The sequence below is a fragment of the Hesperophylax consimilis genome, chromosome 12 (assembly GCF_061612785.1).
Source record: "Hesperophylax consimilis isolate HC1 chromosome 12, BYU_Hcon_1.0, whole genome shotgun sequence".
Classification (NCBI taxonomy): Eukaryota; Metazoa; Arthropoda; class Insecta; order Trichoptera; family Limnephilidae; genus Hesperophylax; species Hesperophylax consimilis.
This window is the reverse complement of record NC_142847.1, coordinates 16512052-16800409: the sequence shown is the minus strand read 5'-3', so window position 1 is coordinate 16800409 and position 288358 is coordinate 16512052. Positions and strand designations below refer to the sequence as shown.

Here is a 288358-nt window from a genome sequence, read left to right as displayed (position 1 = left end):
AAAATGTTGATAGGTAGAACGGAAAAAATTATAATATTGAATAGTCAATAAAAAACAAAGTCACAATTTCAGTCCAAGTCCCTACGTTATTTTTATTATCGCCACATAACAAGTTCAATGTGATCCGTGCGCACTCAAGTCGAAACAAGTAGGTTAGCTACCCACGAAACAAAGCCACTATAGAAAATGCAAAAAAAAAAAAAAAGAGACAGCGATATACCTTACCTACGCGCGGAGCGAGGCGAGCCGCATTTAGTTGACTGACTCACGCATACGCACGCAACGATACTGCCATTGCGTTGTTGCGATGCGACCGGAGCGTGTGAGTAGGTACCTTATTCAGTCCTTCGCGCGAATACATCTCAAAATAATGTTATTTTGTCATATTTACCTATTCACTTTATTTTACTCTCGCGGGCTACCTAAATCAGCTTCGCGGTTGACCGGTAGACCGCGGTCAACCTGTTGGCCATCCCTGATATAGAGAGTGTGTGTGATTTTTTCTAACTTAATAAGAACTAATTGAACTCTCAGAGATGTTAACCACTCGAGTGATGGTGATTTCGGGTGTTCGGTTTTGAATATTGATACGGAAACATACAAACTGCTCAATACACTTTAAAGCCAATGAATTCTCCAATATTTGAAAGTATATACCGTTTTCATAGGTTTAATAAAAAACAACAAAAAAAAGTTTAAATTTGTTTCTCAGAATTCAAACAATTCATTAAAGTTTATTTTAACGTTCTGTGAAGGTTCTATTAGACTTCTGTTATTAAACCAACAACCGTCCAATAATGATATAATGATAGAACATGAAATCAACCTTCACAGAAGTTGAAAATAAACTTTGATATTGGATGAATTGTTCAAATTCTTCGAAACAACCCGTCCGAAGTGGTTAGTTAGAAACCACCGGGAAACAATATTCAAAAATAAGCATACCATCCAAATATTGCAGTAACCAACATAAAGGAAATATTTAGAATACTTTGTAGTAATTTTTTAGTGAAATGTATTGTACACTAGCCAATTGCAAAATAATTCAATATTATAAACAACACGAGCCGCTGCTATCATTTCAAACATTCTCAAAATGGGCAGAATATTATGATTTTACTTAAAATTATCTTTTATTGAAATACTTAATTTTTCATTGAATAAATTCCCCAACCCGAGGTGAAATTACCATCCCTTTTTATTGCCATACTTACATAATATTCTATTTGATAAATCCAGGTGAATCACCCGAACGGCAGTCAATCAGCAGAAAGTGTCCGTGTAAATCAGTGAATAATAAACTCACCTGGTTACAGGTGACCCGGGACTTGTAATGAGGTGCCGGCCGGGTCACCCCTGAACGAGATATGCGGAAGTTGGTGAAATATTATTTTTACTGCCAGGGTACCTATCCAAAGATTGCTTGTCAGAATATTTGTATTAGGAATTCGATGAAATAGATTTCTAGACGGTCGTTTGGGGACTTGATTCTAGGTAATATAAATATATTTTAATTGCTTCGGTGAACATATAATAATAGTTGAGGAGGGTATTGCACGATATTATTTATTATACAGCCATGGAACAGGCTTTCTGTATTAGCTTGGAATTCAAATCGGTGGAAATAAGGGAGGAATTAAGTAAGGTCATTAAACTGATAATTTAATTGATGCACCACGTCGTGTGATATTTGGAATCAGGCCGCTAACAGTAACATTCCTTATGTTATGCAATTAGGTTTAAATTCCCACTCGAAACCAGTTGCCTATTTTGATTTAAGCAAGAGAAAAAAATGACAAAACTGTATTTATTTTAAGTGCAGGCAAAAATATTTCAATGTTTTACCATCGTTTTCTAAAGAACTGAATTTGCCACGTTATACTATAATAAAACTATGTCGAAAAGGAGTTTGAAAAACTGTGAACTGTGAAAAACGTGTCTACTCGCAGTATTTAATTAAAAGATCTCAAATATTTCAAAGCCATAAAAATTTCAAACCAAATACATTATTACGGAGTACTTTTCCTTTATAAGAAAATCTTATTTTTCGTTCGTAAACATTCATTAATACAATAATAATTATTTTTCAACTATAAAAGCCTGAAGACAATATTAATTATGGTATCTTTTTATTAAAACCAAATCGGCGTGAAATATATGTAAATGGTTTCCGACAAGGTTTCGTTAGCACACGAGCCCTCTTAAGTCTGTGAACAATTGTATTAAATACTCTCTATCTAATATTAATAATGCTTTAATACGCGTATTTGTGAAGGGCTCTCTTGTAGACAGCTAAAAATAACCACGGAGCTTTAAAAGTAATAACCTATTACAGTAAACTAGTATGCCACATTTGTCGCCAGCAAAAGATTACAAAAGAAAAAAGGTAGGTACAACATAGACTTATTAAATTAATTAATATAATAGCACATTCTCATAATTTTTTTTGTTTCTTTTGGATCCCTTCATTTTACATATTATTAATAAAACCCTTTGCATTTCAGCTAGAACGCGTCTTCCGCAACTACAATTTTCGCAATATTTCATTTTTGAATCAGAGCGCGAACCTTTTCATATAAAAAGCTGGAGGCTTACCGCGCACTCAATTATCATTTCCCGCCAGATTTATGTACGAACGCGGGAAATTCAAAGATGGAACAAGATTTTTTGAAAATGAGCGAAAACATATTTCTTCGCAGGAGAGAAAATAATTCGTGTTTTTTGTAGCCGCGTTTTTCCTAAAGTACAAGTTATATTGTTTTTTTTTGTAAGAATTTTCCACTTTTTTAGTTGAGTGCTTGTTGAGTTATTGACATTATCGCCGTGTTATGCCATAGAAGAGAAAGTAAGACCAATTATTATTTACTTTTCTTACGGGAACACACCACAGTCGAAAACGTAATTTAGGTTATAATATTATTTACTGTACTGTACATTGACTAGTCCCTTATTAAACTTTTTTTCTCATCTTCGAGGATGCTGTGTGAACGGTCTTTTTAAGTTAGTTAGATAAGTTCGATTATTTTTTTTTAAAATTAATATTGAATTTAATGTAGTTATAAAAATTAATATAGTTATGAAAATTAATATAGTGATAAAAATTAATATATAAATTTCCTTAAAAATAGTGTTTTAGATGTTTTGAACCAACTGTTAAAGGCTATACCCATCAATGTAATATTTAATAAGATATTTATAGAAAATAATTCTTAAAAATCTTGAAACATGAAACAGAAAAAAACGTAAATATCGCAAGTGACAACGCTTTTAACCGCCCAGGCACTGAAACATGATTATTTTCCGTCAGTTTGATGTTTTATTTTGGGTTCGAATCCTCACTAGCAAACAAACATTATTTTTGTTACAATAATAATCGCAAAATAGAAAAAGCTTTCCAAAGTAAATTGTAATAAAAAAAGTATTTAAGTAGAACTTTTAAAACAATGTATAAACACAGAAGCGTTCAATTGTTCGCAAAGCCTTTTATCGCAACCTCTATGCAAAAAGTTCTAAACCAGAGTTTCTGTACAGAAAAACAAATTCCCAGATTTATAATACTACAAATTATGAAACCCGTCATCACAATATACGGTGTGCAGAGTATACATTCCTACTTATATTAAATAACAAAACTTCGGCGTTAAGTAGTTTATAAGCCACTGAATTTATTCCATTGTGCCTTTCAGCTGTAGCTTAACAAATGGGTTGTTATTTTGACTATGAATTAAATCAGTCCCCTTTCTCGAAATGGTCCGCGAGCCGCGCTCTCGACTATTTGCATTTAAAGTGAAAAGAATACGGGTGGAATCGAAACCTGAAAATAGGCTTGTACGGAGAAGGGTGACTTGACTACCTCGCCATTTATTGAATGCTCAGAAACCATTATTTATACTGAAAACAGCTATCAAGAAACCCACATAGGGTGATAAAGCCGTATTTATTAGAAAGTGGGGGTAAAACAAGGGAGGCCTATGTACACAACACTAAAGTCCAACGCAACCGGTCATAACTCATCACAACTGCAAAATTCAAGTTCACGACATGACTTATCACGTCACAAGTTGAGCTGTTACTCGAAATTATATTTATGCAACTCAACCCAACACACTTTGTCGGGACTCACCACACCTCGTCACAAATTCGTCTATGGAATAAACTTTCAGAGTTTTTCATTGGTGTATAGTATAATAAGTAGGCTCCGAATGAGAATTTTAATGTCCATATATTGGCATATCTATGGTTTTTTAGGACCAATTTGTTTCATACAAAAAGCCCAAAGTTATCAATCTAATGAATGGTTTATTTATGGTCACAAACCGAGTTGTGATTCGACGCAAATCGACAAAACACGCTACCAACTCACCCAATTAGTAAAATCTTGCAACCAACTCTCCCCCCTCTCCAATTCAAGTAATGAATGACTTGTAGAAATAGGCCAAAACTTCAGTAAAATCGCTACACCTTGCCACAACTGGAATAGTGGCTTGACACAACCAGCCGAAGCTGACCAAAACTGGCAGCAATTTCGTCGCAACTTGATAAAACTAGCCATATCTCGCCACAACCCAGGAAATAAAAATTAGCACAAAATCGACAAAACTTGCCACAAACTCGACAAACGTTGCCACAACTCACCTGCACTCACAACGCGAGTAGTAAGTGACTCAACGGAAGTAACGAAAACTATACAAAACTGGCCACAAACTCGCCCCTACTTGATTTGTCCTCAATTCACCAAATCATTAACACGAGACTCCAGAAGTTGTTCTTTTTTAATTCGTCTAAAATGTACTATTTCATTCATTCTCCAGTCCAGGGGCAATATCGTTACATATGTATACATGGAAATATATTCAAAAAACATTTTTATTCGCTAATATAATGTAGGTAAGTACCAATAATCTGTTACTAACTTTTATGTTGATGTTTACCCTTTACTTTATATTTTATTATAATGTTGGTTTTTCTATTTACTGTAAGTAACTATTCTAAACATATTTTATTTTTATTTGTTGTTTATGTTGATTCATTTCGTTCCTCTCTTCGGTTTTATATTATACATAATTAATTAAAACACTATTATTATGTGAAAGCTGAAAAAAAAATCGCTAAAACCCCCCCTAGCTCGCCACAATTCAAAAAGTCTCGACACGACTCGTGGCAAAGTGTGGCAAATCTGTTATACGTACTCGTCTTTCCTGTTTGTCATCATTATGTTTATCTTAAAAAATAATCATAAAATAGGTATGAATTTTTTATAAAGTTTTGTAGTAAAAATATTATTTCATAATCTTTCTTCTGTGTGAGGTTCTTACCGAAGTGCGCCTTATCCACCAAGACATCAATGACCCTTACTTAAGGTGACTCTATAAAGGTCTGAGGTCGCCCATAAAACTAAAAGGTCACCCACATTAGGTCACCCATATTGTTTTATGGTTGACCCCCAAAGTTCCTTTGTGCTAGGCTCTTGCAAAATTTGAATTCAGTGATTTTGTAGTTTATAGGTCACCTATTTATGAATGTACAATACGGTGATTTTCAAATTCTCGTGAAAGAAGGAGTGTGAAACCAAAATTGTGAGTTCGTAAGCAAATAATTTCTGTTCGTTTATAAAAAAGTAAAATAAATAATAGTGTCGGTCCAAAAGTAAAATAAATAATATTGTCGGTCCAAAAGTAAGAGAAATAATAGTGACGGTCCAAAAGTAAAAGAAATAATGGTGTCGGGCCAAAGGTAAAATAAATATAGTGTCGCTCCAAAGGTAAAATAAATAATATTGTCAGTCCAAAGGTTAACGAAATAATAATAGTGTCGGTCCAAAAGTAAAACTCACTCAATTATATTTAGGTATTTTTTTTCCATTTTTCAATAGAAGATTTCCATACTGGAATTTCCATACAAGGAAAATGACACTACATACATTAATGAAGATTAAGGATTTTTTTCTTGTGGTAAAACTCTCTACATCTATAAGTTATGATCTCTGCTGAAAAAACTTATTAGCGTACTTAATAAACTAGCAAGCTATTATCAAAATAATATTATTGTCATATTCCAAATAATATTAAATATTACTTTTAAGCAATAATACATTTTCATATAGATGAACAAACGCTAATTCAGAATATATAAGTTTTATTTTATATTTTTTAAATTGTTTTATTTATGTACGTAGAATTTATAAATCATTAAAAAACTAATGAAACACCTTAAAACATTCACATTAAAACACACCGTTCAGTTAATACGACTGAATCTGATTATTAATCACTACCAGTCAACATAAGTAATATATCTATGGTCTACAATATCCCAATCAGGGTTGCCAATTCGTGGGGAAAGAATTGACTTTTTTGCGGGGTGAACCTATTTGAGGTGAAAATGTTGGAATTCTGGACATTTTATTTACCATTTAACTTTCTTTTTCCGATTTTATGTCCGGGTTAAATCTTCCCCATAGAAAAAACTAAACCCTTCCACACACTTTTCCATAAATGATCATCTAGTCAATCAACATTATGCAAGTGCATTATATAAGCAAAATAAATACAAAACAATATAAGAACAACACAGTGTGTCGCCCAAACCTCCAACGGTGTTGGACGCGAGTGAGCGCCGTAAGCGGTAAATAAATAAAATAACACCTTCAATCCAAGACAAATTATATAAATACATAAATTTACGGAAAATATATTTTTAACCTGGAAAAATGGAGGAAGCGGTTGATCCGCATGCCTTCATAACAAAGGCGAAACAAAACATAAGTGACCTACATACAATCATAGAAGAAAATAAACTTACCAAAGAAACCAAATCAAAAATGATGAAAGAAATAAATAACATCATGGAAATGATATCGCACATGGCAATAGAATTAGCTAAATTACAAGAAAAGTGTGATATTCAAGAAAAAAACCAAGCACAAAAATACCCATTTTCATACTCTTCTGCAGTAAAAAACTTAATATCACAAACGCAAGAAAAACGATTTCCTATAATAATTAAAAGCTTAAAAGAAGAAGACACTGAAAAAATAAAAGAGAAAATACAAAAGATTAAAATTTCACAGTTGGGAATTCGAGTATGCGAAATTAAAAAAACAAAAAAAAACCTTATAATAACATGCCCAGAAAAAGAAGACGCAAAAAAATTAAAAGATAAGATAAATGAAGTCGACAAAACCATAATAGCGGAGGTGCTTCTGAAAACGGATCCATGCGTAATATTCAAAGGTCTTGACAAAGACTATACCGAAAAAGAATTCTTAGAAGACATCATTGAACAAAACAACGACATCAAAATGATATGTGAAAAATACCAAGACAAAGAAATATTACAAGTTAAGGCCATCATTACAAACAAAAAAACTAACAGCAAAAACTTAATACTACAAACAAATCCCGAAATGAGACTACATCTTATTAATAAAAAAAAAATTCATCTAGGATTCATGAGAATCTATGTAGAAGACTGCAGTCCTCTTACCCAATGTTTCCACTGTCAAAGATTTGGACACACAGCACAAAAATGCTACAATAGAATGAATAAACCAACATGCAAGCACTGTTCAGAAGATCATCCCATCTCCGAGTGTAAATCCCTGGAACTGCCACCCAAATGCGCTAACTGCAACTCAGCTAACAAGAAGAAAGAAATAAACTCCTTGAACAGTAAAATGAATGAAGTAGACCACCGAACAAACAGCGAAACATGTAAGTTCCGATCTTACATGCTTAAATTAGCCAAAGAAAGAATTAACTACGACATTGAATAAAAATCTTATAAATAATTTTGTAAAATACAACCGAAAATGCATTAAATGGATGATTTCTCAAATAACGAATTAGAGTTAAATATTAAAATTCAAGAATATGAATGTATATGTACCGATTCGTGTAACAAAATTATTTCTAAAAACATCAATGATATAATTATTATGCACATAAACATCCGTAGCGCTCAAAAAAATTTAGATGAATTAATTCTAAAAATAAATAATTTAATCAAAAAACCGGACTTTATAGTGTTATCCGAAACATTTACAAACGATGAGTCACCGTCTTATCACTTACCTGAGTACAACTATATTTCTACCAAATTAGACATCAATAAAAATTCGGGAATAATAATATTTGCAAGCAATAAATTTAGTATTGTTAACATAATAGAACATCCAATACACTTAGTAAACTGCATCGAAGTACATTTCAAACTCGGCAAATTAATATACCATCTAATAGCTATCTATAGAACGCATGGCTCGAATATTATTACATTTATTAATGACCTCAAATACATATTATTAAAATTAAAAAATAAACTTTGCTTCGTCGTAGGAGATTTTAACGTTAATATTAATGAAAAAATAGAAAATAATAACAAAAATGAATACATCAATTGTATGACTGAACAAAATTTTATATCTTGCATAAATAAAAATACTAGGGAAATAAAAGAACATACTCCATCTTGTTTAGACCACATTTGGACAAATGTAAACATTAAAGATCTTCACAAAATAAAATCAATTGTTTGGAAAACTAACATAACTGATCATCACTCATGCTTACTTCTGTATAATAATAATATTAAACATAAAAAACATAATTTAATAACCAAAAAATCAACAATAGATATGACTATTCTCTCTGAAAAATTAAAAAAGGAAGATTGGAATAATGTTTTAAACAATGATGATACTGAAATTTGTTCGACTAACTTCGAAAATATTATGTCACAACACATTAAAAATTCGACAACTGAGATAACAACATACATAAAATCAAAATTAAGATGTTTAAAACCTTGGATTACCAAAGGACTTATTATATCTATCAGAAATAAAGAAAAACTTTACAAAATAACTTTAAAGAATCCCCGAGATGAAAAAGCATATATTTTCTATAAAAAATATAAAAATAAATTAACATCTTATATTAAAAAAAGTAAGGAAGAGTATTTTAAAAATAAAATATTATCTTCAGAAAATAACCATAAACAAATGTGGAAAACTGTTAATTTCGCCATAGAAAATACAAAAAAAACACAAAACATTAAGTACATTGAACATGATAAAAAAATTATAGATGCCAACATACAGCCTAAACAATGTGCAAACATACTTAATTCCTTCTTTGCAAATGTTGGGAAAAATCTTGCGAAAAATATCCATAAGCCTTCAAACCAAGAAAACCATAAAAATAAAAATATACAGAAACATAATATACTTTCAATGTTTGAAACAACAACAGAATGTGAAATATCGAAAATAATAGAAAATATGAAAGGAGGTTCGTCTCCCGGTTTTGATTCTATTACGACACACATGTTAAAAACTATGAAACCTCACATAATAAAACCTATCACTCATTTAATAAACTTAAGTTTAACAAATGGAATTTTTCCAATGAATTACAAAACCACAATAATCTCACCTATTTACAAATCTGGAGATCCACATCAAGCAACGAACTATCGCCCAATATGTCTAATTTCTAATATAGGAAAGATCTTTGAAAAAATAGTAAAAAAACAATTGGTAAATTTTCTAGATAATAATAAAATATTACACAAAAACCAGTTTGGCTTTATAAAATCACTCAGCACACAAGATGCTATTGCTAACGTAACTTCATACATTCACGAATCATTAGATAAAGGTAAAAAATGTGCGGGTATATTTATTGACCTTAGAAAGGCATTCGATAGCATATCCCATGAGATGCTATTAAAAAAATTGAATAATATCGGCATAAAAGGCAACGTGATTAAATGGATCACCGACTACTTAAAAAACCGTCCTCAAGTGGTAAAAATCAATCGTGTTAAAAGTGATCAAGAGATTACAAGCTTTGGAATCCCCCAAGGTACAGTGCTTGGACCAATTCTATTTACTATATATGTAAACGATATTTTTTTTCAACCTTTACATGGTCAAATCACGTCATACGCCGATGATACAGTATTAATAATAAGTGATAAGACTTGGGAAAAAGTAGAATTAAAGGCCACAGAAGACATCAACACGCTCAAGAATTTTTTCGACACCAATTTACTGTCACTTAATAATGAAAAGACATTTGTAATTCCATTTGCAATCCATACAAATGATACTCCTAAAAATTTTAACATTGTCATACATAATAATACTAAAATTCACAGCCAAAACTATTGCAAATCAAACTGTACAGTACTAAAAACAACAAATGAAATTAAATATCTAGGAGTAATTATTGATAAAAATCTGAAATGGAAGGAACAAATATGTCAAGTAGTAAAAAAAATTAGAAAATTAATATATATATTTTTAAGAATTAGAAACTTTCTGTCGATAAAAAATCTATATTTAATTTACTATGCCTTAGTTCAATCCACTTTACAATACGCTATTATTAGTTGGGGATCCGCGTATAAATGTAACCTTCTTCCAATTGAAATTATACAAAGAACAATTATTAAAATTATATTAAAAAAATCCTTTGACTACCCAACAGAACGCCTGTTTGAAGAATTTCAAGTACCTACATTTAAAGACCTATATATTAAAAACTCATTAATCCAAATTATAAAAGAAAAAGATAAATATCAATTTTGAAATGAAAACAGAACGCGACTTAGACATGTTTTTCTATGCCCAAAACTAAATACGTCTTTTGCACAACATCATTATACTTACCAGGGAAGAACTTTTTTCAATCGTCTACCAGAAGAAATCAGAAGCATTAATGATAAAACCCAAATACTGCTCTCTGTCAAGAGACACTTTAAAAATATTCTGAAAAAAAAAACTACTGTCACTTAATTAATCTCACAAATATCCTTAGTTTTCCAAACTTCCTTTCTTTATTAAAATTTATTATATTAATATATTATCCTTCACTACTATCAAAAAAAAAATACTACAGCAAACATACATTTATGTACAATGAATTATCTAAGTACTAACTAACAACAACATTTATGTACACTCCCCTTCCATACACAAGCAAATGCTTTCAATGGAAGAGTAGTAAAAAAACCCAAGATGTAAAATGAATTATGTACCTTGTAAACTTATTATTAAAAATAAAAAATAATTCCAAAAAAAAAAAAAAAAAAAAAAAAAACACGTCAACCCACCAAATCAAAGATCGAATAGGAAAATAATTCACCGACTCCAGATATTTTCATATCAGAGGGTTCGGCTCGGTAGAACTTCTAACAGAGCCTATAAATCCTACTGATCCCTCAACACAAATATTTAAAAAAATCTTTCGTTTTCCTACATGTATTCAAAATGACCGAGTTTTGCATCTTTATATTGATAAATACTAGCAGTTAAAAACCCGCTGCGCGGGTTTTTGCTGCTAGGCCCTGCGGGCGGCACTTGGTTGGGCTGCGCCCAGTTTAAGTGATATTAACAACAGTTACATTTAATAGATAGATATTAGGTCATTCACAGAGAGAGGGTGAGTATATATTGTTAAAACACGGAACAGGAAGGAGTTAATGAATAATAACATGCTCAATTTAGGCATAATAAGAATGACAGTTGTTTGAATAAATGAAATTTTACGTATTTGTGATGGATTATTTCAAATGAAACACTATTATTGACTACATGTCTACAACTGATATTAACTGTTATGGTACCTAATATAATTTGCTCATAGGAGACTTGCAGTGCTTAAATATGTGTTACAACCGTCAATGTCTATAAGTTGAATCAATATCGTATAGTTTGTCACAAAAATTAAAGATAGTTACAACAAAGTTGACTGAAATAATACATTATTACATATTGATTAATTGTACCCGTGTTTATGGATAAAAGGAGGGTAATTGTGCAATGTGATTAGAAGTCGGTTTAATTAAAAGGTGTGAATTTTACTCCAACTGGTGGTAATTCTTTTCCTAAAACTGTTACTGTATCTAATAAAGTTTAAAGTTAGATTATATATACACCTTCATCAGGAGAGTAAAAATCTATATATAAAGGTAGATTATTACAATATAGCGCCCCTGAGGTGATATCTCACAAAAGCGGCGCCATGCAAATTGTCCAATTAATAAATAAATATAATGTTTACATTTTATTATGTACGTATGCATTGATATACAATGGAAATAGATAAAATAATGTTATCCGATTAAACTTTATTTTATTAAAAAACAAATAACTTTTTTAACTTCACTTTATTATATACAACCAATACATGTTTCATGAACGAAGTATACACCGAAGTCAAAAATTAAATATAGATTACAATTGGAAAAAAGAAGTGGAAGGAGGGGGGAGGGGTAAGAGTAGGCTGGGTTTATAAGAATTAGGAATTACAATATGAAAGACCAGTTAAGTTTGAAAATATTTTAAAGAGAGTTTATAAAAAAAAATCTTGTTAATTACATCTACTTTTATAAACATGTTCTCTTATTTCTAAAATTTCTAAATTATTTATTTGTGATGCTTTATATCCTGTGTGAAGTATTTTAAGACCTGAAATTTTTTTTTGCATATAACCATAAAACAATATATTCATAAGACAAATAACATTTAATAACGGTTATTCTAATAAATTGATAGTTGAAATACTAAATAAAATAATTAAACATATTATCTTCAAACGGTATTTTTACCCTAGTTCTTAAGATATAAATAAACAATGGCGTAGAATTCTGTTTGTGGATAACGACACTTCTAAAATTATATATATATAAACATTCCTGGTACTATTCAACCGGCGTTTTACACTAATAACAGAATGAATAAATATATTCTTAATAATATAGATTGCGAAAATCAAACAAAAAAATCAGGAGTTTATAAACTCAATTGGGCTGGATTGTAATTTATTTTACAAAGGTAGAACCAATAGAAACTTTGAAGTCAGAACTAAAAAACATCTCAGGGTTCTAAATGGAAATAGTGAATATGAGTTTGCAAATCATCTTTTGAATCACACTTTCGATAAAAATTCAGGTCTTAAAATACTTCACTCAGGATTAAAGCATCGCAAATAAATAATTTAGAAATTTTAGAAATTAGAAAACATGTCAATATAAAATCAGATGTAATTAATAAGCAAAAAAAAAATTATAAATAATAATGAAAAATGCCATTGCAAAGTAGAACTAAACTTCCAGAAGAAATCTTATTATTAAACGCTTGATGTTCAAGTAATTTTGCATATTTAAATATACGCGCCAGTCATTTGATTCGTTTCTTCACCGCCAGAGGGGCGCTCTGTCGGCCACCTAGCCGCGATGCGCATCGGGTATCGGCCATATTGAATTAACGCGTGCTTTTTTCGTCAAACGTCAAACGTAATCACGTAATTGTGGATAATTTTCACTGTAATGTAATTAATCCAATGGATTATGAACTTTCTAAGACATATTTTCTTCGATATTATCCAAAAATTGTATGAGCAGAAACGATATTTTTTAAGAAATATCGTATTACATGTGGCGATTCTATTTCAGTATGAAATCGTGTCTTAATCTTTAAAGTCTTATTTAAACACAATTTGAATTTGACCAATCACAGGGCCTACACCGTCCAGACGCTGGAGTAATAATATTATCAGATTATTTACATTCTTTTTTTGAATGTTTTTATTTAGGTATAAAGAAATTACATTTTTATATCTTGTATAAAAATTTTAACAACTTATTTCTACTACATTAAGGACACCTTACAATACATTAAAAACTTAATCTTTATAGTAATTGGCTTTTAGCTTCTTTCATCTTAAATCCTTTAAAATTGAGATTATTTTGGGTTCCCGATAAATTTATTCAGTGTTAGAACTTACTATATTTAATTATATTTTGCAGCAAATTTTCAAAAAAGTCTGCTTTTAAAACCTGAACGAAAAAGACAATCCGAAAATGACTAATATAATAATGAAAAATGCAAATTTCAATGGAATTTTGTTTCATTTTGGAGGTAAAGGAACTTGTGAAGATTTTGTGGGGAATTTGAAAGTCTCTTCATCTTTTGTCGGTATTTTAGAACAAGTGCATTGGCAGCCCTGGTCCACATTCATATAAGAAGCGATAAAAATGTTGTAATGCAATTTTTATATTCCAGTAAACGGTTTCGGTCATGGATCAATTTTTGCACTTTGGTTCAATACAATAATATTAGAGACAAGATGCAAACATTTAAACTAGTGTTCATTAGTGTTAAGAATAAAAAGCATCTCGACTCCCATACAAAATACAAAAAAAATATAACTTCGAAAATTATATTAACCATTAAAACTTACAATAATAATTAAATATATAAATTGGTTTACCGTCCTCCTATTTAGGGTTTTCTGTTCTGAGGCGTCCTGCAGTTTCATTAAAAAAATGAATTTAGTTTTTAGTTGTCGTTACACTCTCCTCGTTATGTTTGCAAGTTGGATCACTCTCATGTTTTTACTTTTGTTTGAATTTTTTTATTTTGTTTTTTCACTATATGGTTTTTTAGCATGTAATTTAATATTTCTCTGATAAAAAGATAGTTGGCTTATTGCCTTGGTTGAGTAATTATGTTGGGCAGTGACAGACATGTTATTAGTTTAAATAAAAAGATTTTTTTTAAAGTACTACATAAATATTTCTTCTGTCAGAGTTGTAAACTTTCAGAATTGTTGAGCCGCTCTCTATTAGTGTTCAAGGAAGATCCCCATCCAGTTATTCCGTATTCTACTCGTACGTTTGTTCCTCTTATAATGAAAACCTTACTTTACTCTGTTCTCTAAAGTTGCCGGGTTAAATTTTTACAATAATCAAACTATATTAGATCCATTAATAAAAGCCCAAAAATTAATAATACGGATTATTTACAAAGCATATTATAAGTTTATTAAAAGGCTTCAAAGTTCTTAATATAAAATACTTATATGTATAAAATATAACCGCTCATTTAAAATTCAAATTTACAAAAAAGTGTATTATTGAATCAATCTATATCACCAGATATTCCAAACAATCCAACTATATTATTCCAGCAACAAAAACCTCAATGGCACAGTCACAGCTCAATTTTCTTTCTCCTAAAATATTTATTAATTTATCAATTGAAATAAAGTCAAAAGCTAAATATCACACATTCAGAAAGGAGGTTACCGACTTTTTGATGAGTGAATTTGATAGTGTTTTATGCCTGTTTCTCATACTCAGATAATGTTGTAAATTTTGGTAAAATATATGTGTGAATAAATAAGTATTTGCATATATTATGTAAGTATATGTATATATAAGAGTATGAATATGTATGCGTCTATGTATATGAATATGTGTGTGTGTGGATGTATGGTGTAAACGTGTATTTACTCGCTATGCATGCATGCACACATACACAACTAGAAAAAAGCGTTATGTATATGATCCAATCCTGCATAATAGCATGTCTTATTCTACTTTTTTTTTTTTTTTTTTCGTTTTTCTGTTTTCTATTTTATAATAGCATGTCTTATTTTTGTTTATTCTTTTTTGTTTTTCTATTTCCGTGATAAATTTTCTACTGTAATCCTTCCTATTTTCAACACGTTTATATATTTAGTTCATATGTTCACACTAGACCTCACATAACTATATTCCATTGGTCACCATGAAACAGGCAGTCGCGTAGTATGATGATTTAATAATAATAATAATAATAATTGGATAATTTGTAGAGCGCCGTTTTTGTGAAAAATCACCTCAGGGGCGCTGTACAATTTATTTCCTAGGATCTACATTTGTTATTTAGACCAACTGTGCCAGCACGAGGTTCGTGATCCGTTCAGGCATGTGTCTGCCGCTGATATAGCGCTGACATGTGTCTGCTGCCAATAAAGATCGCTGACACAACATCCTCACATAGACAACAAACCTTGGCAGCACCGCTGTGACGCTCGACGAAGACAGACGATGGAGACTCTGCTGCAAGAGTCCTAGGTAGCGAAGGAACTGTACCAGCTGCTGCAGGGAGAGAGACTACCCCGTCCACCAACTGTGCCAGCACGAGGCTCGTCATCCGTTCAGGCATGTGTCCGCCGCTAATATAGCGCTGACATGTGTCTGCTGCCAATAAAGAGCGCCGACACAACATCCTCACATAGATAACAGACTTCGGCAGCACCGCTGTGCAAAGTCACCTCATCCTAGTCTACCTTAGTCTCTCCAGTCACCTCCCAGCCTTTCATGCTACCTAATGCATCCTCTCAACCCTTTCAGACTCCTTCCTGGCTCCAATACCTAAATAAAATCCAGCAAAAAAAAAAAATAATAATTAAAATTCTTTCTTATCAGGCTTTTATCAGGCTCTATGGGACCGAACGGGCTGAAATTTCGGAATTGTGATGAGAATTGTAGTCGAAATCGAATTCGTATCATAAATAAATATTTTTTTAATGCATTGTCATGTATTTTATAAATAAATTTAAAAAAACAATCACTACTATTTTAAATTTTCAAAACCAGAGAACATCAACCCAACATATTTTTCCCTTTCAATGAATACTTCATTATTTTCTGCAATTAACTCTCCCCCAGCTTTCTCCAACATCTTGTCCAACCCCTCCAACATTCCGATAATATTCCCCCCGACATCCTCTTTTACTCCTCGTTTATAGGACTCTCAATCCTGTCCGAGACGTTTGGGTATTCCACTTAATCGTGAAAGGAATTTTTATCGTCACCTTTGCCTTAATTTAGATTTTAAAAGCCTACTTCGTCTCCGTCACTTTTAAATGCCTTAGTTTTCTAATTCAGCCTTCAAATAAAGAAAATTTAGTATTCACAAAGCATACGATTTTATTTGTCTTCAACCTCCCGGTGGAGTTGAACATGTCTTCAAGAGCTCTGTACAAAGTACGTATAAAAAGATAATTTTACTGAAATATTCTTCTGGAGCAAATAAAATAAGTCGACTTTTTTCACAGTATATCGTCGTTTTCATTTTTACGGAGTTAATAAAATATCGAATGAGGCAAACTCTTCCTTTATTATTGATGTTATAAAATTCTGTTTTATGAATGTGCCAAATGGTTTTGAATCTTTTGTTCATTAAAGTATTTGGTCGATGACTTTCATAAATTATTATACAATATGTTGTTCAAAATAGTTCGTCTATAATCTTTGTTGAGTTTCTAAGAAACAACTAACTATTTTAATAATTTTCTTCAGATTTATTTGTATTTTTTATGTCACCTCAGAAGAGCGCCCTTGTATGAAGAATAATAATAATTATTATTGGAAAATTTTTATAGCGCCGCTTTTGTGAATTATCACCTCAGGGGCGCTTTACAGTTGATGCAGGTATTACAAAAAATATAAATATTACCAAAATAAAGTGAAGTTGAGTAAAGTAGAATGAAGAACAGGAACAGATGACACGAAGATAGAAGATGGAGACTCTGCAGCAAGAATCCTAGGTGGTGAAGAAACTGAACCAGCTGCTGCAGCGAGAGAGTCCACCAACAGTGCCAACACGAGGTTTGTCATCCATCCAAGTATGTGTCTGCTGCTAATAAAGCGCTGACACAATATCCTCACATAGATAACACACCTTGGCAGCACCACTGTGACGTTAGACGAAGATAGAAGATGGAGACTCTGCAGGTAGAATCCTAGGTGGGTAAAGGCAGGGGATCTATGTCACCAGCCGGTTGGGCAGCGTTGTGAGGCGGGTCAAGGTAGGGGCTGTGGGAAGTGATTTATTAATACGGAGCTTGACCCGAGCCACACGAAACAGTCAGTCTTACACGAAAATGAGTCAAATAAGGGGCCCGTTCTCATGAAGCCAACATCAACTGTGCACAGTTGTTCCGCTTGTGTACGTCGAGTTTTACGCATGTGCACCGGTGCATCGGGGATCAATGCTGCTAGCTTCTTAGAGCAAGCTTCAATAAAATACCTGTAGAACAGACTCAGCATGCCTACATTGCGTCTGTGCATTGGAGATGGCAATCGGTCTGTTAACAGTGTATTTTCAATCACTCTAACGTTATTTTGTCCCGCAACATGACCCGACTCAATTTTCGAAAATAATTTCCCTCATGGCCTATGTAATCTTCGGATAATGCTATGTGGAGGGTGTTTTTGAGGAGAGGAAAGAGCGAATAATCTAAGTCTTGAAGAGACCCATGTAGTGTAGAAAGGAAAAATACAGAGGCCGATAAAACATTTCCATGATAACTCAACACAGTGTCAATTTAACACACTTTTAAAAAGTGATAAAAGGTCATTAGAAACGATGAAAAAAAATTTGTTAACCTAACCCAACCGCACCTAACCTAACCTAACCTACTTAACCCAGTTAATAAAGTTTTTGTTTCATCACTTTCCATGGCTTTGTATAACTTTTTAAAGATGTGATGAATATCATTGTGATGATTTACCCGGTCACCCGATAAAACATACCACAGCCGAGCTGTTGAACTCAGACCCGTTCTCATGTTCACAAGTGTCAACTGTTTTTTCATTGGCTTGATTGTGCCACACCTTTTCAAGACTTGAACAAAATAAATCACCGAACAAGAACCCTTATCTTTCCGAATTCTTATATTATTTAACGCCTTAAGAGACACAATAATAGAACATTTATTATCCCCGTTCATTAAATGATTTTGGTTTCGCAAAGTTAAGCCCATAAATAAATCTTCCGTCTCGAGAAACGTATATCGAGTTATCTTTAATTAAAGATATGTGCCACATGCTCCGCAGAGGCTGGTAGAATAAAAATACAGACTCAGTCATCGTTACTACTATTCTTATTGAGGCTTTTATTTACGAGATTTGTGAGAATTATTTACAATTATTATTGTACATCTCTCTAAATCTTTGCCAGGAATGTTGTGTGCACGGATAAAAATGATCACGTTTAAAAAGTGATAGTGTTACGTCACGCTGTTTGCTTTGACAGGCCGTGTGCTAACCAATCGTATCGTCAGAATTTGAACTGTGTAGTTTAAATTTGCACACGTCAGCTATAACCGCGGAGGGCCGTGAGCCGAACTATCGCACAAAAACCGTTTGTCCTGTAAAAACACCATCGCCGGTTCTTTATCGGAATAATCACTTAATACGCATTTTATCGCAATTTAATTTAAAATAGCGAGTGCTAACGAACCACAATCCCGTTCCAGTGCTGACAAATGAGTCTCACCATGCAGATTTCACCATCGCCACCCGGTAAGTTGATTGTGAATTAACCTTACGTATTGTGTTTTCGCATTCGCCTGTCACAAGCCATAGACTTCATGTATGCTTTATCTGTATGGAAAAGCCCTTTAAAGTACGGCTATCCCAACCCTTTTTCGTTCCTCGAACAGATAGCATGCCAATTTCTTGATAAAATATTAGTCATTCGGAATATATCGAAAACACGCGTTCTTTTCCTTATAAATATCGTGACGGAATGCGACAATATCAGTATGTGAATACCAATATCAGTATTTGTATGAACACGTGTTCCACTTTGTTAGGAACTCTCTCAATTTATTCATTAAAGGCCTGCAATCCCATTTTTAACCCGATAACGAATTAATTTTACAACATTTTTCATAAAATAACATTATCCAATATCAGTAAGTTTTCATGAGTGTTTTTTTATTGTGTTTTAAGAAGTTTTAAAATTTAATTTTTTATGCTCATTTATTTATTAATTTAAACAAACTGATGGGCTTTTAAATGTAAGTATATATATCAAAGAAAATAAATAAAAATTAAATTACCGTTCTTAAAATTGAAACTTATTTTTCGATCCCATGGTAATTAAAAATATATTTTTCAGTTATGTTTGTAACTTCGGTTCAATGAAATCAAGTTAGAACACATATTTGCTTTCAATTTAATTGTAATTTTCAAAACTGAAACCATTCGTTTGACCAAAACGAGACTACCCAACTCCGAGATGTCCGCTAATATTTCACGGGATCGCATGATATTTAAATAATATATATTCTTTTAGTTTTGCTTAAAAATATATTTATTTATGACAAAACATAGTGTAAGTCGAAAATTTTTGGTCGGCAGTTCATTTATGTTTTGAAGATCACGTCACCGTGGATCAGATGTTCTTAGATGGGTCATTTATTTATGCACGATTGTAACCGTCCTAAAAACTTTAAGAAGTGTCAACATAAATCTGTCGTGGTATCCGAACGATTTCCCGCTAAATTTTTGTCTTGAGAAATTTAAGGCAGTCTGGTTTGTTAACATATACTCCGAACTTCCTACAAAAAGACGTCACATAAGATTGGATCAGGGGAGCGAGGAGGCCAGTGAATATTGCCATTCAGCCTTATCTCCATAGGCTGGAGATAAGGCTGAATGGAAACTGTCCCGTAAGACAGCCATTATTATGAGCTGTGTATGTAGTTGCACCATCTTGTTGAAACCGTACTTTCCACATTGCTCATCTGTAATGTTGAAATTCTGGAAAGAAGAAGGTTTGGAGGATCAAAATGTAGTGCTCTGAATAAACAGTCACAGTAAAGTGACGGCCTCTGTGTTCGGGGGGTTATGCTCTCGACCAGCAATTCAAAACTCGCGGGTTCAATACCCGGCGTGGGTAAGTAAATTTTATTTGATGAATTTGTGTTATTTCAAAATTCACTAATTTAAAATAATAAATGGTATACTTAATTGGTAATATCCTAATGAGGGTTGCCATAGTCCCACTGGTTCCAGATGAATAGGAGCAGTTCGGACTCTTGTGCGGTATTCACATAAAAAAGTAATGAAAAATTTAAATAAAACAATAATAAAGGTCCTAAATTGGATCCATGTGGCACACCAGAGTTTGTTGCGTATGCGCTAGTGTTAAATTCACCATTTGTCACGAATTGTTCCCTTTCGATCATATAGTTGCCATGGTCTCACTGACTTCGAACGGTTAGGAGCAGGTGGGATTTTGTGCGGTCGTCACATAAAAAATCACAAAGGTCTTAGCGGCGGATGTGTCTGCTCACCTATTGCGTGGTGGGTCGAATCGATTTGAACTGGATGACAATCGGATGAATTGAAATTCATTTAATTGTAAAATTTTTGTTAAATCACAATTTTCAAGGCTTGAATTAAAAATTACAAAATTAAATAAATATAAATGAAGTAAGATGCGTAGCACTACTTCACTTCATTTATAACGATATATAACTGAAATATTCAATAATAATTCATAATTATTGCACTTACATATTAATCAGACTTAAAAAATACGAATACTGTTAATAGATTACTAAAAAAAAACATTTGCATATTATTTTGAAGTACTTAAAACATAAAAATAACCTTTAAAAAACTCGTTTCTGAAAAATTAAAAAAAAAATACTATTTGGAGGTGCAATCGGGTGCAAGTCCTGGTAAATGAATTATTGATAAAATAAAGTAATCTTTCATTTGAACACACAATTTGTCTGGAATCTACTGTGATAAATGTAGTAGATTTATATTTTACCCAGATTTTTTTTTAAATAATCAAGATGAATAGAACTTTTTCTTTAAAAAATTGAATATTCATTTACTTAAAAAGAAGTTACATACCCGTTGTAATTATATCAACAAATAAATCCAATCCACAGCAGTGCACACATAAATATATGTTTTCGATTGAAAAGCAGTCGAAAATTGGAATATCTCATTATCTGAACTTTGGTGGCTCGCCGTTCCTTCTGGGTTGTGACTAATTATGTAATACTAAGAATTTTTTCTATCAACTTTATCTTAAAGCTTCGTAGTAAGCGTTCAAAGATGGTTTGAAAGGAGATACGTAAATACGAATGTTAACGGGAGCGTGCTGATAATAATTAAGCGAAAATTGTGAAAATAACAGAAAAAAAGTTTTTTTAATAATTTTCGGAGATTACTTTGCGATTATTTTTCATTAAAGGGATGTCATATAATTACTGTTAATTACGTACAAATTTACAGATAATATCTTCAAAAATAACATATACAGGGTGTATCGGCAAGTACCCGACAAACTTTAACCAGCTATTCCTCAGCACATTTGGAGTAAAAAATGTTATGGGCGCTTTGCTGTCCGGTAACATTTTTTTTCCATTAAAAATAAAAAATCCACACTTCTTCACTGTCATTTGCATTGTTTCTCGTGTTCAACAGCTGTTATTAGCAAGTGTGGCAAAAAGTGTCCTCGCTCTTTCGTACACACTAAATAATAATAGTTAAAAATGAGACGAATGGTGCCGTGCCATTTCGTTGCGATTGTAAAAGCGCGCCAATGTAGGTACCTACGTATATTATTCAGCAAAACTCGAATAAAATATTTCCAGATGGGTTTTCAAGCTTTGACAAAGAATAAAACATTGGTGACATGTGGTGAAAATATGAATACTTAATTTTTTATTTAAAAAAATGTTACCGGACAGCAAAGTGCACATAACATTATTTACTCCAAATGTGCTAAGGAATAGCTGGTTAAAGTTTGTCGGGTACGTGCCGATACATCCTGTATATATATATACATATATATTTTTAGCTTAAAAACTGAAAGTGTTGAAGAGAAATATTCACGCCTATTAAGGCTTTTACATACATATATATATATAAAAAAATATTTACAAAATTGTACACGCAAATAGTGCACGAAAGGACTATTTAAAACAATTGCACAAAAATAAATAGAAAGACAAAATATCACTGAATTTGATCCGCACAGCATGCAGGCACAAAACATAAAAAATCCAAAATATTTATTTTTCCTTTGTCGACAAAATTATGATGTGTTAGTCAAATTAAATACCTCTATTAAAATATTCCACTACTTAATAAAATAAGCTTCAATAAGGTATGCTTATATATTGAAATTGATATATCAACAACATCGTAGTATTTGTTTCCTAGCTGTTGAATCCGTCGCAGAGGAGTGTAGTATTGGGACATTGATGTAGAATTGCTACAATAATACGGCAGGTACTGTCTTGTAACTGACCTGCTTGGAGTATGAAAAGATATTACATTTAATAAATCAGGGGTTAAATATGTTATAAATCGGTAGAAATTCGGAATCCAGGGGGTTGGCTTCCAATCAAACAAACAAATCACAAATAAACTTCTCAAAACAATACACATTTTCCTAAATATAAGAAAAATATATAAAATAAAACAATTGAAAACAATATATTTTGCACTTTGCCAATCAATAATAGAATATGGAATTATTGCTTGGGGAGGAGCAACAAACTCGGCTATCAATTACATAGAAACCGTACAAAAAAACATAGACTGACTGATACAGACCAAATATTCAACAGCTGTGATGTACTAGATATACGCCAATTATACGTTAAAACACTACTAAACTGCATTTTTGACAAAAAAATAAATTTCAACATACACAAAATAACACTAACAGACCAGTTAGATAAGCGTACAAAGAAAACATAAAAACTCCGACAGTAAATTCAAGCTTTGGACAAAGACACTACCAATACCATGCTATAAAAGCTTTCAACAGTGTAAAACTTGAAATAAAAATTGAGGAAAATAAAAAAAAATTCACACACAAAATTACAAAATGGATTAAAAAACAAAAAAGACAATATTACCAAAATGTCATATCATAAAATAAAAATAAAACCTACACGTAACACACAAAACCAATATAAACACACATCACTCACAAACACACAAGATTATATATTAAATGTATTATTTTCTCTTTAAATGTATTATGTAGATTAAATTTTCATATTATAAAATGAAGGCCTCAGCACGGGCAAGCCACCCAGTGAGGCCAACATTACTGGAAAACTTTGAAATGTAAAAAAATATTGTACCAAATAAAAAAAAATAAAAAAAATCGATTTGTTAATATCGTCCATTACTTTTGTCTAGCTGACTTGTTCCACCAAAACCTCTTATATAACAAGGCCGGGACACTGAATCAAATCAGCCTTCCAACTTGTACGAGATATAAATTGTATTTTTTTTTTAATTATTTAAAACCTTTTAAGATGTTTTATAAAGAAGTATTGAATAAAAAAAAATCGAAAATGTTTGTAAAATCCCATATAAGTTAGGAGGCTTCTTTGAATGAGTGTCCCGGCGTTGTGATCTAGGAGGTTTTGGTTCTACACGGTCTTCTAAGCATCCGATGCCTTCAAAATGACAGATAAAGTTCAGACCGGTATACCGTTAGAAAAACCCTTATATTTTATTTTACGATACCGTTTTGCTGATGGAAAAAACGACTCATCGCATTGTGTGGAAGCTACCAATGACGTCCTGATGTATTCACAATTTGGCCAATTATTCTCTTACTTGGGGTTTAAAGAGGATTTTATCAGGGAAATGTTTTCTTCACATGTGAAGATATAACACCTTCAATAAATTAACTAACCGTAGATTTCTTTACGCCATTTTTTACTATGATTTTCAATCTTTTCAACCATAAAATCGTGAGACCAGAATCGTTATTTGAAAGATTTGAAAATAAAAATGTTAAGAAGCGCGCATTCTTAGTGGGGAATTCTTGAAACTCATTTAATTTACCAAACTGAATTAAAGACTTCTCAACTGTGCAAGAACTGCTCTAGGAATGTACTGCAAACTCAAGCCATGACCATAAATCCAATCAGTTTTTACTCGAAGTGCTTCGCTTTACCTGAGAAGCTAGGACACTCAAAGTGTTATGCGGTTAGGTTTTCACGTATTAATACTTTTAGATTATTACATTCCTGTATACCTTACCATGGCTGAAAAATCGTATACATCAACTCAACATGCAATTATATAATAACCACACGGTATTAAAAATTATGTCTGTGGCAGAGCGTTAAGAAGTACTTGTACTTGATACTTGGCTTGAATATTATATTTCTCTTGCTAAATGCAACCGCATGTCAACGAGTGAACTAATATCTCGTACGATATTATCTTCATATTTGCGTATTATACATATTTTACGATTTAATGAACTGTTTAACACATAAAGTTTTTTGTTTAATAATATCGTATCGGAAGGAGCGAATCCAAGCGATTCCCAATTTCAATACAAGAGTGATTGGAATATTTGTTCGGCAAATTAACGGAAGAATTGACTTTCTCTATACAAATATATGATATTCACACTAAACTTATGTCACACATAATGTTTTTGGTTTATTCGGTGAGCCACCAAACATTCGCACAATGCTCCACCGGTCGTGTCTGAACTGTTAGTATTGCCATGGTAGAACATTGCTGAACTAAGCAGCGTCGATCGTGCGAGCGATGCTGATAGACAAACATCGGCAAAAATAAGCGGCTTGTGGTATCATATCTGCTTAGTTGTCGATATGGACGTTGTTTCAATTGATACCGCTACCCCGGGAACAATTTATTGGATAACCACACTTCTGCCATAGGTCAATTCAAGAAGTTCGCCACGTTTGGTGATTTAGCAGGGGTGCCCGGGTTCATCGTACGAGATATTATACCAGCCTGTTGCGTACTAAATCGGGAGAGGCTGGTTTGGGAAGACCTTTTGACTTCTCCAACTGGTGTCTCAACTCATCGACGATATGGATACATACAAATATCCGTCGCTCCTGGACACACTGAACCCTAGATTTCTACCCAACCCTCATACCTTTTACCTTCCAAGAACTTCATCTTCAGTTTTTTTCTTAAAAGCGACCCTCCCACACAGCATCCCAAAAGATGACATAGGCAGAGAGGGAAATTATTTAACTCAAGGCTTTCTTCTGTGCGGGGTTAATATACAAAAAAATGGTCCCACAATATCCCTTTCCCTTTTCTCGGAAGCCCTAGTTGCTTATTATTCTCGTTTTCTCTTGAAATTCTATACCGAATGAATTTGATCTTTAAAATTGTTAAATTTATATTTTGTCGTAAACATTTTGAGAACTTTTCCCCCGAACTCTCCGCAGTTCAATAAATTTGTTTACCTATGTTTAATTGCTCATGAAATGATGTAAAGCGTACCCACTACGTATCTGATAGTATTATTGTCCCAGCGTCTGGACGATGTAGGCCCTCTGATTGGTCAAATTAAAATTGTCTGTTTCGGGTAACTTGAATATTAAGACACGATTCCATACTAAAATAGGATCGCCTCATAATAATACGAGATTGCTTCAAAAGCATCGTTTCTGCTCATATATTTTTTGGATAATATCGAAGAAAATATGTTTTAGAAAGTTCATAATCCATTGGATTAATTACATTACAATGAAAATTCTCCACAGTTACGTGATTATGTTTGACGTTTATAAAAATTCACGCGTTTCTTCAAGATGGCCGACAGAGCGCCCCTCTGGCGGTTTAAAAACGAACCAAATGCCTGGCGCGAATATTTGAATATGCAGCTCACAATACTTGACTACTTACCATTAACAAGCGTTTTATAAGAAGATTTCTTCTGGAAGCTTATCACTTTGTAATGGCATTTATCATTATTATTTTTTTTTTTTTCTTATTAATTATATCTGATTTTATATTGGCATGTTTTCTAATTTCTAAAATTTCAAAATTATTTATTAACGATGCTTTATATCCTGAGTGAAGTATTTTAAGACCTGAATTTTTATCGAAAGTGTGATCATTATTCAAAAGATTATTTGCAAACTCAGATTCACTATTTCCATTTATAGCCCTGCGATATTCTTTAGTTCTGACTTCAAAGTTTCTATTGGTTCTACCTTTGTAAAAGAAATTACAAACATCTCAATTGAGTTTTTAAACTCCTGATTTTTTTGTTTGAATTTTGCTATCTTTATTATTAAGAATATATTTCTTCATTGTTATTAGTGTAAAACGCCAGTTGAATGGTACCAGGATTGTTTATATATATAATTTTAGAAGTATCGTTAACCACAAACAGAATTCTACGCCATTGTTTATTTCTATCTTTAGAAAGACCGTTTGAAGAGAATGTGTTTAATTTTTTTATTTAGTATTTCAACTATCAATTTATTAGAATAACCGTTATTAAATGCTATTTGTCTTATGAATGTATTGTTTTATGGTTATATGCTATTTGTTTTTTTCAGGTCTTAATATACTTCACTATAAATAATTTTGAAATTTTAGAAATGAGGAAACATATTAATATAAAAGCAGATATAATTAACAAGATTTTTTTTATAAACTCTCTTTTAAATATTTTCCCACTCAACTGGTCTTTCCCGTCTAACGATATTATAATTCCTAATTATTATAAACCCAGCCTACTCTTACCCCTCCCCCCTCCTTCCAATTCTTCTTTCCCAATTGCAATCTATATTTAATTTTTGACTTCGGTGTATACACAATAAAATGTAAACATTATATTTATTTATTTATTGGACAATTTGCATAGCGCCGCTTTTGTGAGATATCACCTCAGGGGCGCTTTATTGTAATAATCTATCTTTATATATAGATTTTTACTCTCCTGATGAAGGTGTATATATAATCTAGCTTTAAACTTTATTAGATACAGTAACAGTTGTAGGTAAAGAATTACCACCAGTTGGAGTAAAATTAACACCTTTTAATTAAACCGACTGCTAATGTCATCGCACAATTACCCTACTTTTATTCATAAACACGGGTACAATTAATCAATATGTAATAATCTATTATTTAAGTCAACTTTGTTAAAACTATCTTTAATTGTGATAAACTAAACGATATTGATTCAACTTATAGACATTGACGGTTGTAACACATATTCAAGCACTGCAAGTCTCCTATGAGCTAATTATATTAGGTACGATAACAGTTAATATCAGTTGTAGACTGTGATGTTTTGGACATCCACAAAAATAAACGATAAATAATAAAATAACGTGCTCTAAAAATTTTTTGTTTAAACAACGACGGAAGATTTATTGACAGACAGGCCTTGAGTAAACAGATTCCCACGGGAAAGGAGAGACCGGAGGACAGTCGAGTTTGGAACTTGGGTGGATTGACAGCCCCGAGAAAGGGATACAAATCAGAAGTGTTGTTTGAAATTGCAGTTAATTATTGAATTCAAATGGTATTAGAGAATATTGCGGAATATTGAATTAAAGTGAAAGATTATTGGTCCGGTGTTTGTGTGAAGTGAAAGTGATTCGACTCAGTGGGAAAACAATTAATAATAATGACAATAATAATAATTGGATAATTTGTAGAGCGCCGTTTTGTAAAAACCCACCTCAGGGGCGCCAGGTGTTGTGCAATCGCGATTGTGTTATAAAGTTGTGTTGATTTAAACGTGATTTCGTATACAGTTCGAACTAGATTGCTTGTCTTAAAAACATGAAAATAATAAAAATATTGATTGCGTTTTAAAATAGAGTGAATGTACTTAAAGGCAGGAAGTGTTTAATCGGGCTAAGTTATTGATTTGGCGAGATGGCATTCTGTCCACGGAGACCGAAAACCAGAGAATCAAATAGATTATTAACTGTGGGTTCGAATCCTAACAGATTAGGGAGGTACAATTTTATTTACAGGAATATTTAATTACCCTTTTATAAGCGTAGGGAGGAGGTCGAAAATTAAAGTGATTTAGCTATATAGTGTAACCAGGTAAGTTTCACACGAGGATTTGGAGGTGACTAACAGGGTGAGTTTTTTTATATTATTTATTAAATTTCAGAGGACCCTTTTAATAATAGGATACAACCGAGGTACAGGAACCGAGTTTGCAACGCCTGCAACCCAAATAATCTTCCCATAAGAAGGGATACGCTAGACGCATTGTCAATCAGCTGTGAGCGAGAGACGAGTCAACGACCTTTTCATATATAGGCCGAGAGGCGCGGAGTACAGTCAGTCAAAGGGGAAGTTTTGCTAGCGTATGCCGTCCCAAATTGAAAGCGATCGGATGCAACCAGACGGAACAAAATGAAAACTTTTCTTCTGTTATTTGACTTTCTAATTTAATACTTTTCATCTATTATTTGACTTTCTAAGTTACGAATTGGGATGCACAAAAACAAATCTAAAGTCGAAAGAGGGAGATGGTAATCTCCGAAATAAAACTACCAACCGAACAACTTTTCTCAACAGGTATCTTTCGAGAGGTAGGCAGCCTCTTTAAATTAAATGCAAAAAATCAAACCAATTATCCGTTTATACCTTACCTGAGAGGATAGGTATTCAGTAGAAGTTACCCATACCTAATACACGAGGATGCTAGTGACCTCATAAAATAAATACTGGAACCAAATATTAAAATACAGACAGTCCTCATCCCAAATTTGGCATTTCGAGTAGACCTTACATATATCTCACATGATAATTGGCTGAATGGGTAGGCACACAACCTATCGTTAATAAGCAGGCAAAATGTCGACAAGATTGTCGTGTGTTATCTATGTATTGACCTAGAAAGGGATGTAAATCCCCGACGGCGTGGGAGTTACAACGTTTTCTGGAGGTGGCACGTAACTTAGGACCTTGCGTGTCACATTTTCGCGACTAGATTCGTGATAAAGGGATGTTATGGTTTTCCCCTTCTACACTCAGTAAAGTAGTTTATCCTGGAGGTGTTTGAGATTGGGGCAATTCTGAAATTGGTGAAGAGACCTGGTTTTCTTTATTCTGGCGTGAAGGTTGCCGATTTGGAACAAGGGGAGACCCGGCCGGTTGTGATATCCAGACACGCAGATATCGATCGCCTTGCTCAAATTATCATCCATCAGTTTTGTTTGGTAAGCGGAGGAGCCAATCTTAACTTGAAAAAAATTCATTTCCTTTCCTCTCCTTCCCCTCCCAAAATATATACATGGATGGCGCCGACAACTAACACCATAAATTTATCGTATGTATATCACATATATAAAATCTAACACTTTATTATATTCACATTACCCTACGATAGGTAGAATCGAGTAGCTAGGGGGGGGTGAGCAGGCGACTTAGAAGATAAGGTTTATAAAATGGTTTTGAAAAACAGCGGTAATGGATTCAACTCACTCTATCTCAAAAGAACCAAGGGATACCACACAAAACATAAATAACTAGGTTTCTAAACCGAGAAACAAAAACCCAACACAACGTTCGGTGAAGCCTTTTTATACTGAACCGTCACGTGAAATGAGTACGTTCAAGGTCGTACGTCACGTAGACAAACTAGGATGTACACACTTGAAGGGGTGTGTAATAAAGAAAAGACGGCAGGGAGGACCTTCCTACCCCGGATATATATATAACCAAAGCCTTATGGAAAAGTTACCTACGGGACTTAAGGAAAATGTATCGTAGAAAGAAGAGAAGGAAAAGTTTGAAGTAGAAAGGGCAGATCATTACAAGACATGTAGTCAATAATAGTGTTTCATTTGAAATAATCCATCACAAATACGTAAAATTTCATTTATTCAAACAACTGTCATTCTTATTATGCGTAAATTTAGCATGTTATTATTAATTAACTCCTTCCTGTTCCGTGTTTTAACAATATATATATACTCACCCTCTCTCTGTGAATGTTCTAATATCTATCTATTAAATGTAACTGTTGTTAATATCACTTAAAATGGGCGAAGCCCAACGAAGAGCCGCCCGTAGGGCCTAGCAGAAAAAAACCCGCGGAGCGGGTTTTTAACTGCTAGTATATATTATTGTAGTTCCACGGATTTGAGCCTGTAGGCACTAGGCAGGTACCGCCTTCTTTTACAAAAAGATTGTAGGCAAGGTAAGGACAACCGACCGGGGATACAAATGGAAGGTGGAATTCGATTTAAGGATTCGAACGTGATTCAAATATTTCAAGCGGGGAATTTGAATTTTGGCGGTTTGTATCAAGTTTCAAGCATTGACCCAAGCGAACTCTTTTTTATTACTGGCAGTAAAATTTTGTAATCATGCTGGAGGTTTTTTTTGGTTAGGGGAAGAAAAGGCAAGATAGTCGTAAAAGTGCACCTTCTTTCCTATTATTATTCCTTTTGGTTTTTTAGTATCTGAATGGTTTTAAAAGAAAGGGTTTACACGTGTTCGTCGTATTATTTTACTGCATTCTATTAAAAATTAAACAAGTTGTTTATTTAATAAACAGAGGAAAGTACTCGCGGCTTTTTTCATATTAAATTTTATATTGAATTATGGCTTTACAAATTAATCGAAATAAATGGTAATGATATGTTTCTAACAAACTTCCTTTAGACTTAACCCTTTCTGAGACAATAAGTCTATCTTTCGAGTATTAATTCGACGTGGGACTTGCTTGAAAATACTTGATAGTTAAGTTATTAACATAAAATTTAAAGGGATCTGTTTTTTGTAACCGTGATAATTTACAGCTCTGTTTTAAAGGTCGTGCGGTTACTTTTGATCGATATTCTGTCTACCTATTGCGGTTATATAAAATAAACCCGCAATAGGATGACAATAGCAATAGTTTGTAACAAAAATTTAAAATATTTCAAAAACGTTTAAAAACTGTTAAAAATGGTATTTCAAGTCCTTAACGAATGAATTGAGAGGTTTCCTGATAAAAATTTAGAAAAATACCGATGCTTTGTCACGATGTCGGAACACGTTCATAAGAATCCTAACATTTTCGCATTTTGTGATTGTATGTTATCAATACAAACGCAGGTTCATGATCACGTGTTTTTAACAGTACCTATTACCAATAATTTGAAGAGATTCTAAATAAATTAGCAATAAACATTTTTTAATGTGCATCACTAGTACAAACGTATATGTAGTAAAATCACTAATGAAAACACGACGATTCTCTCATGGAAAAAAAATTCGGAGTCGTAGAAAGAAAACATTTTTTACATTAGCTCCTCATAGAATGCCCCTAAGGACATTGAGTAACTTGTAAGAAAAACCTAGTCTTCATTTTGTGGACCTTTGTTTTTCAACGTATCACACATGTGTCAGTAATTATAGGGGTATGATATCTTCAAAACAATAAAAAAAAAACAAGTTACTGCAAACGTGTTTAAAATTTTAAGCAACCTTTTTACGAAACATTAATGGTTTTTTTATCAATTGTGTTAAATTCAAAAAGATTTTATTAGTAAGGTCCTTTAAATTTAATTAATTGGTACCCACGTACATTGTCATTCCAGAAGATGGCAAAGTGCTTTATGTATGTTTCAGAATACTTTTCTTTGAGGACCGAAGAGGACCTTTGGCATGTCAAGACCCAAAATGAAAGTCCTAATGAAATGAGGGGTGCCTTTGTTACCCCGCGCGTTTTATCAAGTCAATGCCAGTTTTCCCTAAATCCCATTAGAACTTATTCTGACTGTTTACACATCAGCTGCAATTTCATAAGATGGTTGATTTTCTAAAAAAATCTCTTCATTCACAACGAAAGTGGTCTCCCGCTAGCAACTGGGGTTGGACTGATTTGCCACGTGACACAGGTGGCGTTGAATGGAAGGAGACTTACCTTTCCTTTGGTAATAACGCGAGCGAGTGAGATGGCGCGCATTACCGACGAGGCAGTCTCTGTGAGCGTGTAATGGCAGAAAAAACTGTAGTATGTTCCCAGTGCTCAAAAAATATCACTTAAAATGCTTTTAAAATATTTAAAACACATTTTTTTCTTTTTTAATTAAGTACTTTAGTTTATTTATTACGTATATAGATATACAAAATTTAATTAAAAAAGAAAAAGTAAATATATATGATGTATGTTGTGTTTATAGGTTTTGTAGGAACACAAAAAATGCCAAAACTATATGGTCTCTATTTATAATTATTCATGGAGGACAGTAGTTTTTGAGATTTTGGCTACCCCCGTTGACAAAGGAAAGGTTAAGGCACTACTTTCTTCTAAATCTTGAATAAAAATCCCCTTTAGTGCTTTCAATTCAAAATCCGAGGAGAGAAACAAAGAAAACCAAGGGATATCATTTGTAAAGGTGGTGAAAGATGTAAAGGAAAGTATCCTGGGATTGAAAACCGAATATAAAATTAACTCCTTGATGGCGATATTAAGAATTTTGATTAATTAAATGCGGTCCCGCCAAGAAAAGAATCCTTAATATTCCCTAAAGGACCTTTATTACAATCCGAGGAAAGGTATTTGGAATTCAATGAATGTGTTTATTCATTTCCTTTGAGGAAGGTTTTTTGTCTTTAGGGTGTGGGGCATGCCCTACGCCCTATCTTCCTTTAAGCTTTAGGGCATGGCCTTTAGCCCTTCAAATGAATAACCCTTGGTTTATAGAAATAAGATCTGCATGATGGTTGGGAAGTATACGTATATCTTAACGTGATGTTGTCAGTTTTTTACTCCATTAATAATTTATTTACTTCTACGCACGTCCATCCCTTATTCGGCTTAATACCCAATTTTTTACCTATAAGACATCAAAAAAATATTTTTGTTGTACTTTTTTAATATTTTTTATGTATAAATCGCCTTGAATTATTTTAGGAAAACCAATAGAAAATATAAGGTTAGTTTTTACACGTGCAATTTACATAAATGATAAATAAAGTGAGTCGTGTTAATAAGTTGTAAGTCTCGCTATGGGATTTTTCGCAAATCGTTACGAAAAACTTTTTGAAGCACCTTGAATTAGAAAATGAATATACGTGTCATGCTCAATTTAAAAACAATAAAAAACTGTTCCATTGATATTTAGCGAAAAATATTAATATTGTAATTATTTTAGTACCTTTTTGTGAATGTATCAAAACCAGCAGAAATTTCGCTAGCGGGTTTTGCATCTCTACGCCTCAATTACAGATTTCCGCATAGTATAAAAACATCATTACAAAGAGAGAGATGTACCTAGGAAACAGAAAAATTACTGACAAAATGGCTATTCAGATCTGGTCACTATTCAGAAGCCTTTGAATGATGGTCTTTCATCAAGGTGATACTGAGAGTATCACCCACCTGCGAACATAACCTTAAACTTTGTTCCATAAGGCATATATATATATATATATATATATATATACATATACATACACATATCCACACTGATCAGTGTTCTAGTAAAAGGCTACCACGGAAAGTCTCAGCTTTCATCAACATTTGCAAAACACCATGGAAACATGCTCCGTAACAATTAGGGGAACAATGCGAAATAAACAAGCCGCGGAGACACTCTCCACTCGAAGGGTGGTTCCCCCGGCTAACAGACTGTGTAGGATAAGAGTGGAAGGGCGGTTGAAGCCTCGAACAAGATGGGACCCCGCGACCCGCAGCCCTTTGTGCGGATCACGAAGCCTTTTGAAAACTACCCTTAATCAACTTGACACTTGATTGCAGTTCAAAGCGCTGCTTGAAAAGTTTTTCAAGTAACTATTTTTATTTTTGGAGTTAATAATAATGACGCGGTTTGTTTTGGATTACTATTCATTGATCTCTGGTGAACACTTTTCGGATTTCACTCTCCGAAATTTCCACTTACACGCTTTTATCTTTCTACCCTCCTCCTCCGACGTTTAAGATTGGGACTGTAAAGGAATATGGATATTGGATTTGAATAGATGACGGCCTCAGTGGTATGAATACCGCACTAGAATTCCAACTAATGCACCAAAATAATGCCCGAAGCTAGCGAGACTCTAGCAGCACCATTTGTGGGTATGTTGTGAACCAGAGTGGAGTGGGAAAGGGAAGAAGATGGGGTAGAAGAAAGCTGGAAAATATCACAGATATGGTCACTAAACAACGATAAGTCCATTTAAAGTTTAAGGGAACCTTTGGGTCTTAATGGAGGTCAGGTAACCAGGATAATACTTAAGACTACTATCTACGCTAATTATTAATGTAACTTTACCGTATAATTTTAAACATTTTACAATTTATGAGTGAGGAAACAGATTTTTAAGGGATTGATAAATTTTAAAGATGGTATTAAATAAGCGAACAAACATTACATATAAGGGAATAGGTAACATTAATGCGATTCATTTTTGGGTCATTGCGATATGTAGAAACATAACGTTGATTGTAATCTTGGGTACTGGAAGATTAATCCAATAATTATCTGTGCTCTTAATCAGTGGCGGCTCGTGACTTTTGGGTGTACTAGAGTGCTAATATTATAAAAAATGGCATTTCTGATGTTGTTATAGCTGAAAACGATTTTTTATTTTTTTTTGAAAATCGATTTTTTGTATGAAGATTTTCAGGAAATTTCAGTATAGCCGTGCGCCGCACGGAATTCCTGAAAATCTTCATACAAAAAATCATTTTTCGAAAAAAAAATAAAAAATCGTTTTCAGCTAAAACAACATCAATAAAGCCATTTTTTGTAATATTAACACTCTAGTGACCCAAAAGTCACGAGCCGCCCCTGCTCTTAATTCTTTATAAGTCTTAGATTACATTACGTACCCAAATTCAGAGCCTAGAGCCGAAATGTCATTACATGCAATTCAAACTTCTGTCTCCGCGACAGTTCGCTTGATATTAAACTTCGGGTAACAAATATAGCTTGTTCATCTCTTTGGAAGGATCCCAGACAAATATGGGTAAACTTTTTCAATTAGATGAACTTGGTGGTAAAGTAGACTCGAACCGGCTGACTTTACCAAACAAATATATTTATATTGACGTGGTAATTGCGAGTTCTTCTATTGCGCTGCTCACTCGTGACTGAGTCAAAGAGAAATCATTAAATAAACCCGCCTTAACTTATTTGCTTCGGGTTATAATTTTCGTGAAATTTTCCGAATTTTGGTTTAAATTATAATTTAATTGGACTATGAAAGTTTATTCCCATGACACGAATTTGAAATGTGCTCATTGACAAGTTTAGTAAATTTGTTAAATCCTACGTGATTTTTTGGCATTACTTACAAATTGTGTTATTTATTGAGTTGTTCACATTGCATGGTATAAAAACACGAAGAATTACTTTAATGATTTTTAATACAATATTTTTACATTACTTAAATTATTATTTTTTTTGTTTTTTTTTTATAGTACACTCCGTTATCGTAACGTAATCAACCCATAATGTCAAAAATACATATTTCTTAATATGGTTATGCTCGAGTGATTTTTGGCATGTTTGCAAAAACGTGAGTGGTCGCTTGTCGTAATGTGCCAACTTTATATAACCTAAACATATGGAATAAACAAAGAAATCTAGGTGGATTCAATGGCTTTTAGCCGCAGTATGCTATTCATATGTTTCCATATTAATATTTTGAGAAATGATATTAATACAATAATACGTTAAATTGATAGACATGCAACTATTTAATGCAGTGAATTAAACAATAACATAATACTGACTTTTAAATTTATTTAAATTGAATAATTCACAAAATGTTTTTTTCTCTAAAGGGGAGTCTAATTTCCTCATCAATCCGATTGAAAATTAATTTATCATTATTTTACCTTACATATATTTAGTCCATTAAGCTTCGTGAATCTGTTTTTTCGTGTGTTTTCTTATTAAATTTTTTATTTTTATTTAATTTAAAATTGAATTTAAAATCATTTAAAAAAATATTGCTTTGTCTAGTAAAAGTATCGCCTATGACTTTACAGTACAGTGTCAAGACTGAAAGTTGACTCATCAACTTGCGAAATTCGGTCTTTAAATTCTAAAAAAATGGTTTTGAAATAATCATAAAAAGTCCTTAAAGTATATTGAAAATAAACAAATTATTACTATCTTTCACTAAATATCCAAAGAATAATGTATAATTTTATGGATTTTGGCATAAAGGTATATAATTTTAATATTCGAAGTGTTTCAAACAGTCTTTCGTGACATCTATGGATTTTGAAAAAATTCCAGAGCGGGTTTTTTAAGTCGACGACTCAATTAATCTGTAATGTGTTTCGCGTAATCATTCACCTATTCAATAAAGTTAGTATAGAACGTATATAAAACAAATTTATAAAATATTCTACCTCCAAATTCAAGAATAACTTTTGAATGTACATTTCAAACTTTGCAGCAAAGGCGAGTAATGGCTGACTTAATATTTATACATTAGAATTATAACATCGACTGTACTAAACTTCTGTCCCTATTTAATTTTAACATACCTTTGAGATGTACACGACATACAGTGCTATTCCACACGCTTAATTATAAAATAAATGCAGAATCAAATCAGAATAAACTCAAACATTGACATTTTTTCTGATTCACTGCCAAATTTAAACGTGTTATACTCACACACACACACACTCACACATTTAAACATAAACACAACTATATACTGCACATGTCACCAGGTAGTTAAGGAATAAACATACCACTTAGCAGACATTAAAAGAAAACATATCTATTTCCTGTATACTGTTTCATCAATGTAACTCATTGAACTTGTTGATTTCTATAATATCAAAAAAAAACAGTATTAAAAGTTGGTAAAAGTACTACAATAGTAATTATACTAATTCTAGCTGATAATTCAATGGATCGAGAAGGTTTTCTAATCAAGCTCTCCGGGTAGCTAAGGACGGGTTGTTTCGGAGAATTTGAACAATTCATCAAATTTCAACGTTCATTTCCGGGTACTGTGAAAGTCCTATTCAAGTTCTGTTATTATATCATCACAGACCAGTTGCATGACAACACTGAAATAATAACAGAACTTGAAAAAATCTTTCACAGAACTGGAAAATTAACTTTGAAATTTGAAGAATTGTTCAAATTCTCCGAAACAACCCGTCCTAAATCTTTTCGAAAATCAGCAGTTTCAAATATATTATCAGAGAGTTAAAACAAATGTGTAGGATTATTACTAAATCAATTTTGTCAGATTTCGCTTATTCATTACGATTATTATTTATTTTCGCAAGCGTTTAATTTAAATTATTTATTTTTTAGTAGAATAATATTATTGGAAGTACCAAAATACATCTTCGGCAAGTTGGAGCAGAGGTCGCTAAAGCATGGCGCAGTCGTGTCTCCCACTTCCGGTTCTCCTCCCCCCTCGCTTCCGGGGGTTAATAGTTCATTTCCGGCAAGGCTGAAGGTTTCTACAATTCCAGAAGTAAGGATTTAAGATGTACAGATTGGGACCGCTGTAGTGATTTATGACAGGAGACCACGAAGCTTACAAATTAAATGAAAAATTCTCGTTGAAAAAGATTGAATTTGCTCATTTTGAAAAACGGTTGGAACTGGAACTTAGAAATTCTAGTTTTTGTAAGAAGCTTTCGTCTGATAAAAAAATTTGTAAATTTTCCGTTTTATCTGTAAACTTCGGATAGAAATCCATCTACTTTATGATTCAATTTTTCTTCAATTCTCATAGAAACCAAAACTTACTAATTTACTTCCATTTTGGAAAATAAAAGTTGAATATTTCTGTGGGAGTTTCTTTATTGAAGTTATTAATAATTAAGTCTTATTTTGAATAACATGTTACGTGGTTTTTGGGTTCTGACGACTATAAAACTATGTTCAAACCAGCATAATGACAATCTTTAATAAGTGAGAGTGAACAATGGATAATAAGTAGATAGGTACGTGTAGAAAAATACATCGCTTATAATCAAAAGTCATTCATGTTAAAACAAAATTTAATATGTGTATCCATTATAAATATTTGGTTTTGGTGAGAATTTTGAAAAAAAACAATAGGAAGTGATAAAATACACCATTATCGAAGTGCAGTTTTATTTCACAGAGTAGATCATTAACCCTTCAGTACATTCATCAGATTTGTTCAGTTGGCAATATTTTTTATGATTTCAATTGGGTTATATACATTTAATTTTAATTTTAACGTTAAAAAAAATAATTTAGAAACTAGATAAAATTATCTTGCGGTGTATGCATTTAAAATAAACATTACTTTTTCCAAGTAATTAAATTTTAATATCAAAAGTGAAAAATGTTGTCAAAAACGCGAACCACATTTTTACTTAATTTTTTACTCCAATCGTAGAAAAAATGAGAGAACTCGATACTTCGAAAACACTAAGAAAACTCTAAATTCACTTTTAACTCGTTCATATAATGAAAAAAATTAAAAATTCTTTATAATAAATAAAACAGTTGAGTCACTCTATCAATTGGTGCATTCTGATTCTGGTAGAAGTTCGCACTTTCGGACCATAAATAAAGTGCATAGGATGTCCTACGAGTGTGCTTGTTAGGAACGTACAAGTTAATCTCTTTGAAGGTAATATATGATTTAAGATTTTCACGGCCAAAAGTATTTTTGTTATTTGTTTTTGGGGTGTTATGCCATGTTGCGCAACTCCTTCTTTAGCCAACGTTTCGGACAGCATTGCAGTGTCCATCATCAGGGCAGATGTGTTATCTGAAGATGTGTTTTCAGCGCAACACGGCATAACACTCTTTCAACGTAGGTGAATTACATATAGTTCCAAAAATTAACTTTGAAAAAGTTTACCTTCCTAAAAATATTTTACGGCGGGGACCAAGAGGAAAACATAATGATATAAAATATTGTCAATTTATTAAAAATCTGGTCTAATTATTCGTTTTCCTGTTGAAAACGGGACAGTAGGCCTTTAACAAATGAATTGATATGTTTCGTAAAAAACTACCAGTAAAGCACGAATATGTTATGGGAGAGTCGGAATACGTGTTCTTAAAAATTATAACAATTTCGCATTTCGTCCATTATATTCATTTTGAATTGCGTGAACACGTGATTGGATATAATATTCTGAATGACCTATGTCAATGATATATTTTACCAGAAAATGGGCATGCAGTCACAATTTAAAAACAGTATTTTGTTTTTTTGATCTCATTTTTCTCCGTGTACATATTAGAAGAAGGACGTATATAAGAAAGGATATTATGTATATTTCCGCACATTATATATTATAAAGGTGACGCATAAACCTCTTTTTGTAGTATATTCATTGGAACTGTACTTCGAAAGGTACCCAAATAATGGAACTATACTTTAGAAGGTGCCCAAATAATGGAGCTGTACTTAAGAAGGTGTCCAAATAATGGAGAGGTACTTCAGAAGGTGCCCAAAAAATGGAGCTGTACTCTAGGATGCTGAGAAAGAGTACTTAACACTTCTTCGTATTGTGATTCCAAATACAAGTATTTTATTATTACATATAATACCTACATGTTAGATTGATAACTAGAACGTATATTTTCATAGCTGGTTGGTGTGTAAAAATCCCAAAGGAGATGTTAATACCGGAGCTCGCCCGTATTATATGACGATAACAATTAAATTGAAATTAGCTGCCATAAAAAATCGCGTAATGCTAAAGCTGTTAAACAGTGGGAGGGTGGAGGCAGGTGGAACAGGGAGGTGGTACTAGGTGCTAAAATCAGCCACCGAACAAGGAGGCAGAAGCTCTGCTAGGGGAAGCCTGTAATCCTAGCTTTGTAGTATTTATGTGTTCCTGTAGGAGAAAGCGTAAATTAAAAATAGGGGTGAAAAAGCTTTCCGCTAAATGCATGCTTAAAAAAAAATTAAGCTTGTGCAGAATATGTTATGAGGATATGTTCATAATGCTGGTACGTTATTATAGTTTTATGTTCGTTATAATCATATTTATAAACGATGAAAATTATTTTATTGAGTCATGAAGCCTTACAGATTGATTTTTGAGATTGAAAGAGTGAACATAACATCACCTAAATATTGACATCATATTTTTCTAACGTCTTTTTATTTTCTTGTTTTTCAAAATATTCAATTAGTACCGTCTTAGTTAAAGTCTTGCACGAAGGAAAGGTTCTTTGTGATGAAACAGTAAAAACTTTTAGGCGGTAAGGTTTTATGTCACGAAAGCTACATAACGTGAACTAGACTACAATTTTCAGCGTATTAATCAATTTTAATCAATTTTCAGCAAGTTATTTTAATTATGCTGTATTGCGCTTTGAAAACCTATTTATTCATCTAATCACAAATATATATCTTTCCTGCGTTCATAGAAAAGTATTGAAATCAACGGTGAAGTCAGATACTAAGGATGGGTTGTTTCATAAAATTTGAACAATTCATCAAATTTCAACGTTCATTGGCGAGTTCTATGAAAATCGTATTCAAGTGCTGTTATCATATCATTATAGGCCAGTTACTTGATAGAACTTAAATAATAACAAAACTCGAAAAGAACTTTTACAGAAATTGAAAATAAATTTTGAAATTTGAAGAATTGTTCAAATTCTCTGAAACAACCCGTCCTAAAACTATCATGAAAATGATTTCATTTTTCAGAATAAGAACATTAAAACTTAGATTAGAATTGATACATCAAATGATATTAAGATTCAAGGTTCTGATAAGTTGCAATATATATTCCCAGTAAGTACCCAAAGCTCCGAAATGATCATCACTTTTTCACAGCCATGGTAGAGGGTCCCAAAATTGGATACAGAAACAGCCTCCTGCCGCGATCATAGTTTGAGATAAGGCTTTCGATTAATCTTGAGGTTTATCCAGTTTTTCTGGGCACATTCGCGCATTATCCGAGTTAAGCCAGCGCCCCGAGGACCAAGTTACAGACTCCCTTTCTCTTGTGAGATTCCTCTAGTGAGTTGTTACAGAGTTTAATAAGTCGGAGAAGCATCATTTTTCATAAGCGTAAGGTTTGAGCTTTTCTAGGTTCATAATATAAGTTTATGAAATGGAATGAGAATCCAATGAATGTTATATTAATTTTAATTAAAATAAAATAAGGATGTTACTAAACGTTTGTTTATACATAATTTACCAATGTTATAACTCCATAATACTAACAAATATTTGGTATAGAGCTGGAAACTTTATTGAATTTGTTAAGGTTATACCCATCGGTGTGATATATCAGTGGAGAAGAAGATGCTATTAATAGATCAAAACGAAACATGAAACAGAACAAGACACAGAAAATAAAAAGATAACGGTCTCAACGGGGAATCGAACCCATGATCTAGAATAAATATAAATTAAAGTCGGATATGTTTTTTCCGAGACACAATCTAGGTTACAAAACAACTCTTTAGAACTTATAAAATATGGGAAAAATTAGTGTTAATATACCTAATGTTTTTGATTCTGAATTTGAAATATGAGATGGAAAAAGATGACGTATAATAATTAGGTCTCAATGGTCCAGTGGATAAAGATGTTTATCCGGTAAGAGAGAGATCCTGGGTTCGATTCCCAGTTTTTTTAATTTATAATTTTTTTTATTTTATAGATTTTAAAACATTAAAATTTTCATCTACCATACTAGGCTAATGCCCGTGTTATGGTGTTATGTTATGTCAAAACCGTTACCTTTTTTTCTGTGTCTTATTCTGTTTCATGATTTGTTTAGATTTGTAAGGATTACCTTATTTATCAATGATATTATATTACATTATAATCGTTTTGTTATTAATTTTGCCTTGAAAAACACATAAAAACTTAATAATATAATATGAATCCTAAGGGTATAGTATATTTATGTTCGTAGTGTCATTTTTTTCTTTAAAGTGAGGACAATTCTAAGGGCTGGAACAAGAAAAGAAATTTCCAATTCGAAACAATTTTTCTATCACCTCTCGTCACCACTCACTTATCGTTACCTCTCTCGACATCCGAATAAAAATCGGCCGATTGACAAAGCGATTGAAGGATTTGAGAGATCGGTATGCTCCTAGCCACTAAAGGCCTCCTTTCCTCATGGAAGGTAATACAAAATTGACAGGAGCCGTGAAAAGGGAAATCCGGTTGTCTAAGGGCTGAATTTGAATTCGAAAAAAGGAACGAGTCAAAATTTCTCCCATGTTTTTACTATCGTATTTCCAGCGTGAAAAATATTGTTTTTGAATATCGTTTATGGGGAAAATTTGTGTTTGAATTTATTTGAATAAATAGAATATTATGTCGAGGGGCTGTGTGCTGATAGTGAAAATTGGGATCATCATCTGAAGCGATACACGTGTATCTCGCAAATTCTTAAATTTAGTTTTTTTTACAAATACGCCTTAATGGTTTTAAAGACAGCCAAATTACCTTCCACTCAACAAACTAGAATTACTAATAACAATAATATCAGGACTGAATCATTTAGATTCTCGTTTGTAGGTATCCAGATTGCATGCAGTTGACAATAATTTCTCCAAAATAGTAGATGTATTCATTTGCATGGAATTTAGTTACAAAAAGGCTATAATAACATTTCTTATACGTTTATTTATTCATGCGTTTGCATGTGTTCTATTGTATAATTTCTTTTACAAATTTTACTTCTTTAATAATGTTTCACTAAATTATAAATATCACATCGTCTGTATCATATACAAAATAAATAAACAAACACTCCTATTTCGAATAATTTAATACGCTAGCTTCTTTCGAGAGTTTCGTGTGATGTTTAAAATGTTTTTTTTTTTAATTTTACTTCATACACTTTATAATTTGGATTATCCTAGTAAAATATATTCGGTAATTTATCTGCACTTATACAAAGTTATCCCATTATTATTTTTTTAATAAATTAAATAATATCTCTAATAAATTAGTCTTCCCCCCCCAGATCTACATTACATCAATAAAAAATCCTCGCAGAAAATAAGCTGGGAGTGTGTTCGTAAAAAGTGCATTTTAATGGAAAGTGTACAATAATGTGTATATTAATTAGGCTCTGTTTAGCACTATCTCTTTCAGTTTTGCATTACATGACTGCTGGACTAAGGGTTCCGAGGGTTTGCTAAGGGACAGTGGCAATTCAATTCACATTAAAAATATATCTAAAAGTCATTAAACGTGACGACCAAAACAAGCAACCATATAAACCTACATGGCTGCTTGTTTTGGATTTATTGTAGTCACTCATATCTGAGTTTTGCTGGAATGGAAGGTATAGCGCCCTTGAGGTGATTTTTCAAATCATCAAAATATTATTATTATATTGAGAAATACAATCGCTTCAAATTATATTATGAGAAACCATAATAACTTCAATCTTACGTAATTTTTCCTCTTCTTGAACGTTAATGTAGAATTTGTGCTTGATGAAAAATCATTTGTTTTACCAGATTGATTAAACTGACATTGTAGATGGTCATGGGTCGTGTAAAACATAAGTGGTACAATAAATGAGGCAGCAAAAACATATTTGCCATTGTATGTATTGGTGCATATGTATCAACTTCTGTCAGCGATGTTCTTGCAAAACTTCACTGAGAAACAGGTTTTAGTCCAACTTATATTTTTATTGTTTTTTAGCTAAAAAGGGACAATAGCTTATATGTATATCGATCAAAAATAATATTCGGTTGGTATTCGAGATGTTTTTACATATATTTACAGATTTCCTAAAAGTTTTCCATTAGCTACGTTCATTTTTTAAGATTAGAAATGACCTTTTTTAACTTCTTTAATATTTTCGTTTCTGCAAGTCGAATAAAAAGTTTTTAAAATGCTGCATGCTTTAAATCCAAATGATATGTGAATATAATTTTTACTGCGGTAAACTTTACTAATTACGAGAAAATTCAATGAAAGGCGGATTTTTTGCAGTTCCCACTGATAGATTTAAAATGTTTGTACAAATATATTTTATAATCCTCCCTTACTCGTACTTTCTAACGTACACAAGTTAAACTACAGCAATATTTGTCTACAAATAATAATAATGTGTACAAATATTGAATATATAAAAAAAAAGTTTTTCTCAATAAAACTTGAAACCTTATACTAAACATTTTTTACACTCAAAAGAATTACAAACAGTAAAAATATACAAAATATATATTATAATATTACATTCAAATATATGTGAATACAAAATGTAATTAGAAATATGTTTTGACTGCTGCACCTTGTGCAGAAAACGAAAAAACGCGTAAATGCAATTTTCAAAAATAAAACTTTCTCCAGTTCCAGTTCCGATGTCCCGGGACTCGAGAGAATAATATTTTACAATTGCTATAGGAATTGCAAAGGATTGCAAAAATAATTTCCTTTGTATTTTGTCTACAGATGCTGAAAAACACTAGAACACTTCAGCGATGATAGAAAATTAGAAAAACCTATAACCGTCGGGGGTTGGGCTTATTCAGTGACGACAAAAATGGTAATCTATAATCGGTATTCTGTAATTACATTACATACATTCTGTACATACGAGTATTATTTGTTTTACCCTTTTGAAGAATCGCTTTGAATTTGAAGAAATCCCTTGAATGCTGTGTTTTAATTTTTTTAAATGTAATAAATAAATAATACAAATCAAAATTAATGAGGTAACAACCTTACATCGGAAATAAGCACGTACTAGTTAGGTACCTATTCATAGACTAAATACAACTAGACTAGGTGTAACCAGTGAAAAATAACACCAACTCAATTTTGTTTTGGTTCACGTGCACATTTATGAAAAGGCGCACGCATTGTGTCGCAATGCGAAATTGCAACTGTGCATTGCGTTTTACCTTTTGTTGGTCTAGAGTTAAGCTATTTTGCTTGTCAGCTATGCTGGGCAAGTTCATTTTTTCAATCACAAAAATAACCCAGTTCCAAATATTTTAGATTGCACCCATCGCGGACTTTATTTTAGAAAATGTAATCAGCTATCTGAATACAAAAATATATCAGTACCTTACAGATCGATTGAGGGCAGCGTATTAACAAATGTGAAAAATTCAACGAGATTAGATTTATTTCCGGCAAATTTGTGACGTCACATGCATAACACACCTCCAAGTGATTCGACCAATAGGGTGATTCAAGTTAATTATTATCACATGGTGAGCATACGAAAATCACGCAACCAACGCGTGATACTTATGGATGTATTAGTCGTCTAGCGTTGACACGCATTGAGAGGCGCGACAACTCATGTGTATGTGTGATTTATTTGGTCCGTGCATTTTGCTAATCAGGGTTGTATTAAGTCGTCATTGCCTTTCGGGCTTCGCCTTTTCGATTTTTTGCAGAAGAATTGATAGAAATAAAATTGCGTCATTTAATAACTTCATTTATTTTTTGTGTATTTTCGCTTAGGTTTCCACATAAACCGGAAAAAAATAGAGAAATGGTTAGAAGCAATCCGCATTCAATTATGTGACAATAACTGGGTACCATCAGCAGGAAACCGCGTTTGCTCTAATAATTTTCACGCCAAACATATTTATTCAACTGCAAGCGGCTTCCGACGTGTAGACTGAAAAGCTTTGCCCGTTATTCCGGTAATTATTTGGTTTGATTTTCGTGTGAAAACTTACGCAAGTTTATTATGTATTGATTGGTTTTAATTTTTAAGTTTTTTTTAAACAGGTTTTAATTGATAATGTCGTTGTTTATTGGACAGTTGCTGTCCACCATGGCCACAGGTCCTGCGAAAGGAGATACCGTCATTGTTTCTTCTCGAACAGGACTGGTTCTGGATCCTGCTGAAACTTCTTCTGTAATCGACAAGCCGGTTGTTCCTCTACCAGAATTGCAACAACCGATGTGCGTGAATGCCGTAAATAACACGTAAAATTCTATTTAACGGGCGTAAATAAATAAATAAGTATGTATTGTAATCATGTAACCTCCACCCCCTCCCCCCTTACCCCTCTCCCATACGATCCCTGAAGCTCTGTCCTCATCATTGCTGCTTATTCATTTGCGAACCGGAACGCGAGCCGAACTACGAATTATGGGAAAGGAACGAAGCAATCTTATATTTCTTAATAAGTCGTGGTTCAGCTCGCTTGTGAACACGCAACATTATATGATTTATCTCTCTCTTTATGTTAATCTTACATTATGTTTAATGAAAAGTCGTTTAGTACTTAGGTTAGTTTTCAATAATGCTATCTTGAAGAAGGTTGATAAACTATTTGACACAATGTCTCAATTCTAACAAAGTGGTTGAAGACAAAATAACTTTTAATTGAATGATAGTGGTATAATTATTTAATGCTACATAGTTTTGTTCTAGTCTCTATAATTTTTATGTTACTGTTAAACGTTTTACTAATATTATTTTATATTCATCAGCTTTAATTATTTTGTATAATTTTCGATAGCTTACTAGATATATTCTGTATTAAAATGCATGCAAAAGCCCGACTGGGAATAAAACCAAAGAAAATAAAATGATGTCAAGTCACAAAGTGATTGCTTTCTTCAATATTTATATACCATTCTATATAAAAACTATGGTAAATTAAAAAAAAAAACCTATGCACAGTAATAAAAATATAAACGTTTTTGGTTCTATAGGACCTGTATAAAATTCAAAAACACAAATAAAATAAATTAAAATCATTTTGTGTTTTTTATCAATTCTTTTCCTGATTCAGCCCTTATTCAGCACATAAAATTTGCTGTAAGTGTTAGTTTCTTTTTGGTTTTATGTCCATATTACAACACCTCTGACAACAAATTCTCCGTGGTTTCGCTTACGAGTTTGAACGGTTGTACAAAGAGTTTAAACAGAGTTGGGTTGTTAAGTTCATCTCCATATTTGTGACGTACGCGCTATGTGGGGTCATTTTTAAAATGGATTAAATATAGACAGGGCCAATCTAGTATAATACATCAATGTACCTATTACATAAAATTGGCCGGTAGGTACCAAATTGATCTGAGATTCGCAATATAAAGCACAATCTATCGCCAATCTGAAATCCTGCGTAAAACATAATGAAAAAAATCTAGTTATTCTGAAATCTGCCAAGATTTATGAAAAATAGCCGAAAAAAATAATGATATGACTGAAAGATATCCGAAAGGGGTTTCAGGTTTCACGTACATTTCACGCTAGAGGTTCGACGGGCGATTGTCATCGGGCATGATGGGCCTCGGCCACAGTGAGGAGGGTCTTATCAACCCCTATCGGCTCTGGGATGTCCCCGAGACTGAGGCATGCCACCTTCAATACCTCCATGGCCGAGAGTGGCGTGCGGTAAATTAATACTATAGAATTTCAGTTCTTTTACTTTGTTCGATCAATGCACGAAAAACCAGCTAAAGATTAGGGAGAATTACGTACAGAGAATTATAGTCTCTCTTGATTTTAAAAAAAATTACCTTGACGTTATGTTGTACAAACTTGTGTGAGTAAATTATGTCTTCATTTTCAGGCTGTGCATTGTTTTCGAATGCCATAGATCATAGATCATCGAAAAAATAAATGTGTTTCAATGAACCCACTTTTCTCTAAATTTTTGTTTCTCACCCTCACATGCAGTCTTGTTTTTTTTTCTGTGAAAACGCACAGGAGTCCCAACTGCTCCCAATCTGGAGCCAGTGAGACTATACATTTATGGGGTATATTGTGAGGTTGAAGGTAGTAGAAAGAGGAGGGAGACGGAGTGAAGAGGAAGGTGGGAAAAGTATTGTGATGTGATTTCCGCACCAAATTTTGACAATTTTTCTTAAAGTTCAATCAACACTTGATTTGAAAAAAAGAACGCGCATTGATCACTCAGAATCTCTAAAAATAATCACTGGTTCTTTTAAAATAAGTCAGCGAGTTTAATGCCGACTTTGTAACCACTTACTTATTGAAGTAATACGGTAGAAAAATAATAACAAGAGAAGAAAAGTTATAAAAAACACAAACAACTTGAGCAAAGCTTCCTGCAAGTAAATGTTGCCAGGAATAAAAACTAGACTATTATGGGCTTTATTTATATCCCACCGATTTCAAGAAATAGGGTATAAAAGTGCAATAGTGAGGAAGTGGACGTTATATTAAAGTAATCCTGGAGCAATATTTTTGCTTGCTGGTTATTATAATCTTCCAAATGTGAATCGGGGGAACAGTAACAATTATGTTTTTATATCACACCTGATATTCTATTTTATTTTTTCCTGAATTCACGTGACAGGAATTCTTCGAATAAAAAAATTGGGAATATTCGTCCAAATGAGTCTATCACTAGAAAAGTATAACTGCACTCTGAAAGCGAGAATCGGTTCCCTTGAGCTGCGTCTACAGATGAGTTTGAAAATCGAATTTTAAGTTGCATTCAAAACAAAAGACTGGTTTATTTGAAAAAACAATTGGTTTTCTCGAAATTTTGCAGCAAACTAAAATTTAAACATCACTCGGAACGTGCTAACAGTTTCTTCGAAATGCGTTAGCAAATGAACCCGTAACTGGATTTTGAACATATTGTTCGGAAGACAAAACTGCTTTTAATCAATTCAATCAATTTTAATCAATTCAATCAACATTTTAATCAATTCAATCGTTGTGGCAGTCCCCAGCTTTGGTATAAAGTACACTTGTGCGAATTTACAACTTTAATTAAAACTACATCCAGAACAAGCAAAAAAATCCTCTGTTTAATTAGCATTACACTCATAACTTCTCATCACACATTTTATTTATTATTAATAAATAATATGAATATAAAATAAAATAAAACAGGGATGTTGGCTCGCGTATTTATTTGTGTCTAAACTGCGTTCTAGTTAGTAACTTTTCTCTGAATTTTTTAATAATGTCTTAAACAAGTATCTGAGACTCCGTTAAAGAAAATCGTCCTCGCGTTCTGAAAGGAATTTTTGTGTACACTATTTGAAAAGTGATCGCGGGCCGCACCAAAAAGCCTCGTAGGCTGCTGGTTTCTCACCCCTGATTTAGACCAAACAGTTGAACAGGAATCAACAGATCAAAAATCAAAGATTTTATATTTCCTGAAAAACGAGGAAATTAAAATACTTCATATCTTTTTAAAATCTGTGTTGGTATTTAATGAGACAGAAAACCTCAGATCTCGCTTGTAAACATTCAAGAGGTCTACCGCGACCGCATTGAATTGTCAAAATCGAAACGACAACGGTTTTAATCAACATTATCGATGATTGTTGATTGAAAAGTTGAAAGTGAAACATATTTTGGCTCGTCGAGAAGGATAAAACCAACCCTTGAGTAGCAAGCGTTGCAAGACAGGACGATGCTCTTGCACGGTTAGGCTTACATTCGGCCAGCCTTGTGTTAGCTCTTTCCATGATTGCAAAATTATTTGCGGTGTATTTGCTTCTAACCTCACTAAAATAAACAACGGATTTATTCAAAGTGACGATGAATTTTTGATTTTTAACGTATTTCCTTATGTATATTTAAATAATAATAAAATAATTGTTTTATCATCAAAATTATAAAGACTTGTAAACCTTCATTGTCACTTCTTTCAATTAAAATGATTTTGGTTTTTCACATCTGTCAGGCGTTCAGTGGCGGCTATTTATTTTTTGCCTAATGATCTAAAAAGCTTTTTAAAATAAACTCATTTGTCTTTAACTTTTGACAATTATCGATCTAAACATTTCCACATCACTCACTGGCCAGAGGTTTAACACTTTGACGACTAAATTATTTTGTTCATATTCAAAAACGAGACTTTGAAACGAGAAAATCTTCAAATGGGAAAAAATCACAAAGTTCGTAAGATGAGTTAAGATAAGGAACCCACATTACTGACATTACCAGCGAATGACCGGCCACACAACTACGTTTTGGAACATGATCCTTGCTTCATTCACATTCGTGCATTGTTTCATACATACTTTTCTGTTATTCTGACTGTCGACATAATCTTAGTCGAATAGTATTTGAATCATTCGTATTTGTTCAGCGTCTAATTTCAGATGCCACATATTTTTTCAGCTTATGTTCTCATGGCATCTCCGTTCATCCACTTTACAGCGTCCCTTGTTCTTGTTTATAGCGCTTACATCAACTAACTTTTCTTTCCAAATGCAGATATGCACTTCAGCAAGCTATTTCTACAGCATTATGACTACTTTCTTCCTTCATTTGAAATGTTATGTAATCCATTATATAAACTCTGTGCATATTATTTGTTTTACCCTGTTGAAAGACTGTTTTGATTTTCGAAATAACGCCCTGAATGCTGTAGAAATGAAATCTCCGTAGTGCTCGTGTGGTTAAATTATGTTTGATTTATTGTTTGGCTGATGGTGGGCAGGTAGTAGGTAGTTGATGCGGGAGCGGGGAAGCGTGGCGCGGCGCACGTGTACGGTGAGCGGGTGCGGGAGTGCAGAGTGACCGCCCATTCTCAGTTGAAGCTAGGCAATTGAATGGGACTGACTCACTTGTAAGACTGACTGTTACCTCGATGTAAATGTGTACATTTCTACGTTTAGGTAGAATAGTGATGAACGGAATTAAAAAAAAATGAACCCAGGTCATCAAAATGAAACGTTTCTCGACAGCTAGTTTGAGATAATACAGCAAACGATGATAGTAGATTGTTCAAAATATTTTATTAATATCGCGCATCGGTTGACAACCTTTTTCATAACATTGGTTAATCGAACTATTAGTCGATGGTGAAGTAAATTATATTGGTTTTCCTGCACGCCTATGGGCGTCGCCCCCGCCCCCGGGCTCCTGGAACGACTCGCGGCCGTGCGGTCGCTGAATTTCCCAGCGGGGACATTGCCGGGAATCAAATCAACTCTGGGGATTTCCACAATTTCCAAAGGTTTCCACAATTGAGTGAAGCGGGCCAGCGTGGCGGGCGGAATGAAATCACGCGGGGTAAAATTTTGACCTTTGAGCTTTTTAGTTTCGGTAATACGATCGATTCAGAAGATTCTGCGATTCGGGCAACGTAAAAGGGTTAAAACGCTTCAGAAATATTACACGGGAACCGGTTTTATGCTTTGTAGTGGGCTTAACAATTCATACCCTTAAAAAGGGTCATCAAAAAGTGGCACAAAAGAAAGTCTAAAAGTTACCACATAAGACGAAAGAGTGGTCTCATTATAATATTAATTTCACCATAAAGAAATCTTTCTGATTGTCTACTTAAAACACTCAAAATGTGACCAACAAAAACAAGTGGACAGCCTTTTATCTTTGAATATCTCCAGTCAATTCATAGGTTAAATTTAAAAATATTTCAAGTAACTGGGTATGCTGGGTATGCACATGATGTTTAATATTCCTGTGTAACATAATGCGTTCAATTCTAATATTATTCCATAATTATCAATGAACTTTAAATTTACAGAATCGGAACTGATTGTGGGAACCAAGCGATGAAGCAGGTTCCAAAATTATTTTTATTTGTCATTCGATAGATCTAAATTTTAAACGTTAAGATTTTACGAAAATCTTTTATTAAAAGGTGAATTTCTGATCGTCTCTATAATAATATTTTTGAAAGACTGGGGCAAATATTTTAAAAATGGTTTCAGCCTCACAAATCATTAAATTATAATATTCGTGATTTTTCACGCTAGTAAATAATAACATTTGAGCTTTCACATGAACAAAATAACTTCTTAATTTATGAAAAGAAAACCAACCGTTCATAACACCAGAACCAATTTCAAGCAATTATTAAAATGAAATTGTTTTCAGATATTTGATACATACTGCAGATATTTCTTCTTCTCTCTGTCTCTGGAAAAACTCTGTCAGACGCTACTTCAGTATAATTTTCTACAGGAAACATTACCTACATATTAAAAAATTTATAATTTAAAAAAATATTATATTATTATTATTAATATAGACTCTAAAATAAGTAGATAATAATAAGTTTCCAACTAGTAAAATTGTCAGTGTTTTAAAAATCTGTTAATGAAAAAATAAGAAAATACACAGATTTAGGAAATGAGATTAAAAGAATTTAGCATTCTCTCATTCTCTAAAAATGACTATAAAAATATTACCATTCGTTATTTCGGCTACTGGCATTATACTTAGCTCTCTCATTAAAAACTCAGGCGTATTAGATCAATCAAAAAATTTATATATAAAAATGCAAACATCAGTCATTTTAAATACATGTAGGATAGCGATTTTTTTTTAAATATTCATGTTGAGGGATCAGTAGGATTTATAGGCCCTGTTAGGAGTTCTACCGAGCCGAACCCTCTGATATGAAAATATCTGGAGTCTGTGAATTATTTTCCTATTTGATCTCTGGTGAGTTGACGTGTTGTTCTTGTATTGTTTTGTATTAACTTTGCTTATTTATTGCACTTGCATAATGTTGATTGACTAGATGATCATTTGTGGAAAAGTGTGTGGAAGGATTTAGTTTTTCCTATGGGGAAGATTTAACCCGGACATAAAATCGGAAAAATAAAAAAAATTTCAGAGCTTTCCCGTAAACTTTCAAATTCAGCGCCATTGGGGTGATTTTTTACGAAAATGGTAGATTACGAATATAGATTAGCCATATATTATTATTATTTTGAACGGTTAAGAAGTTTTATCAACTATTTTTTAATTATAAATTGAACTCATCGCTAAGAGGAAGATATTATCAGTTTCTCCTTTGACCAGAATTGGAACGTTACATAAAGCGGTTTTATGTTTAATGACTTAATCTGAATAGTCAGGTATTCTCTACTAACCTTACTCTTCTCATATCCACCTTCCACTGCCTTCAACCTCTCAACATTACTCAAATTAGAATACCGTTCACCGGCAATTCCGCCCCTTGTTGGGGGTATCACATTAAAATAAACGAAGAATTCCGGCCCGGAACCATTTATTGAATAACCAACACCCATAGGTCACCCCAAGTGGTTTTGTACTTTTGGTGACTTAGCAGGTGTGCCACGGTTCGCGGAGTTAGGTTTGTCTAGGTATTGGCGGCGAATGCGTTTGCCCACCTGCTAAGAGACCGGTTGAGAGAGACCCTTTAAGCTCTGCAGCCAGACTCTATCGACATATCGGAGGGATGGATTTTTCACACGTCTGTCACTCCTGGACACATTGACCCCCAAATTCCTACCCACCTATCATACCTTTACCTTCCCAGATGTTCCTCTCTTTCCTTTTCCTAAAAAAGACCCCCAAAGATGACCTAGGCCTCCTGTGTGGAACTGATGTAAAAAAGTAACCACTCAACCAAAGCAATTACATAAATACATAACACTTTGCTTTTTTTTTACTATTGTTAAAATTGAAACCCTTTCACGCAAAGAAAATAATAATCTATTTTCTTGTCTGAACCATATCAAGAACTAAATATTCTTCAACATGTAGTCATGGAGTAGATATTATTCGATTTTCTATATTTAATTCACTTTTCCTTTTCACAGCACCCCTCGCATTTATTTTTAATTATAATTACAAGTCCTATAAACGAAGGCCTCGTGATGATTATAAAGGCTTGTTGGTCAGTATTTTCAGTTAAATGGCGGCGGGTGAAAGTTATTTGTTTCTCTTAATTGAAAACGGGTAAAACCATTGGAGCTTATTTTTAAAGCTGTTAATTAAAACAAAGCTGGTGATAAAGATGAAGCTTCGAAACACGTTTAAAACACACACAAGTATATTTTATGTGTAAATGCTGCTCTTTCGACATTTTTTTAATCATTTGGTTTTAGAAAAAGCTTCCAAAATTGATTATTTTTTTCAGCAGACGATTACACTGAATTTATTAATAATTTTATAAATATTAGTGGATGTTTGTCATAAATACCTCAAAATTTTCAAGCTGTTTTTTTCTGTCCATTACTTTTTTTTTTAATTGTGAGTAGAGTCTGGAAAACTAAGTGCTTAGAGAAGTTTTTCCCCTTTTCAACTGCTCTAACTGTGATGTGGCCCTTCTACGTACGGTATTTCACCTTTTTTTGCTTCGCTAACTGTAAAGTGGCGCTTCTGCGTACGGTTGTACTCCTTTTTCGGTTACGCTAACTGTGATGTGGCGCTTCTGCGTACGGTTGTTCTCCCTTTTCAGCTGCGCTAACTGTGACGGGGCGCTTCTGAGAACCGTTGTTCGCATTTTCGGTTGCGCAAACTGTGATATGACGCTTGTGCATACGGTTTATCTCCTTTTTCCGCTGCACCAATTGTGATGATTTTTGCTAAATGAATAATTTCTATGACCATCCAGTAAATAATTTTATTCCAGATTGTAAAATACTTCTGGCGTAAGAGTTGCTGCTTTTAATTGGTATATTATAAGCCCTTAGTACACGTTGACCCAACATGTACAGGACCTCTTGGCGTATATTGGCGCTGTCCGCATACGTTAGCCAGCCAATCCGATCAATATAAAGGATCTTGGCGCCAACCCACCATCAGTGTTCATACGTTGGCTTGTTAGCGCCAACACTGGCCCAATGCATCGGGCCAACGTATACTTGGGGCTTCACGTTTGGAAATTAGGGTATTAGGACGCACGAGCACAACAGTCATACTCCTTTTATATCATGCTGTCTTATTCATACTGGTTTGTTTTTTTATACGTTTGGACATGCATTCCTTACATTACGGAAGATATAAACATTTGAAATGTAGATATAATATATGGGCGTTAACGAATTTAGAAGTTGTGGAATTAAACCAGATTATGATTAAGAGTCTTAAATCGGATGTAATGGATTCAGTCCTCATACTACACGAGTTTAAATATGTATTGTAAAAATTCAATAAACATTAAGAATCTTAAATCGGATGAAATGGATTCAGTCCTCATACTACACGAGTTTAAATATGCATTGTAAAAATTCAATAAACATTAAGAGTCTTAAATCGGATGGAATGGATTCACCCCTTATATTACACGAGTTTACACATGTATTGTAAAAATCCAATAAACATTAATAGTCTTAAATCGGATAGAATGGATTCAATCTTCATACTGCACGAGTTTAAATATGTATTGTAAAAATCCAATAAATATTAAGAATCTTAAATCGGATGGAATGGATTCAGTCCTCATACTACACGAGTTTAAATATGTATTGTAAAAATCCAATAAACATTAAGAGTCTTAAATCGGATGGAATGGATTCAGCCCTCATATTACACGAGTTTACACATGTATTGTAAAAATCCAATAAACTTTATTTTCGTCACAATCAGCCCGCAAGTGTTAGGGGTTACAAAATTAAATTTGATACATCGTAGTCGCTTGTAGTTCGGACGGCAGACAGAACTGCGGGTGGCAGAATGGGGGAAGGGGTGAAAGGGCCGAGGGGTAGGGGGTAGGTGCCGAGAAGGGTCCATAACTTGCCAGAATGGGGCCCACGAGCCATTAGTGCCGCAGTAACTTCCCGTCTGATGACGGTCAGTAGGAATCGGACGCCATCTATGGCTGAACTAAATTAGATGTGATAAAGTCGAGAGGGAATAACTACTTGACGCTTCGCATTATTTTGGTTGTTAACTAGCTGGTACAAAATGCGCGCGAGAAATCATTAAAAATACGAGTTTTCTGAATTTTTTCTTCAAGATACATACATATACATTAATAAAATTCACGATCTTCCACACTAGCGTCCAAAATTTCAAGGTAATACTCTAGAATTGCGCTTCAATCTTAAAACGTATTCACCCCCATACACTTTGTTTCAATTTAATCAGTATACGGCGGGACAGGAATTAGTACTTATTCCGGTCGACATATCGAGAAGCTCCAGAAATCAGTTGCATTGGTGCATAGATAAAAGTTGGTATCACCTTTCAGATGTTTTAGTAATAAAATAGTTAAATTTTATTTTATTCACCTTAAGAAAAATAAAGTCTTTGGGCCTTACCCTTTACATATAGTAAAAATCTAGGCATAATAGAAAAAAATATGAAGAACACAAGTTATCAGGTTCTAAGTTTGGGTTATTTAAATAACTTTTGCGTATTTAGATTCAAATGAAACTTACCGATAAACTTCACATCACACTCACAAGTTAAAAATTGCGTAAAAACTGGTCAAAACTTAAGGAATATTGAAAAAATTGTAACTCTAATCCATATTTTACCATCTCCACCTTGATTAGTTGTTTGTTTTAGACTTAATAGATTGTTTGTTTTAGACTTAATTGGTTGTTGGTTATAGGCTAAATTACTTGTTTTAAAAAAAATAATTTGTTGTTTTTTAACTGTGCTGGTAAATTCGTAGGAACCAGTTTTTTTTTTTTATTTCAATGAATTTGAGCGTATTAAGTTTAAAGCGAAAATCTAGAATTTTTTAAAGTATTCCTGTATACATCTGAGTATTAATTATAAAACTACAATTCAGATCTTAAGATGACCTCAACTTTACCCTTTTCTTCTTTATTGCTCCTATATTATCACTGCTACACACTTACACTTAATATCGCATTTTTTCGCCAATTTTGATACCATCTTTACATAACGTGGGATTCCGTTCGCCATTCGAGACTTGCCCAAACTTCACGGCCGTTCCTAAGTAAATCCATCACCATGGTTTATAGCGTATTCTTGCCAAAGCTCCTGGTGATATTAACTGCTGGTGTTCCGGTGTTCCGGCCGGGAGGGATTTGAAGATAACATCTTCTCACAGCTTTCCGACCATCCTCGTGTCCGTCTGTCCTCGCTGTTTATGGCTCTCCCACGATAGGACTTCCATTGTTGATTTATCATGCCGACTAGAATATGGGAATAATACAAATGCAGATTATTTTAGTTATTCATAGAATGTTGCTATTTTTCTTTCAATTTGTAATTAAAATGTTTTTACTCGACTTTGATAGGTAGGTACACACTACACCGTTATTTTTTTTTTTTTTAAATAAATTATATTCGAGTGTATTACCCGCAATCTCTGAATGTATCCCTTATACAGGAATACATAATGGTTCATCTGACAAAAATCTCATAAATATCTAATTGATGGGCTTAAAACAGATTTTCTCGGATCAGTGTTTAATGCAGCAGCGCGACTCATAACCGGGGTTTCAAAATATTAACACATTTCAGAACATCTTCGTAACCTTCACTGGCTTAAGTGTCCTGAAAGAATCCAATAAAAACTGTGCTGGATGGTGTTTAAATCCATTCATGAAATCGCCCCACCCTACAATTATATTCAATTTTCCAACTATGTCCTAAATCCTGTATCTAAATTTTGCTAATAAACAATTAGATAATGTTAATTAAGTGTTAATCTTAAGTGACCTACCAGGTAAGTATTGTACTGTATATTATCTCCATTAATAGTTAGTAATAACATAGATACACTATAGATAACACTGTAGAAATGTATTATAAATTTGTTCAGCGCCTTTGAGGTGATTTTGCACAAAAACGGCGCTATACAAGTCATCCAATTATTATTATTATTAAAAACAATGTTTAATACGGTTCCATGGCAACTCAGGGCAGTGGAAATTCAACACATTTTTGAATAGTGATATGAAGTAATTAAATTTTATGAAATGAAGACCGATAAACCTAATCCTCTACCCGTTTAACGTTACTTACCAAATTATTCGTCGAAAGGACTTAATTCGATATCATGATTCAAACAGCAGTCTCATTGCCTAGAAATCCTATAATTGTGTTTATCAAATTACTTACGCACTTTTGAGAAATTATTGCCCATACAAGAGGACGTCCATAAATAAACAATATAATTTTCATGTGCGTATATGTTACGAATGCGAAATTTAAAAAATTGGTATTTATTATTATAAAAATTATAATTTATAAATATAAAAATTGCAATTTTTTAATATAAAGATTACAATTTTTTAATGTATAAATTACAATTTTTTGTTATAAAAATTACAATTTTTTAATATAAAAAATTACAATTTTTTAATATAAAAATTACAATTTTTTATAAAAATTACAATTTTTTAATATAAAAATTACAATTTTTTAATATAAAAATTACCTATTTAAATCCATATTTTTTAAAATTACATATGCCTTTATTTCATTTTAGGTAAATACATCAAGCTCAGATATTTCAATATTTATGGATAATTAAATTGAAGGATATTATATTCTTCAATACAAAACATTTCGGGATTTCTTTTACGCCGTTGCTTTTATAAACATAACACTTTTTTAATATTATGTTTTAAATTTGTTTTATCGAAGTTGTCACATCAAATTCACTTTGAAATGCGTTTTTTCAAGTTTCTAAAATATAAGAGTAAGAAAACGGTCAGCACATTCAAAAGTCGTAGCTTGCTAGAGGTTGTTTATTTATATCAGCGTTGTCTTTTTCTGAAAATCTTTTATCTCTACTTTAAGCCGGGCTTACAGAGTATAGAGTGGCCGAAAAAAGGGCTGACAAATTGCATTAGGTACCTTGAGTTTGTTACATTACATGCTCGGAACTAATGTTCTCGTTGATTTTATAAAGAAGAAAGTTACAGCGATGTGAATCATTCCTTTGTTTCCCTTTACGTCCTTGATACGTGAAATCAGCAACAAAGGAACCATTCTACCCATTGAGAGATACGCTGCACTACCTACTAATAAATTGCTAAGCACATACGTTTTCAAGCATCAGGTACAATGAATTAATTCACCCGACATCAAGTACTTCATTTTGATGTTGGGTGACTTAGTTCATTTTCTTTTCAATTACTTTAATTAATCTCAATTTGGGAGACATTTATGGGTGTCGCCGCCCCGAGAACTTGTTTGTCTTGGTCTTGGCTGCGGATGCGTTTGTGTTTTACTGCGTGGCGGGACTATTCGGGAGAGACTGGTTGAGGAAGACCTCTTGATCTCTCCATCCGGAGTCTCTCAGTCTACCACCTTGCACCGCAGTGGGAGGCATGGATTCATACGTACATCACTCCTGGATACATCGAACCCCAGATTACTACCCGCTCCTCATACCATTTACCTTGCCAGAATTTCCCTTCAATAAAAATACCTCCTCACAGCATTTTCAAAGATGACATAGGCCCTGAGGGAACTTTTTCCCTCAGGGCCTAAGAAATTAAAAACAATAACTACTCAATGCTGGGTGACTAAATACACTTAACATTTACTAGTGTTTAATTAGTGTTTAACAGAAAATAAAAAAAAAATAACACGATACAAACCAAAATTAAAAAGCAAGACGTAGGTACTTGTTTATGCATTAATTAATATCCAAGGCTACATACCTACGTCACATAGACGTGCATTCCATATATGCTTATAAGCACGTACCTACTTCGCAGAGGCGTGCATTCTATATAGGCTTATAAGCACGTACCTACTTCGCAGAGGCGTGCATTCTATATAGGCCCATAAGCACTGCCTACCCTATCACACTCACAAAAAAATATGAAATAAGAATTTTTTGATGATAAACTAATGTTTGTAAAACGAGGTTCTTTTATGCATAGCACAAAAGGATAAATAAATTATAAGCAATAAATATAAAAATAAAGTTTGTTTAAAAGTGAAAAAAATTATCAAGCAATAATTGTTGGATAAAATACTAGTCAGTATTGGTTTGGAATAAGCCTACGTAGCTTATTGGTTTAGAGCAGCTGACTGCAAATCAGAAGGCTGCGAGTTCAATTCCCGTAGGCGACATTTATTTTTACTCAGGAGTTATTTTGAATTTGTATGGGTATGGGTATTTCAGGCGAAAAATTATTGCTCAATATACACTTTAAAAAATACGCGCAGCAAGGGCACCATCCAGTATAGGTAATTGACTTTTAATGTGCATAAATTAAGCGGTTATTAGAATGACCAGCAACTTATCTTGCATGAAGAAAGTTGTCAATGGAAAATTAAAAAAATAAAATTATTAACTCGCTGTTTTTCATACTGCCTACCATGATTAAAAACTATGCACGCCACTCCATTTGTTATAAGTAGGTACATATAAAATAAATATTTTTCGTCCATCAATAACGTGTATGTTATCTGTTTCCATCGCCATACTGTGATACTATACTGGACACATTCGGATCAAACGGCCCTACAATCCTGATGAATCTATCTGAAATTAATATTAATGCCCGTCCCGTTCCATTAATCTTGAAACTGATAGATGCCTGACATTTGACCCGAGACCCGGGTAGCTTGCCAATATGTTTATAGCCCAGATACTAGATACCGGGTTCATTGATACTGTTGGAAGATAAGGGTTATTGCTGGTGTGAACCTATCATTACTCTAGGTACCTAATTAATACAAAATACGCAGGTACATAACATATAACATTGGAGAATTCTTAGGCACAAAGAGTAAACTAAAATATTATATCAAAACTGTGCGCTTTGGAAATAATTCAGAGTCAGCAATTGTTTGCAAGCAATACTACAAATATTCTATTAAAGATTATATTATACTCTGTTAGTAAAATGTCTTATGGTTTCAAGTGAAAAAAATATTTGACACTGCAATATTTTAAATTCTACACGGTGAAAAATTGATATTGCTAATTTATTAAGAATCTCATCACATTATAAGTAATCTGGTTAAGAACGCGATTGCAGGAATAACTAATGAATTACCACGTTTTATGATAAACTTTTGGTAAATTGTGTCAGATATTTTCGCATTTCGTCATATCGAGGCAAATGCACACGCATTTGCGAAAATATTCGGATTTTCGTGAACACGTGCTCCGACATCGTGATAATATGTTCGTAATTTACTAAAATTACGATGCCCTGCAATCCCGTTTTTAACCAATATACCAACAATTTGAAGAGTTTGTAAATAAATTAGCCATACTTCGTGTATTTTCCAATGTTCATGTTCCAACATTTAAACTAAAATTGCATAATTAATTTCTCATGAAAATTAAAAGATGACAGTTCAAGAATGTTATTCAATAAAAACCTCATTTTTTAACTACTCGAAGAGACATTACACAAAATAACATTTGTAGTAGATATTGCTTGTGGGTGGTACAAATTTACAAGGTGTGTATTTTTTAGTGCTGACCCTTAAACCGAAGTCTACCGACCCAGAATCAAAGCTTCGACCTGACCCGACTCAGGAAATATAATATTATCTAGCATTTACGTAACCTGTTTTTATCTGTAATTCCAATAAGTTTTCAATACGAAACAATCGGTATTGTAGCCAGGACTCAGGACCAGTGATTTCGTATTAGTGTCAAGTAAATAACAGTGCGCTATTAGGCTCTCGAGCATCAGGACATCACCATCAATGATCTCTAATTCTTCGGGATGGGCAATATGATTCAACCCTTGTGTGAAACGATAAAGCTAGGTAATATGTTAAATGATCTATATTTTGTAAAATTACTGTAGATATTATGTGACGATTTCACTAAAATCCCGAATAGGAAGTAGAAAAACGATTATTATTTTTTCGTAGAAATAAATTTTTTTTACTGGAAGTCAAACTTTCCCGGTTACGATAAATGTAGGTTATGTCATGATGGAGGACTTAGCCAGCCGAGGAATTAAGCTGGGTAAGACGCAAATGTGATGCCTACTCTGCCACTGCTCATCGATGTACTAATAAAATAATAAACAAAAACTCCCCATTCATTTACAAAGATATTCGTAATCAATGGTTATATTCAATGGCGTTTATCAACATCGATTTAAAATATGTTGGAAAAGGTTAAATGATTTCTTATTCAACATCCTAAGCAGTAAAAATCTGTTTCAATTTCATTGAAACGTTGCCTGAAATGGCTTTAACCGTGTTTGGTGACCGAATCTGAAGAGCCATACTTATCCTCCCCCTTCCCATTACCTTCAACTTCACAACATAACCCAATTGAGGATCCCATAATCTCACTGGCTCCACACGGTTAGGAGTAGTTGAAACTGCAGAATGCGGTATTCACATAACAAAATTAAACTTCTGGATTGTTTGTATCTCATTGCAATAAGAAAAAAATTTTCAACTATATATCTCATTCACAGAATGTAAATCGATGGTTCCCAATCACCGATGATGGAGATGAGAAGGAGAGATGGAGATGAGAAAGAGTTCTCATCTCCATCTCGTCCCCACTCCTTGAGTCTTCACAATATACCCCAATAATCTGGATGAAATGGCCCCAGTGGTAATGGATAGTTTTAAGCGTTGGAACTTTGTATACCCACATGAAAAAGTGCCAAGCTCAAAACATTTTTAGTTCAGTTTATATAAAGACAAAGGAGATACTTTGTGATCTGACATTTAAATTTAAAGTAAAATAATAACTTAGTAAGCACTACTTTTTATACATAATATTGATAGGGTTTTGCTACAACAGTAGCTTGTAATACTGTATTATACAGCCCTGATGAAGGTACGGTTGTAGCGAAACCCGGTCGTCACTAAGCATAAAAATAATGGTGGTGTTTACTAAGTTATCGATTTATTTTAAATCAAAAGATATTGTTTAATTTTTCTTTTCACTTAATTGCAATTTCCCCACAATAAAATATTCACGTATTTATAATTTAGTAGTTTTAACAAAAAGCATGCAAATCAAATACCTAATATCTTTTTAGGATTTTCCCATTTCTTTATCATTTCAATCATTTTATTTCCCCATTCACAGCATCTCTCTTATCCAAAAAAAGATCATTCATTTTCTCCTATACAGCAAATCATTCGGCCTATTTTATCTCCCATGCATCCTATCGAAATCTTTTCACTTGTGGCCGTATCATACATCAAAACCAAAAGGTTTCGCAAACATAAAAAGAGACATAAACTTGGTAAATTGACCCATTTTTTTGAATTACCAACTCTCAGTAAAGTCGCAAATCTTTGCGGGGAGTTGTTGTTGGAGAAGTATGATCGTTTTAAAGGGGAAACAAAAGTAGATAAGGAAGTTTCTTTGAAAAGTTCGTGACTTTAATATACAGTAAACAAAAAAACGCGAATTCCGTACGTAAAATTTTTGCCGTTTAAAGTAGCTTTGAAAAAAGAATTAGCGGACTGTTTCTATAAGAATGGACTAGTTCAACAGAAAGTTGACGGATACCGCGTATCATTCAAATTCTTTTAGGTCAAATACTTTTTTAGGTCAAATACTTTAAACATATCTATTCGAATTTCACTAATGTTTTCCTGAATTAATGGATGCAAAGTCTTGAAAGTTTAAATTCACCAAGTTACCGACATCCGATCAAGCTGAAACTAGACAGATAGACTCGTTGTGGATGACAATGCATTCAATCAACTTTTGGTTGCAATCGCGCATATACACGCGGATAAATACGTATCTTTCTGAAATTGGTTGACGTTACAGCGGAATAAATTTTGGTCATACCCAATCGGGAATTTGCTTAGTCGTAGGCGTTGTTGACTTCAATCCCTCCTGAGGAAGGTTCAATCATCGGTAAAACAAAAATATAAAAAAAGTTTTTAAAACATTAAAACAAATTGGAAAAAATAATTTATAAATGATACCCATACGCATACTTTCTACACCAATTTTATAACAAGTTTCTCGTTTACTTCTTAAGTTTTTAAGTTCCAAAAATGAAGTTATTTTTCAATATAAAATATATCTTGCTATGCCGAAACGTAAATTATATAAAATCAGCTCGATAGAAAAAATCGCAAAGCTTACCTTGCGATTTTTTTTCTTTCGAGGGAATTTTATAATTTTTCGTAGCTTACTCCAAAAAATGATTAAAAACACTTTTTGTTCTATTATTTAACATTTTGTAGGCATAAAAAAAAAGTGTATCTTTAAATGCAACTGAAGCATTTTTAGAGAGATTTTTGTTCTATTTCAAACGAGTCGTGTTTTATTAAATATTTTCATCATTTTCGTTTTATATTAGCGCACTCCCTCTAACATTCGTATTTACGTATCTACCCTTTAAACCATCTTTGAAGGTTTACTACGGTGTTTTAAGTCTGAATTTGAAATATGACGTTTATTAATTAGGCGCCAATGGTTGAATGGTTAAGACGCTGTCCCGGTAAGATAAGAAAAAGATCGTGGGTTCGATTCCTAGTTGTGCCCGTTATATTTTTTTCTGTGTCTTGTTCTGTTTAATATTTCATTTATATTTGTTAGTATTATCTTCTTCTTCAATGATATTTTAAAAGTTCACAGCAGTTAAGAGCCAGTCCCTGGGAAGGAAGGTTCGGTCCTAAGTCAAACCAAACAGCAACTATTACAACTATTAATAAAAAACTAGCAGTTAAAAACCAGCTCCACTTTAACTGATACTAACACCACCAGTTTAAGTGATACTAACAACAGTTAACCTATAATAACCCGACCTAACCTAACCTAACCTATCATTTTATTATACATATAAATACATGTAAGTTCATATCAGATTAGAGATTTGTTAACTAATTTTACAATCAACGAATCTTATTTTAGCTTCCGATTGTGTTTCATATTTTTATTGGATTGGCAGTGCCAACATTTCCTACAAACAAACGCGTATTATGTGCGAACTTCATATCGGTGTTCTGTCAAAGTGGTGCGAAATTATTATTTATGTAAATAATATTTAATATCAATATTTTTAATTATCGTAAATGCAAAGAATTGTTGTTTATTGTAATTAAGTTTAATCGAATGTTTATTTTCTTTTTTAATTCGTATTAAACGGTTGTTAATACCTAAAGAATAACCGTTTGTATGAATAAATGAAATTGTACGTATTTGTTATGGATTATTTCAATTGAAACACTATAATTCGCTATTATGCCGCCATAAGTGCGCTCTGTCCAATAGGGAAACTACTCCAGCGGCTGGTAAAGGAGGGATTGACATTTTCAAGGAATTTACACGAAACATAAGATTTGAATTTGATCAATCAGAGGGCCGAAAGCGTCCAGACGTTGACGTAATAATACTATCGGACAGATAGATGTATTATGGTAAGAAAAAACTAAGATTCTTCTCAGATCTCTCAAAATTATTTGCTAGAGAAGTTCTCCGTTTGCTTTGTTCGCTAGAAAAGATACGAAGCTTTGAAATTTCCACAAAGTTTTATTGTCTACTTGTATCTAGTTCTGTCTTAAAGACTGGACGCCATATTTTTTAAAATGTGATCTAATGGAGTAAAAATAAGTTACAAAAAAACTGAGAGCATGGAAAAATTCCTTGTCTTTGATGTACATATTACGCAAAACAGTGTGTAGAGGGACGTACTTGACTTACTTTAACTATTGATTTCTGACATTATTTGGAGTAAAAATTTCAATAAAATTTTGGTCTTCGCTGATTTTTTTTTCTTTAATAATTTTTATATACATATTATGTTTATGTCACCAAAATATTGTAAGAATAATCCGGAAATTATAAAATATCGTCCACATTTTACACAACCCTCACAACTTTAAAGTGTAGTAAAATATAATTTTCATTTTCCTCCACAGCGGTCTACAGAGATACTTTTCATCTTTGTATAGTGCGAAGGGTACGAAATATAACAATAAATAACTGAGTCGAGTGTACTTTATGTAAAATGAAATAGGCGCAATCTAAATGTTTTGTTAACAATGCAAAATTATTATACATTTTATTTTTGGTACATGCTTTAGGTATTAATTAATCTTGAGTTACGTAAAAAACCTGGAATCAAAAAATCCAGAATTCTTCACAACTTCTTCTCTCAATCAAAACACTATAAAAACTCCTGGCGGTATTAAGGCGAAGCTTAATGTTAAATCACTATTTTGATTAATCTTTATAACGAATTGGTGTACATTATGAATACCAAAAATATGCTTTAGATAAATTGAAGGTTTTCCTATCGTTTCGCTTGAGTAGAATATAAATAAAATAATAAATTACTCAATAAAAAATATAAATGTATACTACCAAAAAAACATATTTTCAATTGAAATGTATGAACGCGTAAAGGTAAAAACTTTAAAAAAATACAATTTTATATCTAAGATTATCTGTGTCAGTTTCACTTGATTAACTTTTTTGCTTTCTTATAAAATTATTTACAAAATAAATAAAAACCAGTTTTGTGCTTGAAATCGAACGTTTCTAGACTACGTTTGTCAAGCGACTTTAATGTCTATTACCTACAATATAAGGTATATCTACTGAGAATATACATATTGTTGGCTTGTAGCTTCCTCTTAAGAACAAACTCCGAAAATTACAGCAATATCGGTAAACCGCTTTTTGAGTTTTGCAAGCACAATCATAAGCAGGCTTAATTTTTATACACTATGACTAGCTGACGTGTATCCTGCATCGCTATACTTTTCTCTTCTAATATAAATATTATATTCATGTATTATATATTGGAACCTTTTGCAAGAAATTATCTAAACGATAGTGAAAATCCTATCAAAATGTGTTGCGAAGTTTATAAGAACTTAAAAAATAACGGACAGCGACTTTGTTTTGTACTATTTAAAGATTTATTTATTTCCAAACTTGTATATTAGATTCAATGAAAATAAATCAATTCGTAAACACCAATATTCAATCAAAATAATCGAAATGTTTCGAAAGCAATGGTTTGTTCGTCAAGATAAACACATAATGAAAATTAATAAGAATCGACAAAAAATATTGCAATGAACGGTGATTTAATAGTAACGCTTCATTTTTTGTATAAGCAAATATGTTGTTCGTTGAAACAGTTGGTACCTGCGCTAAGCCAAAGGACCTTTTATTATAAGTAATGAATACATCACGAAAAGATAAATCATAATTGGATCATTCACTCATATCTTAAGTCTAGTATTGACAAACGGACATGTCCGGCCGAGCTGACGTCGCAGGATCATTTATGTACGTGTTGATGGATTTGTCCGGCAGATATGCACACAGAAATGTTCGTATCACGGCTAATTACACTATGCCCTGCCGAAAATGTATATTCATGAATTTTAACGAACTTCATAAAAGCGACCAAATTCTTGTAAAACGAATTCTAATTTTCAAAGACACTGCGACATTTTCGAGCAGTTATATGCAACGAAAAAAGCGAATGCTCGTAGCATGTTCGTCAGTTTCGGTTGCAACGGTAATTTGTTGCAACCTTTGTTGCATTGCATGCTTTGTAGCTAAAACGTTACGTGGGTTAAAATTTGTACTTTTCCGCAGATTTAGATATTTTAATTTCAAATTAATTTATGTTTGCCCGCACTGTATTTTACTTTGATTTCAGTGAATAACGTGGAAGCGAAGCTTTGTAACGATTCTTCTAAAATAGGTACCTATTAAGAAAAGTTCGGTTGTACTTATAATACTAATAAATAAGAAATTTCCAGGTTACGGATAACCTGAGCATTAATTAAATTTTAATATCTCCAATTATCATGTAAATTATCGGAATATTTTGTTGTACAATTATGGAGGACTTAGAAATCAGAACGTTGAAACACCAACGTGTGAGTTGGAACTGATGCTTTGGACCACTCAGTTACTAACTGCCTTTTATTTATTATACGAACCTACCTATACTATTATAAGGATATTCATAGATTCCGCCTCTTCCGACAACCTCTTTACTCCCGTTTACCCTTTATTATATCCGGTTTGCACCATATAAGACCGCGGCGCAAAGTTCTACAAAGGTAAGGGCGGGTCGAAGGTGTTAAACTTATAGAATGTATAAGTTTTATGCTCTGGGAGCTCTTTATCGGGGTATTGTTTCGAAGTTTTCATTCGAAATTGGATGCGCCCAAGGGAGGCAGTGAGGCGGTACGGCACCGGGAACCATATCGCCTTTCTGAAAGAATATTTATGCAGTTTGCGAACAGGATAAGAGTGCTGTTCTTTTTCGGCAGACACAAAGTAAAAATTTTGATGGGTTTTCGAAAATTTCAAGCGTATAAAAAATTTCAACGGTGATGTAATTAAACACATGCAATTTTTTTCTTATAAATATGGTATCATTGAAATGAGATTTCGAATGATAATGGATTTGTATCGATGAATTTTATTCCTAATTTCTACAAAATAAGTAAATCAACACGCAAAGAACATTTTTTTTTAAATAATAATTTTTTTATTATTTATTCATAAAATATATGTGAATAAAGTTTTTACATGCTTTTCGACTACCACTCTAGACACATGTCCGTATTATGGTAGTCGAAATATATCTATAATACATCTATTTTTAATTTTTGTCCCAGTTTCGCCATGTTTTGGGCCGTTTAATAGCCAATTTCAGAGTAGGAAAAAAAATGTTTTGACTGTGGATTGAACATTTTTCCCTAGGGACTGGTTTTTAAACTGAAGTGAACTTTAAAATTGAAATTTTAAACTAAAAAAAAAAACTTACCGAGGTTCTTTCTTCCAACAATAATTGGGTAGGACAGTTATTTCGTAAATAAACTGCTGTAATGTCATCGAATTTCAGAGAAATGCGCATATGTTGGCACGTATAAAGATGATTGGCACCTAAAATTTATAGAATGCACTGTCATTGAAAACGAGTCTATCTGCAGAGTTTCAGCTCGATCCGATGTCAGAAAGTGGGTTAATTTTCACTTCTTAGATCTGCTTTCATTCAATAAAAGTGAAATTCAATTAGATGTGTTTGAAAAAAGTTGTAATCACAGGTGCTCTAGCCAGTGTCAAAGAATTCCGTAATAGCAATATTTTAGTTAGAGCGTTGGGAGCATTGGAGGTCACTTGGAGGTAATAAAATTGGAACCTATTTATTCGCTTCATGCCTCATCTATATATTTATAATACATCAATGTGGATGTGAGGATTTTGGAGTAATTGCGCATTAATTTATGTAACTTAACTAGTCGCAGTATTGAGCAATAAATAGGCCTCAGAATAAATATATTCTACTCAATCGATTGTAAGGCGAATTATTAAAAAAAATTATCGAAGTAACAAATACGGGTTTTCCAATAACAGGTGTTACTTTGATATTCAATCGTAAAATATCAATGTTTTCGTTGCTTATGTAGTATGCACGTAGCGCCGTCTTGTTGAAAGTAAACGTTGTTCAAATCAATACCATCCAATTCCGGCTATGAAAAATCATTAATCATCTCTCGATAGCGCAATCCATTCACCGTAACTGTTGCTCCAGCCTCATTTTCAAAAAAGTAAGGTCCAATGACTCCGTCGGACTATATAAATAGGATAAAGAGGCTTTTCAACAATAACTCTTGGGTTTTCCGAGCCTCAGATTCGACAATTTTGCTTGCTAACGAAGCCACCGAGGTGGAAATGGACCTCATCACTCAAGATGATTTGCATTTGATTCACTCAAGTGAATTTCAATAATTTAAATACGTTTTTGAAGCGTATATCGTTCAATTTTTATTAATAGCGTAGTTTTTACTTGTCAAACGTTAAAACATGACAGCTTCAAAAGTAACATCTACCGAAATAGCGGGCTATTCAAAATAACACCTCTTATTGGAAAAACCTGTACTTATAAGATTAATAGTTTTGTTGCAAAGTAACTTGTAACTTATTATCGTACATTTCTTTATTTGCCATTTCTGATGAACGACTTAATGACGTGTATTAAATGCATAAATCAAATCGATGGAAAGACTGATTTACGAATATAAATTGGCAAACGCAATGAAGTGCTTTGAAGCGGTCAAAAATAATCTCTAATGAAAATATCACTCGCTTTACATTGTTGCATATTAATCAAACTTTATTAAAATTATTTAATTAAAAGTAAACAAAATTTGCGAATTGGGATATACAATACATTATATTGTATGGGATAATTATAATACATAAATGTGTTTTCAATTCCCATAAAATTATGCTTTTACAGACATTATATTTATCACATATTAACTGCTAATATGCTAGTTATGACCCGGCTTCATTGAAGTTTTAACCCTCTTTTACCGAAAACATTTTTTTAAATTTCCTATACTTAGTAAATAAAAAAATCCGGGGTGAAGTAATCAAACGGAAATTGCGTTTAACTAGTTAAATAGTTTCATAGTAAGTGAAAAAAAGTTGGCAACTTTCACCATTCAAATTAGGTAAGTACCTAATAATTTTTTTCCTAATCATCATAAGATATGGGTGATTTTGCGAATTTTTATCTAATTAGGTACATACCTAACTTTCACCATTCAAATTAGGTAATTCCTACATATATTTTCTCCTAATCATTATAGAGATATGGGTGATTTTGTTTTCCGCGAATTTTTATTTATTTAGGTACTTACCCAACTTTCACCATTCAAATTAGGTAAGTACCTAAATATTCTTTCTCCTAATCATCATAGAAATATGGGTGATTTTGTCTTCCGTGATTTTTTTATGAAATAAGTGTTTTCGTAAAAACTATAAGAAATGAATTTTACATTAAAAATTCCTATTCAAAGTGGATCAACGTAAAAAAATATTTTTGATGTCTATGTTACAATTTACTCCAATAACATGATAACGAAAGTGATCTTCAACTGCGAGCTGCAATAATATAAAAAAATGGCCCTAAAGCTCCATAGTAATCATTCAGAGATGGTTTAGAAGGGAGATGTGTAAATACGACTGTTACAGAGAGCGAGCTATTATTAAAAAAAACGATAGTAATTAAGCGAAAATGGTGAAAATAATTTACTAAACACAACTCGTTTGAAATAGAGCAAAAATATCTCGATAAATGCTTAACATTTAAAGATACACTGATTTTTTTATATGTATATCATATATATGCTCTCCTTTCACTGCCATCTCTGTTTCTTATTAGTGTAAAAAATATTATATTATTGACGGAATATTTGTCCGTAAATAAAAAAAAGTTTAAAATTACAGAACAAAACTTATTTTGAATAACTTTCGGAGCTTACTATTCTTACTTACGATTTTTTTCTATCGAGGGGATTTCATGTAATTACCGTTTCTGCTATACACATGAATTGATATTATCTTCAAAAACAACATATAGTTTTTAAGAAACTTAAGGTGTTAAGGAGAAAATAATATTTTTATATATTGGGGACATTTTGGCAAGCGATTGTTTTTTGAACTTTATTGCAAACAAACGTTTTTCCAAAAGTTTGCATACTATTCTCGTAATATGCCAAAAATCGCTCTTTTAAAGTTTTTAACTAACTAACTAACTAACCATCACGCCGTTTCCCCGCAGGGGTAGGCAGAGAGGACGGACCGCCAAACAACTCGGTCTTGGCACACACTCCTTGCCTCATTCACATTCATACATCGTCTCATACATACTCTTCCATTATTCTGACTCTTGACATGGCCCGACTCGAGTATCTGATTCACTTGATCGTGCCATGTCTTCCTCGGGCGTCCCCGACTTCTGCTACCATTCACATTTGCATCATATATACTCCTTACACTCCTATCCTCGCTCCTATCCTATCTCCTCCGCTCCGCTCCGCTCCTATCTCCTCCTATCCTAAAGTTTTTATCTTATTGATATATTAGTTTTATAAATTTAATTTGTTTTACATCCCGTCTACTTATAACATTTTAATTGTACGTTTTTTTGTTTTCGTTTAATATAATTCTATTTCTTTCTTATCACAAGAAGCTTGTAATTTTGGTAAAAAATTATCTTTTATTTTCCCAAAAAAAAACATTAATTTTACTGTTGGCCTTTCCAATACAAATTTCTTTTGTTCTTCCTATGATGCTTCAATAAGAAATTACAATTTATAATTACACTTTTTCGGTAAGGCAATGCTGCTTTCTGCAGTGTTGTAAACTGGGTCTCGATTCTCGACAAAGTCATTCCACTCGAACAACGAGTAGTTCGACTCACTCGTTAGTCTTTTGACGTTTGGCGTATGTAAGTAATAACCTTCAACGAGACTCAAAAATAAGAACGTCGACCAATATACGTACTTTCGGCGGCGATTGGGAGCGGCCTGGATTGGAGAATCGACTTTGAAAAATGTTAAAATTGACATTTATACTCATAAGTGGATGTCGATGTTAGTTTTGGGGAAAAACCTAAATAAATATATAATTTTAACAACTCGTCAGTTAATAGATATTTAGCATGTAGATAAACTCGTATCTTTATTAATATGACTTGTACACACTAGTTATTTTGCAGCAAAACTCAAAACATGCCATACAAACCGAAATATTGCATTTTTTTCAGCGTCATATACATAACACTATTTTATTTTATCATAACGTAACTCCAATCGGTAATGAAGTTTAAATCAACATCGTGAATTGGCAGTAGTGATATAATTGCAAAAATATGATATTTTATTTTACGGCCCGATCGATTTCAAATCATTTTCCAGTATTATAGCCAAACGACGAGGTGACCAGAACATTAATTATTCAAAGCTCTTTACGTTAAAATATTTGTTTTGACATTGAGATCACCGTTCGGGAGTATTTGATGCTTCATAACGCAACATAAGTTTACGATGATGTCAACCTGAACATAATTGTAGTTTTACAGAAATATTTAAAAGAGTATGTTGCTAAATTGCATAATGCCAGAACTCACGGTTTCAGAGTACAAAAGCCTTCTTTGAAAAATGAAGGAACAAATTTCCCGCTTCTTAATTCAAATGAAATATTTCTTCTACGGTTTGAAAAATGTCACCCGAAAAGACTAATTTTAAACTGAATTAATTTCAGCTTTTTAAATATTGGCTGCAAATAACCTGATAGACTCGGGATTTTTCCCAGACACCCAAACAAAGCGGTATAACTTCATCCGCAGTCGCCATAAGTCATGAAGGGACTTTGGATTCGTTAATTTGTTTACACTGGCAGAGAATTGAAAAGCGTTAAAGGAAAAAAAATGATTGCTCACCCTTTCAGAAAGAAAAATTTCCAGCGGGAAAAGTTTCCGCGCTCTTTTTGCGTTCCGCGCTCGTAAAGTGTTTTTCCCCGCACGAGTGGCGGGAATCGGAGTTTGGCGGGAAATAAACTGATAGATTGAAAATGGAACACATCTGAACTTCTTTTGTTTGGATAAGTAAAAAGTAGCGGAAAGTGGAAAAGGGTGGCAAAAAGCCGTCTTGCTTTTTGTCTCTGGGAAAATAGAGTGACAGACTAGACATAGTCGCGGCTTGTAACTTATTTCATGGTTTTCGTAAACTCGATTGACATGTTATTGTCGGTGAGAAACAAATAAAAATAATGATATCATCACTGGGATCTCCCGTGCTGAGGATTTCATTTACATATTATTAAAATTTAGTAGTATAAAGTAAATTTAAATGTATTTAATACTATTTTTCTGAAATAATTATAAATGTATTACATGTTGTTTTTGTATTCAGTTTCAATTTCAGCCTGTATCTCCCCATGTTTTGCATGAGGCTCTTTATTTGAGATTTAAATAATAAAATGTTGTTGTAAGTTTTGAATGAGAGTGGGCTTTTGTTGTATAGTGAAAGTGTTAGTACCATAGTGAAAGAAGCTTTTTTGCCCAAATGTTGTATTTGTAGTTGCTTGTTGGATATGTTTTGATTATCTATTGTTTTTTTAATATATGTGTATTTCTTGTGTTTTGTATTTAGGAATGTAATGGAGTATTGTTAAAGAGAAGTTAGAGTTCGTTGTGACGTGACGTTAAGTTTGGTGAAGTAGTAAGTATTTTGTTTGAATTCAAATTACTAACACAGTATCGTATCAGATACAAGTATGTTACAGCTGGATGAATTCATCAAATGTACAATAAGAATTTAAATTATATTGACATATTTTCGTGTAGATTAGGAACATTAAAATATAAACCTTAGCTATTATTAAATAATAATTAATAACATACTGCAAGTTATCATGTTGTTGATATGAACCCTGTCCAGTTACATGTGATTCATTTTATAAAAATTTGTTCAGTTTAGTTGTAGGTATATACATACATATATTAGTGATTATTGGTGTTGTGTGAGGATAAAATTAATAGGGAAATAAATAAGTATCAATGCGTATGTAACGTATGGAAGAGGAGTACCATGATAGGGAAATAAATAAGTATCAATGCCTATGCAACGTAAGGAAGAGGAGTACCATGATAGGGAAATAAATAAGTATCAATGCCTATGTAACGTAAGGAAGAGGAGTACTGTACGGGACGGCACTGTAGTCGCCGGCCGCACAGACGATATAGCGGGAGTGGCCGGCTGGCCGCTTCGACGCCTTGGAAGGGAAGGTCGGGAAAAAGTAGGGAAAATGTTGAAAAAATGGAAAAAATGGGGAAAAATATGGGGAAAAGGAAAAATGGGGAAAAATAGGAAAGGGAAAAATGGGGGAAAATGTGGGGGGAAATGAGGAAAAAATATAGGGAAGGGAGAAAGGGGGAAAATGTGGGAGAAAGGTATAAGGCAGGGGGGAGGAAGGTAGGGGGGAACCTGCGCCCTGACTAGGGACGCTTCGACTATTGTGAAAGTTTCTTCTTGATGAACACCAGGGAGCCGGGAGAAAGAAGAAGGCCAGGTTGCAGTGAAGGTCCAGGGCAGAAGAGGCTTGAAGAAGGCAGTCAGGGCAGTCCAGGAGAGATGTTGATCGTTCGATGGTTGCTGGCTCTCTGCCGAATTGCACAAGTTGTCCGCCTTTTAAAGGACCAACGGGCCTAGCTCTCCCTTTGTTAGCGACAAATTCCGAGAATTATTTTTGGGTTCCCGGAATTTGTCACAGGAGAGAGCGCCGTTGTTGCGTAACTTGGAAGGGAACGATTTTGACTAGGTCCCTGACTGTTCTTCAACCCACTTTGCCCGGGTCATTTTTATTTAAATACATTTTTGTGAGTTTGCACAAATTACATATTAAAAGGGGGAATTGACATCCAAAAGGCAGTTTTGCACAATATTCAATTTTGTGCAAACGGCAAGTTTTGTAAAGGAAACTGCGTTTGCACAATTTCAAACTTTGTGCAAATTTACATTATTAAAGGGAGTTGGTATTAAAGGGGAAGATTTGCACAATATTCAATTTTGTGCAAACGGCAAGTTTTGTAAAGGAAACCGCGTCTGCACAATTTCAAATTTCATGCAAATCTTCCATGTTTTGTACAGATTTAATATAAGAAGGTATTTGGGGGGTCAAGCCTTTGTTTTTTGTCTATAATGATGACTGCTTGACCCCGTGGTTTTATTTATTGATCAGTTTTTCATATAAGATTTACAGTTTTACACAAGTGCAGATAAGATTACAGATTTTTATAGAGAGAATTTTGTTGCCTAAATTTGAATATGCGCAGAGGTGAGTTTGTAAAGGAACTGCCTCTGCGTAAATTCAGATTTATTAAAATTAATTTAAGTCGGTGGAGGTACGTCCGGTACAAGTACCATGATAGGGAAATAAATAAGTATCAATGCCTATGCAACGTAAGGAAGAGGAGTACCATGATAGGGAAATAAACACGTATCAATGTCTATGTAACGTAAGGAAGAGGAGTACCATGATAGGGAAATAAATAAGTATCAATGCCTATGCAACGTAAGGAAGAGGAGTACCATGATAGGGAAATAAACACGTATCAATGTCTATGTAACGTAAGGAAGAGGAGTACCATGATAGGGAAATAAATAAGTATCAATGCGTATGTAACGTAAGGAAGAGGAATACCATGAGAGGGAAATAAATAAGTATCAATGCCTATGTAACGTAAGGAAGAGGAATACCATGATAGGGAAATAAATAAGTATGAATGCCTATTTAACGTAAGGAAGAGAAGTACCATGAAAGGGAAATAAATAAGTATCAATGCCTATGTAACGTAAGGAAGAGGAATACCATGGTAGGGAAGTAAATAAGTATCAATGCGTATGTAACGTAAGGAAGAGGAGTACCATAATAGGGAAATAAATAAGTATAAATGCCTATGTAACGTAAGGAAGAGGAGCATTATTATAGGGAAATAAATAAGTATCAATGCCTATGTAACGTAAGAAAGAGGAGTATCATGATAGGGAAATAAACACGTATCAATGTCTATGTAACGTAAGGAAGATGACTATTATGATATGGAAATAAATATCAAGATGAGTATCAATGAGTGTCAATGTGTATGTAACGTAAGGAAGAGGAGTACCATGAATAATACATAATAAACTTAATAAATCATTAAACTTTATACTCACAAATGTACTTTTTAATATCACAATTATATGGTAACATGTTATATTAAAAATATTTTGTTTCACAAATACAGTAAACGACAAATCTTTTCTTGTGTTGGGCATTTTTTAGTAAATAAGTGTGCCATCAAGAAATCGATGCGCCGCGCTGGCGTGATTTTTAATTTTTATGTGCGCTTCGCGTCTAAGCAAATTTGAGAGATTTGATTGATGTCATCGCAGTTAAAATAATATGTTTTTTTTCTTATGTCGTAAAGGATCAATGATTTAATATACAGAGATTTTTAAATTCCATACATAAAAAAATTACCCCGCCCTATTGTGCGTGCGAAATGGTAATAACGAAATGGCCCTTAATTATGTAATTAAATTATTTAAAAACTATGTGAAGGTCGCACTTGTATCATCAGCCATTGAAAGCATTATCAATTAGCTACTACATTGTGAGGTAAATATGTAAATACTCTATAGATATATAAAATACGAAATATTAATTTCTGAATTGAAACTGTCAAAAAGCAGTTTATAATATTCTATATTTGAGCACCTGAAGATACAGGTACTGTACATGGTATCTGTGAGGGTATTATGTAAAGCTTGAAGATTATTGGATTTCAGACCCAAAATACACATTACTCGGTCTCATTATTATGTCAAACGTTATTATAATGATAACGATGCTACGTCATGTGGCCTGTGGCAAGAATTCTACCCATCCTTAAATTTCTGTTATGTTATTATATTATATGTTGTTATATTTCTGTAATATTTTTGTATTTATGTTACGTTGTTAAATTATTCTGCCGCTGAGAGCTCCGCTGTAAAACCCCTTTCCCTGTTTAATACGCTGTTTATAAGAAAAGCCAAGAAGTTATAACGGAGAAATCTATTGATAAACTGGATTTATTTGCTATGTAATTTAGCCAGACATTTTGAATATAAGAAACAATTTTGGGCTTTCAATTTTAGATATGAGGTTTTTATACTTAAGAATCTAGCTGAAAAGTGAGTGTTGGTCTAACAATTTAAGTCCAAAAGCTTTTGAATTTTCATAATGGTAGTGACACATTATGCTATAAAGCGTTTTCAGGCAAGGCGTATATCACCATATCGCTCGTCATACAATCTCATACAGACCTATCACACCAGACAGATGATGTGTTTTTAGTGTGGGCATAGCAATGATGATCTGCTACCCAGACAACATTTGAAACGATTCGACCCCTTCTGCTGAAGCCAGATCAATTAGGAAGATGCCGTCGATACGCGGCTTTCAGCTGTCAAAGTGACAGATCCCGTACAAAGAAATGATATTCCGCGGCAGCTGCCCAATTAATCTGATTCCCTCTTCTTCTATAGGGATAGCTTCGTGTGACACTACAACATTTAATCTGTAAAGGCCACGCTCAAAAATTCTTAACGAGAGTTATAGTTCGAGGTTTTTGCTGATTGTTTTTTTAAAATATTTTTGTTCCATTATCCCCACACAGGAGGCCCTGAGAATAATAACTTCCTTCAGGGTCTATATCATTTTTGGAATGATGTGCAAGGAAGGGAAAGGGAGGAAGTTTTGGGAAGGTAAAAGGTATGAGTAGGAATATAGGGATCGGTGCGTACAGGAGTAACGGACATATCAATATATTCCTGTCACTGCAGTGAAGTGCATTCTGAACACACCTCACCTAATTAACCCGGGCACCCCTGTTAAATCACCAAACGTAGGGTGACCTATGGCAGAGGCATTGTTTTCTAATAAATGGTTCCCGGGGCGACGGTTCCCAAACCCGCCTCCCAAATAACTTTTACCTTCTCAAAACTTCATTTCCTTCCTTTCTTTAAAAAAGGCCCTCCACATAGGTACCCAAAAGATGGCATAGGCCCAGAGGGAAATTATTTTCCTTAGAGCCTACTGCGTGGGGTTTACGTTAAAAAATCAAATTAAAAAATATATGTTTAAATTAGTTAATAAATCGATGTTCCTTACACCACAATAACATCGACATATTAATTATATTACGAGCCGCAAACAGTTCAGTTAATCTCGAAGTTCCAGAGAGAACAGGCTGCAAAAATTGCATCATTCTCTCCGTTTCAAAGTTTTTGATGGGATGTTGGTAAAGATTTCCTAGTTTTAATTGGTATATTTTTCTTTGTCTGATCTCTTTGTTTGGGGGTAGAAAAATTCTAAAAGTGAAAATTAATTTACTTGTTCGTAAACCTAAACCCTTTTTTTAAACTCAAGGAGCTTGTATGCAAAAACAACTATACCATTTTATACCACTGGGAAATTTGTTATGTTAACGAAAATATCTAAACTTCTTACAATAAACTATCGATGTAAATAAGATCGTTTTCCTTAAATCGTCTTTTTAAATTTGTTGGTTGTATATAAAATAATTTTATATTTCAAATTAAGCCTTGTCATAAATAAAAGTTGTTTACGCCTTGTCAGAGAAATTAATAAACGCGCCTAGCGCTTTAAAAAGTTTAAATCTGAAATTTAATAAGATTTTAATAATTATTTAATTCAGCCGTTAACCTGTCAATCTTCGCCGCTTAAGTATTTTGTTCAACTATTTTTGGTCGCAAATAACTTGAGATTGAATCAAGTTAAGTTAATTTACAATTTGTAAGTCAAAACAATTAACCTTCTTCGATTTAATTCACCCTTAGGGCAAAGTCACCCCTTCCACAATCGAAACTTGGCGCTTCTGTACCGGTTGATAGTCGCCGTACAATGGGGCGACTTTTCACACTTTGCAATTTTGAAACATAGCATGGGATATGATTTTAAAAAGGTGACTTCGGGTGTTTTCGGCTCCACTCGGCAGTTTCCGGCGGACGTTCGCAAAGCCTTCAGATTTCAGTGCTTTAGTTCAGACGGGTGTCGTCCGGCTATGCGGCGCTAGCGTCGACGGTGGTTTTCAAATTTGGAATGAGAATTATTATTGTGATTCGCGATGTCATTGGATACGGAAAATGTTTAATTAAACCGTTTGCTGCTGTGATTATTAAAAAAAGTTTTTTTGAATATTTTATTCATTTCTAAATTACAATCTTTAAGATGTTTAAGGTACTTTCGTGAAAATATGTGATAATTTAAAAAAAGAAAACATTTTTCATTATTGTTTTATACCTATCAACTTTTCAAAGATAAGCACTTTTGAGAAAAAAATTGAAAAAGTACTTTTATAAGTATTATTTAAGTTTAAAAATGTAAAATATTAAAACGGTGTGATAATATTGTAAAAATCTAAGTTCCAGGAAAATTATACCAACAGGTAAATACTCTTAATATAACTTATAAGTAATATTATATTTATTTGCACCTACGTATAACATATTGTGTAAATTTATTTTACGTTTTCTTGCATACATTTTCAACCTGTAGTCGGAACACAAAGGTACATAATTCTGGTTATATTGATACATCATAGTTTTACAACAACTTTTACGTCAGTTTATTTAAAAATTGTTTTTAAAAGTATGTTTATAGTATATACAAGCCAATACCAAAGTAAAATAGAAAACAATGCTTGGTTTAATATTTGAGTGGGAGGAACCAAAGTTAATGGTTTAATCAAATACAAAATAATTAATGAATCTATTTGTTTCACTGTAACAATATACAATTAATAAAAATTATATTCATCATTAGCGGGTGTATCCAACTTTGGAGGGTTACTCTCAAACCACAGAATTATAAACTTCTAAATGGTTTATCAGCTTATTTTACATTACGTTGTTTCTTTATTTTAATTTTATTATCTAGGCCTCCGAAGGCATTTGATGGCCTCCATCGTCGAGGGGTAAAGCTTTCGACTAGCAAGCCAAAGTTCGCTGGTTCAAATCCCGGCGTGGGCTTATAAATTTTATTTGATCAATTTGTGTATTTCCCAATTTATTCATTTAAAATAATATGTAGTATACTTGCGGCACGTTCTGGAGCGGAAAATACCCTCACTATCGCTCTGTTTTAAGACCACAATTCAGAATTGAAACGTTGCTTGAATTGGCTTTAGCCGTGTTTGGTGACCAAATCTGAATAGCCAATAACCGCACCTTCCTCCTCCCTATCTCCTTCCCCTTCAAAAAAACTTTAGCCTCACAACATACCCCATTTATAAATGTAATAGACTCACTAGCTCCAGAAGGTTGGTAACAGTTGGGACTCCTGTGCGGTGTTCATTTAAAAAAGGCAGATACTTACGCTTATTGCAGAAAGGAAGCTTGTAAGGTAGTTTATAATACATTGGTTCTGGGGTTTTATTAGTTTTCGACGAAAAGAATTCGCCATGCCGCCCCAAGCTATTAAAAATATATATGGATAAGTGTGTGTATTGCCACACAAGATCACTGCCCGAAGCAAGCGACGCTACGAAACTTCCAATTAAAGAATATATTGAGAAAAAAGTAAATAGGGTAGGGGGATGAAAAGAAAATAAGAGGATCGAAAAGTGCCCACGTTTGACGTAATTTAGATTCTGTTTTAAAAAAGGTTAAACTAGTTTAAATTACATTTCGATTTCTAGGGAAATCATTCCCTTAAGGCATATTATGTTTCTTTGAGGAAATATCTCCGTGGTGGAAGTATAAGGTTCTCGAGGTCGCGGATTTTAATCCTTGCGTGCGCTGATAATTTTTATAATTTGATTATTGAAGACAATATTAGCGATTTGTAAAAAAAACTGTAAAAAGATACGGTCACATCTAGGACTCGAACCCAGGACCCTTGCCCTGCCGGGGCACTCTTCTACCACTGATCTAGTGGGACTCTATCTCCTTCGGTCATATTTAACTGCATCATTCTTCGAATAAGAACTACCAACATTGTCTTCATTTTTCTTACCGCAAATTTTTATTGGCAACTATCTTTATGTATGTGCGGCATGTTCCAGAGTGGAAGATACTTTCAGTGTCACCATGGTGTAAGGCCACCATTTTGATTTGAAACGTTGCTCGAGATGGCTTTGTTGACCAGCTCTGCATAGCCAGATCCTTCCTCTTCTTCATGTTCCTACCCTCCGAACTACCTTCAGCCTCACAACATATACACCCCAATTGGGGTTGCCATAGTCTTACTGGCTCCAGACGGCTGGGAGCAATTGGGACTTTTGTACGATACGTTAAAATAAGGAAGGAGTAAGCCTAAATCTTGAAGAGGCCAGTGTTTTCGAAAGGAGTTATTCAACTATATGATATACCTCTGTTATACTATTTAGCAGAAGACAAGGCGTTTTAAGATTGAGGGTTGTTGAAGATGAATGGATCGAAGGACCTAGAGATTATTCACCAACTACCCAGATGGGCAGCACAATCAGTGTTTACACTTATGATTCATATGTTATAATATTATAATATCCTAGAAAAAAATGTGGATACCAGTCTATCAATATGGTAATATCAGGGATAATTCGGAGACTAAATAAATAAATGGATTTTTTTTTAAACAACAATAACGCTATTCCTAAAATGTGGGCGTATCAGAAAGTCTTTATCACAACACTGCGCAACAAAATAGTCTTGGTCAATTAGAAAATAATAAAACTAATATATTATTTTTGAAGGTTCATTCGATAGAAGATGTTATATGAAAATACATCAATTTATTTTTTGCAGTGTGGCGGAAATTGAGCTTTCAACATAATCAGCTCAGTCAAGTACATAATATGCCACTAAGCTTCCCAGACCGAGGGTGTCCTGAACACGTTTGAATAACAATAAATTAAGCTATGAATTCAATTTGGGGGGGGTGGGATTAGGTACACATTCATTACGTTAAAAGCGTTTCTCTTGAAGACGACGTAATATTTTATCGCGTTTAAAAATAATTTTTCTTTACCACAGCTGTGTCAAATTATTTTTTAGTTCTTTTTAATACACTGTACGTATTTTTTTCTTCTATTTTACAGATTTTTAAACATAACAATTTTCAACCACCATGCTGGGCTAATGCCCGTGTTATGGTCATAATTTCAGATTGAACATAAGACCCCTTGAATTCTAGGTTGACTGGCCAGTGGAATAATTTATTTGTTTAGGGAAGAATTTCTATACTTGAGAATGTTCAATTTCACAAGGAGAGTTCTTTGTGGTCTAGGGGTAAGGCTCTCGAATTCATTCAAATCCTGACGGGAGCAAGTATATTTGATTTAATGAATTTGTGATATTTCACAATCTATTTATTTAAAATAATACAAAGTATACTTGCGGCATGTTCTAAAGTGGAAGATACTTTCAGTATCGCTCTGATCTAAGACCACCATTCAGAATTGAAACTTTGCTTAAAATGGCTTTAGCCTTGTTTGTTGACTAAATCTGAATAGCCAGGTACTCCCCCATTTTTCTAAACCTCACCTATTTCCCCTTTTCATTCAGCTTAAAAACATAATTAATTGGGAATGCCATAGAAGATGAAAAAGGAGTAAGAGAAAAATTGGGTCTCTTCGGGAAAACAGATACGGCCACAAATCAATTATATACATCTATTAATTCATTTAGTTATCAAACATAAAAAAACGCATGACCCAGGGTATCTAGCAAGGTCAATCGATAATTTCGGTAACTTGACATCGATGCCGAGCTTGACTGCATATCGCTAACGTACAAACAACAGTTCACGTCGATCAAACTAAGACTTCTTCGTCGTTGTAAAATATTGTTTATTTATTGACAATCTGCATTTATGCTCGAGAACGATGATAAGTTACCGACATTATCGATAAAACCTTTATCAATCGACCGAGCTAGATACCCTGATCTGACAACTCACACAATAATTATTTTATACAATATAATGAACAAATACAGCGGGATTTTATCTTAACGTCACGATACAACGTGGATAAAATTCCCCTAGATAACTCCTTGAATCCTTTATAATTGCATAAGAAAAAAATCTGATTATAATGATGCAAGTCAGAGTTTTCATATATTGTCAGATTTATCGAAACCTGGGTATTTTCAATTTGGCAGGCGGGTTTGAGTACCGCCACACCGGGAACCATTTATTAGATAACCAACATAGTTCTGCTATGTCACCCCAAGTGGTTCACCACGTTTGGTGATTTAGCAGCGGTGACAGATTCATCGGGTGAGAGTGTTGAAGATGAAGAGAGGTTGGTTTGGGGAGACTTTTTAACCTCTCTAACTGGTCTCCCAACTCATCGCCTTGCACCGCAGTGGGAGGGATATATTCATATATCCGTCACTTCTGGATCCTGGACACACTGATCTCTAGAGTCCTACCCAACCCTCACACCCTTTACCTTCCCAGAACGTCCTATCCTTCCTTTCCTTAAAAAACATCCTTCACATAGCATCCCAAAAGATGATAAAAAAATCCGTCAACATAAAAAACATTCGAACTTTTAACAAATTATGACGATGTTTCTGCTTTTGTTTGTTATAATTTACATTTTAAACTGGTATTGTGTGTAATTGATGCCCAAGGCTTACAGGAGGTAATGGGATAAATATAATAAACATGACGAGAAAGTAATGAGATAATTAATTGCCTACTTGAAAGGGATTCTGGGAAGTTTCTCTTTGAAAGGAAAAGTTCAACATTCGAAATTATTTAATTTCAATTGTATAACTTATTCATATTTCTATTTTACACTTAGGACGGGTTGTTTCGGAGAATTTGAACAATTCATCAAATTTCAACGTTCGTTTACGGGTTCTGTGAAAGTCCTTTTCAAATTCTGTTATTATATCATTATAGGCTAGTTACTTGACAGAACTGAAATAAAAACGGAACTTAAAAATATCTTTCACAGAACTTGAAAATTAACTTTGAAATTTGAAGAATTGTTCAAGTTCTCCGAAACAACCCGTCCTTAATATTTTATATTCTTGAATCGAGACTGCAAATTTGATATTTCACTTTTTATTATTATTTTTTTGTTTAATAAATACTACACATGTCCCAACTGCCCGGAGTTAGTGGCACATTGGTATCTGCAATTGAGGTATATACTGAGAGTAGGAAGTGAAGAAGTTGAGTATGAAGAAAGTTGGAAGGCATTTCAAATAACAAAACATTTTTAAATGGTCGTCTCACCAGGGCAATACTGAAAGTGTCTACCGTACTGAAACGTGCCGCAATTATACTGTACAAAATTATTTAATATATTTTCAAAGTCAATGGGTAATCATGCACTATGGAAATATGAAAAATGATTATTAAAAAAATGAACCAAGCATATTAACAGTTCAGTAGATATCGCCCGTTATGTATTGATACCATGTGAGTTCCGTTGAGATTATATAAAAGTACAAGTACTGTTTTCAAAAAATTAAGATTTGCATTAAAAAAGTAAACATTTTGGGATAGTTTTCTTCCCCGAATAAATATTGCATAAAGTTTTAAAAAATCGTATCATGGGGTTAAAATCTACCCCGAGAGTGATATCGAGGGTCAATAAAAAATATTCCCTCTAATTACATAGCAAAAAAGGATAGTTGCTGGGATAATTTTCTACCCCGTATAAATATTGCATAAAGTTTAAAAATATCGTATCGTGGGGTAAAAATTCACCCCGAGAGTGATATCGAGGGTTAATAAAAAATATTCTTTCAAATTACATAATAAAACCTTTTATAAAATAATATTATAATGAATACAGCATACAATTCCATTTACGCTACCATACTTATGCTAAAACCATCCGTGCTGTAATTTTTTAATATATTTTCAGGCTTTGCGCGTATGTCGCGATTACATTAAAACATTAAAGTGAGAGAACAATTTGTGTAATGGATATGAAAGGGTGTTACTTTAAAGCGATGAATCTCTATTCCTCCTTTGTCCGTGAAATTTGATGTCTGCCGCTTGCTTACCGGCTAATTTCCCTCGCATCAATCTTACTCAGTGAAATCAGGGCGAATTCCTCACCCTTACTAAGAAACCACCACCGCTCTCACTCTGGGTTATTTGAAACCTTCGTCAATTTGGAAGCCTTGGATTCCCACAAAAAGATGCTTTGTTATCTTTTCAACATTTTTGGATGGATATGTTTTTCTTTGATATAACTGTATTGGTTTTCTCACCTTTTTCAGCCAGTGGGTTGTCGTCGCATGGTGGTACGGTAATCTACGCATTTGACTCGGGAAGATGGAATCGGGGGCGATTTTAGCACAAAAGAGATACATAATTAGGAAATGTTTTAGTTGTTGCTTTAAGAAATCGAAATGTATTTATTTTTATTGGATGTGAGTACGGTAGGTAATTCAACTGCTTATTAATAAAATTGAAATAAGCTGACAAGTTTAACAACATGAGAGTTGTCCTCTTTTGCTGATCAAAAATTTTTTTAGAGCTAAAACGGACAAAGATTCGAAATTTAACGGAAAACTGTCAAAAAACAAAATAGAGAAACAACTAGGACAGTTGTTAAATTAATTTTCAAGTTCTGTGAAAATTCTATTCTAGCTTTGTTATTGTTTAAGCTATGAAAAGCAACTGGCCCAAAACTATATAATAACAGAACTTGAGAACTTGAATATAACTTTCACAGAAATTTCAGATTTGAAATTTGAATTATTGTTCAAATGCACTGAAACGAGGGTCAGTTGCTTTACGGAATTTGAACAATTCATCAAATTTCAAAGTTAAAATTTAAGTTACCTGAAAGTTTTATTCAAGTTCTCTTACAATCCAGGTACTGTGACGCAATCGGCCCGCGATGAAATAATAACAGACCTTTTTTAGAAAACCAGAAAGAATAGAACATTCTCGGAACTATTTTATATAATTAACTAGGAAACTTTTCAAACTGTTCAAATTCTGTAAAACAACCTGTCCTAAGTTGAAATGCTGGTGATGAGCATTGAAGATGAATATCTCATCTTTGTCATAAAAAAATCAATTAAAATGAACAAAATTATAGCGAATAATCGTTGCGTTAGTATCCCGTGTTGAGTTTCTATCTTACTTAGCTAATGTTTTGGACTGCGGTTCAGTGTCCATCATCAGGGCAAATGGCACTGTAATGTGATGAACACTAAAACGCTGTCTTAAACGATGGTTAAAAGAGGAAGAAGCGCAACACGGCATAATAACAAAAAAATAATCATGATAATGCTTTTGGCGGTGAAAATCTCAAATCGTGGGTATAAAATTATTACTTTTTAGAAAAAAATTCTAATTATGTTCGAATTTTTGAGAAATAAAAAGTTAAAAAATAACGTATGGAACATAAACAATTAAAATATGGTAAAATAGTAGACAGTTATGCAAAAAAAATTACTCAGAAACACATTTTTGTAACGAAATTTAAGAAAACAAACCTGAATTCAATGGAAATCATATTCCAGTTTTGCAACTTTAATATACTTACACTAGATTTGATGTTTTTAGTTTTCCCTTTCAAGGGAGTTTTAAATCGTTGTTTAAAACAACGAAGAGAGGGAAAGCGATTTTAAACATTCATTTTATTCTAAAGCGAATTTTGGAGTTATATGGAAGATTGGAATCGAGTTCCTACTTAGAAATTTAAAATGGAGGGGAGGCAATTTTATGCAAGGTTTGATTGAAGAGAGTATGTTTGTTTAGTACAACTAAAAATAAGTGATTTAAATTTCTCACTTTAAGACTACAGAAAGTACAAGCTGGGGAGTCAATTAGGTGATTTGTAATTTAATTCATTTAAGAAGGTGAAAATGGTCGAAGCAACTTCCAATTATCATTCAAATAGCGAGGAAATTTATTTTTTGGAAATATAGGAGAATTGTTGAAACCACGGTTTTGATGGGATTGTCCTTTGTATCGAGGCAAGTAGGCTTCTTTGGATTGAATAGCAATGTGCCTATAATCTCCCCGAATATTTATCTTTGTGGATGAAAAATCTGTCATACAGGGGAACGTGGTTTATGAGGGTAACAATAAAATTCAACCTCTGATTCAAGATCATCTACGAAAATAATCACTTGATTACTTAATCTGTCAGATGGTCGGAGTATTTCCACATTGCAATGAAATCCAAATAAATGGAATATTTCGGAATATATCCGAAAAGTAAAAAACTTTTTTGAGAGGTGATAATATTCGCTTTCATATTTTATTGTTATAAATTAACATATATTTTCACAAATATTAAAATTTTTAATGCAAACATAAGAAAAAAGTAAAAAGGCTCACTTAAATTTTAATTTACCGCTAACGAAACAATGTAAAAAAAACACACTTACTTTATTAGATTAATACATAACTAACGTTACTGTCACCACATTTTTTTGTGGTTTCATATAAAAATTATTATTCAAAAAAGTTTTTTTTAAATCGCGGTCGGTACATTTGGTTTCATAAAGGTGCACTGTTAAATTGTTCTGTGGCTAACTTCTTAACTAAGATTTGAATATAAAGCATGTTTTTTTTAAACCGTTTGTTTCTCTGAGACCATTTGAGTTGTTTCCAAAAGCGAAAAAATTAGCCTCAAAGGTTAAATGTTCTTAACCAAAGAAAATATAATTTCTAAATAATATAATATGTTTGCAATAATCGCATTGGGAGATGAAACACCTTTGTTCATAGATTCAAATCAAGCACTGAATATATCTATTTTACAAAATTCAAGAACCATATGTTCGATAAATTTGGTTCCATGCTAACTCAACACAGTGACAATTCAACACACATTTAAAAAGTGATATAAAGAAAAAATGAAAAAAATAAAATTAAAACCTAACCTAACCTAATATAACCTTACATACATAGCCCAGTTAATACATTTTTTGTTTCATCACTTTCCATGTCTTTATATAACTTTTTAAAGATGTGATGAAATATCATTTGGATGATTTATCTGGTCACCATTTTTAATATATAAAACCGACCGATTTAGGTTTACGCTAAAACTTCATAGGGTTGTAAAAAAACATATTAAATCAATAACAGAGTTTGAGTGTATTTTTAGGTAAGATAGAAGAGGGAGAGGACAATAACTTTTGTTGGGGGGGCGAGGAGGGGGTAGGGGTGAAAATAAGTGGAAGGGAATATGTTTAAAATGGGGCTATTTGACACTCAACTCACCTCTGTTAAAAATGTGTTTAAGTGGAAACGATATGTTGACGACATATTTTGTATAATGATATCTTATGTAAAATTTCTCAGAAATATAGAAGCATTTTGTTATCTTTCTGAATCATCAGACAGAGTAAATAGCAGCTTTGATATTCTTTAATGCATGAGAAAAAAAAGCAGTAAGGTCGTATTTGGGATATCAAATTATAATTTTTTTTTCGAGTTCTATAATTTACTGAGGTAAAATAAAGAATATAATTTCACGTAAAATCCATTAAAATGTATGAGAAAAAACAACTCATGCCGCTTAGGAGGCGCTAGTGTAGCAGGTTGCCATCTGCAGAATGTATGGAAAACGTCAGAAGTAGGAGGTATTATGAATATTGTAGGGTATTTGCTGAAAATTGAAAAAAAAACAAAAGAGAGCAATATGGATAAAAGGGTAACCGGATAAATCATCACAATTATAATTCATCACATCTTTAAAAAGATATATTAAGTCATGGAAAGTGATGAAACAAAAACTTTATTAACTGGGTTATTTAGGTTAGGTTAGGTTAGGTTAAAACAAATTTTTTTATCGTTTCTAATGACTTTATATCACTTTTTAAAAGTGTGTTGAATTGTCACTGTGTTGAGTTATCATGCAACCATGTGTATTTAAGAAAATCGGTTTATCGTGTGCAAATATTTGCAGTGGAAATATAATATTATGGCAAACCGGTAACTCAGGACTTCGGCGATTCAACACATTCTTGAAAAATGTAATGTGATGTAAAGTCATGAAAAGTAATGAAAAAACACTAAAAACGGTAAAATTGTTCACGTTTGGTTTATTGGATTTTTTTCATCACTTTTGAAGACTAATGCGTTGAATTGCCTCTGTCATGAGTTGCCATGGAACCAATATTATAATTTTTATCGTCAGTTTTAATTATTTTAAAAAATTGACACGAAGTAAAAGGGAAAACTTCGTTAGCATCTTTAAATTAAATATTCTCAATATATTATGTAACATAAGTGAGTTTTGAAATTTCTCAGTTATCATTCGATCGAATTGTTGGTGGGCCGTCTGAATCCTCAATATATTATGTAACATAAGTGAGTTTTGAAATTTCTCAGTTATCATTCGATCGAATTGTTGGTGGGCCGTCTGAATCCTCAATATATTTTGTAACATAAGTGAGTTTTGAAATTTCTCAGTTATCATTCGATCGAATTGTTGGTGGGCCGTCTGAATCCTCAATATATTATGTAACATAAGTGAGTTTTGAAATTTCTCAGTTATCATTCGATCGAATTGTTGGTGGGCCGTCTGAATCCTCAATATATTTTGTAAAATAAGTGAGTTTGGAAATTTCTCAGTTATCATTCGATCGAATTGTTGGTGGGCTATCTGAATCCTCAATATATTATGTTACATAAGTTTGTTTTGAAATTTTATAGTTAGCATTCGATCGAATTTCTGTTTGCCATGATTTCAGAATTGAATGGTTTCAGTTTTACGAAATTCAAAAGGGTTTCCTACAAACTTTATACATACTTTAGTGTTTTGTATTAGCCGCCTAGTGTTTTTTAATAAGTGTTCTTTAATACTTCAGGGCGATAAAAACAACAGAATTTTGTGGTTTGCTCTCGCGATATTCGCCTGCGGCATTTCTCAAAAAAGACTAAAAGTTTCGAAACTAAATATAGTTACAAAAGTTTTTAAAATAGTTGACTTTCCACTTTACAAAAAATCAATAGCTTTTAATGGTTTTATATAGGATTAAGCAAATTGTTTATCATTTAGTATTTCAGGATGATTAAAATTACGATATTTTATAACCTTAAATGGAGAAATTTTTTGGCCTTGCTGAGTTTTCTTTGGGGTCTACGTTTAATATGTGGGTAACGGTAGGAAGAGACAATGAAATGTGTCATGCAGTAGCACTGCGTCATTATATAGATATAATTGTTGTGTGCATCACGATGCGATTCACATCACGTAGGTCACATCACGCCGGGAAGTGGATCTGTGCGGAGGCTTCTGATTATGTAGTTGTCAGCTAGTGGTGAAGATCATGGATCTTCCTGGTCCCCCAGTGACATGCTCGGCACCGTGGTTGGTTGAGATGAATCAATGCTGGATTCCTCCAGGCTGATGCAAGACTTCGTGGATGGTGGAGATGAACGATGGCAAATACCCCAGGCCGATGCTCCCCGGTGATAGAGATAAACTGTGGTAATTTCCGGAGTGTAGTCGCTGCAATGTAGGTTTTTGACGCCATGCAAGCGGAGTCTGGTCAGTACGGTGAGCCGGAGACATAAGTTGGTCTTAAGGCAAAGCTTAACGCCAAATCACTATTTTGATTAATCTTTTTAATAAATTGGTGTACCTTATGAATACCAAAAATTTACTTTGATAAATTGAAGGTTTTGCCATCGTTACGCATGAGTAGAATACAAATAAATTTATAAATTACTCTTTAAAAAATATAAATGTAAACTACTAAAAAGTTTTTTTTTTCAATAGAAATGTATGAATGCATAAAGGAAACAACTTCTCAAAAATACAGTATAAAAGCTAAGATTATCTGTGATATTTTCACTTGATTAACTTTTTGGCTTTCTTATAAAATTATTTACAAAATAAATAAAAATCAGTTTTGTGCTTGAAATCGACCTTTTCTAGACTCCGTTTTTCAAGCGATTTTAATGTCTATTACCTACAATATAAGGTATAACAAGAAAATGCGCATTTTTGGCTTGTAGCTTCCTCTTAAATTGCCGGTGCGTGGCGGGTGAGTAAGTACTAATAGTGGATTAAGGCAGGAGATGCAAGTCGTATATAGGCTCGCGTTTTGATGGAGCCGACAAGAGTCTGGTTCCAGAAGCTGTGGGAAAGCCGACGCGTTTTCATAGCAAACTAGTAGTAGCGTGACGTAGGGCCGGCCCCACGCGGGCTCAATTGGCGCCATCAGCTCAGAGAGTTGAATTGTCAAGGCAACAACGCGCTGATAATACATAATACCTAACAGTCGTAACACCCCAAAGATAATTTTTCACAAAAACGGTGCTGCACAAAAATAAAAAATATCTGAAATATTATTGATTTCAATGATTATTGATTCCTGTAGACCAATGGTTTTGACAAGGGGCGTCTCATTTTACTCGCGCCAAGCGCCCTTTGTCTCAAGTCCAGCCCTGGTGACGCTGCAGATATTATATTTAGGTTTCCGTTTTCAAAAATACAGATTAGGAAAAAAAATTTGGAAAGAAATAATGCAGAAATTAATGGTGTCTATGTGATTATTATAATTTTCTTCATAAACCTCCTGCCTCGCAATATAGCGTAGTTGTGGATGCCATAGAGCGATTAACTCAAACAAATCGGGATTAATTATATTAAAAATAAATAAAAATGTTTTGCGCTTTGACTGTACTGCTTTTATTATTCAGGAAGAGTTATTATTTTCATAATTGGGTTTCGTCAACATCTAAGCTGCTGTTTAGGGTTCTGCGACCAAAAAAAGTTCGGGAACACTACCGTATTCAATGATTTTTTTTTGACGTTGTTATTTTGATAAAGTTTCTTTCTATAGAGTTGTGTAATGGAACGTAAATATAGTGTTTGCAGCCGGGATTATCACTTAAGTAATTTAATAAAGCTTTGCACACGCTTATATTAGTTCGTTCTAATTAAACAACACTAATACAATTAATGTTGTTGCTTGGAGATTAAGACATGTAATTTACGGCGATATTTTTCGCTGCTCAATGCCAGCATTCTCTCAAATTACTCCTTCAGCATGGGCGCTTTCCATGTTGACTGGTTCCTATTTTATTTTATTCTGGCTATGTAAGATTCTCGAAGATTTTTGGCACGAGATGTGAGTATTCTCAGTAAAAATATACAAATTCTTTTACGCGAAACTGATATTTGAAGGATTTTTATTGAGATATTTGTTTGTTGAAAATTGTATTTTATAAAAAAACAAAAATAAGTTTTTTTTTACATTAAGCCCACACAGAAGGCCCTGAGGAACATAATTTCCCTCAAGGCCTATGTCATCTTTGGGGATGCTATGTGGATGGTCTATCTGCTGCAGCGCAAGGCGATGGATCAAGTGAGACCAGTTGGAGAGGTAAAAGGTTATCCCCAAACCAGCATCTCCCGATCCATCACGCCATGTCTCAACCGATGAACCCGAAGACCCCTGCTAAATCACCAAACAAATAACTGTATAAGTAACAACATAATTATACGTTAATTATCACGTAACATGATGAAGCAAATTCAATGTGGAAATTAATCAAATTCTAACTTTCATTCAACACTCTAATTGACGTGATTTTACATGAAAAGAATTTTAGTCAAAAGAAACTTCTTCCATAGTTGGTGTTTTATATGGAATTACTTAACAAACCATAATAATTAGGCCATGCGTGCCGTCGGTCGACCGACGACGTAACTCTGACGAGCTGGATCGATGGAACGCGTGCCACCATTCTCTTCATTCATTCACCTTTATAATTTTCATACGCGTCCCACTATTTCCAGCCTTAATGTTCTTATACTTCCTTTTATAGTAAAATATTAATGGCAGGAATGTTATTTATTACATTTTTAATCATTATAATTCTTTCATGATGACCTAGTAAATAATTGGTCATCTGAACTGACTGATTTTGTTGCTTTCTTATAACATCACTAAAGTTTTTTCTTATAACCAAACCACGTTAATCACACTGTCAACCATTTTACCATTTTAATCTGTCTTCAGAGACAAAAAGGGTGAAAATTCGGTGTGAGGAAGAAATTAAAAATGCGTGAATTTTTCAAATCTATATTACACTGCCAGAATATTACACACCTACCGAATCACACATTTAAGAGTGATTAAAAATTATGTTAGGTGTTTGTGTATTTCCAGAAGGTGTAGTTCTAGCCATGTGTAATTCCGTTCGTGTGTCATTCTGGCGATGTAATACAAGCACATTAAATTTAAGCCAGTGTAATTTCATATCGTAACCGTAAATTTGTGTCCCCAAAATCTTTAATTTTACTATCACTAACTAAAGTTTGTTTCCCTAATAAATCAGTTCTAAATTTCTAAAGTCAATAAAAATTCTAAAATCATTAGGATGTTCCTGCCGAAAACAAATCAGAAGTAGGTATTCCATTCGTTCGACTGCCTCTTCAGCTACTATAATAATAATTCCCCGCTCAATTCATGATGGAAGAGTCATTTGATTTGGTCGGAATTGTTTGTTCCCGCTCCGGCTGTCTCGGGAGTAATAAATCTAAGAGCCGAGTTCCTTCCCAATTCTATCCCGGGAACTTATCTTACTACATCCACCTCTGGAATACTTTGCAGATACCTTTTCGGTATCTTTGTTCTGCCACTGGCTGTTTGGCTGTCATGCCGCCAGGGTCGCGTTGGGAACATCCCGGCGGGCCAATTATGTGTTTGGAAAGTACCGACCTCTTAGTAAGTATTACATTCGAATAGAAGCAGGGCCATTTTCTTGGTGAATAAACTGTTTATATTATTTTTTTATAGTAATAGTTATGCACGGGCAATATCAGTTAAGTGACACCGCATCCAAAGTATATACTTTTTGCTGAATAAATTGGAATCAAAATTGTGACATTATTCAGTAATTTCTTTTTTTAAATTGTATATTATTATTTTATTTCAATGCATAAAAATTGAAAGAGATTCGTACATTTTCATGATCTCAACGACTTTTTTTTTGTAATTTCACAGGAATAGATATTGCTGGCACAACGATGAATACTGACACAAACACTTAACGTATTATTTATTCGTGTTAACGTAATTTGTATTATAATATAAAATTTATTTTAAAAATCTGATAAGGTACATTATTGCATGTGAGTTTTGGATTCCTGACATGGTAGTGTAATTCGGAGTTTAACAAATTGAAAAAGCGTTTAATGCAGTTTATTGTTAAATCATTTTTATTTGCGATGCTTTTGATATATTTATTAATCTTAAGTTATATTTCAATGACTTTATGTCTAAAAACGATATCTAAAAAAACATAAAAACAATTCTCGAGCTCCAACTCTACAAGAAAAGTTTACAAGAAAATCATATCAAAAATAACAATTGATTTTTTTCTTTTTATCGATACCGTTATTTAACAACCTCTTATTATTGATATGTTTTTGTAAGTAAAGTCATTTGACATTAAGTCCTCAATCTTACCTGTTGATATTTTTTACAATATACTTATAGAAAGATTTTAAAATTTTATATTTTTGAACCTTGGAAAGGCGTTAATAATTAAGAAAGTAAAATTTATTTTTGCAAGCCTCAATAATATTATAAATTTAATTAAATGTAACATTATTATAATATAATACAAATATTATGATAAAATATTTGTACATTTTAAGATTTAACATATTAGTTCCTAACGCAACACAATTTCAGCTTTAAATATCTTTTGAATATATTTTTAATCTTTTTATTTGACAACCAATATATTTTGGATTGTTTGTATTAAATACTTAAAATATAAGAGAAGTTTTTTTAAAATAAATATTGAAAAAAAAACAGTTCGACACTCTAGCTCTACTAGTAGGACTTCTAACCTCGATTCGTGAAATACCCTTAATGAACTATTGGCCCTTTGATAAAAATAGCACAAACTCAAGAAGACGAGCCAAATAGAATTCGTACAAATAGGTAGGTACTGTTCGATTTAATAAAAAGGAAACTCTGCATTTCGATATTACTTATTTTACTAGACCTTGCTTTCCACCCACTTTGAATTTATTTGTGAGAATAGACGCGATTGAAGCCAGGAGAAGAGAACATTTCTCAATGCTTTTCCAAATACAGAAAAAGGAAAATTACAAATTTATTCGTCGTTGTGAGAATCATCATGATTAATTCTTAAGTTAATTAAGCCGTGTTAGGCTCAGTAGCGTATTTTTACTTTTGGGGGTTTTGTAGCCGAAAACGTTTTTTTTTATTTTTTCGAAAATCGTCATACAAAAAACAGTGTTTTCGAAAAAAAAAAAAATCGTTTTGGACTAAACAACATCAGTAGATAATGTTGAATTTTTCAAACTTGGCACTCTATCATACATAAAATTTTGTAAAAGCTTCCAATTTTTTTCATCGTTAATAGAAAAATTGGCTAAAGAACCGTTTGATAAAAAGAGAGAAAGTGTAACACGGTATAATAACCCAAAAATTAATCACAACATTATTTTGGCAATGAAAATCTTAAAAATCATAAAGGAAGAGCCTTTTAATGGGTAAAACGTGAATCATTATTAAGCCATCACTACATAAAGTTACACCGAGTTGTGCAATTAAATACAATTTAACTTCACATTCTTTACGACTTAACACCACTAAAACATATGTCCAAAAAATATTATTATTGGCAATTTTTAGGATAAATCCTGTTCAAAAAATTGGACATCATAGAGTTTATTTTTGTACGTCCATTGACGAAGACGGGTTGATTTATAGAATTTGAAGATTTTATCATTTTTTAAGGTTTAAATTCAAGTTCTGTAGAAGTTCTATGCAAGTTCTGTTATTATTCCATCATAGGTCAGTTGATTGCGAAATAAAAGAACTTGAGTAGAACTTTCTATATTTTTTAGAAAATTTGATGAATTGTTCACATTCTGCAAAACGACCAGCCCCTATTGTTTATTTTGCTGATTTTTTTTCATTTTGAATTGAGTTTTGATTTTAGTTCTTTGTATAAAATAATATGTGTAATTTAAAATAATACGTGTAATTTTATATTATTTTTAATTGTAACCAAAAATGACCAACATATACTAATACTTACGCTAAGTCACCAAACGCAGCGAACCACTTGGTTTAACCAATGGCAGTTGGTTGTGTTGGTTATCTAATAACTGGTTCTCGGGGCGCCGGTACTAATACATACCTCCAAAATTGATCGTCAATAACGTTTTAAAATTGTATGTAATTTCTAAAAATAGTAACTCAAATTTTATTATTGATTATTACATAAATATAAGTAAAGGATTTGGAATCGGCAATTAACTGATGGTCATATAAAAATCATCCTTCCTTTCCTCACCCGCTTTTAGCCCCGCAACATACCCCAAATTGTGTTGTTATAATCCTACTGGATCCGGACAGTCGAAAGCAGTTGGGACTATTCAGTGGATTTTTAAGAAAAAAAATTAAGCAACCATAATTCCGTATTCTAATTAACGGAAAATCCCAAAGGAATAACTCATAAATTTCAGTTGAATTTATTTTAAAACAGATAAAGTTTATAGAATTCGTATTTCTTTCGTGTTCCCATTTAAAATGGGAAAAAATCATCAAAAATAGGTACAAGTTAAACCTTTTAATTTGCTATTTTTATAACGGTTGAATTAATTTGTGGTCGGTAAAATTGTTCCCTGTCAAAATGATCCCAGTCAAAATGTTCCCAGTAAAAATGCCTCCAGCCAAAATGTTCCCTACCAAAATGCCTGCGGTTTAAACTTTATCTGACAAAATATTCGTAGTTAATTTTTGCACATTCGGTGAGATTAGATCAGATTAGATTAGGTTAGGACATTCTGGATCTACTGGCTGACTAAGATAATGACATTTTACCTGCGTCTAATTGGAAACATTTTGGCAAGGAACATTATTACTAAAGAAATTTTGACCTGGAACATTTTAACTGGGAACATATAGACAGAAAACATTATAACCCAGAACCAAATTAATATAACCCAGCGAAATTAACGAGATATTCTGGATAGCGTTTTGTCTTATAATCAGAGCCACAACACGGAATAATTAATCATCCATTGTTTCGAGCCGAAGCATCCAAATAAAATTAATCGAAGCATTTACTTAATGCCCGGTTGAGTGACGTTTATTGAGGGGTTCCTTTGATTGAAAAGCGATTTAATCAAAATACCTTTTTGTTGATTGAACGAGTGAGATTTCGAATACAATTTTGTAATGTATCCTTCCCTGTATCGGTAATATTTTGATGACTTGCACACTATTTTCCTACAACATTAATTTATTTGATATTCTTGGAAATACTGGTGAGGAAAATATTGACGTAAGAAAGTATTTCAGAAAAAATCCTAATTAGGGTTAATTGGTGTCAGGTGCTTGTAGTATGTAATATAAAGAAATACATTTCAAAATAATTTATTTCTGTATTTTGAATTAGTAAGATAGGTGAATATAACATATTATTATGATTAAACTGTAAATGTCGATAAATAGTAAATCTGTTCATTTTTTACAATTAAAATTATGTAGTTTTTTTATATCTTCATCTTAATTTATTTATATACGGGGTCTCCAACACTATACTATATTCATATTACGTCAAACACTGTTAAAAATAATTTCAAATTAAAGCACATACCTGACGCTTCAATATCTGTGTTGAAAATTTACTGATTTGAAATATGGGAAACACTACACAATATTGGCCAATGTATAACTTTATGCAGAAGTGAAGATCATTGGGTTGCGTTCACAAAATACTACGCAATATTGGCCAATGTATAACTTTATGCAAAAGTGAAGACCATTGGGTTGCGTTCACAAAATACTACGCAATATTGGCCAATGTATAACTTTATGCAGAAGTGAAGACCATTGGGTTGCGTTCACAAAATACTACGCAATATTGGCCAATGTATAACTTTATGCACAAGTGAAGACCACTGGGTTGCGTTCACAAAATACTACGCAATATTGGCCAATGTATAACTTTATGCACAAGTGAAGACCATTGGGTTGCGTTCACAAAATGTTACGCAATATTTTCCAATGTATACCTTTATGCACAAGTGAAGACCATTGGGTTGCTTTCACAAAATGCTACGCAATATTGGCCAATGTATACCTTTATGCACAAGTGAAGACCATTGGGTTGCGTTCACAAAATAAATTCTTCGGTTCATTTTGAACTGGTTTAGATAGAACGTTTCAAAGGTATTAATGATTGATTTGAAGACAAATGCTATCACCTATTTTTTGCGCCCAATTTCCTTTGGCCGTCCTTATGTGCGACGGTACCACGCGCCGCTCCAGGCCGCCGCGCAGAAATATCTCACAATTTTACATTTCTGCGCGGTGGCTTAGAGTGGCTCGCGGTACGGTCATTCGTGTAATACCCGCTAAAAAGCAACTGTTAATCATGCAATATGCAGTGTTTAATGCGATGCACTACGTAGTAATACAAAACCATGTGTTTTTGGTTTGAAAATTTGGTCGCCTAGAAATGTTTCAGATGCTTTAATTAAATACTGCGAGTAGAACATATCTTGGCCTTTGAAATAATCGAGTATTCTTTAGATCTAGTCTTTTTATAAGCCCAGAAAAAATAATGTATAAGGCTTCTGAAAACTGCTTTATAGTTCAAAATCTCCTTCATACGACCCCATTTTCGGTTATGGTTTTATTGTATAATGTGGCAAATTAAGTTATTTTTAAAATGATCGGAAAAAAATTAAATATTTTTTCCTGAACATCCACTAAATAAAATAAAAGGCACTTTTTGGTCATGTTTTTTTTCTTACATAAATCAAAACAGGCGGATGGTGTTAAGCGGGAATTTAAACCTTATCGCCATCTACATAAGGGGTTTTATTGATAACGGCTCGATTTAAAATATTACACGACGTAGTGCATCGCCTTTAAGGTGTCTTCTGCGCACAAACTCGTATCTTCTCCGACCTTAAAATTGTCTTTATCTTTATTTTAGCAATAACTATTAGCCTGAAACACCCATGTAAATTGAAAAAAATCTTCCGAGAAAAAGTACATGCCGCCGACGGGAATTAAACCCGTAAACCCGCAGCCCAAATCAGTATGTGTACTTACCATATATTATTAAGCTTTTATCTAAAAGAATAGATTATTATTACATTGAAAAACAATAAAAATATCATTACACAATAGCAGAGCATATTTTTGCCCACCTTGTGGGTAAACATCGTAATTGTGATGTTATATTTAGTTTCTTGAAAAATATGGCAATTGTTGAAGTAGTAAATACCTTCGTAAATAATTAAATCGTATATACACAAACATTATTGATAAACGCACCAATTAAAGTTTATGATATGATTTTGAATGTAGTAAATGTTCGTTTAAAACTGACTCCAGTAAATCAAAACCGAAACAATATTAGGAACAACGCAGCATTGATTAAGAGAGGTTCACCTCTATACATAATAAATATTCAGGGTTCTCTAGTTCAGGTGGGGTTAAATTAAACATTATTTGTAGGTAAATCAGTAGACCTTTTGACCAAATAAGGTATCCATTCTCTAGGGAATTATACATGTTCGGAAACGGATACTTGACTGTGATTATATGCTCGATAAAGCTCCCCCATGAGATGCGTAGGGGAAACGGGTCCTAGATAAATATAGTTAATATTCGATTGGTACCATCAGATACATATGTCTACTATTGGTGAGAAAACAGTTGTTTAAATTATTTTTAAAGGGAAGTACCCGCTTCAGTAAAACACGGCATAACACCCAAAAAATAAATCACTTTAATACTTTTGGCCGTGAAAAATCTTGTCTGGAAGATACTCTCTTCAAATCTAAAAAAAGAAATAAGGCTTTAATTTGTTTTAAACCACTCTTTTATCGACATGTTTCGGAAGAACTCTTAGATCCTCCCTTATTCTCCCTAAACACGAAAAATTTTGAGAGTTAGTTAGTTAGTTAGTTACTTACTTACTTAATAAAACATTTTTATAATAACGTATTAGTGGTCTCGGAGTATAATATATTTTAAACGTTGGTCTTAAAATTACTTTATTTATTTATTAGCTTTCAATTGGGCTTTTACAATAACAAACAACAGTAATTGAAACATAAACTTAACGAAGTTAATTTTAAATTAGCAACAATATGACATAAATTTTTAAAATTTAAAAATAAAGCATTAAATATAATATACTTGGAAAGTTGATAGTACACTAACCGAAATACAACAAAAATATTAAATGAATACGATATGTGGTTTTTTATGTAAATCAAATATAATAATATTATTATTAAGTTCTGCAAGTATTTTTTTACATTTTGTTACGGCTGTTTTAGCTTTCTGAAAAGATGTAGCAATAAAAAAAAAACAAAAAAATACTTGCAGAACTTAATAATAATTTTATTAAATTTGACTTAAATTATTTTTTTTTAATAAATGGAGTTCTACGAATTAAACACAAAAATAATAAATAAAATATGTCGTAATTGACATTTACTAAAAAGTGTAAATTTAATTTAGTTCTACATGTATCAAAATTTAAAACGAAATATCAGCAATATCCGATTCATTACTAAGTCTAAATTATGTAGGAATTTTTAAATAAGTCGTATAAGTGTTTTTTAACACCTACCCACATTTTTATGTATGTAGTTCTAGGGTCAAAATATGATAACGTGCTGTAGTGAACGGAATATAAAATTCGCGTGTGTTTTTATCGTCTCTTTTGAAAATGTACCTAATTCACTTTGCCTTTTTACTCAGCCGCCATCCTTTATAAGGTATATATCAATCATGCCATAGGATAGTAAATGGGGCCAACCCTTGGGGTGGGAGGAAATATTGCCAGGGGATGGGGCTGCCTTGGGAATAAAGAATCAATTTCAAAATTATTTGAAGTTTCTCGGGAAACATAACAAAATTGATACCGAAAACATAGAAAGCATATATGAAATTCTTTTTTATTATCTTTTTTTTGAAATATTTTTTCATTTCCGTATATTTGCCTAAAAATCTTTACAAGGGCGTTTTGATATGGGCTATTGTTAGAATAGTAAAAAAAATTGTGGAATTTAAATAATAATGATAATATCATAATTTAAAATGGCAATGTACTAAACAAAATCCTTGTAAAATTATTATGAAAATGTTTTTTTTTACTTTGGGGATGCTGTGATGGGTCTTTTTGGGAAAAGGAAGTTAAGGAAGTTCTAGGAATTAAGAAATGTATGATGGGTGAGTAGAAATCTTCGGGGTCAATGAGCAAAGGAGTGACGGAGGTGTGAATCCATCCCTTCTAGTATGATGCAAAACAATGGGTCGAAAGAGTCCGGCTGGGGAAGGCCGAAAGATCTCCCTCAACCAATCTTACCCAATCCGGCCCGCTACGCAGTAGATGGGCAAACCTCACTTCATGAACCCGGAAACCCCTGCTAAATGTAGCTTTTTTATAGTACATCGTTTTTACAGAAGTTATAAGACTGACATTTGAAAGTTTTGCATATTTGTGAGATATACCTATCATAATATAATGTATTTTTATGTAGATGTAAGAAAGCTTTACTTTTTAGTTCGTGTCAATAATCCGGCGAGCCAAGAGGCGCGTTTATCAGCACAACACTGATAAAATTACTGTCACACAAAACTGACTTAAACTCAAGTGGCAAACAATTCCATTGTCTCGAAGTGTTACGCTCAACACCCTCCAAGCCGCGGTAGGCATACTAACAAAGCCTTATTGAATTCACCGAAAAAAATATAAGCGAAAGTGAAGTGAAGCATTTTCGCAAAAGTTTTGTGCACTTGATTCTTTTGGAAACTTTCATAGAACTTTGAACACCCTCAACCGCTGTCACTACTATGTGTTCAACACTTCATGAAACGGTACAAACTTCGTCCACATTTTGTTATTCTTGCGTAATATTGTAGTGTAATGTATGGATTTAAAAATGAAGCTTACATTTATATGTTTCGTTTATTTTTTGGAGAGTTGTCATTTACTCTTCCTAATTTAAGAACCTTCTTAAACTGTCGACTTGTGCGTTTTAAAAAGGCTTACTATGACATGAGGCTGTTTCAAAAACCGAGAATTAAACACCACGGTTTTCATTTAACGAAAATTAACGTAAAACTAGTGCCCAATAATTAATTTAATCACAAATTTAAGCTGCAAGTAAAAAAATTGAACACAACCCTGCCACTTAACGTATTTACTACCAATTTCTAATTTCTTATTTAGAAATATTTTATAATTCCCGATTTAATCGGCTAAGATACTAATTTTAAAGAATTTAGCGAATATTTAGTCTAGCAGAATTGTATTTTAGATTTTTTTACAATTTATAACTCAGACCAATGATTCTCAGTGTGGGGCGCACGTCTCATCAATGGGTAATTTTAATGTTTAGAAGGGTTCCATGGTAAATCAACACATTGACGATTCAACACACCTTCAAAAAATGATTTAAAGTCATTAAAAACGAAAAAGAAAAAAATTAAACCTAACCTAACCAAACCTACTTAACCCAGTTAATAAAGTTTTTGTTTCATCACTTTCCATGACTTTATATAACTTTTTAAAGATGTGAATTATCATTTTGATGATTTATCCGGCCACCATTAGAAGGGCAGTGCGCAAATCATTGATTGTTAATATTTGATTATTTTTTTGTTACAAAATCGCATTCGTCGGAAATAAAGGGCTGAGACGGGTAGTAATGTTTTTTAAAAAAATCTTGTAATAGCTTTCAACCTTTGCATCCTTGTATAATCATAATTTAAAAAAAAAAAAATTTCAAATAACGGCGCTGTTCCTTTCAGTGGCGTAATATATTTTATTCTTTAGCGAGTTGGTCAGAAAAAAATTGAAGCTTTGAAGTGAGGCATGGCACAAAAATGAGATTAAAAAACACTGGCTTTGGAGAGCTTAGATTTTCATATACTGAGCAACACTTTGTAGCTAATAATTAAGTAAAACGAACCGGGGACTGTTTCATGCAAAATTTTACTTGTATTTAAGACTAAGATATCTCATTTCGCTAAAGGATTTAAGCCAAAAATAAATAACTACTGAATGCACGAAAACGGAACCAAAGACCATCCATATTAAAATCAAACACAGAATCTACTATTCTGTAGAAGAAATCGTTATATGGAGAACATTTTATTGTCATTGCAAGTGATGCGAAACGCTGAGAGTTGCGAATAGGGACTATATAGATAAGATCTGGTATTTCTGTGTTTACCTTTGTTGCCTCAAGCCGAATCGGGGTCGGTTGTTGGTCCGTTGGGAAGCCAATAAACACGATGCATGTTTGTGGTAAATGTTTAGGGTAGCAATCTCCGCCTTTCCCGTAAGACTGAATGTTCACAGTTTACTGGCTTAGAAAGTACCCATTTAAAGGTTGCTTCGTTTTTGTTTTTTGTAGCTATGAATAATTTATTGTTAGTTTCTTGGAAAACCATTTTAATTTGTATGGAAAGTCTGTAGATTTGGTCCACAGAAACAGTTAGCTTTGATGTCGCGAAACTGATTGTTCTACCTGAGAACGGTAAATATACATAAAACAGGGACACGCTAAATATGCACACTTTATTTTAAAAACACTTTATATATCAATGTAAAGTAAGTATTTTAGTTTCTGGAAATGGGAAATAATGATTTTGGTTGCTATTTCGCAAAAAAACTGATAATTAGATTTTTTTTCTTCACGCCATGTTTTGACACAATAATGTAAAAAAAGATATTTTTTCTTAACTATCCCCAAACTAAGAACCTATTTTCGATGAATTTGTTCATATTTTGAGTGAAATAAAAGAAGGAAAAACTAATGTTCGATAGTTTTGCTTGGTCACAATCATCATATTATATGCGACCAAAGTCAAACGAAAATCAAATTTCGTATGTCAAGAACCAAACACTTCTCCGAAGATTTTATCGTACTTATTTGTAAGCGTAGGTACTTAAAATATTTTAACACGCTTATCGAATATTATTTTTGTAGTATACATTCTCCTGCGCCTACGTATTTTATTCGCAAAAACGTGTTTCCTTTACCGGCTATACGAATTGGTCAAATATCAAATGACATAATCGCCGACCGGTTCAAATTTATGACGTCGTATATTTAACACAACCGCCTGCGAAATTCTTTGCCTTTCTTTTGGGAACAACTTTCCACAGCGGTAGATGGTGGTTGGTCCAGCCAGAAGCCACCGGCCGCTGTTTGCGACCGTGGTGGGTATATAGCATCGAAGTACTTCGCGTGGTTATGTAATATGTACGGCCTCGATTATGTTGATGGAAGATGCAGAAAAACGATGGTACTAATGTTGATATTTTGTTTAAGCTATTGTTTTTGTAACTTATCAGCAATGGATTATTCCTTACACAATTGTTATAATTGTAATTTATCCATGGTGTCAATTAATAAATTCAGTTATTAGTGCCTCAGTTATCTAAAGCCTTTCTAAAGGGTTCGATCACTGCTCAAATAGTACATTTTTTATTTATACTTATGGAAGTAGGAGCAATCCAAATATTAGTTAGTTTATTCGTATTTAACAATCGTAACTCGTATTTAATAATTCTAAAATGTTCTTTTTATGAATATAACTGATATTTCAGGAGATTTACAAAAAATCCAAAATAATCTTGCCGATGTGAAAATTTTATTAATATTTTTTTCTCTAAGATTATAGTGAAGACATGAAACATTGTTTTACTTTATATGATGTAACATTTTGGAAGGCGGGTTTTACCGGGAACCATTTATTGGATAACCAACATCTCTGCCACAGGTCGTGATTTAGCGGAGATGCCCGTGTTCATCGGGTGAGGTGTGTTCAAGTCTTGGCGGGGGATGAGCCAGATCGGGAGAAACTGGTTAAGGGAGACCCTTCGACCTATCCAACTAGTCTCTCTCGACCCATCGACTTACTGATCCATAGTTTTCTACCCACTCCTCACACCTTTGTCCTTCCAAGAACTTCATCTCCTTCCTTTTCTTAAAAAATACCTTCGACACAATGTCCCCAGATACGACATAGGCCCTGAGGGAAACAATATTCCCGGCACCTCCCATGAGGGGTCACTGTAAAATTTGTTTAATTACTGAAAACTGACAATACAAAGGTAGAAGATCTGAAGGAAAATAATAGATTTTACTAGAGAGTAAAAAAAATTAAGTCTCGGATGGGACTAGAATAATTTTAAGTGGATACATTTAATGGAGGCTTATGTATGGTTCGCCTGTAATGCTAGTTATGTCCTTCTGTTTTTCAAATTTGGAGATTACTATTTTACAGCGGAAATTACTATTTATTGTTGGATTCGTATTATTTAGCCAACGCTTCGTACAGTTTCCGGACTTCATAAAAACAATAAAATAAATCACGTAACAATATCAAATCATGACATTATATATACTTTGTAATTATTATTTTTAAACACATTCTTGATAACTCTTTCACCATTGATATACAGTTCGACCTTATGATTTATACCCCCGGACAAGAGAATATTCCCGAGTTCTGAAACACACCCTTAGAAATGGGTGTAGAGGCAAACAATTATTCAACGCCAAGGGTAGGTAGTTGATGTAGGGCCGGAGCCTCGATGTGTGATGTCAGAAAGGAATTTATACAGCGTGTAATTCGCCGTTTGATTTAAATCGTCTACTAATCGCACCCTTCTAGGCGTTATTATATTTGTATTTAATAGTGTTCGTGAACCCAGAGTTCATCACGTAGACAACCTATTCGTAGCTACACAATAGTAACCACATAGGGCGGGAGGAATTAATAATACGGTGTTAATCTTCCAACCTACTACCCCAGTTTATTACTTCAACCTTTCCACCTCTAATTTATATTATTTGAATTATTACTTCATGTTAACTAAAATTATTGATTTTCCATCATAATTGAATGATTATATCCAAATATCGAATAAAAACTGTTTTATTCATGTAAATATCGCAAAACTGCTCTTAACCGTCTTGAGCCAATGCGACTACAGCATCGTCTATTGGGGTATATTGCGTAGCTGAAAGTAGTGGAGAAGGGAGGGGAAGGTGGATGAGTACCTGATTATACACATCTGATCACCAAACACGGCTAAAGCCATTTAAAACAACCTTACAATTCTCAATGGTGGTCTTAAATCATGGCGATACTGAGAGTATCTTCAACTTTGGAACGTGGAGCAAGAATATTATATATTATTATTCTTGAATAATTTGTGAATTAACAAAAAATCATCAAATTAAATTGATTGCTAGTTGCTACTCTTACCCCTTGACTACGGAGGCCATCATATCTACGTATTATTTGAAATTTGAATATAAAAAAAATATTCTTGGGAAGACGTGTGCTTTGTGCGAGCTCATTATCAGGATAGCATGGCATTAACAGGCATGTATTTGTTAATTGGGTAAATTTAAATGCTTTTAAAATAATTCTAATTCGTGTGTGCAGGGGTTAGTTATAGGCAAAGATATTAGAAGAACGAGATGTGCTATGCGCAGTTCGTACTGAGTGGAATTGTTTTGCCGAGTGTCGCCGGTTTTGTTCACCAATACTACTGCACACCTTCGCTTACGCTAAGGCATCGCTAAGGTATCCGCACTAATACATAGAACAGATTTCTGTGCGTACACGTCCCGATACCGTTCAAAGTACCCTAATTAGGTAGTACTCCGGCTACGGTCCGGCGGCCAACATAGCATATCTCGTTCTTCTAATATCTTTGGTTATAGGATATTGAAATTACCAGTACAACAATAATTTTTATTAGAAAACAGTTTTTTTACTATTAAACATTGTTACTGGATCAAAAAACGGTTCGGGAATGAGGTTTGCAAACCAGACTGCGATCTCCTGGCTTGCATAATTTTTCTCGTTAGTGGCAGAATAGAATAGGGTATACTGATTCATTATGGAAGTCGTCATGAATTTATTGTTAAAAATTAATAAATAATCTAAGTGACTACCGGCTTCTTCAGACTAATACACAAATTTCTGCGATTGGTAAGGATTAGATTTTTAAAATCATAAGTATTTTTTAATGTTTAGATATTGAGATAAATTATTGACAATGCGTAAACTATATTCATTCTTCAATTAATAAAATAAACGTTATTTAGTTCAAAAATCGATTAACAAATCGTGAAAATGAGAATCTATACATTCAACGCGTGAGCTTAATCTCCCTTTAATCCTGCCCACCCCCTAATCCTTATTCCTCCTTAAAATCTCCCTATTTCGCATTCAAATTTATTTACTTTCTGCAATAAACCCGCAGTAGTCTTTATTCTTTCACAATTTGTAAAAGTCCTGAAATCCTGAAATTGCGAAAATTCCGAATTTAACAGTGCCTTAGAGGGGATGTACTCATATACTTGGCGATGTTGGGTGTTGGGGTGTTGGGGTGTGTTGGGGGTGTCCCGTGTATGTTTGCTCCCCCGGAATGATTTAATGGCCGCGCGGGATGCTAAAAAATCTAAGGGTAGCGGCTTGATGACGTCTGCGGGTAGTGCGGGGGCAGCTATAGTACTACAGGGAACGGAGGCAGTAGCGTATTAGGCGTGAAAATAGGAAGAAGGAAAATGGTTAAAAATTTTACGAATTGAGAAACTTATCTTTATTTGTCTAAGTCTAATTAGCAGAATTCTCGTCCAACTCTGCTATAACCATTATGCCCTTATAATAAAAAAATATAAAACTATTTTCCACTATAATTTTATTGACCGTAACCGGTTTCAGCTCGAAAGCCATCTTCAGACTCGTACAAATTATTTGTTTTCTTCTAATATTTTATAATGGGATTCCACCATGTCAGGTTAAAAAAAGAAACATTATACCCTTATTGTGTGAAAATTGGATTTTATTTGGAAAAAAATGTATTTTTAACTATCTATAATTAATAATATATGTGGACTAAAAATGGGTAACGTTTTAAAAGATATCTAAAGCAATGTCGATGGGCGAAATCAAAACTTTTGAAATGTGTCTAAAATGGGATGTAGAAATTTTTGAGAAAAAAATAATCTTGAAAAGTCGCGAGTTAAACTGATTGTGTTTTTGCTCAACCATTTTAAACTTACAGTCTCTATGTTAAAACGATGCTCATATTTTTATAATTATCTTTAAGAAAAAAAAGTATAAATACTCCCATGAATGTTAGATATTATTTTCTTCCCAAATTTAAAGTGGAGCGAATTTAAACTAAGTAAAGTAAAGTAAGTGAAGTGAATTTAAAGTAAGCGCTTTACGTTTTTCTATTAGAATAATGCCATTCTTGAATAGAATATATCAATACCAAGCCTGGGCATATTAAAACAATTATACTCTATGTTCCATGCTCATTCCAAAAAACTTCGAGGGGTGATTATTATTCGAAAAAAAAATTGCAATAATGTTGGTATTTTTTTCTTAGTACTCAAATAAAAAAGTAAAGATAAATTAATTATTTTTTGTGGTCTAAAGAGCGTTCGTATACACACACTTTTATAATTATTACTTCTTCCTGCTTGGTCACCTATTCTATTTAAGATTTGAAATGTGAAGGTGGCCATTTTGTTATCCAAACACGTGCATTAGGTACTTATAAAAGTAAAGCTACGAGTACACTGGACAATTTTGAATACATTTTTTAACTAATCAGAATTGCTTTGTTTGAAAAACCTATTTATATTTTTATCTAAAGTTTCAGATTATGAGCGTGGAACAGGGTGTATTACATTTATGTATGTATACGGAAGAAATTCAGCAATAAATTAGTATTTGAAAGCCAGTCCATCTCTGACTGGAGGCCAAAACAGAATGAAACGAGGCGAAAACATTGAGTCCCGGACTCGCTTGAGGATTTCTAAGAAGTTAAATAATAATCCAGTTTTATTTGTTTCTTGTAAATGGACATTATTATCATTTTTTATACAATTTTACTGCCATTGATTGAATTTATGTCTATATTTACCGACAATTACTAGTCTTCATCTAAAACAATTTTTTTATGAAACCAGATGAGTACATTTAAGTATAATCAAACTTATTTTATTGTAATTCTATTTTACACGTATGTTGTAAGTAAATATTACAAAGGATGAATTATAAGATGTCACTGGCAAATGGTCAATATATTATCTAGTAAAACTGCCAAAATGGTGAAAATGAAATGCGTTAAAATATACAATAATTACACTATTTTATTTTAATTTTTTATTTTATTCATAACAAAAGTTTTTCAACACAATTTTTTGCATGCTTCATACTACCACACTAGGCACGTACCCATATTATGGTAGTCGAAGGTTGTGTACAAAATTAGATAATGTAATCCAGTTAAATTGCTAAGAATCTATTTTTTCAAATACCACGTATTAGTTTAATGGGGAAATATATAATTGGTTTCTCGGTCAAGTACTTGCACATGTATAAACCAACCGTATTGTAAACTGTTGGTTTCCCTAAAATAAATAAATTTAATTGTTGATTGAATGGAAATATAGATTATTGAAATGTTATTACGGCAAAATAGTCCGAATTGCTCCCAACCGTGTAGAAGGAAGTGACACTACGGCAACCTTAATTGGAGTGCGTTGAGAGGCCGAAGGTAGTGGGGAGGGGAAAGAGACGAGGAAGGGGAAGTTGAGGAAGTACCTGACTATTCAGATTCTAAATACACTATAAAAGACTCCCAAATGCTCCCAATCGCTTGGAGCCAGTGAGACTATGGCACCCTCAATTGAAAGACGTTGTGAGGCTGAAGGTAGTGGGGAAGAACCTGACTACTCAGATCTGGTTATCAAACATGGCTAATGCCATTTCAAGAAACGTTTCAAATCTGAATGATGGTCTTACACCAGTGCGATACTGATAATATCTTCCACTCTGGAATGTGCCGCAAATGTTTCTTATAGTATTTTATGAATGAACACAAATCAATAACATAAAATTTACTGTATACGCCAGCATTTGAACCCCCAATCTCAGGATCGCTAGAAAAAGGCTTACCCCTGGACAACCTTATGGTATTTCCTGTTATTAATATTCAGTGAGTGGAACACACACTGGGATTGATGATGAATAAATTGTAGGAAAAAATATGTACGGACCTTAATTTAGTGCTAAAAACTTTAATTTATTCATTGTTTGAATTTACGTTCATTACACATTAAAAGTTTCGCATTACCCCATTTCAAAATTACATTTTCTTATTAATTGTTTGAAACAAAATTACATCGATCGGAATTTCAATACAATGATTTGCTTTCTCCGTTAAAATTAAAGTATAAAATACACATTTATCTGTTTGTAAAATGAATTTTAAGTATCTTACAGGCTTAAGGAAATATTACTCTTTCCCAAACATGCCTAAAACTCTAAAAGCCAGAGGAAATTCTTAAAACAACACTTGAACACGCCGGAAAGCTTTCATCTCTAGAAATAAGTGCAACTCTGAAGGCAAAAGTGTATTCTGTTTACACGTAGACAGTATGGAGTGCAGGTAGTAAGTAGTAGCTCTTTAAAACGACGGAATATTTTCTTTGCTGTTTTTCAAGGATTTGTGACGTCTTTTGTTAATTTACTCATCAAAAAACTCGTATTGCTTACATTATTCATTCTGAATACCATTCCAAACATTGCGTTTCGTTGCCTATCTCATTGGAAGCTCAGTAGGAGATTAAAACGGAGAAAAAAATTCACACGAAAGAGACACACGAAAAAACCTTATGTTGGTCTTTTCGAAGTTATATATATTTTTCATCAAAAGGAATCACACCAAATCAATTAGCGACCTATCAACAAAATACAATTCTTTGATTCAACTGCTATGGCATAATGCCGTAGGTAACAAAAATAGTTTTAAAGTGCGAGAATTTATACAGGGTTTTCCAATAAGAGGTATTATTTTGAATAGCCCGCTATTTCGGTAGGTGTTACTTTTGAAACTGTAATTTTTTTAACATTTGACAAGTAAAAACTACGCCATTAATAAAAATAGAACGATACATGCTTCGACAACACATTGAAATTATTAAAATTCACTTGAGTGCATCAAATGCAAATCATCTTGAGTGATGAGGCCAAAGATATTAGAAGAACGAGATATGCTATGTTGGCCGCCGGACCGTAGGCGGAGTACTACCTAATTAGGGTACTTTAAGATTCAATTCAATTCAATTCAATTTGTTTATTCCTTTAAAAACATTACAAAATTACATTTTATTTCGTTTTTAAGTACATTTGTAAAATGGTATTACATAATAGTTAGCGGTGTATAAACTATACCAGCATCAATAGAGCTTGCTTTTTAAAGGCAGCTTCACCGATGCTAAATATGTCGATATCCGAATTAATTCTGTTCAACAGCAAGACTGCTCTCCCCACCGGCATGACCATTGGCAAGTTAGTCCTGCAGGCCGAGAGATAAAACAGTCTATGCTGTCGGTGACGGAGATAACCATCAGGAACATAGAGACTAATACTCTCCATGATAGTCGGATTTTCAAACCATCCACGAATCAGTTTGAAGAAGTGTGATACAATATGCACATCTCTTCTGACCCGTAGATGGTTCATACCGAGCATGCCCAAGAGAAAGTCAGTAGGATAGAGCCACGGGTAGTAGCCATACTCCCTCAGGTAGAGGAATCTCAGAAATTTCTTCTGCACTCTCTCCAACATAAGGGAATACTTCACCTGATGTGGGCTCCAAACCACCGACCCACTCTCAAGCCTACTCCTAACCAACGCAATGTATAGCACTTGGAGAACCCGGGTGTCTCTAAAATTCATCGCAGTGCGTAGGACGAAGCCCAGCATTTTCAGTGAAGCACTACACGTCATTTCGATATGAGTATGAAATGTCAGCCTACTATCAAAAATGATGCCAAGATCTTTCACAGTGGAGACACGTTTTAAACTTCGGGCATTCATGGTATACCGGTAAAACCAAGTATGACGTGTACTTTGAATACTATCGGGACGTGTACGCACAGAAATCTGTTCTATGTATTAGTGCCAACTGAAACGATACGTCCTTAGCGTAAGTGAAGGTGTGCAGTAGTATTGGTGAACAAAACCGGCGACACAGGGCAAAACAATTCCACACAGTATGAACTGCTCATAGCACATCACGTTCTTCTAATATCTGTGGATGAGGCCCATTTCCACCTCGGTGGCTTCGTCAACAAGCAAAATTTTCGCATCTGGGTCTCGGAAAACCCAAGAGTTATTGTTGAAAAGCCTCTCTATCCTCAACGTGTGACTGTTTGGTGCGGTTTATGGTCCGGCGGAGTCATTGTACCTTACTTTTTCGATAATGAGGCTGGAGCAACAGTTACGGTGAATGGATTGCGCTATCGAGAGATGACTAATGATTTTTTTATAGCCGGAATTGGATGTTATTGATCTGGACAACGTTTACTTTCAACAAAACGTCGCTACGTGCCACACAAGCAACGAAACCATTGATCTTTTACGATTGAATATCAAAATAACATATCATATTGGAAAACCCTCTAAAAGAAAATGATTTTTTTTAATTTAAAAAATAATCTTCCTTAGTTGAGGGCACCCACCACTTTCCCAAACCGTTTTAAGGGCCAAATGGGTCTATAGGTTCTCACGTCAAGACTTAGCTTTTGTTTTTTTCTTTTTTAATGAAGCTACTATTAAATAATTTTAAAACCACCAGACTCTCCCTACACGGCACTAAAAACATTTTTTTAATTAATGTCTTCTTCAGTAATTAACAGTAAATAAAATAGGATAAGCCTCGAAAAAATTGTTGATTCTTGTGAAATACTAAGTTTTTGGTGACTTAGCAGGGGTGTCCGGAATCATGAGGTCGGGCGGCGAATGCATTTGTCCACTTGCTGCGTGGTGGGCCAGATCAGGAGATACTGGTTGAGAGAGACCCTTAGACTTCTCCAGCCAGACTCTCTCGACCCATCGCCTTGAGAGGGATGGGGTCATACATTCGTCACTTCTAGACACTTTGACCTATTGCAGATTTCTACCGACTCCCCATACCTTTTTATTCCCATAACTTCCTCTCCTCCCTTTCCCTAAAAAGTTCCCCCACACAGCATCCCCAAAGATGGCGTAAGCTCTGAGGTATTTTATTTCTTCAAGGCCTCCTGTGTGGAACAAATGAAATGATTTTATTCACCTAGTAAAAGTCTAAGGTTTGCTCGTCTACGCTCTGGCCCGTAATTATTAGTAGACCCCGCAAACTTAGCTACTGATAATTTATATAATTTCGGTTGAATTACTTCAATCTACATATATTTTATTTGTAGAACTCTTTTGTCAATGTGTAAAGTAAATTAAAATCAAACTGCCCAAGGTAATCATGATAACAAAATTGACAGAATACGGATTGAGGTTTCGAGAGTTCCCTGTAACAAATATATATCATTCAGAAGTAGGCAAGCGGTCAACGGTTCAATGGTTTGTCGGTCGTCAGCGGTCGCAATATGCGGTTCTCGAGCGGTTGCTGGTCCATTGCAGGCAGGCTTCACTGCACGTAATGTTTGGAATTAACGCTTTCAATCGTGAGCGGGTAACCGGTGCAACCTTCATTCAATAGACTTATTTGCTTCGGGCTTCACTTAAATCGGCAAAGAGTCTGCTTAACCGCACCTGTTTAGGAGTCGGTGCTTGATTTTGTATTTCTGTTCTATTCTCTTGAGGGAACTGCGATTGTTAGGTTTAGGCCGTATGCGCAGGTGTAAAGTATATGGGCTAATGAAGGAAACGCGCGCTTATACTAATCCAAGCAACTACTGCGCGATAAAAGGGCAAGAAAGTAGCGTTAGGGCTCCTGTGCTTGCGAAAAAATTAGATAAATGGTTCGAGAAATTAGCCGAAATGTTTTGTAGGCACACGAAGAAAAATGAGTACGGAATTTATATCAAGATCCTCATAACATATTCGTGATTTACCGATAATTTGCTATGAAATTTGTCAAATTATTCGTTAAAGGCCTCCAGTCCCATTTTTAACCGTATAAGGACCAGATTGTTAATAAATTAACTATAATTCGCAACCACAAGTTTGTTCTGACAAATGATGGAATACGATAAAATACGTAAACAATATAAGGCTCATAATACGAAATTATCAACTTGACTGCATTTTTATTTTTTGTTTACAAACTCTTTCCTTGAGGCCAGACAATATTACTTTAGTATCGTGTTAGTTACAAATCTGTCAAATTATACTTTTATTTTGAAATAATGTTCCCGCTCGAGATTCAATTTGAAATATGCGGGAGCGTCCATATTAAACTTTTAAATGCAAACAAAACGCTTGATGTTCTCTCTTTCTAATACTATTTAAATGTAAACAGAAATGTTAATGTCTTCTCTTTTTAATACTATTTAAAATGCAGCGACAGAAACCCGACCGACGCACGCACGGATTCTAGATTAGAACTAGATTTTTATCTTGGTTTGTGAGGACCGATACATTTGAAGTACCGATAAATACATAAATTAGTACACTTACTTACTTTAAGTTTCCAAATTCCGGCGTGCGCAAGTAATATGTTTTAACACAGTTGAATTGGGATATTTCACCAGTATTTCATATGAGATAATATATAGTTTGACTACTGCGTGTTCCAGATTAACTTTTATTTATATTGGTTCCGTAAAGGAAGCCCTAGGGAAAACAATTTCCTTCGGGACCTATAATTTTTGTCCTGCTGGAGAGGTCAAGGGGTCTCCCTTAACCAGTGCCTTCTGATCCGGCCCGCCAAGTAGTAGGTGCACAGAAGCATCCGCCGCCAAGACCTAGACAAATCATACCCCACGAACCCAGGCACCCCTACTAAGTCATCACTTTGGGATGAAATTTAGCCTCCAAAATTATTTAGCCTTGCTTGGTGACCAGGTCTGAATTGCCAGCCTACCCACCCTCTTCCCAAATTCCTTTTCACTATCTCCTTCTCTTTCCCACTTACTTCAACTTCATGACTTACCATGATCAGTTGGGACTCTTGTGCGGTATTGACATTAAAAAATGTTCCTATGTGAATTTCGTTTTGTTCAAATGGCAGGGAATTAGATTTTTCTCTTGATTTTTTTGTTATATTAAAAAATATAAAATAGGAAGAAGTAGGTAATTAAAAAAGGACTTTTATTTCAAATATTTACTTTATTTCATCTTATAAAAGAGAAAAAATGTAATTATTCAACTGACGGAAAGACAGCAGCGACAAAAAATAATACTAACATTTTCGCCTTCTGCTCCACGGACGTTTCGAGAACCCTTCCTTTTTCATTATTTAAATTTACCCGCAAGAAAAATGGCGCCCTTTCTCTTAAATAATTTGTCACCGCGAGGTCTTCCGTGTCTGTCTTCCGGTCCAATTGGACTTCCACTTCCTGGCAGGAAAAAACAAAACGTCAAAATATTTTTTACTTTCCGTAAATATTTTTGACATACATTTTTTTGAATAGGGGATTTGAAGGGTGACATTTGTAAAAATTGTGAATTGATTAGCTTAGTTCTTTCGCACATGTGCCGCTTCCAATCAGCAAGTAAATTATTCAATACTAATTCATACACTTTATACTGCCCGTTTGATTGCTTAATTTATATTTTCTAGTTGGGAACAGCGTATTTTGCACGACCCGTATTGAGGCAATTAATTCCATTCTTCAGGTTTCTATATTATTTATTAATGCTATCGGCTCGCGGTTTTTTAATATTTATAGTAAATTTGTCTTATTTTTCTGACATTCTGGTGAAAGACCAATATTCAGAATCAAAATCTTTCTTTTTAGTGAGAAGACCGCGAAAGATTCCCAACTTCTCCCAACCGTCATGTGAGAATATCCCCGATCGGGATATGTTATGAAGCTGAATGTAGAGGGGAGGATAGGAGATGGGGAAAAGGAGGGTGGAAAAGTACCTGGCTAATTATAATTAAATAAGCTAAAATGGAAAGATAAATCACCAAATGGAGTACAGTAAAATAACAACAACAAAAAATAACAGAAAACATAACATTATGTTATGAGAATAGTTTTAAAAAATCTACACACACTGCCTGGCATGATGCGTTAATCATTTTAAATAACATCAACGGGAAATGTTTAATTTTATTACCCCGTAAATTAAAAATAGCATATCGCGTGAAAGAGTTGAAGAGAAACGCATATTATTCCGAATTGATTTTCTGACTCAACTCAAACGGTATTAGATACGCCAAAACTAATCCAATAGAAAAATCCGGAATAACTTGTTATATCCCGCTTAACGTTCCTGTGATGATTACCGGAAAGGCTAGCGAAGGAAGTAAGCACGAAAAGAAGGAAGGATGAGAGCCCACCTCAGTTCAATAAAAGCCACTGATCAGATAATTTCTAGAAGTGTCTTAAAACAAATCACCTTTAAAAAGTGATATAGAGTCATTAAAAGTGATGAAACAAAAACGGGGTTAAATACTAACCTATATAACCTATTTAACATAGTTTTTATTTTATCACTCTCAATGATGGTCTAGAAAACTAGGTTAAATACTAACCTATATAAACTATTTAACCTTGTTTTTGTTTCATCACTTTTCATGACATTATATAACTTTTTGTAGGTGTGTTGCACTGTCATTTTGATGAGATACTCGGTCACCGAAATATTGTTTCAACGTATTTCTGACTCTGAGTATAACAGGAAAGTAGAACATGAGCACAATACTAAGTTAACAAAGAATTCTTGTACCAAAATATAACAATACATACGAACAGCAAACACTGGTTAAAATATTCAACATTACATTATGTTCCAAGTAATATAAAAAAAATGGAATTACCAACAATGCCTCCTAAGTAGAGATAGTACTAAAACATTCATATAAATATCTATTTATAGAAATTGTAAACCGTATAACTCAATGCAATGACAATTGAACCATCTTTAAAAAGTGATATATAAAGTCATGAACAGCGATAAAACAAAAACTAGGTTAAATAGGTTAGTTTTATATAATTTTTTCATCGCTTTCAATGACTTTACGAAGGTGTGTTGAATTGTCAAGGAACCATAAAAATTAGTATAAACTTGTGTATCATTGCATTATTCCATTGTTATTGAAAATTCTGTTGACTTTCCTTAATTACAGTTTAACAGGATAATACTTTGAATGAAAAGTAACATTTTTAATAATAATGTATTGTGGGCGTGTCTTCATGTCTGAATCTGAAATCTGAACTGATTTCGTTGTTTGAAAAAAATGGCTGAACTCACAAGAAGTAATAACTAAAAATAAACAATTTTCCCGTACACTTACTTGCTTAAAACACATTTCTATATCTTTATCTATTCAGTGACCGAGAGCAATGATTGACCCGATTGGATTTCTGGTTACGGTTTGTTAGAGTGAGCAATTTTTCTGTAAATTCCGCCTCTTTAGTATCTGAGCTCGGTAGTTCGAGGGTTGATTAAATGATTGAATCGAGAATTAATCATGTGAGAGGTGAGTATTTATTTAATACACATTTTATAACATTTGATTCTATTTGTTCATAGAATAAAGAATAATACAAAAAGTGCCTTGTGGGCGTGTTCATGATCCAAATATAAATCTAATTTGGGGCAATATTTCAATACAAAACTGTGTTTCATCATGATTACGAAGTTCAAATGCAACGGCGATATACAATTTAAGGCAAGTGTAAGAGAATCAGACCACGTGCTAAATAGTCTAGATCCAAAATGTATTATGTCAGTGGAACTTTCGTTTCTATTTAACTTTATATGGAAGGCACTTCTAGTTTTATTCTTTATTGCAAAGGAGTGCTTTTTTATTTCTACATTAGTTCCACACAGGAGGCCATGAAAAAAATAATACCCCTCAGGGCCTATCTCATTTTTGGAGATGCTGTGTGGGAGTCTTTTTAAGAAAGGAAGGCGATGAAGTTGTGGGAAGGAAAAAATGTATAAGTAGTGGGTACCAATCTGGGGACCAGTATGTCCAGGAGTGACAAACGTATGAGTGCTGAACCAACCCCGATATATGGATGTGAGGCACGAAACTGGCAAGAAAAGACGAGGTTGGGTGGTAAAGTTTCAACCTTTTAGCGATGATTTGCGAAAACGGAGATGGTTAGAATAGATGGGCAATTGATGCAAGCACGCTTAAGAGGAACTTTCTTCATACAAAACTTAAATTTAGATTTGAGGCCAAAATACTCGACAAAATTGAAAAATATTTTTTGAAATCAAAAGGTAGAGCAAATATCTAGTAAAGATATGTGCTGCTTTATTTATTTGTGTTTTAAATAATAAAATATTCAAATTTTCACGAATTTAAACGCAAATTTTTTTTGTAAATTGATGGTAATTATTAAAAAATATTTATTCCTAATCTACTTAATAAATATAAATGTAGAACATTGTAAAAAATCCGTTTTTTGTTTCTAAATTTAAAATTTATATACTATAATTTCGTGTTCGAACGTAAATCGGTCGTTTGAAAATTAAATTTAATCCCATTTTATTTTATATTTCATTCATGTTTATACAATTCATATTTATTTTATTTTATGTTTCATTATATTTGCATGGTAGAAAAGGTACGATAATTTTGTTAATAATTACCGTTAAATCACATATAATTGCCAAACTTGACTCTAAAATCGCTAAAAATCAATTTCTTTAACAGCCCACATTTTAAAATTTGAATCACAATTTATAAAGTATCACTAGATATTTACGATACCTATCAAATAAAAAAATATTTTTCAGTATGATTTGGTATTTCGGCCTCAAATTCAAATTTAAGTGTTGTATGAAAAAAGCCGCGCAATCGTTCCCCTTAATAAAATAAATTAAAAATGATTTTAGCTTCACTACTACAAGAGCCGACTATTTATAAGAGATAAAAAATATACACTAAGTTTAGGTTATTCAAAAAATTTATGCTTATTTTCGAACCTTCAATAGGTAACTTAACTTTCTAAGCTAAAACAAACTTCAGATCAAAAACATGATGTTAAAATCTCTGAAATTTTGAACAGTGGTTTAAAAAAACGGTGTCCTATCATGTAGTAATGAAGCTGAAAACAAGTATTACTAAGCGAGCAGCGGAATTGTGCAATTTTACACTGATGGGTTTCACACTAATTCGAAGATAAAAACTCTGGTAGTTCACTTTTATTTTTGATAATAAAAGCACAATAATGTTCTAGCAAGACTTGACTCTATTTACAGCAAGTTGGGCGACTTGATATTACTAGTAATTTTCTTAAAGATGAAGGCCGAAGAACATGACTAGTTTTGTAAGTTTTTAGATTCTCACGGCCAAAAGCATTTTTGTTGTTTGTTTTTGGGGTGTTATGCCGTGTTGCGCTAACTCCTTCTTTAGCCGACGTTTCGGACAGCGTTGCAGTGTCCATCATCAGGGCAGATCCGGTAGATCCGAAGATGTGTAAATTTTGGTTGTCGAGTTTGTGCTTATTTATTTGTGGCCTGGGCCCGTCCAAGTGCGAAATGCCAACGGAAGTGGCGACATCTTGTGGCGAATTCTGAAAGCACAGTATTTATGATAGCCTGGGGCCCATCCAAGTGCGAAATGCCAACGGAAGTGGCGCCATCTTGTGGTGAATTCTAGAATTAGAAAACCGATTGACAGCAGTTAGAGTAGATGTACCCAGTATCAAGGTATAAATGCAATGGTTTTATATTGTATTATTATATGGTATTGGAGTATACTTAGCTAAGCTAAACGCAAATAACATGTCTATAACATGACGCGTCGGCTAAAGAAGGAGTTAGCGCAACACGGCATAACACCCCAAAAACAAACAACAAAAATGACTAGTTTTATCTGTAAAGTTGGTATATAAACCAGAGAAAAGGCAGTAACCAATTAAAGAAAAGGTAAAAACAAAACTTGCATTATCACTTAAGGCTCCGTAGTAAGCGTTCAAAGATGGTTTGTAAGGGAGAAATGTAAATACGAATGTTAGAGGGAGCGCGCTAATATTAAAAAACGATTACAATTAAGCGAAAATGGTGAAAGTGTTTGGTAAAACACGACTCGTTTGAAATAGAGCAAAAATCTCTCACCAAATGCTTTTGATGCATTCAAAGATACTCAGTGAATTTTTTTATGCCTATAACATATTAAATAGCAGAACAAAACGTGTTTTTTATAATTTAAGGAGCTTACTTTGGATAATTGGATAATTGTATGCAAGAATTGAAAGAGGTGGGATTGGGCGCGAATTTGAATAATTTGAAAGTATGTTGCCTGTTGTATGCTGATGATGCGGTGCTGATTGCTAATAGTATATATGATCTACAGTCTCTCGTGTCTAGGATGAACGAAGTATGCATGAAGAATGAGTTAATGATGAATGTAAGTAAGTCTAAAGTAATGGTGTTTGAAAGAGAGAGTACGAAAACAGTGTGCAATATAATTGTGAATGGGGAATACTTGGAGCAGGTGGATGAGTTTGTGTATTTAGGAAGTATGTTTACGAGAGATGGGAAGGCTGACAGAGATATTGAAAGAAGGGTAAATGCAGGTAATTCCGTTAATGGAGGACTGAACGCCGTCGGCGCTAACAAAAAATTTTCCAACGAAGCGAAGTTAGCAGTCCACAACGGAGTGCTGGTGTACCTTGATGTATGGAAGTGAGGCATGGAACTGGCAAAGAAAGGATGAAAGTAGACTAAATGCTGTTGAAATGAGATCCCTGAGGCGTATGTGTGGTAAAACCATGTTTGATCGTGTGAGGAATGTGGAGATCCGCAAAGAGTGCAAGGCTGATGTAAGCGTAATGAGTAAGATTAAGAAAGGGACGCTTAGATGGTTTGGGCATGTAGAGCGAATGAGCGAAGATAGGAGTGTAAGGAGGATATATGATGCAAATGTGAATGGTAGCAGAAGTTGGGGACGCCCGAGGAAGACATGGCACGATCAAGTGAATCAGATACTCGAGTCGGGCCATGTCAAGAGTCAGAATAATAGAAGAGTATGTATGAGACGATGTATAAATGTGAATGAGGCAAGAAGTGTGTGCCAAGACCGAGTTGTTTGGTGGTCCGTCCTATCTGCCTACCCCTGCGGGGAAACGGCGTGATGGTTAGTTAGTTACTTTGGGATTTTTTTTTACATAAGGAATTTTATTTAATTAACGTTTCGAAATAACGAATGTATATATATTATCTTCAAAAATAACATTTTCTTTTGGATCCTAAAAACTGAAAGAGTTAAAGGAAAACTTGTTATAAAGCGGTAAAAAATGGGAATGTGGGGGCTTAAAGTAATTGTCAATTTATGAGTAAATGGCTGTCTAAGATGGTTGGAGATATTGAGCGAATGAACAGAGAAATTGGAGATGTTAGAGTAAGACATGATCAATATTTGAGTTGGGTCATGTCAATAGTCGGTAAACCAGAATATACTAAACGATAATAATAAGAATGTGGATGAAATAAGGAATGATAACCTCACAGGGAAATGGTGTGATGGTTTATTAGTTAGTTACTTAGTAGCCAATATGAATCCAAAACTTGTTTTACGCTATCAAAATCGTCAATTGCATTCTCCGGTCTAAACAACTAGGTTTTTTCTTTTATTTCCTTGTGAATTATAGAATAGTTCTATTGCTCAAAGACAGAAGAGAGTTTGGGGGCAATATTGTGAAGTTTTTTTTTATATTAGCAACAAAACGGTAAAGAAGGCAGTGAAATAAGAAGAAGAAAATATTTGACATCTTGCAGCCGGCCTTGACATAATCTCAAAATACGTCGTCTCTATTTAATTTTAGCATCGCTCATTCTGATTTAGGCAGTCTAGAGTACTTGCCTGGGAGCGAAACGGATTTCATAGTGCCACGTGATCAAGTCAGTGCCACCGAGCACTGACCCATTGCAAATGGCGGCGATTGATGTTGATACTAATTTGAGTGTTGTGTTACCGCAAGCATAAAACAGAGGGATTAGACCATTTTTAGGATTGAAGCAAAACCCAGCGACAGCACAGAATTCGTAATTTGGCTGTCGCGCGCCAAGGTCTGTACTCTAGTCGGTCTTGTGAATGATAGTATATCAAAAAGACGATACTAAATCTTACATTCTGGAAAGAAGCGAAACAAAAAATTGTTACTTACTCATCCGGCATACAATTTACTGAAAAATTCAGCGAAAACAAGAATAATTCATTAGCTTTAGAAATCATAATAAACGCATTTGACGAAACACTCTTTGACTTGCAAAAAAATATAAATACAACCTTTTTGTATTTTTATAAGAAGAACATCTGTTCTCGTAAAATAATTTACGAAATTGAAATATAAAGTTGGAGTTGGCTGGCTGTCAGAAATATCCAGAAACTCCTAATAAGTACGGTTGTTTATTGGACAAACCCTCGTGAATTTGACTTGAATCGACACACAAAGTTGTTTTGTTTTTACTTTATTGTGTGGGGTGTGATTCGGTTTTGTTTGTAGGAAGTCGAATTTTCCGTTTCTTTTGTTATACATTTGTATTGTGCTTTTGTGGTATTTTACATTGTCTGCTTTGTGCTAATTTTTATTATTTCATTTTTTCAGATGGTGACTCGAGGAATTTTACTATTGAAAAGTAGTGAGTGTGATAATGTGAAATATAAATAAATAGTGGATTAAGTAACTAATTTGCAAATATGATAAGATTAAAACAAACTCAAAACTTTCTTAGAATAAGTTCAACATAATAGTGGATTAAAGTAACAAAGTTCTTTAGTAGTGTAAATGGAATGTGGCAAATAATTAGTTGATGGTCGGAAAAAAATGGTTCTTGTGTGATAAGTTCAAACGATGACAACAAAACTTCACGTTTCCAAGTGTAGTTATAAAAATTAGACGTGGGTCTAGCCTGGGCTACTGAGAAGCACTTAAACTATGCACCGTCTGCCAATGCAAGGCCACCAATTGGACCAACATGACCTCTATTTCCAGCAACCTCAAGTACAGACGCCATACCGTCAGTTGAACCAGGTAGCCACCTCACCAAACTCCAACCATGCCATTCACAGCCAGCAACATAACCCTCCACAGACACTAAGTGCAACAGTCGACAGAAGGACGATAGGCAATTCAACTGTAAGCCCGCCAAACTTCTACAGACAGAGAAGTTTTGAGAGCTCTGCAACCAACTACAGCAGAAGACCGATTGACATAACAGATCAAATAGAAGCATACCCTAACAGAAGAAATACCTTATCACCGAGATCTCAAAACCTCTGTAGAGTTTCAAATCTGAATTCTTCTTTTGGTGCTTCTGCAACGTCTAGTACAGTTTTGGCTGTTGACTCCAGCCAGGCTTTGGCCCATCTTCCCTCGAGTGCAGAACTAGACGCTACAGTGACGTGCCTGTGGATCCTAACCCCCCTGACGGCCACTGTGAGTGCTGTGATAGTCCTCGTGGCTATTACAACCAATCAGTGGCTTCACACGGAAGAGAAAATGAGTAATCCGTCTTATAATGGAACGGGCGATAAGGACTACCTGTCAAAGCTGACAGTGTCGGGACTTTGGAAGCTCTGCTATACAAATCGTAAGTTGAATCATAAACATTTTCTTTCGTTATATAATAGCTGTAATTCTAGGCTGAAAATTTTCAAATTTAAACAAAATATTATTCCAGCAGTGACAGGATATAAATACAGAACGATGAGAATTGAAATGATGCTAATTCAACCACATTATAATAAAAGAAATGCTCTATTGTTTTATATATCCTTTTTATTTACATTATTAAGAGCCTGAACCATTTATTACATATTGATGTATCAAGCCAACTTTTTATAATGTCGTTCGGTAAACAACAAACATAAAAATCCCAATCTGAAACTTAAGGTTTAACTTATAATTATCTCTGATGTTGAAATCCTACATACTTTTACTTTCCGGCATATAAAATATTCCGTTGCCCGTATAATCCGATTTGGACGTGGATAAATAAAACATCTCGAAGGTATACTTCAACCACAAATAGATTATGTGAGACCGGAACAAAATATTACCCAGAAAAATTACTGAAATATTGAATGTTTTCTGGTCTATTCAGCTTGTCTGGTCACCCAATTTATGTTTCTTCGAAAATACCATCTTCACGATACTTGCACAAGTTTTTTTTGTCTATCCCAAATTGTCTTAAGAACATTAGTTTATCATTAAAAAATAATAATCTTTGACGAGTCAAAATATCTCACCAGCAAATGTAGGGGAGGGCGGGGTTGGTTTTAACGGAGGTAAGAATTAACAAGCTGATTCCCGCCAAACGTGAAGTGTCAAAAATATGATACTCGGTTTAGAAAAAGTATATACACAGCCAAACGTGTCCTGACTTGTCAGGTGCCAACCGGCCGTCGCTTGTAGTGGTTGTGCGCAGTGACCTCAGATTGACAGGTAAGCGAACTTTTTGTTCTTTACAATAAATTGATTTGATTTATTCATTCGCTGAATCAAATTATAGTTTTATCATGAATCGAGAATATTTTATTGACAGTAACACTATATTATTTGTTTGTAATTATTTTAACTAGTTTGTTTTCTGTAAATGATGAAGTAAGAAAAGTGACCTTGGGGCTAATATTAACAAATTGAGTGGGGTAAGTATTAACGTGTTAATACTTGCCCCGTTCATGAAATTATTAGTAACATGCCTGATATTTACATAAGTATTTCAGAGGTTATTGATCAAATATCACGCGTACCATCAAATGAGCCGGAATTTTCAAACGAATCAAGACCATCTACAAATAACAAGCCCGGACCATCAAATGAGCCAGGACCTTCCAACGAGCCAGGACCTTCAAATTTGCCAGGACCATCAAATACAAAGCCTACAGAAAAGTTTAATATTGAAAGCATACGACCGCTTCCAAAAGCATCACCACGTCTTGACTCTAAACGCAAACGTTCAAGAAAATCAACGATCCTCACCGATACTCCAGAAAAATTGGCCTTAGAGGATGATGCCAAATTAAAGTTAACCAAAAAGATAAAAAATAGTCAGACGGAAGCGAAAAACAAAGTCAAAGGCAAAGGAAAGGGGAAAGGTAAAGGCAAAGAAAACCGGAGAGCAGAAGTGGAAAAGGTAAAGAAACATATTCTGCAGGATGACAGTTATGAAGAAGCCTGCTTCTGCTTAGTTTGCGCTGAGTCTTATAACGAAGACACATCTGGACTTGACTGGATACAATGTATTTTATGCAAAAGATGGGCTCATATCACCTGTGTTAGAGGTGACACCAGAAAATACATATCCCTCAATTGTTTCTCGGATGATGAGGGATCGTATTCCGAATAACTATTGCCTATCATAAAAATATACTATCAAAGTTCCTAACACAGTTCCTATCATAGTTCCTATCATAAAAATTACTGTTTCATTTCAAATAAATATATCTTTAATATGAATGACTTTTATTTATTTTTGTTATTTGTTTTTGGGGTGTTATGCCGTGTTGCGCTAACTCCTTCTTTAGCCAAAATCTTAAATCATATTTGACTTTTATTTAATTATTTCATAGAATTTTAGCTTCTGTTAATAATCGCCCCTTGCGTTAATACTTACCCCAGCTCCGTTAATATTTACCCCAGATACGGGGTATGTATTAACAAATGATTTTATTGGTTTTGATGACTCTGTCTCTGAAAGGACTTACCTAACTGATGATTTTTGTTACTAATATCATAGCTGAATAACCAAAGCATGCTATGAATAAAAAAAACACAAAAAAGTTCATTATAATTGAAAATATAAACCATATTACAAAATTTGTTAGTACCAGCCCCGCCCTCCCCTATATATAATATGTCTTGACGCCATCTAGTGGTAAATTTAGCACTAACAAAGTCTTTCCTACAAAAAAAAAGTTGGTTGTTTACAGTTGAAAAAATATATTAAGCAGTAATTGTTGATTGGAGTACTAGTACATATTGAATTATATGGCGAGTTGGGAATAAGCCGATTAGCTCAGTGGTCTAGAGCAGTGTTCCGCAAAGCGTGTGCCGCGGCACACTGGTGTACCGTGGTCATCAGTTGGTGTGCCGCGAAAAAAAATCAAGGTATTGTAAAGATAATAAGAAAGCAAATGGGAGCAGATGAGAGATCATATCAGTCACTTCTGTTTCATTCAGAAGTACGATGGATTTCTCGCAGAAAAGTGCTATTTCGGATTTACGAGCTAAAAAATGAATTCCAGACGTTTTTAGAGGCCCAGGGTTCAGATTTTGCTTCTGTGTTCAAAAAAGAAGAATGCGTAGTAAAACTTGCATATATGGCGGACATATTCGCTCATTTGAATAAGCTCAACAGAAAAATGCAAAGCAGGAATTCTTATATTTTAACGTCTTCGGACAAAATTGAAAGCTTTCGCGCTATGTTGGTATTATGGATCAGCCATGCTGTCAATAGTAGTAATGAATTGTTTCCAAATATCATGGCTGCCGATTCAAAAAAAAAGTGCAGGCTTTGATAGTAAAACACTTGGAGCTATTAGCAGAAAAATGAACTGTTATTTTCCTACGTGTGACCTACAACCTATGGACTGGGTAGAAAATCCACTCTCGGATAATGTTTCCCTTGGACACTTACCGATAAACGAGCAGGAAGAATTCATAGAGTTAAAAACTGATCGAACATTAAAACTAAAATTTTCAAAAGCAGAGCTAGCACATTCTTGGCTGTATATAAAAAAATGAGTATCCACTGCTTTCAAAGCGTGCTGTTAAAATATATTACCATTTGCCGCAACCTAATTATGCGAATTGCGATTTTCAACTCTCACTACAATTAAATCGAAAAAAAGAGAACGCCCGAGGACGATCAATGAAGAGATGAGAGCAGCCTTATCAACGATTGCTCCAAATTTCAATCACCTGTGCTCAGTTAAACAGGCTCACATTTCTCACTAAACATCTTTTCATATTAGGTACATTGATTTTAGTAATAAATAAATATTAAATATGTAATATTAAATAAACATTGCTTTTTTCTTTGGTGTATCTCTAAAATTTCTTGATTTGATAGGTGTACCTTGAACACAAAAATTTTGCGGAACACTGGTCTAGACTCTAGAGCACCTGACCGGACATCAGAAGGTGCGGGTTCAATTCCCCTTAAGAGGGAGATATTTTCAATTTGTATGGATATTTCAGGCGACTAATTATTGCTTATGCCAGTTTTGTCAGTTGCGACTAACTGAACGTCTTCCCCTTGAAACAGTTTCTGAAATAATTATGTTTGAGAGTCTTTCTGCTGGCATACTTGATAAAATTATTATGTTGACTTGATTTTCCAAACCATCTCTGTTGGGTGTTTTCTTTATGTAACTGCATTTTTAGAAAGCTTGGTGCGTCTTAGAAGAATAAGCAATTAAGTTTACTGGAGATTTTAACTCATTTCTCTCGCCGTTCTTCTCAAGAATATCATAGGAACACAAATTAACCGAGAACCAATCATTTATTTTGATGCACACCAAAACATGGTGCACAACACAAATCTAGCTTCTATCAGATACAAATAATACGTAGGTAAGTATGAAAAAAATCAATACAAATTGAGTTTTTTATTGTAACATCTTATAAAATATTACAAAATTATAGTATCTATTTTCGTGAAGAGTAGACCTCGCGTCCCAAGAAAGGTTGATCCTAATTATCTCTTATTTAATAAATCAAAACCAATGTTTCTTCGGAAATCATAGAATTGGTGAGTAGGTACTTGAATACCAATCTACTTAATTGTTAAACATGTTCAACCTGTTTTTAAAATAAGGAATTGTATAATTTGTCCACAGAAACGTCACTATCTCAGTGAAAATTATTTTTCAAACTTTCTTCAGACAGGTAGGTACCACAATGCATGGTTCAGTCAAAGTTCGACAACTAATCAATGTTAGCCATCTGGTAAAAGTAAGACTTGCTGAAATAATAAAGTGGATTCCGCAGATTTTCGAAACTGGAAACGCATCCTACAAATAAATTTACAGACAGACGAAATGCAAAACGATTGAGTTAAAAGAGAAATTCGCCGCGCTCAGCTAATCCAGCTCTCGTGATTCTCATATAACGTAAATAAAAATAAAAAGACAAATGATATCGTTAATTTTCCCTTGAAAACATTTTATCGATGCATCATACCAGTAACCCGTTGGTAAGCCATCCACTTATATATTATTTACAATATTTATTTTCAGAATGACTGCGGACCGATCCTTGTTTATTCCCAGGGGATGAGTAGAGTAGTCTCCGTTAAAACCTTTGCCGTTCCGACTTATATAACTGAATTACTCCTTTCAAAATTTGGAAGTTTGTCGTACAAAATCTAAGACTTCATATTATTTAGAGATCAGGACCGGATTAAGGAATTTTGGCGATAGGAGTATCCGAAACCTTGTCACCACAGTAAAATGATTTTACTAATCAACATTTTATCTGTTCGCAAAAAAATTACACCCATCTGTTTATTTGCATTCCATGCTGTTAAATACTTCAACCACATCTGCGTGTGTAACTATTAGATGCAATCCAGGTATAAACGAGTATCCGAAGAAAGAAAAAAGGCTGTCACATTTTTTTCATATTGTAAATTCTGATGTTGATGGAGACAAAATAACACACTTTGGAGGATTGTGATTATCGCCAATTAAAATGGATTGTTGGCCGAATGATTCTGTGGTTCTCAAATCCCCAGAATCCAAGGTTACGTGATTACCCACAGTGTGTAAAAATGAGAATTCGAATATTTTCAATTTAGTTTTTATTTTAACAAAACTTACGTTACAATCATTTTATGAACAAAACAGATCGCGTACGTTAGAGAAGATTTACGGCTAAACCGGCGGCTAGACCACTGGAGAGAGAATGCAATGGTTTCCGCGTGGCCAGTCGCAACTTCGGAAGATGTGGACTCCTTATAAGTTACCCTACAACTCTATTATTTATAAGAAAATTTGTGTGAAAAAAATAGAGTTATAATATTTATTTATTATTTTCCGTCAGGCTTTAACATGTAGGTACATTTACAATGTTTATATAATATATCTACTCCTAAACATCGCAATTTACAAAATAATTTATGCCATTTAATAAAATTGTGAACTATGGTAGACCCGTAAAAAATCTACTATTTATAAATGTATTATTTCATTCATACATACATATTCTTTGAATTGTTATCATTTTCTTACGCATTTCGTTTTTACCTGAACATTTAAATTAAGAGCGTGCCATTGTATAGCTATTTCATCCGCACTCACATATTCTTTGAATTGCTATCTTTTTCTTATGCGTTTCGAATTTAGCTTAAAACTAAAATCAAGAGCGTGCCGTTGTAAAACTACTTCATCCGCACACACATATGATTCTCATCATTAATATTTTTTGTTCGATAAGAACGTATCTAGTACTAGTGGATCCCCCGCAATGCTTCGCTATTGCTAATGTATTGCTGATCGTAAAGATGCAAGCTTAAAGCAGTTTTTTTTCAAATGAAACCACACAAAAGTCCCAACTGCTCCCAACCGTCTGGAGCCAACGAGATTATGGCATATCCAACTGTGGTATGTTCTGAGGCTAAAGGCAGCGAGGAGAGGAAGGAGATGGGGAAGAGGAAGTTGAGAAAGCGACTGTCTAATCCGATTCAAAAGACTCCCAACTGCTCCCAACCGCGTGGAGCCAGTGAGACTACGGCGCCCCCAATTGCGGCGCGTTGTGAGGCTGAAAGTAGTAGGGAGAAGGAGATGAGGGAGAGGAAGGTGGGGAAGTATTCAGATCTGGTCACCAAACACCCCCAACGCCATTTCAAGCTACGATACAATTCTGAATAATGTTCTTACAACAGGGCGATACTGAGAGTATCTTCCACATTTGCGTTGGTATTAATTGGAGCAACAATCGCAAGTTTTTGCTGCTTCAGATTCAGTTTCTTGCTTTTAAAAGTTATTGTTATTAACAATGATATTTTTGAAAGTGGCTTTTACTTCATACAATTTTATGATTCTTTGAAGGAGTAAGCAGTTAGCAGAGCGATGGGCCTTGAATCTGGGCCCAAGCCGCGCTGGCCCAATACATTTTATGCTTGCACATAAAAAATGGGGACCGGATTAAGTGAAATCGTAAAGTTGCCGTTTAAGCACATTGCTGGTAAAAACTTTGTGTATTTTTGCTCGGCATTTAATGCGAGGGATAAATTCGAAGTGTTCTTAGTGCTGCCAGACTGTTCAGAAATTGCAAGGTGGTTAAAAAAGTATTTTCTTTGTTTTGTTGTCTACATGTGTATGTTTGTTAAACAACCAAATAAACATAGTTCAGATCACAATATTTAGCAACGGGTACAACTTCACACCAACAATTAATTAATTGCCTTTCAAAAACAAACCATTATAAGACATGATCAGCACTTTACATTAAGAAAAAATACCTAAGTCTGAACTACTTCAAATAAACTTGAATAATTACGATGTTTGTCAAAAAATGTACACATAAAAATGTGCATTTAAAATATGCATGTGACAATTTTTTTACATCATCTTCACATGGCCAAGAGGAAAATAATTTCACTCATGGCCTATGTCATCTATGGTGATGCTGCGTGCCGGGTCTTTTGAGGAGAGGAAGTAGTGAACATGGGTCTTGAAGAGTCACATGTTGTAGGATGGAGGAAACACAGAGGTTAAAACATAGAATTGTTAATTGCTTAATAAAAATAAAATTATTATGGTGCCTACTATAACCCCAGTTCCAATTTTGAAAATAACGCTTAAATTCAAAGAAAACTCAGGTTCCTGAGTTCATTGAACCGGAGTTTCAGACAGAGTCACAACCGAAATGAGTATGTTTATAGAAATGAATAGTAAGTTTTGGATCTAAGATGTTTTTAAAACTATGAACATTCGTAGTTATATCAACTATGTTGATATAACTATTAACTATATAACACTGACGACCGGTCAGTGGTTGAGTGGGCATAGCGCTTGGGTCTCACCCGAGCGTCGCGTGTTCGATTCCTCGGCTGGCTAAGTCCTCCATCACAACACAAGCAACATTTTCGGCTTTCTGCGGTGGTAGTAGGAGATTTTCAAACATTGTTGGGTTATTCGTAACCCGGGAATGTTTGTCTTTCTTTTAAAAAAAAAAAAAAAATGTTATTTTGGTTAGACCATAGAAATGAAAGGAGATAGAGATGGTGACTTGTATGTCTATCGACTGTCGCCAAGGTATGACCAAACTTCACGTCTGTCAAAGCGGTAGAACCAATGAAAATTATGTTTTTGGTATGTAGGTAGAACACAATTCGGGGCCTCTGTGCGCATGTCCGATTTTTAGTCTATCTCCATTGTTTCTAATATTTATTATATGTATTCATAGAGCTATACAATTAGAGGCGCTATTGCGTACTATCTTGTCGAAACGTGTTCCACTATTAGAGTGCGATAAGCGGTATGCATAGACCGGATTCGAAAGTTTGGAGGTAAATTGGATGTAAGAAAGTGGAACCTGTTTTTTGCTTAATGTCTCATCTAAATATAATACATCAATGTATGTATGTAATTTGCAGTAAAAAAAACAAATATGAATATGTATTTATATTGTACATCATGTGCTGTCTGTTCGTTCAAAGAACTTTTAAGATATTTTATTTATAACTTGTACCCCGCCACGTTTTGCTGTGGTTTAGTCTATCTGAAATTTTGACACCACGTTGCACTTGAAAATGCTTGTGTTTTTATACACCTATATAATCTGTAATCTTTAAATCCTGAATGTCCTGTTATGTCCAACAGATGGCGCTGTTTTTAAAAAAAAGCTATATCTTACCAGTCACAGGGGACACTGTATAATTTAGGTACATAAAACACACTTGTGTATTTAAATGCAAAGTTTTGTCTTTCCGAGAACTTTCGGAGATTTTGAACAAACGAAATTTTTATTAATACTCGTAGATTTTAATGGAAAGGATAGTTAAACGATTATCATATTACATCATAGAGAATCACTTATTGTATTACATATTACATCATACAGAATCACTTATTGTATTACATATTACATCATATAGAATTACTTATTATATTTCATATAGAATCACTTCTCGAAGTGTGTACAATTTAGTAAGAGGACATTTATAAAGTAAACAACTGGCAAAAAAATACACAATTTTGATCGCAATTTATAAAATTGACTAAACATGTTGGAGCAGTCAATACAAAATATCATTTTTGTAATCGAAAACAATTTTCACATCATTTCTGCACAATATTATATTTATCTTGGAAAGATCACACTGGTCACCGCCTATCATCGCCATAATTTTGTTTATTTTCCATCATACATGGTCTATGATAATATCGACTAGAATAATATTTGCTACATCATGAGGCTGAAATTGCGTCTGATCTATCCTAAAAAAATATCGTGAACAGGAAATTGTCTGAAATTCTTTATTTTTGGAGGAAAACCTCTGTTTTTCCATACTTAAGAGTATCGAGGAAAATGAATCTTCTTATGTAATGTTTGAATTTATTGTCTTTTCTTTGAGCCTATTTTTTGTTTGATCATTGAATAGAAATGGATTTTGTAAATTTTCTTTGTATCATTACATCGCTGAAAGGTTTCAGAATTTCAGGATATTCAAACGGCATTTTTAGAGTCTTGAACAGTGTTGTTATTATTGAATTACTTTTGAAGATTTCATTGAATTACTCTTTTTTTACTAACTGAGCGAAATAGTTTGTAACAAGCACCTAATCATTACTTTTGCAAGTTGGTTACATTTTCTTTATCATTAAATCTTGAGATAACACAATGATTCTACTAAAATACTTTAATTCAAATTACACAACAAAACAATTTTTTTATTTTAAATTTTTATATTATCTTTAATGTTGAATCCTAATTACACAATAATTGAACAGTTCTGAACAAATATTGTTTTGATATTGTTTTTCTCCGGAAGTTGAGGAGAAAATACTCAATTCACACTGAAATGCAATCCACACAACAGACCGTTCAAAAGTTTTCATTTAGATGCATAAACAGATTTTCTGGTATGTACATAATTTTCTGGGAGGTACATAATTTTCTGGAAGGTACATAATTTTCTGGAAGGTACATAAATTTCTGGTAGGTACATAATTTTGTAGTAGGTACAATATTTTCTGGAAGGTACATAATTTTCTGGTAAGTACAAAATTTTCTGCTAGGTACACTATTTTTTGGAAGGTACATAATTTTCTGGTAGGTACATAATTTTCTGGTAGGTACAATATTTTCTAGAAGGAACATAATTTTCTGGAAGGTAAAAAAATTTCTGGTAGGTACACTATTTTCTGGAAGGCACATAATTTTCTGGCAGGTACATATTTTTCTGGAAAGTACATAATTTTCTGGTAGGTATACAATTTTCTGGAAGGTAAATAATTTTGGTTACTGCAGAAACGACAATTAAAACAACTGAAAATTTCCTCCCAATTTTTATTTTCTTTATCTAACTAACCATCACGCCGTTTCCCCACAGGGGTAGGCAGAAAGGATGGACCGCCAAAAAACTTGGTCTTGACACACATTCCTTGCCTTGTTTACATGTATACATCGTATCATACATACTCTTCTATTTTTCTGACTCTTGTTTTTACCCGATTCGAGTATCTGATTCACTTGATTGTGCCATGTCTTCCTCGGGCGTCCCGGGTTTTTGCTACCATTCACATTTGCGTCATATATTCTTCCTTTCTATTAAATAACACAATATACTTCATTTTCAATTTTACTACATTATATAAAATATTTTTTGAGGTACTTATCCATGAAATGTATTAGGTAAATTCATCTTTATTGAACACTCGCGCAGACCCGTATAAATCACAGGTTATAAAAAATATTATTATTTTGAAAAAGACAATAAAAATAATTTACTGAAAAAATATTATATTATGGATAGGTTCCATAGAAATATGAATATTAGTATACCTGCCCTAAGTGATAAAAGCGTATTATTCCCAACTCCCCATACCGGTTCCATTGGAGCCGGTCGGGCTCGCGTATGGGCTCCCGTGAATCTAGAAAATGGGACGTCATCATTCTTGTGCGAACTAGCGTTGAGCTATGGTCGAGCTTCATCGGTTCATTTTACGAAATAACACGGCAAAATGGTGGCTTGTGCTATGAAAACTTGTAAAAATAGATGTGAAAAAAGAGAATAAACCAAATTGTCGTATTACATTCCATACGTAATCATTATTTTACTTTATTTTAAGCTTATTCACATCGTATAAAATGGATCAGTTTTAGAAACATATACTATCACATCGAGATACATCTGGACGCGAAACACAAAGCCGTTTGCATAAGAATCGGGGATGTGCCTTCGCCTTTTGCGCTTTAATAAAATACATAATCGTATTATTTGGAACGTCTATTTTTTCATCTGTTATTTCTTGCTGGAACTCCGTTGTATTAATAAAGGATAATAAATAAATCATTTTTAAATTTATTCCACTTGGCTTTATTACTAAACGAGTTTTGAATTTTACACAACTCATAAACAACACTTAATATAGGATAAATGGTTGGTTATCAATTGTGAAAAATTGGTATGTTTGGAAGTAAAATGTAGATACAGTGAGCATGTTTGGAATGAAAAATGTATGTGTCATTTTGCTGTCCGATGATATTTTTTATCTATTAAAATTAAAAATATTATATTTTTCTACGTCGCCACCGATCATATATATTATCTTTGGATCATACTATCATACGTCGCAACGGACCACGTGTTAGATACGCGCGTTGTTTCGTATGTACGGTACTATTGGAACGAGAAGGAGTGCATATCAATATATATCTTCTTAAAAGTGAAATGTTATATATTTTCTTAAATATTTCCCAAAAAAGTAGTCTTGAAGACAATGTGGCGGCTTTCATGAGGTAAAAGTGAGCAGACAAGTATTCTTAACCTTCGTCTCTATTCAAAACATTTCAAAAAGACAGATTTTATAATATACAAACATGACACAGGTGTGCTACGTGTAGGTGCAATTCCATTGGTCTGTTTGTCACCAGTTACAGAAATAATTATCAATAATTTTTTTATAAAACCCACATCTTACTAAGAAAGGTGAGAAAAAGTCAAAGATGTATTTCTATTAAAATACTATTTTTTTTTTACTTTTCCTAGTGCCGTATGTTTAAAGTAGAAGTAATTGCTCTGTTTAAATTTCACAATAATACGTTTTTTATGATTTTTTATGAATAGAAATATTAATACAGCATGGTGAAGTTTTCAAACAAATTGTAAAACAATTCACTCTTGGAAAATATAAGAAGATTTCTGAACATAGTCTCCAGTAAAAATGTACATTTTTTTATTTTTTTTATTTATTGTTTTGGTGTTTAATTCGTAGAACTCCATTTAATTTTTATAAATAAATTTAAAATAAATCAAATTTAATAATGTTATAATAATTATTAAGTTCTGCTAGTATTTCTGTTATTTTTACAGTTTTTGATGTGACAGCTGTTTCGGCTTTTGAGGCCATTATCAAACTGTGGATATGTCCACACGCCGACGACTTATTTATATGATTTTATTTATCCCCACCCATTTAAATTTCTATAATGTTCAAAAATGATTCATTAAGAATTGGAATAACCAAAATATTTGGGAATCCAGCAGTGTTTGCACACCTGTTAAAATTAATGACCTAATGGTTTTCTTAATTGTTGGTACGTGGGTGATTATGTTAAGGAATTATATTTTTTGAGTTTTTTGAATCATTTTTGTTTGATTATTGATTAGGGTTATGTTTGGATCATTAGTTTTTTATTTATCTCTAATTGTTCTACTAAATTTAATCTAAAACCCTTTCCTTCTATGTGTAAAGGTTTAGGCTTGTTGTTGTCAAGCGGGACGTGGTTTTTCTCCAAGAAGTGAGCTGCAAATTTTGAATCAATTTTATTATTTTTATAGCAACGCATATGTTCTTTGAATCTAGTTGAAAAGGCTCTCCCAGTCTATCCAATATACATAATATACACATCGATACACACATTGCAATCATTATTCCACTCGTACATTAATGTGGCAGTATTCTATTCTTAGCCAACGATGGAAAATGTAACAAATGATAATTCTACAAAATAGAGCTATGAGAATTATGCTGAAGAAAAATTGATATACGAAACGAAAAAAATGTTGAAGAAGTTAAATATCTTGATATTTAAAAAAATTCACACATATGAAACGAGGAAAAAAATTAAAAGAGTCCCCTTTAGTGAAAAAACCCAGCGTCAAAAGTCGTTGGTGTACGAATCAATTAAGATATTTGGCAAATTACCAGAAGAAATAAAATTGGATAAAGATATAGGTATATAAATTTATTTTAAATTCATAAAAAAAAAGTTTTTTTTTAATAATACATGTATAATTATATACACATATATCTGGCAACCAAACTTTACAACATCCTTCCTCCAAGTTTGAAAAAGATAGAAAAGATAAATAAGCTTAAGGAAAAAATCAAAACATGGGTGAAAGAAATTAATGCAGACATACTAGAAAATGTATTAAAAACATCATAGAAACTAAATAACAGAAAATCAAAGAAATCTACCAGTCCGCCTCAGCACAGGACTACCTAGTGAGGAGGACTAAGAAGAAACCATATGAATTAAATATTATAGATTTTTATATAATGTAACTCTCATCAAACCTTATTGAATAGACACTAATTAAAAAAAAAAAAAAAATTAGACGTAGATAACAATGCACTAATTAAAATACCAACTATTTAAAATACTACTTCCAGCTGTACAAATCCTACAATTATAATAACCCGTGATTTTCACGGGTCCGTTTAGTAAATTTAAAACAACATCAATAATAATCGTTCTGTATAATATTATACATTGCGTTTATTTACAAATTTGAATAATTAACACTCCTCCGAAGGAACAAAGAAATACATTTTTATCTTTTAATATAATATTATTTTATAGTTCTATTCCTACAAAAGAATATACAACAAGAAGAATGAATAAGATCTCATGAATATCACTATTTTGTTCCCTTAGGATACATCCAACTACAATAACAGTTTAGTGAAATCATGACTACTTTCAGGTGCACTGCAATGTGCAGTGTACAGAGCTAGGTTTTAGAAGTTTTGAACGCATTTCAATACTGTCCATGAAAATTCCTAAGTAAAACCTTGACATTGCAATTATATCAAATATAATTTTCAATATTATATTTGGCTTTGAGATATTAACAAAATGTTAGCCGTCTTCTAAGGGTTCATTTAGATTTCCACGTTATTTCCATTCCCCTGACACTGAGTAATATCAAATATCAAATGAAACATCGTGCAATATCCGTCCTGTTGCTTGCTATTCTATGCATTGGATATAAAATATACATGCAACACGTATAAATAGAGAAAACACGGTTAACAGTTGCGGTTCGAGGGAGGGAACAGTCGTAGATGAATAGCGTATCTCAATGTTATGAAGTATTTCTCTGGTTTCACGATTTGTACCGGCGGAGTTTAATACACAAAATTTACTTTTGGTTAGTAAATGTTACATTGAAAAACTCGTTTTAAACAAACTTTCGAAGATTTCAAATTATTTATTATATAATAACACCTCTTTTAGGGTCTTTTACATATGAGTAGTAAAAAATATATATTAACACACTATATATTTAGTACACATAACTAAATTGCCTCAGTAACAATCTTTTGTATTTGTTAAGTGATAAATCCATATAAATAAAAACGTAAGTGTTCGGTTGTTCAAAATCTTAAATCTCCGAAATTTCTTCACCGATTGCTTTAAAATTTTGACACAACGTTACATTCGAATACGCGTAAGTCGATATTATACAGATGTCTCCTGAGACAGGTAAAAATATGTTTTTGTTAAAACAGCGCCATCTGTTGGATGTAAAAGCAACACACGCTATTGTTTATCTATCTACACAGACATAATGAGCCACAAAAGCGCGTGGAGGGGTACAGTTACAGCAAATTATATAGTGTCACCTGTGACACGTAAATATGTGCTTGTTTTTTAAAGCTGTGCCATCTGTTGGGTGTAACAGGACGTATCTGCACAGACAGGCCGAGCTACTACAACGGCTAAAACAGAATCGTTCTTGCAGTATTTGCAAACTTATTTAATAAAAAAAGGCATCATCGCGGTTAAAATTAAACAAACGAAGAAATGTTATTTTTTTTAAAGTTATTTGAATCGAAAGCCACTTGAAATCCACGCCCAAACTCGCAAAAAAGTTAAATAATTCCCTCCCAGAGCCCATGAAATAATTTGTGCTACTTTATGAGGGTCTATTATAGGCCTAATGCAAACATAATCTTTCTTTTAGTTTCCTCAGCGGCTTCAGTTACAAAATCTGTTAAAAATATGCAGTTAAATTGCACAAAAACCGCGTTTTGTAAGTTCTAAGACAGAAATTATGATCCCAGCACAATTGTTTAAAACGCACAAGAATACAATAGATTATTTATTTAAGAAAGTGTAACTTTATTAACCCTATATTCCAGTTTGACAGAGCTTACAAAGCAAGCTAGTAAGCTTTCAAATACTCTAACATACTATTTTATTGTCTTTGAATAGAAAACAACTTCAAATATTAATATTTACACAGCAAAATCAATTTTAAATATTTAACCGCTAAAATAAAAAGAACTTGTCCACGCAGATAGCCCAGACTAGCAGTGAACTAATATTTGCTATTCAGGAGGTACATGCGATAGTGTCCGTTACGCTGGCAGCTACATCCGTGTCCGCAGAGGTTCTATGGTGTTCCCTGTACAGTATACGGTGTACGTTAAGTGTCGAGTGTAGAGCCTTCCTGTTTGCTCTCATTGTCATGCTAACCAGTAGGCAGAGCAGCCTTCCACGTTAAGGTAGCTTAAATTATTCACCGTTTGCACGTAAAGTATTCGTAAGTGAAAAGATAAATATTCGCAAAGAAATTTTTAGAGAAATTATTATCTTCTTGTATGAAGTATAATAACTTCATACAAAGAACATAATAATTTCAATTAATAATGTCATGGTGCGCTAAGGAATATTAAATCTCTTCTTGGAAATTTTATAAAGAGTTATTTTTAATAACGAGAGTGTCAGTAGCTAGGTGGGTAGGATGCTTGGTAGACGTAGGTAATATTCTGGTATTAAACTGAAGCTAAATGTTAACAAATGTTGAGAAATAGGTGTTACAAAATTAAACATCTAATAATGCATAATTATTCACTGTGCAATGTTGAGTTAGTATTGGTTGATTGAAAAATTTATCATAGAAGCTTATTTTCAAGTTCTGTATAATCACCAGTTGCTTCACAGGACTGAAATTAATAATTAACAGAACTTGAATAGAGCTTTTACAGAACTTGAAAATGAACATTGAAATTCAATGAATTGTTCGAATTCTGTGAAACAACTAGTTCTTAATTTCTGTACTTTAAATATGTACTTTACCTAGGCATCATTTTTTGATCAGAAACTATGCTTTTCATCTCATACAACTTCTATCGCCAAAATAATAAACCCTGAAATTTTGTCTCCTGTCTTTAATAATCACATTAATATCATTTAAAAAGTGCAACAAAAATTTTAGAGGAGCATTTATTATGGAATTGGAATCGCTTTAGAATCAATAGATAATGATTTTTTTATTACATCAATTGAAATTGTGTAAGTTAAGTAACAGAAAAAAAATGATCATAAATTAAAAAAAAATGCACTTGGATAGCCCCGATATACTAGTATTTGATTAGTTGATTTACTCTCATGTTCCATACTATTAGATCTAGGTAGTATGTATTATTGTGGCGATTGTACTAAGGTTGCAGGCTAAAATTTTGTTATAAATAGATTACACACCATCGGTATTTCTTATGCTATGTTAGCTGATGTTTTCAATATGCAACCATTGAATTATAAAGCTGTACTTTAGCTGTGTATATTTAAATGAGGATACTGCATAACTGGTTTTGTGTTTTCGTTTCTTTCTTATTTCTTTCATTAATTTTGTGAGGTATATTTATTTTTTCCTTAATTTATAAAATCTTTTTTTATCCTTTCTACATTATTCTATGACTTCAATAACAACCATGTATGTAAATTGAACTTGTGCCGTTAATTTTAAATAAATATTTAGTCCCGAACTTACTCGACTTGATCTGTGTACCTACTACACTCATTTAAGAACAAGTCACGCTTAGTAACTTTAAAAATGCTCAAAACAAGAGAAACAAATATTTCAATTTCCATTTATTTATTTATTATTTTTATTAATGTTCGGGAAATCGACAGTTCACATTTAATCAGTTTGCAAATAAGTTCTATTATATGGCCAAAATAAACCATTTATGGATTTCCTCCTTGTGACTTTACCTCTACTGACAGCATCATATGGAATAAGTAAATTAAATTAGTATTTATTTTTTTTAATTTTTATTTATTGTTCTTCAAAGTACAATCCCATTAAACCGCAATTAAGTAGTTTGTCAACAGGATGTTCATGTTCAATTACAATATAACATATTTTCATAATATTATTACTTATTACAATACTATATTACTAGCAGCTAAAAACTCGCTCCGCGGGTTTTTTTCGCCCATTTTAAGTGATATTAACAACAGTTACATAATAGATAGATATCAGGTCATTCACAGAGAGAGGGTCAGTATATATAGTTAAAACACGGAACAGGAAGGAGTTAATGTATAATAATATGCTAAATTTACGCGTAATAAGAATGACAGTTGTTTAAATAAATGAAATTTTACGTATTTGTGATGGATTGACTACTATTATTGTCTACAACTGATATTAACTGTTGCCGTACCTAATATAATTAGCACATAGGAGACTTGCAGTGCTTAAATATGTGTTACAACCGTCAATGTCTATAAGTTGAATCAATATCATATAGTTTGACACAATTAAATATAGCTATAACAAAGTTGACTTAAATAATAGATTATTACATATTGATTAATTGTACCCGTGTTTATGAATAAAAGGAGGGTAATTGTGCGATGAGATTAGCAGTCGGTTTAATTAAAAGGTGTGAATTTTACTCCAACTGGTGGTAATTCTTTACCTAAAACTGTTACTGTATCTAATAAAGTTTAAAGTTAGATTATATATAAACCTTCATCGGGAGAGTAAAAATCTATATATAAAGGTAGATTATTACAATATAGCACCCCTGAGGTGATATCTCACAAAAGCGGCGCTATGAAAATTGTCCAATTAAAAAATAAATATAATGTTTACATTTTATTATGTACATATGCATTGATATACAACGGAAATAGATAAAATAATTTTATCCGATTAAACTTTATTTTATTAAAAAACAAATAACTTTTTTAAAATCACTTTATCATATACAACCAATACATGTTTCATGAACGAAGTATACACCGAAGTCAAAAATTAAATATAGATTACAATTGGAAAAAAGAAGTGGAAGGAGGGGGGGGGGGGTAAGAGTAGGCTGGGTTTATAAGAACTAGGAATTACAATATGAAAGTCCAGTTAAGTGGGAAAATATTTAAAAGATAGTTTATAAAAAAAAATTCTTGTTAATTATAACTGCTTTTATAAACATGTTCTCTTATTTCTAAAATTTTTATTTGCGATGCTTTATATCCTGTGTGAAGTATTTTATGACCTGAAAAAAAATAGCATGTAACCATAAAACAATATATTCATAAGACAAATAACATTTAATAACGGTTATTCTAATAAATTGATAGTTGAAATACTAAATAAAAAAATTAAACATATTCTCTTCAAACGGTATTTTTACCCTATTTTTTAAGATATAAATAAACAATCAGGATTAAAGCATGGCAAATAAATAATTTTGAAATTTTAGAAATTAGAAAACATGTCAATATAAAATCAGATATAATTAATAAGCAAAAAAAATTATAAATAACAATGAAAAAAGCCATTGCAAAGTTGAAATAAACTTCCAGAAGAAATCTTATTATTAAACGCTTGATGTTCAAGTAATTTTGCATATTTAAATATACGCGCCAGTCATTTGATTCGTTCTTGCACCGCCAGAGGTGCGCTCTGTCGGCCACCTATTGCCGCGGTGCGTATTGGGTATCGGCCATATTGAATTAACGCGTGCTTTTTTCGTCAAACGTCAAAGTAATCACGTAATTGTGGATAATTTTCACTGTTATGTAATTAATCCAATGGATTATGAACTTTCTAAGACATATTTTCTTCGATATTATCCAAAAATTGTTTGAGCAGAAACAATATTTTTGAAGAAATATCGTATTACATGTGGCGATTCTATTTCAGCATGAAATCGGGTCTTAATTTTTAATGTCTTATTTAAACACAATTTGAATTTGACCAATCACAGGGCCTACATCGTCCAGACGCAAGCGTATTAATACTATCAGATTACTTATTACTTATACCTATACATAATATTTATCACCAACCACTGCCATAATCAAAAGTATTACTAATACAGAGTATCTCTGCTTAGTAGCCATGTTTTCAGCATATATCTGAATCTCTGAGGTAATTCGCATTTTTTTATATCGCTTGGTAACATGTTGAATATTTTGGGCACGTTGTATTCCAGGGTTCGCTGTCCGTATTTATTGTTATGTTTTGGTACAAGCATTCCTTCATTTTTTGTAAATCTAGTATTATGTTCATGTTCGACTTTCCTCTTATATTCAGAGTCAGATATATGCTGAATCAATATTTTGTGCCATAATAAGGCCTGTACCGGTAAGACAGTCAAGTTCCGATACAATAATGATATGTTCCGCCTCTGTGAAAATATCTGTTTTGGAACTAGTAATTTAATCATAGAATTTTGTACTAATTGTAGATAATTTAAGTTAGTTTTGCAAGAGTGTCCCCATGTGGTTATTCCATATCGTAAAGTAGATTCTGCAAATGATAATTAAATTATTTTTAAAATATTCACAGGAACAAAACATTTCAATTTGTACAGTTTACCCACTATCGCCCTCAGCCTTTTACAAATTTTGTTTATTTGCAAGTCCCATTTAAAGTTGCAATCAACAGTCACTCCCAAATAAACATATTCATTAACAAGTTCAATATTATCGCATTTGCAGTTCTGCAAAATATTTTGATGAATACATGCAAAATTGTGGGATGTTATTTCAGGCTTATTCGGAACTGAAGCATGTGGAGATCGTATGTGCATCAATTTGGTTTTTTTGGTATTTATGATTAGGCCTGCGTCGTGTAACCATTTTATCAGGGACGTGAAGTCACACTGCATATATTTAATAGCATTAGATAATTGATCATCAGATATAACAAGAGCAGTGTCGTCTGCGTATACAAAATTTTTTTCATATAAATTTTTTTTTTTCATTATTGATACAAATATTATATAAAGCGTGGGTCCCAAAATTGAACCCTGAGGTACGCCAGCGCTCATTTTTTTCTTCCCGCTTAGTTTTCCTAATATTTTTACACAAATATGTCTATTAAATAAATAACTTTTAAACAAATTAAGTAGGTTTCCTCTAATTCCAATTGCCTCTAAGATTTTTAATAATTTTTGTGGATCAATGGTATCAAATGCTTTTGAATTATCGATAAATAGTAATAATACATGTCTTTTATGGTTTAATTCATTATTTATATAATTTGAGAAGTCCTGTAATAATTTTTCTGTGCTTTTTTTCTCTTGAAATCCATATTGTTTGTTGTCTATAATGCAAAATTTTTCTAAGTAATTGTTTAATTTTAAAGAAACATATTTTTCTAAAATTTTATCAAGTGCAGGCAAGATACTAATAGGTCGATAGTTTACTATTTCCGAGTGTTTTCCTCCTTTGTATATAGGTCTAACAATAGCACATTTAAGGTCATCAGGCATTTTCCCTTGTATAATAAGTCTATTTACAAAGTGTGTTAAAACAGATCCTAAAATATTTATATGTCTTTTTATGTCGTACATTCTTATGTTGTCCATTCCCATAGATTTCGAACTTTTCATTTTTTGAACAATATTTTTAATCTCTGTGATAGTTGCCTCGGGTAAATACGTGCTTTGAGGTAATTCTACTAAATCAGCATTGGATGCTTTAAAGTCACATTTGTGCAACATTTGGTTTATACTACCTATCTGAGAAGTAATTCACATATTGGTTTGTTACACTTTCCACTGTCTGATCCTTTAAAACATATCGCGAGATAACTTCATCGCAATTACTTTTTGTTTTTCTTCCCAAAATTGTATTTATTTCATCCCACGTTTTCTTAGAATCATTAAAATTACTTTTGAATTTATCTTTAAAAAAACAAGTTTTTCGTTTGGTAATTATTTTGTTGACATTATTTCGCAAAATTTTGTAATCATTTTCAAATTTTTCATTAGAAGGTGAGTTTTTCCATCTTCGAAACAATAAATCTCTTTTTTTAATTTTCTCCAAAATATCAGAAGTCATCCAATTTTTGAGGTCTTTTGTTTGGTTTTTCAAAATATGATACCATACATTTGGCATATAGATTAAAAAAATTTTTTTTTTTTTTTTGATACACAATAGTACAAGTAAGAAAGGTATAAAGATATAAAGTAATAGTAAGAAAGGAATATAAATTTAAAAAATTATACGAAAACAAAAGATTATATAAAACAATACATTTATAACCATGGAGAGAGGTTGTAGATATAAATCAAATCATAATAGAGATATAAACAATAGAGACATAAACATAAAAAGAATCTTTGCAAAGTAGTTTTATTATTTTTTTCATATATAACGTGATTTTCAAGTGCACAATTTGAAAAATTATTATATGCTTTCTATGATTGTGTTTTAAGAAAGGAGTGCTCGTAAAAACACTATTCTAAGAGTAACAAAAAAACACAGAGAGAAAATAATTAAATTAAAGTGTTTGAAGAGAGAAAGAATAAGAAAGTAGGCATATGAATTGCGGCCCCCGCATACCAAATTTCTACCGGTTTAAAACATTTTTCTATTGAACACTAAGGACGGGTTGTTTTAGAGAATTTGAAAAATCTTCAAATTTTAAAGTTAATTATCTAGTTCTCTGAAAGATATTTTCGGATTCTGTTATTATATCAGTTTTGTCAAATAACTGGCCTATGATGATATAATAACAGATATTGAATAGGACTTTTACGGAACCCGAAAATGAACCTTGAAATTTACGGTTTTTAATTCTCCAAAAAATATATGTTGTTTTTAAGATAATATGAGGGAAAGTAAAATGCTCTGTAGGGAACCCGCTTGCACAGCGCGGGTGTAATCTGTGCGCTCTAAAGCTTATGTTTGGACTTTTAAAATTTAATATCTTTACATTTTGTAGAGTCAAAACGGTAATCATATGAAATGGACTCCATAGAAAAAAATCGCAAAGTGTGCTCCTAAAATTTTTTTTTTTTTAAATTGCCGGCAACCCGGGCGTTTATTGAAATAACATGATCATTATTAAGAACACATTTTGCGCTGTTATTTAACCTGACAAAAACCATAGTGTATCTTTAAATACAATTAAGGCATTTGTTGAGAGACTTTTTCTCTATTTTAAACGAGTCAGGTTTTATTAAATATATATTTTCACAATTTTCGCTTAGAATTTGTCGTTTTTTATCGCGCTCCTTCTAAAATTCGTATTTCCATATCTCCATTTCAAACCATCTTCTTCTTCCTTTTGAACGCTTACTACGTCGGTTTAGAAAAATATATGAACACAATCAAGTAAAAAATCGTGCAAAAAATAAAGTGCTTTCAAAATGCTTTTCGTATAAATCGACCGGATTTCCCCTTTTTCTAGTTTATTTCATAGTTCACGGAAGTAATAATTCTTTTCGTGCAATTTTCTTTCAGGATAACTAACTAACTAATGATAGTTGGTAACTTGTTCGTGCTTTTTATCAGTGTTTGTGTCCCAAAAAGGTAAACAATTATAGCTCCTTTTAACCACTGTCGTAGTATTTGAAGCCGTCTCATAACTTTATATTTTAAAAACACCTCCTCCTAAATTAAAGTTAAATTCTGAGGGGTAAAAAATCTTCACTTAAGTAAGCACTTAAAAATGACAATAAAATCACTTTGTGGTCTGTTTACTCAAGCAATACAAAAAATATGTATCCATCAGTTCGATACAAGTAGTTAGGAGAAATTTTAAGGTTTGTGAAATCAATGACAAAAATCCTCAAAATGTTATTTATAAATTCTACGAAATATGTACTATAATGGCTGAAAATGCATGCAGTTTGAAAATCAGTCAGGACACATTTGAAAGTTTTACCTAAAATTTGAGGTATATCAAAACATAAAAGCCTACAGTCTAGACTTTTTTCACTAGAAATCTTGTAAATTTTCTTAATAAACCGTTAAGAATTTACCGATAAATCATTCGTAGTATTTTTTTTTACGTAAGCAGACTGTAAACATTTTATCTTAGATTGCTAACCTTCAAGCGTTTGGATATTTGGTGATTTAAGTTATAACGTACGGTTAACATTTATACACAGTTGACATTTATTAGATGCGAACTGGTCGTATCTACAGCTCGTTCTTGAGTTCAATTGCTCGGTTGTGGAATGATTTGCCGGCCTCTGTATTTCCTCCCGCCTACAACACGAGTCTCTTCAAGACCCGTGTTCACTCCTTTTTTACCACCAAAGTTCCTCCACACAGCATTTTTAAATTTGACATAAACCCTGAGTGAAAATATTTTCCTCAAGGTCCCTTGTGTGGAGTTAGTGTAAAAATAAAATCGACAAATAACAAAAAAATTGTTTCATCGGAGTCCTTTGAATTTATTTTGCTGTGTTTTAGGCGATGTTAAAAAAAAATCTAGTTATTTCCACTGATCTGTAACGACTGTGTTAGTAATGTTGTAACTGTAAGCCTAAAAATCTAGTTATTTTCACTGATCTGTAACGACTGTGTTAGTAATGTTGTAACTGTTAGCCTAAAAATCTAGTTATTTCCACTGATCTGTAACGACTGTGTTAGTAATGTTGTAACTGTTAGCATAAAAATCGGTGTGAAATAGTTGTTTTTAGTAACGGTGTCCCATAGATCAGTGTTTCCCGTTAGGTCCTGAAACCTCCTTAAGTGGAGGGGGAGGGTGTGACGTCACGTACATAAAGAGTGACACCTGTGGACGTGCTTAGCAAGGAGAAATCCTCGGAAATGGAAATACCTTAAAAACCGGAAATATGTATAGCGCTCTTATGTGAATATGCGATGAATGTGGATTTGATTTGAGGGGAAAAATAAAGTTTTTTTTTGCTCTGGTATCCTTTTTAGATTTTTGAATTATCTATTTTATTTGGGATCGGAAAGATTTCATTGAAATCAGATAATTTCAAAAGGATGAATTATTTAACCAACTTTTCACCAACGGTTATGATTACCCTAATGCGACGGTCGGATCACTAAACATTTATTAAAGACAAATTACGTAGATTATGGTGAGATAAAAGTGATAAGTAAAAGACAAGATACAAATGATAAACAACCTACATGTTACTCCTGGGGTTTATAAAAGGCTCAAATTTTTTTTTTCTGTTATGTTTATATACCTACACAGCATCACATCTATCTAATTATGGAATAATAACAACCCTGAGAAACAAAAAATAAAATGCAATACTGTCTCAAGTTCTACAGCCTTAGTTCTAGGAGGGATGTCGCATTACTGCTGATGGCTTATAATCTTCTAAACGGTTTATCATCAGTACCAGACATTCTGTCTAAAATAGGATTCTATGTCTTGGAAAATTTCATGCAAAGCCGCCAACACAGGCTTTTAATTCTTTACAGGTGCAGAACTAGCTTAACAATGGCGATGCCCGTGGGAAAACTGTCTAGGTTAATTAACTGTCTCGCAGAAAATGTGGATATTTTCCACATGTCCTAAAATGAATTCGAACACGAAATATTATTTAATCATTAACTGTGTGTACCTGCGTGTAACCTTTTTTTCTTCATGTGTCTTTCTAAATATTATACTTTTACTAAACCAAACAATTTTTTTATGTTCTACAACGAATTTTCCACATGTCCTACAACGAATTTTCCACACGTCAACGAATACTACAACGAATTCAAGCACGAAGTATTGTTTAATCTTTAACTGTGTGTACCCACATGTGACCCTTTTTTCCCACATGTATGTTTGTTATTCCAGTAATTATTTTTGTAAATTTTCTTTATCGCTTTTGCAATGTAGTGGTTTGTACTGTTTTTGCAAAATAAAATAGTTTAGATAATTCACGGTGGTTTGTAATTTCAATTTGGAAAGCGGATAAGGGTACTGCCATCCCAGGAACCATTTATTGGATAAGCAACACCCCTGCCATAGGTCATTCGAAGTGGTTTACTACGTTTGGTGACTTAGCAGGGGATCGTGGGGTGAGGTTTGTCTAGGTTTTGGCAGCGGATGTGGATGGATCGAGAGAGACTGGTTAAGGTAAACCTTTTGACATTTCCAAACAGACTCTTTCGACCCATCGCCTTGCACCGCAGTGGGATTCATACTTCCATCACTCCTGAAGACATTGACTCCTGATTCTTACCCAACACATATACCCTTTCCTTCCCGAACTTCTTCTCCTCCTTTTTTCTAAAACGACCATCCGCACAGCATCCCAAAACATGACAAAGGCCTTGAAGATTTTTTGCTCTCAGTTTCTCCTGTAGCTAATGTAAAAAAAAATCGAAACAGTGTGTAAGTTATGGCCCTGGTTAATCGCACTCCCTTTAATGCAACCCTATTGGGAATCGATTGTTCCCACTGGCTCAGAACAGCAGTTGGAACTGTTGTGTGGTATTCCCATTTGAAAAAAAAGACTGTCAAATGCGACACATTGTCTCACAGAATAAATTCATTGATAATTTTAGTGATATTGAAAATAACTATAGGTCAGGTGGAAAGAGCCACGAGGCTAGCCGAACGAAATGTCGTTCCGTGCAAAAGCATCATACCGCTACCATACAAAAGCGTCGTCCTGTCTTGTCGCCCTTACTACGCAAGAATCAGTTTTACTCCTCGGGCGAATCAAAAGATGTTTCACATCAAAACGAAGAGGGATTGTTGCGAAAGTAAAAAATAAACAATCAGCTACTACGGATTAGAAATGAACAACAATCATGCATCAAATATATTGACCCATGTAATCCGCGGTTATTGGTAATTAAAGAGGGATTTTAGCCTTATAATATTTTTTTTCATCGAATCAACTGAATACTTGTTCCGTTTGAATCATCGCTGAATTGCTAGATTCAGTCTCCATTGGAATTGGTTCAGTCAAGAATGCGGAACAGGAAAATGGCTCTCTGTTGAACAAATTTACAACCCAACTAATTGGTCGTTAAGAATATTACGAGGCGGACAGAATAATAGTGGCGGAATATTATTTCACACAATGTAGAACTCTACTGAAATTGGCTTTGATAGTCACGGGAGAACATTGAAGTTATGACATTTAATGTCATAATATTATACTATTAAACTAGTAGAAAGCAGAGGCGGTCCCTGCCTTAGTGCATTTGTGCACTGCACTGCCAAACATCGATATACGTTAGAAATGTAAATTCGTATATCCACTCACGAAGAATTCACGCCAGATCATTATAATATTCTTACCAATCAAAGTTTGTACTAGACTCCCGCGCATGCGAAAAACAGTGTAATATATCAACCCGTGCATTTTCGGCTTTGCCCGAGACCCGAGACATGCCATGTACCTTCTATAGGCACTGTCTCTAGAGGTCGGAACCGTGAAATGAGCGAGACAGGTAGAGACCCATAACGGCTGTTGATGTGTTAGAGCAGTGGAGATAGAAGCTGGTCGGTGCATTATCGGCGCATGCGCCGAAACATCCTGATATATACCAAAAACCTTAAACATGCGTAAAATGTTTGGAATGCATTAGTTAGAATTGACAGATTTCGAACTAATTAACAATGTTATAATATTCTAGCGTTACCGGCGCGATCTACATGTCTGCAAACTTGACAGTATTCATTATTGGCGATTGACGCGACGTTTTAACGGTTTTTACGAGTTTTGCTCTGCAAAAAGCTTTTTAAAAATGAGTGCTAATGAAAACATTGCGGTTAACATTGATTTTATCAAAAGTAACCGAAGTTCATTTAATCCCAACAAACTAGAGATGATTTTGCGAATGCTGACGGAGCAATATCAATTTTACAATTATTTTACAAGTGTAACTTGGTGGAGTAAAAAAAAAAAAAATTGGTGGAATGTTTTAGTGAAATAGTGAAACTGTTTAAAATAATTTGTACTATTCCGATGACAACTGTCGAGTGCGAAAGGTGTTTTTCTACGTTGAAACGTGTAAAAACATTTTTGAGGAATACTATGTCCCAAGATCGTCTCAATGCTTTATCAATGATGAGCATCGAAAAAAGTTTGATCTCGTCTATACCAGACTTTAATAATCTTGTAATTGAAGAATTTTCTCAAATGAAAGAGCGACGAATGGATTTTCTCTACAAATTAATTATTTGTACTGGGTATGTAGTTCCCTTTAAATCACTTTATTTTCCTATTTTACATGTTACCATTATTTGTGAAATGCACTGCTGGCAAATTCTGTCACGAGCCGCCTCTGGTAGAAAGCAGTAAAAAGGTTTGCGAAACATCTTAAGCAGTATTGCACTTCTTTGATCGTATGGAATTTAATGTTAATGTTAACTTGCAATGCTCTTTCCATCACGAGCACTCAACATTTTAAATAATGAGATGAGGTGCCATACAGTTCGGTTCACATATTAAAATATTTTAAATTCAACAAAACAACACAAAAAAGATTGCTAAGAAATAATGGCTTGTATACACACGAAAAGTTTTTTTTATAAAGAATGTGTTAATTTCTATAGTAATTAATACCAAACACACTACAATATTAAAAATTTCTCCAACTTCTGACATTTCCCTTGCATTCTGATGACGACATGCTACACTAGCGCCTCCTAGCAGCGTGAGTTGTGCGTCTTGGTTTTCTTTTATGTATTTTAATGGATTTCAAGTGAAATAAATTTATTATTATTTTACCTTAATAAAAAATAGTATTCAAATAAACAATATAAAAAATTAGGTTACCGTGGTGCAATTTTTTCTCATACATAAAAACATATTAACTCTGTCTGTGATGGATTCGAAAGGTAATAAAATACCTAATCACGAGAAATTTTACAAAAAATTTCCACATATTTTGGAATAAATACAAATATATTATACATATTGAACAATTCAAAAACATATTTTCCTAGCAAATCAATTGATAACTTCCCACCTTTTCTGAATTAACCTTAGAAATTTTATTATTATATTTTTCCTGAGGTAATCCATTTTTTACGTAATCAATGACATTTTATTTGGTAGGATTTAACGAACCCGTATTATATTTCACCAACTAACCTATCAACGTTTTTTGGCATTCTGAAAAAAAACGACTTTTGAGTGCTTTGGTTGTTTTTTATTATGAGATCTGTAAACGGCATACACAAGATATTTTTTGGGACATTTTTGTAACTTTTTTTATCAAAATTTTTCTTTTTTTTTAACATAATTTTATTTCATATTTTTTCCCCACTGGGATTTCCCGTGCTAGGGAAGACATTTTACATTCTCTTTTTTTTCCGTTATTTAATTTATTTTATTAAATTTTAATAAAATCTAATGTAATCTATTTCACTAGTTAGAATGTGTGCTAGAATTTATTGTATTTCTTAAAAATTAACAGTTTACAATTAGTCCAGTCAAGTTAAACATGAAAAGGGGGTTGTGCTTGCAAAAGGTCCAGTCATTCTGAATTTTTTATATGTTGTTAGGACCTAAACCAGTATTAAAAAAAAAAATTTGCAACTTCGAAAGTGCTGTGCGAGCGGCGGTGGACCTAAAAAACCAGGAAATTTTCGGATTTTTTTCAGTTTTTGCTCAATATCTCAGTAAAGGAAGGGTCTGACCGATGTAGTTGGCATTAATACTTTTAAAGTAGACTAAATTTTTTATAATTTGAGATCAAAGCAAGCTATATAAAGCCATTGGTTTTCAAGATACAGTTCTTCAAAAATAGGCAATTTTTTCCAAAAAGTGAAATTTTTTCGAAATGGTCACTTATTTTGTAAAATAATTTCTAAAATACGCATCTCACGTCAAATATTGAATTTATTAAAGTTGTTGTAAATTTAATAAGCTTTTATTTGAGACTAGATTAATATCTGTAGACTTAACGGTTCTCTCAAAATGGCAGATAACCAAAAACAGTCATAAGTGGATTTTGGGTGAAATGCAAATAAACTGTTCTCACGTCTTTTTATGGTTTTATTTATCAAACAGTTAACAGATTTTTGATGAAAAAAAGAAAAGATATTACATCTATCGGGAATAACGTCATCTTCAAACATTGTTTTATATACCTACTTACCAAAATGCTTGTACAAACATCATTGTACCTACTATAAGGACAAATTACATGTACAGAAAAAATAAAACTAATATAAATCATGTAGGTATTGTGTCTTGGTTGCCAAATCATGTCTTTCTTTTTATCTTAGCTGGGAGAAGCGCCCAGTCTGTAGTCGGGTCATCTTCATCGTCCGACCATTTCAGCTCCACATCCGGGACTTTAATGCAAAATTTGCCACCGCATGACTGACAGAGAACTGAGCAATGGAGCCCAGCCTTTCTACACGAGCAGCTCCCAGAGCATCCTTTATTGCATTTACACGAAATTTTTCGCAAAAGGGCAGAAGGTGCGGGATCCATCGTGGTGGGGATGGGGGGTGAGTCCTTGAGAAGACAGCTTCCACCCCCATTCAGTGGGATTCAAGTTGACTCCCCACCACTTCTGCACTTGGAGGTAGCACCTTGCTGCATGGTGGCCTGCAGCATCTTCCGTCGGTGGCAAACGGGCGAGGTTTATGTTTGTTGAAGTGACAAACGTCTTATACCTCAGGAAATCCAAAGTATCCCTCGCGATGTCACCCCCATATAGAGCCACAAAGCACTTGATGCCTGCTTCACTCACGGCTTGTGGGGTAGAGTCTGGCCGAAAGAAGACCTCCACTTGCTCAGCAAGTGGTTCAATCTTGCTCAGAAGTGTGCTGATTTTGGTCTTTCCTTGGCCAAACGGTGCTGAGGTGGTATCGCACCTGGCAAACGCGTGGGTAAATAGTACCGTTCCTGGTAATTGTCGGGAGTCTTGGTTGTTGTAGGAGGTCGTAGAGTAGTGACAGCAACCAGCTTCACCCTTCGTGCTCTTCTGAAGATAGACGTTTGTCTTTTCAGCGCCTAAACAATTGAGAAGATCGAGCAGGTCGACATCTTCTCCCACTATGACGACCCGATCGGCATCTGCTCTTTTTGATAACGCCATCATGACGATCTCTCGATCAGCATCTTCTTCGGCAACAGCCACTTCTACTCCCTCCTTCTGAAAGGCGTCAAAGAGAAGAGTTATAAGGCGTCTCTTATTGTTTTCATTGCCCAAAACATGCTCTTGAGCAATTTTAATTACTGTGGATTCATCGAAAGTCAATTCGTAGCTGGAATGAGCTGCGTAGCGCCGGAGTCGTTCCGCTGTTTTGGTGTTTTTTTTTGGTAGCATCTTCGGGGTAGCCGTCAAAAACGATGGAGACGTTCTTCCCAAAGTGGTTTCGGACGTAGGTGGTATAACGCGCCAAAAGTGCTCGAACCGTGATTTTCCGCTGCCACACGACCTTGTGCAAGAGGTAGCCAAGATCCAAAATGACGTGAGTGCTGGCATCTATCGGCGTGTGGCTGGAAAGAGGAGTGAAGGCAGAGTACGGAGTAGATTTTGTGCCCTTGCGCATCCCTTGTTCATTGAACAGAGACATCGGGAACGGGGCCAACTCATACTTGAAGTCATCCTGTAAATCCTGTTCAGATTTCTTTGCAATACACACTCGCTGAAAAATTGTGAGCGGATCCACAGCCACTCTTCTGTTTTTGTCCGGCAGTTTAACGGATGAGGTGATCGATGCCAGCGTGGTTACTTTATTTTTCCGTTTTATTACTACCTCGTCGTACATTTTCCCCATAATTTTCATTACTCCTTCCGTTCCAACTCTCTGGGTTGTGTGGCAATTAATTTCAGGACCTGCCAGTAAACCACTACTGATAGAAATTAAACTGTCAGTTTTGGGAAATAGAGGGTGGAGAGCAAACCAGTTTTTTAGTTTTTCCACATCACTATTATCTCGGATGATTCGAGAAGGTCTCATGTCTACATGCTGCTCTCCAGTATGACATGATAAGCTGCAAAAACTTTTCAGTTCTTCACAATTGTTCAACATAAACATCAATCCTGTTGTCCACCTTGCCAGAACACTTTCGGAGATTCCTCTTCCTTGGGTCAACCCACCGTAGGTTTTCATGGATCGCATCAGCTTCTGCTCAATTGTTAGGTCTGACCACAACCCAGACCAAAACTTTTCAGACCGGCAAATGGTGAAGGATCCTTTTGTGAACATGTCGTATTCACTTTTATCCATCCGATCTTATAGAGCCATCATATCCTGAAGATAGAGGTGCGCGCTCTTAGCATACAAAAAATGTCCAGCTGCGTGGAAAAAAGGGAGCATCTTGTGGACAGTGTACAAATGAAGGTTCCAATCACCAGTACGCTCTGCCTGGATGAATAGTTTTATCAAAGTGGTCATACGAAAGTATTGGACCCACAACTGTGATGTTGGACCATTCGCTTCAATTTTCTCCAAGGCACTTTTAAAATTTGCCTTTAGTATTTGGCAGGTATCAATTTTTTCTGCTGATATAGTGAGAGACCTTTCAGTGTCTCGCAGCAATTTTTCAGTCTCGTCTCGCTCCTCAGGAGTTATGTCATTCTCATAACAATGCTGGTGTGAGGTTTGCCAAAATGTGGGCTTGAACAGCTCGTGAATATGCGTGCCCATTCATATGGGTACCCATGGGTATAGGTACTAATGGGTACTTGAAATTTGAAATAGTCGTAATTATATTATAACCCTAGGATAAACCCACGATGATTAATGGATTTACTTCACAGCACAATAAAACCATAAAAAGACGCGAGAACAGTTTATTTGCATTTCACCCAAAACCCACTTATGACTGTTTTTGGTTATCTGCCATTTTTGAGAGAACCGTGTAGTCTACAGATATCAATCTAGTCTCAAATAAAAGCTTATTAAATTTACAACAACTTTAATACATTCAATATCTGACGTGAGATGCGTATTTCAGAAATTATTTTACAAAATAAGTGACCATTTCGAAAAAATTTCACTTTTTGGAAAAAATTGCCTATTTTTGAAGAACTGTATCTTGAAAACCAATGGCTTTATATAGCTTGCTTTGATCTCAAATTATAAAAAATTTAGTCTACTTTAAAAGTATTAATGCCAACTACATCGGTCAGACCCTTCCTTTACTGAGATATTGAGCAAAAACTGAAAAAAATCCGAAAATTTCCTGGTTTTTTAGGTCCACCGCCGCTCGCACAGCACTTTCGAAGTTGCAAATTTTTTTTTTTAATACTGGTTTAGGTCCTAACAACATATAAAAAATTCAGAATGACTGGACCTTTTGCAAGCACGGATGTACATCTTGACTGGACTAAATGTAGATGTAAAGCTTAAGTAGATCTAATTCGTCAAAATACAATTCTGAAACACCGCCAATTAGTTCTAAATAAATTAAATTTGCCGTCATTACACTACACTACACTAGCGCCTCTACCGGCCAGAGATATTGATATTTCCAATATTTTACTGTAGTTTAGACCTATTATTAATAATTTAGGGTATGTGTTAATACTGTTATTATTTTGTTTGATCATTTTTTCTTAACAACCGAGTGAGGAAGCTTTTTCTTAAAATAGAATGTATTGATATCTTTTGAAAATATTAAACAAGCATTATTAAAATGTGTATGCGTACAGTCTGCTTGTCAAAATTCATTATCTTGTGCGCTTTGTTGACGTTGGCACAATGCATTAAGTCAATGCGCAGACCTAACATGTATATGAACACTTGGATTATGCAAGTGTTGGCCGCCAACGTTGGCCGCCCAACCCGATTATTGTCGGTTTTCGTGCACACGTCAAAGACAGTCGTCTTACCAGCCAGTGGCGATTTTTCTGTCATAATGACATTGTAGCCAGTTGAAACTGTTTCGGAATGAGCGGTTTTATATGGTTTTTGAAATCAATAATCATGAAAAAATATTAAAATGCTATATTTTTAGTAAGATAATCGAATGAAAAATAAACTTTAAATTCTCTACACATTTCTAACGGTATTCATAGTTTGTGAAAATATAGCATTAGTCAATAGCATTGGCCCCAACCCTTACATATAGCATTGGCCCCAACCCTCATGGTACACGTTGGCCTAATGCGTTAGGCCAACGTGTACTATGAGCATTAGTTATACAAAATGTACGTGAAAAAAGCTAAGATTTTTTTTTTCTCAACTGGAAATTGTTCAAAAAAAAACTTTTGGTTTTATAAATTCGTATATTCTGAAACATTATGGAAATTTGAGATTAAATCACAAAGCAAAGTTGAAAGACACATTCTTTTATCGTCATGGCGACTCTTCTGTAAATCCGAAGTTAAGGTTTTAAAGGTTATTTTAACGAGATGGATGAATTAAAGGCATTTTTAGAATATTCCATTTAAACTGCCCCTGAGAGATTTTATTTAGTTGTTGCTTTTACCTGTTCTAGTTACATAATTATTTCGATTTAAAGTGATCGCCTTAAATAAACGTGTTTATAGCATTTTTATTTTGTACATTCATAAATAATTATGAATAATATTATAATGTACATAATTTTAAACATTGAATACTTCACCCAATTCCATAAGTTCGTAAACGAATCAAAAAAATACTAATATTGCTGGTATTTAAAGTAAGTATCGGAAACAATACAGATGCATTTTGAAGACATAGAATTCAACGACTGCAGTTATTAAATATACAATTAAAAAATACAATTTTTAAAAAAAAATTTGAATTTTTGACTTAATTGGGGTAAATTTTCAAAATTTTCTTTATAAATAGATCCATTTGAATGTTCTTTGTAAAAATATCCATTTGAATATTCTTTGTAAATACATCCATTTGAATGTTGTTTGTAAATAGATACATTTGAATGTTCTCTGTAAAAATATCTATTTGAATATCCTTTGTAAATAAATCCATTTGAATGTTTTTTGTAAATAGATCAATTTGAATGGTCTTTGTAAATAGATCCATTTGAATGTTCTTCGTTAATAGATTAAATATCACACTTTTGAGGTTTTAAGTCTACTATAAAAAAAATTGTAGAGTAATAATGTGTATGCTTCTCTGTCTGTCTACAATGAAAAAAATTAAAAGGATATGCACACTGAATAGATGATACGCACTGCAAATGCATTCCATGTAGATTTGAATCAAAATCAATGTGGCAACTGTTTTGATAACTTTGGTTTTGGCCCATTTGGCACTCGCACTGTCCCTCTTACACTGCATGACATCGTATATCGACATTACATTTACTGCTAATGCGCAAACGTTTAAAAATTTTCGAAACGTATATTTTATTTGGTTTGACGACCAGCTAGGCTTTTGCACGGATTTTAGGAACAGAGGATTCAGCAAAGATTCATTAATCCAGGCCGCTTACAATCGCCTTCGAAAGTATATACATTGGTCGACAATTTATTCTGGAGTCTCGTCAAAGGTACGCACTTAAATACGCCAAACGTCAAAAGTCATTTCACTCAAATAACGAGTGGGTCGAATCGCTCGTTGTTTGAGTGGAATGACTTCGTCGAGAATCGAAACCCTGTTATAGATTACGCTTAATTCTTTAACTGGAGACTGTAAACATAATAATTGTACAATAGTACAAAACTATAATTCACTTAATAATACTAATGAGATACATAGCGTTCTCATACAATCTAAGGACTTGAAATGGAAGCCAACAAAAGCCTTATGAGCTATATCGTTGATAATGATTGGACAATGGATGGAGTTTTCGTTAATATTAAACCTAAGTCACGAATTTGTGACACTGCTTTAAATAAAATATTATTTAATGTACGATATGACAATGAATTTTGAAAGATCGTCTTATATTATATTCTTTTAGCATTACATAATTTTTATTTGCCTCCTATTTCATTATATTTAATTGGAAAAGAAAAGTTTTTTTCCCGTATTGGCTATTGGCGTTAAACTCAAACAATCACATCATTCACAAGACATTTTTTCATATCGACGTTACGAAGACATTTTGTTTCACGAGAAGCAAACCTTTGAGTAAATTTTAAGTAAATTTTGTATGATTAGTTTTTAATTTATTCATTTAAAACGATATATATACATTTGCCGCACGTTTCAGAGTGGAAGGTACTCTTAGTATCGCCCTGGTGTAAGACCACCATTCAGAAATGAAACGTTATTGAAAAGGTTTCGGCTGTGTTTGGTGACTAGATCTAAGTATTAGATACTTCCCCAATCTTCCTATTACCGATTTCCTCCCCATCCCCACTACCTTCAGCCTTACAATATTCCTCACTTGAAGATGCCACAGACTCACTGACTCCAGATGGTTGGGAGGTTCTCTTGATCTCCGAAAACTTTTCCAAAAACTCTTTTCCAAGTCCAACTTAAGACAACATTTGACGAAATAAATATTTAAAAACTCTAATCCAACTAAGAATAAGGGAAAATAAATGGTAAATAAAATAAAGGTAAATAAATGCTACGAGGTTGAATTGAGTTAAATACTACTGGCCATATGGGATTTAATCCGTTATTAATTTTAAACTCCATGGTGAGGGTTGAAATCACCGCTTTGAGAGTTGATTATTATTTTTAAAGGTTCCACCGCATCCCGCAATTAGATTTTGGTAGACATGCGTGGGAGATTAAAAGGTTTTGTGGGAGATTCATGCATAACTGAGTGTTTTTCACTGTTCGTTTTTTAAAAATACACTTCGAAAATTTCCTCTAGACCATTACAAATTGCCATTTACAAAAAGTAATGTGTATTTAGCTAAAAATTAAATTAATTTTCTTTTTGATTTACAGAAGAATTTTTCGAAAATATGTGGTGCACGACAGCGTAATATTTTGAATGAATACATTACTCATGAAATTGTGTGTCGAGAGTCAGTGAGTCTAGTTATAATTGTTTAAGGACATCTTATGTTGTTATAGAAATTGAGTGTCGAGAGTCAGTGAGTCTAGTTATAATAGTTAAAGGACATCTTATGTTGCTATAGAAATTGAGTGTCGAGAGTCAGTGAGTCTAGTTATAATAGTTTAAGGACATCTTATGTTGCTATAGAAATTGAGTGTCGAGAGTCAATGAGTCTAGTTATAATAGTTTAAGGACATCTTATGTTGCTATAGAAATTGAGTGTCGAGAGTCAGTGAGTCTAGTTATAATAGTTAAAGGACATCTTATGTTGCTATAGAAATTGAGTGTCGAGAGTCAGTGAGTCTAGTTATAATAGTTTAAGGACATCTTATGTTGCTATAGAAATTGAGTGTCGAGAGTCAATGAGTCTAGTTATAATAGTTTAAGGACATCTTATGTTGCTATAGAAATTGAGTGTCGAGAGTCAGTGAGTCTAGTTATAATAGTTTAAGGACATCTTATGTTGCTATAGAAATTGAGTGTCGAGAGTCAATGAGTCTAGTTATAATAGTTTAAGGACATCTTATGTTGCTATAGAAATTGAGTGTCGAGAGTCAGTGAGTCTAGTTATAATAGTTTAAGGACATCTTATGTTGCTATAGAAATTGAGTGTCGAGAGTCAGTGAGTCTAGTTATAATAGTTTAAGGACATCTTATGTTGCTATAGAAATTGAGTGTCGAGAGTCAGTGAGTCTAGTTATAATAGTTTAAGGACATCTTATGTTGCTATAGAAATTGAGTGTCGAGAGTCAGTGAGTCTAGTTTAACAGTTTCAGGAAATCTTATGTTGCAATATAAAAAACATGGAAGTATGATAGTAGTAGGAGTTTTTGTAAATATTGACAAGTTATTCTTAACACGGAAATAAATAATTAATTAAATAAATAATTCATAAAAAAGATAAAAACAAACTTGCTATTTGGATCAACTTGCTTAACAAAGTCTATGTCGTTTTTATCAATCTTACAATATATATATATATATAATTTGAATTTTAACCCCTCAGGTTTCTGGCATGTTCTGTCAGAATTGGTGTGTATTTCTGTGTTATTATTTTAGCAAAACTATCAAAGTAAAATCTAAATAAATGGAACATTTATGAGCGTATGAAATTCGCTTTATTATAAGAAATATATTTTAAGTTTTTTTTTAATATAAAAAATTAGAAATGGCACACCTTACTTTTTTTGTCTAAATACTGAACTAAAATTACGAATAACGTTAAAAACAAATATTTTATTAGAAAAATGTAGTCTAAATAATATCGTTAATAATTAATAGAAAATTCATAATTTTTTGTCAAAATTGCAGTACCTTCGGTTTTGCAATGGTGTACATATAGATTCTTTTGTGGATTTGAATATAAAGCGTCACGTTTTTTTTTCTTCTTTCTAACACCATTTAGATAATATCATGTCATGAAACCACATGAGCTACCCAAAAGCGAACAAATTAGCCTGAGTGGTTAATGTGAATATCACCAAAGATACTTAATTGTACGGAGTCTGTGGGAGTAGGTAAGGCATCTCAAGAAGGAGTATGTTGTTTGACTGAAAGAAGCAGAGAGGAGAAGGATATCGGAAAAAGCAAGGTACCTGACTATTCAGATACTGAGAGAATCTTCCACCCAATGGAACCTTATTACGCACGAACGATAAAAATCGATCTTTCCCGTGGTCCTCGATAATTAGAAACATAATCCCAATTACTTTTATATTCCTATCTAGACCAGGCTTTACACTGCTAAATAGAATATACATACATAATAAAGTAACGCGTATTTAATTCTTCATTTTTTATGACCCTTTGTTCCCTTTCAACAGAAATAAGATTTCTACGAATTTTGATAAAAAATAATCTTATTCCGGAATTTATTGTGTGATTGAACTCATAATAAAAGATAAAAAAGATTTAAAAAATTGGATTAACTTTTTCGACTTATGTACGCGTGAAAGTAAATTGGCACGTGGCTCATATGTGCGAATACATAATAATAACCTACCTACCTAGAGCCATATTACGTATAGTATATAGGTACGATTCTCATCCAATCTTCTTTTACGCCTTCTCCTATATTTCATACTATGCCTTCGCCTATGACAGGGTTCGGCAGACCGCGGCTCTAGAACTGAATCCGTCTCTTTTCACAGTTTTCACGTTTAATAAAATTATAAGTCCTCATAAAAAGTGGCAGAACATAAGAAACAAAAAATAACAAGATTTAATGTGCCATTCTCACAATAATTAGTACAAGTTTTTGTGAGAATGGCACATTACAGCTTGTTATTTAAAAAAATAACAACCTGTAATGTGCCATTCTCACAATACTTAGTACAAGCTTTTGTGAGAATGGCACATTACAGCTTGTTATTTTTTAAAATAACAAGCTGTAATGTGCCATTCTCACAATACTTAGTACAAGTTTTAAAAAACACGAAGTATATTTACCGATGATAATAGTTCAATTATTGAAAAGTATTTACTTCGACTAGTAATCTTTACAACGCCCACGTGATTTATTGGTGTTTGATTATTAAAATTTTCTTATTTTATAAATATTTTAGCTACTGAACTACTCCTATATTAAATTATATATGGCGTACGACTGTATTGTGGATTTGAGCATCTAATCACCAAAATTCTGTTTTTATCTAGTTTTTTCAGCATTTAAATATATGAAGCTAAATTTAAAATTTGGTGTTAAATGTACTTAATATTTTGGGATTCAACGTACTTAATATTTTGGTGTTCAATGTACTTAATATTTTGCTGTTCAGTGTATTTAATATTTTGGTGTTCAATGTACCTAATATTTTGCCCTTCTCACTAAAATGTCTGCCGACCTCTGGCCTAAGATATCAACTCAACGCGGAGCGTATTTAGAATTGAGTTTCTGGTTTGGCTTGGTGAAATGCATTCGTTTTATTAATTAATTTACTATTTGATAATAACTGGAAAGCTTTTTTTTAATAAAAGAATTAACTTTAAAACACCTTCAATAACAATTAAGCACAAATTCTATTTTATTTTATTTGAATAGCGCACAAGGGTCTCAATGCTTCCGACTAACCGGAGATATTGGGTCTATAGTCTATTATCTAATAGGGGCTTGATGTGAGTCTAAAGGATTGATTATTTGAACTTTATGTTAAATCATTATAATTAATTAATTAAAAATAATAAATACCTAGTACTTCTACTAGCAGAACGTTTAAGAAAGTAGTCACTTTAAGTATTGCCCAAGACCGAATTATCATCAACTATACAATCTACTTCCCGTTACTTTCGCTGACCTAACAATATAATATCCAATAATTGGTGGTGCCACAGTCTCAGTCAGTCCCAACTGCTCCCTAACGTCCGGAGCCAGTGGGATTATGGCATCCTCAATTAGGGTATGTTGTGAGGATGAAGGTGATGGGTAGGGAGAAGAGGAAGATGGTAGACACCTGCCAATTTAAATCTGGTCACTAAGCACGGCTAAAGCCATTTCAAGAAACTTTTCAATACAGAATGGTGTTCATACACCGGGACGATACTGATTGAGATTATCTTCCACTCCGGAACGAGCCGCAATCACACTATATCTTATTCAAATGAATAAGTTGTGAAATAACACAAATAAAATTTACTTGTGCATGGCGTGATTTGAACCCGCGACCTCCGGATTGCTATTCGAAAACCTTACATCTCGACCACGCAGGCCGTCGCTCGTTTGCGGTCCTCATATAAAAAAAATCTGAAATGGAGATTTCATATGATTTGAGATTTCAATGTACAGTTATTTAATAAAATGATGAAGTTAAATCACACTATCGAAATTATGGACCGAATTAGATGTACATGTTTTTGTTTTGTATTGCACAAAAATAATTATATAGAAACACAATAAACAAAAAAAAATTTCATGTTTATGTCAAATATCAAAAATTTCATTTGTGAATTCACAATGACCTTTCAAAGACTTATGAATAATGGAAATTATCATGAAAAGCTTTTCCTTTGAATACAAAGTAAAAATTATAAGCGACTTTATATCCCGAAATTCGCATAACTTCTCAGTAATGATGAACTCTTTGGTATCTGAAGGCTCTCAAACGCACGATTCTTTAGTTGGTTACATTGATGGATGGTTCTTGCTTCCGTCGAATAGACTTGCACATGACAGGAGTAATGGGAGCGGTGTGACAGATGAAAGGTGTGTTGGGTGCTGAGACGAGGGTAGGGATGAAAGAGGCTGTGCTGACAGCAAACAGTCTTGAAGCCTTCAAATCTTGACACGGACCTTTGCCACCATCGAACTTTTTGACTAGAGTCAACAAACAGTTTGCCTCACGTGGATCAACAGTGAAAGCGACCTGTGATATGGAGCGTGTAAAATATGGCCACGTATTATTTAAGTAGTATTATATGGAAGACAGGAGAGATATTTTCAGTGCCTATTTCATTAGTTTGTATGTCGTTTCAAATGTAAAGGAATGATTCCGTATCTTGAGCTGAACCACATAGGCGTAAAATAAATAAGAGTAATATTTATAATCAGTGTTAAATAAAACTATTTGTTTTTTGAAAAATTTGAAATTTCTGTGCAATACTCGTATTTTTGTTTTTAAAAATAAATAAAAATATTTATTAATGTTTTCAATAACAATTACAAAAATGCAATTAATGGTTTTAGCGTTTTTGGAGCAAATACAGCTTATATTATGATATATTTTTTATGAATAATATGTCTAAGACTGCTGACATTTTTAACACTAGCTTTGAAGGATTCAAGGTTTATTTAATACTATTATACTAAATATGTATTTTTTATGTTTTTTCTTTTTTTAATATTTAGTTTATATCACATGTGCATTGGGTATTTCAGTGATTTAAAAAAAACTGAATTATTGTAATTTTACGAAATGATGGTTTTTAAAACCTAAACATAGAATTTAGTGATATTTACGGCTGTGCTGCCCTATTCATAGAAAACTTAAATTTCGATTTGAGGACAAAATACTTGACTAAACTGAATTTTTTTAATCAAAAGTTATAGGAAATGTCTAGTATAGATATGTTCTGCATTACTTATTTGTGTTTTCAATTGTAAAATAGAAGGCATCAAATAATTTAATGTTGGATGATTTAAGAGGCAACTTTGGCATTTTTTTGTGTTAATTATAATTATTAAAAAAATTACTTTACACTTCCTAACCCTTTAAATACAATGAAATATAAAGTAAAAAATAAAACTTTTTAATTTTTTTTTGTAAGGTAGAAATTTTAGTTTATCTACGACCATTTTTGATTTTGTTACCGTTAATAATTTGAATTTACGCCCATAAAAATACTTTTTTTAATATAATAATACACAAAAAAAAAATACGCCTATGATAATATCTTTTTAATAGTAATATATACATAAAATAATGTCTAGATTACTATTAACATTATTTTGGATTCGTTTTAGATACTTACATTTATGTCACATTTTTTTACTTCCTCACTATATTATTGATAACTTGTAAATAACTACAATAATGTAGTGTACATTCCCCTTCCAACCACAAGCTAACGCTTACACGGAAGAGTAGTATTCAAATCTCACAATACTTACAAACAGAATTTAAATACTATTTTATATGTGCTTACCTTATTTATTCTATAAATCTATTAAGTATAAAACTAATAAATGTCGCATGTAAAAATGGCTAAAATAAAAATTAATAAAAGATAAAATATAGAATTCCAATGAAGAACTTATGAAGTTGTTTTTTAAGGCAATTAATAAATATATATATTTACTAAATGTCATTGTACAATGGGCGTGCCGCTAAAACTCAAAAACGAGTCCCGGTACGATCTAAGGAGTTATCTGGTGTGGTAGCCCTCTATCCTCCATCCACGAAGAAGGTCCCTTTTTTACTTGAAGGGCATGCTTTTGAAGATATAAGGACTGGATGTTTCGCCATCTAGAAATTTTTAGAACAGTCCACAACATTGCAGAACATCCCGAAACATTCTGGAATGTTGTGGAATGTTCGGGAATGTTGTGGAATGTTCGGGAATGTTGTGGAATGTTTGAGTATCTTGTGGAACGTTCGGAAACATCCCGGAACATCCCACATCAGAATAAACTAAAACAGGTAACAGGCCGTTTCGTGGTAAACTTTTAATAAATTCAATGTAATCGTAACAATACATTGGCAACTTTTAATAGTATAAAACAGTAGAGAATTTCTTCCAGAAGGTTAACATATACAGGGTGTATCGGCACGTACCCGACAAATTTTAACCAGCGATTCCAGAGCATATGTGGAGTAAAAAATGTTAAAGCCACTTTGCTATTCAGTAACGTTTTTTTTTATAAAAAAAATTACTATTCATATTTTCACCACATTTCACCTCTGTTTTATCCTTTGTCAAAGTTTGAAAACCCATCTGGCAAAATTTTATTCGAATTATGTTGAATAAAGTACGTATGTACCTACATTGCCGTGCTTTTACAATCACAAAGAAATGACACGGCACCATTCGTCGCATTTTTAACTACTATTATTTAGTGTGTACGAAAGAGCGAAGACGCTTTTCGACATACTTGCTAATAACAGCTGTTGAACACAAAAAGCAATGCCAATGACAGTGATGTAGTGTGGAAATTTTTTTGTTTTTTTTTGTTTTTAATTTAAAATAAATGTTACCGGACAGCAAAGTGCTTATAACATTTTTTACTCCAAATGTGCTAAGGAATAGCTGGTTAAAGTTTGTCGGGTTAGTGCCGATACACCCTGTATAATACATGGATATTAGGTACATATATCGAAAGTAGAGAAAATCCAATCAATGCCGGGTACACGTCAGCCAGTTGTAAAATAAAACAAAAAAATCGAGGAGATATAAATATTCAAAATTTATGATAAGATATATATAATGCCCACGCACAGGCTTCGCCTTTGTGGATAATGTCGGTGTGCTTCATGATCGTTAGAAGGTGACTCTGTATTAAAAAATAATTTCAACTCGTTCCTATTTCCGATTGGTCTAAGTTTATTGGCGAGATAATTTTTTTAAATTTTTTCATTTGAAATACATACATATGACAGATTTACAAAAGAAAAACATATGATTCTAAAAAATAATTACAATAAAATGTTTTATTTTTAACGTAACTACCCAATTCAATAGAGAAAAACATTTCTCGTGTTTGAGTTGGAGTAATGAAAATAATGGAGTAACTAAACAGAGTGAGAGCTCCTTCAGACATATGAAAAATAAATAACAAAATCGATGAATACACTTCATATTTTATGCGGGGTTAATGTGTTTGGGGTCTGACTGCGATGTCGGAGGTTTTATTGGTCGTGAAAGGACCTTTTTATAGACATCATGACTGGGGTGACACCTGCACATTATTCAACTTCAAAAGTACTGCGGATGGATCGTACCTTGTAAATAACGTGAAGAGAAATTTCCTTTTCTTATTGGAATGGAGCGGTAACTAGAGACCTCGTTGTATTTTAAATTATATAGATAAAATCGAATGGATAATCAATTCATTTACTTCATTTTTGCTATACCGTAGCGTTGGGAATTTATTACGCTTACTCAATCCACAACCTTTCTTACCTAACGAAATTTATGCACAAAGTACAAATTTTCATGGTTAATTAAAAACCCACCTAATTCAGATCAAACTTCACTCATCAGCATGATGACAACTCCTGGAGCTGTCATCATGCTGATCATCTGTCAAAAAGCCTGAGACGCCCTAGGAGGACATGGTAGACCGAGTGAATCCAATAATTGTGTGATAAAATTATGCACAAGTGATGAACGAATAAATGGGGGTTAAGAGAATTTACGACATAGAAGCGAATAGTAGAAGAAGTTGGAAATTCCCGAGGAAGACATGGCACAATCAACTTGTTATTTATAACAAAATTAGGCGAATTTGACTAACGAAGAAATGCGTGTAAGTAGAATGTGTGATGTGAAAGTGGATGGTAGAATAAGTCAGCGATCCTTTAAGAAGACGTGGCACTGTCAATTGATAAAAATATTTGTTTGGTAAAATATTGTGTATGTCATGAAGAAAGAAATAGGTCTAAAGAGAATGTCTGACGTGGAAGTGAATGGTAGAAGATGCCGGAAATGCCCGGAGAAGACAAAGCACGATCAATTACCTAATTTAATTAATTAATTACAATTACCTACTCAAAAAAGCAAACTTTTCAATTCTTTAGAAAAATATTATTGCCACCTCAAAAATGCAACGAGTCTATACTAAAATTCACAATCTCAAAACTTATTCTAAACCATTCATAACCCCGAGCAATGGCGGGCAAACGTCAGCTAGCATATTATATTTTGTAAACTAGCATTTTTGAAGCAAAAATATAGTATAATTAAATTAATAAAAAAATATTTTTATAATATTTGTAAATCTTGGCAGAAAGTGTAGCATGAATAAATAAGCCTGACGCCTGTGACGGTATTGAAAGACTTAAACTTGGTAAGTGTAGAGTAACTGGACTGAGACAGCATGAGACTAGTAAGAAGTAAAGGATTTCAGAATATGTGTTAAAACTCTCAAGATCTTCTTCTTAAGTGGCTTCCTCGTTGCTAAAGATCGTGACGTGATCGTGATTCGCTGCGTGGAGAGCCAGGGACACCTACATACCTGATGTCAGTGATACTCACTACAGTCTCCCCAACGCATAGGTGATCTTCTTCTGCTTTTTTTGTTCTCCATTTCGCCAGTAACTATGAGTTTCTATAAGTTAGATCTTCATTTTGGCGAGCAACGTGTCCAAAGTACCTTAATTCGTTGTAGGCATATATTTGAAAGCTAATTGTGTAAGCCTAGCCCTCCAGCACCGCACTTTGACGGGGTCTTTTCGCTTTCTTTCGCTGGCTCTAAGGACGGGTTGTTTCGGAGAATCTGAACAATTCATCAAATTTCAACGTTCATTTTCAAGTTCTGTGAAAAACTTTTTCAAGTTCTGTTTTTATTTCAGTTTTGTCAAGCAACTAGCCTACAATGATATGAAAACAGAACTTGAATAAGTCTTTCACAGAACCCGAAAATGAACGTTGAAATTTGATGAATTGTTCAAATTCTCCGAAACAACCCGTCCTAAGTGTCCATGTTTCAAAATCAGAATATCAGTTTCAAAATAAAAATCAGCGCTCAGATGAGTCTCATCTTAGTGGTGTTCGTCATGCTTTTGTCACCCCATATATTTTGCATTTGCACCCAAAGTTCTAGCGCTCATGATTATATTGAAGGACCAATCGCTTTGATAAGCCGCCTTAAGATGGTAAACGATAGTTTAACTTTGAATTCCATAATATAATTCCACTTCCCGTAATTACAAACAAATGTGACGCAAATCATTATGTGTGTAATCTGATATTTGGGTACAAGCAGTCAAAAGTGGGAAGTTATTAGAATAATTTTGCTAAACCATCCTAACAAGCCGGGGTTTAGACAGGATAGATTTTTTTTAAAATTTAAAGACTTAGACGTTATTGTAAAAAATAATGTTCTCCCATCGAAAACTGCCATTTCCGCAAGTGTTCTTACGTACCTACTTATTAAATAACAAAAATATATAATATGGAAGAATTTTACACACGACTAATACAATATTATTATAGCATAAAACTAAAACTATGCTGAGAGATACTTTCAACGAGTAATGGACAGTAAACCATGGAAAAAAATTATGTTATTCTGTATTATTATTTGTATCTCAATATTAAATTTGATTCATTTTTATTTTTTGAATCAACATTAAACAAGTTTTTTAGTAAGCTTATTAATATGCATTTCACGTCTTTGGAGTGTGAAAAGGCTTAAACATGTCATGTGAACTAGGAAGTAACGTTACAGTATTCACTGTGCTGCAAGTTTCTGAAAGCCTTGACATAAAGCTTTATATTACAAAACCCGCAGAACTGTTCATGTTATACTTTGGAATTAGAAATTTCTCAGTGAGCTTTTCATGTTTCAAAGCATAAGTCTTTCCCTTTCCATCATGCGTTAAAGCATATTATTATTATAACATGTTAAAGTTGTATGTTGTAAAGACTAAATTCTGCCCATATAAACTTCAAACAAAGTTGCCAATACTTGTCTTGCATCGGGCATAAAATACTTCACAATGTTTAAAACGGTAAAATTTTTGGAATATTTTATGAAACATACACAAAATGTAGAATGAGAGAATAATATGATTCCAAAATAGTAGCCGATGTTAAAACATTATCAGCCTTATGAATAAAATAAATAAAATAAAATACTTTCAAACGTTAAACTGTCTTAAAGTGCCACATTCAAAGACTACACAATTTCTGTTTCTAATTACTACTAATAAAAATGTATTTGACTGGCTATAAAAAAACTAGTTCCTATCGTAAAAAAGTTAGGTATTTCTGACATATTATTCATTAATTGACTGATACCACGTCATTTTTCAAAGTTTGGAGTAAAAATATATGTGGTTTTTTCATGTTTCCAATAAAAACATTACCATTCATAAATATTTAAAATACAAAAATCCAAAAGAAAATTCCGTCTACTTTTAAAAAATTGTATTTTCTTTAGTGAAATCTTAAAAAAGAAGAAATATAAAGCAAATTTAAAATACCCAATTTTGCAGGCGGGTATATGTATCGCCGCTCGGGGAACCACTCATTGGATAACCAACACCTTTGCCATTGGTTAAGCCAAGTGGTTCGCTGCGTTTGGTGACTTAGCAGGGATACCCGATTGCTTAGGTGAGGATTGTCTTGGTCTTGGTGGCGGATGCATCTGCTCACCTACTGTGTGGAGGGCCAGATTTGAAGACACTGGTAGAGGGAGATCTTTTTACCTCTCCAGCAGAACTCTCTCGAGCCATCGCCTTGCACCGCAGTGGGAGGGATGAATTCAAACGTTTGTCAATTCTGGATACGCTAACCCCCAGATTTCTACCCACCCCTCATACATTTTTCCTTCCCAGATCTTCCTCTCCTTTCTTTACTAAAAAAAACCCCTCCACATAGCATCCCCAAAGATAAGATAGGCTCAGGGAAAAAAATCATCAAGGCCTCCTGTGTGGAGCTAATGTACAAAAAAACCTTATATTAAATATTCAGAAATTCGATGATAAATTAAATGTTTATATAACAGCTAAACAACCTTGTTTTGCTGTATATATTTAAAAAATAACTAATTTCTATGAAAAATAATATGTTATTTTCGTTAAATATCAGTTGTGGGGATTTTACATGCATGGTTGTTAATCAATTGAACATGAAGAACTTAACAATATATTTACGGAGTTAATGACGTCAAAAAATGTCATTCTCCTGTTTGTATGAGGTATCTAACCTAAAAATTTACAGATGAGAATATAATAACTCGTTTTCTGAAGAATTAAATACTCGTAGATTTTCTAAAGTACACATAAAGGTGAAAGAGTTTATGAACCCGTTAGAGGTTAAAAAATCGATTCAACATAACCAGTTTAATTTCTGCACAAACCGTCAAAACATGGTTCCTTGCAAGCAATGTCTGGGCTCATAGAAGCAATCACACGTTTAATGAAAGGTTTCTCCGTTGTAGCAATACACAGATAATCACGACGGGATAGTATAGATTTCCATTTGAACTGAAAAAGGCAGCAAAAATTCGCTTTGACGCCAGCGACGCCATCATTAGTTTTTCCAGCTTTGAGCGGGATTTCCCCCCGGACGAAGACTGTGGCGCCTCTATCAGTGAATGCATTTAATTAAAACACGTCCGCACTGCCATCTGTCCGTGTATGTAAGTAGCACTGCAAGCTTTGATCCTCTGAGCTCGAGCGAAGTGGAAACTTTTGATCGAACATGACATCATGTCGGATATACCGATGTGTATATGTGTTGTTTCATAATATCATTTCATGTGGGGACATCCCGTCAAAGAAGAAGTGAAAGATGGGAAGATGATTGAGTCAAAGGAATGATTACTTATTCCTTTTGATGGGATATGGCACATGCGGTATGAAATGTGTCACACACATTCAAGGAATAACCTACAATATTGAGATCAGTTTCATTTTTTTGTGATACGAGTTTGTTAACATTGTTTGATATTTGAATGATTTTTTAAAGCCTTTTTTGTAAATTAAAAATGTGAAAAAATAAAATTCTCTAAAAACAGGGAATTGGGGAACTGCATGAAGCCATTTGGTTCTACATTTAAATGATTAATATTAATTTATAATTATTATTATTAATCTACATTCATCAGAAAAAAATATGGCGTTTGTCAACAGAGTAGTACCTAACACGTCTTATTTAGTCAGTGCGAATGTGGCAGCTTTCTATGCTTTTTTGTTATTTTTGAAATTCTAATAATATAATTATTTTATAATAAATATATAAAATACATAAATAAACTGTTGTAAACATTTGCATTTGATTTATAAGTTTTTTTAAATACTCTTATCTCATTTATTTCAGATCTCTCATAATGTTTTTGTTGTTTTTTCAATTTGCTTTGTTTTTCGACTACTATACAATTATTTTGGCTTAATTGCAGACTTTCTCAAAGGAATAACAGTTTAAACCGTAGTTAACGGCTCTTCTTCCTCTCCACACCAAATCAATGCGGGGGTGCCACAGGGAACTGTGCTGTCGCCGACGCTGTTTTTGCTGCACACCAACGATCTCGACGAATTTTCAACAATTCATAGCTATGCCATTCACGAGGATTATTTTTTGGCAAACCTCCTTCCACTCTTGATGTCCGTACAGCTCGGGAAGTTTTGAGACATAAAGTTGACCACCACCTCCAAAAGGTTCGTGTCTGGGATAAAGCCAACATGGCCAGTTTCAACGTCTCAAAAACCCAAGCTTGTCTGATTTGGGTAAAGAGGGAGATCAATGACTTTGTGGTACAATTTGATGGAAGCACCCTCTCCAATAAAGACTCCATTGAAATGCTTGGACTAAGTATATCAGGCCGGCTTAAGTATCGGGCTCTAACACCCGTTCATACTTAATGTTGGCTTCATGAGAACGGGAAGCTTCTTCGACTATTTTTTGGTAAAACGTCTTGTATGTGAAGTTACCGGCATCTGTTTTCCTGCTTCATATAATCCAAGCCTCTTCAAGACCCGCATTAATAAATCACTCCATACAGCCCCTTTCTTTACCCGCCTCAAAACGCTGCTCAACCCGGTGGCCTTTAAACTGTACAGTCAGGGTCCATAAAGGAGAAAACTATTCCAATTAAAAAATATTATCTAATACTAATACTATTTAAATTTTAATACAAACATCATCTTAGGCCGTAGCGACTTTTGTACTAGTGTTAATGTATGGAATATTTAACAATTTTCTTCAATTTATGTGTTATAATGTTTAATCCCAAAAAGGGGAAACGAAATATAAATAAATAAAAAACTCAGTAATTTGCTTCACTGCTGTAACTGAATTGCGGCAAACAGTAAAATATGTATACATATTAAATTATTGTAGATTTCACCAAAACAGTAATAAATCACAAAACTTTTGACTTATTTCATAAAAGAACGCTGGTAGAGAGAACAAAATTATTCAACGAAAAATAAACATGTAACATGTTTATTAAAAATATATTTAATATCATGTACAAAGTTAATACGTGGTTACCGTGTGTTTAAAGAAAAAAAATCAATAAAAATTAACCATTTCTTATTTTTTTCTTTTAAGACAATCTCATTTTCCAGAAAGTCTGCTAACCTGAAAAACAATCTGTTAAATTGACGTGCGGTAAATTCATGGATATTCTAGCTATTTCTTTGCAGACAATGCTAACACACGTTCAAGTTAAGATGACCGGAATTTGAAAAATAAATGCCCTCATATTTCAAACATGGCATAATTAGCTAACTGTATTTTCGCACAACCCAGTGTTAAGTAAAATAAAGAATATTTTATCTGGCTACAAAGGATGGCAATACGCAAGACCCCAGATTTATCGCAGCTACCGGGCGTTCCATGTATACAGCTATAATCTGTTATTCAAGCCGATAGACATGTCAATAACTCCCACCCTCTTACATCGCCTGCCGCCCTGTCACGAATCTTGTTGATTTTTCAAACAAGGGTATAAGAAACGTGATGCACCCGTACACTTGAAGAGATAGCGAAATGTGTCGAATAAGGTAGACTTAACCTTATTTAGAGACAAAATTCATGTTAAAAATTCTATCATGTTTTGATAATTAAATTTAATGTTACTAGTTTTTTTGCCCGTCTTACCCGTGAATTATTAAACACGTAACAGCGGACGGCATTTGGGATTTTTATAGAATTTATGAACAAATCGATCGCTTAGGCTTAGAGACTCAGAGTGTAAATTATTATGTTTAATCATTAAGTCTAGTATCAAGTTTAGTAGGTTTTTTTTATTTAGGTTATTTATGTGAAAAAAATCTTTAAAAAAAATAAAAAAATAAACCTTCCTGTCAGTTAAATCAAAACCACCGTGCATTATTCCACTTTCACTCGCCAGCAATGTAAACATTTTACATTTTAGTTTATTTCAATTCGGTTCCGATACAATTTTAGAACCAACCTTATAGAAAAATTTACAGAAGATTACATATTTACTATTATGATGAATCAAATCTATGGTAAAAAATCCCATTCCAACACGTTTCAATTCTTGCACACAAATGCTACTGTTGATCTTTCCATTTTTTAGAAGTCAGTCAACGCATCATTAGCGTACAACAGGCAATATGTTTTCAGATTGTTTATTTTTGCACCTATTCACACACCTTTCAATTCTAACGAGAGCTACACACGAGGGACTGTACATCTTCAAAGATCAGACCAATCTAACTAAAAAATATCTACTTATTAAAATTCGTGGCACAAAGGACTCTTTGATAAAACGGTTTTTTCTACCGTAATCCTATGTTTAATTTTACAAAAACTCCAGATTTTTCAACCGTCTGCAAAGCAAGACTTTCCAGACAAGTCTTTTTTTCATTTGAATAATGTATTCTGGAACAAAACCCATTTAATTAACCCGCTCAAATCTGCTCCCTTTTCCACCTGCAGTTTAATTAAATATTCAAAACGAAGAAGCTTAATAATTAAAAAAATAAAATATTCCAACTTGGAATTTAACGAATGAATAAAGAGAATTTTCGTACCGGTAAAACGATGATGAAATTTTCCACTTACCGTTCTTCTTGAACTTAATTGTTTTCAACGTAAAATTTTAATTGTTTCGAACAGAGCTAATGGAAGATTGGCCAAATTGAAGTTACATTTAGAATTTTAAGTAAAATTTATGATTTCCATTAGAGTTTATCACAATTTTATTGGGTCTAATTAAATGTTGAAATTTTTGAACTCCATTTAACAACTTTGAACAGGGGGCAATCAAAGTGTACGAATTTGATGGTATTATGGGGAAATACGCTGTCATTATGGTGGTACATTTAACTCGAAACTAACGCAAACGTAGAAAGGATGCGAAAGAAGAAATTTTGTCTTTCTATTAGCTGTCTTGATTTCCAACATAATTTACACTGAAGTAATCTGTATACTCCGCTATGGGTCGTGCTATATCCATTACCCAAAATTAAGAGGGTTATACGTTAGTTTTTTTTAAATATATTTACTAGACAGTTGAAATAAACCTCATACGTATTTATTAAAAATAGCCTTTAGTACTTAACATTCGATAGTTAACTATATTTGTGCAAATATATTTGTTCAATAATTAGATAAATATAACGCAAAATTTATAAGGTTATTAATTAATTTAAAAAAATATATAGATTAATACATTCACACTAAAGCTACAATCAATGTTAGAGTGGTAAATACTTTCAATATCGCCCCGGTGAAATAGATGTTAATATATTCACACTAAAGCTACAATCAATTTTAGAGTGGTAAATACTTTCAATATCGCCCCGGTAAAATAGGTGTTAATACATTCACACTAAAGCTACAATCAATGTTATAGTCATAAATACTTTCAATATCTCCCCGGTGAAATAGATGTTAATACATTCACACTAAAGCTACAATCAATTTTAGAGTGGTAAATACTTTCAATATCGCCCCGGTGAAATAGATGTTAATACATTCACACTAAAGCTACAATCAATTTTAGAGTGGTAAATACTTTCAATATAGCCCCGGTGAAATAGGTGTTAATACATTCACACTAAAGCTACAATTAATGTTAGAGTCGTAAATACTTTCAATATCTCCCCGGTGAAATAGATGTTAATACATTCACACTAAAGCTACAGTCAATTTTAGGGTGGTAAATACGTTCAATATCGCCCTGGTGAACCACCAATATCGTTCAATATCGCCACCATTCAGAATCAAAACTTTTCTTGAAATGGTTTTAGCTGTGTTTGGTGACCAGATCTGAATGGCCAGGTACTTTTTTAAATTCGTTTTCCCAGTCTCCCATCCTCACTACCTTCATCCTCACAAAAAATAAGAACGCAGTAATCTCATTGGCTCCAGGTTGGGAGCAGTTGGGTCTCTTGTGCGGTACTAACACAAAAATATATATATCTAAGAAAAAAATGTCCTGAAAAATTGCTAGGATAACTGTCAAGAATATTTATACAATCGAACATAGTGTAATAATACGTTTGCTTGTATTGACTCATTCAATCATTATTTTAGAAAAGCAAATTTCTAGCCCTGAGTTTTTTCCATTGTAAGTGCTGCCGTTGAAGGCTTGGATAGTGAGGTTTGTTGGAAGAAATTTAAACAATTGTTTACGTCGGTAATTTTTCAAATCCATTTACAATTTTAAGCCCTGGCGCTGGCTATGTCTATGGCTATGCATATATATACACATATTAATTGCATTTATTTTATCCATTTTTTAGTGTTCATAAAACAGCTACACTATAAAAAATATATATCTTATGATTGATTGATGAATGTATGATGCAAACGGTAGAACTTTCAGTGATTTTCATTTATCTAACATTGGTGTTGGTGTTATTTACAGCTGGAGACATTCATTTTGAGTGCAGCAAGATCGATTATTTCCCCAAAGAGGAGTACGCCCCGGACCCCAACGACTCCACAATGGCCATACCATGTAAGTAGAACAGATTCAATCATTTTTTATTTTGTAATGTATTTATTTTTAATCTTTGGAGAAAAAGCGACGGGGTACAGATTTTCCGGCCACGTTAGAGTTTAAATATAAGTGCATTAAACAAACTACAATTATTCTCGAAAAACAACTATCTTGTTCTAATTATAGTAGCTAAAAAATATCTTGAAGACATTTTGAAACCATAACCTCTGAGCCCAGAAAATAAATCTTTACTCTGGACTAAAGTAGTCCAAGGAAGAGGTTCTATGTAAGTCATCCACGATCATCACTTCCTTCTTACTCGTCTAGTATGAAAACGCAAAAGACAAAAGATACTGGAACGATGATGGCACCTTTAAATTTCCCGGGGCCACCACAGTACAGAGTTGTTTTTATTACAAAATCAAAAAATTGTCACAGAAAAGTGTCTGTCTCATTTCATCTGAAATATATTTGTTGGTTTTTCGGTGATCCAAACGGCCTCAAATATTCAAATACTCTAACATTCCAAATTGATAAAAACTTCCACCAAAACACATAAAAAACTAAACTGAACACTTAGAAACAAAAAAACCATAATATTTCGTTGACCATAAATAGCACAGAAAAAGTGATGTTATTATTTTTTCTGCGAAGATTGAATGTACGAATAAACAAAGGCCATTGGCTCGATCCAAATGCTCCAGTCGACGGTTTCCTCTATGAATTATGATGGGCCAGTTTTTCAAGTGTTCACAATGCCTCTTCATAAATAGGAGGCAAGATGGTAAATAATGACCAGTCATGCGATTCGAGTGGACGCTTAGGGGCTAGTTTTTCAATTTGCTTTTGCATTTCGGAGAAAGTTATAGAGCTAAAGCTGAAAGATGCGAGGGAGGAAAGGAAAAGTGAAAAAAATGGTTAAGAAGTAGCAGGCATTTTAGATCTGGCTATTAAACTTAGCTAAAACATTGTCATCACTTTCCACTGCAACATCTCTGCAAAGGAACACACAATTTCAACACAATTACGACGTAGTTAGTTCCGAATGAAACGAACAAATAAGTTCTAAAAACAAGGTTATATAAAAATAACACCACAAACTTGCTTCCATGATACTCCAAATCCTTCTTCTTTGTCCAAAATAAAAACATTCGTATTTTCTTGCGATATTATGTTCCATTGTTTGAATAGTTTCTAGTTAATGATTATGAATAGTGGAAATTAGTTAGGTACTAGATAAATCACATGCCGATCCTTGCTATATAGGAACTGTCAGAAAATAGGTACCAAATTAATGTAATTATACGCTACGAGGCTTTTAGAGTGCTGGCCGCCTTTATGAAATGCCTCCTTTCCTTTCTCTTGTAGTCTCCTACGAGTTTCGCATTTCCAAATTGCATGAGGATGCGGTTGTGGTATTGGCCTCCACTTCATTCAGCCAAGGGTGAGACTCCGAATACACCTTTGTCCTGTAGGCCAATTATCAAGAATCCTCTTTAGTAGTCCTTTTCTCTCTACTCGCTCTTGATCCTCTGAACCAGTCTCTTTTTTACGGGGTACTTAAGTATGAAACTTTTTAATTTGTTTGATTAGATACAACATTACAGGTACACTTCATTTATATATAAAAATTGTTGAAATCTTTTTGTTAATGCCATGACTGAAATATTCTATTTAGTATATTCCTCCCGACAACTGGCTAGGATTCAGCACTGGAGTCATTAGCGTAGCTTAGCACTGTTCTGATGTGTATTTTATAGAGATTGGATTTGGTCGATCTCGCGAAGAGTCTCACTTTGAAATGTCTTTGGGAACCATCTGATAGCCTAGGTGGTACTTGTTCTAATAACTAAGTCATTTTCAGCGAAACAAGAGTTTTACACATAAATAGGAATATGTACTTTCTCATTTAATTTGAATACTTTGTGATAGTTTGGGCTTTAAAACAGTCTCTTTTTTGCAAAACAATAACACATTGTTTATTGTGTTGATGCTTTTATGGTAAACCACATTGCAAACCATAATCTTCACGCAAAGAAAAACAATTTGCAATTATAATAATTTCTTACCCAAAAATGTTCACTGGAAACTAGTAAAAATATATTCGCCGCCCTTAGAAAAAACTAACACTGAAATTTAGCGAAACTTGCTTAAAATATTTATATATTTTGGTAATTTGAATATCTAGCGCGAGTCCCAACTCAGGATGCTCGGGTTTCGCTACGCTACTGATAAGTTTTAACATACATGTGTTGGATTGAAACAGGTTTATACATTATGTATATCGACTTATTAGACTTACTATTAAACACACGTCAAGTATGTTACTTTTTCAGTGTTTAAATTACTTTAAAGTTATGCACTGAAAATATAGATTTGATTTAAGTCACCAAAAATTAATGCATTCAGTTGTTTTTTTTTTTTTTTTATAGTGAATACCTCACAAGAGTCCCAACTGCTCCCGTCTGGAGCCAGTGAGACTATGGCATCCCCAATTGGGGGATGTTGTGAGGCTGAAGGTAAGTGGGGAAGGGAAAGAGGAAGGTAGGGAAGTTGTAAAATCAAAAAAGGGTATTTCACATTTTGTTAAACATTTGATCATCATAGTATCTTTATAGATGAAATATTTTTTCTTAACACCAATATATTTTATACACAAGTTCATATTATGCTTTTCAGGAAAACATAATTCATATGGTGGTGTTCAAATTTCAAAAAAATATGCACATGTTTATAAATTCATTTATGACTATGGTGATTACGTTGTATTTTGTATAACGACTTTAGTGATTACGTCGTAACTTGTATTACAACTTTGGTGATGACGTTGTATCTTGTATTACGACTTTTCCAAATATATATGGGGCGTCTCGAAACGGGCGGTCCGTTTTAATTGATTTCCGTTTATTAACAAATGGATTGCAATCTTTAGAGTACAAATTTGTGTCATTTTTGTTTTCGAGTTCAACAGCTCGGCTGTGGAAAGATTTGCCGGCCTGTGTATGTCTCTCCAAGACCCATGTTCGCTCCTTCTTTTCTGCTCAAAACGACTCTCCACATAGCATCCACGAAGATGACATATTCCCTCCGGGAAAATATTTTCCTCAGGCCCCCCTGCACCGGATGCGGTAATGATTATCACGTATCCCGCGTCATATAAAAAACTGCAGTTAAAGTAATGCACAAATATTAGTAACACTTTAATAATATTACAGATTTGTAATATGCGTAATGTATTTCTGATATTTTTGTTTTTTAGTTTTAACGACGCGACGACCAATGAAAAAATGTGTTCAAAAAAACACGGTAAAGATAATACCAACTTTATTTGAAAATCCTGCCTAAGTCGCTTTTCAAAGTCTTCGCGGCATTTTTTTCTGAAAATAAAAGCATTTTTGCCTCATTCCCATTTCCTGTAAGCGGCCGTTGTGGCGGCGAAGGCTGTATTCTGTAGGCCGAAGGCTCCATCGTAGCGTGTCCCCTGCTCTCTCCCAACCGGACAAAAAGATGCCTGACAAAAATCGCAGAAAAATTAACGACCTAGGGAGTGACTTATGACCTGAAACTGGCTAAGACGTGACTTCTATCCTTTATGAGGATAAGACATCAGAAATAAGATATTTATTTAGTAAGTCGAGTTGTAAAATGTGTTGACCGGTGTAGGGAGTGTGGCGATAGCCGGGTGGGCGGTACGAAGCTTTGTGCTGGTAATGGTAATAAGAACTGGAATCACTGATGGGGAGAATAACGATCATTGTTGTAATTTTATTTATTTAAACGTTGAAGCATGAAGGAATAATGGGAATAAAAATACATTTTTTACATTTAAAAAAAAAATGTGTACCTATGTATTATTTTTTTAAAACTCTATTTTATTACTAACAATAGACTAGACCTAAACTATATTGTTATAACTTATGGCTAACAGATTGCATTCACCGGTTCGTCGATCATTAATACAAAACTATGATATAATGCGTTTGACCAATGAGCATGATACTGAGTTAAAATTAACTTGGGAGGATTTACGTAATTGAATTGGATTTATTCTTAATTCATAAATGAATAAATAAATTATGAAAACAATTATTTTCTTCTGAGAATCAGCGAATGGTCTCTTACGCCGAATATATCTATTTACCAATCTTGAACTGTGTAATTAATCGCAATATTTTTTTTCAAATAATACCAATTCCATGACTTTTGGTGTGTATTTTGACAACTATACAAAAAGATGTTTAAACAAAAAATGATAAATAAAGTTGCTAGAAACTCTTTTCTTAGCAAAAAAGTATTCTTTATTCCAATCTAAAATTTCTAAAATATGTTTTTGTAATATCCAACTTAAATAACTACCTACACAGGCAAATGAGATAGCTTTTAGTTGTATACGACGTTTTGTTTCAACGCTACTGAGTATTTTAATATTTGTGTTGTTTGACACCCTCTTAAGTAAGAGAGGAAACCTAAATAAAAAATTAAGTTAGATAATTTTTAATATACTTACTGAATATTTTACGATGGACGTTGTGGACTCAATTTCTTATAATATTCTTTTAATTCCAAAGTTCGTTCGTTGTTACAATCTAACTAAACCTTTAAACAAAGTGAACTTCAAAATAAATATTTTTAAATCGCGCTTTAGAAAAGCTTTAGCTAAGTAAAGTGAAACTTAAAAAAGTAATTTTTTGTTACGAAGTAGAATTTTTTACATCTTTTCAGTGATTGCAATGAAGTGAGACAATTGGCGCCGACAGAACTAACTTTTTAAATCGGATAGTCATTTATTATTTAGTGAACTTAATAATTAAGTTGTTAAGTTTATAAATATCATAATAAAGTAGATTACGATTTCTTCAAAAAGTTTTTTTTAGGTTTTCTTCTGAGAAAATAAATTCGGTTGAGTAAGAGCAGAGGAATATTCAAAAAATCCACGTCGCAAAACAAAATCAAAGTCTTTTAGAAATATTAGTTTTTGCAAAATATGGTAATTAAAATAAAATACATTATAAAGAACACTAAATAATATGACTATTTTATTATTTAAAATCGCCAAAAACTGAAGAAGGGTAGAAAATTTCGTGATTTAATTTTTTAAATTTTTTGCTAATGTTGCGTTCGGCACTCGAGGTCGAAAACTTGGATTAATCACTAGGCCAACATCATAAACAACAAAAAATCAGAACTACGAGAACTGATGCATGGTCTGATTTACATGGTTACTGGACTAGAAGGTTATAAGGGTACATTCTTGATTTATATTTTTCCATTAAGATTTGTTGAGAGAATAAATAGTTTATTTACCTAAATATTTTTTTCAGATGCAGTCACTAAGTCATCAGTTTTCCTTCTACTCGCCACAGCAGTTCTGTTCGCCGGATACGTGTCCTGCGCCATAGGACACTGCACGAAGCACCGGAGGATATACACCTTCACTTCTGGGGTCCTGTTCATTGTATCAGGTGGGTCAATTTAACTATATTCTATTATTTGTTTATGCCCTGTTCCATTTTATCAGAGATTACTGATAGCCAACATTAATATTTTTCTCTGCCTATTTCCAAACTCATTTCAAATAACACTCAAACGACACACGCACTACATAATATTCTCTTTTTTAGGATAGAATAGTTCAATCATAAAAAAACAAAAAAATGTATTCAACTGATATTATATGCAATTTTTAAAAAGATCCCCAAATTTAACTAACTAACTGACTACTGGTTTTCACTCGTAACAACAGAAAAATGTAAAGTTTTAATTAGAAAAAATGTTTGTTGTCGAAATATGTATTACCTGATTTACATTCGTATTTATCGCATGTCAACTTTTTAAATATTTTAATGTTTATTCTCTTTAACGTTAATCTTTAAAACGCTCTTGCTGGTTATCAGAGCAATCTTTCTTATAATTACGTTTATTGCTTCGTTCAGAGGAGGCGGATTTACCCGCGGATATTGGCATCGGTTCAAAGACCGCGGACTCATTACATCGTTCTGCTCAGCCCGGAGCTGGGTCTTAGTTCAGTTGAAATATGGAGGGAAAGGAATGCTTGTGGCTTCTCTACAAAATGCTCGATTAATCCATCTGGACGAGTCCATGCGTCAACTGAAGATACCCATGCAAGGCTATGTACAAAACTCAAGGCTCGCAAATTTCACATAGCGGACCGCAAACTTGAAGGAATCCGCTCTGATAGGGTTGTTTTAAATATGGCTTAAATCCATAGACATATGAATATTAGTAGACCTGCCCTAAGTGATTAAAAGCGTATTATTCCCCACTCCCCATACCGGTTCCATTGGAGCCGGCTGGGCTCGCGTATGGCTTCCCGTGAATCTTGAGAATGTGACGTCATCATTCTTGTTCGAACTAGCGTCGAGCTATGGTCGAGGCATTTTATGAAATAACACGGCAAAATAGTGGCTTGTGATATGAAAACTTGTAAAAATATATGTGAAAAAGAAAATAAACACAATTGTCGTATTACATTCCATATGTAAGCATCATTTTAAGCTTATTCACGTCGTATAATATGAATCAGTTGTAGAAACATATACTATCACATCGAGCCAACATTGGTCGAATGTAGCGATTCTCAAGTGTGCGCATCGTTGTTACTGGGAAGTAAATTATGAATACTTATAAAAGTGTCTTAACTAAATACGTAAACAAAATATTCGACTCTGAAAATAGAAGAAATTTTTTTTGCCGAATTTGGACTTCGCAAATTTGTTCATAACGTGGCGAGTAATTTGCGCTCCCATGTAAAAATGTCTTTTCATTCAAAAGCAGATTTTACTTTTAAGAACTAAATGGTGATATTAAAATGCGAGATGCCTATATACTGTCAGATTGATTTATTGACGAATCACAGTCAGCTTTACCCCCTTCGTTCTTCAACAGTTGATTTTACCCCTCACCTTTAATTTCTAGTCTATATATTCTTATGTCTGTGCTTAAATCACTTAAATAAAATGCTGAAAGATTATCACTTAGGTACCTGTTTATTGAAAATATATACCATAAATTTCCTTGTGATTGAATTTTAATCATATTTGGTTGTATTTCATTTCATCAAACCAGAAGTAAGGGAAATAATGACCTTTACGTTCCAACAAGCAACAGAGCGGCTTATCAAAAAATATTCTCATATCTCGGTCTAAAATATATAATAAAATCCCCTCTCAGCTGAAACTGGGTGAATTGTCATCCTTCGGTCCAAGAGTGACAAAATGGTTGTTGGATCTAGGCAGGACTGATTCTGAAATGATACTAAAAAATGTAATTTGATATCACGAACTCCTCTATGTATCTTTTTATGTATCTTCGTTTTAACATACTTATTTTAGCTAGTCTTAAATCCTGTATTCGTCTAGGATAACTTGAAACCAGTAAATTTGATTGTCCTGAAACGGGAACCCTTCCTATTTGGACAGTCAAAATCATAAAATGTAATCAATATTATAAAAAATAAATTGCCTCCGTGATCGAGGATTAAGGCTCTTGACTTCAAGTACCGATGTGCGCAAGTAAATTTTATTTGATTAATTGTGTTACTTCGCAATTCATTCATTAAAAATAACAAAAAAATATATATTTGCGGTACGTTCCTGGGTGAAATTTATTGAAACTTTGCTTGAATTCCCTATAGCCATGTTTGTTGATCAGATCTGAATATCCAGGCATTTCCCTACCTTCGTCTTTCCTTCCGCAATACCTTCAGCCTCACAAATTACCCCAATTAGGGATGCCATTGTCTCAATGACTATACAATTGGAAGCAGTTAGAACTCTTGTACGTAATACACATAAAAAACATAAATAATTCAATGACGCTGAGGGTCCAAAAAACACTCCCCCAGCCTTTTTAAACTATGATTCCCTTAGAAGCAACCATATACTTAGGACACATCGCCAACAAAGTCAAACATATCGGATTACGACGACATCAACATTATCGACAGGCACAGGCGAGTACTGAGTATAAAATCCAACCTGTTTAAGACGACAAAATACCTTAAAATAAAGTCACAATCTCACAAGTTCTCCTAGTGAGGTGTTCACGAAACATACAATATTATTCACATACAGTTTCACCTTCTCAAACCTACTTTACACACAACATATTATAGTTATAAGTTTGAAATATATCATGTACAAATATAAATAATAATGTGAAAACTGTAAATATTATATAGAAATAAATGAAAAAATAAAAAAAAACGACTCGTCACGACCGACGTAAGCGTAAGGAATAAGGGGTCTACAAAAGTACACAATGTGCGGCCCCAATGTTAGACGTACCTATGGTGGAATTTGCCCTAGCAGGTCTAGAAAATTGATCTTTTCACGGGGCTTATTTTACAAAAAATTAAGCAGTTAACAGGTAATTTTATAAAATAAAAATATTATAAGCAATAATTAGTCGCCTGAAATATCAATTCAAATTGAAAATATTTCCCGAGTAAAAATAATCATAAGGTGCGGGTTCAATTCCCGTCGGCGGTATTTATTTTTACTCGGGAGATATTTTCAATTAGAATTGATATTTCAGGCAACTAATTATTACATAAAATAATTTGTTATCCTTTTTGTTCTATGCATAGAACCTTGTCTTATAAACATTAGTTTATCATTAAAAAAATAAGCTAATTTTATACTTGAAAGATGGTTTCTAAAATTTACAAATCGTTTTGTGTAGAATATTATAATAGTAGGTTTTCATTAATCTTCAATATAAATTACTTACATCCGTGGGTATCGGTTTGAAAAAAGGGTATTGTATTATCGAATTCGTCGGAATTAATTAAAATGTGAGTGTCGAGTAAACCCCGTTATTAGAGTATTGTTTCGCTTTAATAGAAGATTTTGGCTCAACAGCCCGCTAGTAAAAGGGACTTTTTGCTTGGATTTATGCTGGTTTTTTAAATGGAATCGGCGCTAATTTTAAAGTGAGGGGACCAGATAGAAGAATTACATTCAACTTGGCTTTGGACTAATTTTATTTTATTTTCTTAGATATATATTTCTGTATATCTTTATATTTTCTTCTGCTTACTATTCGCTTTAATTTAAATGTATATTAATTCTTATTTAAACATATGTTCTTACTTGTATCCACGTATTTATACTCTCTATGGGATGTGTAGGAGTGCACTAACCTCCAGACATTCCTAAATAATGACAATTGATATAATTAATATCCAATCTATAATAATAGTATAGAAGTCATGAAGAAGTTGGCTATCGCGAGATAAAGAAATCACGAAGAAGTTGGATATCGGTAGATACAGAAGTCACGAAGAAGTTGAATATCAGTAAATAAAGAAGTCATTTAGAAGTTGGATATCAGTAGATATAGAAGTCATGAAGAAGTTGGATATGTCCCCACGTCTCGTGTCTGACTGGCCCTCTCGTAAGCAAACGTTACTTACTAAAAAAATCTCTTAGAAGAAAACGAAGAACGTAGACAACAAAGAAAATATATTTGAACTAACTGGTCACCATGGTGTTTCCCAGAGAGAGAGGCTCAGAGTTAGGCTCGCACTTATCTCTAAATAAAATACTGCTAAAATACGGCGAAAATACTGCTTCATTCACATTCATACATCGTTTCATATGTAATGTTTCATAAATAATTTAATAAAATCTCTGATCCCAAAGCCAAAGTAAGTATTCATTCTTTAAATGCGGGTTTCTATGAAGCATTGGTCCTCAAGCAACGTTTTAGTGGTAGATACTCTCGGTATCACCCCTGTGAAATATCAACATTCAGAATCAAAACGTTGCTTTAAAAAAGGCTTTTGAGTTATCTGACAGGCACTTTCTAACCTTCCATTTCCCCAACCCCTCGCAATACTTTCAGTCTCACAAGATAACTCAATTAAAGATGCGATAGTCCCACTGGCTCTTGACAGATTACAGCAGTTAGTGTTAGTGTGCAGTATTCATTTAAAAAGGCACGTTTGTAAATCATCGACATCTTTAGCAACAATTTGAATTGTTTATTTTCCGTTAAAAAAACATGCATATATTGCATATTCGCAAATAAAAATTGTAAATTTATCTTCCTTTTCTAAAAAGCATTAGGGTTGTTTGTTAGATTCTTCGCCCTTGCAATTTTCTCTACGCAAAAGCAATTTCGTTCTTAGCATCCCGATAATGTCGGCACAGTGGCGGGTATCTAGGACATCCAGCCTCCCAGAAACCCTCCCTCCCGCCTTACTTATCTTAATGACTCCCGCACAATTTCACCGAATTACCCCCACGCGCCCTTATTGTGCAAGTTTTTCGAAAGCCGCGGTATCACCTTGTTTTAAGGTGGATTACTTCCCCAAAGTAATCATTATTACTCATTGGTTCATTAAGACGTTTGTTCAGTAGTTGGAGAAAGTTTACATTTGTTTCGGGTTCAACACCTTCTGAATTAAACAATGGTGCCTACATTATAACAGAGAGAATATTTTCATGCCTACAACATCATACTTAGGTATTTATCTCGGGTTCTGGTAAAAATCAAGGATATTCGTTGTGACAGTGGCCTCAAACATTCATTTTAAATACGCCAAACAAATTAAGGGGCCTCAATATAGCACACCAGTTAACATTTTAACTAATTTTAGTTAATATTTGAAAACGGATGTGGGCTCATTTCTTTCCTCGTTTTCTGATTGTTCGGTTTCAATTTTAGAAATATATCAAAACTAGACTAGGGCTCATTATTATAATTTTTAAGAATTTATTTTTAGACTAGGAACCGTCGTGTTTAACCTACACAAGACATTTTACTTAACGCAAAAAAAAAAAAAAAATAGTCGAAAATATTACAATGTTATTAAACGAATTCTAATTGAAAACTTAACACAATTATTTTAAAGGTTCTTAAAAAAATTTAATATATGAGATACTTAAAAGTTATTTGTATTTTTATCAATTTATATTATGTTAGATCAATTTAACTCGGGTGGGTGTCAATGATTAATGATGTAGGTCTGCAGAAAATATCCAGTCACAAAAAACTTAATCTGAGATGAAAGCACTTTTGTCTAAAGATTGAATAATCAAATCTAAACAACACCTCGAATGCCTTTTCTTCAAAAATTTGTTAATCATGTGAAGATACAAATTTGTTATAACTTTAAAATAGATTTAAATGTAGATTTTTCGAGATATTAATGTTTTTTTCAGGACTTGCAATTCTGTACGATACATATTATAGACGGTAAGTTCTGCAATCAAATATCTGACGTAGCTATGTCAAATTTTGCAATATGCAATTAACAGCCAGAGTTACCAAAAATACTAAATGTATTTAATCATAAGCGCCGTGAACGTTTTCTACCGATTAGCTGAAGGTTAAAAGGTATTTTGATGAAATCAACCAGTTAACTCTGGTTGCTTTGTTTAAAAGTGTTTTGAAAGCCGTTGGCGATTTCTGAATATTTTTAAATGTTTTTATCGAGATAAACATATTATTTTTATTTTAGTAAAACATAAAGCTCATCTTATTTCCATCGGATAACAACAATATCTTATTTTTCCCAACATTGTGGACTGGCTGGTTTCTGCATACTACCGAAGGTGGGAAATCTTCCTAGTTAGACAGTCAAAAAAATTATTTATAATATATTGTATCTTGTTATCCGTTCTTAATAAAATAGTTAATACATTGTAAATTGTAAATTTTTTTGTAAATAAACATATTTAAAAAATCTGTTCGATGAATCAAAACTTGAAAAGATAAGCTTGTTCTGCTATATTTTGATGAAGAATATATTTTAATGAAGAAGATATTATGATGAAGGAGATATTTAGATGAAGAAGATATTTTGATGAAAGAGATATTTGATAAAGAAGATATTTTGATGAAGAAGATATTTTGATGAAGGAGATATTTTGATGAAGAAAATATTTTGAACTGAATTTATATTTCCGCTATGAAAAATGAAAACAATTTATTCTGTGGAAAAAAAATTGTCCTGAGAATATGATTTTAAGTGAACAAAAATTCAAACTGCAACCAAATTCAAAGTAAAACTTTTTATTTATAACAAGCCAGAAACCATCATCCATCACCAAGTTGAAAGAAGCACTTTGCCAATAAATTGACGCCAAGTTTCGGGTCTCGACAACAGAGCGCGCCTCCTTCGGGACATTATAACATTTACACCCAGACCTATTTATCATTCCGAGAATTTTCAATGAATGCCAAATAAATAATGGTTCCCTTTACGCAACCGAAATCGGCAAACACCACGAGATGAAACAAACTAACGCCACTGCCATTAAAGACCGAGGGGGAAAGGCGACCGTAGGGGGAAGGACAGATAAGGAATGGGGCGAAAACAGAAATTTAATATCTTCCTAAACAGTAGAGAACCTACTTTTATAAATGTCAACTAGGTAGTGTATATTTGACAATATCAGAGAGTGACGTAAAAATATTTTAAACGGTTTTAAAAATGAAACTTTCACGTTTTTAGTAAGGTAATAAAGGTAATAAAGGTTCAGTTTCTCAATAGAGCATTTTCAGTGTTTTCTTTTCTCGAAAAAAATTGCGTTAATGAATGTTTTTAATTTCATTTCTATATGGATGAATAATTCTTCTAGAACGATTATGATATAAAATGTACCATTTTAGATTTGCCGCCTAAACAATACGTTTTTTTTATTCGTGAATTAGGCGGCTTTGACGTGACGCCGCCGGGCAAATTGGTGACAGCCGTCTCACTAGACATTGGCGTGTTCTATGTCATAATGACGTTGTAGCCAGTTGGAATCATTCCAGAATGTGTGGTTTTGGATCGTTTTGAAATCGATTTATGAAAATTTTTTAATTACACATTTATTTTTAATAGGTGCAATTATCAGAATCACAAAAATAATATTTAAATCTTCCACACATTTTTAAAGGTGAAATAGTTGGTGAAAATATCCCATTTTTCCACATCAACCATTGTAATACTGGAAATATAAAAAATGAAGTTATGGATTTTCAGATTGTGAGTGTCTATAATAATGCATCACTAATTAGTCGTTGTAGCTCTATAACATATGTTTATAAATGTTTTTCAAACTAAATTAGAAACTACAAGTACATTCACAGACATAACACAAGGACTTACAATGAAATCAGACTACCAGAAAAGGACAAAGCCAATACGCAAAGCAGTTTACTCTACAAATGTGTGTAATATTATAATGCGCTCTCTGGAACCAAAAAAACTCCACCGTTTCATAAATTCAAAACAGATTGTGAGAACCGCATTAAAGCGATTCCATACGTAGTAATGCAAAATCATGTGTTTTTGGTTTGAAAATTTGGTCGCCTAGAAATGTTTCAGATGCTTTAATTAAATAATGCGAGTAGAATACATCTTGGCCTTTGAAATAATCGAGTATTTTTTAGATAAGTCTTTTTATAAGCCCTGAAAAAAATAAGGTAAAGTCCTATGAAAACTGTTTTAAAGTTCAAAATCTCCTACTTACGAACCTATTTTCGGTTATGATTTTATTGCATAGTGTGGAAAATTAAGTTATTTATAAAATGATCGAAAAAAAAATTATGCCTTAACATCCACAAAATAAAATAAAAGGCACTTTTTGGCCATATTTTTTTCTTGCATAAATCAAAGGCGGATGGTGTTTAGCGGGAATTTAAACCTTATCGCCATCTACGTAAGGGTTGTTATTGATAACGGCTCAATTTAAAATACTAGACGACGTAGTGCATCGCCTTAAGCAAGATAGGTTATGATGGTATATCAGATATAATATATCACTTAAATGTACAAATAATTAAAATAAAATAAATAAATATAAATTAATATAAACACGTACACGCCTATTGTGCTGTCTTTTTTTGCTTTTCTTTAATTTTTATTATTTATTACGTGCCTCAACTACAACTTTGTTTAAATGGAAAGACAAAGATTACCGAGTTGCGAATAACCTGACAATAATATTAAAGTTTCCTACTACCACCAGAGTATGGTGTATATATAACTTGTGTCGTGATTGGGGACTTTGTCAGCCGAGGAATTGAACTCACGACGCCCGAGTGGGCGATTCCAACTCGGCCACTGACCGGGCCCGCATTAACATTGAATGAATGTACTTCTTTTGAAATTATAATACACAGTTAAAATATGTATAAAATCACATAGAAAATTAATTTCTGGTTCTTATATAAATTGGAGGAATAGCATTCGTATAAGTGAAATAAAAACAATGTATTATTTCTTCTCCAATTGTCAAATTTCTTTGTGGCGTCATTTTGATAAGATATAAATGAAACACTATGCTTACACCACTTTTAATTAAATAATAATTAAAAGTTGTGTTAACAAATTGTGTCATTTATCTTTTATCTACATAAATAAAAATATAAATGTTCGTTTGTTCAAAATCTTATATCTCCGAAAATTCTTCACCGATTGTGTATTTTTATATGCCTATATTATATATAAATAATATAGATACACATATCAACTGCGACAGGTAAAAATATGATGTTTTTTTTTAAACTGCGCCATCTGTTGGACGTAAAAGCAAAACGTGCTAATTTGCACAGAGACTGAGCCATAACAACGCCTGGCGTGCTAGGACATAATATATTGTTTTCCGATCGTATTTATTTTAGGCCGAAATTCGATTTGTCTCTCTATCAAGCTCATGTATCTTGGTAGACATATAACGTTAACAGCCTCCGAGGTAAAGATTTCCTAGAAGATAGTCAACATCAAATAGGAAAAGACACCAGTAGAAAAAGAATCAAGCTGATACTTGTTAAAGGATCAACAATAAACAATGAGCTTTGAAACCAACTAGGTATAATGGAATATATCCCGAGACCAAAGAGAAAATATATTTTTAGTTGTTGTTTATTTTTTAAATTAAACTATTGAAATTTCGCGGTTTTAGCAATAAATTATCTAAATAAAAGTTATTTGTTTAGGGCGTAGAAGTTTCCAATTAAGCATCAATAAGTTAAGAACAACATTTCTACTGTCGCTTTGTTGTTTTAATCTAGTGAACAACAAAAGCCGGGACTAAGAAAATATTTTAAATTTGGCGGGCGTAGGGTAGTAAAAACATATTCGTGCTTTGTTGAATTTAGAATTTTATCATCAACTGTGATGAAAAACAATAGGAAAGATGGAAAAAAAACACTTAATTGAACTATTTATTTAGAATTAGTGTTGACGCTACTATATACGAGTATGTTCCTGCATTGCTCCCCCTACCTGTTACCCTTACCTGTCCCTGTCTGACATTGCGAAGTACCTACACTCAGTGACATTACAACAATTTATTAATGGATAACCAGTCTGTTATTAAAACCGGTGCAGTAAACATGTCCCTTTAATGCGTTCAATTCGTGACTATTACGGAAACCTGTGCAATGATAACCAGCATTGTTCCTCGAGGCCATAATATCTATCGAAAAGAACAAAAGTAAATGAAAATCCTTTTCCAATTCTAACTGCTAACCAAAGCTACCACAATAGTCGTGTCAAATATTGATGACAGTCCACAAATGCAGAGTCTCCATCTTCTATCTTCGTCGAATGTCACAACGGTGCTGCCAAGGTATGGTATCAATGAGAGGATATTGTGTCAGCGCTTTATTAGCAGCAGACACCTGGACGGATGACGTGCTGGCAATGTTGGTGGACGCGGTGAACTCTCTCGCTGCAGCAGCTGGTCCAGTTTCTTCATCACCTAGGATTCTTGCTGCCGAGTCTCCATCTTCTATCTTCGTGTCACCTGTTCCTGTACTGCATTTTACTTAACTTAGCTTCACTTTATTTTTATAATATTTATATTTTTTTTAATACCTGCATCAACTGTAAACCGCCCCTAAGGTGATATCTCACAAAAGCGGCGCTATTCAAATTGTTCAATAAATAAATAAATAAAACCAGAAATTGATTCGCATACTATGTCGCGACACCAATCAGAGTAACTGTAAAACGTTTAGATTTTTGCTTAAGTGGGTACCACTAAGTAAATTAGCTTCTCTGAATGTCCAGAAGAAAGGAATGTGTATATAATACGTACGCAGAAGTTGGGTATACCTGAGTTGGAGCTAAAGTTTTTATTTTATTTTTTTAAATGACTTAATGAGTAAAACCTCAAATTGTGATATTTAATTATTGAAGACAATATTGGCGATTCCTAAACGAAAATTTGAAACAGAAAAATCAGAAAAGATACGGTCACATCTAGGACTCGAACCCAGGACCCTGGACCCTGGACCCTGGACTATTCTACCAACTGAGCTAATGGGACCCTATCTCCTTCGGTCATATTTAACTGTATCATACTTCGAATAAGAACTACAAACATTGTCTTCATTTTTCTCACCGCACATTTTTACTGGCAGCTATTTTTATGTATTATCGCAAGATTCAACCCGAACTAAATGCATTCTAGACAGTGTCTTTAGATAAATATATCATTTTTTTATTTTAATGTGCGACATCTATTGATTTTTTCTGCAAGTCTAGCATGAATATTTTATTTTCGTTTAGGATTCGCTAAAATTGTCTTTAATAATTAAAATTATTATTGTTTTCATCAGTGCCCCCCGTGTATTGTTAATTTAAAAAAAAATCTACTGTGTGGTTTAAGTTTTGTTTTCATAATATAAAAGAGAATATATTTTCCCTTAGAACATACAGCGGGTAGCATACAGCGATGCTTTTAATTTTGAAAAACAGAACTATTTTAGTTTACCATTTTTAACACACAAAGTTTCAGAAAGTTAACCTTTTTTTGTAGGCAATGATTTTAGTTCTAAAGTAGTAGCTACGGAATAGTTTACTTTCAAGGGTCATCGTCCTTTCCCTTCTCCTCTTCCTTCTGAGTCGTGAAATTTATTCTGCGGCGCATTTAGCCGGGATGGCTTTCCTGCGGTATTTTCTGGATGTTGACGATAGGGGTCTAGATGTCCCACTTTTAAAAGAAATGTTACCCTTTCAGTGAATTTCTGCGGATAAATCCATAAACATGAAATTTATTGAGTCGTCTGGTGGCTCAAAAGCAAATAATCTTACCTCGTTATTCAGTGGAGATGCTCATGTAATCATATTTACTTAGGAGTTGACATTTTTGTTTACTATTTACCGAGAAGAACTCGTTTGTAGTGCAAAAAACGAAACATATATTTTACAAATGCATTATTAAAAAAAGTTTAACTTTTTAGGTCATTCGCTCACGGAGCAACTGAAAAAAATCAGTCTCAATCAACTCGTGTCGCTTTTCTGTTTATTTCAATGGTGATCTGCACACTGCGCAAACTGGTCGAAGACCAGTTTTCAACATCCTCGCAACTCGCCGTGCAAGTCTCCCGTGCGTCTTAGTTGTAAGTTGCGCCTTACGAGCTGTCAGTTTTAGAGAAATTTGCGATATGTCCGAGCAGGAAAACTTTGAATTTGTTCAGGAGGTTGATAAATTACAATGCATTTATGACTAAAGGCTTCCTTATTATACAAGAAAGATAACATTGAACAGTTATAATTTGTAATTTTAAATACCTACCATTTACTTTTTTTAAATATTTTTTTTTACTTCGATATTATTTTTGTATTAATTTCGTATTTTTCGCAATTTATTATTTTAAAATACATATCATTTAAAAACATTGTAATATTATTACAAAAATTAATAGTATTATTAAAATAAATATGTTGAGTTTGGTATTACATGCTTATAAAATAATGTTAATTATATATTAGCACACATTATGTAACTACCGTAAAAATAACATAAATACTGTTTTGAGACATTAAAATAAAATAAACAGATAACAGGAAAAGCTTAAAACGAAGTGGTGAACAGTAAATTCACTATGAATTATATTTATTTTTATATATTATTGGACAAGACGATTTCAGTGCCAGCGAGCTGTTTGTGGTGTAGCTATAAAGAAAAAAGCTAAAAATCTAAATCTAAAAATTTTGCGAATACAATTTGAATCGCATTGAAATTGTAGTGGATTGTACTAGATAACCCAAAATCTCATTTTTAGACGATTCCGCCTCCGTTGATAATAAAAATAAATAATGACGTCTTCATCATCACTTTATTCTAATTACATTTTTTAAGGAAATATGACAGTTACAGGTGACAGATGAAAAGGTTTTTATTCATTGTATGGTTAAACAATCTGAGATAATTACTGAAATCGCAAGCTTGAGTTGCGCCGTGAGAGAGGCTTGATCGCCAACCAGTCCGATACCTGAAGTTGTAAACTAGTTTTAGTTTTGTTTCAGTTTTCCCGTGAGCGTAGGGTCTTACGATACAAATTCCAACTTTAAACCATTTTTTTAGTGTGGTATCATGAAGTTAGGAAACTTTTTAAAATGAGTACTTTAAAATTATTCCAAATTATCACAATGCATCTGTAGATTAACACATTTGCGTCGCTACTGTGGATATTGTGAATTCCAAAAAACCTATTAACTTTACATATATAACATAGTTAGAGAAGACTGGTGTGAACTCGTGCTTCTCATCGAATTCAAAGTGCCGAATCGAGCAACCAGACAAAACATGTTATTCTACAACAATAATTACGGGACTGAGTAATACACACGCATGTTTGTTTGCGCCTTCTTACACTTAAAAACTAATTGACCTCAAACATCGACATATCTAATAAAAGTTTACCAGTATATAAGACATATCTGAATATTGTTTTTATTTAGCATTATGTATATTATTATTTAAGAGCATCGCATGGAAGCGATTACTTTGATTTTTTTTTCATATTATTCTTATTGTAAATTTCTTGTATTCTTGTACTAACTGTAAATTACGTTTTATAAACCTGATCTATTGTTTTTTTCTCTTGTTTTCTCTTTTCCTATATTATGTACATTTAAAGGCAAAATTGTATGTACCATGTATTAATTTCATTTTTTCAGTTTTATGTTATTTTTTGTTGTTGTTGTTTAAATATTACAAAACTCCTGTTGTCATTGAATTGTGCAGTAAATCTTGTACAATATATATCATGTAAAATCCCATCAGGTTGTTTACAATTATAATTAATAAATAGTTTTTCGTTCGTCAGTTGTCTTCTTAGCCGCCTGCAGAGACAACATTAATTTTTAAAGTGTATCATTTTATTTATAAATTATATACATACATAATTTCAGATACCAAGCGTAATAATAGTAAATTGAGAGTAAAAAAAACTGTTAAATAAAGTTTCTTCATGTCTTAGCAAAGGTAGCTAAAATTAACATGTTTATGTAATAACAGACAATAACAGTACAAAAACAATATAAAAATATTTATTTTGAACCAAATTTTCTAATTAATTTTTATTATAATATACTTCAAGTTATACGTTGTAGAATATCTAATAACAAGAAAACAACATATTGCCTTGGCCGGAAAAAAAATCCCCACGTTTTGCTTACCAATACAGATATTTGTTATTAAGTCGAGCTTAATAGTTTGAAGCATAATAATCCGATTAATGTCAACACATATATTTTCTGGGGTGACTTTGACGTACAAATATATGATATGATAAATACATTTTCTATATCTGATAAAAGAACAAAAAACGCTATAAAAAAACCGTTTTATAAAATACTTATTTAAAATTTGATATATTTTTAAGTGGTTTTACATATATACGTGTAAAAAGTCGTAGTATTAATATAAATATATAATAACGTAGATATTTTAGAAATTGATCAGTTCAATTCGCAACACGTAGAAACATCATGATTTTTTCCTCCATATCGAGTTATAAAAAAGCAATCTACTCTCTGATGCTTATTTTTGCTCTTTCATCAATGAGAAACAAATAATAAGGGTTTATGGGCTGCCTAGGGGTGCACTTGGAAATTTTATTAAATTTTGTAATAGCAGACAACTCCGGGTGAAAAGGGCGTGTGTTTTATTTCCCCCATTTCTGGTTAACCGAGAATTTTGATGTGAAAATCAGCCTCAATTTGCCGAGTATACGATACAGTTTGAACAGTGGCGTACATTTTTACGATTTTTATCTTCAGTAGGTAGAATCATGGGACTCTAATTATTTAGCTCAGCTTTAAGGTCGGCAGGTTATGCCTTTACACGGGGAACATTCAACAATTCAAGACTCCACTCCATCGTCAAATGAAACACCTATATGGGAATGATTAATGAGTGTATTAACAGGTCAACAGGCACATAGAATAACACAATATACATCTTTAATTATTCATGGCTGATTGAATTGAACAAATCTCTATCTCATATTGGCTCCGTCTGGCAGACGTCTTTAACAGGCATTTAAGAAGGCACATAGTAGGGCAAAGGTTTGGTGCACGCTTACATGAGTTGGGGGATGCGGGAGTTGCGAGGCCAGTGAGGTGTTACTTCCAGACATTGTAGAGTGGAAACCAAGGTAGTGATCGTCTACACGCGCAAAACGTGCGCGTGCTAGGCTATGGCAATGTTGAGGAGCCGGGGCCGGGCACACAGCGTTCGAGGCCGAGTTTTGGAGTTGCAAACCGCACGTGTGGTCGAGCCCAGAGCTAGAGTTGCAATGAAGATGGCCGCCAGTTCATAAAAACCGTTGGGCTTCCACGTCGGTGCGCAGTATACATGCGCGCCGTTCTGCGCTGTCTAGTTCTGCGTTGAATTTAGTTTCGCGGGGATTTTAAAATGTGTTTGAGAGATCTGTTTCGTGACAACTTATGAGGTGAAATGGGTGTACAATGGGCCATGGATTGAGTTTTCACGGGAACTATCCATGTACCGTCTCCGCTTTTTCAATAATAAATAAATAATAACTCGGTAACTAACAGCAGCAAGCAGAGAGGATAGACTGCCACGCAACTTTGTCTCAGCAATTACTCCTTGCTTCGTTCACATTCATATACTTACCTGTCTATCGTCTTATTCATACTCTTTTGTTATTCTGAGTCTTGACACGACCTGAGATCCGACTAAATCGTTTGATTGACTTGACCTTGCCATGCCTTCCTCGGATGTCTCTGACTTCTTTTACCATGAATTTCCTCGTCGCATATTTCCAAAATAATTTACATAACAATATCATACGTAGTTTAATCAAAGCCTCCGGGGTCGAGGGGTAAGGCTCTGGACTATCAAGCTGGAGGTGGCAGGTTCAAATCCCGGCGTGCGCAAGTAAATTTTATTTGATTTTGTCTTATTTCATAAATTAATAACTAAAAATAATATAAAGTATATTATCGTCACTTTCCAGAGTGGTAGATACTATCAGTATCGCCCCAGTGTAAGACCATCGTTCAGAATTGAAAACTTGCTTGAACGTGTTTGGTGACCAGATATGAATTGCCAGGTATTTCTCCACCTTCCTCTCTCCCACCTCCATCTTCTCCAACTTCATCTTCCCCATTTCTTTCCCCTCTTTACTAATATCAGCCTCACTACATACCCCGATCGGGGATGCCATGGTCTCACCGACTCCAAACGGTTGGTAGCAGTTGGGACTCTTGTGCAGATTTACGGCAAGGAGTGAAGGAACCTTATCCACCATTATAATTTGGAGTGGGAGTCACAATCCTCAGTTATGAGGAACCGACAAGAAGACAATACTTAATTGATATATTTTTAATTGAAAACTTAATTGTCGTAGGAAAAATTCAATCAATTAATTAGACGATAAAATAAGAAATCTTGACATAAAACGTTTTTTCATGATAATCGAAAATCATTTTTTACAGTCAATTCGACTTGTTAATTCCTGTTTTCCTCCACAAAAACCGGAACAGCAAAACAAAAACAAGGTTCGTTTTCTTCTGGTAGGCTCAGCTTTTCAACCCTTAAGAACTGTACGCTACTGAGAAGTCTTTGAAGGCTTTTATTATATTTAAATTACACTAGGGGATGATTCTCCAAGTGATTGATCAAACATTTAGAATTCAAGGATTCCGCTGGGGATAAGGATATTGACGCGTTGGGAAGTCGAGTCCAACAATATATCTATATCAAAACCTTTCAGATGTGAACCGAAGTGATGATATAAAATAATCCGTTTTGCTTTTAGCGAAATTGTTTGTTTTTAATGTCAGAAGAGGGCGCTCGGAAATTCCCCTTCACGCTTGCTGGGTGTGTTGTCTATATGCTGGGATGAAATACCTAAAATATCCTAGAAAAAAATAATTCCTACAATATTAAAAAGGCCCCGAATTGAAACAAATAAATAGTGGCTGTAAATCAATCAATATAAAAAAGTAACAAAACTGATTGAAACGTGAATACTGGTGTCATTAAATTTGCGTGGCTTTTTCTGTCTGGAAATTCTAGATATTTTTTTAGCTCCCAGTGTCAATTACGTCACGAGCTACAAAGCCTTTAAATTTGCATCAAACAGAGTTGACTATAATATCTGTTTTATGCTGGTGAGGTACTACCATTCAGAATCTAAACTTTGCTCAAAATTACTTTAGCGAGATCTGAATAGCCAAATACTTCTCCACCTTCTCTTCCTTATTCCACTTTCTTCAGTCTTAGAACATTCCCCAATTGGGGGTGCCATAGTTCCACCTTCTCTTTCTCCTTCCACTTCCTTCAGTCTTACAACATTCCCCAATTGGGGGTGCCATAGTTCCACCTTCTCTTTCTCCTTCCACTTCCTTCAGTCTTACAACATTCCCCAATTGGGGGTGCCATAGTTCCACCTTCTCTTTCTCCTTCCACTTCCTTCAGTCTTACAACATTCCCCAATTGGGGGTGCCATAGTTCCACCTTCTCTTTCTCCTTCCACTTCCTTCAGTCTTACAACATTCCCCAATTGGGGGTGCCATAGTTCCACCTTCTCTTTCTCCTTCCACTTCCTTCAGTCTTACAACATTCCCCAATTGGGGGTGCCATAGTTCCACCTTCTCTTTCTCCTTCCACTTCCTTCAGTCTTACAACATTCCCCAATTGGGGGTGCCATAGTTCCACCTTCTCTTTCTCCTTCCACTTCCTTCAGTCTTACAACATTCCCCAATTGGGGGTGCCATAGTTCCACCTTCTCTTTCTCCTTCCACTTCCTTCAGTCTTACAACATTCCCCAATTGGGGGTGCCATAGTTCCACCTTCTCTTTCTCCTTCCACTTCCTTCAGTCTTACAACATTCCCCAATTGGGGGTGCCATAGTTCCACCTTCTCTTTCTCCTTCTACTTCTTTCAGTCTTACAACATTCCTCAATTGAGGGTGCCATAGTCCCACCTTCTCTTTCTCCTTCCACTTCCTTCAGTCTTACAACATTCCCCAATTGAGGGTGCCATAGTCCCACCTTCTCTTTCTCCTTCCACTTCCTTCAGTCTTACAACATTCCCCAATTGGGGGTGCCATAGTTCCACCTTCTCTTTCTCCTTCCACTTCCTTCAGTCTTACAACATTCCCCAATTGAGGGTGCCATAGTCCCACCTTCTCTTTCTCCTTCCACTTCCTTCAGTCTTACAACATTCCCCAATTGGGGGTGCCATAGTTCCACCTTCTCTTTCTCCTTCCACTTCCTTCAGTCTTACAACATTCCCCAATTGAGGGTGCCATAGTCCCACCTTCTCTTTCTCCTTCCACTTCCTTCAGTCTTACAACATTCCCCAATTGGGGGTGCCATAGTCCCACCAATTCAATACGGTTGGGAGCAGTTAAACAAATTTTGTGTATGATTTTTTGTTGGTTTCGATAAATTTATATTTTCGTGGGCAAAGTCGGGTAATTACAAATTGTGGATATTCTGTAAGAAAATTTAATTTAGCATTCTTGTACATTTTTAAAATCTAGATTGATGGTGAATTAATTGAATGGAATGAGATTTTAAAGCACGAAATTTAATTATTCGATGTTGGAAAAGTAACGATTAATAGGAACCTACCATCGAAAAAATAACAAGCCGTTCGTTTGATTTAATTTTAAATTAAGTAACTTTTTTATTTCATTGCAATTTTTTTAAACGAAATAATTTAGTGGAAAAAATAATGATTTTCCCAACTACTCAAAATTTGCGTCTTTTGTCTTTTGCTATTAGTTTATTTTAGATAGAAGTTGTTTTAAGGAATTTTGTCTTTTTTTCTTTGGTGTAATCAATTCATTTCAGTCCATTACCGATAAATCGGCATTTATTGAAATATATTTTTTAAATTTTCGTACAAAAATCAAGAATATTAGTACCTAGGTACAATTTTTTTTCTGTAATTTTTATTACATACCTCACTAGGCATGGGCGTCGGTAAAAAGGTCGCAAGACAAAAGGGTAGAAAAAATTTAAAGAAAAAAGACGTTTATAACTGGCGCCAAAAACACAATTTAATTTATTTTTAAATAAAATACTTTGTTTAACCTTTCCCTTACTGTGCTAAAAAAATCCACGCGTTCCGGTGCTGTGTAGTCAATACACATCTCAAAATAAGCGATTTAATATCGGAAAAATATGAATATTCATAGCTAATCGATTATGTTTATTATATTTTATATCAAAAGTGATAATAATTGTAAATTGCTGAAAACATGAAAAAACCATAGGCAGATGCTAAAGAAACGTGCGAGGGGTCCACATCTAACGATGGTTCGCGGGCGACTGGCTAGCGGCTGGCGGCTGGCACAAACACAGCTATGAAGTCATAGGTATCGATGGTCTAAACCAAAATACAACTGCAAACGTGTGGATGTCTTATGTTTCCGCATAGCGAATTAAAGCGGGACATCAATAACGTGTCATTTCCGCGCACACTCTTCGCGTATTAGTATCACACGGTTGATTGTATTGGTGTATTTGTTCCCGATTTATAACAAAAATCTCTGATTTTTAATTGAATTTGAAAACTATGTAAAATATTATTTTTTTAATTCTGTGCGTAAATGTATAACAAAGGAATACCTAAAATCTGAATCCTGAATTTATTATATTTATAGAGTTATTAAAGTTTTTAGAAGCAATGTGTAGTAAATACACACCACAGATAAGGAAAGGTTAATAACCGTGTTTTTTTATTAATTTTAACATCTACCGGTTTCGCTTCAGTCAAGCTTCATCAGGATGTTAATTAAAAAGTTTTTAATTAACATTTGTCTAATCACAAAGTAATTGCTTCCTACGAAAAAAACTATTTTATTTACTTGCTTTTGCTTTCGCTATTATAAATTGAACTTGTGAATGCTTCCTTCAGGTGTTTTGGAAATATGCCTGTTTAAAATATTTATTTATTAATATTTTCAATTATATTAAAATAAATTAAAATACAACATAATGACATGTTTAACTGTATATTTAATGCGTCAGCTTGTTATTATAACATTAATATAGATGATATTAATGTTTTAGTTATCTTTTTTATTATTTTATTGTTTGAATTGATCTTAGCAGTCAAAACGAATGATGTAACGATATTTGTTAGTGCGACAGTTAATATGTCAGTAGACTTGGAATAATGCACTTAAAACCAAAAAAAAAATCTGGCTTTTTATATCGGTTTTTCAGTGGCTTTTTATGCTCGATTTGAAAGTGACATTTAGAGAAGATACGTTGGTCAAATTGCCATCTGATATTAATCTTGACAATGTAATCCGAATCATAATATTCCCAAATAGCTGAAAACCCGGTTTTTTATCATTTCAGTTCAACAGGTATGTATGTTACTGGAAAATACTCTTCAGTATCACCACATAATAATCGATAAAAAAGAGAAGCTACATAGTATAATAATAGAAATACTAAAAAAACCGATGAAAATTATTATTAAAAAATTTAGTTTTCTGCCGATGCACTCATTCAAGCAGTCAGTCAAACAATGATTGAGATGTTTTAAATTTAATAACAGTTAATCTTTTCTTCTCTTCAAACAGGAATCCAAAGGATCTTTAATAGGGAATTCTCGTGCATTTTGTAAATAATTTATTTCAATAAAGATAATTATTTTATTATGTGCCTCTTTTTTTTCTTTTTTTTTAAATGCATTTTCAATTTTTTGTAGTTGTTTTAAAAATTGCGTGCTATTTCGGCTCTGAAAACGGTCATGCGTCATTTTGACCGCTACGTCACAAGTGCTACGTCACACCTTTGCCGCTGCCGCCGCCATCGGTTTGCAGGATCTACTCGGGTCGGTCAACAGTGACGTCATCGTTCGCCCTTGAACGCTTGATCAATCACCGGGCGTTTTTAGCTGCATTGAAATATTTCGTTCGCGCCTGTTTTTAAAGTCATTATAACTTTAATAAATGATTTTTGAAAATTATGAAAACTATGTATTCTTGTGTCTGAAGTGTTTCTACATGTGAATAATTAATAATAAGTGATTTTTTTGTGTGAAGAGAATTCCCTATTTAGTTTGTATTAGTAGCATTGATGACATGTTTTGGAAGTTTGTTCCAAGCATCCGCTAATTTAATTGCAAGAAAGTGTTTCCCAGGATTGGATACAAAGGTGTTTTGTTAATTTTTTGAGTGTTCACGGAGATGTTTAATTTGTTGGTGTAAAAGATTTCTTGGATGCCATGGCATCTATTAATAAAGAAAAATCATCGATTAAGAACTTACTGTCGCCATTGATACATCGGATTGAAAATTGTTGTGGACCCATTCTCGAACCTAAATTCTGACGGCATTCCACTAACAGGACATAAATCAAGGCCATTTTTAAACCGTTACATATTTCAAGGTTTGGAACATGTATAAATTTGATTTTAATTAAATTGATAATTATATATGATAATTATAATTGATGTGAATTTCGCAAAATATTTTCAATTGCATGGAGCCATTGTATATAATTTGAGGAGAAGTGAGAACTATGGAAGGGAAGGAAAAGGGTACGGGAAATCTAGAAGCACTTAACTAAGATGATTTGTTCACTAAACACTACTAAAGCCGTTTCAAACTACTTTTATATTAAATGTTCCAAAACTCCACATATGTCCTGTTAGTGGAATGCCGTCAGAATGCAGAGCTTAATAATTATATCAATAAATTTGATTTTAAATTAATTATAAAAAAATTAAATGGAGTTCTACGAATTAAACACAAAAAGAATAAATAAATATATTACCCAAATATATGTCAACATAATACACTTAAAACATATCTACAATATACATCAACATAATACAACTAATATCGTATCTACAATATACATCAACATAATACAACGTATATCATAACTCCAATATACATCAACATAATAAAACTAATATCATATCTACAATACATATCAACATACATAATAGTAATTTCGTACCTACAATATAACATCAACATAAAACAACTACAATCATACCCACCATATACATTTACTAAATACAACTTATATCATACCTACAAAATATAACTAAAACTATACCCACAAAACAACTAATACTTATAATATTTCATGCCTAAAATACATTAATCTAAATAATACAACTAATAGGATAATAATAACATCATATAAACACTCTAATAACACAACGAATATTATAACTACAATATACGTCTGCATTATACAACTAAAATTCGTACCTATAACTTCATAACTTCAATATACATCTACATAATACAACTAATATCATTTTTTTTTTTTTTTTTTTTTTTTTTTTTAATAAATTTAATTTAGATTAAATTTGATAATATTATTATTAAGTTCTGCAAGTGTTTTAGTTTTTTATTATTGTGACAGCTGTTTCGGCTTACAAGGCCATTTTCAAACTGTGGTTAGTCCACATTGAGACGACGTTTTTATACTATTTGAATTTTTATACTTTTATACTATTTTTTATCGTTTTTATACAGTTTGAAAATGGCCTTGTAAGCCGAAACAGCTGTCACAATAATAAAAAACTAAAACACTTGCAGAACTTAATAATAATATTATCAAATTTAATCTAAATTAAATTTATAAAAAAATTAAATGGAGTTCTACGAATTAAACACAAAAACAATAAATAAATCAACTAATATCATACCAATAACATTATTTCTACAATATACATAATATAATTAATGTCATACTTATAACATCACACATAATACTATATGCATGTATCTACATTATACGACTAATAGCATCCATCTAATATCATATTTATCTACGCGTACATCTTCTACAACTTAGCACATATAGCCACTGTATTACATGAAGTCTATTCAAGCCCGTACTACGAGATCGTAGAACCACCGACGCTCTCTCTCGTAGCGAAGGCACTACGGATGAATTCTTTGCACCGTAACGACGTTTATTTGCAAGCGCGCGGCATCATACCAAGGCGGCTTTGTGTAAGTGTAGGGCCGAAGTAGGCGGCATTTCAGCAATTTATCAGCAGAGTAGAAGATTATGGACAAAGAAATTTCGTCTTTCGCAACTTAAAATAAATGGGCTTAGTGAATCACCTTGATGATGTTGACTTGACTTTTATTAGGTAGAAAATGGTCGAAGAATCTCGTAGAAAAAATATATTATGTTTTTAATTAATTTCATTCGTTATTCTCTCTTCAAATATATTCCTTATTTTAAACATACGGTTGGTTCGTTTACTGTGATTTGGTTTGATTTTGGATTCTTGCTATAAACATAAATAAATTTATAATTGAAGAAGAAAATAATTAAGGACTATTTTATCAAAACCTAACATGAAATAGAACAAGACACAGAAAAATAAAAAAATACGGTCACAAATAGGAATCGAACCCTGGATCTGTTGTCTTAACGGGACAGGCGTCTTAAACCACTCAACCATTGGAACCTATTTATTGAGGGTCACATTTGTATAAATATCTATAAAAAATTAAAAGGTAAATTTTCGTTTTGTTCAAAATCTTAAATCTACGAAAGTTCTTCATCGATTGCTATGAAATTTTGACACAACAACGTTGTATTTGAATACGCGTGTGGTATTTATTTTTTATATATTTTATAGATTTCAACTGTTGACATTAACAATTTTTTAGTGTCCTCTGACGTTCGGCCCTCAGGTGCCTTGGTGATATAATAATAGTTGGCTGAATGGTGCTAACCTCCTTTGGGATACCATCAACTATAACTGTACGCGATGACTTGGCTGATAAGCTGTCTACTCCAGCATATGAACGCTGATTCAGGGTGTCGTCCTTATTCTGCCCAGCCAGGACAGCCTGTGAGAGTTCCCTCGTTAGCAGTGTCAGCTCCGCCATACTCATGATCATACTTGATAGTGTCTTGAACCCGTAGCGCCTCTTTGATACCCTCATACTTCCCATTGTAAGGAGCCAACCCCACAAGTACAACAGCCGTGAGATCCAAAATGGCATTTGTATTCGCAATGAACTGATTTTCATGTTCCTTGTTTAGTTTCGTTTTAGAATCACCGACAGTGGACTCAATGCTCCTTATAGCCTCCTTGAAGGAAGATATAGAATTTTGCTTCAGGATACTGCCCGTGCCCTCCATTCTCGGCCGCTTATTCGCAGCCTCAGCCGTAAAGACGGCGTCCGAGGTGTAAGTGCCTTCTGGTGGTTGCGCCTGGGGTGGTTCGCGGCTCCTCTGCTTGTTTTTCATGTAGAACGGTGACATGATACTTGAAATATCACCTGTGTACTCACCTGTGCCGAAACAACCCTCTGCGGTTGTGGTACCTGTGTAAGAGATTGACGTTCCTATACTAGCCGCAACAGATTGTCTTAGGTGCATGAGACTGGTATCAACCTCTCTCCCTCTTTGGATGGTTGCATTGATGATATTTTTTTAAAATAAAAACCTCTTTCTCTGGCCACAGGATGGAGGCAGATAGGTCTTATGATATGCCTTATGCCCTTATCAGCATTTTTCTCTCTGAAATGCTGTTTTGAACCCAATATCATTTAAATTACACAAAGAAAGGAATTTAAAACTACGAGAGCAAAATAAACATAAACAAACCGCACGATGGCTAGAAAGGTACAAATTCTTCAATGTAGTTACTTCCAAAACTTGTTCCAAACTATTTTCATTGCAATCGCTATTGTCTAATTCAAGTCACTATTTCAAATTCAACTTCAGCTTCCAAACACAAAACTTTATTTACTGTGCCGCTCAATATAATTTTTGTTTAATGTGAAAACCGCACAAAAATACTAACTGCTCCCAAACGTCTGAAGCCGGTGAGACTATGGCATCTCCAATTGGGGTATATTGCGAGGCTGAAGGTAATAACAAGGGACAGGAAATGGGAAAAGGGAAGGTGGGGGAGAGGAAGATGGGGAAGTACCTAGCTATTTCTGAACCATCACCAAACACGGTTAAAGCCATTTCAAACAATGCCTTAATTCTGAATGGTGGTCTTACTTCAAATCAATACTGAAAATATCTTACTCTGGAAACAGCTGTAACAATAACAAAAACCAAAAAATACTTGCAAAACTTAATTATTATATTATCAAATTTGATTTTAATTAAATTTTTTAACAAATTAAATGGAGTTCTACGAACTAAACCCATAAACAATAAATAATAAAAATTTAAAAAATTTAAAATACTCTGGAACGTGCTGCAATTATACCATAAATTGCATCAAGCCGCAAGGACCAGACATAACATGGGTAAATAAATATCACCAGGTAATATTTATTAACTAACTATGTTTTCCACTGAGGTAGGCAGAGGGATGAGTTGTCTCATTAGAAACTCCTTGCTCCATTCACAATCATACATTGTATCATACATACTCTTATGTCATTTTATCTCTTGATATGTCCCGACACAAATATTCACTTGATCGTGTCTTCCTCGGGAGTCCCCAACTTCTTCTACAATTTACTTCGGCATATTTTTTCATATTCATTAAAATGACGTTGTCATAGAAATTCTCTCTTCCTTACTCTGTGGGCGCACAGATTTAGTTACAACGTATTATTTCAGATTAGACTTGTGAAAAATCTCGGGATATTATTCTAGTAAGTCTAGTTAGCAAAAATATTTCTTTCTTGACAGTGGAAAAGCGCTGACCCTTAAAAACTCACGAAAGTTTAGATTAAGTTTTTACGGAAGACTTTACTTGTCAAGATTAGCCCCAAGAAATTGGAACAACATTGGAATACACATTTCAAATACAGTATCAAAATAATTGTCTAGATAAAAATATTCTTGACAGTTCAGTTCCAATTATGAAGATGATAAATTAAAACAATTTTACGTCAAAATATTGTACTAAACAATAAGTAGGTACTATATCGCTTTCTAAATACTTAACACAATCAGTTCTAATTTTTAAAATGAGACCATATGAAAAAAGTTCATTTGCAATTACTCACAACCGAAATTAAATGTTCGATATTAGACAATCATCGGTAATTGCAATTGTGAGTAATTAACATATCTGTAGCGGCAGCTACTGGTAGATTCTAGAAAATCAATACATGCAACGCGCATCACATTGGAACCAACAAGTAAGATGGCCGATGAATGCTGCATCTACATATCTAGAATAATAGCGAAGCTATCAACCTACCTACCCTCGATCATTGGTTTGTTCTCGAACAAATTCGCCCTATATATAGCGCGGTGACATAGCGGTACCTTTGGCAGTCAGTCTTTAGTACTCAGTCGATCGGACCTGTTCTCCAGTGCTCAGCTGCAACTGACGACGGGCGGCCGCTCCGCTCCCACCCATGCCCGCGCACCGTGCACGCGCCCATGGCGGGCTCCTTGCTCTTGCATCAAACCGCAAGTATCTACCAGCGGACCGGCTCCACTCGTGGTACGAGCCTCATCACACTGGAGCATCAGGAAGACTCAACGTCTTCACCAGTGGTGAATACTACCATGACAACACCATCGTTCGTCGTCAGCAAGTCTGGTCTCCACCGACGCGGTGTCGAGACACCGACTTCATCGCCGTGATCGTGGACCACAGATTCAAATCCCATCGTGATGTGATCTACATGCATCCCATCGTAATGAACATTAACTAATGACGACATCGTTGTTCGTCGTCAGAGATAACTGTGATTACTCTGGCTTTTCTATTGGACTCTGTAAATCGACTAACTCAATAAAACCGCTGCTAGGATTCACACACAGCTTTCGTTCATCTCCCTACCATCCCTAAATATATATATTAAACGCATAACGGAAGGAAGTATCTATTTAAGGGAAGGAAGTTGTGGGAAAGAAAAAGGTATGAGGGGTGGGTAGGAATCTGGGGGTCAATGTGTCCAGTAGTGATAGACGTATGAATCCATCCTTCCCACTGCAGTACAATCAAGAGAGAGTTCGGCTGGAGAAGTCAAAAGGTCTCCCTCAACCACTCTCTCCCAACTCGGCCCACCACACAGTAGATGGGCAAATGAATTCGCCGCCAAAATCTAGACAAACCTCTCCCCATAAATCCGGGCACCCCTGCTACGTCACCAAACGAGAACTACTCGGGGTGACATATCGCAGGAGTGAGGATATCCAATAAATGGTTCCCGGGTCGGCAGTACCTATACCCTCCTCTCAAATTGGAAATCCTAAACCGATATTCTTGACATCTGATCACAATATTATTTATTCATTAATGGTAGTATAGACAGCCCTGATTTAATTAACGTCATTGAATTTCATGAGAGCTCGTCGTTCCAAAATCTTGTTTAAATATAACACCACCAGGACTGAACATTTCAAACACTCGCTTGTACCTAGATTACATGAAGTTAGTAATAGGTACGAAGATGTGGCGGATCTATTTAACTGCGCGGAAGTTAGGTACAAAAGGTTACTGGTACTGTCATATCTTTTCAATCAATATTGATTTAACATTCTACTAGTCTACTTATGCTTATATATCATATTTGTATGTACGTGTATCTTCCACTTTTATATCCTTCCAGAGCTATATTCTTTTATATTCATTTTATATCTACTTCATGTCGAAAATAACTATAGTCACCATGAGCGGGCAGCCGCCTTGCACGGTGATTTAATGTATTAATCCTGTGTACTCGTAAATTTATTAATTAAATACAGTCTATCTTATAATTTTAAAAAATAAACTATAAAACAACAGGCCAATTGACCCTTAAATGCATGATTTATTAATTTTTCTGGAAAAAAATATATTTTGTAGATATTTACATGCATATGCAAGGAAATATAAAGAATTTTTTTTTTGTAATTTTTTAATGATATTTGATTTTTAAAAAAATGTTGCAGATTTACAACACCATGTATTTAATAAAAAATAATATGAACAATTTACGTATGAAAAAAAAATTAAAAACCTAAAAAAAATTCTCGAAACTAATAAGTGTACCGGAAAAATACGAGTTATTACATATAAGTATTGTATTATTGTATCTACTTACCTAAGAAAATCAAAATAATAACAGCAAAACCAAACTGTTATTCTAACCTCCAACCAATTTTCGAGAATCTTCACTTTGTTAAAGAAAAAGTGACATTTGACATTCGCGAAAGAAAAAAAAGGTGATGCCACTCAATAAAATATATTACCGTGAACTTGATAATTCTAAAACGGCATGCATTAAGTATACACCAAAGAGTTAAAGGTGGTTTGAACGGTTTGTTGCAGTTTTGCAACAGTATGCATTTAAGGGTTAAGAAATTATAACATTTGAGAACTGGTATTTTAATTATGAAATTTGATGCATTGCTAAAATTCTGTGAAATAACCCATTCTAAATTACAACTACTTTACTCACCATATCTCTAAATAGTATAAAACAAATTTGCTAACCGCGTCTGTCTGTTTGTCTGTTGTATTTTGAAAATAGATAAAATCAATGCTATGTAATCAAGTTGTAAAACAATATTTTCCGGCGCTTACATTGCTAACGCTGGCTAAACCTTATGAGATACATCAAAGTAATGTACTAAAAAATTGTATGTCTTAAAAAGTTTCACAGAAAAGTTTACGGTCGCATATTTCTATCTCTTAAGGATAACCCCCAGTAACGCCGGGTACACGTTAGCTAGTATGAACACAAAAAAATAATAATGTGGCTTTCATTTTGACGACAAATACTTAAGGATGGGTTTTGCGACATATACATCAAAGAAATCTGCAGTAATTTATTTTATATAACTTTCGATCAATGCGGAAGATTTTCTAAACTCCACTATTCACTATCTTTTCACACGCTCAGCCAAAAGCTTCCTTTTATTCTCCTGGAACCTGGTCCTTTTCTCGAGATATGAACACAATGTGTGAAATCGCCCGGCTCACTAAATCATAATAAAATTACCGTTAGATTTTCAATAATGCGAGTATTGTCGTCGTAGGCACTTTACTTCAATAAATTATTTTGATATTGTCAAATAGTTTAAGGCAAGTTCAAAATATTTTTAGTTAAGTCATCATTAAAAGCCATTTTTGTTGTAAAAAAGAAGAGAAAAACCATCCTTTATTAAGAACTAGCTGACGTGTACCCTGTTTTGAGGGGGGTTACCCTTAGGAGATATACATATACTATTTGTTACTTTTCTGTAGGCCTTTTTAAGATATACAATTCAGTCATGTATCATTTTGATATAACTCATAAGGTTTAGCCAGCTTTAGCAATGTAAGCGCCTGATAATATATTTTTTACGACTTCATTACAAAACATAGACTTTTTGTAAATAAAACATGCATGTATTATATATAAACCTTCGGGAAGAAATATCTAAATAAAATAACTGAACGCAAAAACAGACAAACGCGAATAGCACCTTTTATTATATTAAATAAATAATTAAAGAAGAATAAAGTTTTCTAATTTTGATCTTAAAATAGCCCTGGAGAAGGATAATGTAGATTTTTGTAGGGATCAATCACACGTTTAGCGACATTTTGATTTATTTTACGTTGAAATCGTTCTCGTTGAGCGCAAATTCTTAGCCCGTTGCAGCATTTGACCATATTGTAAATAGCTATAAAAAATAACAACAATGCTTGTAAGTTGTTTAAAAGTAAAAATTGGCTAGAAATCTGACCCTTAGTGGCCTGTTCAAATGCCAAAAAAGCAAAATGCCGATGATTGTTGACTTTATTGCTAGCGAATATGATAGATTTTAAATAATCCAAGCTTTATCTAATTTAGAAAGTCTATATCGAAGACCAAAATTTTCCAAAATTCAAAACATTGAAAAAAAATTACATCTTGCCCACAACATGAGAAGAGACGAAAACAAGAATGCCAAACTGACAATGGGGAGAAAAATGTATGCTATGCGTAGTAAATATCTGAAGGATGTTTTTTGTTGTTTGTTTTTGGGGTGTTATGCCGTGTTGCGCTAACTCCTTCTTTAGCCGACGTTTCGGACAGCGTTGCAGTGTCCATCATCAGGGCAGATCCGGTAGATCCGAAGATGTGTACCGGATCTGCCCTGATGATGGACACTGCAACGCTGTCCGAAACGTCGGCTAAAGAAGGAGTTAGCGCAACACGGCATAACACCCCAAAAACAAACAACAAAAATGCTTTTGGCCGTGAGAATCTAAAAACTTACCCATCTGAAGGATGGGTTGTATCACAGAATTTGAACAATTCATCAAACTTCAAAGTTGATTTTCAAGTTAGTGAAGGTTCGATTGGTGTTTTATGCCAGTTGCTTCACAAAAGTAAGATTTTAACAGAACTTAGGATCGAACCTTCACAGAACTTGAATATTAATTTTGAAATTTGATGAATTCAATGATTTTTGATGAATTATCTCACATCATTGCTTTAAAATATTCGTGGTTGGTGCGAGTGTAATTCCGAAGAGCTATTCTAGACTGCAGGACAAAGATTGCCAAACCTCCGAAGGGATCAAATATGAGATTTTTATGTGCATATAGCACAAGAGTCTAACCTGCTCCCTACTCTATGGAGTCAGTGAGGCTACGGAATCCCCTATTGGGATACGTTGAGACGAGAATATGTTGGTTGAGGGCGTGCGAAAGGAAAGAGAAGGAAAGAGAGGAAAATTGTGAAGTACCTGGATATTCAGATCACGTTTCGATTCCGAATCGTGTCCTTTCACCAAACTGAAATTATCTACCACTGAAACCTAATAAGGCTACCTCATATATATATATTTGTGGTAAAGAAGGTACAAGGAGAAGTAGAAGATGTCGTTGATACTCTGTCTATATGTTTGTCTTCTCGAATCTTCGCAGTTCTTTGTCAGTTGGAGCCACGTGTTTCTGCTGAATCATATCAGTAATTAACCCCGCCGATTCTTAGAATTTTCCCATTTAGTAGAAAAAATCAAAGTAAAGACTCAAAAACAAATTATTATTCGTTAGTCTCGTCATATTTACGACAAATTATGTAGATTTACAATACACGTGGTTTTCATTAGATTATTTAGGTCAGATTTATTGTGGGTCAGAATAATAGGTACCTAATGGATCAAAACAAAATTTTATAAATTATTTTTAAATTCCATTTCAATGAGTAGATAAAACATATCTCTAAGTTATTTGCATCGCGATAGGAGGACATTTAGTTTGGTCATATAACTGACAAAAAAAGGATATTTTGCTTCCCACCTATTTACTATTCTTTCTGTAAAACAAATACTGGTTCACTCCACAGTCACAATGTTACCATAGTAAGGAAGATTTTGAAAATGATGAAACCGAATTATATCCAGTGATAGCACCCATGGATTTTACTAAACGTTTCAACTTAAGATCTAAACATCCCAGGGACTCGATCCATAATTATTTTAACCTATAGAAAAAGGGTTAAAGACAGAGATTAATTTATCAAAATTATAATCAACATAATTTGAAATTCACAGTAAAATCGATTCTTGAAAGCTCCGTAGCTCGTGTTTAATGATAATGCAACATACATTAGAAGCGTTTATCCAAAAAAAAACGATGCCTTCACATATCATCATTGATTATTAATGTATGTTTTATAGTAACTTTACATACAATCAAGGCAATTTTTTTCTTTTAGCTAATCGTTATTGTTTAAATTTAAGTTCCAGTTCCGTACCAGGACTAATACTACTATATTATATTTTCTGTACTCAGAGTATTTCAATCAAAGTTTTATATCGCCACTGAACGGGGTGTTATTTGTGATTCCAAAAGTTTTATAGTTGTAATTTCTCAAGACTGAAATCACGTTGCTGCCGTGGATATTTTCCCCTCAGTATTGGAAATCGTTCCCAGTAAAGAAAACAAAACAGTTTTAAACAACATTCTTGGCTTCAAGGAGTCGGAAAGCACTACGAATGGAGGTTCTTATTATTTAATATTCTTTGTCCGTTTTCAAAAGTTGTAACGTTGCGATATCTCGGGTTAATTCTAACGGTATAGGTCCATTTTGCAGAAGAAATAGCTGAGATCGTGACCGAACGATCTGGCCCTGTGCCAAAAGCGCATTTGTTACCATTTGTATGAGACCGTGGAATATTATGTTCCAAATACAGTGGAGTTCTCTGCGTATTTACTGAAGCTTAGTTACTCGATACTTTATGGTGGTTTGTAAAGTTTAAGAAGTTAACCGAAACCTTTTTGAGGTTCTACCGCAAAAGAAATAATGGAGATGGGAGTGTGTGAAAAGACTGACGCCAACAACTGATGGTGAATCGGGAACACTTGATTATCGGAGGACTTTTAGCAATAGTGGAGGAAAATCGACCACCATGGAAGTGTTTCTAATAGCATTGGAACAATAATAATTAATATTGGCTTAACCAATAAAGATGTAGGTATTTTTTTTTTGCCAATACACTTACTTACTCAACTGTTTGTTCGTTTCGTTAAAACAAATAAATTACTTTGCAATTTAAAACTCCTATACGTTTTTGAAAAAATGTCTTCGTTGAATTTGCTAGAACGTGTAACATTTCGATGATATGAGAATATATAAAAAAAATTTATTGCACACCAAGTATACGAAAATCGTATTTCCAAAGTTATTTTGTTTGTTAGACTAAGAATGTTTTAAGAACAATGTAGGTTGGAATATAATATTGTACTTATTGTGGTCCGGCACGATAAAGATGTTAAATTAGTTCATTTATTTAATTACTGTATTTTAATTATTACATTTAAGAATATATTTAGGGATATATATGCACGATCTTATGCTGAGGGGGATTTTGATTATTATGTTTCTACAGAGGTATCCGGGGTATATAGTTTTATATGTAACTTCGGAATAAGATTCTACAATACTACAAGTAAAAAAAGAAAACAACTTTTTGTATAAATTACAACGTTTGAAAGGAATGGCTGCGTTGCCTTTTTCATACAAAACATAAATTTGAATTTGAGGTCAAAATACCCAACAAAACTGTTGGGTATTTTGTTGGGAATTTTAACAGCGTTGTCCTGGTAAGACAGAAATCCTGGGTTCAATTCCCAGTTGAGACTTAATCATTTTTATTTTTCTGTGTCTTGTTCTGTTCCATTTTTCGTTTAGATTTAGTAGACTTATCTTCTTCTCCAATAATAATTATTTTTTATCAAAAGGCAAAGTAAATATCTAATCCAGATGTGCGGTATTTATTTGTTTTCAAAATTTAAAAAAATTAGACTATTAAATAAATTTGTATTGAACATTTTAACACAGTGGGTAGGGCAAGATTTTTTTATAATTATGATTCACTCAAAAAAAAGCTAAATTGCATCTAAAATCATCAAAAACTGAATTCTTTAATGGCTTATATACATATATATCATAACTATAAACACAAATAAATAACATAGCACGTATTGGTACTAGAAATTTTCTCTTTCATGTGTGAAACAGCACAACAGTCACAACTGCTCCCAACCGTCTGTAGCTAGTGAGACCATGGCATCCCCAATTGAGGTATGTTGTGAGGCTGGGGGTAGTGGGAGAGGAAGGATATTGGGAAGAGGAAAACGTGGAAATACACGGCCATAGCCATTTCAAACAATGTTTCGATTCTGAATGATGGTCTTACATCACGGCAATTCTGAAAGTATATTCCACTCTGGAATGTGCCGCAAATATACTATATATCCTTATATGTGAAAAAATATATTCTTATAAAATATTTTATTATTATATATATATATATATATATAAAAGAACATAAAAGAAAATCGGAAGTTATTCATCGTTTTTACATCTACGAAGTTAGCGCACTTTACCACACCCTGTGCAGTGTATATTAATTGATTTTTTGAGAATTTTGGACATAAGAAAGTCTTGTAATAGGTGTGCAATGTATTATTATGTAGATTTGTTAATAGTATAGTCAGAAGAAGAAATTTCAGTAGGGCAATAATGGATTAACCAATTAAATTAGTAACTCATGTTCAGAGAACCTACAAGACTTATATTGGTAGAAAGTTTTAATGCTTGGGTAAATTTGTGCAGACGCATTTTGAGAATTGTCAGTTCAAAGCTCTAGGGGACTCTTAGCTGATTTCTTAGCTACCAAGTAATAGATTTAGCAAAGCAGTCAAAAGTAATTGCTCAGTTTTATCTGACTGAGAATTAAAGAATTGAAAATATTTTTATTATTCAAATTCATTTTCGGTGTTAAGCTTGGAAGTCTGAAAAAGCTCCACGTATTTCATTTTAAACATTAAAAATGAGTGTTTAAAGTTGGGCGAGACTGAATTTGAGGTCGAGGTTGAACACTATTTAAAATTATTTTCGCGTTTTCGAATCGTTGATGTTTCGTATCCTTCTCAAACAAAGAAGACATTCCATGAAATTCTAAAAACCAAATTTACTCTTCCATTACTTTCTCATGGATTTCAATACCAGTGGACGTTTATAATTTAAATCATTCATTCCCTACGTAGTTTATTTCGACCCCCAGGGGTCAAAAATTGGGGGTGCATTAGTTTTAAATGGGGGTCTACGAGAGTGGATCCCATTTAGGTCAATCTTAGACCACATTCTTCGGGAATGTCACTTGTGACATTCTAAGATTGTGACTTGTGGTCTAAGATTGACACAGTAATGTGATATCTAGGGAATGTTGACGAAGAGGCCAAATTCTCAAATATTCTAGTGAAAATCTCGAAACTACACGAATATATTGTGGTAATTAATTATTTTAAAATTCCTAGCCACCTCCCCCCTTTAATGGATTTGAAAATATTGTGGGGAATCAGTGTCTTCTCCATTCAATCCTTTCCCTGTCCCTTATAGATTCGAAAATATTGTGGGAAATTGGGGAATTAGTGTAATCTCTAGCAACCCCCTCCCCTCCACAATGCATTCGAAAATAATATGGTGAATCTAGTACTGAGCAATCGAGAATACCTCAAAAATACAAACCCATTTTGAAATCTATGGAAATTTCGGTCTGAAATATCTATATTAGGAAAGGGGGTTTACCCAAAACAGAAAAAATCGGAACGTGGTCGATCAGACAAAAAAGTCCCTCTGATATAATATTCCCGGTTGTAGACTAGCAATAAACCTCTGTTCAATTTCAAGTTCCTGGAATTCCGAAGAAGCAATACACATCTGTCAGTACCAAGATTTATAAGAGCGCTTGTGGTTTTGTGCAGACTTCAAAAAACGTATTGCAATCCACTATACGGAGGCTTCCATTTCCTCCACCGCACTCGATAGCTTTTATATACTCGTAAAACAGAGCGTATATCGTATATCACTTATATACAACAACTGTGTAAGAGGATATACCGACTGCCCCACATAGATAGGAATGTTTATAGGAGCATATTTGCCTAGTTCCTATGTTTATTTCCAACCCGTATTGCTCTAAAAGCTCCCCAGTGATCCATGGTGCACGTATTTTTGGCAAAGTGGTGCTTAACTCTATCCCCATCATAAAAAATAACTTTTTTTATCATCACCCAGTTTGCAGTGATGATAAAACAGTGTGTTCGTAAATTTTATGACTCTTTTTGATAGCTCGGCCTCGAGGGTTTTTAATTTATTAAAGTTGGTAACGAAGAATAGGGTGATTGATGGAGTGTGTTTTATTTTAAAGTAGACTGTTAAAAGTATTAAAATTTTATAGCTGCGACCAACTATCGTAATTTGTAGGAGAGGCATCTGGAAAAAAAATTAACACTTCTTGTCATTATATCGCATAAAATTACATGAGCAGCTGTGTTATGTTGTCGCTAAATAATTTGTTAATAAAATCAAAAATGCATTATCCTTCAATCTTATTCAAACGAAAGGATTTTTTTGCCAAAAAAACAAATATAACATTCTAGGTTTATCACGTTTATTCAAATAGTTAATAATCTAGTAAGTAGGTACTCACTGTAATGTTTATCCTTAAGATGTATGTTACAACACCTTTATAAAGCAGTTAGACTTAGGTACTTACCCAACATCCTGTATTCATATCTATGCATATTAATATTATAAATTCGAAAGTGTTGGGTGACCAGATCTTTATAGCCAAGTATTGCTTTCACCCTGGAAAAATATTTCATTCCCATGGGAAAATTCTTTATGTAAAGTACAAAAGATTTTTACCATAATAATATTTACTAACCAACACGCCGTTTTCTGGTAGGGGTAGGCAGGGAATAAAGATTGCCACACAACTCTAGATACACTCCTCGCATCATACACATTCATATATCGTCTCATATATGGTTTTCTGTTATTCTCACTCTTGACATGATCCGATCCGAACGTACCTTCCACGTCTTCCTCGAGCTTCCTCAACTTTCTCTTCCATTAGATTCTTCTTACACTCCCTTATTCGTTCATCTGTTCTATATTCCCAAGCCATATAAGCATCACATTATTCTATATTCCCAAGCCATATAAGCATCCCATTATTCTATATTCCCAAGCCATATAAGAATCCCATTATTTCTATATTCCCAAGCCATATAAGCAACCCATTTTTTCTATATTCCCAAGCCATATTAGCATCCCATTATTTCTATATTCCCAAGCCATATAAGCATCCCATTATTTCTTAACCATCACGCTTGCAACATATGACATGACGGCCGGCATAGTCCAGTGGTAACGCATTGGACTGCCATTCCGAAGGTCGCGGGTTCGAACCCGGCGTGCGCAAATAAATTTTATTTAATTAATTTGTGTTATTTCACAAATAATTAATTAAAATAATATATAGTATATTTGCGGCACGTTCCAGAGTGGAAGATACTACCAGTATCGCCCTGGTGTAAGACCACCATTCAGAATTGAAACGTTGCTCCAAATGGCTTTAGCCGTGTTTAGTGACTAGATCTGAATAGCCAGGTACTTCCCCACCTTCCTCTTTCCCTTCCCCACTTACCTTCAACCTCACAACATCCCCCAATTGGGGATGCCATAGTCTCACTGGCTCTAGACGGGAGCAGTTGGGACTCTTGTGAGGTATTCACTATAAAAAATATAAAAAATAAATATATATCCTACACAATTAATACAACATTTTAGGTATTAGGATAATACCTAAAATGTTGTATTAATTATGTAGGATATATTCCCAAGCCATATAAGCATCCCATTATTTCTTACCCATTACGCTTGCAACATATCCTACATAATTAATACAACATTTTAGGTATTAGGATAAATTCACTGACGCAAACAAAACTCAATTGTAATATATATTTGTTTACTTAAATACCGCACAAGAGTCCCAACAGCTCCCAACCGTCTGTAGCCAGTGATACTTTGGCATCCCTAATTGGATCGTTTATTATTAAAGAGACCCCTGCCCATATTTTGGTCCAATTGACATTTGAATGCAGTTTTATTATCTAGATGTAGACGCATGTTTTGTGTGATAGGGACATGTCCTGGACAAGTTCCGTTTTAAAAATAAACCGCAAGTTGACAGCAATATTTTACAGGTTATATATTTTATGGTTATGTTATCAGCTATGGGTTAACGACTTTGGCATACATAGTCTGAAATCTGGAAAGAGTGATTTTTTTCACTTACCATGGAGGTCAGGGAAAAAAGTGATCCAATGAAGTTTGTTATTTTCTAAAGAAATATATTGAAAATATTCCTGATATTACCGAACTATATCAATTTTCCGGCATTTATTAATATGCAGATATGATTGCCAAATCAAGTTCAAAAAATTACTTGGCGTCAATATGATTGAGAACTCCGATATACTTGACTTCAAAAAATAGGTGGCTAAAGTATTTATAAGGTCCTATCTATCAATTAAATCCATGGGTAGAGTGTTTAAAGAACTGAATAGGTCAGTTTTTGAATATCTCAATATTCTTTGTTGGAAACTGACGGCATTGTTCCAGGTTACATAGTCGCCTAGCAATATATTGCTTGGTAAAAACAAACTGTTGCAAAGGTTCTCAGTCAACCATATACCTTTTCCGAGCGATTCCTCAAGTGAAATTGTACACACTCTTCATTGAACACTCGTTTAATTGTATAATGTTGTCTTTCCCGATATTAATTTTACTAAGCTCGTAGGGAATAATGTAATATATTTATACATATACTAATGTCATTATTTTGTTATATATTATCACTTAAACTAATAAAACAATTTAACTTAAAAGGGTTTCTACTTTTATTCTTCGAGTTTTCTACTGGTGAAAGAATAACTGTACAAACAAAAAGTCTTCTTCTTTGCTCTTTGTTATAAAGTCGACAAGAAGCTATCGCGGATAAATAGTTCCGGAGCATTCTTGATCTCAAATATATCAATCCAGCCCCGGCCCCGCGGGCATTGATGGTCTGCTGATACTTCTTACTTTAAAGGCACATCGAAGGAAGATTCTCAACATTCACGTACAATTATTCTCAACATTCGCGTACAATTATTTTTTTTGTAAATTGGTGAATTTATGAACACCTTACTAGGAAAACATGCGCTGAAGTGTTCGCATGTGTAAATAAGTGTTATTATATGTTGGTTTGATCACAGAATACATAATAATTTTTTTTGTAATAGCTAATAGTAATGAGTTGAGAAGACAATATTAACAACCCTAAAACGACAAACGTGAAACAGAAAACTAAGGACGGGTTGTTTCGGAGAATTTGAACAATTCATCAAATTTCAACGTGCATTTTCGCGTTCTGTGAAAGTCCTATTCAAGTTCTGTTATTATATCATTGTAGGCTAGTTGCTTGACTGAACTTAAATAAAAAAAAAACAGAACTTGAAAAAATCTTTCACAAAACTTCAAAATGAACGTTGAAATTTTATGAATTGTTCAAATTTTCCGAAACAACCCATCCTAAGAAAAAGATTCAGTCGCCTCTAGGAATTGAACCCAGGACCTCATATTGCCGGGACTATGCTCTACCCCTGAGTTAAAGCGACTCGATTGATTTCCGTAATATTTAACTGTTTCAAAACGAAGATAATGTTAGTAGTTCTTAGTCGAAGTATGATACAGTTAAATATGACCAAAGTTAATAGGGTTGAATAAGCTCAGTGGTAGAGTAATGTCCCGGTAAGGGTGAGGTCTCGAGTTCAATTTCTAGATACGACTGAATATTTGTCTGATTTTTCAGTTTCACATACATCGTTTGAGAGTTGTTAAAATTGTCTTCGATGATTATACATCATTATACAATAACGACATAATTACAATGTAGTAGAATTGTGTTGACAAGAAAAGAAAATGATACTACATGGAGCAGTGACGAAAATAGAATAAAACCCAAAACGTAGATGATAATACTTGATATAAGTATTTTTTTAAATTAAAAATATATTTATGCAATTAAATTTAAATACTTAACCCAACGGAAAACCATTTACCCTACATTAATTAATAATTGTTGATCAATTGTGTAAAATTTAAAACACATTTATAAGGATGGCCCTCATTGTGTTGTGTAAACCAAACAGTTTGGGTAATTTTGGGTAAAAATTGACCGGTCGGTGGCTGAGTTGACATCGCGTTTGGGTCCCACCCAGGCGTAGTGTGTTCAATTCAACGGCTGGCTTAGTCCTCCATCACAACACAGACAACATTTTCCGCTTAGTGTGTTAGTAGTAGGAGAAATATTGTCAGGTTATTCCAAACCCGGAAATGAATGTTTAAAAAAAATAATGGTTTTCAAAGAGTTGCATAGCTTTAATTTTTATCCAGTACTTTTTATTTATTTTTAAATGCGTTCAGAAATATGAAACAAGTATTTATATCTAATATACAACCGATAAAAATATACCAAAGATTATATAGGAATTCTAATATTTCGTAAAAAAGACCCCCCAGACAGCATACCCAAAGACGACTTGCCTCGAGGGAAATTATTTACATTCTGTTATGTAAAAAAAACACAGATACAGTTTAGATTCCATCCTAACTAACACAGTGACTATTCAACACACCTTTAAAAAGTGAAATAAAGTCATAAAAACGATGCAATTTTTTTTTTACTTAACCTAACCTACTTAACCCAGTTAATAAAGTTTTTATTGTAGAAAGCTATCACTTTGTGGTTTGACATATTTAATAAAATAAAATAAAATACTTTTTGTTTTAAAACCACGAGTTTTTAATAATTTTTCTAACCGACCTATTAAGTAATAATTTGTACCCTGAAGATGCTGGAGTAAAGCGAAACCGGTCGGTTATAAAAATTATTGAAAACTCGTGGTTTTAAAACAAAAAGTATTTAATTTTATTTTATTAATAAAGTTTTTGTTTCATCACTTTCCATGACTTTATATAACTTTTAAAGATGTAATGAGTTATCATTTTGATGATTTATCCGGTCAGCAAATATTTATATACTTTCAGAATTACATGTAGGCATACATATTATGTATTAACTTATATTATGACTTTTTTTAAAGAAATTTAGTCGGGAATCGAACCCGAGGATGAATTGAGGCTTCACCTTCTTTCCACTGAGATCTTCCACTTTACGCCGTATTAAAATAATATATTGATTACACGCATTTTCTACATAAAATTTAAACGCCAAAACACTCTGCTTTCCATATTATCTACTCCAAACAAAACCACGTACATCTTATTTTTCGATTAAAAATATTTAAAAACAACCCTCACATTTTTAGGATCCCCGTCAAACTTATCAAGGATCCGCTCGGTTGGTTTTAAAATGCACTCTGCAGCATCCCTCGGAGATCTGATATATCTACCGTTTAAACTGATAATATGCAGTGCGCACTGCGCTATCGTGTTGCGCTAACGGTCCGATGCCTGATGCGACGTGCACGGAATATCTGACATCGGATCGTGTTTCATAAGAGAAGAATAAACAAAGGTGGCTTAACCCTCTGAATGCTAATGTTACGCGATGTGAAAATATGTTACGTTTTGTGAAGCATGGAAATCATTCGGAAATATTTTAGATTTTTCTCATTTGTGATACTGCGCTTCTGCGCTGACGCATGATGGTTCGTTGCCTGATGCAATATGCACGGAAAATTTGACATCGAACCGTATTTCATGAGAAGAATAAATGAAGACGGTTTAACCCTTCTGAATGCTAATGTTACGCGATGTGAAAATATGTTTTTTTTAATATTTTTTTTATAGTGAATACCTGACAAGAGTCCCAACTGCTCCCGTCTGGAGCCAGTGAGACTGTGGCATCCCCAATTGGGGGATGTTGTGAGGCTGAAGGTAAGTGGGGAAGGGAAAGAGGAAGGTGGGGAAGTACCTGGCTATTCAGATCTAGTCACTAAACACGGCTAAAGCCATTTGGAGCAACGTTTCAATTCTGAATGGTGGTCTTACACCAGGGCGATACTGGTAGTATCTTCCACTCTGGAACGTGCCGCAAATATACTATATATTATTTTTATTAATTAATTGGGAAATAACACGGTTCGAACCCGCGACCTTCGGAATGGCAGTCCAATGCGTTACCACTGGACTATGCCGGCCGTCAACGATTGTTACGATTTGTCAAGCATACAAATCATTCAGAAATATTATAGATATATCTTATTCATGATACTGCGTTCGTGCACTTCCATATAACGGTTCGATGCCTGATGCGATTTTCATTTAACATTTTTTAAATGTGAATACTGCACAAGAGTCCCAACTGATCTCAGCCAATGAGACTATAGCATTCCTAATTGGGGTATGTTGTGAGGCTGAAAGTAGTAAGGATAGGAAGGAGATGAGGCATAATAAGGTAGGTTAGTACATGGCTATTCAAATCTGGTCACCAAACACGGTTAAAGCCATTTCAAGCAACGTTTCATTTCTGAATGGTGGTCTTACACAAGGAAAATGCTGAATATATTTTGAAATGACACAAAATCGTCAAATAAAATTTATTGCACATGCCAGGATTTGACCTTCGAATTGCTGGTCGAGAGCCATACCCCTCGACCACGGAGGCCGTCATATGCAAGCAATATCTGAAAACGGACCGTGTTTCATAGGAGAGGAATCAAATTGTATGAACATTTATCTTTTATGAAACATTGAAAAACATACAGAAATGTTTCGTTTAAAGTTGGAAGATTGTTTAATTTTGACTACGTTACTCTTACAGTTGTTCTGGTGTCCTGTAATTTGCGCAGTTTTTTGGAATGAAATTCTAGGTAGGTAATAACAAATTTCTGGAGGTTTTTTTAGTCTAATAATTGATATTCTTTTTCTCTATTAAAAAGTCTCTCTTTTTTCCTGGGAAAAAAATCTTGGCGCGTGCTCTACTCAGATTTTCAGCTTTGCATTTAAGTCTATAAACTATACACATAGGTATATGTATAGAATATTCCTTCATGCGTGTTGATTAACCCTTGAAATGTCAGAGAATCCTCCGTAAATTTGCTAATAGGTCACCACCCTTGCCTCAATTTTACGGTATTTTGAACATTTAAAAAATTCTCCTAGCATGCTAAAATATATATTATTCGCTTGCAAAGAAATAGTTGTTTTAATTTTATTCTATGCCGTTTCGTCACTTGCAAGTATGTTTATTATATTGGTTCCATGATACTTCAACACTGTGACAATTCAACACACTTTTAAAAAGTGATATAAAGTCATAAGAAACGATCAAATTTTTTTTTACCTAACCTAACCTACAGCTACCCCAGTTAATAAAGTTTTTGTTTCATCACTTTCCATGACTTTTTTAAATTTTTTAAGGATGTGATGATTTATCCTTTTAAATTTTAAACCGTCATAGTCTATTTATTTACAGCAAAGCCTCGTTTAAATTACTTTTATTTAAATTAATTGGATTTATATAAAAAATCGAGAATATTTTCGTTTGTCTTTATTATATCATATTTTATTTAGAGAGAAAAAAACATTTGTCTAAATATAAGTGCCATCTTGGAAAAACTATATAGGATGGCTATGTAGGAATTTTATAAACATATAAAGACATTAATTAGAACGACAACTGACATTGGTAAACAAGTAAGTTATTTCGAAAATAGTGACATCCGGGGCATCGCTGGCCGCTCGACATTGTAATTGGCGCACTAAGGGTTAAAGAGAGCATTTTTAAATCAAAGAAGATGTAGATGTAAAATGGGTGTTCTAGTGTTCCTCTTTTTTCCGAGATACAAACCAATCGATCAAGTGTATACAGTGAAATAATACAGGTTATTTCATACTCAACAATCACACCTGAAGATTTCAAAAGCAGCTAGGTATAGTTTCATAGGGAATCAATCAGCAAATGAAAAGGTAGGCACTTTGGATGAATAAATCACGTATTTTACGGATTAGGTGGAAAGTACCCACAGTAAATGGTTGAAGAAAGGCTCACGGAAATATAAAAAAAAGTTTTCACATTTTCTTTTGAATAAATAACACTGGCAAAGGAAAAATGGAAAGTTTAAAAATAAATTATTTATTATGACTACCTTCACACAAGTGAATGTAAGAAAAACCTTTATAGCTGAGTTTCTCGTTGTGTTTGAATTTCGTTTCAGAAATAATATGATGAGCGCGGAGAAAAGTTTTTGTAAGGATGTTTAAAAACTAAAAAAAAAGTTTTGAGCCCAAACTTTTAGCCTAAGTCGTAGGTATTATATATGAAGACGGGCGATATTTTTGTATTGTAATATTTTATAGAATTCCAAAAAAGACAGATTTTTTTCTTTGCATTAACCCCACAAAGGCCCTGTGGAAAATAATTTCTCTCAGGTCCTATGTCATTTTTAGGGATGCTATGTGGAAAGTTTTTTTAAGGAAAGGAAGGAGAATAAGTTCTAGGAAGGAAAAAGTATGAGGGATGAGTATGAATATCAGGATCAGTGTGGCCAGGAATGACGACGAACGAATAGATATATCCCTCCCACTGTGTTGGGAGATCAGTTGGAGAGGTGTCACCCAAACCAGCCTCTCCCAATCTGGCACGCAACGCAGCTGGTGGGCAGGCAAATCCTGAACACATCTCACCCGATGAACCTGGGTACCCCTACTAAATCATCAAACGTAACGAGCAACTTAGGGTGACCTATGGCAGAGGTGTCCGTTATCCAATTAGTGCCCAATCCCGCTCCCCAAATTTTATTAGGTATATAAAAATAATTTTGAAAGTAGGAACTATTTCCGATACGAGGTTAATATGTATTAGAAATAAGGCATTCCGTCCGTCTAACTTCTTTATTATATATATAAATTTTTTCAAATCGTATCAGAGAAGCGGTGAAAAACTGTACCTAATTCATTAATATTTCAATAGAAAATACTTTGACAAAATAGCGACATTGATTTCCAACCAAAATACCAATAAAAGCCTGTTTTAAAAAAAATGTGAATACCGCAAAAAGTTCATAACTGTGTGAAGGAAGTGGGAGAATAATAGAAGGTAAATATTGAAATCACAATACATATTTATGTACTTTTTTTTTTCAAGTATCATTCAACGTTTTAACGAAATTTTGATTTTAATAGTTGTACTTAGTGTGTTGTACATTTTAGGGGCAATAAAATTAAGATACCTTTAGGCTATTTCACAAAAAATTCTTATTGCTATGGAGTGTGTATGTCACTGAATTTAGTCAATTTGAATTGTACCTAGATTGTGTCACAAACTGTTTCTCCACAGAATAGAGTCTGTGTAGTTTACTTAAGCACAAGGCACTCCACACACTTCGCGGTGATCTACTTCCCGGGCCAAAGGGCGATAGCGGGCTTGAGGGGGAACATCCACGTTCGGACAGTCCGTGGTAGGTTTGGCAGCTAACTACTGGTAACAGTTGGAGCCTGAAGCTCCGGGAGAACTGAATTTTGCTTCCAAAGTCCGGCTTTTTAATGGAGCTTGAACGCGACTACGTGTCTATCTGGCTGCTCAAGCAGCGGGCAGTGGCGGGCCGGGTGGCCCGCTGCCGTAATCGACCGAGGCCTGGTTGATTCATTATAATCTCGTATCAATTTAAAAATTAAAATTAAAATTAAAATTAAAATTAAAATTAAAATTAAAATTAAAATTAAAATTAAAATTAAAATTAAAATTAAAATTAAAATTAAAATTAAAATTAAAATTAAAATTTAAATTAAAATTAAAATTAAAATTAAAATTAAAATTAAAATTAAAATTAAAATTAAAATTAAAATTAAAATTAAAATTAAAATTAAAATTAAAATTAAAATTAAAATTAAAATTAAAATTAAAATTAAAATTAAAATTAAAATTAAAATTAAAATTAAAATTAAAATTAAAATTAAAATTAAAATTAAAATTAAAATTAAAATTAAAATTAAAATTAAAATTAAAATTAAAATTAAAATTGAAAATAAAATTATAATTAAAATTAAATTGTTCGCCGCATAGTGTGCATCCACCGCTCATTAAGTGGAGAGCTGAACTAATCGTAAGCAGCCACGACGATGACTTTTGTTAATTTTCGTGTCCAGAAGCTGGCTTGTCGGAGTTGGAGTCGGCTGGCTGACTAAGTAGGGCGGGGAGAATGAGTGCACCCTCCATTCTATTAACACCATGAAAGCACTGCAGAACCTTCATACTTGCATAAGTTGTCTGAGGACAATAAATAGTACTGCTAATTTATTAAAAATTAATGAATTAACAGGTTTTCCGATGAACTTTTTGTAAATTTTCTACATATTATCACGATGTCAAAGTCCTGAAATCCTGTTTTTTCAATTCATGTCTTCTATAAGTAAATGTCGCAGGTACAACCTGTGAGCCTACAAGCAGTTGATTCCTTCAAGACAGATTGCTGAAATATTTAGTGGCTCCTTGTTGTGTTTTTTTAAATGAACAACAAGTTATGTGAGAAGTCGTCTCTTCGTTTTAATTGAAGGTCTTAGCAGCACCATGTTATGAAGCTTTTATTTCAAAGATATTATTCATGTTCAAAACATTACTTGCCCTGATGTTAAGTGATTCGCGAAATTAATACCTAGGGATGTCCATATTAATTCATCTTTTAACTTTGACGTGCCATATTCTATCACATTCGATATCAATTTACATATGAAATGTAATTATTTTCCGGTCACCCTGTACAGCATCAGTTAATTAAGGCCGATCCTCGCGAGCTATACCGCCCCCCTACCGCCGAACGACCGCCCCTCGAGTACACGGTGTCCGTGATAACAGTTTGCATTATATCCGGAGATCACGTGCCGCTGCAAAGAGCCCTCTGACCATGCACTGCTTCGCCTCTGGGGACACAGTTGATACTGCCACGACTAACAAACTTCTAAATAAGGATACTAATTGGTTGTGCTAAAGTCTGGTAACACACACATTAATGCGAAATTGGTTCAGTGGGTATATAAATTATTTCTCTGTTTTTAAAATGTATGTTTCTTTTATTTTCATGTTTACTAACGGTCATCATTCAGAAGGTCTCTCTTATCTGTAAATAAAAATTATGAATTTATTATAAAGAAAATTAGCAAAAAATTTTTTTGATCCTGAGGCAATATTCTGCTATTTGGTTTCACAAATCTTACAATTTATAATATCCCATGATTTTTTGCTCTAGTATTATAATATTCTTATACTTTCCAGTAACAAGAAATTAACTCAATAGCCATTATGATCAGAAATTAACAATTTTTGTTATATTTTAGAAGAGGGGAGCAGAACAAAAGAGGCCATACAAAGTTTTTTTTGCAACAGTGAAAAAGACATTTTTTTTTAAATCTTGTAGATTTAGAATTTTTTTTATTCGTGACAATTTACCAAATATTTATTTTTATATTTCAATACTTTTGCCTTGCAAACTCCAACCTTGAAACATTTATATATAGGGAAACATGTATAGGGATAGCCTTAGTTTGTAATACACAGCACCTGGTTTGTTTACTGACGTTGGACGACAGGACGAATTTGGAGACTTGTGTTTATTGAGGTACGGCTTGTGTTTAGGGACCGCTCGTCGTGTTTTGTAGACCGCTTATATTGTTGCCCGTTGAACAAACATTTACCTAATAGTGGTCTTTATGCTGCACTGCGCGGTACACGGTCAGGAATCTGTGTTTATTGCCAAATAAACAATGCAAGAGTCTGATTCTGGGAATGATTCCAATCCAGGAGCAAAGGCTGACGTCATCAAAGTGCATAATAAATGTGAAACCCTGTAATTCACTAACGAGTTTTGTTTAATTCACGTCGAATTTCTTTTATCATTTTTAGGTATTTTGTAAATACTAGCAGATATAAACCCGCTGCCGCGGTATCAAAACTTACGGTTTTTTTTTAAAATAACATAAGTCGCCACTTCCGTTTACAACAATCATTCAGATAATAACACTAATATAGAAAAGATAGTAAAGAGACACAGTTAAATAATGTGGTTTAGTTCTACGGTTCTTATTCAGTAGATAGAATGACGATTTCAAAGTACATAAATTAATAGAAAACTCTTGTAATTTAAGTAAAAGAGGAGTTTACAATTGAAATTGCCTGACATAATGTTCACTGACAAACGAATATCTTTGTTTTTATTGTTTATGTAAGTGTCTCTCAAGTCCCAAATTTTCGGAGTGAACGGATAAAAGAAAGACTTATATTGGAGCAAGGGGGAGTGTATTCTGATCTTTCTTCTAGCGGTACAACGCGTGTCTATAACACAGTGGTAATTACAAGGCAGATAATTATAATGCAGATAACAGTTTTCTGTTGAATGGAACAATGGGTTATGTTGTAATTGAATTTGCACAGCTTTCCTTAAGGAATTATTGTGTTGATGCACAGATTTTCAGTGAAATTTGCATCGTGTACTTTGGAGCCCTGAAATCTCATATTATTAATTTGTCTAAAAATGCACCTAAACGAATCCCCAATTGCAATTTAAAATGAAAAATTATTTCGCAATTATTAGAGATGATTATTGACCACGTATTTTTAAGCTGAAACTCAACTCCTATTGATATTTTTTAACATATTTTTGTGTTTGAGTTTGTACTTGTATTATAAAATATCGGTATGTTTTTGTATTCGCGAAGTTCGTTTTATTTTTCAAGTGAGAGATCCCAATTACTTTCTGGATTTATCTAAATATATAGTTACACAATTACGGTTTTCACAAATTAAAAAAAGTAAAAATAAACAGCAGGCAACAAATATAAAATCTAAAATAAATTACCAAAATTCAAAAAACTTTTAAATACAATTCAGCCAAAGTTTTATCAACGTCGATATATATTTTTATTAAAATGACTATTTAAACATTGTACAAACAAAATATGATAGTGAGTATATGTTTAATAAATTGTATTTTTTAGTCCTCTTCACTAGGGCGACCTGTGCTGAGGCGGACTAAAGTTCATTTCTGTTTTAAATGTTTTTTTCATTAATCTCTTTCAGTCAGATTTTTTTTCTTGATTTTTAATAATTCAAATTTTCTATTTGCTTTATATCTGGGGTAGGGTATTGTGGAGTTTTGTCGTAAAATGAATGTAATTTCTTTGTCCGACCTGTGTGACCTCACAACAGCGCCCCTGTCTGTATAGGGGAACTATGTCGCCACCCGGTTGGGCAGCGTTATGTGGTAGGGGCTCAAGGGGGATTTTCTTAATGCAGATCTTAAAGAGGCCCAGGTTGTATGAAGGAAGAAAAATTAAATTTACATTCATTAGAACAGACTCAGCATGCCCACATTGCGTCTGTGAATTAGAGATGGCAATCGACAATGGATTGTCAATCAGACGGACCTCTCTCCTTTGCACAGAATCAAGAAGGTTTAGCAAGTATTGTGGGGCTCCAGCCCAGAGGTGGCTCCCACATTGAATTGTTGGAGTACTTGAAATTTTTATACGGTTAGCAGCTAGTTACTATTGAAGAATTTACTATCCTTAAACAAGAATCCCAGTTTCTTGGAAGCCTCGGCTTCAAGATTTTATAGAATGCATCATACAATGCATTATATAATAAATAATAGAATGCATTATGGAATGCATTATAGAATGCATTATAGATGCATTATAAAATGCTGCACATCTTATTCTTGGATAAAATTTTGTACACATTCATAAAATATACATATATGTATATTTATTTATTATGGGAGGGGCGGGCTCCCTGGACCACCTCTGAAACGAGTATTTATTTATTTATTATTGGATAATTTGTAAAGCGCCGCTTTTGTGAGATATCACCTCAGGGGCGCTTTACAGTTGATGCAGGTATTACATAAACTATCACCTATTTTGAAAGAGATTAACTTATATGTCCCAGACAAGTATACTCGTGGAAGGTCCCATACCCTTTTTTATGCTCCAAAAGCGAGGACTTCTGCCTATCAGAACGCCCCAGTCAACAGAGCGACTGAACTGCTCAACGAGTCTGCATTGACCATCGACATTTTTAACGTAACCTACAGGCAGTTTAACAATTATCTTTTGACGTATGTCACAAAGTAGTGAAACTGACCTTTTTATGTGTTTTGCTATACTTTTTGTCTAATTTGTAATCTTCTCCATAATGTATTGGTGAATAACCGTTTTACGGAGAACATGAAAAAATAAATAAATAAATAAATAAATAAAATATAAAAATTACAAAAATAGAGTGAAGTTAAGTTAAGTAAAATAAAGTAAAGGAACAGGTGACACGAAGATAGAAGAACTCCCTACCTATCACTCGCGTACGGCGAATGTACAGCAAATACATTATATTTAAGAATACGTTAAAATAATATTTTAAAAAACACGAATTTCTCTAAAAAAATAAAATTATAATATTATTGTAGAATCTAGATGTTAAAAATCAAACAAATGACATCAACCTCTCAAATATCCAAGTTCATGTGTTCCTCCACATGCCCTTTATCTTCACATTCCAGCCCTTTTTAATCCGCCGAATAGCGCTCTCTGCCTAATCTTTGTCTCACTGATTTACTAACCAAAGTTAGGAAAGTTATACAAAGAAGCTAGGTAGTTGCTTCTGTTATTTTAAAAGTACCTACTGCCATATAACTCAACTAACTTCACTGACGAAGGTATTCTCGCCTTTCGTAACACTTTGCATAAGGTGTACGTATAAAGCGCCACAATAATAAACCATCTCAAACAAAATCGAAGTTCTGAACCGCGCTGTAACCATTTGACGTTCATTTTAGTGGTTTACAGTGTTCTCATAGAACTATAATATGTATAATAACAAATATGAAAACTTCCTCGTACGAACTCAAAGTAGGAACCTATGTTATATATTATTATGGTAATGTTATCTTGTAGAAGTTGGAATATCATTTTCAGGTTGTTTGTCGTAAAACATGTAAATTGCATTCCCAAGCACAAATGCGGGTAACATTCATACTACACTTCGAAACTTTACCCCTTGTAATATTAATTTTGGTTTATTGCTAATGTCTTGGGTTGCATGGCAATAGTGCATGCTGGGATTTAAGTGCATTTAAATCGATAGGTGAATGGAACTTACACACTTTTTTTTAATACTATGTATAAACAGCAACAAACAACAAGCGAGAAACAACAAGAGTATTCTTCAGAGTTAAAATTGACGTTCAATACCAATATATTTTTTTATGTATGATAGTGATTTGCTGCCTTCTTACTTATGACTAATCTACATGTTGCCCGAAACCTAAAACATGACAACTTATCAACACTAATAACTGTTGTTGACAATTAAATACGAAACAGAAAGATCATTGACACTTGATTCAGTACATAAAACTTTTGGCCCTTGATTTTTGAATCACTAACCGTCAACCTTGAACACTTGAAACTAAATGCTAAATACTTCTATTAGAGTCTCAAAATTCTTTCAGTGATAACAATTTTGTAGTACAAAATTATATTTCAGCACATAAATAACAATTTATTTATTTATCCAAACAGGCTGAAACACTATCATAATACTCGTTTAAACTTTATTGAAGGACTTATTGTACCTAAGCATTAAAATAAATATGGACAAAGAACGTTAAACTATATGATTCCCATTTGTTTTAGTATGTTACCTGCTGAAATTAAAAACTGTGCGCAAAACAAACAATTGGTGAACTTACTGAAGACTTGGACTACTGAAAGAATTAATTTATATTAGCTTACAATAATGATATATTATTCTAAAGACTTTTAAATTGTTATTCATGTTTTCATAATTTTATTTTGCTGTATTTCTGTAAAAAATTTATTTTGTTTTATATAGGTAATTGTAAAAATGTAACTGTAAACTCACTATAATAAGATTTATAATGTAAAGAACCCTTTAGACAAACTGCTAAAAAGTAGTTTATCGGGACTTTTTTGCCTCATATTTGTAAAGTGTGTAAAACAAAATAAAAAAAACAATAAACAGTGATAGTTTTTCATGATTTTTAAAACTTAACATTTGATTTTTTATCGGTAAACCTTTTCCCCAGGCATTCGGGTATTTCAATTTGAAGACCAATTAAACATAAATATATATATTTTTTTTTAAAAGAAAGACAAACATTCCCGGGTTACGAATAACCCAACAATGTTTGAAAATCTCCTACTACCACCACAGAAAGCCGAAAATGTTGCTTGTGTTGTGATGGAGGACTTAGCCAGCCGAGGAATCGAACACGCGACGCTCGGGTGAGACCCAAGCGCTATGTCCACTCAACCACTGACCGGTCGTAAATCGTAATATATAAACAATATTTTTGTTCCTTGATCCTTTAATAACAAAATAGCCGAAAAAATCAAAAAAAGAAGCATTTAAATGCACCAAAAAAAGTCAAGGATATATCTTAATATAATTGTTTATTTAATGATTTTTATGGAATAATAATTGTGTTGTGAGTGTTGGCAAAGGTAATTTCAATAAAAATATGCGTTCTTTGCATTTTTAAAAGCACTATTTTATTGATACCTGTAGAAGCACGGCAAATAGAACAATAAAAAACACTTATATTACAATAAATTTAAATTATTTTTCACAATTTAAACAAAAATATTTTGCATCCTTCTATATTTTCCGGAATGAACTTATTCCTTTTATCAGTAAACATGTGTTTAAAAATCGAAAAACATCTTTCAACATCTTCTGCTTATAATTATTACGCTGTAGATTCAACAGAATATTTGTTTTCATAAAAAATTAAAGTCTCTTAAGCTCTGTATTATTCTGAAGCTATAAAAATCTTATTTTTACAATATAAGGTAGGGTAAAATCATGGGAAACTGCCCTTTTTGGAGGAAAATTAAAAGGTTGCATTCGTGCGTTTCCGCTCTCTACTCATAACAGTCAGCAGTCAATGTTTGTCACCAACATCTAAACTTGATGTGATACTCACAGTCAAGACGAATTTTTAGATTCTCCTCTTTTTATTATAATATTCCTTTGTTTTCAGTATTCTTGTCTCATCTCTGCATTTCGTATGCAATCCGATAAACCTTCCTACTGGAACGCGCGCCAGCTAATGTTGACGGCTGTGAATGCACAAAAGACGCCGTAAAAGCCAGGAAATACAACAAGGAATCTAGCGTTAACGACCGCCCCTGTCGCTAGATGGCAGGAGCGATGATCTACTTAAGATAATGGAAATGCGCGATGCAGACGAAAACCTATATAGCATGAACTTAAAATAATACCAACACATAAAACACCGACCAAATATATTGTTAGTTCTCTGCATAAAACACGAAGAAAAATGAGTATTGCGAATCTCTTCAAATTATTAGTAATCCGGTAAAAACTGGATTGCAGGCCGATAAAATTTTGATGAATTCCTAATATACCGGAACACGTGTTCACACACCTGCATTTGCGTTGATACTAATATAATGAAGACAAGGTGATAATTTATTTGTCATTTACTAAAAGCTTATCAGGGAACCTGATAATTCGTTCGTTAAGGCCTGCAATCCAGTTTTCAACCGGATTACCAAAAATATGAAGAGGCTCTTAATAAATTAGCAATGCTTATTTTTCTCCGTATAGTTTATCAACTCCAAGGTATGATATTGGTTAGGTATTGCTAGTATATATGATTTTCATCGTTTTTTTACATTAACTTTACTCAGCCTATGTCATCTATGGGGGGGTGGTGTGTGAAGGGTCTTTTTGAGGAGGGGAAGGAGTGAACATGGGTCTTGAAGAGACCCATGTTGTAGGAGGGGGAAAATACAGAGAAGGGCACATCGTTACACAGCCGAGCTGTTGAACTCAAGAACAAGTCGTAGAAACGAACCGTTCTCATGTGACAAATTTCAACAGTGTATGTACATATGTTAAAGAAATTCAGTCTTGTTAGGAGTTTCTACATATTGAAATAAAATGAACTCTTTATTCTACTTTTACCCCCTTTTCCAGTTAAACATACATTTAATGAGTCATTTTAAATTATTTCCCACTTTGGAAAAAATATAACGTTTCTTATGGGCGTGTTTGAACTATCAGCTCTCTGCTTATTGATAAATGTTTCAAATTATAACAGAAGAAAACCACAAGAAAAAAACTGGCTAATTTACAAATGTTATGTCTCTGCTTTACTTGCAGATTTCTGTGTTGGGAACTCTTTGATAAAGTAAAAGGTTATTTTACTATAATTGTGTTTATTTACGTAACAATTATTAAGTCTGGATTTAGCTACACTGTTCATTACCCGAGGGTTGGTAATTCTCTGTTTCTAGAAGCTTGTTGTCTGTCAATAATATCCCACAGGCAATTGCTACACTCTAGCGACATCTGTCAGACTCTGGAGGAAGCTTTATGACTAGTGCCATCTATCGCTTGAATACCCAACTTATTACCATACATCATAACAAGTGACCACGAATTCCACCTTCTGTTTAATAACCATGCAATATAATTACCCACGACAAATGTTTATTGAAAATAATATTTTTGTAAAGCCTATTATATAAAATGTACGTACTTATGAAAAGTGATAAATTTTCTTCAATGGGCCCCTTTCAGCCCATCATACAGTATTCTATGTTTATTATATGACGATGAAGAAATCGTAAAAAATATCAAGGAACACCAACCCAACCTATAGTCAACGAGTCAATAAACGTGAGAATATGGAGAAAAAAGAAACGTTGAAGATTCTTTTTTACATGAACCCCACACAGGAGGCCCTGAGGAAAATAATTTCCCTCAGGGCGTATGTCATCTATTGGGATCCTGTGTGGGGGTTTTTTTTAAGGAAAGGAACGAGAAGAGTTCTGGGAAGGTAAAATATCTGAGGGTTATGTAGGACTCTAGGGGTCAGTGTATCCAGGAGTGACCGACATATGAATGTATCCCTCCCAGCTCAGTTGGATAGGTCAAAGAATCTCCCCAAACCAGCCTCTCTTTTAAGTAAAAAACTAAAACAATTAGCAGTTAAAAACTTCATATTCGCGAGTCCACATAATATTAATAATAATAATCTTCCTTTCCAATGGCGCCGTATTCTATTCATAAATAATTTTTCTTCCTGCAGTATAGTTAACCTTCCTTCTGAAGTCAAACCGGCGTTTTATACCAACAACAATTTAGGTAAATTTTTAGTCAATTTTAAAGATAAAAATGACACACTTAGTCATGCAGGAATTTATAAATTAAATTGTAATAATTGTCCCGCGTTTTATATCGGGAAGACAACGCGCAATGTCAACAGTAGGATAAAAGAACATCTTAGATTAGAGTTCTCCCGATCTGACACGTCACACAGCTGGTCGGCAAGCGCATCCTGAGCACAACTCATCCGATGAACCCGGGCGTCTCTAATACAATAAACGGTTCCCGGGGCGGCGGTACCTAAACCCGCCTCCCAAATTAAGATAAGAAAATAATGATGTAACGCCAACCTAACAATCTACAGTACGCCTCACAACAGGAATCCCTCGTGTGGAGGGTTGTGAATTAATTACTGTACTTTGTAGGAAAATAGTCACATATAAAATAAAAAATTAAATTCGTATATCATATTAATAATTATATTCAGTGTATTAATATTCAAAACTTAATTATTATTTTCGTAGAAAGCAATCACTTTGTGTTTTAACATTTTAATGAAATAAAACAATATTTTTTATTTAAAACCACGAATTTTTATTAATTTTAAGACCAACCGGTTTCGCTTCACTAAAGCATCGTCAGAGTACAAAATTAAACTAATCAATAATACAAAATGTGTCATTATATGTACATACAGAGGGAGAGAGAAATTAAAACCAAAATGAAACAACAATATATTAAAAGAAAACGATTAGTGTATATAAATATTATAATAATAGAGAATAGGCATTAATAATTGTAAGGTGATTAAGGGATACTGAGAATTTTACAGTTTACAGGGAATATTCCCAGTATTGGGCTTTTTGACAAATCTAATTGATTATTCAGAATTAAACTTTTGGTTTTAATGGCTTTCTTTATTTCTAGTGCTTCTAGGTTATTCAATTTGTTTCTATAGTCTTTTTTATGGAGAATCTTAGCACCGGTGCTTTTATTGAAGGTTTGATCTTTTTCAATAAGATGATTGGCAAACTCTGAAAAGCCATTGGTATATAGGCATCTAAGATGTTCTTTAATCCTAATGTTGACATTGCGCGTTGTCTTCCCGATATAAAACGCTGGACAATTATTACAATTTAATATATAAATTCCTGCATGACTAAGTGTGTCATCTTTATCTTTAGAATTGACTAAAAATTTGTCTAAATTGTTGTTGGTATGAACCTGTCAAATGTACATTTTCTACCTGAAGAAACAACCCTACTATCCAAGGGATTAAAATATAACCTGAAGTATTCTAATAATCAGTTTAATGCTGCAATAGAATAAGTTGCAGTGGATATAGATTCATCTTTACATAATCATCCACAAAAATTCTTCTACAAGAGCGCTGAAACAATAAAAGAACTCATACCCAAATTCAAACCTATGCCAAATCCTGAGAAAAATAATGTTTTATTTCATTAATTATTATTGCTTCAATATTAAAACATTTTACATTGCTGGTGACATGTAAACTTCGATCATGTCCCATGTTGCTACCCTTGAGTTCTTATCGTAGCGTATTTCATACGTAACAATTATTAAAGCCTATTTAGCTAAAGTCATAGTAATCCACAGGATTTAGGAGATTGTATAATTTGCAGGAAAGCCCGCGCATATCGGAACACCCCCGATGAATTATTGAGGGTATTTACTAGCTTTGCCGCCGCGACTGCGTCAGGCTGCCGTCGTTTCCGGTTAACGCAACGGTTGGTGCCGCTTTCCGTTATTCATTATAATCCTTAGTGCACTGTAAGTGTGTATTTGCAAATTTTCGCCAAAACAATAAAATTGCGTTGCCGATATTCCACAAAGACCTTACCAGTGGCGGTTCTTCCCTTAGGTCAATTGGTGTTTGACCCCCCAAAATTATAAGACAACAATAATAAATATAATAATCAATTATGTGCATCAAAACATTTCAAATGTAACGCGAAACAGCGGCGGCGGCGAGTGACTAGCAGTGACATCTGTTGTCTCTAATAGAAGCTTTCATTCACAAGTCCACACGATTCGCTGGGTCAATTTAAAGAATGTCCAATTTGGCATCTTCTGTCCCTACGCGCGCCATAGAATAAACGAGATGGCACTATATTTTTCGTCGAAGTAAAAATTAGCTTCCGAAGAAAGTTTAGGGACGCTTAGGTCATGACCGTGGGGGAGACAACACGGTGAATATTATATGTTTTACAGAGATGGTGACATAAACAAATGTCGTTTTTTCATTTTACACGCTTGTAGTGTGTGGAACAATGGTTGTTTTTCAATTGCATAGTTCGGGAAAGGATTAGAATAATTATTTATGTTGTTATCGATTTAGAATGAAACAAAACAAAAAACGTCAAAAATCATTGTCAAATAGAATCAAACACTGATTTTATTTATTTTAATGTTGTGGACAACTACATTAAAACTTAATATCTTAAAAATAATTTGCCGTAAGTACATGGATTGTGTATTTATTTCCAATTTATTATATTAACATAATATTTATTTAGAGTCCGCGACTCTAAAACTCTATAACAAATTGATATAGTTAATAATATATGGGCATTTTTCACAATATCAAATAAAGATTAGTCACACATTTTTTTCAAATGACCTACCACGACTGAATCCCTAGAGCCGCCTCTGGACCTTACTGTATTTTTTTACGCCTGTGGGGCTTTTACCTGGTGTGCATAATTTTTAGTAATGAACAATACTTGTATAAAATAATCAATTAAATTTCAGTGGATTGCAAATATAATAAATTCAAAATCATCAGAAGTAATATTTTAACTGAAAAAACTTGTTTGTACGTTTTAAAAATCGATATTTTTTGTTAAAAATGTTGGTTTTATTATGTTTATACATTTCATACACTATTTAAAAGGTCCCCAAGCTTAGTGTGTCGAATAATTACTCCTAAATTGACTAGACTTAGGAGTTCGCTACTGTCAAGCTCCGACTTTACAATTCAAAAAAAAAGCTTGGGTCGCTTATCCTTCGCCGATCCTCAAGTGCATATATTTGTAAGATAATTAATAAAAATGTGTGGTTAAATAGTATTATTAAAATTACGTTAATATGTTTATGGAACTTGCTTTTTGATGAATTGCATGCCAGCCATTAAAAATCCGTGTTGAAAAGTGTGAAATTTAAGCTATGATTCGCCATAAAATCAAAAAAATGCAACCACTTTTCCCAAAAAAAAAAAACATTTTTCTGGAGATTTCCTTGTCTTGCTTCCTATTATGGATCACTTAAAATTTAATTTTTCTGTCGGCTAAGGAGCAATAATTTCACATTTAACCTTTTCTTCTGAGTGACCTAGAAACGTTCACTCTTGACCAAGCTTTGGCACGGCTTAACAGTTACAGGGAATAATAGAATAACCGTTTTAGAAATTTTTAATCAAATGGCCAAACATTTTAAAATTCGACTAGGTTTGAGTAGAAAAATTTCATATGCGTCAAACGGAACAATTAAAACCAGTTTTCGTGCTCAACTGATAAATCTGAAGAAAATTGAAAAAGACCTAGTAAAATAATAAACCAAATCTCATCGGTTCAAAACAAATTTGCAGCCTGCAGAGAGAAGATTTTTCTGATTATAATCAACTTCATATAATAGAGAATATAGGAAGAAGAACATGGACATTGCTTCAAGAATGCGATTGAATCTAGTAAATTGCACATCTTTTAAGAATCTTAAAAAATTTCGATTAATATCTTCAAATACTTTCCCGTTTCTGAATCAAAATTATTTTCTTAAATTACCCCAAGATTCAACCAAACTTTTAATTGCATGAATAAATTTGTTCATTTCGGGTTTTATTAGTTGAGAAGTTCCCATAATATAGAATTAACGCCCCGAGTTGGGCGGGAGGGGAATGTCTTTAAATACATTATGACAAGAGTGTGGCTAAGATTATATGCTTTCTAACAACAGGGCTGGACTTGAACTCTAAAACTACTTTTCTAAAAAATGGAAGATTGATGTCTTTTGACTCTCCCATGACGGTATATACTTACTCTCCCATGGTGAAAGACCATCATTCGGAATCCAAACGTTGAAATTGCTTTAGCAGTAGAATCTAGTGACCAGATTGTAATAGCCATGTGCTTCCCAACCTTCCTCTACCCCACATCCTTCCCCTCCCCACTCCCTTTAGGATCACAACATAAAATATTGTCTAATGACAAATCACGAACAAACTTTTCTGTTCTTTAAACATAATTCGATAAAAAAATATTTGTTTTACTTGTACTTACCTGTCTTCTTATTGCTTTATTTTTACTAGTTTTGGTTTTATTTTATATTATTATGTTCTTTTTATTTCTTAGCATAAGGAGGAAAATTATAATTGATTGTATTTTTGGTGTACTGTAAAAATTTAAAATTGAACAACTCGGTCTTGGCACACACTACTTGCCTTATTTACATTCATACGTCGTCTCATACACAATCTTCTACTATTCTGACTATGGTTTCGACTAAAATATCCGATTCACTTGATCTTATCCCCGATTTCTGCTACCGTTCACATTTGCATTAGTTTTAGATTTTTCTTTATAGAAATATTTTTATTTAACTAAATATTAACATTATTATTCTTCTCCTAATGCATCGAGAACGCTGTGAATAAAATCTCTCGCTGTTTTGGTCAACAAAGAGATATCTTCACTTTGCATTATGTGAATTAGCAAAAAGTGCGCGGATCTACAATAATTACGTTTTGGGATCAATTTCCTCCAAAAAGTGTCTCCATGCCAATCTCGCGATATTTTTGCGACTGACAGTCGCCGTAAAAAAAACTGGATGGCTTTACTTAGGAATTACCAACAGTGAAACATTTTGTTTTATATTAATTTAATCATATTTTCATGACCTCAACAATAGGGATGAGGGGGACCCAAAAGTAACGGTAATTCTCTTCTGCAGGGTGGTCTTTTCTATTACAAAATCACACCTAAAAAGGGAGAATTCTACGAACCCTTCTGCATCGCTATGTCAGAAAATGATGTTGTGATAGGCATTATATAATACGAGTATATCATATTCTTCAAGCCACCATTCCATTCCGTCCCTGTCTCTGAAGTGCTCTTTCAATAATGCTATTTTCTTGTTCGCCCTGTTAACAAGACATCTAAGAATGCAATAAACTAGGTCTAGACTCGACTTTATTAAATTATTCCAAGATTTGGGGATACAAGCTAGCACTAAACTTAAGGTATTTTACCATACACGAGTATACAAAGACTCGAAAGCATAAATATATTAATACGTGACTTTTAGTACTTCTCTTGAAAGGGAGATTTTACGATATTTGTTTTGAGTTTTGACTCGATGCTTTTAAATAATGTAAGTTTATGGATGAGTTGTCGTGTTTTATTTAATTAAATGTTACTGGTTACTACCAAGCGGCTTTGTATAGAAATATAATACTTTTTGTTCTTATTAGCTTAGTCCTGGCACTCCGTTCCCAAGTAAGAAGCAAATAAATAATTAGGCAGCAAAATACTAGGTATTAAATCAATTGCAAATTGATAATGTGTTCCCGTTAAAGTTTAAGTGTTTATTGATTTATTTGCTAGTTGGAAAAAGCTCACATGCATTGTGTGGAGTGTTTGGCCGAAGATATTGAAAAATTAAAATACAAATATCAAATTAACCTACATTTCATGATGGAAATACCCGGTGAAAACTGAAATGAAATACGACGATATAGATTAAAGGTTCCCAAAGTGGTCTATATGGACCCCCAGGGGTCGATATCGGCTTGCTGGGGGTCCACGAGATTCAAATGGGGGTACATACGAGCCGACCCCCATTTACCTCAACTCAATATTTAGGAGTTCCGGAAATGACACAATACACCTAACACAAATAACACAGTTGACATAATACTAATAATAGACAGAGAAATTACTTATTTGATATTTGTATGATTATATATCGTAAAGATGTTTATTGGGGTATATAAATTGAGTCTATGTTCCTTTTCTCGTCAGAATTAATACATTGAACCAAAACATTGCACATTGGAAGCCGCGAATTTTCCTAGTTCCCCAAACGTCCAGGGTAATAATGACGTTCAACACTTAAGGGGCAGTTCTGTTGGTCCAGCTACAGGAAGAAATTCTCGTTGCTTATCCTGCTCCTTTTTTATTTGGAGTAATACCTCACAAGGGCACCCCTGTTTGAACAATGCAAAAACTATATCGCCACCCGGTTGTAAGGCAGGCAAAGGAAGGAAATCTTTTCACGAACAAAAAAAAATGATGATCACATGGGACGTTAATAGTTTAAGGAAAATTCAATATTTGGCACGCAGGGGGTCTACGGAAAAAAAGAATTTGGCAAGTGGTCTACGGTGCAAAAAAATTTAGGAACCTCTGATATAGATATTTTGGGCAATAAACCTTTGCAAGTTGCATGATGCCAAAACTCTCACCATTCCAGAGTTTGGAGAGGAATTTTCTGCGAAAATATATTTGTTTTACTAATTTAACTTATTAATATTTTTTTTGAACTTCCCATTTTAAACCTACTTTTTCGATAAATAATTTTATTTTTATTTTATTATCTGCCTAATGTTATTTAACTTCTTAGCGGCGTCGACCGGGTTTTATTCTACTTTAACCCAATAAAAAATGCCAATCGCGTGCCTCTCGCCAGTTGACAATTTTTTCGTAATATATAACTTACTTGTTTTTTTGCAAATTGAGGTGTTTGTAAATTGTACCGTCTGACTAGATAATGTGTTTATATATGTTTTTAAAAGTACATACTTCTCCCTAAACACGAGTTATTCTCAATTAGAAAGGTATTAATAAACATCTTGGAACATATATTATATACTTACCACTATGCAGATCATTTGAAATAACATACTGCTGCTGCTGGAATTCTTAACATTTTCACTACCTTGGAATTTTCTTAATATTAACCTTCTATCTGCTGTAGACTTACTGATGTTCTTACTTACTTCTATCAATATTCACTATTTGTTATCAATCTGTTAATAACAAATAAAATTATAAAAAAAATTAAATCCCATGTGAAAATGAATGGGATTTTTTAAAAATTGTGTCCAGGATACGTGCTTATATTAGAGCAATATAATTTATTTTTGTAAAGTCATAGTATAATAATGACGAATGAAATTAGTTTTATGGTAGCTTCTAGCTAAACAAGCAGTCTTCGAAATAAACACAAGCCATATGATATTATTACTATAAATAAATATATTTGCTATATCTCTGCTTACTAGCAGATTTCTGTGTGTTGGGAACTCTTGATAAAGTAGAAGGTTCTTTACAATAATTACGTTTATTTACGTTACAATAAATTAAGTCTGGATTTATCTACACTGTTCATTACCCGAGGGTTGGTAATTCTCTGTTTCTAGAAGCTTGAAGTCTGACAATGATACCCCACAGGCAATTGCTACACTCTAGCGACATCTGTTGGACTCTGGAGTAAGCTTTCTGACTAGTGCCATCTACCGCTTGAATACCCAACTTATTGCCATACTTCACAATAATACTGCCCTGAATCATGACATTTTGCATGAAATTTTGCGACGTTGCGCTTTTCCACAGATAAAATAAACATATTTCAAGTGACGAAACGACGACTACTTATTTTCTTTCCAAGCGAAAATTTAAATTTTAGGATGATGGGAGCAAATACAATAAAATCGAAGCGGAATCCGAAAAGCTACCTTATTTCTTGGTACACTTTGGTTTAAGGAGTGGGGAAGGGGGATAGGAAATATCTAGTTTTTTTAAATTCTCATATCAATAGTGATCTTTCTTTTATTTTGAAGGTAAAATTTCATCAATCTCGGAATAAAACATAGATGTTTATAAAAATACACCCATATGCCATACTGGAATACACACATATGTAGAAAAGCGATATTCACTGATGAAATCATACCATTTTTTATAGTAGAGACGGTGCGTATTATTACCAATTTCCATTAAAAATGTCACATGAGATGAAATATCGTCCGTTACCCTCTAAAACCATTTAAATTTTTAGTGTTAAAATACATAATGTAATGTGAAATGTATATGGAAGGGGTTTATGAAAATTACCCCTGGAACACATCAATAGAAACCCCTAGTATCTGTCCATTCTAAGAATAGAAGGGGAAATTGAATTCCTACAGAAATATGTTCGCAGATTTTGTATGAAATGAATCGTGGGGCTTTTTTCAGTTTTGAGGATTTCGTATTATAATATTCTTCGGAAATCAATTGATTCTTCGCATAAAGCATTCTAAAGCGTTTTGTAATATTTGTGAGGAAACAAAGTACTATTTCAATATCCTTTTAGATTAAGGTTTTTCAGGGCAAGGGTTCCCAACCTTTCAAGAAAGACTTCTACTCATAATCTTCTGAGAAATTATCAAGTTTTTTATTTATTTAATATTACAAAATTTATTGTGAACATATATTTTTTTTAATATTTTGGTTTTGTTGTGGATATAAGGGAGAAGGGAAAAATTATCTGCGGTTTTCGCAAATTAAAAAACTATTATTAATCCATCAAAAAATGATCGTAAATTTCAAAAATTTCCATATTTTAATTTAATAATTTTTAATGTAAATCAATTATTTTATTTATTATTATTTTTAATTGATTTGACAGATTCGTGTTACGGTTTAATTGTCATGAACTTTTTTGATGTTAAGTATTGTTAGACAACACTAAATTAATGAAAACTGAGGTTTGAGATTTGTATACGTTGGGAACCATGATATTAGGGTATTGGGTGAAATGTCAGTTTCTTGAGAAGTGACTTTCTCTGGAAATGGAATATTATTTGTCAAAAGACGTCAAAAAAGGAAATGAGAAAAATTAACATTTTTGTTTTTAAACGTAAAAAATGTATATACGTTTGTATCTACGTGATATTTTTTCATTTCAAATTTAAATAATAATATCTATGTCATGTTCGTATTCTTTTATAAGCTGATTTGAAAAAAACGTGAGAAGGTTTTTGAAGTGTTTTGGAAATTAAATTTCTAACAAAAAAAAACATTTTTAGATAACAGATTGGTAAACTCTTTTCGAAAGTGATTAACATAAACACATCACATATCAACGTATAAATAATTGTGACTATAAATAATAAGTAGTAAATAAGTAACAGTTATTGGGCCTTACTAATAAACTTGTTTGTAAATTTTAGATAACTGATAAACAGTTATGTAAAAATTAAAGCACGTTTATTTTGCAATGTATTATTGACAGTATCCTAGAAATGTTTCCCAACGCAAACATTATGAGACTTTGACAATTGATCGCTGCATTTTCTCCGTGTTGATAAACATAAAACATAATATAATACTTTGCTTCCAGGACTCCTGATGCTGATCGGCCTCGTGATGTACATCTCCGTGTTTAAGGCCGAGGTCGGGTCCAAGCTCCGCCAGCCACCCTTCAGTCAGCCGCCCGTCTTCACCTACCGCTACGGCTACTCCTTCATTCTCTACGTCAGCGGCTTCATGACCATCGAGCTGGCTGGAACCTCAGCCATTTTCCTCTTCATCAACTGGTACCAGAAAGACTGGTTGGTCAAACTCACGGAGAGAGCCCTCGAGAAGTACGCTGGCAGTGAAACTAATATTAGCTATACTAACTTAGAACAAAGCTCTGTTTACCCTTGCAAAAGACATCCGCAGGCTTTCTCCGTGCAAAGAACGCAGCCTATCGGAGCTTGCGAGGCTTCTACTTCAAGTGGATATATCAGTCCTTCAAAGCAGAGGCGTTTCTTTTTTGATAAAGACACTCTCCCTCCTATATCGCCTTCTTGCAGTTTGCATAGAAACAAGAACGTTTACGTCTCTTCTTCCTTGAGAGATGTTTCAGGATCAAATCGATACGAATATCCTCCGCCTCCTGTTAACGATCCTTCTTTCGGAGAACCTTACAGTATCGACTATCCCGAAGTGTCAACAAGTGCTACAGTTCCGTATAGGAATGACTCTAGTTTCTTAGCTAATGTGGGAAGCACCAAATCTTTGCATTTGGTTGGGGGGGTAAACACAATGCCTAGAGATGCAACAACCAATACGGTGTCGACTACTGCAGATATTGTTAATCCGAGTGATGATTTTGGGTACAATGACGCTGCCATGGGTCAAGTATTTGATGATTACTCTCCCGGTGTTCAACACGAAAGGGATTTTGTTACATTTGATCTCGATCGCCCAATGGAGCTAAGACCACCACCTATAACTGGAATTGGAGTTCAAACAAATAGGAAAGATTTTGGCAGTGGAACTGATACACTGAGAAGAACGACACCCGTATAAAAATCGACACCAATTTAAAAGTTTTTGGAAAAAAAACTTAGTTATATTTAAATCACAACCATATAAAATGCACGAATAAAATTATTCACGAATAGCTGAGATCTGGACCAATCTAATTAAAAAAACTGGGCCCTCAGCTTTACATCGACTGAATTACAAACAACTTTCCAAAAGTTTGCACGATTTTTTAAATGAAGCTCAAATTTTGCACTTTTTTGATAAAATAAGTATTTTTATTCGTATGGTCCGAATTAAGTATCCAAGTGTTATATCGTCCTCCTATGTGAAGTGTGATTAATTAGCGTTAACATACTAACATATATGATCAGTATTATGAATATTATGTTAATATAATAATGTGTTGAATAATTATAAATACTTAATGGAACCGTTAGTTAACTAAATATTTTATGTTAAATATGCATTATTAAATGTTAATGTTAGCCGAATAAGATAAATCCTAAAAACATGTAGTTACCAGTTTCGTGGAACGAAGTGATAATTAAATTTTAATTGTAAGATACGACTTTCCTTTCGCAGCTGTGTACAAATCATGCAATATCAATATTTCTAGATTTAGGTAGTGAGTTTTCAAATAAAAATACTGTCGTATTTCGTTTAAACTGGTTCATCGTCACACCAAACTAGTTGATCGTCACACCAAACTGGTTTATCGTCACACCAAACTAGTTGATCTTCACACCAAACTGGTTTATCGTCACACCAAACTAGTTGATCTTCGCACCAAACTGGTTTATCGTCACACCAAACTAGTTGATCTTCGCACCAAACTGGTTTATCGTCACACCAAACTAGTTGATCTTCACATCAAACTGGTTTATCGTCACACCAAATTCTTTGATTGTCACACCATAGTCTTCTGTCAATTATTACGTGATTATGAGGAAGAAAATTTGAAATCAAAAGATAAATAAAATATTTTTCAATTTTCGAAATAAAAATAGAACACAAAGGAAATGCCATAATAAAGCAAAGATCACTTAATTAGTTTGTTTTGAAATTCCTTTGATCGCATTAAAATTAATTTAAATTCTGCTTCTATCATTCAATTAGGTATGTACTACGTGAAATTTATTTATGTGTATTTGTTTTCCATACAATTTCATCGCTTTTGACAGAATTAAACCAAAGTTTGTATAGTTTCTCATTAGGATTTAACTTAAATCATAGGTACCCACACAACCCCCTCCCATACTCTTTCACAAAACCCCTTCCCATCCCTTCCAAACCCCTTTCACCCAACCGAACTGAAGCAACACAACTGGTTGGGACGAGTATAATTTTGTGTAGTTTGTAATTTTGGTATTCTATTTTCTTAGGTTCATTAAGGAAGATATTAGAACCACAAGTTTGAACATTTACTTCCTCTCTAATCATACCATCTATCCATGAAATCCATTGACCACAAATGGATTTTTTCTAGATTTTTGAATTGTTCCTTTAGTTTGGCGGACTGAAAAAAAAATTTAAAAAAACTTTTTTCCTATATAATTAACAGTCCCATCTTCTCGTTGCCTGTGGGACTATCATCCCCCGGTTCGCGGAATGTTTTGAGGCGGGAGAAATGGGGTTGGAAGTTGTGGAGAGAAGAAAATATAAAGTTATCTGGTTATTCAAATCTTGTCAGCAAATTCACCATAGAAACGCAGCAAATGCCAACGCTTCGAAACTGAATTGAGGTCTCCCCTCCTAATTAGAGGTTACACCCTCGCGTCTTGGCGATAATTTTGCTTTTATTACTGTTTTGCTTTATAATTAATTGTCGGACTACTTCTTTAAAAAAAAAACGTTAGGTTATTTTTTGGTCCGTTCTTAATTTTTTATTTTTTTAGAATTTCTGAAAAAAAAAATTTCAAAACAAAACATTCCAATTGCATAGCAACGCTGGGTTAATTTCCCCACATTTCTAAGGAGGGTTATTTCATAGATTTGAACAATTCATCAAATTTCAAAGTTCATTATCAAGTTCCGTGTAGGTTTTGTTAAAGTTCTGTTATTATTTAAATTTTGTGAAAATACTGATGTAATAACAGAACTTGAATATAACCTTCACAGAAGATGGAAATCAACTTTAAAATTTGATGAATTGTTCAAATTCTGTGAAACAACCCATCCTTACTGGATTATGATATCATGAGGACAAATATTAATATACCTTCTTAAAAATATTCGGTAAGTCAAAAGATTAGTTTTTTTTACATATCACTGTAGATCAAGTTCTGTGTAGGTTCTGTTCAAGTTCTGTTATTATTTAAATTTTGTGAAACAACTGGAAAATAATGATGTAATAACAGAACTTGAATATAACCTTCAAAGAAGATGGAAATCAACTTTGAAATTTGATGAATTGTTCAAATTCTGTTAAACAACACATCCTTACTGTATTATGATATCATGAGGACAAATATTAATATACCTTCTTAAAAATATTCAAAATTTAATAAGTCAAAAGCATAGTTTTTTTACATATCACTATAGATTTAATTGAATATAAAATAAATTTTAAGGCTGCGATACACATATTATAAACGATCTCGCAAAAATACTGATGAAAATTTAGCATGGTACTTTGTTTTGAAATCATGAATGAATAACGTTATTTTACATTACTTCGCTGTATTAATGGAGTTTTCTAATATTCATAATTTATTTAGCTGTAATTATTGTTAGTTGATATGAATAAAACACGATGTATTAATTTACTTTTACTAAACGTGATTATTTATTGTTGAATTTAGAATAAATTAACGAATTTATGATGAAGTATTGATTTGAATATTTGGAATAAAATAAGTTTGTATATAAAAATTAAAAAGTTTTACACAAAGCGTTTTATTAGACTTTCTCATGTAATTTAACGGAGTAGAGTTTTATTTAAACATGTGTATTGTAATTCCTACAGCATCCTTCCCTCTGATGCCCAATAGGCTTCCACACTGTTCCCAATTCACACCAGTTCTGGGCATTGATTCTCGACGAAGTCATTCCACTCGAAAAACAAGTGATTCGACCCACTCGTTCGAGTGGAATGACTTTTGACGTTTAGCGTATGTAATTATGTACCGTCGACGAGACTCAAGAATAAGAACGTCGACCAATGAATGTACATTTGAGGGCGATTGCGAGCGGCCTGGATTGAAGAATCGATACACAAACTTGTTCCTCCTTCCACTGCCATCAGGATCACAACCTACCTATCTCAATTGGGGTTGCGATAGTCCCACTGGCTTTGAGTAGTTAGGGTCTTTTGTGCGGCACTCACACAAAAATTAAGAAAATAATGAAATTCTGTAAATCTTGTAGGCACTTACATTAGCAAATACTGTTCAGGTATCGCTATACTATACACATCACTAACGTAAAAAAAGAATTAAAAATACAAACATTTAATTATTGAAGATAATATTACCCATTTGTTAAACGATAATTTGGAACAGAAAAAATTACGGTCGCATTTAGGACCTGAACCTTCACCTTGCCGGGATGCTGCTATACCGACTGAGCTAATGGGCCATGTATGCATCTTTTTATGATTTTTTTATTTCGAATTTTGGTTTAACAAATCGCTAATATTGTCTTCATTAATTAAATATTATAATTAGAAGTTTTACTAATTGTTATAACAACATCAAAATCAACGAATTCGGTTGTGCCTCTGTCTGTAATTACGTTTCAATGAACTCAAGATTTTTTTATTGTTCTTCAAAGTACAATCCCATTAAACCGCAATTAAGCAGTTTGTCAACAGGATTTTCATGTTCAATTACAATATAACATATTTTCATAATATTATTACTTATTACAATACAAGATAGAACTAGAATTAACTTTGATTTTAAATTGTAATTATTTGTGTACCTACCCGTATAATATTTTAACAGAAAATTATTCAATTATCTTTTTCAAATTTGGAATTATGAAACCCCGTGATTTTTTAAATTTATGTGTCTGTAACTCCAGTTCAATGAACTCTAGAACATGGATTTGCTTTTAAGTACCATTTTCAAAATTGGAACTGACCATGGGAACAATTCAGACAAGAGTGATACAATAGGTGAGTACAAAAATGTTTTGTAAAAATAATTATTAAAAAAAAAATATTAAAATTTGTAGGTACTTCTTTTGTTAAAATTTTTGGCAGATGTCGTAACTTTTCAAGTTAATTAACGGCGTTCATTTGAAAGTTAAATTTCTTATCAGTTATAAAATTGACAAGTTTGTTTGTGATAGGCAATAACCCTGAGGCAAATATTTTTTTTATAAATACGTCCATCTTTACAAATCCTACAATTATAATATGTTTCTGGGTCTTACAAGTCCGCTTTAGTACATTTAAATGAAGACTATGTTAATAATTCATCTAGCGAAAATGCAAAATTCAAACAAATTCAGACTGTAAACTTCCTATCTATTATAAATTGCTTTAGCAAGCTCAAATATTGCGGTTGCATTTTCTCGTCAAAGGTTTCATTACGAATCATATTATTGCCTCGAGGTGGCTAGAATACAACCCTAACTGATATGGGAATTATTAATCCTTGGTAAATAAAATACATAAAACAGAATCCGTATCCTATTTGTAGAAAAGGGAGCTTTTATATAAATAGAAAACAGCAATTAAAAGACAAATTGACTGAGCGCAGTGAAATCTTGTTTCAACCCCACCGTTTTGCATTTCGGATATACATTTGTTTGCGCGTACCGTTTCCGTTTTTAGAAAATCTGCTGCATCCACTTTATTATTCTAGCAAGCATTACTATGATTGCATGGCTAAGTTCGACCATGTTGCTAACTATGAATATGAATCCTATTTTGTAGGCGGGGATGGGAAGCATCTATTGCATAACCAATACCTTTGTCGTAGATCACCCAAAGTGATTCCTTACACTTGATGACTTAGTAGGCGTGCCAGGGTCAGTGGACCTAGTGAGATGATGTTTGACTAGGTCTTGGCGGTAGATGCGTCTGCCCACCAACTGCTTGGTGGACCGGATTGGGAGATGTTAGTTGAGCAAAACCCTTCGACCTCTACTGCCGGACTTTCTCGATCCATCGCCTTGCACCAGTGAGAGGGATGGAGTCATATGACGCCCAGATTATTACCCACCCCACATACCTTAATACTTCCCAAAACTTCCCACCCTTTTTTTCCTTAAAACTACCCTCCACTTAGCATCCCCAAAGACTACATAGGTCATCAGGGACCAGATGGAATAAAATATTATTTAAAAATTCAGCACAGAAGTGTTTATTTGGACTTTATTATTTGCAATTTTTTTTTCTATATTTATGAATTTTTTTTCTATATATCTGAAGGAAATTTTAAAAATAAAGTTTCTTTAGACAAGTTTCAAATTTCACACCTTCACAACTGATCATTGGGAACAATCCGTGGAGGCGGAAGATGTCGTCCATCAGTGGCATGGGGGAGGAGAACGAGCCGTCTCAGTATCCGCTGTAGAGCTGGTCCGCTCGCTTGTCGCTTGTCCTTGTTGCTGTGTCCGGGTCTGGTCCGTAGAGGTAGGGAAGTCCGTGGTCCAGGATGAGGCAAGGGTCAGAAGCAAAATAAAGCGAGCAGAGGCAGAAGTCGGAGCGAGGTAGAGGGCAGAGCAGAGAGAGAGTTGTAGAGCTGGTGATGGTTGCTGGTGATCTGCCTTTCTCAGGGTTCTTTCCTGTTTTATAAGGCGCGGGGAGTGGCCCAACGCTCCCACGGGCCCGGCTTTCTCTCGGATTCTCGGAATCGTGAGTCGTGTGGGACGCGATGACGGTGCCTCGCCGGTCATTTTACCGGCGATAGGCTTGTCATTTCGGGCCGTGGTCAAACGTTACCACGGCTTTCCTTTGTTTAGGCACGATTCTCAGAATCGTGCTCATCGAACGTAATGACGGCGTACCACCGGTCATTTGCAACGTCACGACGGCGCACGGCCAAATGCTTCGGGCCGTGGCCGAATGTTTCTACGGTCCCTCTGCTTTTAGGCACGATTCTCATAATCTTGAGAATTTAATGCTATTTTCACAATTACTATTCTATTTCTCCAGCTCTTACAACTCTATAATTCTCTGCCCGTACTCCTCATTCGTTTCATTTATGATCATTTACATTTACATACATAGGTTATGAGTTTACATCTATATACACAGGAATACTTAATATTTGATTTAAAGAGCAAGAGCAGTATGTCCGACGCATTGAACATAGATCCTTATAGAATACATCAGCTCCGAAGCAGCATTATTTAAAAATAAAAATAAATATTTCATAAAATATTATAGTATGGTTTCTAATTAAGCAGGTAGGTATTTAAAAACCTACTTAAAATTTTGAAGATTTTAGAAGAAATTTCGGTTTCAATTTTTTTGGACGCGAGGTCTAATGTTCACGGAACTACTTAGTAAAATCACTAGAATAACAACATATGGAAAAATTATGGGTTTCGAGAGGAAAAAACTCCAATATTTTAATCAAATCATGATACGCCGAACCTAAAGGCTTCGAAACGTATTTGACTGATATTAGCAGGTTACTATCTGCAGGTTCGAAGTTTGCACTGATGATATACAATTTCCTGTAAGATACTACGAAAAAGAAATAAGAAATATATTGATGTACAAAATTCAGAGAGATTATTTTTTGGAAATTTGATCGTGGTGTCTTGTAAGTAATAACCAAAATGCTCGCTATTTATGGTTTTCCAATTTAACAAACTTTTATCTCTAAGGCGGTATTTCGTAACATCTGAGTGAACTGTTTAGTTACTACTAATCAAAGAACTAAAATAGAGGTACAAACTGGATTGTTACCTACTTGACGGGTATTTTTACTTAACAGTGGGGAAACGGATAAGGTTATACGCTAATCGACGAGTAACACTAATCAGCAGTTTACTCAAAAGTTGTAAAAAAGCTTCGAATTTTTAACTAATAGATTAACTCCAAGCAGGAGGCCCTGAGGAAAATAATTTCCCTAAAAGCCTATGTCATATTTGGGGATACTGTGAGGAGGGTCTTTTTGAGGAGAGGAAGGAGTGAACATGGGTCTTGAAGAGACCCATGTTGTAGGAGGTAGAAAATACAGAGGCCGTCAAATTGTTCCACAGCTGAGCTGTTAAACACAGGAATGAGTCGTAGAAGCAACCCGTTCTTATGCAACAAATTTCAACCATCTAGAAATGTTTATTTATTTAATCTTGAATACACATTTTACAAATGATTACAGTGGTTTATATTGTAGTACAGATAAAAAGTACAGAAAAAGGTATAAAAAATAAAGAACATACGTTGATATAGGTAAAACTGTGTGTGGGTGATATTGTATGTTACGTGAACACCTCACTAGGAAAACCTGTGCTGAGGTGTTAACGTGTTTGTGATTAAGAGTGACAGGTATTTATGTGTTGTAGTAGAAAGTTATTATTATTAATGTTGGGCGCGCGTTTGGCGTGTTTCCCGACTATGCACCGGTGCCGAACGCTTGTTCCTCGGAGCATCTTCCATCGCAATTTCGGTAGAACAAAGACAGCATTTGTTAAGAGAACAGAATCTATCAAACGAATCGCCCATTTCTACACAGAGTCGAGGATTTTTTTCAGGTGTTTTGGGGCTTCAGACCAGAGGTGGCTGCCAAATTCAACCTTCACCAGTTGTGTACTATTAAAGAATCTGCGGGTCTGGTACAGCACGCCCACTTTCTGAGATGTATACTTATAGTAGTATACCTCTCATTTATAGGTAAACCTATCATGGTTGTGTATTAGATAGTAACGAATGGATACAATTATCGGGACGTAGGTGATAAATACGGATACTGTTACCATCAAAACCAACACATAAAGTTTATGATAATATTACTATGTTGTAATTAAACCTTTTGTGAGACACCGAATAGAGACATCTGTGAAAATGGAAACCTTTCACAACATTAATTATGTTTTCGAACATGTGGCAATATTAGATGTTTAATTGAATACATTAATACTTGCGGGAAAGTTAGGAATATGACTATAAATTTTCTTCGCAGTATGTTTTTGATAAGATTACTGATTTACTAGTTTGAGTTTATTTATAATGTTTTTATATAGTGACCGGTCAGTGGCTGAGTAGACATCGCGTTTGGGTCTTATACAGGCGTCATGAATTCATTTCGGCTGAGTCCTCCATCACGACACAACAGTTTAAGGTTTACTGTGGTGGTAGAAGGCTATTTAAAAAAATGTATATTCGCAACCCGGAAATATTTGTCTTTCTTTTTTTATAACATAGGATACATTGTAGGCCCTTTCCAGACATTCTTTTTTATCTATGTAGTACATTTTGGACATTACCCAGTCATTCTTTTTTATCTATAGAGTGCATTGTAGGCACTACCCAGTCATTCTTTTTTTTATCTCTGGAGTGCATTGTAGGCACTACCCAGTCAATTTTTTTTTTATCTAGTGGGTACATTGTGGGCACTTCCCAGTCATTCTTTTTTTATCTAGTGGGTACATTTTTGGCACTTCCCAGTCATTCTTTCATGTTTCATTCCCTTACTCACTCTTTAAACAATAAAAATAAAAATAAAGAAACGTTAGTCGCAATAGCTTCTAGCAGTCGGACTCCTGTGCGGTGTTCACATAAAAAGTTATTCAATTACTGTGAAACTTGTTGTGAAATCAGATATGAGCGCATCAGCAGAATTGCTGCCTGCTCATTACATAATAATAATAATTTGGTATCTAAAGGGATTGAAACAGTGTGGAATATAGTTGTGGACGATGAATACTCTGAGCAGGTATACGAGTTTGTGTATTTGGAAAATGTATTTGCGGGAGATAAAAAGGCCGACAGTGATATTGAAAGAAGGGTAAATGCAGGAAACTCCATCAATAAATGACTAAACGCGGTTGGAGCCGAGAAAAAAATGTCCAAAGAACCGAAACCAGCAGTCTACAATGGAGTATGGCTATGAGGCAAAAATATAAAGTAGTCGGAATACTGTAGAAATGAGGTCTCTGTGACATAAGTTGTACACACGTATGCTCGCGTGAAAAAGAGAAGATTCGCAAAGAATGCAAGTCTGATGTAATCGTAATAAGTAAGATTAAGAAAGGGATGCTTAGATTGTTTGGGCACGCATGGGGCATGGTTCCGTGATAACTCAACACAGCGACTATTCAACACACTTTTAAAAAGTGATATAAAGTCATTAGAAACAATGAAAAAAAAGATTTTTTAACCTAACCTAACCTAACCCAACCTAAGTTTTTGTTTCATCTCTTTTCATGACTTTATATAACTTTTTAAAGATGAATTATCATTGTGTTGATTTATCCGGTCACCAGTATAAATATGTGATACGAATGTAAATAAGAGAAATCGGAGACGCCCAAGGATGACATGGCACGATCAAGTAACCAATTATTGGAGTCGGGCTATGTCGCGAGTCAGAAGTGTACCTTGGAAGACAATATATGAATGTAATTGAAGCGAGGAGTGTGTGCCAAGGCCGATTTGTCTACGCTGTGATGCTTAGTTAGTCAATTTACTGAGGATCACGTAGACACCAGGCGACAACGTGGCATATTTACATGCAACCAGGACCTACTGGCTTTTATACATCCGGTGATCAATCAACCAAGGCCAAATTGTTGCAAAACAAAGGCTCTACTGTAGTTGCCAACAAAACCTACCCTCTCTGACTCCTACTTCCGTTGTGGCGTCTACTATCTCGTTACTGGTATAAACAACTAGTGCCAACTACCGACTATTTGTGGGATAATACTCACAGGAAAACATTATTACTTGCCCTACAAAAAGATTGGGGAAATGGATTTCTAGGATGTCACCCCAAGTAAGTTGTAGGTTTTCTACAGACAAACAATGCAAACGATCGTGCGAAAGTCGTTTTTTACACGGATACGACACAAATTTCAACATGCCAAAAAAGCGAATCGTGAATCGAAAAATAAACATTTGAAGAAGGGTTAAAAATTGGGGAGCATAAATTTATTCTTACCCTACTTTTGATGTCAGGAGTTCTTTAACCAAAAAATAGTACAATATATAAAGACACTAATTTATTTAAAATATTGTATTTTATCACATCTCTACCGATTACCAGGAGTGCCATTCCTTCAACGAGAGAACAAAAAAATAATTCAATAACTGTTTAATATATATATTTTTTTTATTTTTTTTGTATTTACCTTATTAATGAAAAGCAATTATGAATCCGATAGATGTATTGAAATATAAAAAAATCATGATTTTACTGTATAACTATAATGTATCAAATATAGAAAAATATTTCTCTTTTGCCAAAATTCGCAATTTTCTACTTCTTTTTAAATATAGATTGTTTTACGCAGACGAATTGAGTTTTCTGATTGATCATCATGTCTCAGTCAATTGACCTCGAATTTAAAGATTATTTTAAATTATTGACCCCGACTAATTAATCACTTAAAACTGTATCACGAAAAAAAAATTGTAGTTATTTCTCGTTGAAAATACGCTCCTGAGTTAGCAGGAAATTATTTTCTTTAGGGCCTCTTGTGTGGAGCTAATGTTAAAAGACGTTATGAACTTTGTAACGTTTTTGCAATCCCAATATAATCTCAACAGAAAACCAAGGGAAAACGAAATTTTCGAAGATCTGAGCCTAACCGTCTAGTGATATGTCTTTTTTCATAGCTTCAATTCAGATATTATGTCGGTTTGTTGAACGACCATTGGTTTGGGAAAAAGAAAAATACAAAGATAAAAGTCGGTTAAATCCCTTGAGCCCTTTTTACGGCCCTTTTTGCTCCGAAAAGGTTGTTTTAGATTATTCTAACTAGCATAAATAAGTTTATTTATAAAAAGAAGATATTAAATTCTCTGAATTTCATCAACGTGTTTCAAGTTGAGATTTAAATTCAGTTTTTGTTTGTTTGATGGATGATCTTCAATCGCACCCTTGAGATGAATATTTTACATAGATCCTCCATTAATTAATTCATTTTATTTGTAGCCTAGAAGATTTTCACGTTTCGACGCAGACGCTGGAGCAATAAAATGACCTTTTTTAAGTTCGCGAAGTTACTCGGCTCGACGTTGGTGACGCACGACAGCTTAGCTCATTCTATGACGTTATGTTGTCGACACCAAAATCTTTCTGTTATTCATTAATAATATCATAATACACTTTACAAACCGACGAAATCAGTGAGGGTTGGTGAAGCACTGGCTTACGAAAAGAGGACGTTCACAAGTGATTTTAATAAGAGAATTACAAGAAGAGAATGAAGATTTTTGTAATTATTTGAGAATGCCTGAGCCGTTGCACGAAGAATTATTGCACTTAGTTACACCTATTATAGCCAAACAGGATATGAATATGTACAAAAAACATAAACGGATAGCAATTGTTGACGAGTGTGAACAAAGATACAATTTTAATTTTTTTATTAAAACACAAATAACATTGTTTACATCACTTTATTTCGATACAAAATCTCAACATGTTTCATGAACCAAGTTCACTTCATCAGGAGCACAAGTATACTAAAGTTATAATTAAAATTAGGTCTAGAAAGAAGAGGTAGAAGGAGCGGGGAGGGGTAAGAGTGGGGGAGGGTTATTCAAAGTAGGAATTATTAGGACAATGTTATTTGTGTTTTAATAAAAAAATAAATAATGCCATCACAAAGTGAAAAGCAGTTGGAAGAAGTTTTCTTCGAAAAATTAATACAATTTTAAAATTGTTTTGGAGCTATTGAGGGGAAATATGTTGCTATCATGCCTCCTTCTGATTCTGGTTCACATTTATTTAATTATAAAGGTTTTTACAGGTTTGTTTTAATGGCAATAGCTAATTATATAATGGCAATATAAATTATGAATTTATTTGTCAGGATGTTGGAACTAATGGACGTATTTTTATATGCATAAAGGATAACAAATAATTATAAGCAATAATTAGTCGCCTGGTTCCCACGGGTTCAATTCCCGTTGAATTGAATCATTTGGCCGGTTGTAAATAAGCCGACATAGCTCTGTGGTTTCAGAGCACCTGACTGGACATCAGAAGGCACGGGTTCAATTCCCGTTGGCGGCATTTATTTTTACTCGGGAGATATTTTTAATTCGTATTGATATTTCAGGCGACTAACTATTGCTTATAATTATTTGTTATCCTTTATGCTATGCATAAAACCTTGTCTTATAAACATCAGTTTATCATTTAAAAATAATTGTATTTGAAAAGTCAAAAATATTTCACCAATAAATGAAGATATTATATGTCTCGACGCCATCTAGTGAGAAATTTAGCACTAACAAAGCCTTTCCTACAAAAATAAAGTTGGTTGTTTACAGGTGGAAAAAAATAATAAGCAGAAGGTAATTGTTGATTGAGTTACAAGTAGGTACATATTGAATCATTTGGCGAGTTCGACATAAGCCGACATAGCGCAATGGTTTCAGTGCACCTGACCGGACATCAGAAAGCACGGGTTCAATTCCCGTTGGCGGCATTTATTTTTACTCGGGAGATATTTTCAATTTGTATTGATATTTCAGGCGACTAATTATTGCTTATAATTACTTATATAGTACTTTTTCTTAAAAAAACACTGAAAATTTTAATAATCAATAGTGATTAGGTATCTACTTACAACAACAACACAACCTGGGAGATGGATTTGTTTTGGTTCATCGGATGAGGTGTGTTCAGGATCCCACCAGCTGCGTGGCGTGCCAGATCGGGAGAGTTTGGATGTGGAGACCCTTTGACCTCTCCAACTGGTCTCTCGGCCCATCTTTTTGAGTCGCTGCGGTAGGTATAGATTCATACGTCCGTCACTCCTGGACACACTGAAACCTAGAATCCTATCCACCCCTCTTACCTTTTTCCTTCACAGAACATCCTCTCCTTCATTTCCTTAAAAAGACGCACCACACAACATCTTCAAGGAAGGATTATTTTTTTTCTCTTTCCGTGTAAATAAAAAAATGTTGTATTGAAAAAGATAATTCTAATAAAAAACATACTACAGGATTTTCCAATAAGAGGTGTTATTTTGATATTCAATCGTTAAAGATTAATGGTTTCGTTGCTTGTGTAACACGTAGCGCAATCTTGTTGAAAGTAAACGTTTTTCAAATCAATATCATCCAATTTTGGCCATAAAAAATCATTAATTAACTCTCGATAGCGCAATCCATTCACCGTAACTGTTGCTCCAGCCTCATTTTCTAAAAAGTAAGGTCCAATGACTCCGTTGGACCATAAACCGCACCAAAAAGTCACACATTGAGGATAAAGAGGCTTTTCAACAATAGTTTCTGGGTTTTCCGAGCCCCGATGCGACAATTTTGGTGGTTGACGAAGCCACCGAGGTGGAAATGGGCCTCATCACTCAAGATGATTTGCATTTGATTCACTCAAGTGAATTTTAATAATTTCGATGCGTTGTCGAAGCGTGTATTGTTCCATTTTTATTAATAACGTAGTTTTTACTTGTCAAATGTCAAAAAACGACAGCTTTAAAAGTAACATCTACCGAAATAATAGGCAATTCAAAATAACACGTCTTATTGGAAAACCCTGTAGTTGAGAGATTCTCTCGGTCTTAGATTTTATTCTAATGCGAACCTTTTTTTTCAACGAAGATTGCTCTTGTGGATGGAGATTATCGTACTTTTTTTTCAAAATTCTAAAACAAAGTAGTCAGAAACCTTGTTTAGCTTTTTTGCTTCTGGTAGAGATCCCAGAATGTGATAAGACTTCGTAAAGCAAGATATTAATTAAAACATGGACTCAAACATCGTGCATGACTTTATTTATTGCAAGAACTTCAATGGAAGCGCAGGGAAACTAATGTTTTATTCCAACTTCCAAATTCCCAAGGCGTTTAAATAATAAATGCTTAACCTAGTAATTAGTTCACGTGAAAGTCAACCGTAATTAATTAGGATGCTGATAAAGTAAAAATAATAAAGGAAGGTACTATAACAATATACAATATTTATTTATTTATATTACACGCCCATAGTGGCTTTTACAAACATGTGATAAAAATATAATAATTTAGCACTAATATAACAAAAGCTTACATTAATATTTGTTTATGAGGTATATTATTATAGCCTTCTTGTAACTACATTCCGTGCAGTTGAACACATCAACTACATCTGAGAAAACATTGCCAACTGCATGTAATCTAGGTACGAGCGAGTATCTAAATGACTCAGTGCTGATAATTCACAGTGCAACGTGATATATTATACTTAAAGTTTTATTTACGCCATTTTTATAGTTGAATACTTTTGCAGTTGTTTTTGTTTTTACAGTAATTTGTTCCTTATTCTTGAACTCGTAAAAAAGGAAGACTATTTAAAGTACAGATGGCACCACATGGTTGTGCATCTGATTGTGAACAAGGTGAAGTTCTTTAAAAAATATTTTAAATGAAACCTCGTTAAAATTACACTGTTCATTTGTTTAATTATTCGCCAAATGGTTAGTAACATTAGAGAAAAAAATCTTAATGTAATGTAAATAAATTTTCAGGAAATAAGTTTTTTGTAGATAAATTTTTCAAAAGAATTAATTATTAAAAATATTTTGTAACCACACAGGCCATAAACATTTTTTATCATAAAGACACTAAACACCACAAAACAGATATTTTTAGCCATTTACTCGAAAATATGTGCCTATAATAATATAATTTAAGTGGACAAACATTCTCCGGTTTCATCGCACGCAAGTAAAACAACAGCCACCGCCTGATCATATTAAAATGTCATAGCCATCATAAAAGATACATTGTATACAAGACTAAGAAGTCAGTTTACTGGCGTTATTAAAAGACCGAAGCGTACAAATTTAAAGATACATAAAAAGCTGATTATGGCAAAAGTTACTATGCGATAATTATTAACGGGCGTCATTCTCCGATAATTGCGACTTTTCTTTCGTTATATCAAGACATAAAAATAATGGGACGATTTCATTAATCCCAAAACCGTTATCTGCATCCTAGCCCCCATTAATATATGTCACTCCAGTTAATCGCGCCTATAAAGAGAAGGAATTTATTGTCCCAAGACAAAACCGAAGGTTTTGTAAAAAAAGGAAACAAGCTTTTTAGAGATCTGTTGAAAAACCCTACAAGATTCAAAACTTCATCTCGTTACAAAAAAAATATTGTTAAATTACACCCAAGAGAAAAAAATAGTGATTAAAACACCTAAATTCAAAATTCTCATCGAGATTTTAAGGTAACCCTTTTTATGCAGGTTTATTTGTCTTACTGAAGTTCTGGTTGAAGTAGTCAGCAGATTGTAAAATGTTCTGTGCTACTGAGTACTGGGTGTAACAAAAGAAAGATAAACTCTGAAGTGGATTTTCAGCTCCACTTTTATTTCGTATTCCTCTTCGGGTTTCAGGAATGAACAAGTTGCTCAAAGTCGTGTGACGCGGAGTTGAAAAGAATTCCTACCAATTCTATTTAAAAAAAAATAATTTAAGCCCCGAGATTTTGGGAACAAATCTTTTCAGTAAGCATGAGGTTTTTTTGAAAAAGTAAATTACTCGGATCGTTCAACCATCTATCTATTTTATAACGATGTTCGTTAGCAAACAAAAAGTAAAAACAAACCTAAGAAATCGAGTATAAAGCATTCAATAATAAAAAATATACACATACATACCTATAGATTCTAATAAATAAAAGCAAAAATGTTTGTTTTTCAATGTTTTTCTGGTTGATAAAAAAATTGTTTTAACATTTTTCACATTTTAGGTATAAATAACTTATAATTTTAAAAAAAAAAACTGACAAACGTTTATCTCTGGTCACAGACTGGCCATGCTACTTGATAAATCAATATTTTGCATAGTAGGTAGTATTTAATAATGATTTCAATTAAGTATGCCCGAAGCAATCTGTTTAGTGATACATTGTACACGAATGGAACATTTACTAAGAATTTAAAATCTTTTGAAAATTGGAATGGATTTCAAAATGAACTGCTATCGAATAACCACTCGAATATTTATTTTCACAATCGCGCTGATGAAAAATTCTTCATGCCCGCTGAATGCGAAGCACTTTTTTCTGAGAATTTTTGAATACTTTGAGAGATGTTATATTGATAGCTTTGAAATGCATACCTATAACTAATCTTTATCGAGCGTGAAATTATTGAAATCTAAATTACTGAAATTCCATTTTGTGAATACCGCACAAGAGTCCAAACTACCGGCTACTCGAGTACCGGTATATTCAGATCTGGTCAAAACCATTTCAAACTACCTACATTTAGAATGGTGGTCTTAACCAGGGCACTACGAAGTGTATCTTTCACCCAAGAACGCATCTAAAGTATACTATATTCGAACCAGCGACCTTCGCATTGCTAGTCAAGAGCCTCCAATATATTATTTTCAATGAATAAATTGTGAAATAACACAAATTCGTCAAATTAAATTTTCTTGCGAACGCCGAGATTTGAACCCGTGAACTTCCTATTGCTAGCCGAGAGTCTTTCTCCTAGATCACGGAGGCCACGAAATCCATGGACCAACAACTTAAATTAAATCTTGTGATGATGCGGAGTGAAACTGTATCAATATAATTTTTTTTTTAATTTTTCTATTGTGTATAATACTTCGTACAACACAGCCGCTTCCAAATAGCAAGAAAGCTAATAAATACTTGAACATTGATAAGAAGGTATGAACGAATACACTATTATAGTTACTATTGATTTCACGCACTTAATTTTGCCCTTTTGACTGCTTATTTTATTTATTTGCTAGGCTCACTGCATTGTGCGGGCGCCTTGTGGATGGAACCAAAAAAGGACTAAAGACAAACGCTGATCAAATAAGAACGGTAGCACTAAAACAAGTCTTTTCACCAACTACCACTTACAAATACTAAAACTCGTGCACTGTGTTCTAATACTGCCGAAAGCAACTTTGCCGTCCTTGTGAAGAACATCTCCAATTTTTCTCAAATTGAGTTAAATCCATTTTGTGAACCACCAGTACAATATTTAATGTCAAAAAAATTCAACAAAGGTCGTATTTCTTAGTGGTTTTTTGAAAAATAACAACTTAAGAAATACGGTAACTCCATTTCTACCGTTAACTGATAATAATAATAATATTTGGATGATTTTTATAGCGCCGTTTTTGTGCAAAATCACCTCAAGGGCGCTGTACTAGTATATAATTCATTTCTACTATGTTATTACTTATTATATATGGAGATAGTATACAGTAAAATACTTATCTGGTAGGTCAATAGAGATTAACACTTAATTAACATTAACTAATTGTTTATTAGCGAAATTTAGATACAGGATTACCGACATAATTGGATATAACTGGGCTTTCTCTCAGGAATTGTATATTTAATTTAAGGGTATGACAGCTTAAAAAGGTTTAAGTTTTTAGTTTAGACCTGAATTCTGTTGGACTTGTTATGGATCTTAGTTCTGGAGGGAGTTTATTCCAAGCCTTCGGCCCAGATACTCCGAAAGCGCGATCACTAAACTTAGTATTTGGCTTGCGCTTAGGTTCCATCAGTCTGCCTACAGTTAATGATGTTGCTGATCTAAGAGTTGACTGCCTCAGACCAGTGTATTCCGGGACGCATAGTTAAGAGATGTCGGATGGAGACATTTCATTGATTGATTTAAATACCATCCAGCACAATTCGTACTGGATTCTTTCAGGGCACTTGAGCCAGTGAAGGTTATGAAAGTATTCTGAAAAGTGCGAATATTTTGAAACCCCGATTATGAGCCGCGCTGCTGTATGATTGAAGTTTTTCAACAATGATAAATAAAAAGTGACATATATACAAAATTACGTTAAAAAGTTACACATCCCTTTATGTTGCCACACTGTTTAGATATGTTCAAAAAACATGCCCCTTTCTAAATATATATTTTTTTTTTTTTTTTTATTATTGATACATTTTTTTTACAATATTTTATATTTCAATTTAGTAATGTTGGCCTCACTGGGTTGTTTACCCGTGCTGAGGCCCCCATGTTATAATTTAAGAATTTATACATTTAAAAAAAATAAAAGAAAAGAAAAACAACATTAAAATAAAGATAAATTTAAAATAAAAAATAAAGATTAAAAATTAAAATATAATTATAACACTAAAAGAAAAATATCAAAAGAGAATGTAAATCGGCATTTATAATGATATATGTGTTTGTGTGTGTTGTGTGTTTTATATTTTTTTTTGTGTTGCGTGTATATGTTTTATTCTTTTATGTTATAGTATTTTGGTAATAATGTCTTTTTGTTCTTTAATCCATTTTTTTATTTTGTGTTTGAATTTATTTTTATTTTCCTCAATTTTTGTTTCAAGTGGAAGACTGTTGAATGCTTTAATAGCGTGGTATTTATGGTGTCTTTGTCCAAAGGTAGTGTTTACCGTCGGAGTTTTTATGTTTTCTTTGTACGCTTGTCTGACCGGTCTATTAGTGATATTTTGTGTTTGTTGGGGTTTGTTTTTTTGGTCGAAAATGTAGTTTAGTAGTGTTTTAACATATAATTGGCGTATATCAAGTACGTCACAGCTTTTAAATATTTGGTCTGTGTCGGTTAGTTTATGTTTTTTGAGTATTACCTTTAATATCGTTTTCTGTGCAATTTCTATTTGAGCGATAGCTGCGTTTGTCGCTCCTCCCCAAGCAATTATTCCATATTCTATTATTGATTGGCATAGTGCATAATATATTGTTTTCAATTGTTTTATTTTATATATGTTTCTTATGTTTAGGAAAATGTGTATTGTTCTGAGGAGTCTATTTGTGATTTGTTTGATGTGATGTGTCCATCTAAGATTATGGTCAATTAGGATTCCTAGATACTTTATTTGTTCTGTTTTTTCTAGAGGGGGGCAATCGCAGATGTTGGTGTTTATGCATTCGTGTATTTTTATGGTGTTTGTATTGTTTTTTGGCTGTCCTGTGTTAGTTATGCTGTACGTTGTGAATTTTGTTTTCGATATGTTTAGTGTGAGTGTATTTGAGTCCAACCATTTTTTCACTTGCGTGATTCCTAGATTCGCTATGTTATAAACCTTATTCCAATCCTTAGATTTAAATAATAAAACTGTGTCGTCTGCGTAACTAATTATTTCTCCATCTATTTCCATGCTGCAAAGTTCATTTATGTAAATTATGAAAAGAACGGGCCCTAGTATGCTTCCTTGTGGAACTCCGTGTGTAATCGGCAGTGGTTTGCTAGTATAGTTATTAATTTTGACTTGTTGTGTTCTGTCGCTCATGTAGCTTTTTAATAGTTGTAGTTCTTTGTCTTTGATACCCATATTTTCTAATTTTTTAAAAAGTGTTTTGTGGGATATTGAATCAAAGGCTTTAGCCAAATCTAAATATATCGCTATGCATTTAAACCCTTGATCTAGGTTGCTATGTATATAATCTATTGTACTTGCTAAAGCTTCTTTTGTGCTTCTTTTTTCTCTAAATCCATATTGTTTGTCCGAGATTAATTTGTTTTCTTCCAGGTATTTTATTATTTGGTTTTTTAATAGTCTTTCGAAAATCTTTGATAGAGAGTTTAACAAAGTAATTGGTCTATAGTTAGTTATTTCCATTTTATCTCCGGATTTATACATAGGGATTACCAGTCCTTTTTTAAGAGTATTAGGAAAGCAGGCATGTGTTATGCTAAGGTTGATTAGGTGTGTTATAGGTTTTAATATTTCATTTTTTATTATTTTAATGCAATCCGTTGTTATCTCATCTAATCCAGGAGCAATCTGGTTTTTTAATGTATTTATTATTTTGTTAATTTCCATTTCCGAACTTGTTTTTAATATAAATCTGTGTTGTGTTGGTTGGGTATCGATGTTTGATCTGTTTGTTTGTGTTAGTGTGTTTGTGCTGTGTTTTTTACGATTCGCTAAAACTTTCCCTATAGTTGCAAAAAAGTTATTTGCGTGGTTTGCCATCATTTCTATATTTGTTTTGGCATCTATTTTTTTCGAGTTAATACTTAGATGTTCGATAGTATTTTTTTGTTTGTATTTTTGTGTGTATGTAACTTCCTTTAATATTTTCCATATTTCCTTTGGGTAATTGTTTGCTTTTTTAAGTTTTTCTTTGTAGTACATCTCCTTAGCTACTCTAATAATTTTCGTGCATATGTTTCTATATCTTTTATAGTAATTAAGTTGTTCCATGTCATACGGTGTTTGTTTAGTTTGTTTGTGAATTTTGTCTCGTTTACGAATACAGTTTAATATTCCTTGTTTTATCCATAGTTTAATTTTTTTTGCTTTGTGTGTAAGTTTTATATGTTTTACTGTAGTGTAGTTATTTATTTCTTGCGTTAGCGTATTTGTAAATGTATTCCAGGCTTCCTCGACATTATCTATTTGGTATAATGTATTCCAGTTTATTTTTTGAAGTTTTTCTTTTAAGTTTGAGTAGTCAATTATTTTTTTTGTAAATATTTTATGTTGTTTCGAAGTAGTGTTTTCGGTGTCTATTGCTATCATATTCATGTAGTGATCAGTGATTGTGCTTTCAAGTACTACTGTTTTGGTTTTTAGTTTTGTCTTGATCATTATATGGTCTATGCAGCTTTTAGTGTTTTGTGTGACCCGTGTTGGGACCTTTATTATTGGCTCCAGTCCGTGTTGTGCTAGTATTGCTAGGTATTCTATGTTTTGTGGGTGTCCGTTTTGTAGAATGTTTATATTAAGATCTCCTATGATGATGATATTTTTGTATTTGTTGAGATCATTTAATGTATTGTTAAGATCAGTTAAGAAATTTGTGATGTTGTTTTTGGATGGAGATCTGTACATAGCTAGGATACATGTTTCTTTTCTATATGTAATTTGTATGCAGTTGGAGTCGATTATGTTTATTTCTTGAATGGTTGTGTTATTTTTATCACTGACGTATATAACTATACCATCATTTTGGTTTTTGTGTATTTTTGTATGGTGTGTATTATAGTTTTTGATTGTTTTTGGTATGTAGTTGTCATTCAACCAGCATTCTGTCAGTACAATGACATCAAAATTATTTTCAAGCTGTTGGAGGTATATAAAAAATTCATCAAAATTTTTATTGATCGATCTAATGTTTTGGTGTAATATATTGATTCTATGTTTTTCTTTTGTGAATTTGGTCCAGAGGTTAATATCATTTGTACTTTCACAGTAGTGTTGATTGTCCGAATCTATATATTCCATGTAATCTGCCATGTTGGTGTGTATTTGTGTAAGTATGTGATGTGAGGTTGTGTTAGATGTAAAGTCGTGTTTATGTCAGTTTATTAGATATATCGTTTAGGTGTTTTATTTCCATAACCTTTGAGTCTTTGGATTTTCTGACGAGAATTTTTCCTGATTTTACCCAAACATATTTGTAGTCTTTTTCTTGGGCTCTTTTTCTGGTGTTCCAGTGCAGATTTTTGTAATATTGGGTTAATGCCGCATTAAGATAAACATATTTGGCTCCTTCTCCGTTGAATTTTTTTATCGGGTCACTGTGTTTGGATGCTAACATGGTTTGTGCTTTTGTGGTATCCTTAAAATTAATTGTTATTTTTGTTTGATCATTTGTTTTGTTTGTTGTGACTTTGTATGTATCCTCTGGGGACATCGTAACGCCTGCGAGTTCAGCGATCCGTGTAACAGCGTGGACTGGGGATATGTTGTCCTGTAATTTTAGGCCGTTTATCTCTATGGAGTTCAGCAGGGCTGCTTGTTCTATATCCGCCAGGTGGATTTCTACCGTAGATAATCTGATTTCTTTATCCGCTAGTTCCTCCTTGATTTTGTTGACGGTGTTTGGAATGTCCATGATTTGTTGAAGTTTTTGTAAAATGTCATCATATTTGTCATTGATGAAGTTCGTGAAGTTTTTTATTTCTTGCAGCTCTGTTTCAATTTTATTGAGCATTACTGTCTTCATTTCCTCGAATTTCGTATTGATGAATTCAAATATTGATTCACTGTCTATATTAATCATAGATTGATGTGTCGCCGACGGTGAGTCCATAGTGCTAGTTTGTGGTGAAGATGTGGTTTTCTTCGCGCTGGAGAATTTACTGCGAGATTTAGACATGTTGTGTTGTCCTTTTTTTTTTTTTAGGATTGCTCCTGTTGGTGGGCAAAAACAATGGCACTCTCTAGCGCCTAAAGGTAGGCAAAATCAATTACACCGGTTATGTATTTTGAGGGTTGCGCCTGTTGGTAGGCAAACACACTGGCACACTCTCTAGCGCCTATAGGCAGGCAAAACCAGTTACACAGGTTGTGTTTTGGTTTGAATCCGTGATGGTAGCTGATTGTGAAGCTTTTTTTAAAATCCAAGTGAGAGTTTTATATTCTGGGTTGAGTATTATTTATTAATATTTATTATTAATATGTATTAAAAAAAAAGGTTTATTTTTAAAGTCGTTCGCCGGTCTGGGATTTGAACTTGGATCGACAGAATAGTTTTTTGCTCTGTGCTGACGTTTTAGACCACTGAGCTATGGAGCCTTGGGCGAGAGTTGTGGGATACGTTTAAATATACTTGTGTAAAGTTCATTTAGTACTTGTTTATATTTTGTTTATGTTCTTGGGTAAAAACATGTATTTATTGTTGCACTTATAACGTTTTTAGCACTTTTTTATTTTGTTATTTCACTTTTTATCTTCACCGAAAAACTGTGAATTATTTACTACTGTTCTCTTTGTTTTGTATAGCTTCTTGTCGAAATACAGTCTATATGATTTTAATTTTTAATGAGATTAAACTGTGCAATCTAGTAGGAAGTTTATTGTTTTAATTTCAAAACACTATTTTGATACTTTCGGGTGTTACAGTTCAGGATCTAAGATCACGCGATGATAGTGCGCGAAAAACTACACTGTATTTCATAAACTGAAGTGATCCACTTAACTTTTTATTACACTTTTGATTAGATTAATGTTGGAGCATTTAAATAGTCGTCTGACGTTTATGATTGTTGTTGCTGTGTCTAATGTGTCTAATATATTAACATATTGCCGCCTTTTTTGTATGAGCGCACACAAGCTTGTTCCAGCGTATATTAATTTTAATTATTATTTCTTGTTCATTATGAAACAGTAACGCGCGGAAGTTGGTTGTGTTTGATTTGGTTTAAACTGATTTCTACAATAGAAATAACTAATTTAATGTTTTCATTTAATAAAATTATTTTTTAAAATAAGAATTAAAGATATTTAGTTTTCCCAATGATAATACTCTTAAATACCTATATTTCACTCTTGCGTCTCGATCAAATGTGCTTTTTTTGTTTTTGATGAATCATAAGTACTTATTAAATAAAGAAGTTACAGGCCAAAAATGTGTATATTCTTGGTATGCCTTATATCTTCACGAATATAGGTAATAAGCTTTAAAATCGAGTCTAGAAACTTTTGATTTCAAGCGAAAAAGTGGTTTTTATTTATTTTGTAAACGATTTATAAGAGAGCAAAAAAGTCAATCAAAAGGTACTCTCACAGAGAATTTTAACCATAATATTGTATTTTTTAAAGTTGTTTCATTTAAGCGTTCAAATTTTGATGATGTACAAACTACAGAATAAATTGAAGAAATATTTAAAAAAATGATTAAATAAAACTGGGTAATGCGTCACCAAGCTTTTTGCTAGAAGTTAAACCTTACTGAAGACTTTTTTTACATTTGCTCCACACGAGGAAAAAAAATCCTCAGGTCTTATGTCATCTTTGGGTTTGCTGTGTAGTGGGTATTTTCAAGAAATGGAAGGAGGGGAAGCTCTGGGAAAGGAAAAAAAGGGAAGGAAAATGGTATGGAAATCTGAGGTTCAGTGTATCCAGGAGTGACGGACGAATGAATCCATCTGTCCCACGGCGATGCAAGGTGATGTTCTGATGTCCTGGTGGAGAGGTCAAAAGGTCTTTATCAACTAGTCTCTCCTGATCTAGCCAAGAGCCGGAAAAACCTCACCCTATAAACCCGGGCACCCAAGTCACCAAACGTAGCAAACCACTTGGGGTGGTCACCAAGAGCTAGACAATACTCACCCCATGGGTATCTCTGCTAATTCACCGGCCTTAGGTTGCCACATGGGTTGACCTATGGCAGAGGTATTGGTTATCCAATTAGTTGCCCGGGCGGCGGTACCTAAACCCGCTCCTCAAATTTTATATGTATCAAAAATAATTTTGAAAGCAACTATTTCCGGTATGAGGTTATGTATTAGAAAAAAGGTAGTCTGTCCGTCTAACTTCCTGAGTACATATACAAACTAATCATATCAGAGAAGCAGTGGAACACTACGTCTTATTTATTGGTATTTCAATAGAAAATACTTAGACAAAATGGCGACATTGATTCCTAACATAAAATACCAACAAAAGTTTTTTTTAAATGCGAATACTGCAAAAGGTTCCACTGTGAGGAGGCAGTGGGAGAATAATAGAAGTTAAAAATTAAAATCACGATACATAATATTGTATAAATTTTTTTTTCAAGTTTTATTGAATATTTTTGCCAAATTTTGTTGTGTTTTTTATAATGATTAATGTTTTGTCTTAACAATGTCTCATCAAAAGTTGTAATTAGTGTGTTGAACATTTTAGGGGCAATAAAATTAATATGCCTCTGGGTTAATCCGGTTTTGAAATGCTGTATATATTTATTTTGTCTATTTCACAAAAAAGTCTTAATGTTATGGAGTGTGTATGTCACTGAATTTAGTCTATTTGAATTGTACCGAGACAGTGACACAAACTGTTTATCCACACACTAATACCCGACTAGCCAATTGACTTATCTATTTCTGATATATTGCACTGCTATTGTGAATAAAACTTTGCGATAATTTGACACTTACACATTGTTGTTGTTATACGCCCATAGGGGCTTTTACATAGATTATAAATAAGTTTTACATAAGTTATCGAGTTAGAATTTATACTAAGAGTTATAAAAGTGAAGAATTTTAAAAAAATATACAAGTAGTTTTTGAAGAATATGGCGTAAAGAAACATTTTAAACAACATAATATTTAACAATAACAAAGAACAAAATATAATATAAAACATTACAATAACATATCTAATCGTTAAATCTATTACAATAATTTGTATGATTCCACAAAGTGTTGGTTTAATTTGAATTTAAGATTATAAAGGGAATCATGGAATATATCTATAATACCACCAAACTTGTTGCCCAAATCATGCATCCTATTGGTAAGTGAGTTTGACTGATAGTTGGTTTTATATGTGTCGCAAAAGAATGTTGTATTTTGTCTAGTATTTCTTGTCGGTACATAGAGTTTAATAGCAGCAACGATGGCAGGGCTGTCAATAAGGTTGTTCATGACTCTGTATAATAAAATTAGGTCTGAAATGGTTCTTCTGTCAGACAGCGTAATTAAATTAAGTCCATTCATCAAATTTACATAATTAATGTTTTCTATTGGAATTTTAAGTTTTATTTTAATTTTTTTTATTTTTACACATTGATAATATCAGAAGAATTAGCGGATGTACGAATCCGATAATATGATGACAAACAGTTAAATAAAAAATCTCCGTGGTCGAGATGTTAAGTTCTCGACTATCAATCCGGAGGACGTATGTTCAAATTCCGGAGATAATTTAATTAAATGCTTTTATCGTATTATGTTGTTGCACAATTACATCAGTAAAAATAATATATATATAAATTATTTGCGGGTGGAAGATAAAATCAGTAAGACCTCAATTTAGAATTGAAACGTTTCCTGAAATGGCTTTAGCCGTGTTTGGTGACCAGATCAGCCACTAACTTCCCCACCTTTATCTTCCCCATTTCCTTCCAATCTCCACTACGCTAAGCTGCACAACATACCCAAATTCGGGATACTATAGTATCACTGGCTCCAGATGGTCGGGAGCAGTTAAGACTCTTATACGGTAAAAAATTACTATTTATACACACGTAACTCGGTAACCGGAAAACTCAGGACAGAAAAAATCAAAAATATAACCTAGTCAATATAGTTTTTTTTATCACTTTTCATAACTTTTTGTCACTTTCCACAAGTGTGCAGAATTTCCGCTGTCCTGAGTTGCCCGGTTACGTTGAAGATTATAGACAATATGCAGATATAAAGTAGAGTGACAATTAAAATGTAATCTATTTAAATTGTTTTTTTACCACTTTTCATGACTTCATATCACTTTCCAAAAGTCTGTTGAATTGCCACTATTCTGAATTTCCCGGTTACCGTGAATATTATAGACAATATGCAGATAAATAGGTTACATTTAAATTGTCACTTTTATTACATTAATATGTAATGTACATGTACATTAACTGGTTAATGTAAATGTACATTAACCAGTTTTGTATGACTTTTCATAATTTTATATCACTTTCTAAAGTGTTTTGAATTGCCACTGTCTTGAGATGCCCGGTTACCGTGAAGATTATATATAATATGCAGATAATTTTATCAAAGTACCCTATTTTCATCACGAATTTTAATAGTTTTATTGGGTTACATTCAAATAGTTATATATGTAGGCTTAGAGCGTACGAACATCTCGCCGTTCCCATTATTAAATATTCCCGTTTCGCGGGAGTTTTTTCGCCAAATACACATCTCCTCGTCTTTATTGCTTCCCGACCATTTTACACTCGGCGTATTATTATGCAAACCTCCCATTGTTGGGTGATACTGCCCGGATCCCAATAAAGGGTTGTCGACTTAGGTTAAATTAAAATCACTCAGGAGAAAACCTCAAGAAAACTAATATATTTTTGTTCATAGGAACCACGGGACCGGCTAAAAAGCTTATAGTATAATATTTTATTATTCAAGGTATTCAAAATAAAAAAGCCTCTGGAATTGAAATACGAAATATTAACAGAAGAATGGGATAAAATGAAATAAAAATATGAAAAACATACATTTATTTTGATCTTGAAATAGATGTTAAAATAAGAAGAAGTACTCTATTGGATCATGCGACGAAAAAAATGTAAAACGTGTGTTTTTACGTCTTTAAACTTTTAAATGCTTTTTAATATTTTTGTCTTACAAAATATAAAATTTTAATCTGGTTAAAAAAACATTTTGTTTTTTGTGAATACGGTAGAATTCTAACATTTAAGTCAATGTAAAAAATAGTTTAAATATATGAAATATTCTCAGTATAGAAGGTGAACGATTAGAGCACCCCCTCTACTGGAGAAGTTTGCTGCATTAAAGGAAAGTAGAACAAATAGAATTTTGTAAAGTCTTTCTATTCAGATCCAGCCCAAGCAAGTCGAAAACCATTTGAAGCAACGTTTGAATAAACTGTTGATCTTTCCTCGAACAATCATTCTCATCAAATCCCCAAAACTTGTGACTTTCTGTAGAATATGGAAAGAAGAGAACTGCAATATCTGAATATGACGCAAACAACGAATTCACGGGAAACAAACTGGTAATCTAACAGAAGATAAACTATGCAATTATTTAAATTTTTGAACGACAGATTAATCACACATTTACGTAAATAGTTTTAAGACTGTTATAGGGGTAATCAAATAACCAAATTAGTGTTTTTCAAATATCAAATTGAACCATTCTTTTTGTCATGCTACGCTGTGCTAGAACGTCTATTCTGCCATGTGGTATTAAGTCGTGGTGACGACTACGTTTGAAGTTTTCAGGCATATATGTATAAGCCACACCATTCCAAGGGAATTAGTTAAAAGTGACCGAAGCGGATAGGGTCCCATTAGCTCAGTGGTAGAGCGGTGCCCCGGCAAGGCAAGGGTCCTGGGTTCGAGTCCTAGATGTGACCGTATCCTTTTCTGATTTTTCTGTTTCAGATTTTCGTTTAATAATCGCTGATATTATCTTCAATAATTAAATATAACTAAGTACTTATTGCAAGAGTCACATAACATATGTTTTCTAGGATAAATCTATTCTTTGCCTAAAGCACACCCCATGGTGGATGAACCCTGAATAAGTTTCATGCGTCCGCTTATAGGTAGATAGATATAGATAACTATATATATAACGCTTATATGTAGATAGATATAGATAACTGAGGATTCTTTCTGAATATGTTCCAGCAATTTTTTTATGTATTTAGTTTGGTGAGGTGTCCATACACCACCAGCTTACTCCAGCTTACTTCTTGCAATGCCATCGAACTAGTTTTTTTGGTCTATATTTAGTCTGTCCTGATGATGGCCGACCTCTGATAGCAGGCGGCACGATCAGAAGAAGAAGTTTTTCAGAAAACTCTCACTTTGAAAGAACCGAGGCTTGTAATCCTCGAAGGGGAGTGACTCACCTCCAGGGGCGTGGAATGATGCTTTTAATTTGTAATTTCCATTAATCTACCTTATTTTCTGTGTCACAGAATTATGTCAGCTCATTGTATATACTATGTCAACTTCACAACATGTTTTTCAACTCTTGGGAGTACAATGTAATCAAAATTTATTGTACACGCTGAACAGATAATATTTTCTAGAAATACCTTCCACATAGATTCGAATGGAAACGCATATCGCCATTGACTTATTTTCTTGTTGTTCTAGCCATTTAGCACACGCTGTGCCTCTCTTATATTTGACTCACATCGTATATCGCCATCCCATTTAACCGAAATTAAAATTTTATTTGTAACACATTTCTGTATTTGAAATTAATGCAAAAAGAGGTCTGATTTTCGGTTTACGAAACATGACCACACCGTGTTCTTGTATTTTACTTACTGTATTCTATAATAAAGTAGGTCTGTATGATTGGATTGGCCTTTAACAATTTGAACTATCGACATTTGCAGAAACAAAACTTGCTTAAGGTAAGCAATTTAAACAATAAATGTAAAAACTAATAAAAATGTTTAAACCTAAAGTACAAAATGGACTCACGAACTATATACTAGAAACCAGCGGAGCACTGAGGTCCTACCTCATTGAAAAGGAAAAAATCAATATAGGATTCAGCAGAGTACGAGTGGAAGATGCAAACCCCCTGACGCAGTGCTACCACTGCTTGAAATTTGGACACACTGCACTGAAATGTTTGAGCAAAGACAAAAGCGCGACCTGCTTACATTGTGCTAAGGATCACGAATGGAAGGAATGCCCAAACAAAAACTCGGAAGAAACATGTAGCAACTGTATTTACCAAAACAATACCTTTAAGATGACCCTTAACACTAATCATAAAGCAAACAACACAAACTGCACTTACTTTAAAAAGATGATGCATATCGCGCAAAGTCGCATAGACTATGATTAGGTATGTTTATATGTATTATTATTCTAAAAAATCAATGCTTCTAACCAAAACTTTATTTAAATACTTAACATCTTCTTCTGATAAGCACAATAATGTATATCTTTTACTTCCGAAATATGAGTATCTCATATCTTTGATATTTTTTTCTTCTTTAAATATATTATATTCTAATTTATTGTCCGGTATCTATAGTGTTAACACGGGAGTATTGAAATGTATATTGATGTTAGTTTATCCTAGGTATACTCATACATGTAGAAAAAATATTTATTGTTGTCAATTATTTAACCAAAAACTTTCTGAACAAAGCAAAAATCTAACTAGGAATATATTGGTAATGTTTACTTCCGTAAAAATATTTATACAATTTATTTGCCTTGATAAATCTTCACACTTGTTTATATACTATTGCCGCCTATTAAAATATTATTCAATATGGGTGATTTGAACGTAGATTTTGACACCTCTGAAATCGCTTATGAACGCACACAAAGTTTTGAGAACTGGATTATCAAAAAACATGTTTCGGGAAATAATAATTTAACTGCAATCAACTTAAACATTCGATCCTTATCAAAATATTGGGATACGTTTCTTGTCGTTATCTCTAGCTCTCTAACTAATATTGATATAATCACGCTTTGTGAAACGTCGATTAATGAAAATAATATACATCTATACAAAATATTGGGTTTTACTTCTCATTACTTTTTTCGAAAAAACAAATCGGGAGGCGGGATTATTTTATATGTGAAAGATCACCTAACATTTGAACAAATTAACATAATGCCAACTAAATTTGAATGTGTCTACGGAACTATTTCGGTCAAAAAACATAAACGTCTACATATATTGGCAATATACAGACCACCTAATTCAAATAAAAAAATATTTCTCGAAGAGCTAGATGTAATATTGGGAAATATTGAAATTAAAGAATCCGTTATGGTACTTGGGGATACGAACATAAACTTATTAAATTATCAGGAACCAATTGTAATGCAATATGAAAACATTATGGCTAAATTTGGATTTTTAAAATGTATTAATGACGTTACCCGTGAAGCCATACTGACTAACTATGTAACGGCTACATGTCTAGACCATATCTATGTAAGAGAGAGAGAGACAAATGAAATCAGCTCATGTGTATGTGAAACTATAATAGCGGATCACTACCTTATTGCAACAACGATGCGTTTCTCTACCTATGAGGCAGGTACCACCAATAAATCGCACCATACAAAATATACTGTAATATCGGAAAAAAAAGTCGACCTACTTATTGAAATCACTGATTGGAATGAAATACTAAACATAACGGAACCTTACTTAATTTATGAAGAAATTAAATCGAAATTCAAATATATTTACGAAAAAAGTACTGAAACAAAATCAAATACAAATAAACAGCGTAATAACCAAAAGGGCTGGATAAATTATAATCTCATTGAAAATATACAACTACGTGACACATTATGGAGGAAATGGAAAAACACGCCTAACAATAAAATATATGAAATCGAATTCAAGAAATACAGAAATAAACTAAATAAAAAAATATTAAACACAAAAAAAATATACTATAATAACAAATTTAAACATTGTTTCAAGGACATTAAAAAAACATGGAATGAAGTAAATCAAGTATTGGGTAGGAAAAATAAATCCGATTGTGATGAAGTAATATCTAAATATTTCTTAAATTCCCAAACTGCGGATGTGGTGGCAGAAAACTTTGCAAAATTCTTTGACGAAGGTGTAAATCAGTTATTGCACGAATGCAATGTTCGAGCGTCTGAGTTGAAGCAAGAACATTTCCAACATTCAATGTACCTACCAAGAGCTAATACAGAACAAACTGAATGCATTATCGGAAGAATGAAAAATTCAAAGACACCGGGCGTCGATCTAATTCGCATGTATGATCTAAAAAAACATGTTAAATTATTTAGTCCTATAATTACTCACCTAATTAACAGAATTATTGACACAAGTCACATTCCAGCTGAACTAAAATGCAGCATCATAAGGCCCATTTTTAAAAATGGAGATCACACCGTAATAAATAATTATAGGCCTATTTCCTTATTACCCGCATTAGAAAAAATATTAGAAAAATATATATCTATAAATTTGGATAAATATTTAAATAATTTGGGCATTATTGATGAATGTCAGTATGGCTTCCAAAAACAAAAAAGCTGTGATAAACTGCTCGAAAAATTTTCCAATTATATAAATTCAGAGCTTAACTCAAAAAAACATGTACTAGTATTGTTTATTGATTTCTCAAAAGCTTTCGATACACTCAGCCATACACAATTAATCAAGGTACTCGAAATCATAGGAATCCGTGGTAAACTCCTATCATTTTTCAAAAACTATTTAACAAATAGAAAAATGTATGTAAAGATTTTGAATGTAATGAGTAATTTTAGATTTATTAAATCAGGGGTGCCACAAGGGTCAATTTTAGGACCAAAATTATACATTATATATGTAATTGCCATGTCTAAACTTTTTAAAATAGCCCGTAGATTTATTTTTTCTGATGATACTTCACTAGTTGTCTCTAATGAAAACCCTGAAATAGCTATTCAAGAATTACAAATTGACTTTAACGAGCTACTTAAATGGTCTCATGATGTAGGATTAATTATTAATGTCAAAAAAACTAAATGCATGTATATAAGATCACCGAGCTTGAAAATGTGGAACTTACCTAAAATAACTGCACATAATTTTGATTGTATACATAAAAAAATGGATAATATTTGCTGCTGTGAAAAAATTGATTTTGCAAACGAATATACTTACCTTGGCATAATCGTAGACAATAACTTTAAATGGGACAAAAGTGTGATCAAAATTTGTAACCAGCTCCGATGTTTGGCGAGTAATTTTTATAAATTAATATTTGTATTGCCTCGATGTACTCTCAAACTTATATATCATTCTATGGTCGAATCAATACTTAGATATGGAATTCGAACTTGGGGACACTCGAGTAATATTAATATTAAATACATTCAAAATCTACAAACTGCTATAATTAAAAAAATTGTTAAACCTAGCATTTACAAACAAAGAAACAACTTAAAATTACTGTATGGCTCTGAGGGCCTACTCCCAATTAAAGGGCTTCTCTGGTTTATTATAATTATGGATAATGCGGGAGAAAATGCGTACAAAAAGCCATTGGTGCATAGTCACAAAACAAGATTTACTGAAAAAAAAGGCCTAAAAATTCCACTAATATCAAATAAGTATGGTAGCAGAACACTTGACTATTTGATACCTGTGATTTATAACAAATTTAACGAAAACTTTAACTTGAAAAATAATGAGGAACCTTGCCCTAAACTGACAAAAAAGTGGTTAATAAATGAACAAAACGTTTATCTATCCTAAACATTATATTTGGTATTTATATTTAAACTTAAGCTAATGTGTATTATGTTATAACATTAAATGGTAGAACCTACAGACAAGCTGATTGTCACAGCTTTGTGGGACTACCCATATCTTATATTGTATAAAATGTAACTATATTAAATTTAATAAAAAAAAAAAAAAAAAAAAATCTACCAACATTATAAATGTATACTCTATACATTTTTTTTGTCCGTTGAGTTTTCTCAAGTAGAGGGAAACTGATGATAATCGAAACACAGCACAGTACAAGAGGAATAGTGCCATTGATTGGGATTTCTAAAATCGTGGAAATAATTAGTTTTTAAATAACCTTATGTTTTTTAAATATTATAACTATCTTCTCAAATATTAAGAATGTAAAAATATAGAAATCATGTAACTGGATAATTTAATTGGAGAAAGAAAGAACTTTGTAACAAGATAATGTATCTGTTGTACAGTAAAAAAATAAAAATAAAGTATTTTGGCGAAAAAGGTCAAATATTGTGTTTTGGGAGGGAAACATAAAATATAATCGTTCATTTGGTTATTTTAAATCCTTTATTTTTAATCGTTTATTATAAACTACCCACCACTGCTTTGCACTACCCACCTGCATTTTTTTTAACTCCTAAAAATATACCTTTGACACTTGTCAATATACTTCATATGAGAACTTGGATAAATTCGCTATTTTTGAAAGTATTTAAAAATAAAATACTTTATTCAAAGCAGATGAAAGACTTTTTCTGATTTTTGTATTACAAATCGACATTTTAAGTAGATTAAAATTTATACAGTCGCTTACCGATGGTTTTTGAAGTCTGATTTTGATTGTCTGTGAAGAATGTCTCCCAAAATTGCCAAAAGGCTTAGTTCTCTCTAAGTTGCTGCAAATAGCTAATCATCAGTGGCATTAGATATTTTATATTGTGTCATTTTTGGAAAACAACATAAAATAAGTGTATATTTCACCATTAGCATAAAAAAATGCTTCAAAAATATATCGCCTCTAATTCGACAGCTTGACAAAAAGATATCGCCTCTCAGTCGACAGCTTGACAAAAAGATATCGCCTCTCAGTCGACAGCTTGAAAAAAAGATATCGCCTCTCACTCGACAGCTTGACAAAGTAATTTGAGAAGGTGAAAATCTTATTTCATTACAAAATGTAAGCGAAAATTTTATTTCCTCGTAGCCAACGATCGGAATTTCACAAGATGAGAGAAAACACACGCAATTCCCTTGTTGAAAAGATCTCACTTCAGAACCTAAAATAACAGGCCTCTTCTCGTTTCTGCGCAGGCACTTATTATTTGTTCCAATGCCCCTTAATAATACACTATCACGTTAATATTTCACGTTTAATTGATGCTTTAAACCAGTGGCGGTTCTTCAATGGGAGAAGATGTGGACAAACCCCTAGAGATATTAACGAAACCTGCTAAAAGAAAAAAAAATCGATGCTTTGTTCACACCAAAATAATGAATTCTATCAACGTAAAAGTAATTTACTTTTGCAGATATAAAATATCCCAAATCTTAAAGTTATTAGATCTAGCGACCTACGACCAACCGACTAGCGCCCGAAATCGTCCTTTAATGCATTTCTCAGTGGGCAGAACCTCGCGGGCAGGTGGGGATAATCAGAGTAATCAGATAATCCCTTTAGGCATTTGGGTATTTTCTTTGCTTTTCTTTCTCGATAATAACCAATCCTGCAAAACCGCGCATGCAAACTTGTATATAAGCTGTGGGGACAGTCCATTAAATCGTGCCAAATAATACTGAACCGTTTGTTTAGTTCTAGAAAGATACGTAGTTTCGGGCGAGAATCGCCGGCATTCCATGATAATCTTTCAAGATGTTACGTTATTTTTACTTTTTTGTTGTAAATTTTTCACACAAAATTATATATACTCATAAAACATTATTTTTTTGTGTAACACATCTGATTAAGTGCATGACATTTACATTTTTGTTTGAAAATTTTTATATCATTGTAATCTCCGCATAGTGAGTAGAAAAATGTCGGTCTCCACCATCGAAAAAGTGCTCGAGCCACCTCTGCTAGTAACCATGAACACAGTTTGTGATATCATAGGGTGCCCATTAAAACTTTTGCTGGCATACCCAAAATCAACATCCTTATCGATTTTGAAACTTATTGATAACAACGTTTCTTGTATATTGTGTTGCACAGGTGTATCGCAAAGAAAAACAAAAGTTTATTAACTGTTTTAGATATAATACAAAGATATAATATAATACGGTGAAGTTTAATTGAAGAATAATTGAAATTTGAAATTTGTGTCTGGTCAACAAGGTAAGTGTTCAAACTATGTAGGTTCGGAACTAGGGAATCAGGAAACAGAAGGAGACATCAGGAAACCAGCAAAAGCGTGCCTCTGTTATGATTCAGGATAAGTTGTAGATGATGATGGTTTTATAAACTCATCTGACTAACAAAAACGAAAGCTCAAAACCGCACAAAATTATGCAAAAGCTTAGTATAGTATTGCAAGATTTTCTATAGAAAAAAATAATGAAATGGCTATAAATAACATCATACATAACTAAATGAACGGAGTGCATTAGAAAGAAATAGCCATTCAAAGAACATGTGTACGAGTGAAACGGCTATATTATTATGAACGCCCCTCGTTTCTCTTGCCTTGTCGCGACTCCAGTTGCGAGCTTAAAGCGGCCCACTAACTGAACGCACACGTCCGCGGCAAGCATAACGTCACAGTCGACATTATGCTCAGACTGCTCGCGGTGCACATGCTCGCCTGTCAGTGGGCCACTTTACCCCAATTCTTGGCCAATAAACGAGCGAGCAGAGTAATATAATACGACGTACTGCCACTAGGTTGTCCTTCATACTTTTATGTGTTTCTGCGTTCGCTCTAACCTATTTTGTCTTTTAAGTCATTTAAGGTCTGGAAAGCGTATTAAGTAATTAATTTATTCAAGATAAATAATCATCACACAGCCAACTTTTCATCGGCCGTCAAATAATAAATTTCCTACACAACAAAGGCGTATTGTATAGGCAATAATTACAGTATGTAGATGTAATCCATTATAACCACTCGAGCGATTATTTGTATACATATTCATTTACCATATTATTTGATTAATATAATTCCTCAAAATATTAACATAGAAACATATGAACTGCTTACTGCGGCTTAAAGCTAATGAATCCATTTAGATTTCGCCGTTTATTCCATATTTTTAGTTTCTATAAATTTAGCATTATATTTTTTTATAATACATTTGTATAGTAAAGCATAAGGTGAGTCATTTTTAAACTTTTTTTTAATTTGCTTTAAAAATTTTAATATTTCTAAAATTATATGTTTATTTCTGACAGTAAAATTTGAAAGCTTATTTTATCACTTTACACAAACAGTTTTTAGTTGTCGGATACGTTAGGAAATATTCTACTTATTTGAATTTTATTGCGAAGCGAAAATACACTCGAGTTAAGAGCTTAATAATTAATTTAGTGCAACCCTACCCATGCCGCTGCAGTGATATTATTTGTGCAAGCAAGCGCATCGCGAGTAGGTACACGGAAACGCGGGTACGAGTAACTACATCATGCAGCTCCGACAAGCCGCGAGGAAGTGCGCTATCATGTTTGCTCAATTTACAATGTTATTTGAATCGAATGAATGCTATCGTTATGCGAATTCGATCCTATATCCACCCATAAAAGTTTTAGCTTAATATTTTGAGATTCTGTTGTAAAGTATTTAATTTTTCACGATTTTTTTTCGCATTTGCGATAGGTCGTGAAATGAAAAGATTCATATTGACATCTTTTTTTATTCCTACACAAATGATAGTGTCTTTTGAGCAATTTTTCTCAACTTTCTTTGTGCAATGCTGCAAATACGTTCACGCAGCGTTAACCCTTAAATGCATGATTTATATATTTTTCTGGAAAAAAAAATATTTTGTAGATATTTACATGCATATGCAAGGAAATATAAAGATTTTTTTTGTAATTTTTTAATGATATTTGATTAAAAAAAATTGTTGCAGATTTACAACACCATGTATTTAATAGAAATTAATATGAACAATTTACGTACGAAAAATAATAAAAAAACCTTAAACAATTTCTCAAAACTAATAAGTGTACCGGAAAAATACGAGTTATTACATATAAGTATTGTATTATTGTATCTACTTACCTAAGAAAATCAAAATAATAACAGCAAAACAAAACTGTAATTCCAACCTCCAACCAATTTTCGAGAATCTTCACTTTGTTAAAGAAAAAGTGACATTTGACATTCGCGAAAGAAAAAAAAGGTGATGCCACTCGATAAAATATATTACCGTGAATTTGATAATTCTAAAACGGCATGCATAAAGTATACAGCAAAGAGTTAAAGGTGGTTTGAACGGTATGTTGCAGTTTTGCAACAGTATGCATTTAAGGGTTTTTCGTCGTGGTTTTCCTCGTCGTTCTGCTTCATGTGCGCGAATAATTAAACGTTTGGCTAAGCTTCAAATAAATTGTTTATGAAAATAGAGCCCATTTTTTTCTTTTCTAACCAAATGGTAGTCAATTCAAATTATGATATTAATTTTGCCCCACCTACGTTAAAACAACTCACCGAAAATTGGTCAAATGAGCAGTAACAATAATTCCGCGTTCTCAGGTGTATATCGCTCCATTGAAATTATGTTAAATTGAAAAAAAATTGAGTAAAAAATTAAGAAATAAAGTAAAATAATTAAGACAGTTATAAAACTACACAATATGTGTGTAATTATTGGTCCGGTTGTGTAAAACATGTGTGGTATAAAAGTATATTTTTTATTATTTCAGGATATTTTTTCTTTGTAGTATAATTTATATAATTTTTATAAAACAGTGTTTTATAAATAATCATACTTCAAACACAGTGGTAAAACATATCCCAAATACCGAAAAAAATTAACATGAAAAAACAAGGGAAAAAAGATTGCGACAATACGCATCTCTTACAGGAAAAACTTTAACAAAAAATAAATTTTAATAGAAGTGCATCTTGTTTATGCGCAAAGCGTTAGAATAATAATAACAGTTCTGAATTCACCAACCATCTTTTGGAAACAAATCTATTTAAAAAAATATAAATAAGGTTTCAAAAATTTTCTAATTCGAGAATCCAGTAATTTCAGAAATGAGAAAATGTGTTAATATTGAATTAAATTAAATTGTTAGTAACCAAATCCTTTTTACTAACACACACCTCATAAATTTGATTTTTTCTCATTATCACCTAATTATTTACCCCCTCCCTCTAATTTTCGCCACTTATCTTCTTATTGGTTTTGGTTGTGGAATCCCCAATTGAGGTACGTTGTGAGGCTGAAGGTGATGGGGTGGGGGAAGAGATGGGAAGAAGTGAGGAAGTGCTTGGCTATTCAGATCTGATCACAAAACAAATTACAAGATTGGTGCAAACTACGCAAACTTTATCTTAACATTAATAAATGCCACATAATAATATTTTTTAGAATAACTCAACCTTTTTACTACCAATATAAAATCAATAATGTTCCCCTCACCTCTGTCAGTAAATTTAACTTCCTTTCACACACAAATTCAATTACCAACAAAGGATTAAAAATGCTTGGTTTCATTCTTCGAAATGGCAGAGATTTTTGTAATATTTCAACATTAAAAATCTTACATTCTTCTTTAGTTCTTAGTCAAGTCGGATATAATTCTTCTATCTGGTCCCCTCATTCCAAAACCACTCTGACTCCATTGAAAAAATTTGCATAAATTCCTTTGATTCATTAACTACAAATTTTGTCTGCCAATTGAAACAATAAACTACAATCACTTGATGAAAGAACTAAACTTAATAAAACTCTCAGATAGAAGACTTGTTTCCGACTTGATTTTTATTTATGAAATAGTTAATGGTATTATAGACAGCCCTGATTTACCAAGTCTACTTACCTTCCATATACCAATAAGAACTGGTCGATCCAAAACTCTTGTTAATTACAATAAAAATATCGAATATAAAAATAGACTGAGTCATTTAGATTCTCGCTTATACCTAGATTGCATGCAGTTGGCAATGTTTTCTCATAAGTAGTAGATGTGTTTAACTGCACGGAATATAAGAAGGCTATAATAACATAACTCAGTAATAATATTTATTTATTTATTCCTTTAGATTTACACACAGTACAATATGATACAAGATATAATTAAAATATTTTTAGTGATTATTGATTATTGTACCTTATCAGGTCGAAATTATTGGTTCCAAGGAACCAAAATATGTGAAAGTAAGTGTGTGATTTGTGTATGTCTATAATATATCTCATTAATGTTTTAATTTGTGGTGTTTAATCTTAATTTTAATTTTACAATCTTATGATACAATCGAACTTGAGCTGTTGGGTATGTTTCAGTTGTGTATGAGCAATAATTAGAATAGTGGAAGATACATATAGTGTGTGATTAGTCTATGTCTATACTATGTCTATTTATTATGTGACGTTTTTTAAATTTTTTTCAGATTTTCCTCTATCCAGTCCAATCAACCATTTAGTTATTATTGGGCCTATGTAGGAAATATTACAAGATTTTATGTGAAATAATAATACATTTTAATAACAACTAAGTTTAGCATAATACTATTCTTCTGTATGAGTTCTGTATTGATTACTCTTTCAATGAATTGTTATGTTCATATTATCAAATGTTTGTAAAATCTCTTATGGGCGTATAATAAATAAATAAATAAAATATATCGCTATAATCATTTCAAGCAATGTTTCAATTCTTAATGGTTGTCTTACACCAGGGCGATACTGAGAGTATCTTCCACTGCAAAACTTGCAGCAAATATAGTATTTATTTTTTTAATTTAATAAATTTCGAAATAACACGAATGATTCGAACCCGCGTCTAGAGTAAAGTACGTACTTTGTTTATATAATACCGAAGTGAATGTTAGCGCTTTAAAAATACCACAATGATATTATATTATTTATTATTTTTTTAACGTACATTTGATGAAATTTTAATCAAAATATTCCTTGGGGCATATTACTTTTACTTTCATTCTCGAATTCCAAGAGACTCCACGAATTCATTTCAATTAATAACTCAGAATTCGTGATAATGACGCCGTCGTATTTCCATTCCGCTGTCTATAAAGAAAATAATATTTCATGTAAAGACGTGCCGGCATTTGTACGATGGCGATGTTCAGGAGGCCTGTTGCATGTTCGGGTAGGCACCCAGTGCCTACCCACCCAGTTCCTACCCGTGGCCTCTTTGTTTCATAAACGAACACCCTACCACAATGGGTGAACTTGAAAAAACAACTCTTTTCAAAGAAAAAAACAACAAATTGTAAAAGGGGATTATCATTTACTTCTCTACAAAATATAAAACAATGGATTCTATTATATTTTTCACTCCGTGTCTTCTAAGCTCTTGTCTGTTTTCGAGGTTCGGGATCCGGGCTATAACGCGACGTTCCTTTTTCGAACGAAATAGATGCTCCAGTGTGGCGGGAATGTTTTGCGAAAACTGGACGCGTTTCGTTAAATGTCAGATGAAATTTGCTTTTATTTCGTCTAAAACTACATTTAAATGTTGTTTACGGTTGGTATTTCCGCGGGGAGTTAAAGTTTGAAGTGTTTATTATACACGGGGTGCTTTGTTTCACTCGGAAATAGGGTTTTGAGTGTTCAAAGTGTAATAACAAAGTGACTATTTTTCAATTTTATGTGATTATTCTGATAAATATGAAAATCACAATGACGATAGTTTGAAAACTCTGCATCCATTGAGTGTTGACTGTTCCAAAATTGTCGTAAGTAGTTCATAATTAATTAATTAGCATGCTTGTTTACATTTCCATCGACTTTAATTTTGACATTTGGCGTAACAGAACGTTAAATATTGTATTTAAAAAATATATTAAACTGCATTTGACCTGTAAACTCTCACTCGTTAGTTTAATTGTAAAGGTTTGCTTAATAATAATGTATTCCGTATGTATTCGGTATACTGTCTTACTTAAGCAATACTATTTGTTGCAAAAAACTAACATAGGTACATCTGAAAAACAGTTGTTTTTTCGGTAAATATACAGATAATAGGGACACACGGGACATTTTATTTTAAAATTACTTTGTATCAGTTAGATAATAATGAGAATTAATTATATCATTTTTCTAATGAATAATAATGCCTTTTAGTAGCTATTTCAATTTCAATCCATTAATTTTAATATTTTGATGTTTTGACATTAGTTTACGCTAGTTTTTCTTTATTTCTTTACTAAACCCAAACTAAGAACCTATTTTCAGCATCATTGGTTCATATTTTGGGTTAAATAAGAGAAGAAAAAAAACTATCCTTAAAACTTTCACGTCCATGACAATGGCCACCAAGTGAACAATAGTTTTTAATTTTTACAAAATAACTATAAATGTGCATTATATCTCATTTCCGGAAACTGAAATACTTTTGTTATTATCTCTCTTATCATCTATAGTCTTATCATTATCTAACTACTACAAAGTGTTATTTAGGCGGACTAAGCATGTCCCCATTTTGTTTTTATTTACCAATTTCTAACTGTTTTTTTTTTAACACTGACGTTTTTTTTACATTGTGGAGCCCCATGAGTAAATGAAATTCCCTCAGGGTCTTTGTCATCTTTGAAGATGCTGTGTGGTCGGATTTTCGAGGGAAAGGAAGGAGAGGAAGTTCTGATAAAGGGGATAGGTGAGTAGAAATCTTGTGGTTAATGTGACCAGGAGTTACAGACGTATGAATCCATCCCTCCCACTGCAGTGCAAGGCGATGGGTCTAGGTCAAAAGCTTTCCTTCAACCCGATCCAACCCGCCACAAAGAAGGTGAAGAAGACCTAAACAAACCTCACCCCATGTATCCGGGCACTTCTGCTAAGTCACCAAACGTATCGAATCAGTTAACCAATAAATGGTTCCCTGGGCGGCGGTACCCATACACGCTTCCCAAATTGTTAGCGTAATTAGTTAGTATAATATTTATTGTTAATTTCTACCTCTTCTT

General features: G+C 33.3%; 1 protein-coding gene across 1 annotated transcript; it reads left to right on the top strand.

Annotated features, from left to right (window-relative positions):
* The first annotated feature begins 123078 nt into the window (after positions 1-123078).
* stg1 (stargazin-like protein) lies at positions 123079-246735 on the top strand. Its single transcript, XM_089637954.1, has 4 exons — positions 123079-123733; positions 176467-176559; positions 181863-182003; positions 245588-246735. Exons 1-4 carry the CDS (start codon positions 123079-123081, stop codon positions 246541-246543), a joined length of 1845 nt encoding a protein of 614 aa, XP_089494080.1. The 3' UTR covers positions 246544-246735.
* The last annotated feature ends 41623 nt before the right edge of the window (positions 246736-288358 follow it).

Excerpts from the sequence above, each read along its gene's own strand:
- stg1 (XM_089637954.1), top strand. The coding sequence starts at position 123,079 with ATGCACCGTCTGCCAATGCAAGGCCACCAATTGGACCAACATGACCTC. Across the intron at positions 123,734-176,466 it reads GAAGCTCTGCTATACAAATC|CTGGAGACATTCATTTTGAG; the intron begins GTAAGTTGAATC and ends TGTTATTTACAG. Across the intron at positions 182,004-245,587 it reads GGTCCTGTTCATTGTATCAG|GACTCCTGATGCTGATCGGC; the intron begins GTGGGTCAATTT and ends CTTTGCTTCCAG.